At 37.6% G+C, this 288,358-nt stretch overlaps 3 protein-coding genes and 1 long non-coding RNA gene across 4 annotated transcripts in view; 3 read left to right on the top strand and 1 right to left on the bottom strand.

Moving 5' to 3' along the window:
- The first annotated feature begins 17,565 nt into the window (after positions 1 to 17,565).
- Positions 17,566 to 21,467, top strand: LOC128513506 (uncharacterized). The gene is made up of 4 exons (XR_008356380.1): positions 17,566 to 17,819; positions 20,475 to 20,516; positions 20,713 to 20,805; positions 21,090 to 21,467. It is a non-coding gene; the product is annotated as an uncharacterized LOC128513506 (long non-coding RNA).
- Positions 21,468 to 93,356: 71,889 nt separating this feature from the next.
- gpc1b (glypican 1b) lies at positions 93,357 to 189,707 on the top strand. Its single transcript, XM_053486462.1, has 9 exons — positions 93,357 to 93,924; positions 142,431 to 142,589; positions 162,828 to 163,219; positions 180,568 to 180,733; positions 181,133 to 181,263; positions 182,938 to 183,054; positions 183,196 to 183,326; positions 183,425 to 183,600; positions 187,400 to 189,707. The coding sequence occupies exons 1-9, from the start codon at positions 93,771 to 93,773 to the stop codon at positions 187,606 to 187,608; spliced, it is 1,635 nt and encodes a 544-aa protein (XP_053342437.1). The 5' UTR covers positions 93,357 to 93,770; the 3' UTR covers positions 187,609 to 189,707.
- Positions 189,708 to 200,137: 10,430 nt separating this feature from the next.
- LOC128513449 (protein FAM227A-like) lies at positions 200,138 to 225,269 on the bottom strand. Its single transcript, XM_053487199.1, is given in 15 exon segments — positions 200,138 to 200,200; positions 200,427 to 200,499; positions 200,668 to 200,713; positions 200,716 to 200,831; positions 201,233 to 201,393; positions 203,606 to 203,722; positions 208,260 to 208,342; positions 211,053 to 211,180; positions 215,120 to 215,241; positions 215,565 to 215,663; positions 218,772 to 218,909; positions 219,608 to 219,669; positions 219,799 to 219,844; positions 223,942 to 224,024; positions 225,128 to 225,269. Coding segments are annotated over 15 exon segments (1,479 nt in total).
- Positions 225,270 to 280,431: 55,162 nt separating this feature from the next.
- LOC128512981 (ephrin type-B receptor 1-B) overlaps positions 280,432 to 288,358 on the top strand; it is a 355,486-nt gene continuing 347,559 nt past the window's right edge. Inside the window, exon 1 of the mRNA XM_053486552.1 lies at positions 280,432 to 280,576. Within this exon, the coding sequence (XP_053342527.1) occupies positions 280,489 to 280,576 (88 nt within the window). The 5' untranslated portion in view covers positions 280,432 to 280,488. The remainder of the gene's footprint in view (positions 280,577 to 288,358) is intronic.

Here is a 288,358-nt window from a genome sequence, read left to right as displayed (position 1 = left end):
GTGTGCTTCAGGGCAGAAAGGATCAAACAGAGCTATGTAAAGTGACCTTTGCGGTCATTACCAAATGCCTGTAAGGAAAAGTTTTGGTGAAAGTATAACTGCTCTCATGTGGCTATATACTGCAGGCTTACTGACCTTGGGCTAAACAGTATTACTATCTCTAAATAGCATTTTGCATCCTCAAAGAATTACACTTCAGAAGAGACTCTAGAAAATAATTACCTACTTTTTACAAATTTGTAAAAGAAGAATAAATTCTTTGATCATATTAGTTTGAATTGAGATTGTCGCTGACCACAAAATATATTACTCAAACATTTACTAAGAACACAAGGTAAGAGGAGTGTGCATTAGGCTTTGGGCTAATTCCAACTTCAAACAGCCTTCAACTTTATGACCCCCTTCACTTTGTCATAATGACTCTCGTGACCCTCATTATGTTCCATAGAGCAAATACTAAAATCTGTCACACACTTCATAATTTAGTTGCGGTCATTTTCACTCTTGCCATGTAACTCAATCTGCACCTGTCCTCACAATAACCGCCCAGTGGTGCCCTTCCTTTCCACTGAGACCACTTGCTTCACATAATCAGTGGTTACTGCGCTGCAGGCACTGATACATGAGAGACCACTTTAATCTATACATCATATACTATATCATTCCAGCTGAGCAACAGTAAGAAGGTCAAAGGAAGGAAAAAAGAAAAATGGATAGGTGGTTAAAAAATGAATAAAAGAAAAAAAAACAGAAGGTAATGTCTTTCCATCATTTGAAGCTGTCAGCCAAGGCCACAGTCTCCCTTGTAATAACTCAAATGGCAATGTCATAACAGCCATGTTAGCTTTTAGGACTAGCTCCTGTGGAGCTAGAAGGCTAGCAATAGCGAACAAACTACCAAAAAAAAAAAAAACATAAATATAGGGACATATATCTCAGTGGCCATGTTTGTTTAGATGGCAATAGAGAGTCATGAATTGTACTTCAGCTCATTCAAACCATGGGTGTAGAGGACAACTAATGTTCCCTAGGGCAATTCAGCAACATAACAATGTCATTCAGCTTATTAGCATGCCATGAAAAATAAAGGATAAAAGAAGGATTGAGAGTTGGTGTGAGGATAAAGAGTAAGGATTAAAAAAAAATACAAGGAGACACAGGCTGTTGTCTTTGGTAACATCTGGGTTGTGGCATCTGTTTCATTTCAAGGTCATCAGTGTGCTGTCTCTCTGTCTCTCTGTTTTTCTAATACATGTATCATGGAGCTTAAATTGTCCGTCCTCTGACAAGCAGAAACACAGAATGTTCTTGAAAAAATAAAAAATAACTAAAATAAATGAAAGGACAATAAAGCATTTAAAGAACTAATAGTTTATACTGTACTGTAAGTGTGTGGTAAAGGAAGGTAAAATAATAATAATAATAATAATAATAATAATAATAATAATAATAATAATAATAAACGGTGCAGCAAATGGGTTTTCTAATGCGAAAATTCGAGGAATGTGCTGTTCTTATACATATTGGAGTAATAATTAGTGTTTAAAGGCAAATACAATCCTAAATATGTTTAAAGGCATGTTGATAGGCTTCCAAATATACTGTATATCACATTTAATCTGAAATGGAGATGAACTAATCATTAAATTGATAAATACTAAGCTTAGATATGTTGTGGTTGACTGGGATCTAAGTTTGAATTATTGTTTCATACCACTGAGAATACTGTAAAATCCTTAAGCTAAAGTGTATTGTAGATCTGCTATGATGCATGTGAGAAACTTGGGATAGTTAAGGGACTCAAACCAGGATTTTTCCTCTCTTAACTTTCTTTATACAATGTTCATATTGATTAGTGATAACACTGAAACACAAAATATTAAGCCCAATGCTGTGTAGGTTCCACTTACACCGTTAGGACAGCTTTGGCCACACAAGGCATGACTCCACAAGGTATATGGGGGTGTGTTGTGGTGACTGGCATCAGATTGTTGGCAGTGGGTGCTGTGAGTTGCAAGGTAAGGCCTCCATGGATTGGACCTGTTTGTCTGGTGCATTACATGGGTCTTCTACTGAATTCAGCTCTGGGGACTTTGGGGGCCGAATTGAACTCTATGTGGGATAGAACTGGATGGGCTGGCCTTTGGTCTCCATGGGCATGGGTGATCTTTGAGTTCCACTGATCCTGTCAACAGTTGTATAGTAAGTTTACTGGTAAGTAATGATGTTCAGTTTACCTGTCAGTGGTCATAATGTATAATTGTTCAAAAAGATATTTAGCCCTCAGGCCATATTTGCCAGGTTACATAGCCTGGGCCTGTTGTGTGTTATGAGAATGTATATTAAAAAAAGAAAAAACTCTTCTTAGATATCAGAGAAGACTTACTGTAGGTATTTTACTGGCAGGCTGTCTTGAGGAAATTGCTCCTACCTGCTATGCTATATTACTGACCCAGACATTTGTGACCTCTAGGTTCTATAGCCAATTGCTTTATTTTATTTTTCCCAACTTTCTATGAAAACTCTCTATTTTAACAAACTTGATAACTGAATCCTGTACAGTATGTGCTACCTTCATTGTGTTTGAATTTACTATAGTACATGCTTGGTGTAGAGCATCAACTTTTACTTTACAGTTGTGTAAATATGTTCAACCATAAGTTAAAGCGACAGCCTAATAAATTAGACAAGTGAATCAGATAACCTATTTCTGACGTCCTTTTGACTTTTAGAATACACTTTTGTACTTCCGCTAATAGCTAAGTCTTTTCTAGGAATCCTGTAGATGCATATTGTCCTGTCTGAATGTCCTGTAAGCTGAACCCCTGTCATCCATTCATCCTAAGGTCCTTCAACTGTTTACATTTTATGGTGCATGCTGACAATGTTAACCTCCTGCCCTCTATTTTTCCCCACCATATTTTTTACAACATATCAAATACCCCTCCTTCACTACTCATTCACTCATCTATGCCATCACAGCCTTGTGATTTGTGATATGTTGTAAACCTTTCACTTAGTTTTTATTCTTATTCTGGCCCTAAGATCATGTCATGTTCATAGTCATCATGCAGACAAGGCCCTTGTGTATTTTGACACCACTGCCATAGCTGGCCTCATAGGCACAGTATAAATTAAGCACAATGAACTTTGACCTAGGAGAGATCAATTCATTTGTAAATGTATTCTGTGCAGTGAGTCAGAGCAGGAGTAAAGGTACTGAAGGTAGACCGCATACGGTACTAATTGCTACTGTTGGTCAATAGGTCATGGCCAATATTTTAACATTTATCTGGGTTACACACGGGGGAAGGTTATTGCACTTTTTTTATTAAATATGAAAAATATAAACTTTCTCACTATGCACCCAGTAAAAAAGTAATTCACTTACTGTGTACTGTATTTGGTTATTTTTTTCCAAAATAAACTTACAGGCCACTTTCAGTACAGGAGATTGATCAATAGGTCCAAATATTATCTTATGGCCAGTGGCATGTTTTTGGTGCCACACAGGCTAATTTAAATATTTGAGAAACAGCAATTTTTTTCCATGTATAACAATAAAATAACAAACAAATAAAATGATATCGAAAGCAGCAGAAATGTCACATTGTTGAGACAGGTCAGAGGAAATGTCCAAACATCGACTACAGATGGAAGGCTTCTTTAAATCAAATAACCATCATCCATAGCCGTATGAAGTAGACAGCTACAGCGGCAGTAGGCCACAACGTGTTCCCGCTCCTGTCAGGCAAGAACATGAATCTAAGGATGCAGTGGGCACAGGCTTACTTAAACTAGACAGTTGAAGTTGGGAAAAAAATAAGCGATGGTTATTTTAGTCTTCAACTGTCCGGGTTCAGTAAGCCTGAGCCCACTCTAGCCTTGGATTCCTGGCTGACAGGAGTAAAACCTAATGTGGTCTTTGGCATTTGTGCTGTTGTCTTCTGCACCGAAGCGTTCTTAAAATGAATAATTCAAACATTCAGATTCTCGTTCTTGGAGGAGAAAGTTATTTCATAATTGAGCAAGTTACCCTTATATATACTTATTCTTTGCATTGTGGGAAGAAAACAATTAAAGTGATGTTCCGGCTTTGTGGTAGGTATACCGTAGCTATCAGGAGGTTGCTAACATCCAAAAGATATAACATTTTGATAAGGATAAGTCAGAGCTATTATTGTACCTGAATGATTATCTTTAACTACCTTTTATAATGAAAGTGACAAATAAAAATTAAGCTTAATTATTTTTATATCTTGTCTTTGCTTTATATGTTTTTCCCTGGAAATGAGTGATTGATAAATTTTGTGTACTCCACTCATTTGTTAATAGGGAAAGTACAAGGGCACATTTATAGTCTAACTAAATAAAAGGCCGTAAGCAACTAACAGTGTGCATGCCTTTTCTTTAAAGAATGAACTATTTCACATATAGAAATAAATTATGACTTTCTATTTGGTACATATTGCCTAGTATTTAATAGGCTTTGTTTAGGCCTAAAAACATAGGAAAACATACACCAATTAGCCATAACATTAAAAGCATTACCATTAAAATCACATAGGTTTTAGGTTCCCCTTGTATCACCGGGTCAGCTCTGGCCTCTTGGGGTGTGAGGTGTGCTGAGGTATCTGGCACCAGGATGTTGGCATCTGATCTTTTGGGTGCTGTGAGTTGCCGGGTGAGGCTCTGCGAGTTGGACTTGGTTGTCCGACCGGGATCTGGGGAATTTGAAGGGTAAGTCACTGGCCTTGCACTCTTTGCCTGCTAGACACAGTGTGCAGTTGGTTGTGGTGCACTGGGTGTTCTTGTGCCTTTCTATAATGGACAGCATTAACTTTTTTTAGAGACTTGTGCTGCATTGGCTTTTCTGTGGTATCAGACAAGAAGGGCTGGCCTTCGGTCCTGGTTTGCTGTCATCAGACTTCTTGTGTACTGTATAATTGGTGATCAGTGTTGTTCAGTTTCCTTTGCAGTGATGTCAATATTAGGTTTGTTTGGTGTAAATTTAGAAAAACTGAGTACTTAAAACACATACACACATACTGTACAGAGAAAGTTGCAAATTAGGTTTGCCAGATCACTGGGGTTGTCATGCATTTGATGACTTCTGTTCTCCATAGAGAACTGAGACCCCCCCCAAAAAAAAGACTAATATACTATTTATATTTTGACTCCTACCATAGTTCTAATCTTGTCTACCCCTATTTCGTCTATTTTGCACTTGATGAGACAGGTCACATTCCGCTGCTCTGTGTATGGTGTGCTTTGTTACCCAGAGACTTTGCATTCATATATTCTGCAGCTTTTTGATGCCTGTACAGACTAAATCTCTCCTGGCCCTGCTATCACTCTAATACACAAAAGAACAACACACAATGCAAAGTTCACAAGCAGTCACTTAAACTGCTTTTCTGTGTACTGCCTGCTAAGCCTCCGGATTCCACAGCTATAACTTCCTAGAAACAGAGAAGTAAACACAGTTTAATGGCCACACTTTTTTTCCCTCCCAGACACATTTTTTCTGTCTTCCATGTTCCTTATTTTACCTTTTTGGTGCCAGGCGAAGATTGCGAGACATCCTGGTAAGAGAATTAAAATTCCTTACTTACACTGTTGTTGGCTGTTTATGGGCCTGGGTAATTGGCTTTAGCACGGCAGTACACAAATATAGATTTAAAAGGTTTTTTGGTAATTACAAGCTATTGTTCTTCTTAGAAAGAATTTAGTAGCCTACGAACATCTTCAAAAACTTCATAAGTTAGTAGGCCTTTAAGTGTACATTGGTGAATATAAGCATAAGCTTTATTTTTTTACCAATCCAAATTAGAAGACAAAGTCGTAGTCAATCAATCAGGCAAACAGGGCAGTGTGTAGGATAAACAGATTAAAAATTAGAAGTAGACAGATAAGCCCATCAAGAATAGCACCAGAGAAAGCAAAACTGCAAAACTTAATAAAGACGGTAGAGAGGGAATAGGTTTAAACAGGAAACATGTATCACATAAGCAGGTGAGTAGGAGTGATATAATATCCAGCTTGGATTAGATTGTGGAGATCCTGAATTAGCTGAATTAGCAGTTTTGTTTAAGTCAAGGCAGCACAGGGGTGTAGCGGTTAGCAATGTCGCCTTCAGGGTCGAGGCTTCCATTCCTGCGTCTTTCCTCCCACAATCAAAAGACGTGCGGATTAGGCTACCTGCTGTTCCCAAATTGCCCGTAGTGTGTAAATGAGTGCATGTGTGTGTGACATGCGATGGATTGGCACCCTGTCCCAGGTGTACCCTGATTCATGCCTTAAGTATTCTAGGATAGGCTCCAGGCCACCGCAAGCCTGTATACAGGATAAATAACTAAAAGATGAGTGAGTGAGTGTTCGAGTCAAACCAGGACTTCAGATGAGATTGCTCATAATTAAAAAATTTTATCTTAAATTGACATTTACAAGAATGATTAGCATAGTATGGTGATGAGACCTTAGCTGCAGCAAAATATTTGAATGGGTAAATAATTTTAAAGAAAGGTGTACGTCCATGAATGACGATCCTGGCCAATGTGGCTCTGATCCCACCGCAATCGTTCCCTTTCAAAGGCTACACTCGATGCTGCGTGAAAACGCTATGGGAACATCTTTTTGTGTTCCCGGTTGTGAAGCATGTGTGTGTCAAACACGCCAAATTTTGGCATATATAACCTCGGTCAGGTGACATCATCTGATGAAGCGCACCTGCAGGTTATAAATAGCAGTGAACCGGAAACATTCCTCAGATCTTTTAGTCTTCAAAGTACCGAATATTGTGTTTGCGTGTGATGTGTGCAAGCAAATTAAAAAATATTAACTCACCGATATGGTGAAGTTTGTTAGGAGATCCATGCCTCCGCCCCTTGGAGCGGGATTTCCACACCGTTGTTTCGGCGCATTCCTGGGTTAAACTGTGCAATCTGGCAGACGTGCAGGAGACGGGAATTCCTCTTTCTCTCGCGTCCTCGCCGGATCAGAAAGTTTTCCGTCCACTTCTCAAGCGCGCTCCGGCGCTTCTTGTGAATGGATAGGAAAGACTTACTCTCGCTTCCGCAGGTAAGTAACGCATGCGATCGAGCAATCGCGTTTCGTATTTGGCCCGGAAGTGTGATTTCCCCGAACGCTCGAAAAAAATTAAAAATAAAAAATACGACAGATTGCTGTCAGGTGGCCGGGGGGAGGAGCCTCGGACAAATGGCGCTCTCTCTCTCCCTTTTTTCTTGGCAACCTTAATAACGAGTTAACCCTTTCATGGAATAGCCTTATTCATCCCATGTTTTCATGCCATCATCTTCGAATTATTCGAATGTTGTTGATGCGAAGGCGTGGTTATATGATGATGTCCCAGTTAGAAGAGACGCTTGGGCTATCTCTCTCCTGGGACATCATCCTCCCTGAAAAGAAGCATACACTCCTCACCAAGCCGTGTAGACTGACATCTTCCCTGGTGGGGAAGAGCTTCAGGCACCTAATCAGGCTGGTGCTCTACTGCACACCATAGCGGTTTTGCAGGCTTACCAGGCTGACCTGCTAAAAGACTTGAGCACTGGTGGGCTCTACAACGACGTTCCTGGAATTACACTAAGCCACAGACCTGTCTCTCCGTGCAACAAAGCAGACGGTCCATGCTATCGGCTGTTTATGGCTGCGATAGTGTTCCGCAGAGTTACCTGTGGCTAAATCTCACTGGAGAATCAAGGATAAGGATTATGCATTCCTCCTTGATGCCCCATCTCGCCCTCTGGCCTGTTTGGCGACGCTGTTAACGTCGCCACTAGGTTCGGGAGGCGAAAGTCCTTCCCCGCCATGCTCAAGGGTCGGGACTGTCGGCCACCCAGCCCCGACCGGGTCTGACTCTCGCGAGGCGCTAAGCGCAGGAATAGAGCGTCATGAGCCGGGCACCCCCTCGTTAGACTGGGGCGTGGCACCACACTTTGCAATCAGCTTTGAAGAAGTCGGACCTACGTACTGTCTCCATCACAAAGAAGAACTCCTGAGGTCGTCCAGGACCATGGGGGTGGCTCCCCCCGGGGAGGGGCACGTAGAATTCCAGGAGTTCGGTGTTCCTGCTCCGCCACCACTGGTGTTTCAGACAACACTGGTCTCCAAGAAATGTTAGTTTTTCGGGGTTTTTTTTCTTGCCATGTTCAGGATGTCGAACAGCTAATATGCGTGAAAGCGTGAAAACTACTGCCAAGTATAACTACTGCCAAGTATATCTCCTCCTATATCTCCTATCCTCAGGGTACTGAGCACTGTAGTGAGAGCTACAGGATCCAGTTCTCACATTACCTTCCGCGTTTCAACGGCATGGTCTCCACTTTCATCAAACCAGTACGGGTGCATCTGCTGACTCTGGAGTTACAAGACGTTCCTGGGAATAGGGGCCATAGAACCCCCTTCTATGTTCTATGTTCCCCTACCAGGCAGAGAGTCAGGCTTCTACAGTCGTTTTTTTCTTGGTTCCCAAAAGGAACGGGGGGGCTGCGTCCAATTTTGGATCTTCGCGGGCTGAACCACTATCCAAAATAAGACAGGTTCAAAATGTTGACTGTCAAAGTGATTGCTCTCAATCCAACCAAGGGATTGGTTGTGACAATCGATCTGAAGGACGCATATATTTCACCCCGGTTTTTGACTTTGGGGCCCTCTTCTCGCGTGGCACATTAATTGCCCCGAATGATGGCATTATTTTGCCCTAAAACACCTCCTCCAGCAGTTGAGGCTACCATGTCCTAGTGCGGGCGGACAACAATATGGTAGTCTCGTATATAATTTCCAGGGCGGACTGTGCTTGCGCCGCTTGAATAGCTAGCGTACCAGGTTCCCCTTGGGGGCACAGGACAAGTTCCTGTCTCGCAGGGCGATGTACATTATAGCTAAAAGCCAGGGGATTACTCAAGGGCCAATCCCCAGAGGCAAATATGGGTTAAGCGCCAGGTGGCTTCATACCCTTTCTATGTGGTTCAGACCCCGGTTTCTGACTTTGGGTCCCACTCTACGTGCGTCCTTTTGTCGTCGCAGATGCTAACGACAGATGCTTCCCTCATGGGCTGGGGTGCGGTCTTAGATGGCCGTCCAGCCCAAGGGAGCTGGAGAGGCCATCTTCTCGCGTGGCACATCAATTGCCCCGAACTGATGGCTTTATTTTGGCCCTGAAACACCTCCTTCAGCAGTTGAGAGGCTACCATGCCCTAGTGCGAGTGGACGACTCGTACATAGTCTCATACATAATCGCCGGGGCAAACTATGCTCGCGCCGCTTGAATGAGCTAGCACATCAGTTCTGCTTTGGGCACAGGGCGAGTCCCTGTCCCTCAGGGCAATGTACATTTTGGCCCATGATCGCCAGAGCGCACTGTGCTGCGCCGCTTCAATAAGCTAGCGCACCAGTTTCTGCTTTGGGCACAGGACGAGTTTCTGTCCCTCAAGGCGATTTACACTTCAGGGCATATGGAGTTGGGAGCCCTGGTACCTTTAACGCACTAGAAACATGTATGCCCTCAAGGAGAGGGTATTTGAAAGTGGTGCATGGCGAAACATGTAGACCCAGTCCACTGCCGAATTGTTTCAGTGCTGGTGTTCTGCAAGAAGGTACTCGGGCTTATGCCCTAGTACCCTCGGAATGTACGTAGCCGCTATTTCGGCTTGTCATGTTCTGACGGATGGGGACTGGCTGACACCCCTCCCAAACCACTAGAGTCAGCGCCTGTCTGGCTTCTGACCCTCAAGATGGTTTTTCTTATAATCACTTCTGGAGATCTGCAGGCTTCCCTTCCTGCCTAGACTTTGCCAATGGGCTAGTCAGAGCTATTCAGCATCCTCACCCGAACTATTTTCATTCTTGACCATGCACCCAGTTTCCTCGAAGCCTTCTGTCCTCCGCCTTTTACAGCTCCGGAGCAGGATAGGTTTCACCTACTATTTTCAGTACGCACTCTTCAGATTTACGTCCACCGCACTAGCTAGTGGCGTAAGTCAGATGCTATTGCCCTAGCCTACGGGGCGCATGGTCTCACTTCGCCTCGAGAAATCAGGGCTCATCCAACCAGGGGGATTGCCTCATCTATTGCGCTGGCAAGAGGGTTTCCCCTGCAGCAAGTGTGTCATGCGGCAGGTTGGTCCTTTTCGCACACATTTGTGAGATTCTATAGTCTGGATGTTAATGCTAATCCGGGCTCACAGGTCCTCGAGTCAGCCTCCCAGAGATTGTTCTAAGACCTCCTCGGCCTTTGTGCGCACACACTTCACAACTTTGGGGTCCAGACAATTGCAGTGCAGCGGCGTTAATATTCTTGTTCCCATATCGTGTTTACGCAGCATTGAGTGTAGCCTTTGAAAGGGAACGTCTCGGGTTACTTTGCTGTAACCCTGTTCCCTGAAAAGGCGGGAACGAGATGCTGCACTCCAATGCCGCACGGCCTGCGTGACTGGACGTCATTTTCAGACAAAATTGATCTGAGGAATGTTTCCAGTTCACTCCTATTTATAACCTGCAGGTGCGCTTCATCAGATGACGTCACCTGACCAAGGTTATATATGCCAAAATTTGGCGTGTTTGACACATACATGCTTCACAACCGGCAACACAAAAAGATGTTCCCATAGCGTTTTCACGCAGCATCTCGTTCCCGCCTTTTCAGGGAACAGGGTTACAGCAAAGTAACCCGAGACGTTTTATTTAAACATTCAGCTGGTGGATTCAGCCTGATTGAAGGATAATTTGTCACAAATTTGCATTTGTCCATACAATCAAACTGTACACACACTTTCACATTACAGGAACTCAGCTGGGAGTTATTGTCATATGCCATGTACAGCCCTGACCTCATTCCAAGCCATTTTCGCAAGTTTGGGACAGAAATTCTTGGGAGGCAGCATTTTGGGTTGTGAAATAGGCAGTCCGATCATCACCCCGAATACTAAGATACTTTTTACCTTGAAGGTATCAACGAATTAGTGTATATATATATATATATATATATATATATATATAGTGTATAGTGTATATATATATATATAAAACGAACAACGTTTTACGAGTTCGTTGATATATATATATACAGTGGTGTGAAAAACTATCTGATTTTTTGTTCCTGATTTTTTTATTCTTTTGCATGTTTGTCACACTTAAATGTTTCTGCTCATCAAAAACCGTTAACTATTAGTCAAAGATAACATAATTGAACACAAAATGCAGTTTTTAAATGAAGGTTTACGTTATTAAGGGAGAAAAAAATACTAAAAATCTACATGGCCCTGTGTGAAAAAGTGATTGCCCCCCTTGTTAAAAAATAACTTAACTGTGGTTTATCACACCTAAGTTCAATTTCTGTAGTCACCCCTAGGCCTGATAACTGCCACACCTGTTTCAATCAAGAAATCACTTAAATAGGAGCTACCTGACACAGAGAAGTAGACCAAAAGCACCTCAAAAGCTAGACATTATGCCAAGATCCAAAGAAATTCGGGAACAAATAAGAACAAAAGTAATTGAGATTTATCAGTCTGGTAAAGGTTATAAAGCCATTTCTAAAGCTTTGGGACTCCAGCGAACCACAGTGAGAGCCATTATCCACAAATGGCAAAAACATGGAACAGTGGTGAACCTTCCCAGGAGTGGACGGCCGATTAAAAGTACCCCAAGAGCGCAGAGACAACTCATCCGAGAGGCCACAAAAGACCCCAGGACAACATCTAAAGAACTGCAGGCCTCACTTGCCTCAATTAAGGTCAGTGTTCACGACTCCACCATAAGAAAGAGACTGAGCAAAAACGGCCTGCATGGCAGATTTCTAAGGCGCAAACCACTTTTAAGCAAAAAGAACATTAAGGCTCGTCTCAATTTTGCTAAAAAACATCTCAATGATTGCCAAGACTTTTGGGAAAATACCTTGTGGACGGACGAGACAAAAGTTGAACTTTTTGGAAGGTGCGTGTCCCGTTACATCTGGCGTAAAAGTATACAGCATTTCAGAAAAAGAACATCATACCAACAGTAAAATATGGTGGTGGTAGTGTGATGGTCTGGGGTTGTTGTGCTGCTTCAGGACCTGGAAGGCTTGCTGTGATAGATGGAACCATGAATTCTACTGTCTACCAAAAAATCCTGAAGGAAAATGTCCGGCCATCTGTTCGTCAACTCAAGCTGAAGCGATCTTGGGTGCTGCAGCAGGACAATGACCCAAAACACACCAGCAAATCCACCTCTGAATGGCTGAAGAAAAACAAAATGAAGACTTTGGAGTGGCCTAGTCAAAGTCCTGACCTGAATCCTATTGAGATGTTGTGGCATGACCTTAAAAAGGCGGTTCATGCTAGAAAACCCTCAAATAAAGCTGAATTACAACAATTCTGCGAAGATAAGTGGGCCAAAATTCCTCCAGAGCGCTGTAAAAGACTCGTTGCAAGTTATCGCAAACGCTTGATTGCAGTTATTGCTGCTAAGGGTGGCCCAACCAGTTATTAGGTTCAGGGGGCAATTACTTTTTCACAAAGGGCCATGTAGGTTTGGATTTTTTTTCTCCCTAAATGATAAAAAACATCATATAAAAACTGCATTTTGTGTTTACTTGTGTTATCTTTGACTAATAGTTAAATGTGTTTGATGATCAGAAACATTTAAGTGTGACAAACATGCAAAAGAATAAGAAATCAGGAAGAGGGCAAATAGTTTTTCAGACCACTGTGTGTGTGTATGTATATATGTGTATATTATATACAGATATATATATATATATATATATATATATATATATATATACATACATACATACATACATATTACATACATACATATTACATACATACATATTACATACATACATACATATTACATACATACATACATATTACATACATACTTACATACATACATACATCTTACATACATACACTGTATACGAACACACTATACACACACACACTATAATTAAGCAAGCAATTCAATGAGAAATTACATGAATTGTTTGATATTGATTTTGTTTAGTTTGTTTATGTTATCAAATAATGCCACAATCTCGTTAATTCTGAAAGGACAATGTTTGTGTATGACTGTATCCAATGATACAGATGTTCCTCACAGCAGGAATTGGAATCTATCAGCAAGAGAGAGAGAGAGAGAGAGAGAGAAAGAGAGAAAATAGAGATAAATTTGGCGAGTTGATGAGCTGACTAGCCAGACTGGACGGGGGCAAAAGATAAACATTTCTACCCCGAGAGCACAGCTTTCTCTGTGAAAAATCAAAAAATTCCTGGTCTAGGCTACATGGAGATGTTTATCTTCTATAAACAAGGTTGTTCCAAGGTAGTTTATAAATAAACACACAAAAAGATTGATTACATACTGAGTTAAAGGTTAAATGTCCCAACTTGCATACTTTTTGAATTATTATTCAATAAGATCTCTGTTAATTAATTAATACCTAACTTTAAATGTAATATGTTCACATGACTAGGTCTAAGTGATACAGATCATATGTCGCTTTCTCTCTCTCTTTCTCTCTCTTTCTCAGGCAGAGTGTGAAGTGTAAGACGCGACAGCTGGCTCTGGTGGCAGCCAGACTACATCAACATCAGACGTTAGCATCACAGGAAGTGGCAGCTGTGTGTGTTTATGAACTTGTCTGTCTCCCTGCATGACATCTTTCCTTTCTATGTACCTGTCACCCTTACACACAACAAAAAGTCACTTTTGTTTTCTTTCATTTATTTTCAGAAATGAAAAGGTCAACTTTATTATTTTTATTCTGAAACCACATGTTTTATTTGGAGAATACATGACTAATCTCCGATTTCCATGACAGCAGAGTCAGACTGCATTGAATAACATACTTATTGCTAAAGACTTGCCATCAAAACATAATGGAGTGGATGATGTCACAAAAATTCGTCCATACGTACTAGTAAAATAAAAAAATAAAATAAAATCATGTTACAGTATTCATTATCTTGTTATATATTCATCATTTTTATTCATACACATTCGCATTTCCTACAAATTTCCATAATTGTTTTAATTGTGTAAAGCTGCTTTGTGTTAATAACAATTGTTAAAAGTGCTATACAAATCAAATTTCATTAAATTGAATATATATTCTTTCTCAATGTACAGATCAAATGCTGAGCACTGTACGTGTGGCAAAATATGTTTTCAATTATATACCAATAAACCTGTAATATCTTGCTCACCCAAGGCTCACCCATGCTCATCGGGACCAAAGGCCAACCCATCTGGTCTGATACCACAGAAAACCCAATGGAGCACTGAAAAAAGACAGTTCGTGTCAGGACAGAAATGCACCAGAACACCCATGCGCCTGCCACACATGGAACCCAGTACGCAGAGAGCCCAAGGCCACTTACACAGCCTCTAAACTCCCCAGATCCCAATCTGATCAAGCACACATGGCATGCACCAGACAAACAATTCTGATCCATGGAGTCTCCACCTCACAACTCAAAGCACTCTAAGGATCTGCTGCCAATATCCTGGTGCCAGATACCACAAGAACACACCACAAGACCACACCTCAAGATACACTGCAGAGACATGCCCTAAGGATATAGAGCTGCCCTAGTGCCACAAAATCAACAGTGTGTTTGCAAACAGTGACATGGTCATAAAAAGTTACATTTGTATCTTATGTGTCCACACTTATATTTGCTTTTTTTCTTCTCCATGTTTACTGTAAATGTGGTAAGAAAGACGCAAATGCATTTTTAAATCGATAGATATTTTTATGGATAAGCATTTCGAGCTTTATCCATGTGCCTTTATCTTTCTGAAACTTTTCATCCAGCAGGTGTATAGATGGGCATTGCATTTCAGGGGAATGGCATCGGGGTGGACGGTTGAGCACACATTGACAAATTCTAAGCTGTTTCGACTTTTGCGCTTATTTGGCTCATGGGACAACACAACCATTTTTCCCACCTATTCACACAAATCAATGTCTTAATTTCTTTATTGAATCTTTCCATTTGACCATTGGCTTGTGGATGATAACCAGGGCCAACAGACATTTAGGTCTTTTCCATGTGACCCGTACCAGACACTACATCCTCATACAGTACATTATTGAAAGTAGTTTAGCAGTTTCAAAGGCTTGTGTGTCATTGAGAGTTTTAAGTCTAAGCGGTTTAAAAAAAAAAAAAACTGTCAACAATAACTAAAATAGTTCTCATGCCCTGGGAAAAGAAAAAAGTATGAGACATTTTAAAACTGGGAGTGGGTAGCATTCTGGGTGCTCTGAATAAATGCTTATAATACAGAAGATGGAGGGATGGGGGAAATCTAAGAGACCACACTATAATTTTGTATTCAAACGAGGGGATTGTTGGTTTATTGGTCTGCAGGCATGGCAGTACCAAAATGATGGGGTGGTTAGGAGATTCGTTGATAAGGAGTGCAAAGCACAGTTTTAAGTGCATACAGAGATGGTCTGATGGATGATGACTCCTGGTTTTTCATCTAGAACTTATTGGATTTACAAGGACTGTAGGGTAGACTGTGTTATGATCTATGAAATTAATATCTGTAAGTATTAATGAGCATTGAAATGAAATAAAAAAATAAAAAAACATAGTGAACCACAAAAGAAATATAATTTGGGGTAAAGACAATGTGCAAGGAAACTACTGTACTCACTAGTTTACTTTATCTCCAGCTGTCTTATAAAAAAAATCTTTCTTGAAAATTATTGTATTAAATCATGCACAGGACAATAATATTATTTTGATATTTAGATGTAGTCAATTGCTGATTTCACTGGCATATTAGTGAGCCATGTCTTTCCTATTGGTTTTGACTAAGTCTCTCTCTCTCTCTCTTTCTGTCTCTCTCGCTCTCTCTTTGTAAAAAAGAGAGCAAGAAAAAGAGAGAGTAAGTCTTTGCCATTTCTGCATTATAGGTGGTGGAACACTAATTGCATAGTACATGCTGCTTGGTTCCTAGAGACTTGTGGTATTGTACAATTTGGTCACTTGATTGCCTGTTGTTTTCGGTGCAAGACAAGTTTACCCTCATTGCACTCTGCTGTGGGTTACTGTATGAGGATGCTAATTAGTTACTCCCTATATGATCATTTGACTCCATCGCAAAGGTCCTGGATGAGAAGGAATGAATGAAAGGACAAGTGGCTGAAGAGAACAGAGCTAGAGAATAGAGAGTGTTCCTTAAAAGAATGCTTTTGCTCACACATTCTTGCTCTTTTTTTGTCTTTACTCTTATTTTTGTCAGCCAGGACATTCTTAATTTTCATTAAAAAATAAGTGAATAAATAAAATTTATTTACAATTATTCATTTATTTATTTTTGCAAAATACAGTTAATTTCAGAAACCGCTGATCTCCCAGGTCCAGTCCCGTAACTCAGTCAAATGCCATTTATGAAATCAGTCTATCATTGAAATTGTCTATTATGAAATATTCCAGTGTTGATCTGAATGCACACTTTTTAGCCAAAACATTAAACGCACAAGCCTGATATTATGGTCCCCGTTTGTGCTGCCATAACACCTCTAATGCATCTAGGCATGGACTCCACATGACCTCTGAAGGTGTGCTGTGGTATCTGGCACCATGACTTTAGCAGCAGAAGTCTTGTAAGTTACAAAGAGGTTGCAAATGATAGATCGGATTGAGGTCTAGGGGAATTGGAGGGTAGGTCAATGCTTTGTACTCTGCTATATTCCTAAAGCTATTCCAGAATAATGTTTGCATATGGCAGGGGCATATTATCTTGCTGAAAGAGGCCCCTGGCATTAGAGAATATTATTACCATGAAGAGAGGACTTGGTTCACAACTACATTTGGTTTCATATGCACTTCATTCAGCCTTGGGTACACATAACTCTGTCATCGGTTCACCAGTTGTTCTTCCCCGGACCACTTTTGGTACACTGTAAAAAATGTCAGTAAATTTAACGGTAAAATACTGTATAAATGCTACAGAATAAAACCGTATTCCACAAAACATGCGATAACCGTAAAATTTACAGTTAAAAACCGTAATTAGTTTAACAGAGTAATACCTTACATTTAACAGTTAAAAACATATGAAAATACGGTTAATTGCAGTAAAATCAACAATATACTGTATTATCCCTTACAGAAAATACATGAATTTTACATGTTTTTACATGTGCAAAAATGTGTTTTTGGGACATCTTTTGTGTGAAACCCATGGGATCACATGTAAAACCCATGAGATAAACATGATGTTACTATTTTTGTTAAAAATTAAACCTGCTTGTGTTGATTTCAGTCAATGCTCTCTAAAAAACATCCTGGAGAAAAGCGTTTCAACATATTTTTGCCTCGAATTTCTGTAATCTGTACAAATTAGAAAAGAATTTAGTTGAAGAATACTTAGTTGTTATCATAAAATATTGTATTGTAAAGTTTTAAAGAACAGTAAACACAAAAAAAATTACAAGGCAGGTTGTGAACTTTACATAATATAATTACTTTCATATACTCAAAATAATCGTATTTGTTGACGTAAAGTGGTTTTTTTTTTCGATTTAGGGTAAAGTAATTTTGTAATTACGGTCAACTTGACCGTACAAATTCCTAATACGTTGTCTAATCACAAACCATTCATGTTAAGTCAACATTTCATACAGTACAGCAGGGGGCAGTAGCGAGACCCCAGCTGTCATGAACCGCTAATGAAACAGAAGAGTGAGACAATTCAAACTACACCTGCGCTGGAGTTAATTGACTCTCTGCCCGCGCGCGCGTTACCCTTTGCAGTTCTGTCCGTTTTAACAGAGGAGGTCAACACACGAAAAGGTAAGATATACGATTTTTTTTCGCCAGTACATATTTATATATATATATATAGTATTTAACTTTGACCTGCTTCTGTAGTTTTAGAGAGTGCTAGTGTTTAAGACTGAAGTAAGCTAACGGATTTAGCCACGTGTCACAGACGAGGCTGAAGTTAGCTCGTTATTCGCCTCGTTACTCACGGGAGTGTTCACGTTGGCGAACGCTGCGCAGTTTAATCAATAAAACGTTATTTTGGTAGCTTAAACCATTCTGGCCAAGCGAATATGTACTATACCATACCTAGCAGGTACCCAACTATATAGTAAAGGTGAAATTGTCCAAGCCCAGATTGATTTTACACTTTAAAAAGAGTGGAAATATTTGACTATTTAATTGTATTATTAAATCGACTTTTGAATTAAATATTCGTTTTATTTATTTTTTCATTTTTTTTTAAATGGTAGTGATTTTAATGTCAAACTTTAGAACAGAGTTTTCCAGTGTATCGAGCGCTCTGACTGATTAATGAATATGTATTAATTATTCAGCAATCACTATATTTTTACTATTTGCCTATCTCTTACTTGCTATATACACTCGCTTAATTAGAAGTAGGAGAGTATGCTACTATTCAAACTGAAAAATTTTAATTATTTTATACAGCACATTAATGATTGTAAAAATGTTGCACATAGCAATGATAACTAATAATAACATTCATTAAAAAATTACCCAAACAGGTATTAACAATACAGAGATGCACATCCAAAATGCAATGACAAACTATATGGGATTATCCTAAAAATTTTTTACAGTAAACTAATTTAATTTTCATTGTATCTCTTACATTTTCCAAAAACACCAGCATGTCCTTCATTTTGGAGAAGACAAATGAAAAATTCACTAGAATATCATCTTTTTCATCTTCTCCAACATTTTCTAGTGTCAAATTTACACAGGGCCGTCTCTGCTTCATCCTTGTTCATGTACAAGAGGTGAAGCAACATTTCCACCAGAAAAGCTGCTTATTTTCATTGCGCCACCTCTCAGCTTCCAAAATGCACTGATATACCAGGTAACTCTAAAATCTGAAAATATATTAATCTCAATACATATACAGTGATTAACACAGTGATTAGTTTACTGCTGATGTTGATGGCAAAAAAGAGAATAAAATAGCCTGTATTTTAGTTTGTTACAAAAACCTTAAACACTGTTCAGTCTATGGCACAGACTAATCACTGTGTTAATCACTGTATATGTATTGAGATCTCTTGTACATGAACAAGGATGAAACAGAGACGGCCCTGTGTAAATTTGACACTAGAAAATGTTGAAGATGAAAAAGAAGATACTCTAGTGAATTTTTTATTTGTCTTCTCCAAAATGAAGGACATGCTGGTGTTTTTGGAAAATGTAAGAGATACAATGAAAATTAAATTAGTTTACTGTAAAAAAAATTTAGGATAATCCCATATAGTTTGTCATTGCATTTTGAATGTGCATCTCTGTATTGTTAATACCTGTTTGGGTAATTTTTTTTAATGAATGTTATTATTAGTTATCATTGCTATGTGCAACATTTTTACAATCATTAATGTGCTGTATAAAATAATTAAAATTTATCAGTTTGAATAGTAGCATACTCTCCTACTTATAATTAAGCGAGTGTATATAGCAAGTAAGGGATAGGCAAATAGTAAAAATATAGTGAATGCTGAATAATTAATACATATCCATTAATCAGTCAGAGCGCTCGATACACTGGAAAATTCTGTTCTAGAGTTTAATTGACATTAAAATCACTACCATTAAAAAAAAAAAAAAAAAAACAATGAATAAAATTAAATAAAACGAATATTTAATTTAAAAGTTGATTTTAATAATACAATTAAATAGTCAAATATTTCCATCCTTTTTAAAGTGTAAAATCAATCTGGGCCAGGACAATTTCACCTTTACTATATAGTTGGGTACCTGCTAGATGTTGTATGGTTCATATTTGCCTGGCCCAGAGAGATTTAAGCTACTAAAATGGTCCTGGAAATCTGGCTTCTTATTCACACCATTGTGCATAATAGAATGACATATTTCCATTTAATTTTTAAAGTGTAAAATCAATCTGAGCTTGGACAATTTCACTTTTACTATATAGTTGGGTACCTGCTAAAATAACGTTTTATTGATTAAACTGCGCAGCTTTCGCCAACGTGAACACTCCCGTTAGTAACGAGGCGAATAAGGAGCTAACTTCAGCCGCAGAGTGAGACGCTGCACAATAAGAAGCCAAACGAATCGGAAGCTGCGAATAAGGAGCTAACTTCAGCCTCGTGTCACAGGTCCACTGCATATATTTCCATTATTTGGCAAAAAGTATATAATTATATATAGTAATAATTGTTATCTTAACTTATATCTGTGGTTTGAACAAAACATTGTAATAAGATGCTTGATAAAAGGGCTGGTGGTATAATTACCAAATTTTAAGATACCATGAATTAAACATTAGCCTGTTTTTACATTTTTTTTTTTTTTACAAATGCAAAAATAATGGTGTACAATATGAAAATGGTCTTGCAATAAAGTATATTTTTGTGTATAGTGGGCAAATTTTTATACTTGATGTTAACCTAATTAAAATATTAATGTCTTTATAAATTTTTTTTTTCTTTGCAGTTTTTCTGGTCCTTAATAAAAGGTGTGCTTTACTCGCAACAGGTAAGATCTACGTCTACTAATGGAAATCCTGTTTCTCACATGACATTTCATTTGTTAGTTCTGAGTAGCTTGTTACTTTTTTAGTTTTATTTACGACATTAGACATGTGCCTAATTTTATAGTGAAATGTAACTCACTCAATAGGATTGTATTAAGTATATTGAGTTTTTTTTTTTTTTTCTTTGTTTTTTTTAAGAATGCAACTGTTGAGAAGAAGAGGGAGTGCCTCATCAAGGCACTTTGTGTCTACTTAAATGAAGAACCGGACAGTCTCTTCAAAGAATATCTGGTAGGTAATGCTAATGATTACTGCAGAAGTAATGGTATCATTGGGCTCTTCAGAATATCACAATATCCATTTAGTCTTCTTAAATTATAAGTTAAAGCTGCTATTAGATGGCATCAGATCACAGGTGTACTTGAGAAAAGAATGTGAGAAATCAGTGTGGACCAAATGTTAGTGATTTAAAGACTAGAAAAACAACTACCGGGAAAAATGCAATGCAAACAGGCTCTTTGGAATTCTGTATTAGTCTAGTGATTTTTCATTTTTGCTTTTTTGTGTATCAATAGGATACAGATGGCTGTGCTGCAGAGAGGATCTTGAACATGTTGTATTTGGCATCTACAGCATCAATGTTGGAGGTGATGCCACTACCTCTCCAGCTGATGTTGGAATTGTTATTGAGGGTGTTGAAGTGCTTCATGACTTGGGAGACATCGCTACTACATGTACGGTCTTAATGTCTCCCAGTTATTCTCAGGAACTGAAAATATTCTTTGAGGTACTGCAGAAGATCTTCCTCCAGCTGGATGCTACCAGACTTTCACCAAAAGTACAGATGCTTAAAAACAAACCAACATCAAGCACCTGAGTGTAAGATTCATACAGTGAGAACCTTTTTTTGTTTTCTATTTTTTTGTGAGTGACATGATTTTTTTCTTATGTAAAACATGTCCAGAATACTGTTTTAATGTTTTTTTTTTTTTTTTTTGTCAAACACACATTTTTTCCCCCTCTTTAAATGTGTTAAAGTTGGGGGAAAAACGTTAGAATATGTTGCATTTTGTGTGCAGTATGTCTTTTGTATTGTTGGACCATAATATTCTCAATTTCTTAATCGCACGTTGTGAACATATTTGCATGGCTTGTCATGTCAAAATACATGCTCGCTGCAGACATCTCGAAAAGGTTTAGGATAGGAGATGATCGGCTTTACAACACTGTAAAAAAAATCCCGTAGTTTTTACGGAAAAAAACTGGCAGCTGGGGTTACCAGAACAATTCCGTAAAATATACAGCAAAACAGTAATTGCTTTTACTGCATAACATGTACATTTTACAGTTTAAACCAGCATATAACACACTAGAGTTCTGTTATATTTACTGGTATAAACTGTAAAAAATACATGTTATGCAGTAAAAGCAATTACTGTTTTGCTGTATATTTTACGGAATTGTTCTGGTAACCCCAGCTGCCAGTTTTTTTTCCGTAAAAACTACGGGATTTTTTTTACAGTGTAAGTAATAAGCACTGCATACCCAGAAAAACCCACATCCGTGACCTGCTGTTTTGGAGATGCACTGACTCTAGACAACCCAATTTGACCTTTGTCAAGGTTACTCATCTCTTATGCTTGCCAATTTTTGCTGCTTCCAGCACATCTTATAACTTTAATGACTGATTGTTCACTTACTGCCTAATATATCCCAATGTGCTGTCCAGTGCTTTTTATATACAGTCGTGGCCAAAGGTTTTGAGAATTACATAAATATTGGAAATTGGAAAAGTTGCTGCTTAGCGCCAGCGAGGAAGGTAACAGCACCAGGAAGGTAACAGGAATGATACATATATCACTTGGATTAATCACTTGGATTAATCATTCATTCTGACAGCACTAATGTTTATTGCAGACAACTATACAAGGGTAATTGTTACTAAGCCTGCCCTGGGTACACTAATTTTCTTGTATGTTTCCCTCAAAGATTCCTGCAGCTAAGCTTGGATGTACATTTACATTCCAATAAAGGTTACTGATGGCTACTACAGTACTTCCTCTATATCTTGAGTGACAGATGTCTCGTCCAATCAGCGGTAAAAATTTCATTCGCAAACTATACCTACTTTTTCCCGTTTGTATCTGACTGGCCGAGAAGTGCAATACAAATTAACAAAACGGAAAACAAAATAATAAATTTAAAACCAAATTAACAAATCCGAAAACATAGTTTTGGGTTTTGTTATTTTGTTTTTGAGTTAGTTATTTTGTTTTCCATTTTGTTAATTTCTTTTTGAATTTGTTATTTTGTTTTGGGTTTTGTTATTTTGTTTTCAGTTTAGTTTTTTTTGTTTTTAAGTTTGTTAATTTGTTTGCCACCGTAAACAAGGCATAGCAAAATTACTTATAAATCCTGGCATATAAACCTTTGAGTGAGAAGAAGATGAAGAAGATCACATGTAATGTGCATGGTTCCAGTTTGTATGTTCCACTGACAAGTCGTATTTTCTTCAGCAAAAAAAATTATTAATGATTAATCTTAATAATTTATCTTTTTTTAAGAGAAAAATTAAAAAGTCTCCCCCTGACAGTCTTAAAGACAACGCCTTGAAAGTTAAACTAGCACTAAATGATGCCTTCAGGCTGATTTACAGTTCGTGTTCTGCTAAACGATCCTGCCGTTACTCCGTGTAAGAGGAACAGAAATTTATCAGCCTTAACAATTTAACACAAAGAGTCAGCAGAAACCGTCCATCATGGTGGCCCTGATTATTAAGTCTGCATGGGAAAAGTACTTAGTCATGCTTCCTAGTGGTCAAGGGAACAGGTCTGTAATTAGCCTTTCCTATGAAAAAAATCCCACTGAGAGCTTAATGACCAGGGAGCTCTACTGAACACATTCACTCTCACACACACACACATGCTGAGCAGCAGTTTTTATTATACCATACACATCTACTGTAGGGCTTCAACTCCACACAGGTTTCCAGGATTAGAGTTCTCAAAGCTAAAATATTGGGCACTTTATTGCAAAAAAGTAAATAAATAAATAATTAGATACTATAAATAATAAAATATTATTTATACTAAATTGAATATTAATTGTGTGGAATTGTGTGGAATTTGTAGTGAATATGAGACAAAAAACTTCCATGACGTTCTTATTTTTTGAGATGCACTGTACTGTATATACTAAGCCCATAAATTATGATTGCCTCTTGATTCATGCTGCGATGTTTGTCAAGCTTTAATGTTAGTTATTTTTTGGCGCTTACCATCCTACACACACACACACACACACACACACACACACTAAAGTGGCACCACTGACACTTTTCTTCCTGACCTGCCTGTGAATAATGCAAATGTAATTAGCTGCTTGCTGACACCCACCTGTACTGTCTACCTGCCACCCCCCCTTACACACACACACACACACACACACACACACCCAGTGTCATTCTGAATCTACAGCTAATTGTCACACTGTCAACAACCAGTGACAGTGAATTTTCATGGGAAGCCAAAGCCAAACTCAGGTTTGCTGACAGAAAATAGTTTGCAAATGTTACATCATACATCATGCAGCGATTTATTTTTTAAATAAAAAAGTTGTTAAAGTGGTTCAACTAGCCATCTTTATCTAGTGAGTGACTTGATAGCTGCACTGTCAGTTCTAATGCTTTGTTATTTCATGTACCCAAGTTCATACAAGTTTATTTTTCTGATACTGTAAATGTGTGATGGACGCGGTTGAATGAAAGGAAAATTGAACTTGCAAGTGACATACACTACCGTTTAAAAGGTTGGGGTCACTTGCAAATTCCTATGTTTTTATTTAGAGATTTATTTTCTACATTCTACAACAATACTGGGGATTTCAAAACTATAAAATAACACATATGTAATTAGGTATTATGTAACAACAAAAACAACAGTTAGTTGTTATTTTAAGACACAGAGGTCAGCCTTTCTGTAATAGTTCTTGCAAGAACAGTGTTGTCAAGTGCATTTGCAAAATCCGTCAAGCACCATAATGAAACTTGCTCTCAGGAAGGCCATCCCAGGAGGGCGAGACCAAAACCTACCTCAGATTAGAGGCATTATGAAGTCTTTACAGAGTAGCTTTTACATAAGTAGCAGACACATCTCAACATTAACTGTTCAAATGAGATTAGACATTTTTTGGATGCCTACAGCATTCCTTTACAATGTAGAAAGAAATAAAAATCAGGAACCATCATGGAGTTAGAAAGTGACCCCAAACTTTTGAACGGTAGTGTATGTTTGGCACAGCTAATATGTCCTTGTTTGAGTGGTTGTTCTGCTAGTTGTAAATACATGCTTATGTATTTTACCATTAAAGGTTCAACCGACAAGTGGCACCTACATGATTGAAGGTTTAATACTCGACTCAGATCTGTGTGGGGTGTAGAGTTCTCTCCGTGCTTGCTGGGTTTCATCCTGTTAGGTACCACTGTTTCCTTCCCCAGTCTAAAGATCTGTAGATTAGGCCACAGTAATTGTCATTTCCAAATTTTCCATAGTGTGTCTGCACTTGTGCCCTAAGTCCCCTGGGATAGGCTCTAGGCATCCCGTGACCTGTCCAGGACAAGCTGTATAGAGAATGAAGTCAAGTAACATTCATGGAAATTTTGTTGAAACAACAGGAACAATCAGGATATTTATCACTTCCACCTACTCCACACTATTGGCCGTTGTGCAAAACTAACCTGTGTGACTTAACATAACTAGTCACATTTGCATCAATAAACTACTACTGAACTACTTTTTGGCCAATAATTTGTGGTTTCCCATGCTCTAGTGGCCATTATGCCATTGTCTCTCTATTTAGTGAATTTGTAAATAAAATTCTGGAGCCCATAGAACAACAGTGTAAATCTTTTTTTTTTTTTGCATCAAAGTGAAATTTATTATTTCCTGGCAGATTTGCTTTCACCATTTTATTCTGCCAAAGAGAAATTAAACCAATTAAGTTTATTGTTAGTTAGCGATTTAGCCAGTTAGCATGCTATCTAGCACATAATTTGTAAAAAAAAAAAAAAAAAAAAATTTGACTGTGTGGTTGTATTACAGTAACACATATTAAAGCTCCATCTTTCAATTTAAAACTGTTCTTTATTTCAAACAGCGGATATGATTTTAGCAGAATCATGCTTGGGATTTTCTCTCTAAAGGATGGTAGGCATTTAGTTGGCTGTGATTGTTAAGGTCCAGAAGAAGGAAGTAAGCCCGACATCTCATTTTATCTGTTTTAGCAGCTGTTGCTAGCACTGCCATGAAATCCCTATCCTGCTGATGCTGCTACACATGCACAGAGGCAAAATGTCTCATGAAGTCCAATCGGCCTGTTTTCATTCCACATATAAGGTTCATCTGATCTACAACCACAAACAAATGTGACTCGGACCCAATCTGAAAACCATGAGATTTTGCATTCAGAAAGTCCTAAAAAAAAACTGATTTGTGTCACATTAGGTTAAAAAAAAAGAACAACAACAACAAAAAAAAAAAAAACAGTTATTTTTCTTGAAGTGGTCTGTTTAAAGGTTCCTTAGGTTGAAAATGCAATGCAACAAAGACCTTTCCCACAATAAACCTGACCAATTAACTTGAAACTCAGCGCTTTATGTGAATGTCACTGTAGGCGGTTGGGTTTTATAACCACCCACGTGCACACACACACACACACACACATACATACACACACACACACACAAAGGAATTGAGTGCTTAATAGCTCTTGTTTTTTGAGGGGAGAGAAAGGTGGTGTGTGTGTGTGTGTGTGTGTGTGTACGAATGCTTCTATAAGCTAATAAGGAAACCATTAAAACATATATTTAGTATAAATATATGCAAATAATACACATGCAAACACACACACACACACACAAAGTAATCCAGCCATAAGTAGGTCAAAAACTGAGAAGTTTAAATAAGGAACAAGCCAAAACACTGCATTGAAACCAGATAAAACATTAAAACAAGATCCAGTACAGTATATTGGTGTAATCTCTTCAGTTCAACAGAACTGCGGACCCACCCAGTACACACCTGTTGTGCATCATGTGGCGCTTTCAGTTTTTCAGTGCAGTGATCCAAACTAATCCTGCTGTGACTTCTTACACCATTATGGCCAGACTGTGGGTTAGGCTGGTCGAGACTTTAGGGCTCACCCAGCTCAGATGAAAGGAAGATTACTGTGCTTGGCTGTAATATCCGCCCTTGCTTACCCTACATCTGCCAGGCAGATCTGGCCATGCGTCGAACAGCAAAAAAAAAAAAAAAGGCAAGATAACACAGCACTGACAGTTGTCTTCTTTTGGTACTTTGGATTAAAGGATTGGCACATCGGGTCATATCTTAATTAGAATGAAGAATTTTCCATTCCCTACTCAAAGACTCTAACTGTTCATTTAATGTCAGTATAGAATTGTATTTGTTCATTTGTAGGCATATTTTTGAGTCACTTACTGTACATTCACAGCATTTAAAAAACACCCTTATCCGAAGCAACTTGCAATTGTCTCATTTGTACAACTGACCTTTTAAGGGTTAAATTAGTGCTGAAAGTAAAACCTTTTGTTCTGTTGGTTCTAAATATGGATTAAAAAAAAGGTCGGAAAGTTTTCCAGCAGGATATATATTTTACCAACTTATGGTGAAACCAACATGGTGCCACACTTTAAATGTGGAATTGTACTTAATCTGCTTTATTCTACTTTAATGATGTCCCTAAGTAACATCTAATGAACATCTGGGTGCAGTCATCTGACAATCTGTGAATTTGTGTACCCATGACTATGCGTCCAAAACTATGGGTCGCTAATGTGAGACAACTAGCTAATTTAAAGCTTATTTTGTTTGTTTGTTTGTCTTCTCATATTTTTTACCTGCACTACATAACCTGTACTGAATGCATTTCTTAAACAAATTAAGATAAAAACAAATTAATAAAACATGACTGTGGCTTTTACCAATAAATTTCAAGGGAAATTTGCATGAGTCTTTGTAATAATAAGAAAAAATATTGTAATGAGCTGCAGTGGAGATCATAACTGAAGATAACACCAAGTTTTAGGAATGTGATGCAGACCATGAAGATACTAATTACACTCACAGTAACAACATTTGTTACTAAAATTTGTTTAAAAAAAGAGTGACATGATGAGTGATAAGTCAAGTGATTCTAAAGACATGATCTCTAGGCAGCAATCTACAATTTTCCAGGGACAAAAAATATTTACCAGGAAAGCATTTTAAAATCCTTGAGAGGACCTTCAGAAATGTTCAAGTTGCTTAAGGAATAGACACATGTGTACAGTGTACAAAAATCGGATGTCAGAGCAATGTTAACACCACTGTTAAATAACTGGAACTATTATTTGGCATTTGCCTACACATGGGTCTTTTGCCATTTGCCTTTTTTCAAACTTTGCATCTTTACATTTCACGGACAAAAGTAATTTGTCAAACTGGCATGCAGTCGTGTTGAAAAATTCAGCCACGGCTTGATATCACAAATAATGCATAGATATTACCCCAGAGTAAATTCTATAAATGAAAAAATAATATCCCCCAGATTGGTTGTTTGAGGTGACATGTAGAGGATCCACATCTGCTCCATGCAGACTCTCCACTGGTGTCCCACAAGGCTCAGTACTTTTTTCCTATCTGTTCTCCCTCTATACCCGATCTATTGGTAAGGTCATATCCTCAAACACAGCCTTTCCTTTTCCTACTGTTTTGTAAATGACATCTTAGCATGTCTGGCAGAGAATTTATCCTGGATAGCAACTTATGCACTGAAAATGTATCTCAGTTAAACCAAACTGCTGTTCATCCTAGGTGATTCACCCCTCTGTTAGAATCTTATGATCTTCCTAGACAACAATTGAATCAATCCTTCAGTCACTGCCCACAACCTTGGAGTAATTTCGGACAATTAACCCTTATTTTCCCCTCACATTGCTGACTTTACTCGCTTTTGTTGTTTTCTTCTTTATAACTTCAGAAGAATTTGTCCATTTCTTTTCACACAAGCAAAAGACTCTTTCAACAAGTCTTGTTCAGTCTCTTGTTATTTCAAGCCTGGACTACTGTACTGCAACACGCTCCTGGCAGGTCTGCCTCTGTGCACCATTTGTCCAGCTGATCCAAAATGCAGCTTTATTACTTGTTTTCAACCTTCTTAAGTTCTCTCACAACACCCTTCTTCTCCGCTCCCTCCACTAGCTTCCTGTAGCTTCAAATTCAAAACACTGATGCTTGCCTACAAAGCTAAAAAACGGCCCAGCGCCCACTTACCTCTCAGCTCTAATCACACCCCACACTGCACCACATTCCTTATGATTCTTCAGCATTGCTTGACTGTTCCTCAGAGAAAGATGTGCATCTAGACCGTTTTTGTCCTGGCTCCTAGGTGGCGAAATGAACTTCATCTACAGTAGATGTCCATACAGCCGTGTCACTGGCAATCTTTAAGCGATTACCAAAAAATCTCATTCCATTAGTGTTTGATTGATGGCACACAGTTGGTATCCTAGAAAAATACTGAATCTATCCAATGATGGAAACTTTAAAGGTCCCACACATCCCATTTTTTATTAAATGTTAATATGATTTTTTAGGGTCCTAATGAAACGTTTGTAATATACTTTAGTTAAAAATTCTCAATGGTTGTGTAAAAACAAATAGCTCCTGTTCTCAGCAATCTGTTTCAGTGCATGGTCCTTTAAATGCTTATGATCTCTGCTGAGCCCGCCCCCCAGTTCTGTGGGGCGTGTCTTCACAACACACGTGGGGTATAGCCACGGGAGTGTAGTACAGTGCGGGCAATGTTTTGGACTGCATTACCCACAAAGCATTGCCCACAACGCAGTGCGCAGAAATTAAAAGAATGGACATGCATCGACTCGATTTGTCTTTCTCATCACTGCATGGGCATGAATTAACGGGCTGTTGTGCTGCCGCGAGCAACAACAACAAAAGCGGAGAAGCTTACTGAGAGAGATACGAACGCGATGTGTTTACTGATGTGTTTACATAAATTCTTAATCTTTGACAGACATCGTTATAAACCATCTAGCATTACAAAGGTAAGCATAATATAGTTTTCCGACTACTTACACAGTTTGCAACTAGACAATCACCTTAATGCATTGTTTATTATAAACGGGAGATTAGGGATTATATAGAGATGGATGTACATAAAGAAGAAGCCATAACCATGTTCTATGAGAGTAAAAGTTAACTTACACTCCGCATTCATCGTGATTATTTGAAAAGGCAATCTGCAAAGAGTCATAGAAAAAGAAATCACACTTACCGAGCCTGGTGAAGATGAAGCAGGAACATAAAGCGTTGGTACAGATCCATTTTTTTAGGAGCTACTTCCTAGCAAAACCTGCTTTATATTGACCCGCGTTTATAAAGCAGTCTGGTGAAAAATGATTAGCGCAACGCATTTAGGTAGATCAGCGGGGCTGTTAGCTTCAAAAATAAAATTCAGCCACTGTGTCCTCAGCGACTCAGATGTCGGTGGTGAATGACGACTGCTGTGTTCGCTATTACACCCAACAACTGTACACAACACACTTGCTTAGGCGACATTCTGCTCCAGCGTTAAAAAACAATGGCACTTATGACAGCTTCTTCTCACTCGGGGCGGGTCTTTGCTAAAACACCAGTGTCAATCAACTATAGCAGGAGCGGCCTCATGCGGTGTGGTGTCACATTGCCAGGCATTTCAGATTGGCCTGATTTCAGAAGGTCAATGTTGTTTCAGAAGTCATGTTATTTTATAAATGAAAAGAAAATCACTGGGAGGCTCTTTATCATTGTAGAGTGGTTGTGTACACACTTTCCTAACAAACATTTCAGTCCAAACAACTTGAAAAAGTGCATGTAGGCCTGTATGACCCCTTTAAAACATTTTGAAGTCACTGGAATTGGAAGGGTGTTTGGGTATTGAAAATTTGGTGCCACTGCTCTTCCTTATAAATCGTCAGTGATTTTGTGTCTATCATGGCAGCAAAGGTGAACAGCCTCACTTGGCATGGAAGGCAATGTGGACAAGCATTGTGTATCCCTCCCATCAAACCAAAACTATGAAGTATTTTCAGACAATTGTGTTTCCTCAGCACCTCCAATGCACAAGCTTCTTCAGCAACAAATCTACTTTGTAGGAACAGTCCTTAGCAATTGTTTGACTGGTTGTCACAGTAAGTTTCTGGGGTTGAATGCTCTGGAGTCTGCATAAAAATGTAACACTTAGAGTTTGGGAGTTTATTTTCTAACTTAGACTAGAGCCAGATGTGTTATTGGTGTGATTTGCAGTTTTATGTTGTATTTGCAGTTTTATGTTGTATTTAAGTTGTATTTTTTAATTTGCTGATATTTTTGGCCTAAACTTGTTCCCTGCTTTTAATGTACATGTTTAGGTCTGATAACAGATAACTCTATTTTTTCTACTTAATTTTATTTATTTGGTCCTTTTGTACAGTAAACAAGGTTCTTTGCGCATATCCTATAGACTTTGGGCAAGCTAATGCATTGGGATGTTGTATAAACTAATGCTTTAGTTTGGTTTGAAGTATGCAATTTCTTTTTATGTCATTTTTTTCAATCCTAATGCCATCTGTCCACAAATTTTCACAAATGTTAAGCTTTATTATAGCAGCTGTTTTACATTGTAAACGTTGGAATATGTGTTTCATTTTGTTGAATAAAAGTAAGTCATTTTTTGTAGTCATTATCAGCTGAATTTTTAAGTGTTTTGTATTTAAATGCTATGAAAGAGTTATTAAAAAAATACAATTTTACTTCTATTTGGTATTAGAATCTTAATTCCATGGGAGTTGCTCTAGAGTGCATTTGATGGTCACGCATGTACATGTAAAAGTATTTGAAATTCAAATGCCAGAATTTGCTGTGCAGCTGGAGGATGACAAAAATCTTGCCAAGAGAGTCAGGGGATCTGTTAATGCCAGGGTGGAGAAAGAGAAAAGCATGGTCATTGTCAAGTGGTATGACAACAAATCTTTCACCATGATCTCATCTTTCTGTGCAACTGTGCCTCAAGACAAGGCTCTATTATGGAGCAAATCAGACAAAGCATTTGTGGAGGTCAATAGTCCACACATTGTGAAGGCATACAGCACATTTACTTGAGAATAGAACTACTTGATTCATGTGTTACAAGGTATAAGCACCACATAATGTCTAACCTAAATAATTCTTTTGACTATGTAAAGCTGCTTTACGGCAATGAAAATTGCTAAAAGCGCTATACAAATAAAATTGAATTGAATTGAATTGAATGTCTCAGAGGGGGTTACCTGTTCTAGCAAAGCACCATGTCAGTCCTTGTTAATGCATGATTTATCTACCGGTGTGACTGTAAACTAGAGTACTTGTTGTCCGAAAGCCACTGCAGCAAAGAAGCTTCTAGGCAGAAGTTTCTATTAGCCTCATTCTTTTGCATTCCACAAATGGTGAAACTTAATGTCACTTCTCCACCACCACCCAAGAGAGTTGAATTGGAGTTCAAGATGATGTTCGCACTGACCAGGTAGCACCCTGGCCTATGAAATGTAACAAACATGGCTGTTATATACTCTGTGTGATTATACACACTCATCAAATTAATGTGATGAGTGTCTGTGCTTTACTGAGGAAATAACCTGTTTTAAACTTTACTATTTGGTCTAGGCTAAAATGTCAAAAATGCAGCGTTACACACATTGGGACACTGTTGGCATTAGGGTCATTTTGAAAATTGTAATTTCTTTGATGGAATGACAATGTCAGAACAAAGTGGAATACATGACGATGGGATCACTTTGAACATGTGCCCCAATACAATTTTGACTTAAAAAAAATATTAATAGTAAACCATTCGTCTGAGTGAGATTCAAATTGATTTTCATTGCTTAAGTTAGGTTAAAAAGTTAGAAATGTGTTGTTTTTAGGTATTTGCAACATGTGTTTGGGTCATTTATTCAACATTCTCTTAACATCATTCTATCAAGGTCAGTCTAACTTTTAAAAACAACATTGTTCCATTGGACATCATTGCAACTTTGCTACAGCTATATCACAGAGCTTCTGATGTTATACAGTATGGAGCACTGGACAGATAAAGATAAATGTAGTGACAATGTGTTAAGTCTATTTATCACATTTTGGGTAAATTTATTATTGATTCAAGTCATGTATACAGTCTGTTTACTTCCAGTTTGAGTAATTTCTGTGCTGCAGAGAAGTATAAACTCTATTACGAAAGAAAGAACTGCCCTGTTCTGTCTTCACATGCCACAATCCTTAACTCCAGGGTCTCCCAGACCAGAATTATGGGAAAGTACCCTGTATGCATGAGTGTACTTTCCACAGACCTAATTTCATGTTGCCATTGTGGCTAAGCATAAGTTTTTTTTGACCAACTGCAAGCTCTAATCAAATTCACCAAAACCCATAGGTTATTCCCTTTTTTATTAAAAAGGTGAGCAGATTTACATAACAAGACATTTGTAAAGAAAGTTTATGTGAAAGTAATTAAGGCATGTGTCTGACCCTAAGCGTTTAATTGGATTAAAACAAATAATAATGAAACTTGTGGTGTTGGTTATGATAACTCAAAAAGAAGTCAATTACCAAGTCAGGCTAAATTTAGGTATTTGATCCAGACTGTGTTAGAGATGCACATTGACCTGTTAGGCCAAGCACAATTACCAAAATGACTAAACAGGAAATGACCAGGATCTCTTACACCTTAATTGTTAGGTTGCAAAAATCTTGATGTTTAAAGTTGTCCCATCTTACAGAAAGCATAAAGTAAATGGTTGTTGAGGTTTTTCTGTTAAAATGATTTAAAGTAATATGGCAAAATTGAAATTCTTAAAAGAATAATCTAATTTGCAGATATTTCTTTTACTTTGCAGTATTATTATTTTTTTATCTGGGTTTGAGCTAGAAGTCTTGTGTTACGATGGAGTATTGGGGCCATGATGGGGTAAAAAAAAAACAGACTTGGAAGGGGACGGGCAGGGAATTTCTAAGTTAAAAACTCAAATGTTTCGATGTGAAAACCCAAAAGTTTTGAGATGTAAAAAGGGAGGTTTCAAGTTGTAAACTCAAAAGTTTTGTGTTTTAAACTCGAATATCTGTGGGGGTTTTTCTATCAAGGAAAGAAAACCGCATATTGATACATGTCTCTGCACAACATTAAAAGAGCACGAAGCAGAGTGCAAGGGAACCATGGCTGCATCAGCTTATGATGATCTGGTGATTCTGGGGTTAAATAACAAGTATTTCCTTGTTACTCAAGCCAAGGGAAAAGTTAAGGTTGATTATGCATAATGCAAAACAAGTGATGTTTGCCTAACTTAAAGTGTATATGCGGTCTTCTTCTTTGATGGAAAAAAACCCACAGATTTTCAAGTTTGAAACACAAAACTTTTGAGTTTGCATCTCGAAACCTCCGAGTTGACATCTTGAAATTTTCGAGTTTTTATCTTGAAACTTTCGAGTTTTAAACTTGGAAATTTCCTGCCCCTCCCCTTCCAAGTCTTGTTTTTTTATCCCATCTTGGCCCCAATACTCTATCGTACCTGTGTAGCTAGTAAGTAGTGGGGATTAATTTTGATTTTTTTTTGTCCACTTTTTTAATTGCTTACAGACTTTTTGTCTGTAAGCAATTAATCAATAAAAAAAACACACACAAGCAAGTTACAAAAAACATGTACATATACAGTACATGTAAATTCACTCAGCCACATCACTACGATTAATAATATAATTCAAAGTTTAGCTTTAAAAATGTAAATACAAACTTGCAACTATTGTGAGGACTAATATGACCCTTCACAAGAAATTTTAAAATTTAAAAATGCATTTTGTATTTACTCATGTTATTTTCGTTCAATATTAAAATTTGTTTGATTATCTCAATCATTTAAGTGTGACAAATATGCATAAAAAATAATAAAAAATAAACAAGCAGGAAGAGAGCAAATACTTTTCATGGCACAGTAGATGTCAGTCCTGTTTAAAATTATGCATACTGTAATGTCTCTGTGCGTTAATAAAGATGCATCTGGCAGTGTGTGTTTACTAACTAGATGGTTAGCTAGTTCTCCATATGCTCATACAGAAAGCTAACAGGAGTATGTACTGTATATGTATAAATGCCTACATATATTCATTTTTGGTCAGCTAAAGCTTCTTAATAAAACTTACCTAAAAATGCTAAGTGTGATATACTTTAAAAAGAATAATGCAAAAACCTTGCACTAGATTTTTTGATAATATCACCTCATCATTTTTATTACTTTTTCCAGTACTGCATATTGCCATTGAATTTTGTATAATGCATATCCATACAGTAGCAAACTGACTTATTTCCACCCATTTTGCTACCCCTAAAAAAAACTTCTCCAGCGGTTTGTTTTTTTTCTGTCACAGCTGGACTAACCAGCTTGAATAATGTTCATTAAAGTCCTTTAAGACAATGCATTAAGATTTTAATTTACAGTATCTTGAATGATCAGAAAGATAAGGTATTTAGGCTTTTAAAATAAATTACAATTTGATCAATTTCACCTAATGCACACAATTGACCTTAACGAAAAACTAACATGTGACTTGCCTTGTGAGTTAATGTCTGGCTTGCTGCGATAGGTGACATACAGTACAGTATGTGCATTTAATAGTTAGATTACAAAGAAAGTAATATACTTTGAAGAACATGACCAGAGGCTTTGCTTGTCAAAAAGCAAGACAACCAACTGCTTCGGGCCCCAGGCCAGTAGGGGACATTATTTTATTTTTTATAAAATTTTAAGGTGATGAATGGGGTTGGACAGGCCCCATGCAAACGAGTCTACACAGTCTTTCTGTACAACAACAGAAAAAAACACCACCACCGGAGCTATTTAGTACTAACTTCCTGTAGAATCCTCTTTTGTGCCCTGTATTTCAGGAACTGACACTAATGCTCTTCTCATTCATTAATAACTTTGCCTGTGGGACTCAAGTGTTCAATGTTTCTCCTTTTCTGACATACAAAAAGATACTTAGGGCCCAAACATCCCTTTTTAAATTGTATTTTCTGCACTTTCTTGAATATTTAAAATAGCCCATGGGAAATCCTTAAGTATTAATGCAGTCTATTTCAGTTGAGTGGAACAGGAGAGTATGTGAGTGCTGAGATGAACGGAGGCAGTCTTGTGCTCTGGTTTGTCTGAATTGCACTTCTGAATGCTTTGTATTTTAACTCTGGCACAAATCTCAGCGCCTGTGAGTCTCTACAATTTCTCTCTCAGCTGTTTTTTATTTTCTCTTCATCATTTCTTCTATCCTTATTTTTTCTGTCTCTTTCCTCTTTTTGGAACAATGGGCACAGAAACTACAGGCAGCGCCAACCGATAAAATGGAGACATAAATATGGCCACTTACTGTACATACTACATGGCCAAAAGTATCTGGACACCTGCCTGTGATACCCATATGTGCCTTTTAAACATCCCCTTGCTTTTCTCTTTCAGTTTCGAAATGCCCTATGTATGGGTGGGACAATCAGGTGTCTATATATTTTTGCCTAAATAGTATAGTGTAAGTGGTGTAGATTAGAAAAGAAGGCAAGTTACCTGGCTCAAAGGCCATAACTGACTACTTGTATACAACCAATATACACACAGTGCACCCCCTGCCGTAGTATCTGTTCAGTTGCACCATCTTCCATCTAAAACTTGAGCTGGAGCGTTTCAGGAAACAGGCTCTATTTAGCTGCCTATATTTGGAAGGGTACACGTTGAAGTTCTTGAGTCTATTTAGTGAATGGATTTAATTAATTCCATTTAGTAAACAATTCATTCAGCTGCACGGTTTACCCAAGTGCACTCCCTAATCATGCAGCCAACAGGGCAATTGCACATAATAAAATGCTGGATGTCTCCAGTTCGGGCCCATTGTGCCTGAATGGAACTGCAGTGGGTAGTGTCCTGTAAATTTGTTCACATAAGAGGCAGAAAAATGAGTCATGCATGCATGATTAGCATTTGTGTTAAAAGTGCTTGTATGATGTGCTAATATAATAGGATCTCTCCAGCCATTTAAAATCTCACATCAAAAACAACCTGAGGCAATCTATTTTTTCTCAGTGTTATGCTTAAACAACCAAAAAAATCTATACTATTTGGAATTTTTTTTTTTTTCCTGCACCGCTTATCCTGCTATAGGATCACCAGAGATCGGGATGAGGTACACTGGACGGAGGGCACACACTACAAGCAATTTGTGAATGCCAGATAGCCTACTCTGCATATCTTTGGACTGCACGGATAAAACATGCAAACACAGACCCTAGGCGGGAATTGAACCCATGACCCTGCAGGTGGAAGTTCACAGTGTTATGTCACACTGCCGCCTTACTTGGATTTTACAAACTTAGTAATATGATGCATTTATTTATATTTCAGTGGCCTCTTTAATAAGAACAATAAGTAGCAAATAATTTTGTTCATTCATGCAATTAGCAAATAATCCAGTAAGCCAATCGTGTGGCAGAATTCCAACGCATAAAATCATGCACATACTCATCAAAAATGGATCTTATGGTTGTTAGTGCCAGACACATCGAATTGCTGGTTTTGTTGAGTCTATGCCCATTGTAGGCTCAGAATGCTGGCAATTTAGTACAGTCAATCTTTGTACTTGCATGGTTTTGAAATGAAAAAAATGTGTAAAGAAACCAGAACAATCTACAGGAACCTTTGATAACCTAGGGACAATGTTAAAAAACAAAACAACAAAATGCACACAGACAGTAACCTTCTCTCGTGAAACCCCCCCAGTCACGTTTTTTAGAGATGATAACCTTGTGTGTCTCAATAGTCACTGAGTGCTTTTATCCCGACTGATTTTAATGATCTCTTCTAATTATGCATCATTTTTTTTCTTCTGTCTTTTTCTGCATTTATTTTAAGTTTTGTTGTGTTTTTCTTTTAAATCTTTTGACCGGCTGCTGTAAATTTTCTCTAATACTGTTTTTCTCTTCCTCTTTTTGTCTCTACTCTCTCACACGTGAAAAAAAAAATGTGGCTCTGGTGGTTGATTTTGTTAATTACCTGGGTGAAATTTTCTATTCTAATTATTAAATGTATTACACAGTTTGAATACTTTCAGCTATTAAATTGGAATGTGTACCACATTGATGCCCTTAACAATTATTTACTATGCTCAGAGCTGCCAATCTGTTGACATTATGGGTAAAAGCTGTTCCATTTTATCCTAGCCAGCAACAGAAAGAAACCAGCACAAAAGGTCCATGTGCTTGAAGACCTTTTTTTTTTTTTCATTTTGGAATAAGAAACCCAAAATTAGGAAATTAACTGTTAGCCAACTAATATTTAGAAACAGGATAACGAAAACACAAAAAGACATACAAAAATGATTTTTTTTATTATTTGATCTTGCACTGTACCATAGAAATAAAAGACAAAAAACAAATGAGAGAATATCAGATTTAATTTCATTCATAAACCATAAAACCCATTGTGTAAATTATAGAGTTTAAAAGATCTGCCACTAACATCTTGGTGTAAGATACCACAGGGCATCTTTACCCCTTTTCATCTAGGCAGTTCTGGTGCTAGTTTGGAGCCAGAGCACAATTTTAAACCAAAACACCGGTCAAGAAAAAAAAGGGTTTTTATGGTGGCACCAACACTGTGCTAACCACATAGAGGCTTGGGGTAGGTTTATCACAACAAACTAAAACTCAGTTCTTAGGAGGTTTGCTATTAAACTGGCTCTAGCACCAGACATGAACTAGCGCATGGTTCACTTTGGTGAAAAAAAGGGTACATCAGAGGTCTTGTGAAGTCCTGCTTTAATGATTGTGCTGTTTTGGGCAGCATTAGGAAGCAATATTACAAAGGTGTTTTTAATATTATGGCTGATCACTCTATATACAGTAAATTAGTACCAGAATTGTCTCAACATTCTAAATTCACTAGTATTGAAGTGGCATCAAGTTAGCCCCCTCCCGTCCCCTTTAAAAAATATATATTTATATGAAATCAAGAAGACATAAGCAACCGCTTTGTATCACAAAGGAAGCTAAGGCAGGATGCAAGTGTAGACTATTCTTCAATAATGTGAAGTTTAAACATCATGAAACAAAAACGTAACAGCATCTTGAAAACTATTGGTATGTCTAAGCTCAATGCTAGCTTTTAATGCTAAGGCTAACACATCAGGAATTACCAATAGGTAAAACAGAAATGAGACCAGGACAGACTTAAGACAAAAAGTCAAATATGGACTATAAATAGTCAAACTAATCAAAGTTAACAAGGTGCAGGTGAATCCTATTGACCGTAAAAGGTCAGATGCAATGAAGTCTAGTAAATCTGAGTTTACAAACATAAGAGTTCTAAGAAACACAAACATGAGAACACTAGAAAACCAAGAAAAAAACATGACACAGTGCTCTTGTTGAACTTTTTAAATGACTATGTATGTCTTATTTATTTATTTAGCATGATTTGTTCATTGATTTTTTTGCCCAGTTTTCATATCTCATGCATTTTGGCTGTGTGTGAAAAACTGTAATTGTGTGTGAGTGTGTAATGTTGGTCATTTACTGGATTTTGTGAGTCACACTGGGAAGACTGGGGTTGTCATCAGCTGCTACTGATCTGATCTGGGAAAGCAAAATATTGCTGGTGATCTCATCACCACAGAGGGCAAAAGACACACACACACACACACACACACACACAATGCAAAATGGATTGGATATGGAAATTTGGCGAATTAGAGGGGAAAATTTCATGTTCTTAAAATAATAAGTGACATGCAGTGTGTGCATGTCCTTTGCATTGTTTAGAGACACCATCCTATTCATTATAGAGACACCCTATTCATAGAGACTTTTAGAGAATAAAAAAAAAAAAACTAAAGAGAAACTAATAAAATTGAAGGTATTTAATAATAAGGGAAGTATGATATATATGTCGAAAGTGTAATATATTTATTTTAGTCTGCTGAGGGCTTCTGTTAATCCTGACCTCTTAAACAATCTGCCACATTCTAATCCACTATTCGAAACACAGGCTATGACTAAACAGATTAATAATAATAATTGTGCAGCAATTACTCCAAGCCTGTCTGTATTTCATTCACAGTAACCTTCTTTAAAGAATGTGCTGATGCCTCTATTCAATTCCACAATAATGAGCTACTTTTTAAAACCTCAGTCTGGAGATAGTTGGCCTCATAATGAACACCAGATACCTCTACTAGTCGAAATCCTGGAGGCTGATCAACACTCACAAAATCAATAGTACTTCTCAATGGCTCCAATTAGCTCATTAAAGACCCACAGCAAGCAGTGGCCAGGAAAGAGAAAAGAGCCATTGCGACATAATTGGGCACATTATTAACGAGGAACCTCAGGGTAGAAATTCTTTGCCCATTCAGGTCAATTGAAGTCCTTTTTAACCCTGTTTAAAGGAAAGTTTTCTTCCTAGGTGAAACTCAGGAGAAAATTATACATCTCTTCAACTTGGTAAGGTGATTCTAAAACTTTCTATTATATATTTTTTGTGTGTTTGGTATCTTTACTTCAGTCTTTGTTTTAAAAATTTCAGGATGCTTTCTGGAACATCGCGGCATAATATGCACCAGGCATACTAGTATTGTGCTTTATTGCATTTATTATTGTGCATTTGTACGTACTCCGGTACAAAAGGTGGCAGTACTACAGTAGATGCACCTAGTTGGTTTAAAATCTGCCAATAAACACACAGAACCTCTCGGGTTACTTTGCTGTAACCCTGTTCCCTGAAAAAGCGGGAACGAGATGCTGCATGAAAACGCTATGAGAACGTTTCCTTGTGTGAAGCACGTGTGTGTCAAACACGCAAATATTTTGGCTTACATAACCTTGGTCAGGTCGACGTCAACCGATGAGGTGCACCTGCAAGTTATAAATAGGAGTAAATCGGAAACATCCTCAGGTCTTGGCTTAGATCTTGTCTGAAGGATGTCCGGTCACGTCCGCAGTGCGGTATTGGAGCGCAGCATCTCGTTCCCGCTTGGTTACAGCAAAGTAACACGAGACCTTTCCTTTTAAAAGCTACACTTGATGCTGCGTGAAAACGCTATGGGAACAAGAATACCCACTCTGCCGCACTGCAAGTGTCTGGACCCCCAGGGTTGTGTGGTAAGCGCATAGTCCCCCCAAGGAGTCTTAGACATCATTTTGGGATGCTGGTTTGAGGACTCGCGAGCCTGGCCCCCAACTATGAAGCCTGACCAAATGTCTTGCAAAAAAGGTAACCTGCTGCATGACACACTTAAGAGCCTCTCTAGCCGGAGCATCTGATGAGGCAAGCTTCCTGGTCAAATGGGCCCTAATCACTAGAGCTAAAGTGTGCCACGTGCCTCATAGGCTAGGGCACTAGCATCTCCCATGACATATGAAAACCTGCTTTGATTTACGCCACTGGCTAGTGCGGTGGTGTGCTGTAAATTTTGGAGAGCATAAACCGGACACAGTAATTAAGTCTTACTGCTCCGGAGCTGTAACGGCAGAGGAAAGAGACTTCGACCAAAACTGAGGAAGATATTTGGGTGAGGATGCAGACTGGCCTTAGCTAGCCAATTGGCAAAGCCTAAGCACGCTAGAAAGGCTGATGAGGCCCGCGAATAAGCCGGCAACTAAGAGGTGCTTTCCACAAACCCCATCAGTCAGGACGTAAAAATGAGGTGAGCTAGGGAGACGTGTTGATGCCGAATGGCTCTGTCTGGGAGGGTAACATGTGGTATGGCCCATTTTGCCAGCAAGCCTGTGATTTCGAATTAACAGAGGTGCTCACTGTGGTTTTATGGAAGTGGAAAACCCACGGCATTGAAACACAAAAGATTGAATCCTGTAGCCAGGGAGACAAGCTTGGCAGTAGCTTTCACGCTGCCAGCTTCTCCGAAGGGGTGGTAGCTTTGTTGTTTAGCTAGGCAGATGGGCGGTGGTGATGGTGGTGGCTGTTAGGTGTTCGGTGTCCTGAAACACGACAGGAGGGAACCGAGCACCTAACACCTTGTCGGAGACCGCTGTCTCCTAAAACACCAACGGCGGCTGGAATTGAACACCGGTCTCCTGAGGGTGCCGACAAGAAGAGAGTCACCCTCGCTGTCTGCACTCCTCACGGCAGATTGTGAAGCGTGGCAAGCTCCACCCGGCGAGGGGGTGCGCGGCTCGCCACACTTTCCTTCTGAACCTCACGCCTGGGGGAGGCCAGCACACACACACACAAAATGGATCCTGAAGACAAAAAGATCTAAGGTTGTTTCCGATTTACTCCTATTTATAACCCACATATTTAGCGTGTTTGACACACACATGCTTCACAACCAGTCATGAGGAAACGTTCCATAGCGTTTTCACGCAGCACCGAGTGTAGCTTTTGAAAGGTAACGTTGTTGACCTTCTTACTCTGTCTAGGATTATTGATATTTTGGAGACAGAGTCAAGAACAACCCTGTTGCTTGGGTTTGCAGTGTGTCAGTTATGGCTGTGTAGTTCACAGAATAAGATTTTTGTGAGCTGTGTGCATGTGCAGATTCTGGGGCATGCGCAGATTCTTAGGCAGCGCTGATGACATAGTCGTTAACATACTTAGGGGTTTGGTCCATTCAGATCCCTAGTGAAAACAACCTCAAACATCTATGGGAGATTTTAGACTGTTTTGATAGACCGTCCTCTCTGTAACCATAAACAAAACACGAGTTGAGTCAGGCATGGTGTTCATCCCTCCAGGGACATGTACGATCTAAACCCATAGGATCTGAAGCTGTTTTTGGCAACTTATGGTGGCCCCAAATCTTAACAAACATACTGTTATTTTTTTCCTTTCTCAACCTTTTTGTAACTATAAGATGTTTGAAAAGAAATTCGCATTAGATCACAATGCATTCATGCTTTCCATTAGATTTTGAAAGATAGCTGGGTGGGGATTTGTGCTTGTTCAGTTACAAAGAGATTCAGTCGGGTCAGGCACTGATGTCAAGTGAGCAATGCACAGTTCCAATTCATTCCAAATGTGTTCGGTGAGGTTGAAATCAGGGCTTGGTTCACTCAAGTTCAACCTCAACAACCTTGCTAACCTGATGACCCAGGTTTGGTCCTCTTACTTCTATTCAAAAGACATTTTAATGTTACTTTGTACATCGCTATCTAGACAATCGAGAAAAAAACGTTCCGCCAATTTTGTCGCAATAGTTTGGCAAAGGTCCACACATATTACCACATACTTTTCAACATATTGTATATTAGTGTCAATATTTTAGCCTATCTAAGACTCAATTGATTCTTAGACCGAAAACACTCTTTAAATGACAATAAGGAATTAATAAAAAAAAAAAAAAGAATAGAAAAATAAAAACATTACAGGAATCAGGGCAAGGCTAGAACATTTTATATTACATAATACAAAAGACCGACACTCCCACTTATATTTAATGAAATATTGCCAGGGGATAAATTCAACTGATGTCTATTGTCTAAACCTACCTCCTACATACCATCTATTCATAATAGCTATGTGGTCCAAATTGTCGAATCCCAGATGTAAGGTCTAAAACATCATGTTTACTCTCAGATCAGTGCTGCGCTGTTTATATTAAGAATTTCATTGCATGCAAAAAAAGCACAGATTATAACCTTTATTTAGGTATTTTGTTTTAAACTATGCTTAGCTCATAAAATTGTGACCTTTGTTTTATGCCAGAAGAACTGCTGTTGTTTGGAATTATCTTCTCTTTACTCTACTTGATTTGGTGCTTGGTTGAGAAGAAAAAAAACAGTAAAATAAAAAGTTGTGTTTTTAAGAAACAGGAGATTATTATGCTACTAGGACAAGTCTGTACCTGAACTGATTCTGTTGTGAGTTGTCTTCCTGCTAGTCTTTCAAAGCCTTGTTTCAATCATTCTGTAATTAAAATGTTCCTCGGCTATACTACTACATGTCCCGACATACAGCAGGGAGGCTGACAGTAGGTGCATTATAACATGAAAGGAAACAAGCTTGAGTTAATGCTTGACATAAAAGTGCTAGGGAGCATAGATGAAAGAAATGAGCAAGTGGGTGTGTGGGCATAGACAGACGAATGACGGTTTTAGCTAGAGCTGCATTAGTTTAAAGCAATACAAGAAGTGATAGAGAGAAGATGGCTTGAATGGGATGTTGTGCACACATACGGAAAATTTATATAAACACAGACATGTATGTGAATAGCAGACATGTACGTAGCACTGGTGTTACTCAATGGCTCTTTCTGTATCTGTATCTGTTCAGTGCATGTATCTGTATTCTTACTCACTCACCATCTTCAGTGTGCTGTATTGCTTTATCCTGTAAACAGGGTTGCGGGGGGCCTGGAGCCTATTCCAGAAGGCTTTAGGCACGAGGCAGGATACACCCTGGACGAAGTGCCAATCCATCTCAGGACACACACACTTACACCAAGGCAAATTTGAGGACACCGGTTAGCCTAATCTGCATGTCTTCGGATTGCTGAAGGAAACTGGAATACCTAGAGGAAACCCACCGAGCAAAGAGAGATGCAAACTCCACCCACACACAGACCTGAGGGGGGAATCGAACCTGGAGATCCGGCTCTACCCACTAAGCCATTGTGCCACCTGTATCTCTATTCTTTACTGTATAATTGTTTACATGTATTTTAATTCCCACAGTTCCACAAAGTCAGCTATATCACTTAAGTTCATAATAAGCTTTAATTAGTGCTCCCCTGACCAGCAAATCACTAATTATGTATGAATTAAAACATCTTTCTTTGTCCTGCAAGCTTGATCTACAAATTGCAAGCTTTACTGTACAGTATATACAAATACATATTTGCCACTTACACAAATTAATGTAACCTTCAGTGCAACCCCAAACCTTTTATTACACTTTATTCTCAACCAGATGCACTTATAACTGCACTCTCAACCAGACGGCCTGTTACCTTTCCTGACAAGCCTTGGGAAAATGTATTGACCTATTTGTATTTATTCAATCCACATAATGGATTCAGTTATAGCCCTAATGCACACAAACAAATGCATCTGTCACCAGTGAGATACTGCTTGTCATATCAGAACAAATCCCAAGGTAACCCACCTTTTATATGCTGCATAATCAATACCTCTTTTACTTTTTTTAGTCCTGCCTTTTGACATACACAAAGTCAAAATTAGCTCCCAGCTGCAAGGCATGCAAGAAGTAAATAGGCACCTATAGTTTTGTTATAAAATATATGCACTAAAGTTGGTTGACGTTACTAGGACTATTGGTTCTTTTCAGGTTGGAATAGACCAATGTTTAATCAGGCCAAGAAGAGATTAGGGCCAATTACAAATATATTATATTGGAGTTATAGCTCAGTAAAAATGATCATTTTAATATTCATCTTCATAGTGTTGTAACTTTAGTTTCTTTACACAATATATTTTGTATTATTTCAATTTTACAGTAATTATTTGTTATTTATTATGATTAAATATTATTAAAGTAATATTTCTAAATCATATAAAGCACTTTATGATTGTATTTATATCATGACATGTGTAATGTTTAACTTGCTAATTATGTTCAACTTCTGTTTTGAGTGACTAACAAGTTGTTATCTGCCCTGATAAGTGTAACTCTTGTGGCCGTAACGTGCAACAGAGAGTGAGTGGATTGTGTGGAAATGGGATGCTAAAAAAGTTGGTTGTGTACTGTCTTCCTATTTGGGCTGATTAAGGAAGCTTGTTGCAAACTAGACAGTGGCTCGATTATTACTCACAGCTCAGGATGACTGGAGAACATTAAAAGGTACGTCAAGAAATCTGGGTTACAGACTAGTGGCAGCAGCATAAATCTGGGTTGCAGTGTTTAAAGATTTATTAGGAACAACCCTCTCATTCGTTGTTGTTCTTAAAGCCACTAAAGAAAAGTCTGCAAAGTATTAATAATGTATTAATAGCTGAGCCTTACCTTTTATAGTGAATCTGTAGGTGTCTGTTAATTTAATCTACCAGGTTAAAACTGATCATTAATGTTGATGACATTGGATAAGTGTGCCCAGACATAAAAAATACTGTCACTTTACCAAGACCTGTGCACTATTAGACATGTCTGTAATTTGCAGTTTTTTACTGTATTTCATCCAGCATAATTCCCTAAATTATATTTACAGTTAAGAACAGTATTTCTCTTTGCATCATGGGAATATTCTGTGGCGTCAAACAACAAATACAGCGATTCACTGTATTTTTTTAAATTAATGTATAATACTGTATTTTCCACAACAGCATAGATTTGCCCAAAGCATAGATTTGATCTGGATTCACAGGATTTGTTCAGGTTTTGTCTAAGGACAGTGGCACAATTCCAAAGGACATCCTTATCGACACACCAGATTAACATTTTTATATGCCAAAGACCAACCAACAAGCAAGGTAAAAAGTGTGTTTGTGTGTGTGTGTGTGTGTGTGTGTGTGTGCTGACATCAACTTTGGTAACATTGGGTAATGGAAGCTTTACTACACTAAACTGAGGTAACGTTAACGGTAGTATTTCATTTTACATACGATTTTCTGAGTTTATTCAATTTCTGAAATTAAATTCAAATAATTTCAAACGAGCAAAGTTTAACTTAGCCAAGTTGGTTAATGTAATTGTCTCTTTTTTGGACTTAACGTTAGTTAACGTGGTTTAGTAAGAACCGAGTTCAGAAATTTAACATCTGGATTTATAGGCTAATACTTTAAAAACGTCTGTTGATGATTAGCCATCGTTCTTGTTTTACATTAACATTAGATTTTTGTACGTTAAATTTATTTTATGCAGTTAGAGATTTCCTTTTTTTTTTTCAATTGATGTTTATTGTCACATTGGTCAAATGCCAGTGTACCATTTTTAATTAATCCAGACATAACTTACAGTACTTTTTTTTTCTCATTTTTGACATTAATTTACTAGATTTATTTTGCAATTTTAATAGACACCAGCAGAACCAATTTCAAATAGGAACCAGGAACTGCAGCCCCTCGGGTTTGGCCTGAGAAGGAGGGAGTTTCAAAAGCACATCTTGACGGGCACGAAAAGGACAAAAGGACATCTTGACGAAACATTTGTGCCTAAAATATGCAGTTCAGATACTTAAATTATTTTATAAACGTATTTCCATGTGCTTTGTATTATTTTAAATGTTTTTCTTAAAAAAAGGTGATTTAAGTGTTTAATGTGTTCACATTTACATTGTTTTTTCATGAATTTGCAATGATTTAAATAAAGAATGGGATATTTTGCAGTTGTGTCTGTTTGAATCTCAGTAGTAGCAAGATAAAAATGGTAACATTTACATGTAAACATAAATAAACAACATTAAAATAAAATTTATATTTAGGACAAATAATAATTGCTGTAGTGAACTGTCAACTTATTTTTATCACAGTAATAACCCTATTATAAAATTACAGTAACACACTGTAAACTGATTTACAGTTGAATACTATAAATCTCAAATACAGTAACTTACTGGCAACAGTGTTGCTTAGGCAGCTCTGGCCCTTCTGAGCATGGCTCCACAAGACCTTTGAGGTGTGCTGTGGTGGCTGGCACTGGGACGTTGGCATTAAATCCTTTGCGTGCCGTGAGTTGTGCAGTTGGGATTTTATGAAATGGACTTGTTTGTCCGGCACATCCCATGCTTGCTCTATTAGACTGGGATCTGGTTTAGAGGCCAGGTCAGCAGCAGTCTTGTATTCCCTGCTTGCTGGGCCCTATGTGTGACAGGCTGAGTGTTCTAGTGCCTTTCAACCATGTCCAGCACTGACTTTTTTCGGTGAGATTTGTTTTTTCTGTGAGATTGGACCAGACAGTCTAGTCTTTGTTCTCCACAGGCATAAATGGGCACTGAGGCCCAGGTCTATAATTACAGGTCTATAATTGATCATCGATGTTAATGTTATGGCTTATTGGTGTGTACTTTTTTTTTAAGGAATAACCAGATAATCTCTGCTTATGAGTTAAATTTAGTGTGAAAGCTAGGAACAATTTTCAACCTAGCTAACTGACCCTAGAACGGAAATAGTTTTTCAGAACTGCATGACTTAATCGTGCAATCTTACTGAACCTGAAATATTTTCATAATTGATTGATGAAACCAAACAAAATAATCTGTCCCAAAATGTTACCACATCACCCTTTTGACTATTTTATTACCGAGGAAAAAACTGGCCCAAATTCCATCACAATGTCTTGACTGGTTTGAAATTGACTCTACATCAGAAGTGATGATCTCCAGTAGCCTTCTGGAAACCATGCTTTGGCCAGGTCCATGAACTGGACTTTGTTGAATGTGATTGTCTCTAAAAAGTTCTGACAGATGTTGTGGATTTAAACGTTGATTTCTGTCATAGTGGCTTTCAAATATTTTTTCCTAGACCTTTCTGAAACACGATGCTTTCCCTCTACATAAGGTCCAGATACTAATAAAAGTGAGGAGCACAGACCAATTAAATAATCCCACTGCTCAACGGGAATGGACTGCTAGTGTTTGGCAGGCAGAAATGTTGGCATGCCATTCGGAGACGTCCAAATAGTGCAGCCAACTTAGATTTTCTATTTATCCCCAATTAAACCTTCTTTTCTCCAAAAAAGCTGAATCACAGTCTGAGGACCATTAAACCAAAACCAAAGTGTTGCCTCAGGTTTTCTTCCAGGAATGTGTGCAAACAGTGGGAAAGCACCTACATTGACAGGGAGCAGATGGGACTAAAACCGACGTCTCCTGATTGCAAATTTGTAAGAAATTTCACATGTAACTTGCATAAAACAGTCAACTTTAAATAACAATAGTCTCTCTGTACCGTGAGTGTAGCAAGATGAAGATTTTCCAGAAGGAAGAGCCAATGACTCTTTTTTATCTTTTAGTGTTATTTCCACAGTGCACAACAAAAATTGGAGCTGCCATCTGTCTTTCAAAGACAAAAAGGAGATAAATGTAAGAAATATACACAGGATGGTATACGGAAAAATGTCAGTATGGAGTCTGTAGATTCACCAAGCCTGTTTGAATGAAAATTATGCCAGGTGATTACATCTGCATTTGACTATCACCAGCAATGTCTGAAAAAAGAATATATGAGAAGTAATCTTAACTGGGACTGATTGTGCAGAATAGCATATAAGAGTAGTAGAATGAGGGTAAAAATGACCTTTATTTTTCTATCTTTATTACCCTTATTTATGCCCTTCTACACTTTTACCGGCATTTCACTATTGCTTGAATACCAACACGGTAGAAATATTTCCCAGTGTACCAGAGCCAACACTGGCCTCCCAGGAACTCCTTTACTGGCCCAAACATTTTAAAATCGCATGGAGCGGGGCCAGGAGTATATGGGGGATGTAACAATAACTTTTAGCCAAGTTTCTGTACTGTGTTAGTGATGTTCATGAATGATTGTTTGCACAGTTCTCATGCACAAATGTATAACTTGGCGACAAATGGTTTTCATTTAGTGATTTTCAAGGATCAGGTGTTCCGCTCATTGAATGTTCATGGGAACGACTGCAGTGAGGTTCCAAGCCACCACGGCAGGGATCATTATTTATGGATATACAGATTTCTTTAAAAAGTTTTAAAAATTTAAAAGATTTACTGTGGCTAAGAGTCTCATAACTGTATTATGCTCAAAGTCAAGTAAATGTCAATCAGTTTTATGCTTTCCTTTATTTGAAATTTGAATCCGAGTTTGACTTGAACACCCCTTTTAAAATGTATTTGTAGGTCTATTAAATGTAAACACAGTAAATTATTTATAATATCACTGTTTTGCAAGACACTTACAAAACCGGGTTTTCTGGCTATTGGCAGGCTGGGCCAGTCTTGCACTTTTGATTGTGTACAACTTCTTTTGCGACAATGACAATTGTTAAAAACGCTATACAAATAAAACTGAATTGAATTGAATTGCAAAGCTCCCGTTTTCCTACTCCATCCGTGACAACAATAAAGTAACGTCATGGATGGAGATTGGAAATAGTTGCAAATGCAGTATTCTTAAAAAAGAGCAATGCAGGGGAAGTCAGAAAATGGTATACCATTCATTATTATTATTATTAGTAGTAGTAGTAGTATGTATATTTTGTATGTATATTTTAATAATAATTATTATATATATGTGTACACTGTGAAGGTCACTGTGAGCATGGTTGGTTCACGTGCAAGAATGTGTGTGTGTGTGGGTGTGTGTGTGTGTGTGTGTGTGTGTGTGTGTTGGGGTGTGCTGGAGTTTCTATTCAGTGCTGAGAGCTACAGCATGCAGCACTCAGCGTGAGGGGCAATGCATAAGACAAACATTACATGTTTTTCCATGTTTGCTGTTTAGAAGAAAAATGACAGGGACCCAACATCTCTGAGTTTTAAACAGAAAACTAAACAATCAGAAAGGATGAATACAACTTTTTTTCAATTATTTGTCTTTGCCCCCAAATCATTCTTATGCCACTGATAATACAATGTGATATACAATAATGTATTGTTCAAACCTCTATTATAAAGGCTTTGTCTTTGACAAAAATATATAGAATTAAACTGTACAATCCACTCTTAAGCACTAAATCCTAAATGACATTCTATCAGCTATATAGATCACTATACACTATAAGGTAAAGAGGTCTTGAAGTTTTGTCCACTGAATGATAGGGGAAGTACTGTAGGAAGCCATTTGGTATGCAGCCTACTCTTTCGTCTGTTGGTCTCCATTGCCATAGAAACCGCCTATAAACAGTGCTGGTGCCATCAAGACTTTGTCCCACTTTTTAGGGAGAAACATGCAGAAAAAATATCTGGAAATAATTGTCTTCATGGATCTCTCGACATCAATTTAGATACACTGTTTAGCCAAAAAAACAAACAAAAAAAATTGCAGACTCTAATATTATGTTGGACTGCATTCAGCTTTGATTACAGTATCCATTTACCTTGATATTCAACAATCATATACATCACTGTATTTATTTTCATCTAGATTAGAATTTTTGGCCAAGTTTTTGAATTGATGGCACAGCCGAACTCCCATTGTCTTGTCCAGAACATCACAAAAAACTCATTCGTTCATAAATCATTATAATGGAGTATTACCGTGCCATCAAAAAATAAAGAAATACATTGATGTGATACCATTCAGTACATTCAGGTAGTCAGCTGACTTCATTTTGATGATGATGTTAAGCCTATGATAAAAACACTCTCAGAGGTTTGTACAGTGAGAACTATGTGTGTATAAGTGCATCAAGTCATATACCTTTGTACCCCGATGACAATGAATGAATTCACACTGAAATAGTGTAAAGCAGCAATTATCAGCCAGCACAACTTTTTTCTATTGTTTCCAAGTCTGATCCTTATGCACTCTAGCAAATTGAAGCTTTTTTCCCAATTAGGTTCACCAGTAAATGGTTTTCTTGTGGCCAAACTGCTGTTTAGTCCCAATTCTGAGTCCACGTCACATTGTGCATGTGAAAACGTTCTTTCTTTCATTATTATACACAGATGAGATTTCTACTGCTTGTTATTGTTTTTTATAAGCCAATAATCTGACCCTTCTGAAACACAGTAGAATCTTTTCCACAACTGCGTGCATGGGAGTTGGACGATCTGCATTTTGGTGTTGTCAGTGTGGTTCAAGGGCTTAAAACAGTACAGCATAACATTTTACAGTGTGGCCCTGTTGGGTTAGGTGCCCATGCTCGAAAATGCACAGCAATCTTTAAGGAATCTAAGTGGGACAAACCAAAGCTGCAGAAAGTAGGTGCAGAATTCCTGGTTTGAAGAAGTACTGTATAAGGATAAATCTGGTACAGTAGATCTGGCAAAGCAGAGCAACTGACAAGTTCTGACACTGGCAATACATACAGTAGGGTAGAAGAAGAAAAGCAAAGTCAGCCCACTGTCAACAAACTTGAGTGATTGCCCAAAACGGCCTGAGAGGACAGTACTGAAGGTAATTGGAATAGATTATAATCAATACTGTAATACTTAAAGCTTGAAAATGTGTTTAAAAATTATTTTATTTTATTTCTTTTAAGCTTAAGAAACACACAATATGGACACAATAAGGCACAATATGGTGGAATTTTAGTGATGACTCAACCTGGCTGTAAATCATCACCTAATCATCACCAGGTAGACCCAGATTAAGAAAATGAATGAATGAAGATATGTGATAGATATCATCATGTCATAAAGGCCAGAGTTTCCTTTAGATACAGTGACAATGATTTGGGGGGCGGGGGGATGCCCCCAATATAATATATGGATAGGACTCTCAGAGATGAGATAGGTTCTGTGTTGGTCATGGCTTTGCAACTACAGTATACTGTATCACAGAGCCATCACCCCTGGGCCAAGTGTCCATCTTATACATCTTTAATTTTGCAATATTCCTCATTTTTATACCTTGTTACTACTACTCAATTTTTACAACTATTAGTGGCAGAAAAACATGAGCTTTTTGTTGCTGTTCTCGGTTGTTGTTGTTGTTGTTAGATCATTCTTATCAAGTTCATCATGAATGACCAGCTTTCCAATCTTAATCCACCTCTTCACTGTTCACTTTATGCTTATGTATAGACGCTTAAAAGCATTGCCAGAGAGCCCAACAGTGACAACTGGTGGTGCACAAATTCAGACCCTCAAAGCATCAACTGCTCGAGCCACCGTGACCCAAGTGCAAGCTTAGCTAAGCTGATATTAGTTAAATTTGCTATTGCTTCCTGGCAAGAATTTTCGACAGATGGATTAAAAATGTGGTCTATTTGCTGTCTCAGCACAAAAATAAATGTATTAATTGATATAAAATTACCAAGGTTCACATGTGAATTTATCTGGCAGTTTATCTCTGAAGGTCAGGTGGTAAGTATTGTGCTAATTTGTTCCTTGTGTACTCCTTGTTTACAGAAAACACCAATGTATTCTAAATGCTGAAAATTTGGGTGCAGTTATTGTCTATAAATATAATAAATCATCCATTTAATCCTGTGAACCCAATCTGCTCCAGATTACATATTGTAGCATTGTTGATAAATAAATAAATCAATAAATAACCATGCTGTCATACTACTATTGCATGTTTTATTTTACTGTGTCTGCTCTACATAGCAAGCATCATGCTGAATCATTTTGGGGGTTATGCAATGTTCGGTTCCCTGGTTGCCAGATGGAGCCATACAGGGTACAGGCATGGGTATTTGACCAGAATTAAAACAGCTACTCGTTAAGTGTGTATGTGTGGGTGGGGATTTAGCACGGAGTTGTTTCTGTCAGATTAGCGCAAACACAGGACGTCACCATTAAAAGCTATTGCACACCATTCGTCCAAAACACCAGAAGTTTATGTAGAGCAGACTAGCATCTGAGGAGAATTGTTGTATGTTGTATCTTTTCCATGTTCATGCATGCATCATATTTGCCTACACCATACTTAAATTACCATGCCCTTTCACAGCAGCAGTACTCAGGTAGGCATTTAAATGAGGCTAATTTAAATGCATATACACCACAAAAGTTTGAGATTACTTTTTAACTCCATGGTCGTTCCTGATTTTTTATTTATTTCTACATTGTAAATCAATGCTAAAGGCATCCAGAATATGCAACAATCCCCTTTGAACAGTTAATGTTGAGATGTGTCTGCTATTTATGATCTATAAACCCTCCATAATGGCTCCAATCCCAGGTGCTGTTCATTAATTGATCATTTTCGAGGCTGGTAACTCTAAATGGACTCTGCAGAGTTTTGGTTTTTATCCTCCATGTCTTAAAATACAGTAGCAACTGACTATTAAAATCCCCAGTATTGTTGTAGAATGTAGAAAATAAATCACTAAAGAAAAACAAAGAAATTTGCTGATCCCAAACCTTTGAGCAGTAGTGTATATACACCTACACATTCATATAACGTATAGCTACCACTTCACCAACTGCAATGAATTTTACTTTCCTGCATCTGTCATTTTAATAAAAAGAAGAAACTTACACTTTTGAACAGTATAAATTCAGACAATAAAGTCTAGCTTGAATGTAAAAATTGCCCTACTTTTCAGTGTTTTGTAAGGCAGGTGGTGTGTAACATCAAAGTTGATCAAAGGGTAATCTCTTTGAAAAGACGGGGTGGGAATAAAGCTGGGATTACACACACGAAAGGAATGCATCAGGGTAATACTACGCTTACTATGCCATTCAAAAATATATTTTTTATTTACTTTGACTTAATATCACCCACTTACTAATCTTCTACACTGCTTTATCCTGTATTCAGAGTCTCGGGGACCTGGAGCCTATGCCAGGAGACTTAGGGCATGAGGCAGGGTACACCCTGGACAGGTTGCCAATCCATCGCATGGCACACACGTACTTATTTACACACTACAGGCAATTTGGGAACGCCAATTAGCCTAACCTGCATATCTTTGGACTGTGGGAGGAAACCGGAGTACCCGGAGGAAACCCACAAAGCACGGGGAGAACGCGCATGCGCACAGAGACTGGAATCGAGCCCAGCCGGAAATTGAACCTGGACCCTGGAGGTGCAAAGCGACAGTGCCAACCACTACACTGACTTAATATCAAGTAAGTCAAATATAGAACGCCGTACTCCTACTGTACATGTTGCTTACATTTAACTTGTTAATTTCTTTTAAAAGCTAAAAAAAACAAAACAATCATTCTAGTATTCCTAATATGTAATGTTATAAATAGGAACTTAATAAAGAACTTGTTCAAGTTATGAAAAGTTCATCCTAATAAAAGTTGCTGCGATTCCCATTTTATTATTTTATTTTATGGCCTTCAAAATATATATATCAGACAGTACCTACACATCCTGGCAGGGTGACCTGAGGGCCTCGGCAGCTGGCTGTTAGACATAATAAAGCAATGAAAGCCAACAGTTGCCTGTGATTTTTGCAGCATGTCCTGCTATGTGTTCAGTAGTTGGCCCTGGTTGAATTGGCATGAGAGTCTGAAAGGCTACAGAGCTCTCTCATTAGTTGCAAAGTACAGTACAACAGACGAGACATGGAAGTAATCAGCCGGAGGTGATTTCAAGGGCATCTCATTTTTATTTCATTTTTATCTTGTTTTCATTTGATTGTTCTTTCTCAACCTCTGCTCATTAACGGGAACTAGCTACTATATATTATATTCTTGTCCAATCTGGCCTTTTCCAATTGCCTGCAACTAATAATACATATAGTTTGTGTTGTTAGAGATCATATACGGATGTGAAGTGGGATGCAGTAGTACATTGGTGGCAACAAAAAGTGTTAGGATAACATATGGCATGTGTTAAAGTTCTTCGTGTGCACAAAACAGCTGATTTCATTTATTTAGATCTAGCCTAGCTGGCTGAAGAGTTGTGCTAATTAACTGAGAAACTAGTGGATAAACTGGCTATGTTACAATACAATGGTCTTCAGCTCCTGGAGTCATGGTCTGGGTCATCTCCAGACCAAAACCCAATGGAAAACTGTTGCACAATAGTGAAAAAGGGAGTAGCAGTCAAGAGATCATTTTCTGTATATGATCATCAGGATCTAATCAAGCAGGCAAGGATTGAGCAAATGATACCAGAGTACCGCAGACGCCTTTTGACTCAATGCCCAGCCAGATCCAGCAGGTTTTAGAACTTTATACTAAATAGTAATTGTTGTAAAGCAATTTTATTTCATCAGATTACAAATCATTCTTATTACTGTATCTTGATTGTCATTGTTCTAAGAAATTGAGAATGTCATTAAAAACAATGAATTTCACTGTCATCTTAAGAATTTTGGCGACCACTTTACAGTATATTATTGTGCCAGTTCGTTATTTGACCCACAACATGGTCTGGACAGATGAGACCTGTGCATCTGTATAATTGTCGCTGAGCTGGTTTGTTGGCCACATGTCCACTACTGCACCAAGTTTTATGCTGCTACTGTATAGGCAATGATACTGGTACATGGTTCACTGATTTAACGTACTGTATATTGCCCTGTGTGTTCTTTTAAAAATGTAATAATAATAATAATAATAATAATAATAGCAACTCATTCTCAATACCACTTACCCTGCACGGTGTGGAAGCCTGGGGACTCCAGGCACTAGGCAGGGTCTGTCACGATCTCGGTGTCTGTGGGTGCGTGGCATAATCGCAGAGGCTGAGACAAGGACTTTAGGTTAGTCTTTTATTTAATGATATTAAAGTATAACAAAAACAAAAGCTCTTTTTCCCTTAGAGCATTTTGGAAACTTTAATTTATTACTTTTACAAAACAAAACCATAACCACAGAAACTATAAAGACAATTAATGCTAGACGCCTGACTGAAGTTCAGTCAGGCTGTTTATAATGATTACCTTAATTACTCTTCCTCAGCTCAGGTGAGTGCTCCCCTCACCTGACCAAGGTGCAGTCTGGGACATGAAGTCCAACTCAAACAAAACTACAACACAAAAAACATAACAAAACACAAACCGAGAGAGTACCCCCCCTTCAAAAACGCTCCTCCGGAGCGTAACCGGTGGTCCAGGACTCCCACCCCAGCGTTCCCAGTCTGGACCCCCAACACTGAGGCGGTCGATCCCCTCCCGCGAGCAGGGCTGCAACCCCTGCATCACACAGTCCCCCACGTCCAGCTGTAACTGAACCAGCTCTGGGCCGATTTTCTCAAAGCGTGCCGGCGGAGGCAGGGCTGGGGCAATGTCCGCTCAGCTGGGCGGCAGCGGAGCTGAAGCGACGTCAGCTGAGCTGGGGGGCGGCGGAGCTGAAGCGACGTCCGCTGAGCTGGGCGGCGGTGGAGCTGGAGTGACGTCCGCGGAACTGGTCGGCTGAGGAGCTGAAGTGACGTCCGCGGTGCTCGGTGACTGAGGAGCTGAAACGACGTCTGCAGCGCTCGGCGGCTGAGGAGCTAAAACAACGTTCGCTGAACTGGGCGGCTGAGGAGCTGAAGCGACGTCAGCGAGGTCCTGGAGGTCTGAGGAGCTGAAGCGACGTCAGCGAGGTCCTGGAGGTCTGAGGAGCTGAAGCGACGTCCGCGACGCTCGGCGGCTAAGGAGCTGAAATGACGTCCGCTGAACTGGGCGGCTGAGGAGCTGAAGCAACGTCCGCGAAGCCTGGAGGTGGAGGAAGGACGATGTTCTCCCAGTTGCTTCACGACTCGCCATCTTTGCTTTCGAGCAGAGGCGGAGGGAGTTTGTCGTCCTCACCGTTCAGCAGCGGTGGAGGTGAAGGAAACGCGTTTTCGTCGCCGTGCAGCAGTGGCGCGTAGTCCTCCACATCGGGCAGAAGTGGCGGAGGTGGAGGAAACGCGTCCTCAATGAGGAAGAGAGGCGGAGGTAGCGGAAGCCCGTCGTCCTCTGTGTCGAGCAGAGGCTGAGAAGGAGGAAGCTCGAGTCGGACGAGCAGGTGTTGGAGCTGTTCCACCTGCTCCTGCAGGCCCTGGATGCGCTCCCCATTCACCTCTGCCCAGAACTTGTACAGTTCCACGGTTCTCTTGTTCCCTTTCGCCTCCGACGTAACTAACCTCCCTGGCCTGTACTTCATCGTGGGAACCTGTTTCCCTCAGCTGCCTCACCTCTGAACGGCTGAAGTTCAGTCTGGCTATTTATAATGATTAACTTAATTACTTGCTCCCCTCACCTGACCGAGGTGCAGTCTGGGACATGAAGTCCAACTTAAACAAAACTACAACACAAAAAACATAAAACACAAACCGAGAGAGGGTGTTTATCGCCCTCTAGGGGGTAACAATTACAGGGTACACCCCAGAAGGGGTCTCAGTCCATCGCAGGGCACAAGCATGCCCACACTCATACACTAAAGGTAGTTTGAAAATGTCTTAATAAAAAACCAGCCAAGCACAAGAAAAACATGCAATCTCCATGGACACAGACCCAAAAGTGGGACTTGAACCTTTAACCCTTGGAAATTTGAAACTACAGTGCTAACCACTATGTCACCATGCTGCCTATTTACACAGTTCAGGTGAAAATCACAACAGTTTCATGGGCCATCATTTAAAACTTCAATTTATGCCCATAGTCTGTCCATGGTTTTATTTCAGTGATGATCTATTTGATGACTTTGATACAGTAATATAAATTATATCAAACCGTTTTTAACATTGTTCACTTTCACCTTTTTAAGATGTGAAGCTTAATCCCATGGCGTGACACTACTGTGTGAGTTCCGCATTTTTTTTACTAATCTAATCTTGAGCCACCCATGTGACATTTAAGCATGTGAACAGTCCCGATCCACTTCAGAAATCCACATTCACATGTGAAGCACTGCATGACTCATAGAACACGTTATAACGTTAGGATCGCACACACCCATCCTCTAGATGTCTTCTCCATTGTTAAGTGCTGTTAGCGATAGATGATGCTTCCCTGCTGGCCTCTTTACACTCAAAGAGCGTATCTGGTCTAAAACAAACACATCTTTCTCACGAAAGCACAACTGCCTCTTTGTCCTTTGTTTACTGGAAAACAATAGTAACAGAAGAAATTAGGCAGTTGGAGAAGAGCTGGGGATGTCTTAATGGAAAAGAAGATATGAGATCAGCTTAATGGTTCACCAAATACTAGCTTGTTATACCACGCTGAACAAATCTGAGGAATGCAGCATGCCGAAGAACTGGATCAATAACACACTATAATCAGCCAAAAAAAATTCAACACACATTATAATGTTATCATATATATCAACATATAATTTATAGAAAAATCATGAAAATATGTATACAAGTTTTTTACGCAGAACACAGTAACACAAACACTGTGTGTGTGTGTGTGTGTGTAATGCTGAGATCTTAAAGTTTTATTACCTGCTGCAGTGTGTACCTTTAAGCTGTGCCATGTGGTTTAATGTAAACAGTGGATGGAATCTGTGCTCTAATATATTTACTGGCATTAAGCCATAGTGGAGTTGTGCTTTTAAATCCTTTTTTCCCTAGTTGTTTCATTTGGAATAACACATACACACACACACATGCATACACACGGATACACACATGCACACACACGCACAAACACTTTCCTTGATCACTTTCCCCTCACTTGCCCTCAACCTGTCAATCAACTCATATTAGTCTTACCAAGTGTAAAAAGGGAAAACATGCTTCCTCATTTGACTAGTTATGGTTTTAAGTCTGGAAACACCATGGCTTTGGTTTTCAGGATGACAAATTTGTCTCGAGCTGGAACCTAATATCTCTCCTTGGGACCATACACTTCTCATCCAGTTATATTTTGTATTCTTCAGAATCTAGGATTTCTTTGGAAGTGCATGCACATGGGGACAGGTTGCTGGGCCGTCTTCATTTACAGGAGCAGATGTCATGAATTTCAAGATTGATAAATGGAACACTTGATATTGCCGTGGTAGGTTATGTTTGTACAGTATGTCAGTAAAATCATTTAAAATACCTTGAATTGAAAAAGATGTATGCATGCACAAACTTGTGACATACTGTATAAAGGTCTGAACTGGAGAGCTGCACTGGTTCCCCTTCTTCAGAAACAGACGTGGCTGCTTGATGGTCGATCCTTCGCCTGTTAGTCTGTTCTAGGCATTGGTTGCTGTTTTGACAAAATTCTTACATTTTTTGAAACCAGCTATTTTCTGCAAGAGTACTGACAGTGACAGCACAAGGATAGCATCACAAGGATAAATTGAAGCATCATAAGCTAGCGCACACTGCAATCAGGTACACCGTGTGGCTGAGTGGAATAACAAGTTTTAGTCATATTCTGTGTCGGCTATGAAGGATAAATCTTACTGTCTGGCACTACACAATATTCACTTAATTTGCTCATTCCAGTCAACCATTATAATTTTTTTTAACGGCTTTTCATACTTAAAAGTTAATTTCAGGCCTCAGTCATAGACAATGCATTTGGGAAATCAGTGGTATTGGAACACATATTGAAATATGAGCATTTATCTCAACAGTTATATTAGGTAGTGAGTAGGACTGGATCAGGAGAATTCTTTGATGTACTGTAAGAATCTACTGGGACAGTGGCACAAACCTCATCCATCCTATCTAAAGACATTTCTATATAGGAGTCAGTTATGTTTAAATTAAAATATGATGTTTGTTATTATTTATTAAAACTTAAATACTTTTTTCCTGTCGTGGTATAATGTGTAACCCCAAGTCTTGTTTCGAGTACTGAGGCATTGGCTAGGTGCATGAATTCTACACTTCATAAACTACAACATGTACACTGCCATGCATGCATGAATGCGCAAACTAGAAGATGCTTCTCATTTTAAAATCCATTTTTATGTGTTATTATTGATCTAAATGAAACCACTGTCGTTAAAACTCGAACATGAGATTTGACTGGTGGACATACAGTAGTGGATTTTATATAGTGGATACTGGAGAAGGTGCCCCTGTGTAGTCACGCTCTTGGCCTGGACAGTTCGGAGGAGGTTGGCAAAGATAATGCAGTTTCACATTTTCTGGTGCAGTTTTTTCTTGGTGAAGCTGTACAGATGTGTGAATAGTTGTCAGCCATTCTACTCCTTAAATTTGATGACATTTGACTCTATAATTTTTTAATTTTTTAAAGTTTGATGAATTGATTGAAGGTGAAACTCATTTCTAACCACAGAAGCCACACAGATGCTTGTTCTGTCTAATGTATGGCACTTGCAACTGATATAGAATAGCTTGGTAAAAACCAGTTCCCTCAGCTGGCTTTCTGTATTTGCCCACATAATTAAAAACGTCTTTTTGGCATATATAACCTCGGTCAGGTGACATCATCTGATGAAGCACACCTGCAGGTTATAAATAGGAGTGAACCGGAAACATTACTTAGATCAATTTTGTCTGAAAGGACATCCAGTCACGCAAGCAGTGCGGCATTGGAGCGCAGCATTCTTGTTTCTATAGCATTTTCACGCGGCATCTCGTTCCCACTTTTTCATGGAACAGGGTTACAGTAAAGTAACCCCAGACGTTCCCTTTCAAAAGCTACACTCGATGCCGCGTGAAAATGCTATAGGAACGAGAATACCAATTCCGCCATACTGCAAGTGTCTGGACCCCCAAGGTCTCAGAGAACATCCAGACTATGGAATCTGACAAATGTGTGCGAAGAGGACCAACCTTCTGCATCACACACTTGCTGCAAAGGAACACCTCTTGCCAGCGCAATAGATAACGGCAATTCCCCTGGTGGATCAAGCCCTAATTTCTAGAGGGGCGAAGTGAGACCACCTGCCTCACAGGCTAGGGCAATAGCATCTCTCACCCAACGTGACAACGTTTGTGTAGTGGCGGCCACCCCCTGGTTGCAGCCCCTATAGCATATAAAAAGCTGCTCTGACTTACACCACTGGCTAGTGCGGTGGACGTAAATCTGAAGAGCACGTACTGGACACAGTAAGTGAAGTTTTTTCTGCTCCGGAGCTGTAAAAGGTGGAGGACAGAATGCTTTGAGAACAACTGGGTGCATGATTGAGGATGGAACTTTTGGAAGACAGTTCGGGTGAGGATGCAGAATAGCTTTGATTAGCCCAGGGGCAAAGTCTAGGCAGGATGGGGAGACTGACAAAGCCTGCAGATCTCCAATTCTCTTCAGAGAAGTAACGGCCATGAGAAGAACCATCTTAAGAGTCAGAAACCTAGCAGGCGCTGACTCTAGTGGTTCAAAAGGGGTGTCAATCAGACCTTCGAGCACAATAGGTAAGTCCCAGGAAGGGACAACGGCTCTAGTGGGCAGCCTCAACCTTTTAGCTCTACGAATAATTCGGCAGTGGACTGGGTCTACATGTTTTACCATGCACCAATCTTAAAATGCATTCCATTTCAGGGCATAAGTTCTTCTAGTGGAGGGAGCCCTAGCACTTAGAATAGTTTCAATTACGCTGGCTGGAAGAAGAGCATCTATCAGAGGAAATGCGTAAAGGTGTAATTTGGGCCACGTATGGGCCATCGCATCCAGACCCAGGGGAGCTGGAGGAGTCAGAGAGTAGTAGAGGGGACATTGTGCTGTTCCATTGTGCTGTCCCTTGGGAGGCAAAGAGGTCCACCTCTGCTACGTAAAATCTTTCCCAGATTTCACTGACTACTTCAGGGTGGAGTTTCCATTCCCCGTGTGTCACAGCTTGTCTGGATACCCCTCTATACCCGGTCTCTTGGTAAGGTCATATCATCGCATGGATTCTCATACCACTGTTATGCAGACGACACCCAACTTGTTCTCTCCTTTCCTCCCTCTGACACTCAGGTTTCCACCCGGATCTCAGCATGTCTGGCAGACATCTCATTTTGGATGGCTGCTCATCAGCTGAAGCTCAATATCAGTAAAACCGAACTGTTGTTTATCCCTTGTGACTCATCTCCAGGTCAAGACCTTGTGATATCCATGGACAACAACCAAATCACTTCTTCAGCCACCGCCCGCAATCTTGGGGTAACCGTGGACAATCATTTGTCATTTTCCCCACACATCGCTAACCTTACTCGCTCTTGTCGATTTCTTCTTTACAGTATCAAAAGAATTCGCCCATTTCTTTCTTCACAGGCTACTCAGGTGCTTGTTCAGTCCCTTGTTATTTCAAGACTGGACTACTGCAACTCACTCCTGGCAGGCCTGCCTCTGTCCACGATTCGTCCTCTGCAACTGATCCAGAATGCAGCAGCACGTCTCGTTTTTAACCTCCCCAAGTTCTCCCAGACCACCCACTCCTCCGCTCCCTGCACTGGCTTCCTGTAGCTGCCCGCATCAAATTCAAAACACTGATGCTTGCCTACAAAGCTAAAAATGGCCCAGCACCCACTTACCTCTCTGCGCTAATTACACCACGCACTGCACCACGTTCCCTCCGATCCTCCAGCACTGCTCGCCTCATCCCACCATCTCTCAGGGATCGAGGGCGGCATTCATCCAGGCTCTTTTCTGTTCTGGCGCCTAGGTGGTGGAATGAACTTCCTCTAGATGTCCGTACATCAGAGACTTTGACTATCTTTAAACGACGACTCAAGACTCATCTGTTTCTCCAGTGCTTGGACTAACCCCCCCAAAAAAAAAAAAAACTCTTCTTAGTCGTGTTGAACTAATGGCACTTAGTTATTAACCTAGTTAACCCAGTGTAAGTATGTATCCAATTATGTAAACATTAAAGCACTTTTTTGTAAGTCGCTCTGGATAAGAGCGTCTGCCAAATGCCTAAATGTAAATGTAATGATAGCAAGTCTGCTCATTCATATGCCTGGAAATGTAAATCGCCCTAAGGAACAGGAACTTGTCCTGTGCCCAAAACAAAAACTGCGCTAGCTTGTTCAAGTGACGCGAGTGCAGTCCGTCCTGGCGATTTATGTATGAGACCACCGTAGTGTTAGTTGTCCTCTGAACCTGAAAGAGAACGCTTTTCGTGGCGTTGAGTCTCAATCCTAAGTGTAACCCTTTTCTTAACCCTGGGGGTTAATTTAAATATATACTCAACAAGAATCCTGGATCCCCGGCAGTTGAATGGTGAATTAGGCCGGTAACTTCTTTACTTTCAGTTTTAAATTTTTTTAGCAATCACTCGATTTCTTCTTTGATTTGTAAATAACTTGCTAGACTCAATGAAATACCAATTTGTAAAAAGGAAAAGAATAACAAAGATTTATTGTATTACAAGAATGTAAGAGTTTGTTTCCTTCTCAAAAAAACACAATAAATAAAAGTAAATAAAACAATAACAACCCCTTATGTTGTCAGGACGACAGATGCAAATGTTTCTGGTCAAATAAAAGACATAAACCTCTTCCCTGATCTCAGAGTTAGTCTTACGTTGTTATACTTCTTATAATCTTTTTTTTTTATACTTTGTCTAGGTTTCGGTTTTGGAATACCTTAGTTGAATCACAATACTAGCAAACCAGTTAGAATACTTTTGAAGGACTCCATTTCTCTTCAGAACTGTATAATACAGGAAACCAAAAAAACAGATGAGTTTAGACTCGGGAAAACGTGTAGATCTCACTATGTAGGTACCATATAGATACTAGACGGATATATGTTCGGATCCGTTCAAAGTATACATGAGTCAGTCAAATAGTTCAAATGTTTTATAAGTCAGTCAAATAGTTCAAACGTTGGATCGATCGTTGGGGCCCGTTCGTGGGTGCACATTAAACAGAAGATAAATTCCAATGCTAATTCCACACGAAAATGAATCCACTTACTTTCTCCGATGAGTTAATGAAACACTCGTGTATTCACCGAACATCACGAAGACTCAGGAGCCGTCTTGAAATCCCGGATGAATCCAGCCATTCCACTTCGAAAGAAGAAATGCACGCTCTGTCCTGTTTTGCTGCACTTCTGAAGACTTCGGCGGTGTTAATAGTTTTATCAGCAGTTCTCGCTCCTTTCAAACAAATGTCTCTCTAGCTCCCGGGCCTTCGCGTCACACACACACACCCGCAGCGTAACTAAGTTATGACTTAATATCGCGACCCTACCGTAGAGAAACAAACATAACCACACTTGAAATAAAAACGGAAAAACAACATAAGCGTCGTCACTCCACACTTGGGCCTGATATTACAGTAAATTTACTAGTCTCCAAACGGATGACGCACTCTTTGGTTTTCTTTTGTTAAAGACAGCAGATATCGCTGGTAGCGCACACGCTCACCATGCTCTAAATCACTTCCTCATCACGTGACTACATTAACCTTAAGCTCAACATTGATTGGCTTTCATTAGTACACCTGTATTGAATGAGCTTTCTTATTGGATACTGAAACACATTTATCTTCCCAATAAAAAAAATAATAGTAAAACAACAAAAATACATTTTAGTACATTGTTCAATTTCTGACACACAGCATACTTAAACTTATTTACTACTTTTGGGGTCCCTACACACTCCCCGCACCAAAAATCCAGTATGTCCCCATGCTGGTTACAAAGTTATTAGGCCGTACTTAGAGGGAAATCATCTGTTTACAGGGCATCAGTAGCGGCAGATTGTTACACATTTTACACAAGGCATTAGGATTACACCACCAAACATGTGAACTGTTATAACCCCCAGAAACTGTTAGTATTTCAGTAGCTGCTACATGAATGCCACAGTGTTGAGATGATACAGACTGTATGTGTGGCACACCCAGCTTATCATAAGTAAATCTGGTATTAGCTCTTCTCTCCCTACTTGATCTACGTACCTCAGGAGGTAGAACCTCTGCCTGAGTTTCATTATCAGTAGGAACAGCAGTCTGTAAGGTACGGTCATGAACTTCAACCACATCATCAACTACTTCAGTATTGCTATCTTCAGCCACCAGCTGAACATCAGATTGTACAGGTATTTCTGAAACAGTGTGAGCTTCGCTAGTTTCTAACCCTTCTACATCTTGTACAGGGTATTCATTCTGCATCTCCTCTGTCCTTTGAGAAGGAGGGTTCGAGACATCCTCGGCATAAAACCCAAATTCAGACTCTGAGTCTGAAGAATTTACTTCTTTTGGAAGGGCATCATTTACAAGTAGTGAGTCATCTGACTGAGCAGCTTTACGCTTCTCTTTTGCTCTCCTACCCTCAAAGCTCTAGGTGATGGAATAGGGCTAATATCTACCTGAGGTCTTAACCTCACTTCCTGTCCCAAAGGCAAGAGGTTATTGCGGTGCATGACTTTGACTGGTCCATTACCATCAACAGGCTTCAAGCGATACACTGGAATACCAGACAATTGACTCTCCACTACATAAGGATTTGAGCCCCATCTATCTGCAAGCTTGTGTTTTCCCTTGAGGCCAAGGTTTCGAATCAGAACCCTGTCACCCACATTTAAGCTATGATAGCGAACTTTCTGATCATACCTTGCTTTATTACTATGATTCATCTTTTCAGAGACATCTTGAGCTAACTGATAGGCGGTCTGTAATTCCTGCTTCATTTTGGACACATACTTAGAGTATGACTCAGGTGAGGTATTATCAGCAGAGACACCAAAAGAAACATCGACAGGCAATCTAGCCTCTCTGCCGAACATCAGAAAATAGGGGGAGAAACCAGTAGCTTCATTGGAAGTACAGTTATACGCATGCACCAACTGGGCTATGTGCTGACTCCATCTAGTTTTCTGACTAGGCTCAAGAGTACCTAGCATATTCAACAAGGTCCTGTTAAATCTTTCTGGTTGGGGATCACCTTGGGGGTGATAAGGTGAGGTTCTAGATTTCTTCACTCCTAGCATAGTCAGCATGTCAACCACTAATTGGCTCTCAAAATCCCTGCCTTGATCTGAGTGTATGCGATTAGGAAGACCATAATGTATGAAATACTTTTCCCACAAAGTCTTTGCCACTGTAGAAGCTTTTTGGTCACGTGTAGGAAAAGCTTGCGCATAACGCGTATAATGGTCAGTGACTACCAAAACATTACACACATTTCGGGAATCAGCTTCGATAGAGAGAAAATCGATACATACAAGGTCCATAGGTCCTGTACTCTGCATGTGAGACAATGGAGCAGCTCGTTGAGGTAATGTTTTCCTTTTTATGCAGCGTTCGCATGTCTGACAGTAAGCCTCTACATCACGCTTCATGCATGGCCAATAAAATCGATCACGAACTAGGCCATAGGATTTTTCGAACCCTAAATGCCCCATCTCGTCATGCAACGACTTCAACACTACATTGTGGAACTGTTTTGGTAATACAAGCTGTCGCCTCACCTTGTGATCACTCTGTCGAACTGTTCTGGAAAGTAACCCATTATCTATGGATAATTTTTCCCACTCTCGTTTTAGGATTTTCATTTTAGGGTGCTTACTTTGGATATCACTAGCTAGTTTCTTATCACAAATTGCCCTCCACACTTCTCCAAGGAATGAATCATTTCTCTGGGCCGTTTGAAGGTCTTTTAAACTAAGTGCGGGTAAGTGATCTGCAGTTACATCCACAGCATGAGAATAAGCCTTGGGAACCGCAGACATATGTGCCCCGGCCTGTTGCACTACACCCCAGGAAAATACATTCCCTGTCCTCCTCTCCACAGACAAAGCCTGACAAAAAGCCCTCACCCCTGCAGCTGGAATTTCCTGCCACTCGTCATCAGTACTTAAACCAGAATGTGGACGCCTAGACAATGCATCTGCATCAACATTCCGGCGACCAGGTCTGTATTTCAAACTGAAGTTGTAGGTTGACAAGGCAGACAGCCAACGGTGACCAGCAGCATCAAGTTTTGCTGACTTTATTATATAGGTCAGAGGATTGTTGTCAGTTCTAACCTCAAAAGGAACACCGTAAAGATAATCATGTAGTCGATCCACAACAGCCCACTTCAGAGCTAAAAATTCCAGCTTATGGGCTGGATAGTTTCTCTCGGAAGGGGAAAGGCTGCGACTGACGAAAGCTACTGGGCGTAACCCTTCCTCATGTTCTTGATACAGAACTCCTCCAAGTCCATCCATGCTCGCGTCCACATGCAACACATACTGCTTTTGTGCATCCGCAAAAGCTAGCACTGGAGCTTGAGTCAGACAGTTCTTTAGGGTTTGGAAGGCTTTATCACACTGAGCAGTCCATCGAGATCCAAATGGTTCAGATGGCTTAAAGCAGGGTTTTGTGTTACTCACAGGTGAATTTCTGTTTCTCTTCTTTGCAGCAGAAGAGGGATACCCCTGCAGCAATTCATTGAGAGGTCGGCACAACTTTGCGAAATCCTTTACAAAACGTCTGTAATATCCACAGAACCCCAGAAAAGATCTAAGCTCTGTTACTGTCTGGGGCTTGGGCCAGGATACCACAGCTTCAATCTTGGAAGGATCAGTGGATATTCCATCCTTTGACACAACATGCCCTACATAGTTTACAGAAGTCCTGCCGAATTGACACTTGTCCAGGGAGATCTTTAGTCCCTCATCTCTCAACCTGTCAAGAACTTTCAAAAGGCGTTCTTCATGTTCCTCTAAGGTTCGTCCAAAGATGATTAGATCATCCAAGTATACGAGCACCTCCAAAAAGTTCATATCCCCTACAGTGCGTTCCATGACTCTTTGAAAGGTGGCTGGCGCCCCACAGATTCCCTGCGGCATACGCTCGAATTCATAGAACCACACTGGGCAAATGAACGCAGTCTTCTCCTTGTCAGCATCACTCATGGGTATTTGATAGTACCCACTTCTCAAGTCAAGAACAGTGAACCATCTACTTCCAGAAAGACTATGGAGTGCGTCCTCAATGCGGGGCACAGTAAATTGGTCTGGTATAGTCCGTTGGTTCAGAGTCCTATAGTCCACACACATCCTAACTTTCCCTGACTTTTTGCGGACCACGACAATGGGCGATGCATAGGGGCTACGAGACTCGGATATAATGCCACTACTCTGCAGGTCTTGTAGGTGCCGTCGCACGTCTTCAAAGTCAGCAGGAGCAAGACGGCGAGATCTTTCTCTAAAAGGGCGTGCATCATTTAACCTTATCTCATGAGTGGTGCTTTTTGAACAGCCCACATCCCACTCATGTAGAGAAAACACTTCCTTTCTTTGCATCATTTTCTCACACAATCTTTGTCTTGCTTCTTCAGGCATTGTAGAATCTCCAAAATCAAAAGATGCAGGTGTCAAAGTATTTTGCTCTGGTTGCTGTTTGGTAGTAAGCTGTGGCACTAAGGATACTGGAAACACATGGGCAAGAGGAGTTCCACGCTTCACCCAAACTTCTCTCTTAGACCTGTTCCTTACGGTCACTGTGACCCGGCGACTGGAGACAACAGATGCTGAATGAAGTTCAGGTCTCACTTCTAGAGCATCAGAACTTGTATCACCAACCACTGCTCTGTCTACTAGCACTAAAGATTCAGTTACCTGACCAGGAAGCTTGAGCAGACCAGGAAGTTGCAGAACTTGATTTGGTGTCAAAACAACAGGGTTGCGCTTCATGAACCAAACTGTTCCATGCTTGTCGGGGTCATCCTGCAAAACATTGGTTTGTTGAATGTTCTCATACACCTCTCTGATTACAGGATGTATGGTTAGCACATTCAAGAATTTCTCCCCAGCTTGTTCACGACAAGACTCCAGCAGCTTCTTCACCAAGCTAGTATTGGTCCCAAGCAAAATTGCTATTCCTTCCCGATTCACAGGATCAGGGCAAACAATGGCAAGCGTGTCAATCACCTGATGCACTCCAGCTACACTTTCTGTGAATTCAAGTCTAAGGGGCAAATATCCATCATAGGGGTATTTATGTGAACTTAAACCCCAAATCTCAAGGTTTTGCACAGGCTGAAGATCCAAATGGGTGAGATAAGTATCATAAAAAGTACGATATAATAGAGTAACCTGTGACCCGCTGTCAAGAAGTGCTTTGGCGTAAATGTGGCCTCTATCTGGACGGGAACTTCGGAAACAGGACCCACTAATCCCTCAGGCAATTTTGTTTTACTGGAATCAAGAGTAAGTGAACCACAATTGGAACGTGTTGTCTCAGGAGCCCCGTGCCGTTCCTTCACTGAGCTCCTGCCCAGTTTCCCTGCAGGCGCTGCATCTTCATCAGCTTCTGATTCACTTTTCTAAGGTCTTCAGGTGCTTTGCACTCCCACTTCTTATGCCCGTCTTCACCACATTTATAGCAAAAGATCACACGCCCAGTTGGCTGGGTGGGTTTAGCTTTTTGGGAGTTGTCTCGATTTACACTCTCTGAGCTTTTACTGGGTGTTTTCTGAGGATTACAATCAAAACCAGGCAAAGTAGCCACGTTCAACAGCTGACTCACCTGGGAAGACAACTCGTTAACCTCCTTCTTCAGGTTTTGTAACTCAGAAGGCACGGATGCCTGGGGAGAGACAACAGTGGCAACAGAAGCTTTAACGTTTTCCCTTGCAGCCACCCAGTGTTCCTCCTCACGTATTTCCTTCATCAATTGTGAAAAAGATGGAGGACTCTGCAAAGTGTGAGTCATTCTGATTCGCAATGCAACCATATCATTGGTAAGTGCACCCTTAATTAGCTGTTCCATTCTGGCCCTATTGATACCGACTGCATCAATCCCACCCTTTAACAATGCTCGGTGGAGAAGTTTGTCTAGGCGATACAGAAAAGCTAAAAGTTTCTCTCCACTTTCCTGGTAGGTGTGACGAAACCTAGCCATAAGGTCAGGCCCACTCTCAGTAGTTCCATATGCGGTCTCAAGGGCAGCTAAGTACTCATTTGCAGTCGCAGATGGATTACTCACTTTTAAAAACCTGACCATATCAGCAGCAGGACCTCGTAAACTCTCTACGATGCGTTGTTTCTTTGCAGCTTCGGGGCACTGCCATTCACTTATCATTTGTGCAGCCTGTTCCATCCAGATTTCATACTCCTCTTCACCGGGAGGGACAGGTTTCAGCCCAGAAAACAATCTTAGCTTTCTATAACCGGGACTATCATTGGGAACTTGGTTGCACCGATCTACCAATTTTCCTATTGCATCAACAAGGTCCACACTGAGATCAGATTTGGGAGACTGCTTTCCCATAATCAAGGCCTGCACTTCATCCATAGACTTACCCTCCTGCTGCAACAATGCCTGCAGTTTGAGCTGAAAGGGATCACCCTCAGGGGCCGGATTTTGAGCTACTAGACTGCGCACTAAGTGGACGCTCCAGGGTCCAACCTCATTTTCTATGCCTATCTCGGGAGGTATAACATCTGGTTCTAGATCAGCACTAGCCTCCACTAGAATGAACAACCATCTACCAGTTACATCACCACGACGGCTACATATTTTTGTGCGACCAAAAACTTTGACCGTGTTTAACACTTTTTCAATAGTGTCATCACTAGTGCATAAAGGAACATTACTCAAAACAATGGCACGTAAGAGATTTACATTCTCTTCTCTACTCCACTCAACAGTCTTAACCAGATCCATAATTTCTGAAAGTCAAAGTAAACAACTAATACTGAAGTGAAGAAATCTTAAAGTCTACTGTTTATATACTAAATCATAAAGGGACAAAGAAATCACGGATAAACAGAGGAAAGAGAAAAAAAAAAAAAAAAAAGAATCACAGCGGTGCCTCCAAAATGTAACCCTTTTCTTAACCCTGGGGGTTAATTTAAATATATACTCAACAAGAATCCTGGATCCCCGGCAGTTGAATGGTGAATTAGGCCGGTAACTTCTTTACTTTCAGTTTTAAATTTTTTTAGCAATCACTCGATTTCTTCTTTGATTTGTAAATAACTTGCTAGACTCAATGAAATACCAATTTGTAAAAAGGAAAAGAATAACAAAGATTTATTGTATTACAAGAATGTAAGAGTTTGTTTCCGTCTCAAAAAAACACAATAAATAAAAGTAAATAAAACAATAACAACCCCTTATGTTGTCAGGACGACAGATGCAAATGTTTCTGGTCAAATAAAAGACATAAACCTCTTCCCTGATCTCAGAGTTAGTCTTACGTTGTTATACTTCTTATAATCTTTTTTTTTTATACTTTGTCTACGTTTCGGTTTTGGAATACCTTAGTTGAATCACAATACTAGCAAACCAGTTAGAATACTTTTGAAGGACTCCATTTCTCTTCAGAACTGTATAATACAGGAAACCAAAAAAACAGATGAGTTTAGACTCGGGAAAACGTGTAGATCTCACTATGTAGGTACCATATAGATACTAGACGGATATATGTTCGGATCCGTTCAAAGTATACATGAGTCAGTCAAATAGTTCAAATGTTTTATAAGTCAGTCAAATAGTTCAAACGTTGGATCGATCGTTGGGGCCCGTTCGTGGGTGCACATTAAACAGAAGATAAATTCCAATGCTAATTCCACACGAAAATGAATCCACTTACTTTCTCCGATGAGTTAATGAAACACTCGTGTATTCACCGAACATCACGAAGACTCAGGAGCCGTCTTGAAATCCCGGATGAATCCAGCCATTCCACTTCGAAAGAAGAAATGCACGCTCTGTCCTGTTTTGCTGCACTTCTGAAGACTTCAGCGGTGTTAATAGTTTTATCAGCAGTTCTCGCTCCTTTCAAACAAATGTCTCTCTAGCTCCCGGGCCTTCGCGTCACACACACACACCCGCAGCGTAACTAAGTTATGACTTAATATCGCGACCCTACCGTAGAGAAACAAACATAACCACACTTGAAATAAAAACGGAAAAACAACATAAGCGTCGTCACTCCACACTTGGGCCTGATATTACAGTAAATTTACTAGTCTCCAAACGGATGACGCACTCTTTGGTTTTCTCTTGTTAAAGACAGCAGATATCGCTGGTAGCGCACACGCTCACCATGCTCTAAATCACTTCCTCATCACGTGACTACATTAACCTTAAGCTCAACATTGATTGGCTTTCATTAGTACACCTGTATTGAATGAGCTTTCTTATTGGATACTGAAACACATTTATCTTCCCAATAAAAAAAATAATAGTAAAACAACAAAAATACATTTTAGTACATTGTTCAATTTCTGACACACAGCATACTTAAACTTATTTACTACTTTTGGGGTCCCTACATAAGGAACGGAGATGAGCTAGGACGACATCCCAATGTCAAAGCGCTAGCTCGTGGGACTGGGTCAGAATTAGCCAGCCAGACGGTTGGGAGGCAAATGTTTGCTATCCTGAGCTACGGCAGGAAATGACCGAAGAGCTAACCTCATGTTGGAGACCAGTGTTGCCCGAAACACCAGTGGCGGTTGAGCATGAACACCAACCTCCTAACGCTTTCTATCTGCGCCTCTCGCCTGGCGCAAAAAGAGACGCACTATCGCACGATCCTTATCCTTGATGCCTGTAAGAGTTAGTCACAGGTGCCTCTCCACGGATACCAGGGAAGCCATGAACGGCCGATAGCTCGGCCGTCTGCTTGGTTGCGCGGAGAGACAGATCTGTGTTTTGAGTGCTTGGGGAAAGCTTGCTGCTGTGATCAGTCAATTTGCAGCCGCTCGACTGCACGCGTTATTACTTCAAGGAGCTCCTCAAACTCTCTGTCTTGAATAGAGGAGGGTGCTAAGGAGGCTATTTCCATTTCCGCAGAAGCAAGGGAGGAGGTCTCTCCTCCACACTCACAAGGAGCGCCGAGGCGTGCTTGTGAAATGGACGGAGAAACTTCCCTATCCGGTGAGAGCGCAAGAGAAAGGAGAGAAGACTTCGTTTCTTCTTGTTCATTGTTTCTCGTTAAAGAAAGCTAGGCGCGTGCCAAGCGCTTTTATGGGGAGGAGGTCACAGTGCTCACAGTCTCCTTGAAGCCAAAGGAGAGCGTGATCTCCGCCCAAACACTGGAAACAAAAAGTGTGGAGATCGCCCTCTGGAAGAGGTCTATCACATGGAGGCACACATTTCGCTTGAAACTCAGCCATCTTATCGGTAAGTTAAACACTTTTTTTTTTCTTTTTTTTTTTGCTTGTACACACACACACGCAAACACAATGCAGTCCTGAAGACAAAAAGATGACAAAATTTGGTGTGCTTTACAACCGGCAACACAAAAAGATGTCCCATAGAGTTTTCATGCAGCATCGAGTGTAGCTTTTGAAAGGGAACCTCTGATACATGCATTTAAAGTAAAGGAAAAAAAAGAAAGAAAAAAAATAGAGGCTCCAGCCATCTACCCAGGAGCACTTATCACACACTGTAACATCTTTCCAGGTTGATAAATTTGCCACGGGTAGAATGACGATCATGACATTCAGTCTGTTTCTCAGGTGGGACCATATCAGTGCTCATGGCAGAAGAAGGGAAAACAAGCAGTTGTAGACAGTAAGGTTGTCAAGCTTCATGTGAATGTCTGCAAGCTGCTCTTATTGTTTATTCGCAACACTTTCTGCACACTGAAAGCTTGAAAAACTTGGTCAAAATCCACCCATCAACTACATGCTTTTTCTTGCGTAAAAAATACAGGTGGAATGTTATTTTAGTTAAAATAAATGTATACATTTCGTTGAAAGCCTTAGTGTATTGTAATTATATCATTTAAAGGAATAAGGCAGTTTTTTATTCTATAATTTAACAAGACCTTTTTCTCCTTAGAGAGAGAGAGAGAAAGAGAGAAAGATTTACTAGGAGTGTTGAAGTCAAAATAGAACTTGTAATGATTTTTTTTTGTGAATTAAACTATAAAACCGTTTTATTTATAGAAGACTTCAAGCACACATGTTGATGAGACCATCACAGATATATATTTTTGCATTTTGAAAAGAATTTTAAAAAAGACAATACGTCTGAGCCCACAGCAGTCACTCCTGGGATCATTTGACATGTGGAACGCCTGATCCTTGAAAAATTGACAGATAACTTGTTGCCATTTGCCAAAGAAAGAGAGAGCATCTATCTGTGAGAAATGTACATACAATCAATCATTCACAAACACCACTCGCACATTACAGGAACTTTAAAACATTTGCACATGTTTGGGCCATTAAAGGAATTTCTGGGAGGCCAGTGTCCCAGACATGAAGCAGGCAGTCCAGTTATGGTTCCGGCATACTGCGCAAATTTTAAATCTTGATGGTATTCAAGATCTAGTAAGACACTGGGATGAATACATTAGTGTAGCAAATTAGTGTAGAAATGTGTTCTATTATTCTGCAATTAAGAGTCCCAGTTTGACATTAATTGTATTTCAGGCTAATCCAATCATGCTTTTTGTTATCGGCCAGGTACCAAGATGTATAACATCTGAATATGATAATGATTATTATGATTATTATGTTGAGGATTATCATTTTTTAATAGTAAGTATGTAAAGATTTCCCAAATTGCAAAGTTGTGATACATAAAATTACTACCTCAACTTAACCTTAGGCATTTTATAACTTTATAATGGTGACACTTGTTCTTAAAAATTTATAGCAAAGATAAAGATAGTGTTAACACTAATAAAGGATTGAACTGATCAAGTCTACCTCTTTTTTCCACTCTCTCACTTTCATGAATGGAGCCTGCTTGCTGTGGTCTGATATAGAGGCCTGGAGTGAGTCATTAAAACAAAGCAGATTACATGAGGTGAAATAAACAGAAGTAAAATGAAGAGCGGCCACTGTGCAAGGTAATAATATTGGATCCCAGAGGATTGTGCCAATATTCTGGTCTTTATTAAATGGAAATAAAGGGCTGGCCAGACACACTAGCAATGGCTCCGTGCTAGAATTGACACAACCAAGAAGTCCTTTCCTGGAGTGCTCACAAAAGCTATGGGCAAACAGTTCTCTTTTTTTTTTTGCTTTCTCATACTGGAGGATATTTCTCCAAAAAGATCTTTGTCCCCACGTGCAGCTGCAAGCTGTACAGTAGTCTGGGTTTTGTATGGCAGTTTAGGAGAACTTTCATTCTGAGCAGACTTATATTGATATAACATTCGTTTTACTCTGGTTATAGATACTTTTGTACTTCTTTCCTCAAGTGTCTACACAAGGTCCTTCGCTGTTGTTTTGGGATTGATTTCTACTTTTCATATCTGAGTATTTCATGTCTAGGAGACAGAACACATCTCCTTTCTGAGTGATATGATGTTTGTGTGGTCCCATGGTGCTGAGACTTGCGTAATATTGTTTGCACAGATGCACATGGTACATTTGGAAATTGTTTCCAAGGATGAACCAGACATGTGGAGTTCAACCATTTTTTTCCTAATTTTGGCTTTTTTTCTTTTATTTTCTCATGATGTCAAACAACTAGGCACTGCGTTTGGATGCAGGCCTTAAAATACATCCTTAGATACATGACCAATTGATTCAAATGTTGTCAATTTGCCTATGAAAACCTTCTACTGCCATGACATCATTTTCTGGGATTTTGCAAAGGCACAGTCAACTGAGTGTATGCCAACTTCTGACCCCGCTAGAATTGTGGTATAGTGAAATAGTCTGTAAATAATTGTTGGAAAAGTTACTTGTGTCTTGCGTAAAGTAGATTTTGCCCAAACTATAGTTTTGGTTTCATGCCATGACACCAGTCAGAATTACAGTACAGCTTAGCTTAAAGAGGTGATTAAACACACAAACCACATCAATCAAACTTTCTATGATACATTTAAATAAAGGATGTCATTGGGATCCTTTTTTACTTGGTCAGTTAAATTTATATCAAATTTAAAAAAAGAAAGAAAGAAACCTTTCTTTTATTTAAAAGAAAAAAAAGACTCAAAATTCAGGAACAGTACAGTTTTCTTGCTTTTTTTTTTCTCAGGATAGAATTGAATGACCTGTATAGAATGTTTAATTCATGTTGTGGTTCATTTTCTTTGCTGTGTTTTATCTTTTTACGCTTTTTTTTTCTTTCCTTGACATTTCATTGTTAACACATGCAAGGACCTACTGACAGAGAACAAGTGATGATTGAATGGTCATAAGGGTCAAATGTTTTCTAGAATTTGTGACCCTGGTTAGCACTGTGGCCTCGCACCTCCAGGGTCGCAGGTTTGATTTCCGCCTTCGGTCTGTGTGTGGAGTTCTCCCTGTCCGGGTACTCTGCTTTCCTTCCACAGTCCAAAGAATGTAGAAAAGATCAATTGGCCTCAGTTCCCAGATTGGTGTGTGTGTTTACCCTGGGATGACCTACCACACGACTCTGTACAGGATAAGCGTTATAGGGAGTGAGTGAGTGAGTGAGTGAGTGATACAGTAAGTTGTATAATTCTCTACATGAATTTCAGTAATGTGTATGTGTGTGTCCATGCATGTGTTGTTTGATCTCAGTGATTAATCAGCTTTTTATTTATTAAATCGCACAACCGTGATGTCTAAAACCCCACTTCATCTAATTAAATCTTGTTTAATTCATATAACATACAACTCGCATTTTACATTTTCTGTTATTTTTGGATAGATATGTGGAACTGTCACTCATAAGTTGCTTGTTATCAAAATAAATTGAGGGCAACTATGAATCATGCTTAGTTATGTATTTAAATCAAGACATTGTGGTAGTCATTTTGCAGGATCATTACAATGTCACAGTAATGTTTGCATGTGTGGGTGTGTGTTTGTGTACATGACTAATTGCCTTATTAACCCTTTAACAGGTACACAATAAAATGTTTGCACAAGTAAAAATATTAATTCTTTCTAATTGGACCCTATTCAACATTTTATTTTTAATTCACTGCTGAGAGAATAAAGTAATGAGACTTACTGTAGAAACATTTACCAGCTAGTTGTGTCGTGTGTTTAAAGTAACAGCAGAATCTGCTATCACCTGCTGATCAAAGTGAACCAGGATTATAGCTTCATTTTAACGGCTAGAAATGTAATATATTTTGATATATTTTGATATTTTGATTATAGCTTACATATTAAAATGACAGTCAAAGATTTAATCTCCCACATTCACGACACAGAATGAGACCTTCACCACCTATAAGAGGTTCATATTATATACATTTACAGTACAAAAGTTTTGAACCCCCTTATTTCTTAAAATGAAATGAAATTAAATTACATAGATTAAAATAAAGAAATAGGAATGAATGTTTTACTGTGACAGGCTGCAGATATCATCTAAAAATTGGTTGTTTATGTAACAAACTTAGCAGCAACCTCATTTCCCCTCTTGTCTATTCCAACTACTCAGCATTCACCATCACCAGTATACTAATCCCCGGCCTGTTATCATCCGCACCTGTTTTCCACTGGTTCATGCCATTAAGTTAGATGTTTCTTTATGCTTGAATAATTCATAGGTCACTGTGTGGCTTGACAAACAAAAAGCATTTCTCTAAAACTGCTCAGCGAACTGAAAATGGGAGCCAAAAACAAGCTGAAAATAAGAACCAGAAAAAAAAATACTTCAGGAAGCCTGGAGAACTGTTTCTTTAGGACTACATTAAAATACAAAAAGGTCTGGGCCTCTGGAAGCAAACTATGAAAAAATCTGAGGGGTGATTCGAGAATTTTGCACTCTACTGTATACTCATAAAATACTAAATGCAAGGTCAACAACTTTAAGCTACATATTTAAGTAAAAAGTTCAGTTTAACCCAACATAGCTTAGTTTGTGAGTTTGATCGGCTACTCACTTTTTCTGTTTTGTTAAATTTGAAAGAATTCGAAGCTTTTTGTATAGTACCAGTCAAAAGTTTGGACACAGTTTTGGATTTATTTTCTTAATTCTATAACAATACTGGATTTTAACTATGTAATAACACATACAGAATTAGGTAATTAAGTAACATCAACAGTCAGTTGTTACAGTATTTTTTAGATATGGAGGTCACCCCTTCTGGAATAGTTCTTGCAAGAATAGTACTGTATTGTCAAGTGCATTACAAAACCTATTAAGATGAAGCTGGTCCTCATGAAGACCACCAATATAACCTGGTCAGAGGAGATTGTTGCATATTTTTAGATGCCTTCAGCATTTTTTTTTACAATGTAGAAAGAAATAAAAAAGCAGAAAAGACTTAGAAGGTGGAATTAGAAGGTGTGTCCGAACTTTTGACTGGTTGTGTATTTTTATACAGTATGTTTCCAATGTATCATCATTTTGCTCATCTTGAGAATCATTGCTAAACAAGAAGCTTCTTTGTTAAAATATTACAGTATTTTTATGTATTTACTGATAATTTTATAGTTAACCCAGCTAACAGACAGCAAGCAGCCAACTCCTGCTAAGTCGTTCAGTTTAACAAATTAGTGACTGACAGGAACACAACTTACTGTATACGTAAATACTGGGGCATGAGTGTAATATTATATTTTTAAAATTTTAAAAGTGGAAAAAGTAAAAAAAAACAAGGTATGTTATTTCCGTTTTAATTAACTTTCGACGTTTTAGTGCAATTACATGTTGAATAAAAGGTAATGCTGGTTATTTTAACATTGGGTTTGCATAACAATTTCAAAGCTACAGTATATTGCAAAACCTGAAAGCCTAAACAGTACGACTAAGAACACTTATTGTAATCGTTTAAGGATCAAGGTTAAATCCTGCATATTTCCTAGTTTATTATAGTCAAATACTGTAACATATTACAGAATGGATTTATTTATTTTTTTGCTTTTTGGATTCTTACTTTTTTGCTATAAAGCCAAGGGAAAATTTTACAATTTGTCAGTGTGACAAACTCCATGCCTCAGCCTGGCTACATTGACTTCGCCACTGGCAATGTAAGTATTGCTAAAGAATTTACACCTGCAGCAGCAAAAAAAGAAAGAAACTCGTGTCTCTATTCAATCTCTCATGCACTGTGGCGATAATAAATACATACACATTCTCCTTACTCATTCCACTATCCCTCCTTCTACAAAACTAATCTTATTTTCTTCATCCACCTTCCTTTCATTAAAAGGCTCATCTTGCCCTTTCTAACCTGTCAGCCATCTGTTAATGCATCGATCAATCCATCTATCCTTCTATCTATGCACATAACTATGTATACCTAATTAGTGTTAATTTAGTGGATTTTAACAGTGATGTGTGTCATGTATAGGAAGTGTGTCAGAGGGCTCATTGATCTGCTGTGTTTAAGGATGCTGAAGCACCACAGAGCAATTCACCCCTCAGGGCAGAGGTGGCAAAGAATCAATACTGAGAGAGGTCAGCCTCCATGTCTGGAATCAAGCACACACACACACACACACACACACACACACACACACACACTGAAGACCATACTGTTTCAACAGCTCAGTGTTATCAGTGTCATCACAGTGGGGGTGCAGGTCTTGTTATCACCTTGCAGATGCAGCTTCCCTGGTACAAACTAGGCTTCATGTTCAGGTTCTATGTGTGTTTTCTACAGAGGTGGGTAGAGTAGTCAAAAATGTAACTTAACTAACAGTAGAAATACTTCAAAATAACATTACTCAAGCAGAAGTAAAAAGTAGTCATCCAAAATATTACTCAAGTAAGAGTAAAAAAGTATTTTTTGAAAAGACTACTCAAGTACTGAGTAACTGTTTCATCATAATGTCCAATTATTATGGAAGCAGCCAGACAAGACAATAAATTTTTTTACAAATTCTAATATTTCCAAATAATAAAATAAATAAAATAAAATAAATAAATATGAGAATGAAATGTAAATGTAAGAAACTTATATATTTTTTTTATCCTTTGGCTTATTTACTAATTATATATGCTAAAATTGCAAAATTAAATTAAACAGCTAAACTAACCGCGTCATGTTCTCCTTGCTGTCTACCACGGCTGAAGATTTTTTTTCCCCACTACAGTATGCAGTTAGTTTGTGTGGTCATGTCAGTACATGTGGTTATTGTTATTGCGGCTGATTGGTCAAATGGAGTCATGTGATTGTTGTTGCTACTTCTGATTAGTGCAACACAGTCATGTGGTAGATCCATTGGCTGAATTTCTCTGGCAAAAATAAAGAATATCTAATGTGTAGAACAAATAGTTAGAAAAGTAACAAGTCGAGTGTAGCAGAATGTAGCGGAGTAAGAGTGGCGTTTCCTTCTCGCAAATCTACTCAAGTAAAAGTAAAACGTATGGTGCAGTAAAACTACTCATAGTACACATTATTTAAAAAAAAAAAAACTTTACTCACAGTACGTAATGTAACGGAGTAAATGTAACTCATTACCACCCACCTCTGGTTTTTTAAATGTATGTATAAGTTCCATCCAAATTACAGTAAGTCCGCTATATATGAAGATTTAAGTCACAAATAATCAAAGGTATGAACATGCATTTGCGAATGTTTAATCCTGGATTTAAGATTTCATGTGCAATGTACATTGTCACATACGTGCAGCATGCATTCCAGTACAAGTGGCAGACTTTGCTCGTTCTTTTAACCTCAATCGTTCAAGCACCGGCGCGATTCTAAAGAAAAAGTACAAGATCATGGAATTTGTTTATTTTATACTATGTATAGCCAATTTTATTTGCATCCTAGTACCTGGACAGTGTTTGTTGGTCTTACGAACGAACGTTGGGGATTTACTGTACATTAACCACATATTTTTTCGCCCTTGTTAAATTCCTCCTATTTTAGGTGTACTGTAAATACTGTAAGTTTGTGATTTTGTGTGTATGCTGTGTTTGACTTGAACACCCCTCATATTTAAGTTAAATCATGTGACTTTGTACAACTTTATAATAGCAAGGTCGTGCTGTTCTAAAAGCGAATTTGCCATATCTTTCATTATCTGTAAGCGTGTGAAAGTTTTGTACTTGATGTACTCCAGGCTAGGTTTTATTGACACACATGGGTCAAGTAATGATTATTGTCTGTCATTGTTTATTACATGGAGAAGGATGTGTGTCCTGAGAAACTGGAAACAACTCAGATTATTTTCACTTTATCTTTTGCTCTATCACTTTATGACTTTCTCTTTCATAGTCTTTCTAAATCACTTTGGAGACTCGCTTGGAAAGCTGGGTGCCAGAGAATGTCGCGAAGAAAGAAAAAGGCAGGGAAAAAAAAAAACAGACCCAGACAGATGACGCTTTTCAGCCAGTAAAGCTGCAGAGAATTGTCTTGAACAGGACACAAACACACACAGACTGTGGGAAAATAATTAAGATAGCCTAGTAGGGGACTGAGAAACATCTGACCTCTTGCAGTACAGTTTGGTGTTTGGTTAATGAGCACGACAGGAAAAAATGTCACATGGTACGAAAGAAAAGCAAGAAATGGTGGGATGATTGTATTATTATTATTATTATTATTATTATTATTATATTAATATATATATATAAAATGTATATTATAATATTTTTATATTATTATACAAAAACATAAATAATTTTTACACAATCAACTTTCCCTATTAGCTGTTATTAAGAATTTTACAATGTTGGCATACACCGATCAGCCGTAATATATTAGCACCTCATAACATTAACATTAACTGTCAACTATAGACTAGTAAACTGGTGCCTGGATCTTGGGCATCCAAGGCTCACCCATGCCCACCGGGGCAAAGGCCAGCCAGTCTAGTCCAATGCCACAGAAACCCAATGCAAAGCAAATTGGCAAAAAAAAAAAAAAAAAAAGAAGTCGATGCCAGCAAAGACACAAAGGCATACGAATACTCAGTGCATCACGGCCCACCACATACGGAGCCAAGCAGGCAAAAAGCCCATGGTGATCCGAACAAGCACCCATGGGATGCGCCCCAGTCACAAGTCTGATCCATGGACGGCCCACCTCGTAACCCAAAGGATCCATTGCCAGTTTCCTGGTGCCAGACACCACAGCACATCCCCAGAGGTCTTGTCAAGTCATGCCCCAAATGGCCAAAGCTGGAATCTAAACTCAATCTGTCAATTTCATCATACAATCAAAGCTGTATGATAAAAGTCCCAGAGCATATATTTAAGAGATGTAATCTAGAGATTATTCCAATAAATCTAAGATTATGTTATAGTGTCCCCTCAGGACAAGGAGAAGAAGAGACGGATCTCTGGATTATCTCTTTCAATTATCTCAGTCACGGGATCATTGTTAGTAAGTACTGGGTTTTAAAAAGATATGTGTGTGTGTGTTATATACTACCTATTGTTCCCTTCACTTGGTGTATATTTCAAGTCTTTGCTTCTTGTTTCCCTGTTAAGAACAATAATGGCAGCAAATCTCAGCAACAATAACCAAGCCAAAATAAAGATCTGTTGATCTGTTTGCATTAGCTCCATCTTTGATGCCATGAGCCAGATAAAATGGGAGAAAATATGAAGAGGAGGAGAAAAGGGTAAGGATAAAAAGGACAGGAATGTGAAGAAGGGGAAAATGTTTGCAGAGAAAGAGAGAAAAGATAGAAAAGAAATATCAGAGGAGAAGGACGTGGTTGTGAGCTGGCTGAGGATCAGGATTGTGGGGTAAAACAGTGGAAGATAGAAAGGGTGGATGTTGGCAAGGTAATCAAGCTCTTGAAAATAACTAGGGAGATGAGTGGAAAATGGAGCAAAGATTCATTTTAAATCTAATTAATAATAAAATTAATAAAATAATAGTAATTGTGTTGTGTCAATTTATCATTATGAAGTCAGCTATATACAGTGTTCTTCCACATTCACATTTCTTGTAGCTGAATACAGTGGTTATACTGTGTCCGTTCTCCTTCCAGACTCTCCTTTGTTATCCTGAAGCATGTGTTTGTTGCTTCCTGTAACAAACTGGACAAGCAGCAGAAAGCCACAGTTTCCCACATTAACACAATATCTGAAGCCAAACATGTGGACTGTGGGCTGCCAATGGAGAGAAACCGGTTGTGTAAACTCAAAACCCATTGATTTGCCATTTTATACTTAAACAATGAAACAGTGCTCTCACAATCATTCAGAAATGTAATGTTCAGTGTTTGGCTCCAATTTTTTTTCTTTTTTTTATTCCTAATGTGCCATGCACTGTTCTAAAACCCATGAGTGGACTAAATGTCTTGGAGCAGAATGCTGCCATGACTGGGAGGAAATAAATGCAATGCCTCAGAGAAGCTCAGGAGCACAGAGTACCATTTGTAATCTACAATAAGAACAAAAATGGGTGTGTTTATGAATAAAGTACAGCAACACATTTATAATTTTAATATATGCACCATGTTTTTATGTGCTGTAGAAGTACCTGAGACATCGGTGTTCCTTCATGTTTAATTATTATATATATATTTTTCAAAATATATTTTGTTTTTGATCATTATGGACAATCCTTATTAAAAGTGCGTCATATTTTATGTTTATTTCAATCTCTTGTTCATGATACATGAAAGAAATAAGAGACAATTTACTCCAGAAAGCTTCTGGAATGTCATCAAGAGGAAGATGGATGGTCACAAACCATCAAGCAAAGCTGAGCTGTTTGCTTTTTTAATAAATGAGAGGTATAAAGTTACCCAACAGCAATTTGAAAAACTGCCAAAACGCTTGAAAGCTGTAATTGCAAATTGGGTTTATTCCACCAAATACTGATTTTCTAATGTTATTTAGCCAAATCATTCACAGAATTTGTTTACAAATTATTTGCATTTTGTTTTATTTTAGTTATTAAAGCTCTGCAAATACTGCATCCATCCATCCATCCATCTTCAACGGCTTATCTAAAGTCGGGTCGCAGGGGGTAGTTCCAGCAGGGAACCCCAAACTTCCCTTTCCCCAGCCACCTCAGCTAACTACAGTATAACTAGGGAATCCCGAGGCGTTCCCAGGCCAGTGTGGAGATATAATCTCTTCATCTAGTCCTTGGTCTGCCCCATGGTCTCCTACCAGCTTTTTTTTTGCAGAGCTGTAGGTCAGTTTGATGAACTCCGGGTCTCAGGCACATCATGAAGAGGGTAAAACAGCAGAAGGTGAGATTTGGACACTTGGTTTTAGAACTACAAAGTGATGATGATAATAATAGTGAAGCCAAAATGGACTAATATAGTGTACTTTGTTAAACAACTAGTCTTAAACTTTAGTATAATGTACTGTAGTCTTCCTGTAAAATCTTCTGTAAAACACTCAACTCATCAACTCGATGGACAAACATACACTCAACAAAAATATAAACAAAAATATATACACTTAACAAAAATATATAAAATATATTTGTTTCTGCTCCGATTTTTCATGAGATGGACTTAAAGATCTAAAATTCATTCCAGATACACAATATTACCATTTTACCAATATTACACAATATTACCATTACATTCCAGGGTGACCTTTTATTGTGGGCAGTCTAAGGTACACCTGTGCACTACTCATGATGTCAGATCAGCATCTTGATGTGGCACACCTGTGAGGTGGGATGGATTATCTCAGCAAAGCAGAAGTGCTCACTATCACACATTTAGACTGATTTGTGAACAATGTTTGAGAGAAATGGTAATATTGTGTATCTGGAATGAATTTTAGATCTTTAAGTCCATCTCATGAAAAATCGGAGCAGAAACAAAGGTGTTGCGTTTATATTTTTGTTGAGTGTATTTTAATACTAGTTGTGCCCGTAAATTTGGTTATGTATGGAATTTAATTGCACACTCATAAGTCTTTAAAAAATGCACAACAACATCTGTTGAATTTTGAACTTTTTGAAATTAAATGAAATTAATGACATGGTACCAGATATATTGAATTAATATCAAAAACCATTGCATATTTATTCTTTTTTAACAGATAACTGTATCTATTTTTCCATGGTCACATATATATCTTGTCTTTGTTTCATGGCCGTATTTTCTTAACTCAAGGCTCTTCTCTTTGCACAGAGAACCACAAAGTACCTTTCTCTCCCCAAGGACACTTCATCGGCTACATATACCAGATATATTAAACTGGAGGAAAGATGTAAAAAAAATCTGGGATATGAAGGCAAGCATGAAGTGTGTCAAAGAGAATGTCAAGAACAGTAATAAAGAAAAATATTACTATTGTTAAAAAAGTTCCACCAACATGTAACATAGAAAATAAGAATATTAGAAATACGGCCATGGCATGCAATTTCAGTAATATATCACCCCAACCCCCAGTTGGCTGAACCCATAACCCAAAACAGCTGAACATCATCCTACGAATGTGACTGATCCTATTATGGAGTGGATTAAAGGTGAGTCTGATGATTAAAGTAAGCGTAAGATGTCAGTTACTTCAGAAGCACATATTGTAACATGCATGACTCAGGGGAGGTTTGAGAAGCCATGTGCTGGAGATTTATTATTCAATTATTCAATTGAAGTCAAAGTCATAAGTTAAATCAAAACACAATCAAGCGTGAAGCACAAACTCAACAGGCAAAATGGAAAAAGTCAAAAACAATTCAAGGTTCAAAACACATAAAAGATGATCTCTAGGTACAAGGCTCATAAATTACACACGCCCAAAGGTTGGCAAGACTTCACAAAAAATGTTAACTTGAGTTTATTTCGTATACTGTGAAAAAGGGAAATGTGCGTAAAAGTTGTTTCATGGGCTGATTTATAGGCTAATACACACACACACACACACACACACACACACACACACACAGTATAATAATGTTGCCAATGCTGCATCCTTTTTTTATGTACTGTATATTTCTTTCGGTTTTGTTTCCAGAGCCACCAGTCAAGTGTAATAGTTATAGAATCATCTGTATTGTCTACACACAAATGTGTCTCTATCCTCTTGTTAGATTAGATGCTAAAAACTGGGCTGAAGATTACAAAAAATACAAAAACAGACACATTTCTCATCAATAGTAGCTTCTACCTGAATATACTGAATGATCATGTTTTTTTTTTTTCCATCCCTTATGGCACGGCCTTATTCCAAGATAGCAATGCCAGGATTCATCAAACTCAAACTGCGAAAGAGTGGTTCATCATTTTCACACATGGATTGGCCACCACTGAGTCCAGACCTTAACTCCACTTAGAATCCAGGATGTGCAGTAGAAGCCTTTTTGCAGCGGTCCAACTCTCCTACATCAATGGGAGGGAAATGAATGCGACTCAAATAAATGTTGTGACATTGAAATGATGTCACGGCCGTAATCAAAGCTACGGTTTAACTAAATATTAGAGTGTGTGACCCGGGCAGTGTAGTAGTAGCAGTAGTAGCAGGAGCATAATAGGAGTGTAGTATAGTAGTAATATAGTAGTTGTAGTATATTATTATTAGTAGTAAAAGTAATATTGTAGTTTTTATGTTCTTTTGCCAACAGATAATGATTGTATCTTCTGTTGATGTTTAAGAATGTCTTCTTGTTTTTTTGTAGCTCTATTCTCCTCCTTCATTCTCTGGTTAACTGGAAGGAGCAGAAGAGAAAAATAAGAAAACATGGTCTTAATTTAGAGGCAACAACAGAAAAAACACCACCTCTAATATTATTAATAATAATAATAATAATAATAATAATAATAATATGACTGCGTACGTGACAAATAAAATTTGAATTTAAATTTGATTTGAATTAAATAATAGGCAGCAAGGTGGTGGAGTGGTCGCCTTGAGTCAAAAGTTCAATTCCTGCCTCGGGTCTGTATGCATGGAGTTGGCATATTTTCCCTGTGCTTGGTGGGTTTCCTCCGGGTACTCTGGTTTGATCCCACAATCCAAAGACATTCAAGATTCAAGATTCAAGATTCAAATAACTTTATTAATCCCAGAGGGAAATTGCTTAAATTTCATACTGGTTGGGCTAATGAGCATTCCTAAACTGCCCGTAGTGTGTGTGTGCGTGTGTGTGTGTGTGTGGGTGTGGGTGGGTGTGTCCGGCGATGGATTGGCTCCTTGTCCAGGGTATACCTGGAGTCTCCTGGGATAGATAAGGATAAGTAGTAGAAAATTAATGAATAAATGAATGAATGAATGAATGAAAATAATAATAATAATAATAATAATAATAATAATAATAATAATAATAATAATAATAATGTTATTATTGTTTCAGAGCTTAATTATATCTCTATTTGTATCTGTTTGGTCTAATTTAGGACATTGTGTGTGTGTGTGTGTGTGTGTGTGTGTGTGTGTGTGTGTGTGAGAGAGAGAGAGAGAAAGAGAGAGAGAGAGAGAGAGAGAGAGAGAGAGAGAGAGAGAGAGAGAGAGAAATAAGGTTTGAGGTTTTTTTGAATTACAATAATTTGACAGTGTTTAAACTTTTCCTTTAAACACAGGGAATTTACATTCAGTTCTGGATTCATACTCCCAGTGAGGGTCTTCACAGGTATACACCCAATTTACACCATGAGGTAACTGGCAGATGTGATGTGTTTTACAGCCAAACCATGCAGGGCGCTCTATGCATTTTTGCTTTACCATCTTGTGTGTTGAGAGAACCAGTCCAAAACAGTGGCATGCGGATGCTAGTAAAACGTCTCTCTCTCTCTCTCTCTCTCTCTCTCTCAAACACACACACACACACACACACACACACACTTACAGACATATACACATGTTCCTTATTATGGGGAGGCTTTCATGGTCAAGTCTAATGAAACTTCAATAGGCCTGTCTGGAATAAATATGTAGCCGTTGGAAACTTCTGGAAGTGCGAGTGATCTAATCCCTACAGCAGGAACCATTTTAAGCCCAAAACTGCTCTCTCACACAGGGGGTCCTGAATGAAGTGTATAAATCAAGGGGAAATTCCATTATGTATGTGACCCAAGACACTTCCTGATAATTTCTCTTTAATTATCTGAACAGTATATTTGTGCTTTTTTGCTTTCTCTTTCTAGGGGAAATGATTAATTTTGTCTAGTTAACTCTGTGTTCTATAATCATTTTTCCACTTTCAGTGTAGACATTTTGCATGTGTAACAAAGCAAATGTTTGACGAGACACTTCAATGCATTTTGAACTATGCTTACAACCTAGAGTTAGCTGAGGTACTTAATGTCCTTCTTATACAGTTGAAACAATATCTAAACCCTGCTTCAGCAATTTCAGTTTATTTAACTCACATGATAAAAGTGATAAATGTGTGTACTGCTGCCATTGACTATATTTGGAACACTGCCCTCTGACACCACAGTCTCTGTGAATGCCCAAACTCTCATGACCAGCTGAGTGGGCTTGTGTGAGTCAGTGTCCATGTGCTCCATGCGTTGATGACCAATCAGAAGGTTTAGATGAGTCAGCTGTTGTTGTGTCTCGTACCCACCCACATGACCAGATGGAGGGGGGAAGGGACTTGTTCCAAATGTCAAAAATAGCATACAGCCATACTAAATGGTATGTTTCTAAATCAGATTAAGGTGACATTCACACTGCAGGCCAAACTGGCCCGTATCTGATTTACTAATCAAATCCATTTTTTTGTTAGGCCGTTCACACTATGATTTGAATGTGGCCTATGTCTGATGCCAGTCAGAACAGACCTTGCTCCTTAACTGATCCACATACACAAAGGGACAATATGTTGTATGTGATACATAGAAGCGTACTGTAAAAAGGCCATGTTATTTCGCCACTTTGTTGGTCCATGTCCTCAGTTTCTTAGAAATTTGCTCTCAAATTTTCAGCCTGGTTCTGCTGAAATTCTGACCTGTATCTGATTTAGGACCAGATGTTGAAGTGGCCCAAACAAAATTAATCAGATTCAGATTCCATGTCCTTTTTTTTTTTTTTTTCTGCTTATTTTGTTATAAAGAAAAAATAAAAAATAAAAAAAGTCGAGGCACTTTTTTCCAGTGTAAATTTAACCCCAACCAACCCTAATCTATAGTACTGTAAGTTAGGTTAATCTGACTCTTACAAACCGTAAAGGCATCATAATGGCATAATAGTTACCACTGTGGCCTAGCACCTCCAGGGCGGAGCATTCAGTTCCTACCTGGGATGTGTATGGCCTGCGACCCTGTACAGAATAAGAAATAGGCAGGTTGAAAAAATGAGGACTTCAACATACAGTAGTAGGGTACATCTAGGTGAACTGACTTACTGTTAATACCTTCTATGGGTTTTGTGTTATTGTCTTATCAGAGGATGTTCTTAACTAAACCCTTTTCAAATACATACCTATACAAACATTTAAAACACTGTGGTTCCCATTCCTTGTCCTGAAAAACCCTTAACCCTGCAGATTGTTTTTCACCAGTGTTTCCCCAGCTCCCAATACTCCTCATTTAACTTCTTAGCGAATAAACAGCTACAGTAATTGACATTGGTGTGATAGAGCAGAGAAAACACTATGATGTGCCGAGTATGGGTTCCTCCAGGACCAGGGTTGGTTGATTGTGCACTAAAGAACTGTTTTTGTAAGCTTGTGGAAGCTTGTGCAGACTATTCTTCTAACATCTACATCTTGAATAGGGGTGCAGTGGATCTGGAGACTGTCCCAGGATTTCTGGGCACAGGATAGTAATACATCTTAGATGATATACCGGGCAACTTGCACACACATACACCACAATCATTCATGCTTTAAAGCAATTTATTGTAGCACAGCCAATCTAGCTACTGTCATATTTTAGGGAGGAACCCACTCAAATATGGAGACTGTATCCTGTGTTCAGGATCAAATCGAGGAACAGGGTGGTGTGAACAGCAGTACTGGTCCCTTGTGCTGCTCTGACTACAGGATATGTTAAACCCTTATTATTCTGTCCAATTTGTAGCATTTACATGTATTGTGCAAATATACCATTTTTAATCTTATCTCATGATAGAACTGCCTATTAAGACAAAAAAAAAACAATATAGCGTTTATCCATCTCAATATGTTGGAATAGGAAAATGATTTCTGCAAACCCTTTTATGTGTATGAAGAGTCCATCCATCCAATCATCCATTCATCCATCCATCCATCCATCCATCCAGCCAGCCAGCCATCCATCCATCCAGCCATCCAGCGTCCAATCCAGTGTAGGGTCCCAGGAGGCCTATTCCAGCGAACTCAGGACACAAGGCAGAGGACACCCTTGAAGGATAAAGACCTGATGAATACAAATATGAGCTAAAGAAATTGTTTTCCTTTTTTTTGTTTTTCATTCCATATTTGCAATACCTGGTTATAAAAAAAAATATATAAACCAATAAGAAAATTAAGATTTTTTTTATTGTCCTACTTTTGTGGTCCTCATTAACACAGTCTAGTTGAAGATTAAAAAATAGCCTATTGCTACATTGAACCAAACATGCTTGGATCTCTATTTCCTAAAATATTATATAAATTATTTTTGCATAAATGTGTTTCAAGCTGTGGAGTATTCGTGGAACTTTGTTCGAGCCATGTATTTGGTTACTGAGCGTTAATATTTTTTTTCTTTGCAAGCTGAGTTTTTGTTTTCTGAAACAGTTCCATGAACACGCAAACATACTTGGCAACAAATATTCCTGTTTTTTAGCTTTAAAGTGTGTCATTAAGAGGGCAACTGTTTCTCACCAGTGTTTTGTCTCACACGCGCACACACAGTTTTTATCATTATGAAAGGATCTGTCTCATTTCCGGTCCTATTACTTTTATGAGCCTAACTGTTGTCTTGGAACCTTTTATGGTAATGCAGTGCTTCCTGTTTAATTTGTCCAGCAGAGTGCTTTAGGCCTTTCTGAAGACTTTAACAGGACTAAGCATCAGTGGGTTTTACTATCATTTATGTCATATTAGAATTCTGTCTTTGTCCATCTGTCATGTGTACCCCAAGTCTGTACCCCATCTTTTTTAATTCTACGTGTTTTTATATTTTTTATTTAATAAAAATTAAGCCACAAAGAAAAAAAAACAAGGTAGTGGTGTAGTGGTTCGCCCTGCACCTCCAGGGTCTGGGTTCCCAGCTCTGTGTGCATGGAGTTTGCATGTTCTTGGTGGGTTTCTTTTGGGTACTCTGGTTTTCCTCCCACAGTCCAAAGACCTGCATATTAGACTAATTGGTGTTTCCAAATTGCCCGTAGTGTATGAATGACTGTATGTGTGTGTGTGTGCCCTCCGATCGATTGGCACTCTGTCCAGAGTGTTTTCTGCCTCATGCCCTAAGCAGGCCCCCGTGAGGAAAAAAGTGGTATAGAAGATGAGTGAGTGAGAAAAAAAGCAAGGATAATAGTAAGTACCCCCTTATTGCTTTTACAGGATTTAGGACGGTAAGTTGAAATCACAAGCCCTTGATGAATTGATCAGCAGCAGTTGTGCAGACTTCTATAAAAGCAGATCTTTTAGCAGTTTGCTGGTCTGGAGCATTCAGGTATGTGTTAACACAATATCAAGAGGGAAAAACATAAGCAATTGTCTTAGAGAAAAAAATGTTTCTGCTCATCAATCTGGAATGGTTTATAAAACAATTTCCAAACAATTTGGAGTTCCATAGTGAGACTGTTAATGGTTAATTGAACGTTCCATGGGGAGAAAGATTATTCACAAATGGAAAGCATTCAAGACAGTTGCCAATCTTCCCAGGAGTGAACGTTTATTCAGAAGGATTGCCAGTAAGAAAGGTTCCCAAAGCTGCATCTGAACAACCAAAAGACTTCTGTAACAATATCCCATGGACTGATGAGACCAAAGTGGAGTTGTTTGAAGTTAATACCCAGTGCCATGTTTAGGGAAAAACAATAATAATTTTGACTTCAGAAGAAACACCTCATACACACTGTCAAGCATTGTAGTGGAGGAGTGATGATTTACAGTAGACTTGTTTTTGCAGCCATAGAACCTGGGCACCTTGCAGTCATTGAGTCGACCATAAACTTTTCTGTAGCCTGAAATAGTCTAAAGGGAAAAGTGAGGTCATCTGTCCGACAGCTACAGCTTGGTCGAAATTGGTTAATGCAACAGGACAGTGATCTGAAGCACACTGGGACTTCAACACAACTGAAAAACTGTAGTGGGACATTAAGAGAGATGTGCATGAGTGAATGCCAAAAAACCTTAATCAACTGAAGCAATGTTGTAAAGAACATCCTCCACAGTGATGTGAGAGACTAATAAAGTTATAGATTAAATGATTCCTTTAAGTTATTGCTGCTAAAGAGGGAACTAGAATCTATTGCATCATGTGGGTTACTACTTGTGTTACTACTTGTGTACCATTTTTGTTAAATAATAATGGTACCGGGAGAAAAACGGTATATGTTGGTTTATTTACTTTTTGCTCATGATTCATTCATTCATTCTATCTATCTATCTATCTATCTATCTATCTATCTATCTATCTATCTATCTATCTATCTATCTATCTATCTATCTATTGACACACATGTACACACACAAACACACACTTTGGGTCACTCTCCTTGAGTCACCAGGAAGGCTCTGACCTGTCAGGGAATGTACCACCCAGTACCTGGGGTTGTGCTATGGTTTTTGTGCAGCAGATATTTTGGGTACCGTGGGTTGCAGGGTGGATCCTTTGTGGATCAAACACATTTGTTCTGCATATTTCATGTTTGCTCGATCAGATTGAGTGCTGAGGAGTTTGGAGGACAGGTCAGTGGCCTTGGGCTCTTTTCCTGCTGGCCCATGTGCATGGTGGGCTGGGGTGCACTAAGTGTTCTGGTGCCTTTTTACGTGGCCAGCATTTGCCTTTTCAGCAGTTTGTGCTGCATTGACATTTTTTTGTGGGATTGGACTGGGAAGGGATGGCTTTTGGCCATTGTGGGCATGGGTGCCCATGTTCCCTGTCACCTGTCTGTTGTTTGTATATTTGGTAACCATGCTCAGTGTTATTTACTTCACCTGACAGTGGTCACACACACACACACACACACACACACACACACACACACACACACTCACACACACACACTGTTCCGTGAAAAAATAACTGCCCCTTTTTAATATTTTCCTTTTTTTTTTTTGCATATGGTGCTTTGGATTATTGTTCTACTGCATAACCCAAGTGTGCGTGTGCTTGGGCTCCCTCAGAATAGAAGTTAGTTAGAGCGCTGAATAAATACATACAGTACTGTACAGTATATATGACAGAATGACAACTCCATGCACACAGATCTAAGGCGGGAATCGAACCCGGAACCTGGAGGTGCAAGGCAGCATGTGTGTGTGTGTGTGTGTGTGTGTGCACATATATACACAATAATGTCAAATATATTATTAAATATTATACTTATTTGTTTTTTTATATAGTTTTTCATGTTATTTCAAACAACTAATATAAAATCATAGAGAGGAATGATGGTAAGAAGGAAAGAGAGAGAAAGCGAGAGTTATTATCTTAACCCAAATTACTGTACTTTGCATACTGATGAATAAGACTGAAAACCTCCATGCGCTTATGTGTTGGTTATTTTTAAATATCCAAGGTCAGTCTATCTGTAGGGATCTGTAGAGCTCAATGTGTGTGAATGTGTGTGTGTGCCGGGCGGTGTGAGCGCGTTTCAGGCACCGGAAGCTCAATCCGCTCTTTTCGGCTCTGGCTCGTGCATGTAATGTCCTCTAGAGGCGCGCGAGCTCGGTGCCCGCTGCGTTCCCGGTGCGCTGTCTAATCTGTCCGGCCCGAGAAAGAGAGCGCGTGAGAAGCCGCACACTGACTCTGGACCGGACCAAGAGCGAATCACTTGTCTTATTTCGTTTTCTATTGAATACATTATTAAAGACCTATCTAAATAAAGATACCGGAGCGGGTGCGCAAGTGTAGTCACATCCCGGGCACAGAGTGCGGGCAGCTGCTCACCAGACCGGCAGCGTAGGCGTTTTATTTCCCATCAGTGCGTCTCAGTTTTGCAACAAAAAAAAGAGAACTTGAACGCCTGGTCGAGTCCGTGGACATCTTTAGACTAAGTGTGTGCACCTCGTTTGTGGCTTTTTGTCGGATCTGGAGTGCGGGATGGATGTGCGCCTGGCGCTCGTGCTGTGCGTCCTGGCCGGAGCGGCGAGCGCAGACAGCGCGAGCGGGAAATCTCGGAGCTGCGCGGCTTTCCGACAGTTCTACAGCTCCAAGGGCTTCAACCTGGGCGTCGTTCCGCAGGCTCCGATCTCCGGTGAGTGTCTCAGGAAACTGTGCAACTCTCTGTCACAAGTGTAAAAACATCAGGACGCAGCGCACAGAACAATACAGCCCTGTTGGAGAAGGCTTTTATAATAATAATAATAATAATAATTCTCAGAATGATATGAATGATCAATAAATGATATGTGTCTAAGGAGAGTTTTAAACTCTTAGAATTTCCTTTAAAAAAAAAAAAAATCTTCGCACTAATGTTTAACATTTTATTAAACGTTCTGATTCACATATCTTGAGGTAGAACACATGATGCTCTATGAAGTTCTCTAGCAGATTAAGTTAATAAAAAGTGAGTTATGTTGCTTTGTAGTTTGTAACATTAATATGCAATTGGAATTATGAGTTATATATAAACCTGCAACACTACTAGAAACCTTAACCTTTAGGGACTATCTTCAACCCTAAAGATTTTAACACTCCAGATGTCTTCCAAAGTAATTATTTAAAGTCCTGATATTTAAGTCATCTTGAAGACGACCTAAAAACCTCTTAAGGAATGTTGAGTTTTACAGACGACCTGAGGGCTAGTCTGCATGCCCACTGTTTACACATATATGGCTTTGGTCAGACTGAAAATGCCTATAATTTGACAAAGCACTTGCAAGACAGCTTAAATAAACTAAAGAGTTCTTTGAAGTGTAGTTTTGATGAAATGTTTTACTTTGTTCAATATTAAAAGTATTTCTTGATCTGTAAAATCTTCGCTGGTTCATCAAACTGCACTTTAAATCTTACGTAGTTGTGCAGGAAATAGAATTTCAACTGTTGCAAATCCTTAAGGTTTTAACACGATATAGTGTTGCTACAGTACAAAAATAATTTCGCTGCAAAAAAAAATGCATTGTCTCCCTTAGGTGTCATCATATGATGGTAAAGTGTGATTGTCCTTGTGACTGCCTAGAAAATTCTCAAAATCGTGGCACTCACATACTCCCTCTTTTTCTCTCCCTCTCTCTGAGTGTGCGAGAGAAAGAGAGAGAAAATCACCTGACTCTCCTTTTCTGACACCCTGCTGGATTATTAGTGGTCTTCTTCCAACATGTGCCGTGCACGCTGATGCCAGCAATCCTTCCTGTTGTGGAAAAGTAACACAAGATTTATAGAGGAAAATGAACCATTAGCTACTAGACACTTGTAAAAGCATCATCCGCTAGTGGATGTAATAAAGTGAAGCCAGCTTTTTTCAAGATGCCCTCAATCACACTGATTAATTGACTGTATATCAGTCAGACACATTAATGCTCTCGTCAGACATCTTTATGACTATGAAATGTGTAAATTAGTATTACTGATGTTGGACACTGGCTGATTCATATGCCGTGCCAGTTTTATCTTATACATACATAATTTTTGGCTGATACCCCATATTAACTATTTATTTTATTATTCTGTACCAGAATATCCTTGAATCAGCTTGGAGTACTCTGCAGATAAATCTCTGCCACAGTATTCCTGATGACACATTTTGCCATTCTTGCATGAAAGTGTGGAACATAGAAAGTGATATTAAGAAACATCTGGGTTTCGGAGATCATAGGTTTGATTCTCTCAGGATTGTTTTATATGGGATGTTTCAATTTCTGGGTTTAGGTTTCAGTTTTGCCATTAAGTAATGCATATAAATTGAAATTATATTGATTTTCTAACTGCTGTATCTACACATGAGTTTAACTTTATTGTCATCATGCACAGCCCGGGCCAAGAAAGTCACCACTTCAAAAGGGTCTTATTGACTTGACTTTTCTGGAACAGGGACAGATTTACAGTACCAGTAAAGAGTTTGTTCACACCTTCTTATTCAGTGTTTTTCTTTATTTTTATTTTATTAAAATATATACGACATTGCATATTAATACTGAAGACATCAAAATCATGACAGAACAAATGGAATTATGTAGTCAACAAAAATGTGTTAAATAACCCAGAATATTTTTTGAAATATTTTAAAATTTTCAAAGTAGCCACCCTTTGCTTTGATGACAGCTTTGCACACACTCTTTGTCATTCTTTCAGTCAATCTCATGTGGTAGTCACCTAGTTTCTGGAGGTGTTGAGTACTTGTTGGCTTCTTTTTCTTCACTCTCCAGTCCAACTTATCCCAAAACATCTAATTTGGATTTAGATTTAGTGATTGTAGGGGCCAGGTCATCTGATGCAGCACTCCATCACTTACCTTCTATATGACCTAGAGGTGTGTTTGGGGTCATTGTCCTGTTGGAATGATGGTCAAACCAAGTGCAAACCAGATGGGATTGCATGTTGCTGCAAAATGCTATGGTAGCAAGGATGGTCAAGTAAGCCATCAATTCTTAGTCAATAAAGGTGTCACCAACAAAGCATCCCCACACCATTGCACCTCCACCTGCATGCTTCACAGTGGGAACCAAATGTGAAGGAACCGCCTGTCCACCTTCTCTACTTTTAACAAATACATTTAGGTTGAAACCAAAAATCCCAAATTTGGACTCATCAAACCAAAGGACAATTTTCCACTGATCTAACGTCCATTACTTGTGTTTCCTGGCCCAAGCAAGCCTCTATTGCTTGTTGTTCTTCCGAAGTAATGGTTTCTTTGCCACAATTTGATCATGAAGTCATAAGTCACACAGTCACCTCTGAACAGTGGATGTTGAAATACTGTATGTCTTTTAAGCTTAACTTAACTTAACCTCTGAACAGTGGATGTTGAAATACTCTATGTCTATTGCTTGAACTTCGAGAAGCATTTATGTGGGCTCTAACCTGAGCACATTCTGGGTTTTTTAACTAATTTGTTTACTAAATCATTCCATATGTGTATATCGGATGCATGAACTATAGAATAGGGCAAGCATGCAATTATATTATTATCTGGATAGTTATGTGCCATGGCCTATTGGCTGCAGTTTAGATCTAGAGTGACATGGCTCAATATACTGGCAAAAAGAAGAGGAGAAGCTCCTTGTAGGGTGGCATGTCACAATAGGGGATGAATGTTTAACCGCATGTGTAGACCATGGTGATGACATCTACCTCCCAGTGTGCTTGTGTCTGCTTAAACAAGGGAATCTCATATGACTTTTCTTCATGGTGGCTGAACAATTGGTCTGGGGCTCATTTTCATTGAAAGTTGCAAGCTCAATTAATTGATTCACAAATTTGAGTGATTTCACTTTGGGTGGTAATCCAGATTAAAGCACAAGTTTACCTTTGAGTCATTTGATCAGCAATAAATATGAGCTGAGTTTATCAATAGTTCTCCCGCTTGTTATGATAAAGGATATTAGTTTATTAGTTGATCATCCTGCAATGGTTTACAAAACAAGCAAAACCTATGACATTTTCCTAGGGAGTAACGGGAGATGGCCTTTTTTAGAAACAAAATAATGTGCTTAAAAGAGCCCAGTGAGATGTCATTCATGGTGCTATAATGGCACATGTTGTTTGGCACAAATACCTTTAGTATTGACAATGATGTACAGTAGTATAGCTGATCAGCAATGACTTTTTGATAGGCCACTGAGTTAGTACATTCTGAGAACCACTAGAGGCATTGTGTTCACATGAAGAAATTAATCTGCTGCTTGCCAAACCTTTTTCCCAAAACCAGCCTGAAAAGCCTGTAGCGCCAGCAGTCCTAGGCTGTGCCAGCAATCCACTACAGCTGCCATAGTCAATTCAAGAATCCTCAGCAGATGCTCGTAGTGTAAAAACGACCACCCCAATGAAATTTAATTGACAAACTTAATGGTATCAGTCAGCATCTGGGTGGCTAGCATTCATTCTGTGACTAAGAGTGCTATAATATATTTAAGTCATTTATTTGAATACATCAGTATCTTGATGCCCTTAGATATCAGGGAAGACAGCAACGAAGACGTACTGATGTGAGACAGGGCCTGGCTCGTATGATATATGATAAGCTTAAAAAACAAAAACAGATAGTGTATAAAATCTTGCTCTTTAATCCAGCTAATACTGTAGGCTTACAGTAACAGTTAAAAGTATGGGAATGGAAAACCAATTAACCATAAAAGTGACATATTATGGAGAGACATCAAAAGTCAGCTAGGAGGTGGAAACCGATTGTGACAGGAGATATGCGAGAAATGTGACCCAGATGAAGAGCAAAAACTACACAATGCAAGAAAATAGACAAATTTATGGCAAAAAAAAATTTCACTAAGGTAGAACAAGGATGAGAGTAGGCCACCCACAGCTTTGAAGGATGCTTGTGTGGGTGATATGGCAAAAATATAATCACGATTTGTTTTTCATGATATGTAATTGAATAATGTCAAGAGATGATAATATCAACAGATTCAAGGGTATTCTGATAAAAACTAAAGAAAAAATATATATATTTGAAAGGTAAAACCCAGTGTAAAAAGTGCAACCATTATTGTAGCTTTGCCACTTATTTCTCCATCTGAAAAGGAGGAATATTCCCATAATCTAGTTAAAAGTCCATTAAAATGTTTGTAAGTGCTTAAAATGTCATGCAAGAGAAGCAATAAAACAAATGGAAAGGACTACAGTCTCGCTTTAAAATTTAATGTGTGGCTCGATTCACAATGTCAACTTATCCACTGAGTAGCCTAAAATAAAACAGTTTAAAAGGTTCTGGTAGCCTCTCAGTAGCTACCTCTCAGGAGCAGAGTGAAAAAAGCGGTGTTGCAAGCTACTAGCTAAATAGCAGCAAAATAGTTTTTGGAACAGCTATAAGGGAGAAACGTTTGGCTAGTAAACAGGTAGGTTTCTACCAGTGCTAGCTAACTAGCATTAATGACAACAAAATGCAGGCCTGGTTCCAAAGCAAAAACTGTCTGTAATTATCAGGGGGTGCACTGGTATAATGCAGGCGAGCAACAGCAGTAAAAACAGTGTAGGTCGTATTGGTCCGGCAATAATGCATTAAGGCTACTGGCTACTCCTTTTAAAGAAATGAAGTAAATTTACTTAGTACTCAGTTATCTTCCACCCCTTCTAGTCAGACATGGAGTAAGTCAAGAGAAAATCAGAATCCTCTGGTGGCATGAAACACAGTGCACTGCTCAGATTACCTTATTTAAAGATTAAAACTTGTGAACTATGAATCTGAACTTCATTCGTGAACTTTGTTCATTGTTATGTGTGTGCACTTTGAGCTAACTCTTGTGAAGGGTGAACTTGCAAAATAGTGTTAAAAGACTTGAGATGGGGTAAATGGGTTTATTGTTATTTTTTTAAAATTGCTCTCACTGGGGAAAAATGCCAAATTGTTGAAACAAAAAAACTAAACATGAAACCCTGTTTAAAATATGTTTATTTTTTTTATGTCAAATTGTTTTAAATGTGAAAACATGCCAAAAAGCTGCGGCGAAAAAAAACTATAACGATGTACCATAATAGATAATGTAATAGACATGATACTCAGTCCTGCTACCAAGAGCATTAATAAAAAAAAATGCAAAAGAACCTATAAATAATTGAAAATAAAATACAAATAAACCTTGGATTGCCAGTAACTTGGTCATTTTGCAAAACAAGCAAAATGTGTAAATACAAAAAACTTTGGGGCTTGATATACAAGCAAGCGCTTGATACACAAGCAGTACGCAAGTGCTTTGTCTGCTGTGCGTAGTCACAACGGAATCAATAGTTCTTTTCTCGTGTGCACTACGGGATTATGGGTAATAGTCTCCCATGGTCAGTTTCAGTGTGCGTGTGTCACTCGTACAGTCAACATCCGTGCGCGCATGTATTGTTTATTATAACATTGTGACCACGTGTGTGCACGCGTAAACCAAAAGCATGTGTCCTTACAGAGGCCCCCTGTTAAAGATGCAGTTTCCAGAGTCAGGAGTATGTGTGTCGGGATTATGTTTTTAAAGGTAAAGTGCAGGTACATTAATTATTTTTATATAAATATTTTTGGGTTGTGGAACGAATGGAGTTACCATTATTTCTTATGGGACACATTGATATAAATGAGTGTTTTGATATACAAGCACGCTTCTAGAACGAATTATGTCCGGAATCCAAGGTTTGACTGTAAAATAAAAATTATTCGGTAGACATACAATAACCTACGAGGGTCGGTCATAAAATTTGGATTATCATATTAGGAAAAACATTAAATATTTCCCCAAATTATGTCTCCAAAAATCAGTGCGTCCATCAAAATTTGTTTTTTTTTAATTGCCGATAAAGGGTCAAATCCAAAATAGTGCAACAAGTTAAAAAATAGTGAAAAGTGCGCCTTCTTCATAACAACGCATAGCCTATTTAGCTAATGAAATGGTAAAACCTTTGGGTGACTTGGGGTACAAAATTCTGCCTCATCCCCCCTACTCCCCTGACCTCAAACTTAGTGACTTCTTCTTTCTTTTCCATCATTTTAAGAAACCGCTTTATGGCAGGCGTCTGGCGACTACGAGGTGATTACTGAGGTGGAACTTTACCTCAAGAGCCAAAAAGAAGGCTTCTTTAAAGATGGTCTCCACCAGCCTATCCATCATTTGGAGAAGTGTGTTGCCTTAAGTGGAGGATATGCAGAGAAGGACTAAGCTTAATACCAACGTTTATTTTCATTATATTATTCTTTCTTAGCAATAAAAACTTTGGCCTTTAGTAAAAATGAGGGGCGGTCATAAACATTTGTGGACACCTGACCATTACATCCTTAGTGTTTTGAGTATCTCATTCCAGATCTGGAAAAACCTTTGACTAGATTTTAGAGCATGACTGGGAGGCCAGTGTTTCAGACATGAACTAGACTTTGTTATACTGAGAAAACCTTTCACCTTGATGGTATCCAAGCACTAGTGAAATGTTGGGATAAGTGCATTAATGTAGCAGGGGGAAAAAAAAGGTTGATTTTACTCTCTGTGTTATGTTATTTTGCACAATCAAAAATCCCAGTTTAATGTGAACACACTCCTACAAACTAACGACTAACCAATCTTTCTCATAATTTAGCCAACTGGTCAATTTATGCCATTTAAAATAATATTTTTCCTTGCTCTCATTCTCCTTGATAACTAACGTCAAAACATCAAATTACAGTGATATGCACAATTACTACTCAATGTGTAGCCCAGGAGAACATAAACAGACAAATAACAGAACTATTTTTTTTTAACATTTTGCAGGGCAGAGGTAAGGAAACATGGAAAACAAATGCCAAACATACCACAATAAATCAGAGCACTTAACCATGCTATAGGCTACTAAAGGATCATACAGGATCAGCATGCGAGCACAAGCTTATTGTCTGCTTTTCAACTACCTACTGAGCGGCAAAGAGAAATAAATATGGTGTGAGGGAACAAGAACCAGGTGTGTACACTTAAGTGATTACAGAACCACTCCCTCTGACCCCTCACTTCCTGGTTCCAACCCACACTAGACCACATCCCTGGCAGCCAGTAACAGAAATGAGGCATGTCTTAACGGAAGAATGGAAAAGAAGGCAATAATCATTTGTAAGATTGTTGTGAATAGTTTTGGTCTTACTATTTGGCCTTGTTCTTGGTTATCAATTTTCTGAGATTCATGATCAGCCCTATAACTCATGACCAACGTTAAGTGAGAACAACAAAACCGGCTTAGATCTGCTGGAAGAGAATGACAGCCGATTTATAGGAAAATGCTTTTGCAAGCTAAATGAAAGAACATTCCGTGAAGTGGGTTGCGGATTAAAAGCTAAGTAAATTCTTATTCAGTGAGAATTCAAGGCTCTCCCCGAAGCAGTATACGATACATCATTAAGTATGTCTAAGAAATAATTTTGACATTTTATGTAGCGTGGTGGTATTTAGTTTGGGACACAATCCAATTATACCTAATTATTTAGATCTAGCTGTTACTATGATACGACAACATTGTTCTTGTGTGTATTAAAGTGACTGTAACATTTATTGAGTAATACAAAAGGAGCGAAACATTTTATTTTAAATCATGTCTTCTGGCTACTATCAGCTGGTAAGCCCTTACTGCAACATCCTGAACAAGCAATCCATCACTGAGATGACAATGTAAAGACAAAAGCCCTTTGCCCTTATAATGACCTCCATATCCTCTGAGCAGCATTTTCTCACTTGTCCTGAAATGATCCACTGCCCCACACATTTTTCCTGACATCTCTGTTCTAACTCAGCCGGAGTTTCTGGGCAAACTATTGCCATTTGGTTTTTACGTAACGGATTTAACTCTGCCTGATGATATGTAATGCCTTTATAAAAAAAAAAAAAAAAAAAAACGGGTTCATAACCAAGAGGTAGATGGTGAAACTTTGCCTTGCTTGAATTCCTGTCTTGCTCCATGAGACGCCTCTGAGTGAAATGGTAAAAAGAGTTTTTTCTTTCATCCATTCCAAAAAACACAGTAGATTGGTAGTTCTTTCAGACACTGGAAGTTTCAAAGAGTACCATTTCATTTTTTATGACTGCTTTAAAATCTTAGCATTGAAGCAAGCCACGTTTAATTTGGTTCAAGATGCTGGTCACAGTTTTATATTTTACACTATATATAGCTCTGAATCTGTGCACACTGGAACTGCACGTCTCACAGATTTACTAAAGGATCCCTGGTTTGATCCTGAGCTTTGGTTAATGTGTGTGAAGAGTTTCTCATGTTCTGTTCATATTTACATGGGATTCATCCGGGTTTCTCAGGATAGGGATTTAATCTGGATCCAAAGATTACTGAGGCAGAATAATTGAATAATTTAACCAATCTTATAGGATAAAGGGAGCGTTATTGTGCTTACACGACAAGTAGTGATTCAACAGAAAACAAGCCTTAGTACTTTAAATCATTTATATTCCAGATTTCTAATTTAGGACTATTGTACTTTTTTAATCATATTAATAAAAATGTTACATAAATTAATGAAAACAAAGGAATATTCCTTGCATTTCCTTACTATGCCAGTGGAAAGCATGAGTTTACACTGGTTGTCCCAGCTTTTTAAAATCAGGTTTGTGTTTAAAAGGTAGTGGCTTTTTGGGAACGATACTTGAATTTAGCTTCACAAAAAACTTGTAAAGGCAACCATCATTAGTAAAGAAACTGTCAAGTATGTAAATTTACATACACTTAATATCAACGGTATAAGGGCCACCTGTACACATGCACATTCATGCAGTTATCCCGTCAACCAACGTGAAGATTCATGCAAATACTGGGCAAGAGGTCATTTTCACTTTTCTTTTTTCAAAATCAAGAAAAAAAAGATTTGTGACTTTACCAGTACGGCTGGTCTTAGAGTAAAGTGGACAGTGATTGTACACACAGTATATTTAATAGATATACAAGCACCCCAAGTGGTACAGCAGTAACAAGCTCATCCTAAGTGGCATATTTACAATAAATAACAGTGTAGTTTTGAGGTTATGGGGTCATATGTACATGTGTATGGATGCATTATGGACAGGAGGTGCAGTAGATATTATAAATAAATAGAATGATGTGTATGTGGCAAATATATGTGTGTATGAAAAAATGTGCCATGGTAAAAACATAATAAGATGCTGAACAGAGTATATACAATAAATAACAGAATATTATGTACATACACCAATCAACCATAACACTAAAACCATTAACATTAATCAACCTAGCTCTTATGTTCCCCCTGTGCTGCTGGGGCAACTCAGGCCCATCAGGGGGTGTGGTTCTGCAGGGGCTATGGGATGTTATTGGCGGATCTGTTGTGTGCTGTGAGTTGCGTGTTGGGGCCTCTGTGGATTGGGATTGTTTGTTCCGTGCATCCCATGGGTGCTCGATCATATTAGGATTTGGGGAATTTGGAGGCCAGATCAACAACATTGAACTCTTTCCTGATAAGACCATCACCCTGCAGGCTGTGATGCAGTGATGTTCTGATACCTTTCTAATGTGTTGACAGTGTTGAAATGTATTTTTTCGGGGGTTTGTGCTGTGGGATCAGATGAGACTGGCTGGCCTTTCATTGCCATGGTGACACTTGGGGGCCCATGATGCTGGCACTAATATATAATTTATAAGCAATTCTCTTTAATTTACATGGCGGTGGTGGTAGTGTTATAGCTGCTGGTTTTAGATGCATTTTTATATAGTACAGTATATACAAAGTAAATATGGATGAAATATACAAGTCGGTAGCGCAAAGGTGCATAAAGTACAGAATAAAAGCTATTTCTCAGTCTGTTTGTGTGGGTCACTGAGGCACCGGTGGTGTCTCCCCAATGGGAGGAGGGTAAATAGTCCATGATTAGGGTGAGAGGGTGAGAGGTATCTTTGATAATGCATTATCCCTTTGCAGGCAGCGTTTTCGCTAATCTCTTTCATCATGGGTCGCTGAGTGCCGATGATATGTTGCACGTTTTTTCATCATAGGCTTTACTTCTTTTTTTCACTCAGTCAGAATTCCCTTTGTTATTACATCCATCTTTGTAATAAAAGCAATAATTGTAGTATTTTTCCATTTCCACTCATGACTTTATTTGTAAATCAAGGCACTCTGAAAGTGGTAGTTCGGGAACTCCTTTTCTCGATTATAATCGAACTTGAGTTTTGCTATTAATATCCTGGAGATGGATGATGGCTTTCTCTTTTCTCTTAAAAAGAATTGCAGAGAGAATGAATAAAAGAATAGGCGTGGGTTTTACTTATATGCCAAAATATTTGGGTTTTTTTTGTTTTAAATCAGCAGTTTTTGCAAATCAACATCTAAGAAGTTTGATCCCTAAGAAGAAGCACAAGCAGCGGGTCGTCGTGTTTTTCCCTTTAGTTCCTACAGATGTTACAGTCTGATTTCGTTCCCAGTCCCACACTGAGTCTGTTGTGTACTTTGTATTTCGTCTGTTGTGCATTGTGTGGTCCAAAACACGAACAATATTTCATCGTGCTTGAAGTTATCATCGGTTGCCAGGCATTCCTGGAGTCATTACACCACCTGTCTAACACAAACTGCACCCTTGAGATGTTTCATATCCAGTACTTGTCTCTTTTAATTCAAATAAAGTACTATGCAACCACACAGGCGAGAGTTATATGCAACATGTTAGCAAAACTGAATTTGGGTCAGAAATGCTGTTATTCACTGTGGGTTAATCTATTTTACTATTTTAATCTGAATCTTGCAATAATTTATTTGAGAAATTGAAGTAGGCAAATACCATGATATAGTGTCAGGCTTAAAAAGATCAACTTGTGTGTGTGTGTGTGTGTGAGAGAAAGAGAGAGAGAGAGAGTGTGTGTGTATATGGTTAAAAGCAATCTAGCAGGACTAGCATGTGGAGGCTGGACTTGAGAATAGTGATTCACTGCCATGACAGAGGACACAGAACTGTGACTAATCAAGGTGACTTTTAAAGGATGTGCTATTATTTTCATCAGTCTAGAAAGAGAGAGAGATAGAAAGAGAGAGAGAGAGAGAGAGAGAGAGATCCATCCACTATCCAAATAAAAAAAAGCATTCTGGGATCAAAAGACAAAGAAGAAAAAGAGGCAAAAAAAAAAACTGGGAGAGGGAGATGAGATATACACAATGCACAAAGAAAGGAGGCAAGAGACAAAGAAAGTGTGTTGCATTGACCTCTCCGTATGTGTGTGTGCAAGTGTCTGTGTGTGTATTTGTGTATTTAACTGGATTTACGGTGTCGTTTGATCAGTCACTAACAGCTGACAGCAGGATGGAGAGTGAGACTGAGAGATTCTCCCCATCAATATTTAATGCCGGATCAGTACTGAACTGTCTCTTTCTCTTTATTCGTGCTGTCATTCTCTGTGTGTTTCTCTCATACCCTCTCTCCTTCTCTTCCCACGCTTCCTCTCTCTCTCTCTCTCTCTCTGTCTCTCTCTCTCTCTCTCTCTCTCTCTCTCTGTCTCTTTCTTTGTTAATATCCTTCATACAGTTCATACATCTCTCTTATTGCACTCATACCAATATCAGTAATGTCCTTGTGCTTCTTTTCCTCTCTCACACTGATGCTTAGTTTCTATCGCTCCATCCATGTACTTTGCACAATGACAATGAAGTTGAATCTAATCTAATAATTGTTCGTTCAGTACATTGGACCATTTAAGAAACACAAGATTAAAAAAAAAAAAATAAAGGGGCCGGTTTGTAGTTTTTAAAGCTGTCCACTGTCACAGGTGTGAAATTAACTTTTTTTTATGAGAAGCTGTGCCGTTCAATTTTGATTTGGGATGGTGACTATTTTCTGGACAAAAAAAAAAAAGTAAAGTTGAAGAGCCCAAGGGTCTCGACCTGGCTTCCAAACTCCGCAGATCCCAATCCGATCGAGCATCCATGGGACGCGCTGGACAAATAAGTCTGAACCATGGAGGCACCACTTTACACCTCCAGCACCCAAAGGGTCCTCTGGTAACATCCTGGTACCAGACGCCACAGTATACCTCCAGAGGTCTTGTGCATTGTAATGTTATGGCTGATTGGTACCAATCAGCTGTAACCCATGATGGGTCCATGGATCAGATGTTTTTCTTCAGCTCAGATTGAGAACTGGGCAATATGGAGGCCATGTTAACACCTTGATCTCTTTTGATTTTTCATTTTCCTCCAACCATGCCAAAACAATGTACAGATTAGCAGCGTGGCAGGGGTCAGAAAGAGGCCACTGAATTGCTATATTTAGATTGGGGGTACATGGCAAAGTAACAAGCACATGAAAGCCAGACCCCAGTGTCTCCCAGCAAGACATTGCCCAAAGCATCCAACCATTTTTGCTGACTTGCCTCCACCCCATAGGGCATTGTGGCCATATTTTCCCCAGGTAAGTGATGTACACACATCCATACCATCTATCCACAAGAAACCTTCTTCCATTGCTTCATGGTCCAGTGCTGATGCTAACCCATCATTGTACTGTACAGTAGGTGTGTTTAGTAGTGGCCAGGGGTCATCACTGGAAGTCCGACTGTTTTGCAGCTATTCAGCCCTTTATGTAAGAAACTGTGCTGCGCTGTATGTAATCTGACACCTTTCTTTTATAGCCGGCTCAACTTTTCCAGCAGTTTGTGCTACGCTAGCTTTTCTGTGGGATTGGATCAGGCAGGCTAGCCTTCTTTTCCCATGAAAAACAATGAGCTTTAATGGCCAACTAGTTCACTGGTTGTTCCTCCATGGACCACTTTTGTTAGGTACTAACCACTCCATACCAAGAAAAAGGCCTGCTGTCTTGGGAGATGCTCTGACCTGGTCTTCTAGCTATAAAAAATTGGCAAAGTCTCTTAGATCCGTATTTTTTTTTTCTGCTTCCAAAACATCAACCTTGAGAACTGACTCCTCACTTGCAAAACATTGAAACACTGTCTGAAACACCCTCCTCCCAGGAACTCCTAAATTACGCATACTGTATAACTAGATCTAATTACTCATAGATGTGACATACAACTCCCAGCCAACTTCATGTGCAAGTGGTGTTGGTGTGTATAGTTCCCACAGACAGATGCGTCTCTTCTGCAATTTGGTGAAAAATCTGTCACTTTTTAAGGATCAGGCATTCCACTTGCTTAATGTTTAGGGGAACAACTGCAGTTCATCATTTTTCCTTTAAAACATTTGCACTATTCAAGTGTTTCATTGCGGCTAAGAGTCTCATCACTGTAGTGTGCTTGAAGTCTTCTTTATGCTTACATTCATGAGAAATTTCATTAAGTCCTGGTTTGACTTGAACGCCCCTCATTCGAGTCCCTTCTGATGTTATAATTATCCAAGACCGTGTCTTTTATACACTTTTTCTTTGCACATTATTTTATTCTTTACACTATTTCTTTATTTTATATCATATCTCTTTCCATATTCTCTCTCTCTCTCTCTCTCTCTCTCTCTCTATCTCTTTCTTTCTGTCCCATAAAGCTCGACACATTTTGCACTAATAGGCTGGTACTGTTCAGACGGTGTTAATCACGAACCTCACTCTCATGTCCTCTGTGTAAACATTGTCCTGCTCTCCAACTGCTGTGTAAAGTGTTATAGTCCTGCTTTTAACTGCTATTTTTGTCCACCACATAAAAAGATCAGCACTGAGGCCCACACGACACAGCCGGTGAACTTGCAGTAATAACAGCCTTACAGGGCAGGTTTAAATTTGACAAAGTGGACAAGCCTTCAGTAGAAAAAGAGCTGTACACGTTTCCATTTTCGACTTTGGAAGCAGTCTCGTGCCTGTTTTAGGTTTTATGCAGTGGTCAGTACAATAAAGAAAGATACAGTAAAAAGACAAGACACATAAAAAAATTGACTGCCGTTTAATCATATGTACCCCCTGAGAGAGAGAGAGTTTAAGAGGAAGATATTGTCGGAGAGGGAAATATTGCATGCTAGGCAAGAATTAAATCTTTTATTTACTTTTTCATGCTTTTGATTGTATGTGGATCCCCGTGTTACGTTCATACCACCCCTCAACCCCCACACATGCAAATTACCAGTATATGAATTAATACAAGGAGAAATAAACGGAGGGGAAAAAAAGGGACATGATATAACTTAGTAAAATAAAATGCCGTATAGTGATCATATGGACAGTTTCATATCAAAGTGTGATAACTCCATTTTGCAAGTTTTTTTTTTTTTTTTTTAAATAAATCAAGAAGTATTACCAGCTGTTGGAAAATATATTGTGCATGGTTTCTTTGAGTCATAAGGGTGTTAAAGAGAACGGATGCCAAAATTGTTATGTTGAAATTGTTTTGGTTATATCCATGTGAATTCTGGTTGTTTTTGCAAAACACTACAACTCCACTTGCCACAGTTTTGTCACAATGGATAAATCAGCCTGTAGTTTGTGGTCATGTTAATATGCAGTTTAATTTCAGTAATAGTTTTGGTTGAGTTTTAATTTTAAAAAGTACAGCATGATGGTATTTTTGTAGTGAGTCATTGCAGCTTGGAACAAGAGAAAAAAAAACATCTGAGATTTGTTACACACAAAATGTTTTAATTACAAAGTTTGTTGACGATCATGAGAACTATTAAAACACTACATAAACCTCAGTTTACAGCATTATCATCCCTTTTCTTCTTAGAGTTTCAATTTACTTTTATAGCTACATGGTATAGGGATGTGACAAATAACGTCAGTTTGGACATTTACTACCGTGTATAACAGCATATAGGTCTGTGGTCCCATTAGATTATGAAAGTGAGTCACAGCCAGAGATGAAGGCAGTGAGGAAATCTTACTGAGATGACATGATTAAACAAAAAACCTTAAGATGAACCAGCTCATCCATATTTGGGTGATACCAGATAAACAAAGCTGAGCTTATACATTGAAACAGCTTTCAGAGGAAACTTTTGGCAAAACTCTTGCAACCTCCGTACACTTTCATTGATCTACTTCAAACTATTGGTAAAGACAGCCTGACCTTCATGACACAACTTTTCCAAGGATTTTCTTATTGAGAATTCTTAAAGATTTGTAACAGTCAGATTGTGCTGGGCCTCCATCTGTGCTGTTTGCATAAATGCTAAACTGGAAACGTGGGCGTTTGGTCGGGAGCCACTTGGAGCCAGCTGTGCAGGCATCATGGGTTTATGCCGGGATTCTCGGAAGACCATGATGCAGCTTACAAGGAGCATCAGAATAAGGGATTATTGTAAACCAAAGCCCTTGTAAAACAAAGCCAGGCCATTACTGTCATTTAAAAAAGTTTATGATCAACACATGCTGAGGCCTGAGAAAGAATGCTCTGAGTGTAATAGATTTTTTTTTTTAAGTGTTGATTCAGTTACTTAACCCTATAAGAATTCCTCATTGGCTTTGGTGCATTGTTGGTTCTAGTCAAATTCTCACTGAATTAGAGACACTAGGATAATTAGCAAGCCACTTGGATGTTGGATAATTCCCTATCAGTCGTCAAGTGACATCTTTCTTTTTTCTGTCTGTTTCTCTCTAGTTCACTTTTTTATTTTGTTTTTGTTTCCCTTTTTTCTTTTGATTTTACAGTTCCCTTGGATACAGTAAATCCCTCTGGTCTGAGTATATTATTATATACCACATGCAACCACTTGGATCTCCAGTGCTATTTTCACAACTTAGACCAAGGATTTTATGTCTAGAAAGGAAAGTTTAAGAAAAGAAACATAAAGCAAGGCTGGCATGGCTGACAGTTCTGTTGTTGAAAAGATGTAGTAGAACAGAAATGAGAGCTTACATTGCCTCTTATTTATGCAGTGATAGCTGAGTAAGTACAAAGACTGGAAATAAATGTCATAGGAATGAAAATGAACGTTAGATAATGTTCAATCATTGTTTAATCAAATCACTTTAAAATAGAGTTGAAGATAAATTATTTCTCAAAAAAAAAAAAGAAACTGAGTGGCACAAGCCTCCAAGGGTTTCTCTAAGGTTCTTTGGTTTCTTTCCACTGTCCTAAAATGATTGGTGTTGGTAGATAGATTGGAAAATTGGGTATAAATTGCCTCTAGGTGTGTAGTATCATGTTAGACTGGTGTCCCATCCAGGGTGCATTTTAACCTCGTGCCATGTGTTTCGGATATGGGCTTTGAATATACTGCAGCCTGGACCTATATATATATATATATATATATATATATATATATATATATATATGTATATATATGTTTGTTTGTTTTTTAACACGATTATTCATCTCAGCAAACAAATCTTGAGCTATAGTTCTGTGCCACTGCCAAAAACATGATGAGCCGATGATAGAACTTTGGGATAATAACAACATTTATTACATTAGATAGTCTAGAATATTGGCTCAGTAGAAGACTTCTTGGTTCACTTTCCAGTCGATGTCCCACACCCAGTCCCAGGGGGTGGAGGGCACCCCTTGTGCGACAACAAATGGGAGGGTTGCATCAGGAAGTGATCTGGCGTAAAACCTGTTCCACAGAAAAAAAAAATAATAATAAAAATCAGCTTCCAAATATCTGCTTGACTTCTTGACTAAGAACAACACTTCATAAGGACACTAGGTCCTTAACAATTCATTGACAGGTTTTAGTATCCACTATAAGTAAACATTTAATCCAGCATTTCAATGCACATGTAAATAAAATTAGTTAGTTAAGCTTCATGTTGCACCATGAAGATGTACAGTAGGGGTTGAAGATGTAGCCCTCACTGCGAGTGATAAAATTTTACATAAAGATTTACCAAGCATTGCTTATCTACGTAAGAAAGTCTATGCACTTAATGGCTTAAGTAAACCACCAACGCAACCAATTTTTGAGTGTACATAATCTGAAGAGAAAACCTGAAAAAAATCTGGATGTAAGGGATGTAATTCCTTCTAGAATGAAATATAAATTGAAGTATTTCAAGTTATTATTGATTAAAGAAATTATTCACCTAGACACACCGTTCCTTCTATGTATTATTGTTTCCATGGTCACCGATATCATGTGGTTTGTTTTCTGATTTGATCCTGTCTCATGTCACTGATTTGTTTCCTTCATGGCATTCATCTGTTTCTTCCTTCCCTTGATTATTATGTGCAGAAATATCCTCTGCATTTTATTGCCTTTGAATCAAAGTCATACTGAAGGTCTCATTGTCTTTGTTACCTAGTCCATGTGTTTCAACCCTTGACGTTTATGGATATTCCAAATGCGTATTGACCCCTGCAATGAATAATGATGACAGGTTGTGAAAACGCCTGCAATAAATGGATTGAGTTTATGCACTTTCATTCACATCCCACTGTTCCTGTTGACATACTGCAGTACGGGATTTTCCACTAACATAAAATCTGAATGAGAGTATAAGTAGCTGAGGCGGTAAATGTGAAGGTAAGAAAGTCTCCATGTTTTTATTTTTTTTCAGGTTTTAATTTTTTTTTTTTTGCATGTGTGTGTGTGGATGGGTGGGTGGGTGTATGTGATTGTGAGAATAAGTGGATAAGGGTGTGAGATATTTAATAGGCTTTAATCAGAGCATTTGGAACATTTTCAAATCTTGACAAGTGCTAAATGCTCCAGTAGTACTTAATTTCCTGTCTTTATGTCTGTGAAGCTAACAGCTAATCTGTGCCACAGATTTTCTGACTGTTCATGCAGATGTGTGTTATGTACTTGGGTTAGACTGGAACATCTTTTTGTTGTTGTTCTCATTTTTTCCTCCCTTCATCCCCTATGCCATCCGTGTTGCCTGAGAGGCTAAGATGGCATCATGAATATTTTAGATGGCTTAATCAAGCCTTTCTTTGTTTTCGAGAGGTTTCAGGGAAATCTGTTTTGTGTGCACAGTGTTCGTGTGTCATCGTATGTGTGTTTGTACGAGGGGAGACAGAATATAAAGTAGTATGTAGTAGGTTCACAAATGTGTGCGTGTGCGTCCTTGTATATCTTGAGGCCATTTTAAAGGAATAGAAGAGTGCTACTCTTTCTGTCTATTAAGATACAACTACAGAAACATTTTCTTTTTTAATGATTATAGCTGTGGAACATTGCATTCTCTATTTAGAGACAGTGAGACAGTGCAAGGTCTCCAAATGTCCTCATTCTGCTTCATTTCATCTCTCTTTAACTCTCCTCGTACCTTTTTTATATATTTTTTTCTGTACCCCATTCTGTTTTCTGTCTCGCTCTCCTGATTCCCAGAAATGCACTAAATCCCTCTGGTCTCAATATATGATTATATACCACATGCATCACTTGCAACTCCCGCACTATTTCCCACCCTTAGACCAAAGCTTCCTCGCATGCTTCATTAACCCGTATCAAACGTGTGCATCGGAAATGGTCTCCAGTTGGATGCGAGTTCTGTTGAAAGGCTAAATTTGGAATAAATTAACACGGGATGCTCTGGGTGGAGTACTTTGTTCTGAAGCTCAAAAGCATCTTCATCAGGCATCATTTATCTACAGTTTATTTGCGATCGCTTAAATTTTTTTCCTCATAGATGATAATAGGTCATACCTGAGATTCTGCTTAATGTCTTGCAAAAAACATAGCTCACTATGAATAAAATGGCAACTGACCTACAGTAGCTAAGAAATTTGCCAGTTTAGCCATTTAGCCATATAAACAAGCTTAAAATCTTGCTAGCAAATTTCATGCCTGCTACTTAATGGAACATGAATTTAATCTACTGTGTTACTGTAGCTAAGACATTTGCTAGCAGGTTAGTCAGCTGAATAACTTGCTAGCAAATATCTTAGCTAGCTACTGTGCTAGCTACAGTATGTCTTTGCTAGCTAGCAAATGTCTTAACTACATAAACTATCTGGATACATTGAGTGTTTGCTTTAAATACTTTAGACCACAGTTATGAACACAAATGTAGCTTTTAGCTACAAGAAATAAGACAAAAAAATTAACAAAATTTTTAGAAAGACCTTGTCAGATTAAATATAAATTCTACCAGAATAAAGCTCAGAGGAAGCTCTATCATCTCAGCGGCTTGACAGCATTTATTTTCATGTAATTTTCCTTAAAATATTTTTTATATCAAGATAAAGTTACTACTCTGTAGACAGAAGTGTACAAATGATCATAAAGTCTCTCACTGGACCTATGTTAACATTGTGAAAACATTCCGTCTGAATGATTTCAGTTTTTGAATGAGGGAAAGTCCATCATGGCTATGAGAGTATATGATTGACATGGAATTGCGGACTGGGCGAACATGAATTTAAGATTCATTTACGGGTTATTATATTGGAATAACAAACATTTCTGAACCATTTTACAACCCCAACCGCCCTTTTGAATCCCGGTGCTTTTAGAAACATCTTTAAGACTTTCTACTACAAAACATGTAACATGTAACATGGAGTTTTTAAACCTTCAAGTAATGTGATAAGGTCATTAAATAATGTAAAGAACCAGATCCTGTACCAATGTTTGTATTTTAGAAAGGAGGTTTTGTTATTTGATCAATGACACTTGACATTTTTAAGGCACACAAAAAAAGCACACCCTAGGCACTGAGAAATACAATATATAAGTGTATAAGGGTAGATTTTATAGGTTTTACATGAAGTTAAAAATTATTCCAAGTAAAAGACAGACATTTCCAAGTATATGAGCCATCACCAGTGCAGTTTGACATTTGTTGTTTGTATTGTGTTGACATTTAAATAAAATCTATGAAGGTTTTTTAATGTTTTTTTTTTTTTAATCCTTTAACACTTTTCTATTTACCAAAAGGTGACTCGTGTGTCCCTGTGTCTCTAGATGTTAGTCAAGGACGCAAGTGCTAGTACAGTAACAGGCGATTATAAGAAACCCTTTCAGTTTTACGTGCTGTGATCTTACTGATATTGTCCCAGTGAGTCTATATTGGCCCGGTCTTAAATTTAGCCTGGCGTGTAAATTGAATCTATCCTTTTGGCTGTAAAACAAGGTCTCTGTCTTGACACGTCCCTGCCCCATTACATCGCTCAACAAAATTGAATCGCAAATCCATGTGGAGGAACCTGGCAGGAGATGGATACTAAAGTAAGAGAAAGAGAGGTGTCATGGTGCATCTATTTCATGTACATAATTGCCATCTCCAGCACCTAATCATAAAGATTGTTTTTTTTATATATATAATAAAAGACCTAAAGGGCTTGACTACATTTATTCAGTATATATAATTTTTGGTATTATTGATTGTTCAAAAGGACATGACTATCTCAGTCCAAAACAGTGCTAAAAAAATAAAAAATAAAGATATAATAATAATAATAATAATAATAATAATAATTATTATTATTATTAGTAGTAGTAATAATAATAATAATAATAATAATAATAATAGAAATCACATGGAAAAACAGAATTTTCTTTTTGTACTTGGGATTTGAACCAAGTTCATACAGTATTTATCCTTGTCAGGAAATGATTACAGGATGAAAGCACATAAAAACACAAATCCAGCCCAGGATGAAAAAACACCTGACATGTTCATGACAGTTTGTTGGATGTGGTTGGAATGAAAGTGTCTAGATAAATAAGGGCCCACCATAAGCTTATCCCAAACGTGAAATAGACCAATTGTGATCCTTGTATTACAAGGGTATACATGCTATTTTTAAAAAATCTTACAATAAAAAAATAAATTGGTAAATTTGTTTATTAAAAAATGAGTAGTTGCTTTATTAGTGTAATATTGTCCCAGTAGTCATTTTTATTAAGTTGTAAATTAGGCATTGAGACTAAACAACTGTGTGTCCATAAAAAAAAAACTTGTTGGGGCAATGGTAGCTCATAGGGTTACGGTACTGAGTTACTGATCAGAAGATCAGCGGTTCGATCCCCAGCTCCACCTGGTTGCCACTGTTGGGCCCTTGAGCAAGGTCCTTAACCCTAACTGCTCCAGGGGCGCCGTATCATGGCTGACCCTGCGCTCTGACCCCAGTTACGCTGGGATATGCGAAGAAGCAATTTCCCTCTGGGATTATTAAAGTTCTAATTATTGTTAGTGAGAGCAATTTACTTCATTAGGAAGCATAAAAATGTCCTCAGATGGGCTCTATTCCAGAGTATCAGAGGAAGAAGAAAAGTTTACTATACAATTCTCTGGATTAATTGTTGTGATATGGGGTTGTTTAAGTTGGTCAGGTCTAGGTTCATCAACATTATTATTATTAGTGAAAATAAAATAAAGTCAGATGAATAAATTAATGTACTATGAACTTTATTTCATAAAGCTTTTTTCAAGGCAGTATACTACCCTATTGTGATATAGTATGTGTCCTATGTAAAAATACAAAGAGAAAGGACTATGAAATTTTAAAAAAAGAAAGTAAAAAAGAAACAAAGAAAGCAGTGAAGTGAACATGTAGAATTACTGTGATACATAAAACCAAACATGAACTTCAGTTCTCACTTTTAGTTCTGCAATTTCTGAGCACTGACACAACAGTGATGCAGTCTTATATTTCATGTTCAAAAGGCTGTGTAAATGCTTTAACATGTAAAACATAACACTCAGTAAGATGATTTCATTGCTAGCATCACCATGTGTCAAGACTTGTATTGCTTATGATAAGTACAAAAAAAAGTAAATGTGCTTACAAACTAAAAGTTCTTCATTTTCCTATAACCTCAAGGTCTAGTGTGTGTAGATCCTCTGACACCACATCAAGTCGCCGAATCTGACGATGTTTAATTTAATTGAAGCACATTTCACACATTTTATTAGTTTATAGTTAGATTTATGGTTGAGGAATGTGTAAGAGACAAGTTAGTTCCTGTTCTCACTTACATTAGAAGTGTGATAAACAGTCATTCTCTCACCAGCCTCTCTTTCTCTCTAAGCCTTTCATTTCACCGAGAAACCAGAAAGCATAAACTGCTCTGTCCTGAAGACGTTAACCGTTTCGAAACACCCAGAAAAGATACTCCTTCCAGTAATACCTCCACATTAGTGGCTGAACATTTCAATTTGTTAAACCACTAGTTCATCACTAGTCTCAGATTATGTCCACTTTATACATTCTGTGTATAAACTGTTACCATAGAAACTGTAAAAGGCCTGATCCATATAGCTGTTTTGTTGCTGAATATAAAATCAAGACCAGTGCCATTTCTTTAGAATTTCTTCTCTGTTGAGAATTTTTTTTTTTTTTTTTTTATCTGACTCTTGGACTAAGCATGATTTAGTAGCAATTTTCATGTTTCATTCTGCTGCATACTGTACAGTAGGTACCCCACTTTCTGACTGATGTTGATTTAACAGAAAGCCACTGTTATTTTTTCTGTTTATGTGTTGGATAAAGGCGCAGGTCTTGAAGTGAGACTCGACTAGAGTAGGCCAGGCTCATTTTATACTTCATCATTCCTACTACTCAAATCCATCATCCTCTCCACCCATGTGATTTATCCCAGAGCTGATTACTGCTTGTTATCCGTGCCAGCAAAGTCAAACCCAAATTAAAAGATTTGCTCGATTTGCTTTTTCTGTGTCGGAATTAGTTTGACTCAATCCCACATAGACATGCAGGGAAACATGCTGATGTAGCCTACGCACATGTACTTCTTACCCTTTACCAACCCCACCCTACCACTCTGAACATATACATACTCACACACACACACACACACACACACACACACAGCCTGACCAGCCTCACATTTGGCCAACGGATGTAAACGTATTTGCCTGACGCATTAACAAGGCGTTAGAAGTACAGTACACTGTGCCAGGGTGACAGGAGGCTAAATAATTTCTTCTCTCCTATTTTAATCAAGTGACAGATGGAAAGCTCAGGCAGACAGTGTGTTTGCGTTGCAAAATTGGGTGTGTACTAAGGAACTTGTGGTTTTCCATCATGAGTGGTACTGTAGCACAAGCCTAAGGTTCAATGTCTTGCTTATGTATAGCCGATGACTAAATGTGTTTTTTAGTTGCCCTCGTGTGCTCCAGGTGTTTAACTTGACTGTGATTAGTCGACTCAGTGAGAAGCTATTCTCTGTGAATCTCATCACTGTCACTGAAAACTCTTTATACAGAGTTTTATTCTATGATCTCATACAATCGCATCATTTTATTACCTTCTATTATCGGATCTGGGTCTGAGGTAAGATGAAAGATCTAAAGAAGGTTAATGCTGACATTCACATACTGTATGTTCTGAACAGCTGATTTATTTGTATGTAAAGGTCTAGAAAACCCTTCCCATAGTAAAATCTTGACATTTTGACACACGTAAATGCAGAGAAATGACGTCCTGAACTAGGAATGTAGTTGGTAGGTCTGGTTACCTTTAAAAAGGAAAAGAAGAATAATAGCATTGAGATTTCATTCCGATTGCCATGACAGAACACAGATTTTTGACAGACAGTGTCTGAATACAAACTGAATTAATTAAGTTGTCTGTTTCGCTACGGAAGGTAAATATCCCTTGGCAATTACTTTTGGGGTTTTTTACTCAATGTGATTTTTGCAGACGGATCTCTTGGGAAGGATAAACAATCAAATCAAAATAATTTCCACAGAGCCTCAGGAGATCACAAATTTGTTGTTTCCCAGTGGTCATGAGCCAGGGGTAAAAGTAAAGTATTGTTCTTTACGTATAAGGCTTGGGATATATTTATATGACACTTGCCAATCATGAGACTCTAAAATCATGTTTAAGGAAAAGGGAAGGTAACTCCTTCTGAGAATGAGCAGTGGCTAGCTTTACGTCTTGGAGGCAGTACTAGTATTCACCCTCTCTGGTTAGTACAGGTGTGGTTTAATCAGGGTGGCTACAGTAGCTAGTGAGTGGGAATTCAATCATAATTGAATAAAAATCCGTACCGAAAGAATACATTCCTTAAACTTTACTTTTACTGTTCATCATATTTATGGTTTCTTTAAACTTGCCTCAGTATTTATTGGCATGTAACATGAGTGGCTCAAAAGATGGCTTTGATTATGACATGCGATTCTTTGGCCAGTTCACGTGTAAAAATGACTCCAGAACCAGTCTCTCTCATTCAGTCTGAGCCGAGACCTAACCAATTGAAGCATAGATCATAACCCCTAGATCATAACGCTGCTTGTACTGTGACTATTTTTCCATTGCTCCAAAGACCTGCATAGTCTCACTACGAGTGGTTTTCATATTGTCCCACAGCTGAGTTCTCATTGTGTTGCGCATGTTGAAACATTTTCTGTATTAAAAACAGCTATGATTTCTGCTGATGTTTTTCTTACTATGCAACTTCACCAAGTGTTTAAGTGATCTATGATCTGAGAAGTTAACAGTTCTGCATCATAAACAGCATAAGCTTCCAGGTTTTAATTATATGTTGGACAGTCATAAACCCAATTCCAGTAATTTTAATGTTTGTTTTGCTTGATGCATGCCAAAAATTGACCTTTCTGAAATGGATTTATTTATTTATATATTTTTAGCCAAGTGGTATTTATAGAGAATAGGCAATGACATCCTTGCACATTCCATTTAAGGCAGGAGTAGGAAATTAATGTGCTCAATCTACAATCTATACAAACATCATGAGAGACTTATCAGTTTTGATCTTTTTTTGTTATAACGGGTATACTTCACAGGTAGCACGCCAGACACACATCACAAGGCGAGGTCATACAGAACAGGGTAACTTTGTTTAGAAAAAAAGGGGAGAAAGGTTGTGAGGGTGTGCACGTGTGGATCTAGTGGCAGTGTCCAGCTGGCATGTGGGCATGAGGCTTGGCGATTGATGGAGGCAATGGAGGCAGATGGAGGCAGGAAGGGTGGCCCTAATCCTAACCCTTGAACGCCTCTACAGTACTTCACTGACTGGCCCCTCCCAGTTGTCCTTGGGCACAGCCACAGACGGTAGTCTGTCATCTGGCGGCTGGGCGGCTTTCCCGGCTGGAAACAGGGGCCTTAACGTGAAAAAACAGTGGCCTTTTTCTTTTGCGGCCGGATCATGAAAGCTGTGCGAAAGTAAAAGGAGCTTACAGTCTATCGGCTATCCTCAATGCACAGATCAAACGGCTGCACTTAGTCCCTTGAGGCGTTTTACATCACCCTGCTTGCGTGCCACTCTTCCGCATTTTAGGCCTCCGCCGCGAGACTCCTGGACCTCCAGGACCTCGGGATACACACCCTGCCCTGTTTTTATAACACTGAGAAAGATGGAACCTAAGATCCATTAAAGATGATTATTGGCCAGCCATGCCCATTTTTAAGATTGACAGAAGATTGAGGTGCACACCATTACATTTATTTTTACCCTTGTATTTTAATAGTTTACTAACAGTAATTAATACCTTTTAATATAAATATTTTTGGTAATTAAAGGTTGCAGTAAATTTTTATATTTTTTACAAGTATTTGCGCTGCTATTGGTACGACAAAGTTTACATATACAGTGAAACCTTGGATTGTGAGTAACACTCTTTGTGAGTGTTCTGCAAGACGAGCAAAGATTTTTAATAAATTTTTACTTGAAAATCGAGCAAGTCTTGGTTTACGGGTATCATGTATCACGCATCTCGCTGGATCTTAGTGCTCATCTCTTTCTGGTATCATCAACATCCGTGCATGCGTGTATTGTTTACTATAACACTGTGACAACGTGTGTGCGTGTAAAACATATTTTATTTTGTGTCTGTATGCGTGTGTGTACAGCGCTTGTGTAAAGCAAAAGCAAGTCTCATTAGAGACATTAAAAATCCATTTTCTCTCTCTGTTTAAGGTTAAGCCTGCTTTTTGCCTGCTGTGTGTGTGTCTTTTTACTTAATATTTTGTGTTAATTATTTTTATGTATTTATTTTTTGGGGCTGTGGAACGAATAATTTGATTTTCTATTATTTCTTATGGAAAAATGTAATTTGATTTACAAGTGTTTAGGAATTCGAGCCTGCTTCTGGAACAAATTATGCTATTATCGTAATCCAAGGTTACACTGTATGTACTTCAACGCTGCACTAATCAGTATTATGTTATGTAAAGAGATTTTGAATCAAATCAGTTTTATTTAATTTTATAAACATTTATTTAGGTAATACATGGTATCCAGCAAGGTCGAGGGTTCAATTCCTTCCTTGCGTCTTTGTGCATGGAGTTTGCATGTTATCCTCTTGCTTGGTGTTTTTTTTTTGGGTTCTTCAGTGTCCTCCCACAGTCCAAATATATACAGATTAGGCTAATTGGCGTTCCTAAATTGCGCATAGTGTGTGAATGTTGACTGGATGTCCATAAATGCAATAGTCATCATTATGGTCCCTAGTTGGACTACAGATGTTACTTGATAGATAAATAGAACACATGGAATGGTATGGAACATATAAATAATACAGTTAATGCAGCATGTAAAGTTTGTTCCCTGGATAGCTTGACTGCAGGTTACAGGTTGCATTGTTGTTCACTCTTAAGAGCTTGCTGTTTTTTATCTTTCCGTTAAACCCCTAAGTGTGCATTGGTTCAATATCTGTGGCGATCAGATGTAACAAGAGCCCCAGTCAGGATGTTAGTCTAGCATTTTCATAGAGTAGCAGCAACCCTACATTATATATGCAACTACCAGGTTATAACTTAACAGTGTGAAAATGCAGTAAATACACTAACAAGTGATGGTTCGTCTTACAGCTGCTATTTATGCCATGTGATGTCTCTTCATTTCTTATGTTTTCCACACCGGCCATAAAAACAGTCATTGCAGTTCACTATTCCACAATTGTCGCCCCAATCACTGCTGTGCAGGTGTGAATGTGTTAGATCAGTTCATCTGTTACTGTGGTCCGAGTGAAAATGGATGCCCCACTTGTGATTTGCACAAAATGAAAGCTGCGTGCAGTGATTTGTTTTTTGGTCTGAGGGCGTACCTGGTGCCGTTATTTATGTGAGACTTTGTGTGCAGTATGGAGAAAGCGTTTGGATATCTGCAAACTGAATTTTGGCTCGATACGCTCAGGAAGGTTAAGGTTTCTCAAAGAGAATCATTACTGGTGATGAGACATAGATTTATCACTACGACCCTGAGAGTAAACAGCATGGAATGGACCGGAAACATCCTCAATCGCCGACCAAGGTCTAAAGTCAACCATTACCTGGAAAATTAATGCTTACAGTTTTCTAAGATCAAGGGCCAGTATTGGAACATTATCAGGAAAGAGGTTCAAAAATCAACCCAAGTGCTCGTTACGGTGAAATATTTATTAAAAAGCTGAATCTTAACCTAAACCTTTAATTAAACGCTGACGACTGCTATCCAAGGACGGTGTGATCTTGTATGACAATGCAGACACTCTGCAAAAACTTTGTTTGTGTTAAAGCATCCTCCCTGTAGTCCTGATCTTGCTCCATCAGACATTCACCTGTTTGGTCCCTGAAAAGGTTTCACTTGAAAGATTCACTTCTGATGAAGAAGTGGAGACAGCGGTGCATTTATGGCTCATAGCTCAGCCTAAAACGTTTTCGGAATAAGGGAATACAACAGCTTTTGCAAGAAGATTATGTCGAAAAATATTTTTTGAAAGTCTACAGTCGGACACCCTTGTAAAATTGAAATCCAAAGATTATTATTATTAGAAAGAAGAAGCTCTAATGTCAGTTGCATGGTTACTTCATTCAGTACATGAAAACATTTCTATTTAAAGCATAATCTCTTTCCCCAAATGGAAGGGCTGACTCTGTTGCAATAACACCACTTTTCCATTCTAGGAAATGAAAGCCACCTGGCCTGTGCATTTAATAAATAGGTTAAGTAGGCCATGCATTTATAATTGACATGGATATGGAAATAAAGTGGACTTTACTTCAGCAACAGCCAAACACAGAGGGTAAATCCATTGCTTCTTGGATTAGGTCTTCGTACTTGCTCTCCCAAACCAGAATGCTTGCTGCCAAAAGTCTAAAAAAAATGTCTAAAAACTGGGAAATCAATGCAAATATGAGCACGATGACTTAGCTAAATTTAAGCCCAGATTGAGGGGATTATACTCAGCATTTATCAGTATGATGGCCCACAGACAGGACTTCCACACACAAATACTGTGTATTCACATACACACATACACACACAGATTGTACTGCACACCATCAGATGTGCAAAGACAGCTGGTGGCGTGGCAGTCTTACTAAGTGTGGCTGCTTACAGAGTACGAAGTGAGGAGAGAGTAGAATAGTAAAGTCACTTTCCACCTTTCCCTCTGACTGTACAGTATGTTGCATTAATAATATTCTTGAATTGTAAATAGTTAATTGGGGAAAGAGCAAAGGGAGGGAGAGAGAGAGAGGCAGAATGGGTAAAAATGGTGTGTGTGTGTGTGTGTGAGAGAGAGAGAGAGAGAGAGATGGGAGATGATGATGAGTGATGGCTGGGGAGACGAGGCCTGACAAACTACACAAAAGTGCTGTTAAAGACCATGCTGTGGATTCTAACACTGTCTCATTGCATATTTACTGGCTTTCTCACAGGCACACACACACTCACAGACACACAGAAATCTCACCCCGCCCCCCCAAATAAAAGCAAAAATTTTTTCTACAACAGCTCTTTTCTTAATAGGACCAGCCGAGTGTATTCCTATCATCTTGGGAACATTCAGTTCCCACAAAGCCACACAGCACTTGCATAAAAAACAATGTCTCGTTAACAGCCTATAAATAATCAGCATACTGTAATCAGTGTGTTTTATGTATTCCAAGAGCTGGAAAGTGCTTGCATCAGTCCAACGCAGAAACTGCTATTTTATGCAAATTTGTATACATTTCCCCTAAACACTTTATTATATATATATATATATATATATATATATATATATATATATTACAGTTATCAATTATGTTATTTATAATACAAAGTATTATTCATTCTTATAATACTATTGAAGAACTGAATGCTATGCATCTTTAAAAAGATAACTACTTCTTACTGTATATCTGTGCTTGTATCCTGTACTGTACAGTAAGGTATTCTCGCTGTATAACAGAAAGGCTTTAGCGCAGCGCATATGACATTCAAGACAGGACACATTGACCTTATATATATAAAAAAAGTGGTACACTGAAGGAATCCCCTGATACCTGAAGTAGTACACAGTGACATTACAGGCCTGTTGGCACCTGCAAGAGGGAAGGGGGTGTTTACACACACATGCACACACACACACACACGCACACACACACACACACACTTCACAGTTCACAAAGCATGACCCTGTCATTTTACCAGTAGGGCATTCATTAACAGCTGGAGTTAGGGAAGGAGTTAAATGCTGCAGAAAATAAATGCATTGGGGTTTAAAAAATATACAGTATATGACGAAAAACTTTCATTTTTCTGTTTAAAATTTCAGATTTTATTTGAATCAACAAATTAATTCACACAAAATTATTAATGATCCAGATGTGTATCAGCTATTATAAGTTAGGTAATAGCAATAAGGGTAGATTCATGTTATTATTACTTGAAATCATGTGCTGCTAATAACCTCTAATAATCTAATAATCTCAACATGCATTTATCCAAAATCACAAGAGGTCAGTTTTTAAATAGAACAACATGAGAAAATTTTTATTTTTTTTAAAAGGATTGTAATTGCGTAAAATTTATTTTGCCACATGTGGCTTTAATTTTGTTTCACCTTTGAGGAAAAACAGTATAGAGTCCCAAGGGCGCACTTCTTAATCAGGGAATAACCTGCAGAATAACCTACTTGGACTAACAGGTCAATTCACAATGAAATGCATTGCAGCAGGAAGTTTTCAATATTTGGATTAACTAATATTTTATTTCTTATTTGATCTTATTTAGACTTGATTTAGTGAAACATTCAGAATAAGGAAAATTATATATCTGTGTGTGTTTTTCTCTTTTTTTTTTCCAAACAAGAAAAAAAAAGAAAAGAATAGAATTGTGAACAAACGCAGACCCAGTTCTCTCTGGTCTCAATGGTATGTTTTCTTCACACTCATGATGCTTGTCAGGCTGTAATTTAGAGCTAAGCTTGTCCAGACAAGCTTGTTTGTGCATGTGTGTGTGTGTGTGTGTGTGTGTGTGTGCATCAACCAAGACCTCTTTGTGTTTTTGGTGTATATTAGGGCCAATAAATTTGAGAAGTCTGGAATTTTTTAATACCCAGAAACAAACAGGTTTTAGGTAACAGGAATTTTTGAAATTTCTACCAGAGTTGATGTTCAATATTTTCAATATTTACTATTCAGGATTCTGCACTAGTTCTAACTTCTTATTGAAGTGATTCTGTGATATTGATCACGTTAATATAACCTTGTACAAAAGGTAAAATTTTTCTCATGCCCTCTAGGCACAGATACTGTATAGATTTGCATTCTGAAGACGAAAGTTGTCTTTTAAAATAGTTGTTGGAAGACAAGCTTATTTGATTTGATTCAGATGCATCTAAAATACTTGCCTCGGGGTCTGTGTGCATTGGGTTTGTACTGTACAGTATGTTCTCCCACAGTCCGAAGACATGCAGATTAGCCTGATTGGCATGTGTCTTGCAATGGATTTGCCCCATGTCCAGGGTGTACCCCGTCTCATGCCATACGCTCAGGGCCCCAGTGACCCTGTACACAGGATAAAGTGGTATAGACGATGAATAAGTGAGTAACGTCTAGTGCTTCTCACATTATGCAGATTACAGAATATGACATGTTCATACAAATTTGATGAAATGTGGAGGATTGCACTGAGGACTAATAAGTGGCAAAGAGGCAAGAATGTCAACTTGAGGCAATCCAAAGAAGTCACAGTTCATACAGTAGCATGGGCTTGTGCGCAAAATGCAGGATTAAACCATGAAATTCTTATAACTGTTATACAGGAACATATTGACAACGAATGCACAATAGCTAACAAGTAGAGAGGCAGGATGTACTGTATATAAACCGACTAATGAGGTGAAACAAGGCTCAGGTGGAAATGATTACAAATTCCAGCCAATCACAAGACCAGGACGGAGACAAGATCAAAACAGAAATCAAATAAACCAAAGGCATGTGGAAATTGTTGCCATGGAAACCATAACATTGTTTGCTGTGAAAAAGAGAAAATGGAAAGGAATAAGAAAAGGTTTAAATGCTATATATCTATCTATCTATATGTCTGTCTGTCTGTCTGTCTGTAGTCGGTCTAGATATTTTCTCAAGGTCTTTTAGGTATTCTTTGAAGAATGAAGCCACAAAGACTGGGAGAGGACTCACATTCCATTTCGAAGAGCCAGGATACTAATGCAACCAGATCTACAATCATGAACCATAAAAGCTAGCATTCTAAATATAAAAGCAATCTGATTCAACTGTTCAGGTATGTTAGTTATAGCAACAGGTTTAACACTCAAAGCTTTACTTATAGAACTGTTGATGTAAAAAAAAAAACTACAAAATACCATTTTCTAAGAGGCCTTAAGTGTCACAGAAATGTTTAATCGTTTTATAGGGTATGGAAAGGACAGAGTGAAATAAACGAGGCTTATTCTGGACTTCCCTAATAAGCCAGGATAAGCCCTGCTCAAACTCAGACCTGACTGTGGTGAAGCATCTTAAAGTGGATAAATCATAAGAGAAAGACTTACTTAAGAAAGAGAAAGAGCCAGAACGTGACACACGTTTTTGGCGCAGGACATAAGAGTTAATTAAAAATGAGGCTTTCCATTCTTTTAGAAAGAACGCTATGAAGAGAAAAAATATGTAGAAGAAAAGGGGAGGCAAGGAGAAAGGGGGAAGTGTGGGGAGGAGGTGAGGACAAGGGATAAAGACAGAGAGGGAACACCAGAGAGAGAGAGAGAGAGAGAGAGATAGCACAGTTGTACAATGAGTGCTTTGTGGCAAAGGGCATGACTGAGATGATATAACCTTTTTCAGCTTCCTAAAAACATCACCCCCTCCACACACTCACATGTGCACACTCACACACACATACACAAACTAGAAGGAGTGTTGTTGTACTGAATATTAGCACTGCTGTAAGGCAGCCTTACACACAAGGGCACAGCCTGAGTACCGAGGATATCACACCCAGCAAAGCCAAAAATCCTTATAGGAATGCATTGTACTATACTATTTTACATTATACTATACTTAAGCAATATCACACTAGAGGGAGTGTTGTACTGAATATCAGCACTCGTGTGCATAAGGGCAAAGCCCACAAAGCCTGAGTAGCGAATTCATTACATCTAGCAAAGCCAAAATCCTCATAGGAATGCATTGTACGATACTTTACTATACTATTTTACATTACACGATACTTAAGCAATATCACACTAGAAGGAGTGTTGTTGTACTGAATATCAGCACTGCTGTGAGCCAGCCATAGGCACGAGGGCACAGCCTAAGTACTGAAGATATCACATGCAACAAAAACAAAATCCTTATAGAAATGCACTGTACTATACTAGTTTACATTATACTATACTTAATTAATATCACACTAGAGGGAGTGTTGTTGTACTGAATATCAGCACTGCTGTGAGGCAGCCATAAGCACGAGGGTACAGCCTGAGTACCGAGGATATCACATCCAACAAAGCCAAAATTCTTATAGAGATGCATTTTTTAAAATAACTTCCACCCCGACCATAAGTTCGCAAATAAACATCCTGCACGAGTTAAAGTCTATCTCTCAAACCATCAAAAATAAAAGCTCTAGGACTATCGTTTTCCGAGATATCCAGCTAAGAAACAACATAGTCAATTTCTTATCCAATTCAAGCAAGAGATCATGTCACATTGTAAGCCAGCCAAGCGGAACGAACCATTGCTCTGACAACTGGGCTAAACCATGCCAATCTACACACACATACACACCCAGGTGAATTGCTGTATTTTAGATACCATACGTTCTACAAAGGAGGCATTTTCAGTGTTTTGCCCAGGAAAGGTGGTGGGTCCATGTGCCCCTACTTCACAAATATCTCTAGAATTTGTATCTAGGTTATTTTATCTTTTTTTTTCTCTAAGCCAGCCTTTAGCAATAAAAGAACATGTTGTACCAGGAAAGTATACATCACGAGGATTATTTAAAGCAACACATTCAAATTGCCATTAAATACAGTTGATGCTGGCAGATAGCTCATGTTATACCAGTTAATGCACTACTGTAGCATCGCATTAGTTCCTAGTCCATCATGAGAAGATGACTCCATGTGTGTTTACAAAGAAATGGCACTCATGGAGAGCTGTGTATACTGTATGTGTGTGCCTATAAATAAATGTGATTTAATAATTAAAATAAATAAATAAATAATTTCCGGATACGGATACTGTGTATTTTAATGAGCCTGCATAAACAGATAAAAATACCACTGAATGTCTTAGACCATAGTGCAGTTAAGCATGCTTTTCAGTAAGCATAGTGGAGTCAAAATACACTACTTTGCTCCTTGAGAAGTTTAACCTGGCCCTTAACGGTTTTAATTGGTCCTGTACTGTTCAGTGTTCCAAAATGGTTAAACTCAGATAAACATTCATTAGCTCAATATTATGGTTATCCTCTGGGACTCACGGCACAAAGCAGGGTACGCCCAGTGGGGGAGCCAATCCATCTATCATAGGACACACAAGCACACACATTCACACATTAACCTACATTAATTAGCCAGGAGCATAAAGATAACATGCAAACTCCGCGCAAACAGACCCAAGGCAAGAATCGAGCCATTAAGCTACAAGGCCACAATGCTTACGACTATGCTGCTGTGCTGCCCTTACAACATTTGTCCCAAAAAAAAAAAAATTGCGTAACATTATTATGAAAATTGTTACAATTGTTCTTTTAAATTGTTCAATAAAATTAGAATAATGCATAAAATAGAGTTTAATTATAAATCTATTTAAATGCATTATACCGATTTTTGTTAACAATTTATTGTCAAGGCAAACGTGTATCATATATTTTATATTGGGTAATGTAGAAATTATTCTTTATAAATTTATACAGTACATCATACTTTTTTTAATTTCAAGCCAGCGACTTCTCTTTTTTTTTTTTTTTTCTTTTATATCTCCGGGGAGGTAGAATTTATCTTTTATATGGAAAGAATAATTTCGTTTGGGCCGAAAAACATGTTGTTTAAAGCCAAACTTTGAGCTCAGTGAGACAATGAAGTTGCTGTTCCAGGGCCCGCTCCAGCAGACAAATATTTTGGTCACGACTTAATATGTGGCTGAAGGAACACTCCTTATACAATTATACGAAGACATTAAAGTAATAAACTAGATAAAGTTTAAGAATAAAGCAGGAGTTGCATAATCTTGATTCATCAAAGGCAGATCTACCTCTACTACTACTACTATTATGAATAATAATAATAACAATAATACTTTGAAACTGATGTTTTTTTTATATATATATATATACTGTATGCCAGGTTCCTACACATAAAATTAAAAAGAAATAGAAAAAACAAATCTGTTTTAGACAATAGTAGATATATGCATATACGCACTTGGTTAAATTTTTACAGTATGTTTACTATATGCGTGCATATATTTTAAATGAAATTTCTCAGTGATTGTGTATCGTTCTAAGGAAAGGCCTCTGATTTAGACAGAGCTGGCATACAGTATTTACAGTACACGGTTAGCACTGTCACTTTGCACCTTCAGTGTATGTGGTCGATTTCCATGTCGGGTCGGTGTGCATAAATATCGCAGGTTCTTCCCATGCTTGGTGGGTTTCCTCTAAGTATTCTGGTTTTCTTCCCACAGTCCAAAAACTAATTGTCTAATTGGCGTTCCCAAATTGCCCGTAGGGTGTGAATGCGTTTAAAAGTTGACCACAGGTCCTACTATGGTCATGAAAATGAGAATAAATACAATGGTCACAATTTCCCCCCCCCCAGTTCCCAGTTAGAATAGAGAGGTTGCTGAATGGATGGGGGAATCAATCAGTGCATAAAAGGACAGGATCATTTTTATTTATGGAATTGGGCAGATGCCTTTACCCAGAGTGACTTACAGTACATTTTTATCTTAGTATGCATCTAAGCAGTGAAGGGCCTTGCTCAGGGGCCCAACTTGGCAGTGATGGGATTTGAACCTGGGACCTTCCAGACTGTAGTCCAGAGCCTTAACTACAGGGATAAACCTAGCCCTAGACTCGAATTGCTGTTACTCATGAGCAAATATCTAATGGGTTATTAAAGAGACTGTTGGTAATAAATAAAATAGTGCAGGATTTCCACAAGTAAAAAGAGAGAGAGAGTATACTGTACTCATCTGGAAAAAATAGGTAGAATGCATTTTTTTCTGCATAAAAAGAAAACAAACTGAATTGAAAATGAATAAAAACAAGGATGAAAGGGGAGTGAGAATGTGCATAGAGTGAGAGAATTAAATAGAGAGAGACAGGAGAAAGGGTCCCTGTTGGTCCACAGTTTGCAAATGACCATAGTGGAGACGACCATTTTTCACTTTTTCTCTTAAAAAAATTTCTTTTGAGCATGGCCGTGAAAGAGGGATTACAGAGAGGTGATGGGGAAGAAAAAGCTTTGCATTCCTTGTCACCATCTCACACATTCATCTATCACCCTCTCCATCTATTCACCCTCTCTCGCGCGCTGGGGTGTCCATATGTGCCTACACAAAAGGGCATGAACAGCATACTTTTCTCCTAGATTTTTGCTTTTTTTTTCTTCTTCTTTTCAGTGTCTTTCGTCCTCTTTCCTGCCTTTAACAGTGCAGCTAAAGCTCATGGAGCAGATGTTGGTCAGTGCTGCCTGGTCTTTGAAACACCAAAGTAAATGTGGGACATTTGTAAACAATACCAGCTACAAAACAGAACTGGCTTAAAAAAGGTGCAAAAGCACTACCTGCTTCCCCGTCCGTTATGATGGTTGTGTGATTGTTTGGCCTCTTGGTTAGAAACACTTGTACACTTTTTGACCCCAGGAAGCACTTTATAAAAATGTTTTTTATTGTAGTGGTAATATTTGGAAAAGCAGTTTTTCTACAAAGCAAATTACATTATTTAGGAAAAAAGACAATTATTTTTTTTAAAATATGTGAACAGTTTTACAGAAAAACATGATAAACACCGTTTTTTGGACTTTTACTCATTTTGGCATGGTATTGTTCTCTGGCACGTACTGTTGTCTATAAAAAAAAAATTTAACTTGAAAACCTCTATATAACATTATTTTCGAAGCTTTCACATTTCAGATAAACCACCACAAGTAGAAGCTGCATTTTCATTTAAAAGCCAACACATTAATAAGCCACATCTCTTCTGTCTGTCACGCGATCAATAAAATGAAAGTACGAGCTGAACAAGGCTCCAGCTTTCATGAGTGAACTAAATGGAATTTTGTAGAATTTTCATGCCAAGAAAAAGGACGTTCACACTTTGTTACTGCCATTGCAGTCACTCTAGCATTAATGAAGTACATCTGCGATACTTTCTATGAAATATGACATTACTTGATTTGGATATTCTGCAAACATTATGTGCAGATGTTATATAATTAACAAAGCTATAATCACTGTCCAGGATTGGACAGTGAAAGAAGAGTGTATCGCAAAGTCTCCGTCAATAAGCTCCAGGCCCCTACGACCCTGTACAGGATAAGCGGTATAGAAGATGAATACCGTTATATAAACTGATATATATATATATATATATATATATATATATATATATATATATATAGCAGACCCCCTGTGTGGAAAGCTGTTGAGTTTCCTACACCTGATTTTGTCCTCTACTCTTGTTCTGAATTAGGATTTCTGAACTATGTTATAGCCTCATGGGACAGCAGGCATCCTGTATAGTACAGTATGTGCAGTCAGACAATCCACAAACAGATGTTAAACACTGTATGCTCGTACTATAATAAGCTGGAACGGTGAACTACTGTTGTGAAACTAAGTGGTAGAGAAGGAGGGTGATGATGCAGATTTTGTATTGGTAATCATGCTTCTCATGATCTTTAACAATCTTTGTAATTAAAAAGGTTTTGCCGACACTACTTTCTGTTTGAAAATTACAACAAAAATGAAAAGTACTATAAAATCACAATCAAATCATGAGCTATATTGTTTATTAAAACTCAACCAATTCATAACTGATACTAAATTGCATATTATCAAAATACTAAATCGCACAAACATAACTGCAGACTGATTCATCCATTGTGACATATCTATACGATATAACTATATAAAGAAAAAACACACACAATATTCACACTTATATAACTTAGCAAAATATTTGCCATTTGTGCTTTTATCGGCTTTATGATGCGAAGAAAACATGCACAAAATATTCTCTGTCAGTTTTCAAAAGATTCTCGATTCATTTTCTCAAAATTGCGAATCTGGTGTTTTCTCATTTTGCCATTATACATAAAGGACATTATTTCTTTAACATTTAATATAAATATCTATAGTAAATGAATGATCCATAAAATATTATTTAGAATTTTTTTTGTTTGATTTGTCACATGGGTGAGTTAAGGCCAGAACAAGTTGGATGTGTCTGGGGCAAAAGTTGAAAGACTCACTTTAGGGTACTTGTAAAGAGAACGAAAGAAAATTGCTTTGATCAGAAATCTACGTGTGGGTGTGTGCGTCTGTGGGGAAAAACACTTGAAAGTTTCCACCTTAGGCATTTTCTATGCATCCTCTCCCTCTCTCTCTCTTTATCTATCTATCTCGCACACACACACACACACACACACGCACTTTAGACTCCTGCAAACACATCTGTGCCCTGGGGGTCATGTGATTCTTGCTGTAATCCTTCTGGTACAAGTGGTCTTGTTTGGACAACAATCTCTGCTGCACTTTGCTCTATCCTCTACTGCATACACCACACATCTATCCATCAACCCATCATCACTCATCTGTTGTCCATCACTCATTTGTCATCTTTACTTCCATGGTTTAAACCACTCCTTTTCCCAGAACATCTCTCTCTCTCTCTCTCATCACCTTCGTTTTCATCAACCATCAGCTCACCATGCAGGTGATGAAGTGGAAGATGAGTCGTTCCAAATCTTTTTGGCTGCTGGCAGTTTCTTTTCATCAACGCGCTTCACAGACTGACATCATTTGTTGAAAAAATTCTGATACACTTTTGCATCATCAAAACAAAAAACAGGGTTCGACTTATTTCCATTTCGTTAGGTTTATTTGAGTCTTCTCTAAGATGAAAGATGGATAGATGAGTGATGTTACCAATCTTCACTGAAATGCATGCACGCTAGGCATGGAACCGAAAACAAATGTGTTACTCTCAAGAAGCACGAAACAGATACCAATAGGAGGTAAACTCCTTACAAGAAAGATTCACACGGCGTGTGGTTGAGGCTAGAGGTTGTGCCGAGGTTTGTTGTCAACAAACAACAAAACAGTGACATGGAGGAAAGGTTTGTTTTTTATGTTCATTCAAGTATGAATCACATTTTATACAATAAGTTCCAAAATAATAAATAGTGTTATTATTATTATTATTATTATTATTATTATTATTATTATATTAATAATAATAATAATAATAATAATAATAATAATATAAGATATTATTATTATTATTATTATTATTATTATTATTAATAATAATAATAATAGTAATAGTAATAATATTAATATCTTTTCCAATTAACTTCATATTAACTTTATTAAGTAGGCCATTAGAAATCATCTTGGTCAAGCTCCATCACTTTTTTTTATGAATAAACTGCATGAGGACAATGTGCAAGCATGTGAATAATTCTGATGATTATAATACTATTTATCTTGTCACTTTAAATTAATTTTTATCATGTAGTCTTTATAAAATGTAAATTTTCATAAATTAATTGTCTCTTTCACAAAAATAGATTTTAAAACAGTTAACAGTAAAAGTCTGTTAATACAAAAAAAAAAAAAGTCAATTCAAATGGCGACAAAAGGTATGCGCACATGACCACCCTGTCATGGAAGGACTGATGACAAGGTGGGACATGTTTTGCTAAAGTTAGCATTTAATGAGCACACGGTGTACCTTCAGTTAGCAAACTGGTTCACTGTTGAAGGTGACTGTGTACTGTTCATCACATATAATTAGAATTTCAGTAACGTTTCAATATTTATGAATATTTCACCATGACAGGGAGGACATGTTAAGCTTGATAACATCAAACCTCAAAGACTTGTTGTTGTTGGTCTTTCGACTGTGCCCATCAAGGGGTCGGCACAACGGACCATTCGATCCGCACGACAACTTGGCACAGGTTTTATGCCGGATGCCCTTCCTGACGCGACCTTCCCATTTTATTCAGGGATATTTAATTTGGGCCCTGCACTGCATTCAGTGGCTGGGGTTTGGGCATTACCTGGGAATCAAACATTAATTTCAGTGGACATCAATTTCAGGAACACGTACAAAATGTTTATTATTATTATTATTAGAAAAAAAGGAATATAAAAAATTTAAACTAATCAAAAAAAATTGTATAAAATAAAGGGGAAAAAATCAAGAGATGAGGTTAGACAAATTATGATATGTGCATAATAATTTATAATATGTAAAACCTTAGAATATTTACTATTTTGCATTAATTTGATCATAATAACTTGGTGATTCTGATGGGAACACCAAAGGTACTTATTAACTACATATTAATCCAGCCACACTCACTCTCACTCTTACTCATCTATACTGCTTTATCCTGTGTATAGGGTCACAGAGGGCCTGGAGCTTGTCCCTGAATACTTAGGGCCTGGGGCGGGGTATACTCTGGACCCAATCCCAATCCATCCTAGGACAAACACATACACACACTGACACGTTCATTCACACACTATAGGCAATTTGGGAATTGGTACCTGGAGGAAACCCACCAAGCATGGGGTGAACATGCAAACTCTGTACACACAGACCTGAGGCGGTATAGAACCCGGACAGTGAAGGCCACTGTGCACAGTTCAACTAAAGGGCTGTGATCAGGAAAGTTAACATGTGGCAAAGCTTGTCAGGTTATTTAAAAATAATATAAAATAATAACTAATTGGGAAATAAGACCCAGCTGATTTATTATAAAATATCATGGGCTGTAAAAAGTAAAAATAAGCCAGTGGATTTCAAAAAAGTCCCACACACATGTAGCATTGGGGACATGAAAAACTCGGAAAAAAAGACGAATCTTGTTTGCTGGTTGCTGGTTAAATCCAAATACAGCCACTATCATTTGGAGCATTAACCTGCTAGGGATCATTAACCTGCTCCCGACCCCAGGAGCAGAGAAATAGTTACAAATATGGATAGACGTATTACTTTCCATCTCTAATGCAGACTCCATCTTAAGCGATATCATAAAACTGATAGAAATGCATCTTTTTATGCTTTTAGTCAAACAAAACTTTGTTGCACTTTACTGCAATGATTTGTGTGTATGTATGTGTGTGTGTGCGTGCATGTGTACTGTATTTGCTCTTGCCCATAATAGTGGCTTTGGTTACAACTTTTTGCGCCTGTTTTAGCTCAGCCATCATGTGTGCCCTTTCCCAAAATACCTGATGATGTCAGCATCTGTCTAGACACCTAACAAATGGATCTAGCACTCTCTGTATGTGTGTGTGTGTGTGTGTGTGTATGTGTTGGCTAAGTGGTTGGAGCATGTTTTACATGTAGGAGACTTTTTTGTTTATCTATGCACTTTTTTCTGAAATAGGGACAGGCTGTGTACAAGCACAGACTCAAACACACCCACACGTACGCACACATAACCAGATTGTAGATGTAGGGCAGCGCAATTTAGTGCATGTGCGTCACACATTCTTTGATTGCTAGCCATGTGGGACCAGATTTAACACAGATTGGGGAGTTCCCCCTTCATTCTGAAATTATTAGAACATTGTGTGTTTGTGACATTAAGATTAGTGTGTTTACGGGGAGTTTAATATTCCACTAATAATAGGAAAAATAACCCGATTGGAATAAAAATGCATCATGTAAACACCTCGATTGGAACAGTCTGACCTGATCTGGCCCCGAATGGGCCTGGAATTAATTATCCATCGGAATGAGAGGGGAGGTGCAGTATAAACCTTTGATAATTCATTTGATTGGAACTATTAGCCTTGTAAACACTTGATCTAATCTTTTTCTAATCGTTAAAATAAATATGAAGGTACATAAAGGTAACATTAGGTAACGTGACAAATTTCGGAAAGGGACATTTTTCCATTCATGCTCTGGCTCCTGGGCCTTGACTGAGGAAGGAGCACTGATTGGCTCAAACTTTATACATAATAAAGGATCTAACCAATCAGAGGTGAGACTAAATTATTGTTATAAAGTGGGTTTTTTGGGGGACGGTGGGATTCGTCAGAGCCAAACTCAGCCTTAGAGTTGTCAAAAAAACAACAACTTGGCACTAGAAATGTAAACAAAGACAATATGAAAGTCATGAGTGTAGCGCTGCAAGCTGCTGAGCGCGGTTGAGAGCTGGAGCATGCAGGGCTCTGGGTATAAGTATGTGACAATCGTTCGTTCTCAGATGCTAATGAGACACTCGGTTCCAGCTTTGTTGCTTTATGGGAATGTGTGTTTATATGGTAAAACAGTTACTGTAACACTTTGACTGCAAAACTGTGAGCTACCGTAAGACCGCTGTAGATTTTTCTCTTGATACCAGACAGTCTTTTTTTGGGTTTAATTTTTTTCCAAGTTTTTTAGTGATTAGGCACAATCATTTCTCAGTTTGCTTCTACCTTAGTTTCTTAATTTGATTTTTTTTTTATTATCCGGAATAATTTAAATGGTGAAATAGTTTTGCTTGTCAGGAAAAGTATTAAATTTCAATATTCTGTCAAATTTATTAAAAATCTCATTCGATAATTAAAAAAAAATAATTTATAAAAAAAAATTATGAAAAAAGCCATAAGACTCAAAAAAGAAATCTGGATTTCTTGGAGGTTTATTAAAATATGTTTTTTTTTTTTTTTTTTTAATTTTAATTTAGTTAAACACCCCAAAGCCACTATTTAAAAGGTCCTCCTCAAGGACACAACATTGCTGTTTCTCTTTTTAAATTCTTACCAGTCATACTAATTGTGATATATGTAAATGCAACTAGAACTATAAAGGATTATGAGACAAAGCTCAGCTCAGCTTTTATCTCCTGGTGTTCGGCTAATGTTGCTGTCTCTTGGCATCATTTAATAACGTTTTCTGCATCAATCAATTCTCGGAATATTCATGTGAGTGTCTGAACACGACACCCTTGTCGATGTCAGCATAATCTAACCGCTACAGTATCGGATAGTTTAATTATTGCTAATATCTTCAGAATGATCTGTAGCGGATCTGTCCTGTACATGACAGATGACCGAGACAGCCTCAGAAACAACAAGCTTACAGTGTTATATAACCTGAATATACTGGTTCATACATGTGTTACACACACACACACACACACACACAGAGACTAACACATGACCGCAATTACTTTCGTTTAAGTTTTCTATTGCAGTGATGGTTTTATTTCTACATTATTTATAGAGGCGGTAAAACAAGCTGAAATAAAGACCTCTCTCTCGCTCTCTTACTTTCTCACACACACACACTCCTATTCTCTTGCTCTCTGTGTCTATTGCAGTGTGCATAGTGTTTAGCAGAGAGGATACAGTGTGTAATACACTCGAGGGAGAGGAATAATTAAAAAACATAAAAACAGATGGGTTATAAATTGAAATCAGTGTATGTAAAGACATCATTACGTCAAACAAATGGGTGATAAAAAGAAAATACGTAAACCGACCTACATTATATAACCTTAACGCTCAAACCATCCAGTGAGCCTGTAGATGGGGGTGGGGTTATCCTGAAAAAGACCACTCCCACTAAAATAGCATAGATTAACGCTTTTCTATGTTTTAATAACTCACACTTTCCATACATGGGTCATGGATAAAGCTCTGTTTTCTACTGATTTGCATTGCTCTCTCGGTATAAGGACACATAACCTACTAGGAAAAAAGAATAATTCAGCATAATAATGCCACCATTTTTTCCCATAATTAGGTCAGACGATTTCCCAAAATTATCCTCCCACGGTTAAAATATGAGTCTGGTTAGTGTAACAAACAAAAATAATGATCATTTCTGATGTTTTGAAGCATTTTTTTCACATTTTCTAATCCAGTATTACATTTTTGATATCCGTAACACTAACCCTAATTTTAATGTATCATTCACTGAACAAGAACGAAGCATGTGACCTCTTGAAAACATACATACCCAAATTTTACTGCCTTATGTAGAGGGCTTAATAGTGGTTTTAGAGTCTTCAAGGTCATGTGTGTCGTTTTTTTTTTTAAGGATTAAAGACGTGGCATGGATATCCAAACACGACTGGTAATTTAAGACCGCTCTTAATGAATTAAGACATAATTAGCTCATTTTCAGTGCAGGCGTTTTTTTTTTTTTTTTTTACTTAAAGAAGCACTGTAGTTTGAAATGAAGCTATTAGAAAAATGTGACTGATTTAAACGCTACCATTCTTAGAAAAGCGGCACAGTTTTATAGGTAGTCTTCAAGGAAGTTGGGTTGTTTTATAGGCGGTCTTTAGGGAAGCAAGTTGCTTCAGAGGTCATCCAGTGCCAAACTCGACGTCTGCGTCTGCCAGACTGTAGGAACCTATTTATAAAAACCCGTATCGCCTTACGGAACTGTATGGTCGCCGCCGCTCGCCACGTGCGTGGTGATTCGCTTTGGAGTTTAACAGGACGTCCTCAACCTACATCACAAGTGTTTAATGTTGTCAGCTGTTTTCATCTGTAAACACTCTCCCAGTTCTTCTAGTCTCCACCCTAACTGCCTTCCCAGCAGCCATTCACCCACGTACACACTCGGCAGTGGGCAATAAAAGAAGGAAAAAAAAAACAGAAAAAAATCCACACACTTCAACGCATTTCTTTGATCTTCAAAACAGTTGTTCAGTCTGCATTTAGACATAAATTAAAACAATCAAATTGTCCCTGTTGAGCAATCTGAGGGCAACGGAGGCAAGGGAAAACTCAGAGCTGGCAATTCGAGGAAACCTTGAGAGGAACCGCACTCAATAGGAAACCCATCCTCATTTGGGTGAAACAGAAAGCAGGGATTGATCTGCAGTCATACTGTGTGTTAGGAGTCTGGAAGTTCGGTTTAACAGAAAATGTGTTTAAGTTGCAGCAATATGCAGTCCACTTTAGATATGAGAGGCTTAGGTACAAAACTGTTTGGGGGATCTATTGAGCGACTGCAGTCATTTAGAGTCCTCAGAGAACAGGTGTCTGTATTAGTTGAGTCTAAGATCATCTTCCTGGTAAAGTGGAACCCTCCCCAGTCGCCACATGCATCCCTAGCAGAGCACACGGGGCATCCATGCGACGAGATCTCCAAACAGAAGGTGGGCACCATGATGAGTCAGACAGGTCTTAGAGCGGAGGGGGGCTGGAGGGGGAGTGTAGCTCAACTGAGAGAGAGGGGAGAATGAGGGAGAATAGATAGGTATGGTCACTAACACATAATGTATAGAGTTGAGATGAGGTGTCAAGCCCATTGCATTATGATCTCATTTCTACATGTGTATAAGTCATGACCACGCACAATTGTTGAAAAGTCCTTGTTTGACTCGAGCGCCACTTGTGATTTTTGATTGTGCATTATAACAGAACATAGTTCTCTATTTAGTCTCCTGCTGCACATACAGTATACCATAGCTTTACCTGTGTTTAGATACCATCAGGGTAAAGTTTTCTAAATATGGCCGGAGCCATAAACGGCCTGCATGCTTCACAGTTTCGTCATTGCTAAAAACTCATTCATTCATCAGCTTATCCTGTGTATAGGGTCATAGAGGGACTGGAGCATACCCCAGGAGACTCCTAGGACTCAAGGCGGGGTACACCATGGACAGGGTAGCAATCCATTGCAGAGCACACACATACACACACACTATGGCAATTTGGGAACACTAGTTAACTTAATCTGCATGTCTTTGGACTGTGGGAGGAAACCAGAGTACCCCAAAGAAACCCACCAAGGACAGGGAGAACCAGCTAACTTCACTCTATACAGTAAAGTACTCTCTCTCTCTCTATCTCTCTCTCTCTCTATATATATATATATATATATATATATATATATATATATACTGTATATACTGTACTGTATCTTCTGCAATGATTTAATAAAAAATATACAGTTCCTTTATCCATCCCTTTCCATGCCACTTTGTTGTGTGCCGTAGGCTTCTGGGTCTGGAGCCTATCCCAGAGCACTCAGGGACTCCCTGTAGGGGCGCCAACCCATCGCAGGGCACAAGCACACAAACAAAATTACTCACACCCCTAATCATACACTACATTGTGTAAATCATACAGTCCACTTAGTCTGTCGCATGGCTTTGGACTGTGGAAGGAAACCGAACTACCTGCAGAAAACCCACTAAGCAGAGGGAAACGCGTGAAAACTACTCTCACACAAACCAGAGGCAAGGTTCGAACTCCCAGCCCTGGAAGTTGGCGGAATTATGCGATTAGGAAATCATTTACACCGTTTTGTACAGGATGTGTTCCCGCTCTTTGAAGTAGTTTTAAAATATCTACAGTGGTCATAGAACATGGTCTACTGTAACAGTTATTGTATCAATGACTGTCCATGTGATTGTGTAGGAATGTGCGATTGCTGTCGATTAGCATTAACTGTAGGCCGGTACAGGAAACATGATTTTCAGTGACTGCGTAATCCATTGCAGGCTTTTTTTCCCTTCCTCCTACAGTCTTTAAATAGACATCTTACACTTCTCTCTCTCTCTTTCTTGCTCTCTCAATCTATCTCTGCCTCTCTCTCAAAGTTGATCTCAGTCTGTCCCCATTTTATGTCTCACAATTGGATCATAATAGGGTTGTTCCTCCCCGGAGAGCTCTGATAACTTAATGCTGGGGGAATTACTCTAGCTCTCCACATTCTCTGCTGGTGAATGTGTCAACGGCACTTACATCTATTTTCACCCACAGTGCTTAGACACACAATCACACACACACACACACACACACACACACACGCTAATGGATCCAGTGTCCCAGGCTCTCATTCATCCAGTTGTGTTTAAAGCTTTTACTTTGAGGTCACTCTTCATTTCTCACGTTTTCAAAGATTCTCCTTCTTAATCCTTCATAGTCGTTCTTGATATTTCCCCCCAGCTCTTGAGTTGAGAAGTACCTCGCTTTGTTTGCTTCAGTTAAGTAGATCCATTATACTGGAACCCAGAGCTAATAACACTCTCAGATTATGCGTTTGATTGAAGCGAATAAGTGAGATGTGACGTCGAGAGGTTTCTCCACAAATAAATGCGGCCATCTGTAACTGGCCTCGCATTAGCGTTTGATGAATGTGACTGTCTGGAAAAGTCCTCCATGACGATTTAAAACAAATGTATGATTATTTGGAAATTATACGTGTCAAGAGTTCGGCTTTGAATAATGATCAAGGCTAGCTGTCTTACGAGTTCATTTGCGTTAAGTTGCTCATACTTCTTAGCGTCTGACGAGGGAGGGATCGATGTTGGCACTCATACATGCTCTCTCTCTCGCTCTCTCTCTCTCTCGTTCTCTTTCTCTCTCTCTCTTTCTATTTCTTGTCTTTTGGTTCAGTGAAGCTTGGGGTAGGAGTGCTGAGCAGACCAGCTCTTTCCAACACGCATCCTGCTCCTGACAGATTGTGCTAGTTCCTGCTGACACACACAGGCACACGCACACACACGCACACACACGCACACAAACAGAGAGAGAGAGAGAGACTGAGAGAGAAAGCAAGACAGAGAGAGAAACCTATTTACCACATGCTATTTTGGTATTTTAGGGACTGTGACACACCCAGACTGGCACAGAGAACACACACATACACACACACACACACACACACACACACACACACAGTCTCTATTGGAATAGATGCAACAAAAAAAAAGGAGGAAAAAAAATACTGCCAAATCCTTCATGTAGTTATTTTCTTGAAAACAGGCATTTTAACCTATTTATTTTAATTTACTCAGAATCATTATTACTTTAAGCAAGCAACAAAAATAATCATAACATTATAACAAGGCAGGAGACTGAGGACTGACGTCAGGAATATTCTGTATTCTCTCCCTCTCTCATTCTGTTTATTATTATTGTTATTATTATGAATAGCAATTAAGGAGAGGTAATATTTGTATATATTTTATTTAAAATAATTTTAGATTATATTTTTACTTTAAATTACACTGAATTAAATTGTAAGGGTGTCCATTATACCTGCAGTACATACATACTGGAATGTTCATTATACAGTACATACATAGTGCTGAAATGTTTTTTGTTTATTATTATGCAGAAAGTTGGAAATAAAAAACACTATGCAATGACAGAAAAATGAATGAATACCAAAGGAGATTTTTTTTTTTTGGTGAAGCTAAGTATGGTGGCTTAGTGGTTAGCACTGTCGCCTTGTACCTCCAGTCTGGGTTCGAGTCCCGCCTCGGGTCCGTGTGCATGGAGTTTGCATGTTGCCAGTTACCTCCCACAGTTCAAAGACATGCAGATTAGGCTAGTTGGTGTTCCAAAATTGCCCATTGTGTGTGTGTGTGCCCTGTAATGGATTGGCACCCTCTCCATGGTGTACCCTGCCTTGTGTCCTAACTACAGGATAAAGCAGTATGGACAACCATAAAGAAAAAGTCCAGATTTCTTAAATGAAAAAATTTAAAGCCAACGAAATTTAAAGCATTGACACAGGAAAAAAAGTTCCAACTTGACTGCCTTTAGCTTTTGTTGCACAATATGGTGTGACAATGATTCATCATGCTCCCAGAACCTCTCTTTTTTACTCATGATTTGTTTCCTGGAATACACCCTTTGCATCTTTGCCATCAGAAAATTGAAGTATCTGTTCATTCAGCACATTCAGATAGTCAGCTTATTTTATCTAGGCTGAGCCTAGACCTGACCAACTGAAGCAAACCCAGATCTTAGCATATAGAGACAGCACACACAGGGTACATTGTACATACTGTATGCAAAGAGAACCCAAGTTGAACAACTGGGCTGCCAAGAAAATGTAATAGTGAACATGATAACATGAAAGAAAATGAATCATTTTCTCTTTTTCCTCTTAATCTCTGTTTGTAGGTGAGCACTTGCGAGTGTGTCCACAAGGCTACACCTGCTGTACGAGCCAGATAGAGGAGAATCTGTCCAACCTGAGCAAAAAAGAATTTGAGGACCAGGTGAAAGGATCTGGGCATGCCTTACAGGTCTCCCTCAACAGCCAGTACAAAAACTTTGATGGTAAGTTGCCAGGTAGCCTGGCTTGTTCCCGGGTTGGTTACTCATGGCCTAGATTTAAGATGACCACCTTGCTATGGGATTGCAGAAAATAGCACTTCCGTTGGTTTTTATTGTCTGTGTACAAAAGGAATAAAATTAAATTGGGAATAAGTGTAGTAATAACCTGCTGAAGGTAATAACAGTAAGTTTATTGGTCCTTTGTTAAACAGCGGACGTGATCTGTTTGTAAATTTCGCCAGCTTTATACGGCAGCTTATAAAATCCAAGCTTACGGTTTTCTTCCGCCTGAACGCACTAAAGGCTCACAAGCCACGTTGTTCGAGTCAGATTGTTTCGGTTAGATCTGATTTGAGTCTCATGGCAGTTCATATTCATAATTATAAATGACTTTTATCTGACTCTCATTTGGATGCGTCTATCCTCTGATGCGGCAAGTGCGCATCCATATGTCTTTATTTGCCCCATGTGGGTTAAAGCACGTCATAAATTCGTGCAAGGACTCATTTATTTCAAACAATAGATGCATTTTTAGTAAGAATACTGTATACTTGGGATTTTGCTCCGGAGGATGGCAGGCAGTTAGTTGGCTGTATTTGTTGAGGTCCAGAAGAAGGAAAGGAAGCCAGGCGCCTAGCTTTGGCTGCTTTAGCAGCTGTTGCTAGCACTAATATGAAATCAGCCTTACTAGCCAGTGCTGACTGACATCAGTGAGTCTCATGACAGATGAGAAAAATTCAAGATTTGGCCCTGTGCATTGCCAGAGGAAAAAAGTCAGATAAATTTCGATCTGATTGTTCTCATTCAAGTCGCATGACTGTATATGGGATATATATCTGATTTAGTACAACGTATAGTACAAAAGTGGTTCAAATCAAATCAAATCTGAAAGAAAAAAAAACTGCTTTGTGCATTCAAACAGCCATGAAAATCAGATCTCTGTCACATCAGGGTAAAAAAAAAAAAATCTGAATTGATTCACTTCAGGCTGGTAATGTAAACATAGACAATGTGTAGGTTTAAGAATGAGACCCCGGGTACTAGGAAGGGTTCCATAACCAGCAGTATTGAGGAGAGGTGTGTGTGTGTGTGCTAGAGATACTGATCCTTCACTTAATCAGGTTTAACGGTGAGTCTGTTGCTGTTCTGTGGGTTTATTGAAGCTCCCAAATCAAATTTGACAGATGGCTTGTGTGTGTGTGTGTGTGTGTGTGTGTGTGTGCAGGGATCCAAGTAGTCATAATTTATGTCCGTGTAGACTGGATAAAGGTAAATTAAGAAGTTATTTATAGCAAAATACATCCACAGAGCAAGAAAAAGAAACAAAAGAATGAAAGGAAGAAAGATGTTGAAACTGGTTTGGTGTTAAGTCGTGTTTGCAAAGTGTGTCGTGTGTAGGAGGGAAGGTGGCATTTATGTCGTTTGTAGTGATGGAAGTAGAGATGTGTGTGAATATATATACACAGTATATATCCAGTATATAAAATGTGCATGCACACATATACACACACCCACACACGCACACACACACACACACACACACACACACACACACACACACAGCCAGCATGCATGCACAAAAGTTTGTGGTCAAAATGCTTGGGCAGTGATTATTTTCCATGGCTATGGATGTGGAACAGAGAGCTAGACCAGAGAATCTGCTTTTGGACTCTTACTCTTTCTGTGTGTGTGTGCATGCGTGTGTGTGAGCATGCTGTGGTTGAGGCAGCATTAAGGCCAGGCCAAAATGGCTTGCTGTTTTGACATTTATCAGTTTTGAAGTCAAAAGTAAAATAAAAGTCCAAGTATAGACACGCAATCTGTTCTTTATCACTTATTATGACCCTTACCCTTATTAATATTATTGTAACTTTTAATATTATTAAAAGTATACTGCCTGTCTGAAACACTTACCTTCTTAATAGGAGTCCTTTCATCTCAAGTCCCGGGTTGGCTTGAACGCTATTCGTAAATTGTATATTGGATTCTTGGAATTTTAGTGATTTGTGCGACATAATTAACAGAATAAGACATTACGATTAGAGTTAGAGTTGCAGGTAATCTGTTATTAAATGCTGTTTTTAACCTCGTATCATCTTTTCTGGCATGGTGAGAGTATTTTTATACATTTCTAGTTCCTTTTGCAGAAAGTTATGGAAATTCATTACACTCACTGCCTTCAAAACTGTTTTCCCCCTTTACCGTTTCTAGCCTCATTAGCAATGACTCGGAGTGCTGTTCGCAAATTAGCTCTCCTGCACCTGCTCTGCGGTGTTGCTCCGTAGTAACACTTGCCTCTCATGCTGCTCAATAGCCATCCAGCCAACCAGCAGCCTGTAAATGTGTGCCGTTAGTGTGGTTGAGTGGGTTTCACCTTGCCACATGCTTACATCCTGTGCTTACTAAGTTAAATGGCCTACACTAATGTGTCTAATGCATCAGGATCCCTTCTGTTCACACCTCATTCTCCGTGCTAGGACCCTGCAGGTTCTCCCTCTAGCAGCCACTAGTAGACACTTTAACTTTTCAATGCGTCTTGATTTTTTACTTTCCAAATCTTCTAACGTGTTATTGACTTGGGGTCAGACAAAGAGGGGTGAGGGCCTTACTGAAGGGCCCATCAGGGATCTTAGCAATGCTGGGGCTTGAACCTCTAACCTTCTGATAAGTAACTTGGAAACTTGGCTTGGTTCTCCCTAGATGTTCTATACATTCTTTACCCTCTAGTCGACTGGTGTGTTTGTGACTACATACTGTTCCAGTAGCATGTCATTCCTCACAAATACCTTTAAAGATAGATGTAAAGTGATGGCAAGGTGCCTCAGGGGTTACCCAGTAACAGCCGTTTGCTTAATAGCTTGGATTTAAACATGAGAGGAACTCCGAGGAGCCACAAAAAAGCCAGTAGCAAAAGATTTATAATGATCATACTGTATCCTACTGATTCCTCGTATCTTAATGACTAAGTCTAACCCTCACGCCCTGTGCATAAGTACAAGGCTGCTTTCATGAGCCCCTTATTCGTCCTTCAGTGTCTAGTGCATCAGGCCATTTCCATAGGCTCTGGGAATCCAGCTGGGGGAAAGCAGTGGCAGCCTAATAGCTTCTGAAATTATGGTGTTCCCAGAGCAGATCGTCTAGATGAGTTGGTCAAAGGATGAGAAGTCATGGCTGCAAGGAATCCCAGGTTGTAACTTCTCGCACAGATCATCAAGGCTGCCCGATTATTCCGTCCAACCTCGTGCAAAATGCAGAACAGCAGTGCATCCTCTGTCTCTGTGCTTCATTTATTCAGAGCATTAGCAATGCTAAATTAGATGATATAAGACATCATCTGCTTGAAAATCTTGCTTTATTATCATCATCCGCTTTACTATATATATTTTTTTGCTACAAAAATTATAAAATGTACTGAAGTTTGCAAACCAAGACACCCATCTTGGCAAACATATAGTTATAACACGACAAAGGCAAAAGTCTGGATTTACACAAGTCTATATTTATCATCTGCGAAACATACATTCACAGAAGTTAATTATGTGGTTTCTGGTATGCAGGAAAACTTTGTTTAAGCTAGGAATGTGCTGCACAATGGTGCCAAAAGCAAAGTGGACATTTTACAAAGACGGATTTAGTTACTATACTAATAAAACTGCATTATTTTAAGACGTTCTTTTATTTATCCTGTAAAACAAGATGAAAATTATTGATAGTGAAAAAACTTTTTATTTTTTAAATGGGGTGTTGATTTTTATCCTTAGGGCATTATTTTTCTCTTGCATTAATGTATTAAAAAAATAATTAATGGACAAAAGAATGAAAACAATAATGAAATATAAATGCATAGAATGATGATTGGTCAGATAACATAGTAAAATCCCTCTTTCTCTCTCTTTCTCTCTCTCTCTCTCTCTCTCTCTCCATTTACTTTCTCCATATTTCCCTCTTTCTACGACACTCAGCTTCTGTCCGCCCCCCTCACAGGCATACGCGATCATAAACATGTAGTTTAAACACTCCCAGGATGATACAGGGTCAAACAAACACAACACACACTCACACAAATTTAAATTTATACCCTCACATCACTAACACCAACCATAATAAACTTCAGTCACCCTCATGATGACCCTCCAAGTTGTATACGCTAAAAGGTGCATCTGAAGTGACACACATGTTCCAGACTACAGGGCTGTTGTATCAGTGTTAGTCCTTTGAAAAGAAATGTTATAAAACAGTTGTATCATACACAGCTTTGGTAATATATTAAATAAATCCATCATAATTATACATTTTTGTCAAGTCGAAATTTGTTATGAAAAATAGAATCCATTTTCCAATCCATAAATCCGATATTTAACAGCCACGATATATTTGATCAAATCTGTTAACTTTATTTATTCCATAGATTTTTAATTTTTTCATTATTTAGCTTTAGTTACCACTTTATCATAATCAAGGTCATGGTGAATCCCACTAATGTGCATTTGTGTTCAATTGTACAGACTTACAGTATGGGGCTTTTTCACATTCCCGAGCTTGGTCCTGAACTGGTGCACTGAAGGGAAAGAAAACTTAAAGCGATCATCAGGAAATTTTTGAAAGTTCAGTACATAATATCATGTTTCGGGAGAATTCCTACCCAACCAAAACATAAAATGCATCCATGCAAAAGGTTTTAAAACCTAGGCCCTGACTTAAAACATCGTAGCAGTTCTAAAGTTATTTCTAGGTGGTTTGTGTGTCATCATAATGCATCATAGCATCTAAGAACTGTCTCTCATATGGGGATGGAGCAAATTGACTTATATTTATGTATGATTAAATATTTTGTAACTTATTGCATTTTTAATAAACCTCCACCAATTAGTTTATATCAATAAAGCCTGTATTGTGCATTATATATTACTGTTATGCAGCCACCCTTGTTAAACTTTTATAATGCAAAATATACTATAGCTATATATATAATTTGCTAAAAAAAAGTTTATTAAATATAACCTTATGAAGCTTATTTCTAGTCAAATATAACTAAGATTATGTGCCAAAGTTGTTTTTTTTTGTAAATTCCAAAAACTAGCAAAATTATCTGACAACAAAACAAGACATTACTTACTTAAGTTGTTTTGTAAAATTTTGCTTGTTCCAATCTAATTTTAAGAATGTATAGATACATTTAATTAATGAATGTGTTAATTAATTTTCACTTGCTGAAATATATATATATATATATATATATATATATATATATATATATATTTTTTTTTTTTTTTTTTTTTTTGCAGCGCATGGGAGCTCGATCTGATAGAGGTTTGGGGAATTTGGATCTCATGGATCTGGGCCCTATAAACAGTCATGCCCTGGATATTCTGGTGCCTTTCTATTGTGGCCAGTGTTGACTTATTTTCTGTGATTAATGCTGCATTGGCTTGACTGTGGGTTCAGTCAATTCCCTTTGGGTATTGTTTAGTCTTGGGTATGGCCCATGTTGTCACCAGTTTACCGGTATATAGTTACTGATTAATGTTATTTAATTTACCTGGCAGTGATGTTTATGTTATGGCTGATTTCTTTCTAAATCCTGTCTCAACCCCTCCCTGAACCATCCCACACTCAGAGAGATGCACACCACACCCAACAACCACACAAAACCCACTAGAGAGAGAGAGAGAGGGAGAGAGAACATGCATTATTAGCACTATTATCTGATCAGATTAGTTAAATGACAGGGGAGTTCTTTTTTATTAGACAGAACCTTGCATGAGAGCAATTTCTTTAATTGGAAATCACCTCTGATGATGTCATCCATCACAAGGACATCTGCTTCCCTGTGCATTCGGATTGGCTGTTTCATGTCTCCATCAAAGTCAATTTATGCCAAGGCCGCAGGATATATTGCATCATACTCGGATTATTTGTCAGTGTTTGGAAAGCTACAGTATATCAGATAGTAAATTGATTCCAGCAAGCCTTGAATTCTGTCAGGTACACAAACATAATTGGACATTTGAATGATTTGTTTGTGTTTATGATATTCCATGACAGTTATTCCCTCTCAGTGTCTCATTTCAAATTTACAATCCCAACAACATGGCATAAGGCGAAGTCCTGCTTTCTGAATAGTGTTCATAAGCCTGTACTCTACTTTTATGCAGAGCAAGCATAAAAGTAGTGCTAGCCAGACTTACAGTAGTAAAAAAACTATTCCATACTGTACTTTTATCATGGTTAGAACCAAGCAGTTTTTTTTCCAGTTTTGATTACACTTAACAGGACGAAAGTAATTATTTAATTAATGAGATTTAATGGAGAGACAAGGAATTAGTTGATATACTGTATGTAAATGCTATGTTCTAAAGGCTCACACCTAGAAAAGTGCACAGACTTGATGACACAGAGCTGCTAAAGTTGGCAGGTGTCTTTTACTGTAACATAACACTGCTGTGAAATCTGTGACTTGCATGAATCATGTCTCTTTATGCAAATGTCACTGAGTTGTGCATATTTTTAAAGGCAAAGATTGGATAAAAGCAAAACAATCGGCATTCATTGTATAAATTAAATAAAATTAAAGTACATTACATTAAATTAAATTCAACAAATGTTTAACTGTGACAGCCTGCAGAGTGTCTAAAGATACATTGTAAAAATTGCTTATTTATATAACAATGTAGGCAGCAACCTCATTTCCCCTCTCGTCTGTTTCAACCACTCAGCATTCAGCATCACCAGTATACTAATCACCGGCCTAATTTTCTGTCATAATCTGCACCTGTTTTCTCACAGGTCCATGCCTTAAGTTAAAGTATGCTTGAACAGTTCATAGGTTACCGTGTGGGTTAAAACTAATCAAAAACATTTCTCTAAAACCGGTCAGGTACAGTACAGGGACTGGACTGAAAATAATAGCCAAACATGGAAGCTGAAAAAGACCTTTAGGCAGCCTGGAGAACCATTCCTCAAGACTTCATTAAATAATACAAGAAAGTCTGGCACTTCTAAAACAGAATATTAAGAAATGTGGAGTGGTTCACTACAGTACATCACTATCGTCATTGCGGTTTACCAGCATGGACTTCTGTGATAGCTGCTGTCAGCTCCAGAAATGCAATGACTGGTAGGGGAGGAGGCTGATGATGCATTGCAAAACCAAAGTTTTCAGCAAAATTTGTAATTAAAAAAGTTTTGTGCACAACAAACCTCAACATTTTTTTCTTGTTCCAATTTCCTGCCAATATGACTCAATACAAAAACATAATTAAAGTGTGAGCTTGTTTTTCATTATCAGTCAACCAACATAATACTGATTTACTTACTCATTCTCTGTACTGCTTATCCTTCTCCTGAGTCAAAGTAGGCCTGGAGCCTATAACAGGAGACTCAAGGCATTAAGCATGGTACAACCTGGACAGGGTGCCCGTGTATTGCAAAAGTAGGCTCACATTTAAGCCTTGTTCACACGGGTGTTAAATTTTTGGATAAACGAACGTGCTCTGAACGTCCTAGACATTCATATTGCGTTTTGTAGTGGCGATCGATTGACTTCCACACCGGCGTTCGTTTGTCTCTGTCTAACGTCAGCCTGCAGCCCAAACTGTAGTTTGTGTGTTAACCTGTGGGGGCAGTGTGTCAGGAACGGGATATGAAAGCCCGCCACTACCGGGTTCACTCTCTGACTGCACAACGTCGGATTAAAGGAAGGTTTTTTTTGTGGTTATGAAGAAATGCGAAAATTTTCGCATATGTTTTTCAACAATTTATTTTATTTTATTTTGCCTTTTTCCGTATTTCCCTATGTATAGCATGTAGGATCATGGGATATATCCGGTCCTCCAAAGCGTAAAATGAACATGAAGAAAACACACTAGAAGCATTATCCTTGCGTTTGTTGGGATTTCAACGCCAAGGAAAAGCTGCATGCAACGTTTTTTTGATGCCGTATAAACACGCAGCCGGACAAAGGCATGTCACCAAAGCCCGTGTGAACACTCTCATTGACTCCTATGTGTAGAAAACACTCTGCACTTGATCCGCGCTAACCGGACGCTACGAACGCAAGAAAAACGCTCGATTTTAACGCCCGTGTGAACAAGGCCTTAGTCCCACATTACGCTTAATTTGGAAAGGCTAATTAGTCTAAACTGCATGTCTTTGGACTGTAAGAGGCAACTCGGCGGAAACTCACCAAGCACAGGGAGAACATCCAAAATTCACTCTCTAGACCTGCTGGAACCCTCAAACCTGGATATGCTTAATATAAGTGTCATTCATGGGTATAATTCTTGATGTTAGTTAAGTAGGTGGTCTTTCGGCTGCTCCCAATAAGTGGTTGCCACAACGGAGCATCCGATCCGCATTTAACCTGACACACGTTTTATGCCAGGTGCACTTCCTGACCGAGCCCTCCTATTCTATCTGAACTTAAGACTGGCTTTGCTTCCTTCGCTGGGATTTTGGGGTAATGGGTGGGAACTGAACCCAGGCCTCCTGCAAGCCAAGTGAGAAACCTACCAGTGAGTCACCAATGATCTTCTTTTAAGTAGAATTCTTGATATAGATCTAAAACCTGCAAAATCTTCTTGGTGACAGAAATATTGGAACATAAGTATCGTATGCATCAAGCATAATGTAATAAGATAATTTAGGGTAAATTAAATTGTTAGGGAATTATGAAACAGAAGTGTGAAAAAATATAAGGTTATATATAAGGCATAAGGTAAAGCAAAAGAAGCGAAAACTATGGAATGGTAGATAAAAAAGCGAAAAACACATAAAGCAGATGTAGAGACAAGGGAAGAGGAGAGGGTTAGAGTAAAATGCACTTTCAGAAGAAATTGTTCCATACAAGCAAGGAAAGATATCTTAGAAGCACTTTCAGAATGCAGTCTGAATCATGATGCAGTTCAGGGAGCAAACAAGAAAAGCAAACATAGGAGGATATACCAGGATGCTGGTAAAAATATGAATCTTGTTAGTGTATGTACCAACAAAAAAAAAATTGTACACTCAGTCACCAGATTTCATTAAATCATCCTTAGCTTTAATTACAGCTCTCGTGGGTGCTATGCCTGTGTCATTAGAGAATAAAAACTCGATAGATACAGTATGATAACCTGGTCATACAGTACATTCAGGTCATCAGCTGACTTTATTTTATTGTCACATAATCCTGCTGAGCCCACACAAGACTAACCGAAGCAGCCCCAGATCAGAACAACGCCTCCAGAAGCTTGTACAGTCCTCTGGAATCGGTTCAATCTGAACTCATCAGACCACATGGCCTTCTTCCATTGCTCCAAAGTCCAATCTTAATGGTCCTAAACACATCTAAGCCTTTTTCCTGATAAGTCTCAGTATCAAGGGGCAGTGGTGGCTCTGTGTGTTAAGGCTCTGAGATACTGATTGTAAGGTCGATGGTTGAAGCCTTTAAAGTCCTTATTCATGTCTACTCCGTATAACGGCTGAACCTGCAGTCTGACCCCAGCCTACTAACAGAGTTGGGATATGCAAGGAATAAAAAATTTCACTGTGCAGTAATGTATATGTGATGAATAAAGGCTGAACATTTCTTTAGTGGTTTCTTACTTTCTAAGTGGTTTTGACCCTTAAATGACAACTGTATAAGGAGATTTACAGTACGTTGAATAAAAAGGCAAAACATTATTTTAATTTTGCATTCTTTCAATTTAAGACATTTTCCAGAACATGGTGTGACACTTCCAACAGGCACATGCAATGTTTATCTAATCGTAACTACTGATAATAATAATAGAGCGGTATTTAAAAGTCTAGGGCCACAATGAAAATTTTTATAACCAGAAAGTTTTCTTTTTTTACCATACTCAAAACAAATAAAGTAGCTTTGCAATATCTTGAATATTTCATTTTAAATATTTAAGATACTTCACTAGTCCTATTAAAGTGTATGCACATTTGTGATACTGACCATGTTAACTGTAAAGAAACTCTCATTTCCCTAACACCTAAACTCTTTTGTTTAAGCATTTAAACATAAGCCGTATGTCTGTGAATAAAAATACAGCAAGTGGAACACTTGATTCTTGAAAATTAATAGATAACTTCTCACCCACTTGTGAAAGATGCGAACCATATGCGAACCATACATACAATCATCCACAAACACCACTTGCACATCCCTGTACAGTCAAAGCCATTTCTACATGTTTGGGCCATTAAACAAGTTCCCGAAGGCCATCTTTTCAAATATAAAGCAGGTAATCCAACCATGGCTATGGCTTACTGAGAAAACTTTCTAACTTGTTAGTATCCCACTACTTGTGAAACATGGGATAAATGCCTTAGTGTATTAGGGGACTATATGGAGAGACAAAATTATTTTTACTCTTATAACTGTCTTCTGTTATTCTATACAAAAGGGACTAGTGGCTGTTAATGTCCTGTACTAAGAAACTGAAATGTATATACATTACTTTATAGATTCTATATTTCATGCAATGTTATTAATAAAAATCTGTTTTTATGATTAAAATAGTTGGACTAAATAAAAAAAACAAAGCAATGTGGAAGCAATTTTACTAGTGCTCTTTGACTTTTGGTCCCCAATGTAAATGTAGTCTAGATAACTAACTTGACTTGTACGTAAGTGTATCAGCTAATGCATAAGTGTTGTTATTGTTATAGCATGCACATCTTATGTATGAGACACTGTTTTCATATCAGTCTCTCTCTCTCCCTCTGTCTCTCTCTTAACTATCCCTCCACCTTACATGCCTTTCCATCATATACTTGTCCGCAAATTAACGGACGAGCTAGTCTCGACACAATGCCACTGATGCCATTAGACTATCACGCCTGTCACTAAGATGGATGGGCAATGAAAGAAGGGTGGAGGGAGGGAAGAAGAAGGAGTGTAAGAGATGTGCAAGTGCAGCTTCTCTATCATTTTTCATCTCTTTGAACTTTTTAGGTTATATTTTCTTTTTTTTTACTAAAATACCTACAGCCCAAAATTATTATTATTATTATTATTATTATTATTACACTATAGAAATGGCCTTCATGTTAGTCTTAAGTTCAGATTCTATTTAATACTGTATTCTGGATTTATCTGCATTTTTTACCCAGTCTGTGAGTATGTGCAAAACCAGTAACTAATTTATTTAATTTATTATGTAAAGGAAGCTTACTGTATTACTGTAGTTTTTGTATGATGGATTCCAACAAGTCTTGGATATGGCCTTTTTTTCTTCCTTAGCATGTCAGTCTTTTTTCATTATTTGGCAACAGTGTATATACAGTGGGGCAAAAAAAGTATTTAGTCAGCCACCTATTGTGCAAGTTCTCCCACTTAAAAAGATGAGAGAGGCCTGTAATTTTCATCATAGGTTTACCTCAAGTATAAGATGAAAAAATCCAGAAACTCATATAGTAGGATTTTCAATGAATTAATTGGTAAACTCTTTGGTAAAATAAGTATTTGGTCACCTACAAACAAGCAAGATTTCTGGCTCTCACAAACTTGTAACTTCTTTAACACTAGAAGCGCCGCGCCAGTGTCACCCACTTTTAACGCGATTCACCGGTCATTTGACCGCCTATCGTTTTAAATGGGAAGCTGTCGCTGACACACAATGATCGTTAGATGGCGCTTTCACCCAAAGAAAATAGTTTAGCTACAAGATCAACTTGCACTTGGACAATGCGCCATTCATTCCGGCGTTGATAATCAGCAATATATTTTTTTTCATATTTAGCTGAGAAAACCTTTTACAGAGTCTCTAAGGGGACAAAGTAAGAGAAAAAAAAACGGCAGGGAAAAAAATGTCATGTTTTGCATGACAACCCAAAACTTTTGCAATATAACCCAAATCTTTTATGCTATAACCCAAAACTTTTTACCTTTTTCTGCCGTTTTTTCTACTTCTTTGTCCATCTAGGGGCTTCGTACTATAACAAAAAACAAAAGCTCTACTTAATTTTATAATGTTTTGAGAAAATTCATTAGTTCGTTTATTCTATTTGAAGCTTCTCGGATGTTTAGTATGACAGTGCTTTAGATTGAGCAGGAACAGCGATATAGTTCTGTACTCGCTTCCGTGAAATTATCGCTAAAACAATGTAATAACCCCTCCTAAGGATATAAAGCTTTATTTTTTATAATAAGTTGATAAGTGTATGTTGTCAAAGTATTTGTGGACATATATGTAATGACGCGGCTTGCGCGAGGGGCAGAGCCGCGCATCAACTGTTCAGAACGGGCAGATCCGCAGGCTGCTACCACGGTTCTGCGAATCCCCCCATCAGCGAAACCGGTTTCATAACTTCACACCAATCGTGAATGAAGGGTGAGAAGAGGGATTACAGTAACTGGGTTCTGTGGGTGTTCACATGTTTGCTTCAGCAATGAAAACAATATCGTATTAGGCTAACTTTATTAAAGATTATTCACTTTTGTATTCTTTGTTTTACTTCGTCTTTTTGCTTCGTAAAAAGCATTTCAAGGTTCTGGAGTGGCCTAGCCAGTCTCCAGATCTTAACCCCATTAAAAATCTTTGGAGGGAGTTGAAGGTCTGTGTTGCGCAGCAACATCCCCAAAACATAACTACTCTACAGTTTATCTGCATGGCGGAATGGACCAAAATACCAGCAACAGTGTGTGAAAACCTTGTGAAGACCTAAGAAAACATTTGACTTCTGTCATTGCCAACAAAGGGTATATAATAAAGTATTGAGATAAAATTTTGTTATGGACCAAATACTTTCAGTATTTTCCACCATAATTTTCAAATGAATTTTTTAAAAATCCTACAATGTAATTTTCTTAATTTTTTTCTCTTATTTTGTCTCTCATAGTTGAGGTATACCTATGATGAACTTTAGAGGCCTCTTTCATATTTTTTAATGGGAGAACTTGCACAATTGGTGGCTGACTAAATACATTTTTTGGCCCACTGCACAGATGGATATCAGGAGTCAGTGGTGTCTTCCTACTGTATATCCTTCTGTACACAGCACTCTATACACAGAGTTGCTACAATCAGATCTAACTTGTGCTTCTTTGTTAAAGTCTTTTAAAGAAAAGGTTTATGATTAAAAGTGGAACATAGATACTGAACGATTCACATGTAACCCTTTCAGACGCTAACAGAATATTTTTAGTCCTGTGTGTCAACCAAGCATTCAGGAAAAGACTTATTTACTGAAGTATGAAGATATAACATTACTTACAAATTTGCAAATGCTTAAAGATTAATATAGCTTCAAGGTCATCTCAAGTTTCAATAATTGCCTTTTGGGGGGTTACATTTATTTGTTCAGTTCCCACTCAATGCACAAACCCTAGTCTCTGGATGCAGTGCTGGTCCCAAGCCTGGATAAAATGGGAGGGTTGCATCCGGCGTAGAAACAGCACCAAGTTCAATTCCTGCCTCGGGTCTGTGTGCATGCAGCTTGCATGTTCTTCCTGTACTTGTTGGGTTTCCTCTAGGTGGTCTGGGTTCTTCTCACAGTCCAAAGACATTCAGGTTTGGCTGATTATTGGTGTTCCCAAATTGCCTGTAGTGTGTTTTTATGTGTGCCCTGCGATGGTTTGGCACCCTGTCAAGGGTGTGCCCTGCCTCGTGCCCTGGGTCTCCTGGGATAGGCTTCAGGCCTCCTACAGGATAAGCTGTGAGTAAATGAGTGACTTTGGCATTCCTTACATATAAGCAGCATTACCAGATTTCTTTCCTTGACTTCATAACAATGCACTTAACATCATTACAATTTTAGGTTAAAAAATCTTAAATCTCTGTCACAATATTATGTTGGAAGGACATCCATTATAGTACCTTCCATGGGCTATAGACATTGGGGAGGTGTCTCCAGTGCTTTTAAAATGTGTTGTTTACTACAAAACTTTTACACAATAGGTTATGACAGAAACAGATGAAAACAATTTATTAAAATGTCTGTATTCACTTAGTTTTATAACCTGGGGTCTGTAATAAAATTTCAAATCTGTGACAAACCCTCTCACTGGACAAGTATTAATTAAAAAACAGAGCAAGGCTTTCTCTGACTTTCTGCATTGGAATATGGTCACATTATTGCATCCTTGTTTTTGCAGGAAAAACATGATATTCTGCCATTTAAACCTCTATAGTATCTGTAGCCCTTAGTCTATACTTTTATTCATTCATTTAACAGGATCACAACCTTTTTTTTTCTTCTAAAAAGAAAGAAAGAAGCTTTATACTGCTAGAATGGTGCATTTAACGAGGTAAATTGACTTGCTTCAGTCAAAGAAAGTGCTGGGGGAAAATGGAAAGAGGTGATCTGTCTTAATTGCACAGTTATATTTTGTATAATGATTTGCATTGCACAGTGCTTTCTATAATAAGTCCATTTTACATTGTGATTGAAAATCTGGATATGTTGGTGAATTTACCTCAGAGATTGAAATGCCAGTTTTTAGCCTTCATGCTTTGAACTTCAGTGTGGGCAAAAGCCATGCTGTAGGTGCCTGCATGTTTGTCTTTTATTAGCTACAAGCTAGCCAGCTAAGTATGATGATTGATTTACAGTACTATGCAAAAGTCTCCACTCATTTCTTCATATATTGATTAAAAAGTGACAGACTTCCTTGTATTTTAAATGTAGTCTTGAGGAACAATTTGCCCCCCCTTTTTAGCAAGTTTGTGTCTCTTATTTTCAGATCAGTAAATCTGTACCTGACCAGCTTCTGAGGATTTTTTTTGTTTGTTAGTTAAGCAGTGCAGCAGTTGTTACACAGTGACCTATGAACTATTTAAGCATAAATAAAAAAAAACACATTTAAAAAAACTGTAAAGTAAGTTTAACCAGTGAGAATGTGCTGAGTTAAACAAACAAGAGGGGAAATGAGGTTACTGCTGAGGTTGTTACATAAGCTACCACTTTTGTATGTATGTAGTGTATCGGCACAGCCTGTTTCAATCTCTTACATTTAACCTACATTATTAAATTTAATTTAATCTTATTCAACTTAATTTAATTTAATATAAAGAAACTAGGTTGTACTGAATATACAGTACAACTCATTAAAAGTTAAGGACCTTTATTTTGTTTACTGTTGATGCTAAAGCACCTATACAGTATGTTGATTTCAAGCCACCTGCTTAAAATCATCATGGCTGCTTACAGCATCGACATCCTGACCTTACTGGCATGTACAGCCACGAAAATCTAGTTTGAAGAGACATATTCTGTGGATTAAAAATTACGAGTTTTAAAGCCTTTATTTATTCTAACTTATTTTTTTGTGTCCCACTGTCTCTGTCCCCACCATTTCGTATTTTCTGGGTGATTCATCCTCTTTACAGCTTGTGTGGCTATGCACGTATCAAAATTACACACAATCCCAAATGGTGTTGCTGACATTTAAAAGGTGCTGAATTTGCTTAGATTCCCATGAAAGAGGAAAAAAGCAAATGCATTTGTCTCAGACCATTTGCTAAACCATTAGTGTTGATGCTGGCTGCTGATGCTGTGTATTTTAACCACCTGCTACACCACCAGCGATGCCCCTAACCAGCAATCAACCTTTTTTATAGCCTTATTTTTGACATCACTTGGGATTTATATATTTTAGCCAACTTAAATGAAAATTAAACACACAAGCACAAATTTGTTCACTTGTTCTCTACTTCCTGTTTTTTTTTTTCAGTGTCTTGTGTATTGTATTTAAATACAGTCTTGATTTGTTTGCCTTGTACATTGTGGTAGTTTGGAGTTTTGAGCTCTTACTTTATACCTGGAGTAAGGGAAAGCTTTTTGTGTTTATTTTCTCTGTTGTTAAAAATTAAGCCCATTTATCTGGAAACAATGTAATAAACTGAAAAATTATAAATTCAAGATAGAAAGATTTCACTGGAAGTCCATGCAAACTGCATACACACAAAGTTGGGAATTGAACCTGGCCAGGAAGTCTGACCCTGGAGGTGCAAGGCAACAGTGCCAACCACTAAGCCACCGTGCCGCCCCATGTTGGGATGATGCACTAAGTGAAATTTGGGATAAATGTACAAATTAACAAATTTACAGATTTAGAAGTTATAATAAAATATAATTTAAATAGAAATATCTAAAATGTTGTAAAAGGCATTAAAAGGCATGTGGGTATGACAGCAGGAGTATGAATGCAACATGGAGTTGCATGGAATGAAATGATGTGTGTGTCTGCAGCAGTGTTATTGTAACTGTTTAGTTAGTTCCCTTTTTATGTGTATACAAGTACCAGGAATGTGCAACATACAGTAAGAGCCGTTTCCAAATAATATATCAGTAGACTTTCGGTCAGATGAATGGATCTATTTGGTGGCCTTTCCTTGCTTAAACTTGGCTGCTTTGCAATAATGGCCATTGTTAAAACCACTATATAAATAAAATAAAAATAATAATAAATCAGTTACCTAATGAACATTTATGTAATTGTTTCTGTGTATTAATTATCCAAACAGCTGAATCTTCCAAATAACCAACCTCCCAAACAACCAACCAACCAGGCTATCATCAGTTGGACTAGTAACATGTGTACAGTCGTGGCCAAAACTTTTAAGAATTACATAAATATTGGAAATTGGGAAAGTTGCTGCTTAAGTTTTTATAATAGCAATTTGCATATACTCCAGAATGTTATAAAGAGTGATGAGATAAATTGCATAGTCCGTCTTTGCCATGGAAATCAACTTAATCCCAAAAAAACCTTTTCACTGCATTTCATTGCTGTCATTAAAGGACCTGCTGAGATCATTTCAGTTATCGTCTTGTTAACTCAGGTGAGAATGTTGACGAGCACAAGGCTGGAGGTCATTATGTCAGGCATAGTGGGTTAGAATTGCAGACTTGACATGTTAAAAGGAGGGTGATGCTTGAAATTATTGTTCTTCTATTGTTAATCATGGTGACCTGCAAAGAAACGCGTGCAGCCATCATTGCGTTGCATAAAAATGGCTTCACAGGTAAGGATATTGTGGCTACTAAGATTGCACCTAAATCAATGTATAGGTTCATCAAGAACTTCAAGAAAAGAGGTTCAATTCTTGTTAAGAAGGCTTCAGGGCGTCCAAGAAAGTCTAGCAAGCGCCAGGATCGTCTCCTAAAGAGGATTCAGCTGCGGGATCGGAGTGCCACCAGTGCAGAGCTTGTGTAGGAATGGCAGCAGGCAGGTGTGAGCGCATCTGCACGCACAGTGAGGCGAAGACTTTTGAAAGATGGCCTGGTGTCAAGAAGGGCAGCAAAGAAGCCACTTCTCTCCAAAATAACCATCAGGGACAGATTGATCTTCTGCAGAAAGCATGGTGAATGGACTGCTGAGGACTGGGGCAAAGTCATATTTTCAGATGAAGCCTCTTTCCGATTATTTGGGGCATCTGGAAAAAAAGTCCTGTGTCATGCCAACAGTAAAGCATCCTGAGACCATTCATGTGTGGGGTTGCTTCTCATCCAAGGGAGTGGGCTCACTCCCAATTTTGCCCAAAAACACAGCCATGAATAAAGAATGGTACCAAAACACCCTCCAACAGCAACTTCTTCCAACAATCCAACAACAGTTTTGTGAGGAACAATGCATTTTCCAGCACGATGGAGCACCGTGCCATAAGGCAAAAGTGATAACTAAGTGGCTCGGGGACCAAATCGTTGAAATTTTTGGTCCATGGCCTGGAAATTCCCCAGATCTTAATCCCATTGAGAACTTGTGATCAATTTTAAGAGGTGGGAGGACAAACAAAAACCCACTAATTCTGATAAATTCCAAGAAGTGATTATGAAAGAATGGGTTGCTATTAGTCAGGATTTGGCCCAGAAGTTGATTGAGAGCATGCCCAGTTAAATTGCAGAAGTCCTGAAAAAGAAGGGCCAACACTGCAAATACTGACTCTTTGCATAAATGTCATGTAATTGTCAATACAAGCCTTTGAAACCTATGAAGGGCTTGTAATTATATTTCAGTACATCACAGAAACAACTGAAACTAAGATCGAAAAGCAGTTTGGCAGCAAACTTTGTAAAAACTAATATTTTGTCATTCTCAAAACTTTTGGCCACGACGTGTGTGAATATGTGTTTATTTTTCATTTCATGAATTCTTGATTGTATTGGCAACAATTGGATTCGGTTGGTTTTAAAATCAAAATAAATGGCCTGGCACTGCTATTATCAGAAGTGAAAAGAAAATTATACCGCATTACTCCCATTAGGCATTTTTATGGTTTTAAAATATTTTGTACTGTACAATGATTGAGAGTGTCAGAACATGCAAAGCTAGTCATTGTGTAACTGTGTCATATCAGGCTCACAGTGCAGTGTCAGATGTTGCTTAAGATGGGTATACGATAGAGGAGATTACTGAAATAAATTTGTCTTGTGCAGGTGACCTGCTTCCTTAATTGTTCTGTTTGCAGTCAACTGATGAAAGGAAATGATTAATGTTTTGGGATGTGTGCATTATTATTCTTCACACAAATACTGAAATTATTATTATACCAACCTGATTCTCATGCTCGCATTACAAGCATTATTACATACAGTAAGTCATGTTTGTAAAGTAAATTACCCATAACAAACTACTGTATAAAATGACCTCAACAGCCTTCAGTTTATATACACAGATTAGAATTTGGAGGCCGTGTCAGCAGCCTTAACCTCTTCGCCTGCTTGGCCGAGTGCTTGGTGGCTTGTGGTGCACGGGGTGTTCTGGTGCATTTTAGTTGTTGCCAGCAATTTGTTTTGCAATTGGCTTTTTGTGCAATCAGACCAGACAGGCTTTTTTTGTTTTGTTTTGTTTTTTGTTCCATGTGGACATGGGTGAGTCTTGGGTGTCCATGATGCTGTCACTAATTTGCTGGTGCATAGTTGGTGCTTAGGGTTGTTCAGTTCACATATTGGCTGACTGCTGTATGTGTCTCGCCTGATTATTTCTAGGGATGATTTCAGCTCTATCTTCTATTTCTTTTCTATTGCTTCTCTCTCTCTCTTTCTCTCGCTCTCTTTCTCTCCCTTTCAAGACTCAACTCCTGACTATTAGTGGACAAATAGCTTCAGAAATATAAAAAAGGAAAACCAAGTATTCCATGTTGAACCCTGCAAAACAAACATTTGGCATGCAGCTAATCCGATACTACGTACACTTCGGACATCTTGATGCTACAGCGATATTGTGACCTACTTGTTCTGCAAATTAAATTAAATCTGCAAATCTGTCATCTGTAAATAAAAGTAATCTTTAAAAAATATACAAGAAACATAGGCTAACAACCATAAACCTATTAATTTCTCTTAGTCTGCAGACCCCTCTCTCTCTGTATGACAATCCAAATTACTGCCTGCTTGTATGTGTGTTCGACACTGCCATCAGTTCGACACTGGAACACTCTAAGCTTATTTTATCACACTCTTCCTTAACAGTCTTAAGTTCACACTGATTGTTTCCACTCCCACAATGTTTGTGTGCCTGTGTGTGTGTTTGGTGTGTGTATGCGCAATATGAGTGTGTAACCTAGTTTTTCCACTTATTTTGTCCTACATGACTGAGCTGATTCTTGTACTGGTCCTGTTGAGATAAGGCCGGACCATATCATAAGATTAAGTTAGCTGTAGCTGTAGTGGTTATGCTTTCTACAGGAACCCAGAAGCAGCTTAAAATCAAGAGGTCAAGGAAGAACAATAAAAGAAAATGGATGTACTGTATATATTATACTGTATACACTTACACTGTACATAAACTATTTACTGCCCTTTCTTCAAAGACCCAGTAGATGAAAGTTTAAAGTAAAGAAAATTTTTCCCCTGGACTTTATATATCAGGAATGAAAGCAAAATGTCCCTATCAGAAATTCATCATGTTACTTCCCACGTGGGGCAAACATGCACAGAAAGAATATATTTACATGTTTACATGACTAATATCTATCCATTAAATGGTTTGCCAAACCATTTCAAAGGTTTATACCATCCCCCACATTCTAATTGAAAATTCATTCCACTCAGGCCGGATCGGGTCAAACAGTTCAAACTAAGGTGTTTACATAAAGCAATCTTATTCCAATTGGGATGGTAATCAGATTATTAGTGGAATACTAGGGTAAAGAAAATGCACTTATTTTAGTGTTTTAGTTTCTTCCAAAAAAATGAGCAAACTCCCTATTTAAAGTGCTGGATTATTGTCTTTAATGTTAAAGCTTCCAATTATTAATGATTGGTGTGTGTGTGTATGTGTGTGTGTGTGTGTGTTTTTTCCAGGTTATTTCCAGGAGCTTCTGAATCGTTCCGAAGTTTCTCTCCATGACTCATTACAGTCCTCCTTTGGTTCGCTCTACTCCCAGAATGCCCGGGTTTTCCAGGATCTGTACTTAGATCTGCGGATCTACTACCGTGGCTCCAAACTGAACTTGGAGGAGGCACTGAACGACTTTTGGGGAAAGCTGCTGGAGAGGTTGGTACGAGGACTGAATGGGCGCTACAGCATGGGCGAAGATTATCTGGAATGTGTGTCGAAGCAGGCGGAGACGCTGCGTCCCTTCGGTGAGACAGTACGAGAGTTCAAGCTCAAGGTTACACGCAACTTTGTGGCTGCCAGGTCGTTTGTTCAGGGGCTCGTCGTTGCTGGGGAGGTGGTGCGGAAAGTTTCTCAGGTAAGCCAGGTTCTGAATTTTGGGCACAGGGGTTTACCAGACAGCAAAATTTTAAGAGTTTTGTTATAAGGTACTTCTTGCATAGCTGTGTATTTCTTACAAAATACAGTTATACTGTTATACTGTACATTTAAATTTTAATCAATTGTAGATTCACACCTACTGTACGGTAAGTAAGGAATAAAGATGAGAATTGGGACATTAATAGTTTTGGTTTATCTATATGGCACCCTTGATTTTTTTATTTTTATTTTATTACTTTAAAAAGCAAAAAATTATCTTTTAAAGGTAAAAGAATCCAGATTCCAGAGTAGGCACATGAAGTGATGCATCCTTCAGGCATAGTGCGTTATGAAATGGGGTTGCTTCAGATTGGTCGGGTCTAGGCTTCTAGCAATATTATATGGCAATTAAATGAAGTCAGCTGATGACATGAATGACCAAGTTATCACCTCTTTAGAGTTTTTCTTCCCTGGTGGCATATCGCTTAAGTTGTGAGTGTTTTCAGGAGCATGAGGAATCATTTTCACACGTGGATTGGCCACCACATTATGGGCTGTAATCAAACTAATAAAATAAAATATTAGTATATGATCTGTTTTTTTGGGCCAAACCATATATAATTAATTTATGCCGTATCTCATTAAAAACATTTAAATCTAGTCATTTGTCAGTGACTAGCAACACTGTATCCTATACAAGGCTTTGTTCTCCCTTTGCAATTTTAACCTAATGTTCAGGATACCGCTGCTCTAATCCATGCTAATATATTATATTTTGCAGTGTTGCTCTTTGTGTAAGTGGTTAAACAAAAAAGCTCCTGGTGTGAGGTTGCGAGTTTAAATGCCCCAGAGGCAAGGTAGAAAATTTGGCTGTGCCTGCTATCCCAGAGACATTAGCCAATCATGGGTATTTGTGAGCTCATCTATGCAGAACGTGGCAGAGAGCACGTTTCTCCAAGTGTGTTGCACTGCCCTTTCAGCATAAAAAGCAGCTTGAAAAGATGCAGTTGGCTGCCTTCATGTTGAAAGAACCACATGTTAGTCTTCATCCTCCCTGGTCAGTAGCTGTCATACTGTTTGATAGGGGAGAGCTGGTTGGTTGGTTAAGATTGGCAAATGAACAAATCCCACAGGAGGGGTGTGCAAATTCCCAGGGCATTTGAGGCTTAGTAGATAAGGCTCTAGTTTAGTGATGTGAAGGTCAAGGTTCAGGGGTTCAAACCATAACACTGTCCAGCTGCCATTGTTGGGACCTTGAGCAGCATTCTGCTTTATGAATCATATCACTGTACCATGACCGACCCGGTGAACTTATCCCAGCTTCCTAACAAGCTGTGATAGGCAAAAATACTAATAAAAATGTCACAGTGCTGTAAAATACTGTATACAGTGTGTGTTAAATAAGAGGCTGAGACTGGGAAACTCTTGAACTGAGAAAGGAAAAAAAAAAACCTTGAACTCTTTGACCTTTTGCCAAGGACAACTTAGTGTTTGTAATGATTAACATCCATTTTTAATGTTATAATGTCACATTTAACAACAGTGTTGCTATGATAAAAGAGTGGATATATGAGGGTAAGTCAAAAATATCCGCATTTTGGCTGTACAGTAGAATGGATCTGAATTAAGTTTTAGATAGGACAAATACATAATTTTTCAACATAATCTCTTTGCTTTACATTACACTTTGTACATCTGTCCATAAGCAGTGTGTTCATTCATTTAAAAAAATGTTTAGGGCTGAGCAGCGAGCCACGAATGCACTGCTGTTTTCACTTCTTCATCAGAAGTGAATCTTCATCCTCATAGGACTGCTTTTAGGGGACCGAACAGGAGAAATTCTGATTATGCAAGATCAAGACTATAGGAGGATGATTTAACACCTAAAAATTAAGTTTTTGCAGAGTGTCGACCCTGTGGGCTGAAGTGTGCAGACATCATGCAAATTCACAACGCATGTGGATACCAGTCTTTTGTGTTTAATCTAAGGTTTAGACTTCAGCTCTTCAATAGGCGTCTCACTGTAAATTGTTATATCTTTTTCCTGATAATGTTCCAATACTGGCCCTTGAGAATCCCAGAAAACTGTAAGCATCAATTTTTCAGCTGATGGTTGACTATTTTTACTTTTTCTTGGCTAGCGATGGATGTTTCCATACATACTCGGCTGTTTACTCTCAGGCTCGTAGTGATAAAATCCACGTCTCATCACCGAGTAATGAGAGAACAGATCTTTTTAAGAAACGTTCACCCTTCTTAGAGTATCAGTTCAATTACGAGTATGATTATACTGTGCATACTTATGTTTATCCTCAGTTTCTTCTTCTCTTCCATGTATTCCATGTTTTCCTCCAGACTGACCGATCTTCACTGTATACTATAAATAATATTTAAATCTATTATTTAGTACTAGATGCTTTCCTTTTGCTCGATATTCCCTGAGTAAGCAGCATTTGTTATATTTTTGGCACAACAATGAAGTTTAATAGAGATTCCCTTGTGGACTGCTATTTAAAAGTTGATGTGGGATATTCTGTGAATGTTCTGTGGCCTTTAATCAATATGGTAATCACAGTCAAATGGCAAACCTAAAAATGTGAGAAGAACTACTGATGCTCACACCTAGCATCCAAATGTCACTAAGTCTGCTTTCCTGATTAGGTTAGGGACCAGCATCTGAGCACACACACACACACACACACACACACACACACACACACACACACACACACACACACACACACACAGACCTTTACAGTCACATTGCTTGAATCAGCATACAATTAGCTGTGTTAAGTGTCGCTTATCAGTTGTTTATTACATTTTTTATATGCAGGTCACTTATGATTTTATTTATTTTTTTCCAAGGCCTTAATATGAATTGACCAAATATCCAAAGCAACTCACTCACTCAGTCATCATCTATACCGCTTTATTCTGTATACAGGGTCACAGGAAACCTATAGCCTATCCCAGGGGACTTGGGGTACACCCTTGGTGCCAATCCATCGCAAGTCAAAAAACACGCTCACACACTACGGGCAATTTGGGAAAGCCAATAGTCTATTCTGCATATCTTTGGACTGTGGAAGGAAACCCACCAAGCATGGCGAGAGCAGGCGGACTCAATGATGCAGGATGCAAGGTGCAAGGTGCAAGGTGACAGTGCTGGCCACTAAAGCACCATGCCAGACTGTTCCAAAGCAACAGTTTCACAATTTAAGTTCTGGAATATAACCATGCCATAAGGGAAGAAATAATCTGGTATTCTAGTATAAACTATTATTTAGTACAGTACATTCAGGTCATCAGCTGAATAAATTGTAACATGTAACATTGCTGAGTTTAGACTTGACCAACTGAAGCAATTCCAGATCACAACACTGCCTCCAGGGGTTTGTACTGTATAGTGGGCACTGTGCATGATAGGTGCATCGCTTCATGTACTTCCCATTCTTATCCTTACACACGCCGATTCTTGAATAGGGTAAATCTAGATACATCAAACCTCTGGACATGACCTTTTTTCATTGTTCCAAAGTACAATCTTTATGCTCCCTAGAAAAGTCTTTTTATGATCAGTTTTAACAGCAAGTGAGATTATGGCCATATAGCTGTCTAGTCCGAACCCTGTGATATTTGGGTGCATTATGGGTGTGCAAATGCTATGACTTTCCATAATAAAAAAGCCCTAATTTTTTACTTTTTTTAAACATTGTAACTTCACTAAGCATCTGAATTATCCATATTAATGACAACTACATGTCTTCAATGACATTAACAAAAGATCAACACTATATGTCACGTTTTAATAATGTTTTAAACATTTTTTCACCAATTGCAGCCATTTTAAACGTCCTTAGTTGTTGAACATATGTGCTCATTTTTATATTTGCCCATCAAACATATATAAACCTGACAGAAATATTCTGCTCTTTTTAAGTGATGTCAGAACATGAGCAACAAAACATGGGGAATAGCAAATCAGACAGTTCACTACTTTTAAGTAGGTTATGGGGATTTTCATGCAATATTGTTTGTATAACAGATATAAAAAAAAGATGAGAGGATATCTCTATGATGAATGAATAGTGGCTTTAACTGTGACCTCTATTAAAATGTAAGGTTAGCCTTGTCCAGAGAGAAAGAATGAACAAGACAGCAATCCTCACTCCTGTGGGTGTATTAAGGTGTGCAAGAGGCTCTGTTTTTATCCATGTGTAACAGGAAATAAAGAAAATAGAGGTCACAAGCAAAATGTGAAAAGAAGATACATTAGCGATGACGCCTTTTTTCTGTTAGAAAGCATGAATGTGTGTAGGTGTTATGATTAACATTTTTAATGTGAATAAGACACCACAGAGAGTAACCACACACATGCATCATGCACGCATGCACACAAGCTATCATTTTTATTTAGTTCCTTGTTTTAAGCCATGCTTGGTATTCTCATTAATAATAATCATAATCTAATGCTGTTTTATGATAACATTTTCAGTGTTGAAGAAACATGGTATTAAATTATCACTGCGAAATGAATGTAAACATCAGCAAGCAGTTACTGCTACAGTAGACTTACAATCTATACTATAGGTGTTAAAGAAAAAAAAATCCACGCTGATGATGCACAGTAAATATGTTTACATTGAAATATTTGTAATGTGTTTAGTGATTCTGATGCATAGTTGTTGCTGGTTGCTGTTGTACGTTTCCTGCTCCAGCGAAAAGTGAGTGAATGCCTGCTGCTCTGATGTCATGGGGAAATTAATAACGCAGTTAATTTGTTGTTGTTGTTGTTGTTTTTTTCCCCAGACATAAGAAATAATAGCAAAGTCTTGCTCTTAGCTGCACAGAGCATAGGAGTAAGAGCTTTGTTTTCTCATTATAAAGTACCATTCAGATTTCAGGTTAATGAGAAATCCAATTATACCAAGATACATCTACCGTATAGCGGGGCTCAAAATTCTAGGACGCAGCGCGACCGTACCGTATGTAATGCTGCTGACGGGCATATTGGCTCCCAAGTTGAACACTATCTGTTTGAGTGTGCGGGTGATGAGGTGAAAGAGCTTGACACACACTAAAGGACTAAGTCAAGTCAAGGTTTATGTACTAAAGTGCTGCCGCATCACTCCTCTTTTATCTAGAGATAAAACGAACTCTGTTGCAAACACTTTTCAGAGAAATGCAGCTTAAGCAAGTCTGAAATCACAAGATGATGTCATATATGATTTTCCTTCGTTTTGTTCATTTATGTAGAAACTTGAAGGAGGATTTTCTGAAGGCATTTAGAACAGAAGAGAATAACATAGAATATATTAGAATGTGTTATAGAATAGAAAAGAAACAATCATAACTTTAAAAGAATGATATGCTTATGAAGGAAACAGTTATAGATAGATAGATAGATAGATAGATAGATAGATAGATAGATAGACAGACAGACAGACAGACAGATAGATAGATTTTTATTGTTGTTCTTGTTTACTGTAACTATACCCAAAAACAAATTTGAAATGAAAAACTATGTGAAAAACAATGGTGATCAGCAGCAATTGGTCGATGGGAACAGTCACCAGTAATGAGTGGGAACAATGGTGATTGAACAAAAACAGGAACAGGAACAATAATAATTAGAAATTGGTTGATGAGAACAATGGTGATTAATAATTAGTGTATAGGATTAATGATGATCAGTAATTGGTGGGAATGATGCTGATTGTTGATGACAACAGTGTGGATCAGTTATTGTTTAATAGGAACTAAAGCGATCCGTTATAATCAGTGGGAACATTGGTAATTATAAATCACTTGATGAAAACAATGGGTTAATGGGAACTATGGTGATGATATTTTGGTTAATGGGAATAATGGTAATCCCAAATTGATTACTAGAGAGAATCTTCTTCTTCTTTGTCTTTGCCCAGTAATTGATCAATAAGAACAGTGGTGATCAGTGAGTGGTCAGTGTAAGGAAAAAAACACGGATGTTTATAAAATACTTTTAAGGCACACTTTTAAACAACTTAAGATTTTCCTAAATGCTATGATACAAAATTCCACCAAAAAAGGTGGAATTTATTTCTCCAAAGTAGCAAATATTTTTAAAGAGTAAACATTATCATAATCTCTTCGTCATGGCATTTCCTCCTCTTAGTCGCATAGTCAAACACTGATAGGGCCTCTTTCTCTCTCTCTGTCTCTCGGTCTCTCTCTTTCTTTTATTTGATGCCAGTTTTGGTCAGTCTCCCACCAAATGAGTTTCACATCGAAAGGAAGGAACTGCCCTTTCACACAGATGTCTGTCAGATGATAATTAAAATGATTTAAAAGGAATAAACAGATGGAGGGAGACAATATAAAGAATAAAGTGTTTTTTTTTTGACAATCCTTAAGTGGAGTAGCTAAAAAAAAATACAGGGGAAAACATTTCTAAGGAGGAGACAAAGAGCAGTAAAAGGAGACAGCTGGATGTCTTCTTGCAACAGTGATCTGCCTATCTATTGCTTTCTTCCCAAGATTTTGGTTCTTATTAAAGACAATGTGCTTGTAACTAAGCCAGTTAAAGCATTTTTTTCTCACCAGAAGGAAAGAAAGAGAGAGAGAAGAGTTTGTTCATATTTCTTTCGAATTACTATAGCAAATGCTTTTAAAAACACATCTCTGTCACGCTTGTCAAAATACCCCTTACCAAAATTAGGGACTTAAGTACCATAGTGTTGATAAAATCAAGTTATATATACTCAGCAAAAAAAGAAACGCCCTTTTTTCAGGACTGTGTATTTTAACAATAATGTGGTAAAAATCCAAATAACTTTACAGATCTTCATTGTAAAGGGTTTAAACAATGTTTTCCATGCATGTTCAATTAACCATAATCAATTAATTAACATGCACCTGTGGAATGGTCGTTAAGACCTTAACAGCTTACAGAAAGTAGGCATTTAAGGTCACAGTTCTAAAAACGCAGGACACTAAAGAGACTTGTCTACCGACTGTGAAAAACACCCAAAGAAAGATGCCCAGGGTCCCTGCTCATCTGCGTGAACGTGCATTAGGCATGCTGCAGGGAGGCATGAGGACTGCTGATCATCCTCGCAGTGGAAGACCACGTGTAACAACACCGGTACAGGATCGGTACATCCGAATATCACACCTGCGTGACAGGTACAGGATGGCCACAACAACTGCCCGAGTCACACCAGGAACACAAAATCCCTCCATCAGTGCTCAGACTGTCCGCAATAGGCAGTCCATGAGGAGGAGATGCACTGCAGTACTTCAAGCAGCTGGTGGCCACACAAGATACTGACTGGTACTTTAGATTTTGAGCCTCCCTTCATTTAGGGACACATTGTGAAACATTTTTAGTTAATGTGTTATGGTGTTGACTCTTTTAGTGTTCATACAAATATTTACACATTAAGTTTACTGAAAGTAAAACAGTCAGGACGTTTTTTTTTTTTTTTTGCTGAGTATACATGGTTTGTTTCTTAGCATGTGATAAACCAACATACTCCTTTTTAATGCAAATGTGTCAGATTTGTTAGAAAAAAAATTATCTCTTCCATTGCAAATGAATGTAGTACATGCACAGACCGAGGAGTAACGCTAAACTTTGGATGGCGGTTGTATTACAGTTATACCGACGTTCAAATGACAAACACCATTGAGACAACATCAGAACAATGTTTTTTTTTTAAGTTGGAATGACTTTTAAAATGACAGAGATAACGTTGAATAAAGGATCCAAACACAACCTTAAAACAATGAAATTGTAACTTTTACATCCTTTACATGGAGCATACAATAGATACCAATTAACATCCATTACGCACACTATTCCGCACTACGTCCAGTCACATGCATGGGTCCTTAAGTTTCTTACAGGATTAAGAATTCTGATCGGATATTGGGACAGACACAACACGCACTCTTGATTTTGTAATGTTATATCTCGGTTTGATTTAATTTCAAAAATATTACCATGAGGCGCAGCATTACTTCCAAATTACTGTACTGTAATATGGTGCTTGCACAGCATCCAAACTGCATCACATCCTATTTCACAGAACAGATCTCACATTTTAAGGGCTGTTTTCTCTTTTTGGCTGCTTTTCATTTTAATATTTCCGCCGTCACCACAGTGACTGGAGCTTGAGTCCTGTATTAATATTGTTTTAAAGTTGTTTTTGCAACATCGTGTGGGCGGCATTCGTTCAACCCCGTTATCCTCTCGTCATGTACAGTAGTCTATGTTGTTTTGATGTCACTTTATCCAGGTAATTCTAACTTTCAAAAACAACCTAATACCAATGATGTCTCAAAATATGTTATGTTGCCAGATTAACATTGATGCCACGTTTTGACAACCAAAAGGTCCTGCTGGGGAATGTATTCATTTATGTTACCTTATAAGTCCTAAAAAAAACTAGAGCTTGTTCGTGACTCTAAACTGAGTGCCAGAACCCTAGAACTAATTAACTAGTGGCAAACAACTGTAGTGACATGCTGCGTAGAAACGATGTCGTGCTTTTAAATATCAGTGCCAAAAATGGAAAAATTTGTTTTGGTATAAGCATATGTTGTATTAAACTTTCAACTCAAATGCTCTGTACGAAACCGGCTGTTTGCCCAACACAAATAGGGTTTTTTTCCTTTCTTTTGAATTATTCTTGCGTATAGTAATTGTATCAGATTATACCTAATGTACAGATGTGGGGGTAATACATAGAAGAAATAATCACTTTGCATTCTTCCCATCTTTCCGCCATCTCTCACACTCATGCTGAACTCAGCGTTAACATATCTGGGGTTATGCCTGTTATCAGTGAGTTTCCTTTCTGCAGAGGTTGCAGAAGTACACTAACTCAGTACTCATATAAAAGTATTTGCCTAGAATATACTCCCCTACAAGTACAAAAGTACTGGATATCTATCTGACTGAGTTTTCGAGAAACATTATTTTAAAGTATTTAAACACAAATTAAATTGGTGCACTTTTCTAACTTCAGTTGAAGTTCATGAAATCCTGTTGGTATTTACAAGAAACATGTTTTAGGGCAATTTATTTCAAATATTATTTGACTGGTTGGTTGAGACAGAGAGGAATCCATACTGCATAGAGCTTTTAGCAAAGGACATTACAGCTAGAATGCTGAAGAACTTTCAGCAATGATGAGTTTTATGGATAAAAAGGAGATGTTATAACGATGCAAGCAGTCGCTCTGTAGTTTGCTCACGTAGTTTTATTTTAATGGAGCTGTTCAAAGTTAGTGTTTCCTTCAAAACAAAAAGGGTTTCGATAATTTAATAATCATTAAATGAATGGCAAGCAGCATTGTTACCATCGTCCATTACATTGGTAGATTAGCTATCTAGGTGCTACCTTTGCTACCCTGTGTTAATTATCCATGGGCATACTGCAAACATACAGAAGTCAATAAGTTTAAAAGAAGCACCAATACATTTTAAGCAATTTTCTAAAAAATGACATTGTTATTGGCATATAATGTAGAAGTTTACAGCTCTTTTGCTCAGTACAGTATGTTAGCTAGTAATCTAAATCACGAAAAATCGTACTTTAACAAGTGTGTACACACGAGAGACCTGAAAAAAGGAGCTAGAAGAATTTACAGCCCAGAGACCAAGTGGAAAGGATTGTTGCCAAGGTAACCGTCTATCAATGTGGTACACTAACCATTGACCTGCCAGTTCTTTCTATAAATTAGGATTGGTGGAATTATTTCGTCCTCTTTAAGTAAGCTAGTGTAGGTCACGGTATGGTGTGAGTGAAAGCGCTTATATATGTTTAGGTTCGAAAATCAATGTACTTCTGTTTGATCGTCATTTGAAAAGTAATGAGTCTCTATTTTAAATGTGGTGAGTAAAAGTACTGTTTTTGCATCTAAAAACGTAATAAGTAGAACTAAAAAGTGTCACATATGGAAAATACTTCCATAAATGGAAGTACAAATGAAATACAAATGGAAAGTATAGATACACAAAAATACTGTAAAAAATACTATATTTGTACTTTGTTACTTGCCACCTTTGGTTTTTCTGATCCAGCCACGAGAATGGCTTCAGTAAATCAAGGCATTCTTTAAGACTATCTGGAAAAAAAAAAATATATGGTGCCCTTTTCTCAAAAAAAAAACTCTGTCAAGGGGAAACTATGTAAACCATTTAAGGCAGAGCAAATTCTAATTCTGCTGCTGAAGCAGTTAGCAAGATTTCACAAGAGAGCTTTAGTCTTTATGATGACCAGTTACAAATTTCTTCTAAGCTTTGACAGCAACATTGTATTAAATGGCTAAAACGTAGACATCAGCATGCATATGAGGGTGTGTGTGTGTGTGCGTGTGTGTGTGTGTGTGTGTACTGTATGCCCATGGCGCCTGTTGTAATCACTTTCACCTTGTCTCGTGGCATACAATATAATTAACCCGCATTAGCCATCCTCCTCGGAACAACCTTCTAACTAGCATAACATTAGCGCAGGCTAATTGAATTGAGCTCATGGTTTTATGCTGGATGCTGTATTAGGAAATCATGTAGCTGTGAAATCATATACACAATTGTATCCAAGATCAGTTAATATGATAGTTCTGGGAAACATCAGGTTTTATCGAGTTTCAGAAACTATCATGTGGAAATGAAGGAAACAAACTAAGACTGAATGCGAGGCTATGCCGTAGAGACTATATAGCTAAGACAAAAAATCCACACCTGAAGCATCTTTACCTAAAGTGTCTTTAGATATAATGTTTATATTTTATATATTAAATCCATTTATCTTACTATTTTACAAATGCATTTATATTATTTATTGTTTCAGTAATTCTTGGTATGTTTTAACTGTAGTTTTGTTTACACTTTTTCTACAGAAAGCCATTCAGTATAGCATCACAAGCCAATTGTCCTATAAATTTACAGTACAGAACTGTGCAAAAGCATTGAACCGCCAGTCATTTCTTCATATTTTGCTTCCAAAAAAAAAAAAAAAAAAAAAAAAAAACAGACGTTCTAATGTAATCTTATGGGGTATATTTGGATGTAAAACCCCAAACCCAGTTCCAAGTAAATGCATCTAAATTTCCATACTACTGAAAAGTGTACTTCTGGATTTATCAAGCATTTAAGTCATTGGATACAGTAGCTTTTTTTTTCTTAGTTTTGCCATGTTTATCCTTCTTTTACACTTCTTGACTTTCTCAATTTCCACTGTTTTTTTATTCATCCCGTACACACACACACACACACACACACACACACACACACACACACACACATATAATGCAATAAATAATTATTAAGTAATAGTGAGTAGGTATCCATCATTGGGTGTCAGGTATTTGTCAGTTATCAAATGTCAGTAATTGTCTGGTAGTTTGTGTATTTTATTGGGTGTAACTGCTACAGCAGCCTTTATCCTGGCTTCCATTTACCATCTTATTCATTTCCTTTCAGTCTTTCCTCATTGCCACTGATACTGTATTCCTCGCTTGCAACTTATCATTTACTCACTGACCGCACCATCCCTCTCTTTCTGTCATTATTACTCTTCTCTTTAAAATATGGAGTCAAAACTCCCTCTGTTCACAAATCACTCATAATTAGATCCTTATTCCCTATGCATGCCAACCAGCTCTTTTGTTCCTTTGTCAGACATAATAGAAGGCGCTGACGCACATCGCCTTCTGTGTAAAACGGTTGTAAATCATGGGTATTACACGGTCTGCATGCCTCTAAGGGACATTTTGCTGGATGCAAACAGAGATTATGCCTGCCTAGTATCTAATTAATGTGTCTGGCACCTGTATAGTTGGTATCTCTGTGGGACCTGTAAGATATACCCGGTGTTTGCTCATTATGAGTTCTTGCTGATGGCTATAATGATGTGACATTTAGGAGGCGGCAGTTTCTGAAATGAGTCAGGCTTGTCAGAGACAAAGAAGCTCTTTAGGTGAAACACAGGTTCATGTAATAGAAGAGTGGAGGTTTTTTTTTTTTTTTTCTTTACATACCAGGTGCAAGCTGTGTTAGAGGGGTGGCAGCATTGTATGGTGAAATTTACTGATAAGAAAATCAAAATTAGTTATGGGCTACGTGGTCTATTTAAAAGGTTACTTTAAAGGTTCCACATTATACTGTGTGTGTATGTGTGTGTGTGTGTGTGTGTGTGTGTGTGTATACCCCTGTAATTTTCCAACTTAAATATTCCTCAGATAATGTATTGTTTCCATTCCTCAGACTCCCTTCATTTCACTCCTCCTCCAAATGTGACATTTTAGTGTCTATGTAAATGAGCTACGCTTAAGCCATGCCCCTCCAGACAGCAGCAGAGCAGATCACAGACCCTAACCCTAACCCTTCTGTCCTACACACATGGAATGGAGACACATCTAAATGTTTAAAATTGTCTAAAAAGTGAATTTTTTATAAAAATCGGTCCTATTTAATATACAAAACAGCTTTTTCCCAACCAAAATTTTGATCATTAATATAATATAATAAACAGATACCAAATTTATAGAGAAAGCTGTCAAATATAACAAGGTTATTTAAATAATCATTAAAAATCAGTTTCACATATATTCTGCTGATGCAGGCAAAAGCTTCTGCTATAGTGTGGGGCATTGATGTGATGCTAAAGAGAAGAAAAAAATGAGCAAATAAGCAATAAGAATTTCAATTTCTCTTGCTGTCAATGTACTATGCAGTTTGTTAAAGTTACAGTGGATTAAATTCCACATTGATATTATCACCTCTGGGTCTGAATTTTATTTATTTATTTTTACTTCCAGTAACTTAAACAATTAAGAAATAGTTATATTTGCATAGTAATTTATGAGTCATAATATTCCATTTAATGCTATGCTTTATGTGTATACAGTACTTTAGAGAAGCTTTAGTTAAGCACTATGGTTAACTAAGTTGGAGTATCAGAGATCAATATCAGTAGTAAAGAATGTACAGAATGTTCTAAGCTTGTAGAATTTCCTGGGTTGCTCCTTTCAGGCCTAAGAAGTTGTTTTGTCCATGACCACAATCCTGCACTAAAGTGGAGATGGGAAACTGATGTGCCTTTACTAAGGAAATTACAGCCATTACAAGACAATTTAGTGAGAAAAAAAGATTTGCTTCTTGAACCAACTATGGATGTTTTCTTGGCTTTGATAAAGAAAAAAATATTTATATATTATATATCTATTTTTCTTAACTCTAATTCCATCGAATACCAAAATCAAATATAGATGATTTTCATGTCTACAGTGTTACTTTAATACACACACTGTTTAGCCACAACATTAAAACAGTACCCCTACAGTAGGGTTTGGGTTCGCCTATTGCCGCCAGGGTGGCTCTGGCTCCTCGGAGCATGGATCTCCTGGGTGTTTGCCGTTTGTGGCAGATCCCTTAGGTGCTCTGGGTTACAACGTGGGACCTCTGTGGATCGAACTTGTTTGTCCGATGTGGCGTTGCTTCTGTTGGTCATGTCTCACAGACATTATGTGCCCAAAAGCAATATTACGTGCCCAAAAAATGAGATCAGTTGATGACCTGAATATACTGAATGACCAGGTTTTTCCATCATTGGATTCTTTTTCCCTGATGGCATAAGAATATTCCAAGATGACAATGCCAGGATTCATCAGAATCAAATTTGGTTCAGGGAGCATAAGAAATTACTTTCACACATGGATTGGCCACCACAGAGTCCGGACCTTAACCACATTGAGTATTTTTGGAAAGTGCTAGAGAAGTCTTTTTGCAGCACTCCGACTCTCCCATCATCAATACAATATTTTGGAGAGAAATTAATGTGACTCTTGGATGGAAATAAATGTTGTGACATTGCGTAAGCCTAGCTAAGCAATGCCATGAACGTAATCAAAGCAAAGATGGTCCAATAAAATAGTAGTGTGTTACTTTTTTTGGGCAGTGTATTAAGAAAGTCTAGGGTATAAAAACATATTATACTATTGATATATCACGTCCATAATAGAAATACAGTATATTAGAGTTGTGGAATGAGTAATAAGGTGTAAGTGGTAGTGTAGAGTTTGGCAGGTTGGTAGTGGGAAAGAACCTGAACCTGATGATTCTGGTGTGAATGTTTCTGTACCTTTTCTTAGATGTACAGCCGTCAAAAAGGTTTGTGATCTTTATGGGAGGAGTTCCTGACGGTACTGTGGTGATGGTGTTCAATGACTTTCACCACTTTTCACCACCCTTTGCAGGGCTTTCCTTTAAGATACTGTGGAGCTGCCATACCAAACCAATGGTGCTAAGATAAAAGCTTTTCAGTATCTGGAGAGACAGATGAATTTTCCTCAGGCTCCTCAAGAAGATACTATTACATTTTTCTAACTTCAGGTAAAGTTCTATGGTGCCAGGACAGATCCTCAGAGATGTGATCACCCAGGAGCTTGAAGCTAGGTACTTGTTCCACTTAAGTTAAATTGATGAAGATACTGTATGAGAGTGTCTGCTGGTTTTTGATTTTCTGAAATCAAAAGTGAGATCTTTGGTTTTTCTTGGCATTAAGATTAAGGATGTTTACAAAACACCATGCTGCTAGGCTACAAATGTCCTCCCTGTGGGCCACGACATTGTCCACATACTTGATAATCATGTTAGAGTTACGCAGAGGCACACAGTCATGAGTAAGCAGTCAGTAGTGCAGTGGTCTCAGCACACACCCCTGTGGAATGCAAGTGTTCAGTATAAATGTTTGTGCCCAACATAATGGATTGAGGTCTTTCAGTTAGAAAGTTTGGAATCCAGTTCCACAAGAAAGTGTTCATGCCCAGATCTAGAAATACCCCAATGCTAACTGGCATTTGTTAATAATAATTCTTTTTTTTTTTTTTAAATAGGCATGGCTATTTATGCTGGCACAGGATAGAATAAACTTGTGTCAAAGTAAAATCTTTCACAGTGTTTATTTGTCTCCCAATGACCTGTAAACACTAAAGGGTTTGTTTCAGCTAAGGGAATTTCTTTTACTAACAGGGTAAAATTGCTACTGTATCTGTCATTATAAACCAATTTTGTAGTTTTAAAAACAGGTTAGGAAGGAGAAAGGACATTATAAGTGGGGGTTTGTCCAATCAAATTAAATCAAGTATTTTTTTTTTTGTTCCCCTTAACACTGATTGTGGTTTTGAAGTGTGGCACAGAGCAATTTGTATAATTATATACAATTAAATTTCACTTTGATTATGTCATATACTATGCAACAAATGTATGCGTTTTTCTTTTGTTCACTCATGTGCGAGTCTATAGGTGCTTGTATTATACTATGTATTTTTCTCTGTAATGCAAAGGAGTTTGGGCAAATCTAGTGCTTCAATTAAATGTTATTTGTATAGCACTCTTAAAAATGGACATTTTCATAAATCAGCTCGGAATTGTGGGGGAAAAAAAGGGCAAACCAAGTGTATGAGCTCCAAACAGAATTAGAGCGCCAGGATAAATCAGGCACAAGAGTAGCCTCAGCAGTAAAAGTATGTCAGGATCTGCCACTGGCATTACATCAGGCAGTAGAAGTGCACATACAGCTCAACAGAGAGTGAGAAGAGATTATTAATGCTCTTATACTGCAATGGTTTTAAAAGGGTTTATACCATATAGCAGTTGAATACCCAACTCCAATTCCTCAGAAAGTGATTAATATTTCAGCCTAACGGCACAACCTGGACAGTATTTCCAACTATATTTTCAATCATGAATTATAGGTTAATACTAATGTACACGACCAGTCAAAAGTTTGGGCACTTTTAATTCCATGGTCTTTCCTGATTTTTATTTGTACTTTAACAATACTAAAGACATACAAAATATGTATCTCCTTTGAACATTTGATTTTTGAGATATATCTGCTATTTATGCTCCGTAAATCCTTCATAACGGCTCAATAATTGGTGATTTTTTTTAGGCTGGTTACTCTAAATGCAGCAGAGGTAAGTTTTGTTCTTTTCTAAGAAGGTCTTCAGAAGAGCCAGGTCCATCATGATGCTTGAAGGGTTTTGCAAATGCACTTGATAATATTGTTTTTGCAAGAACTATTCCAAAACAGCTGATCTTTGTGTTGTAACCAAACTTTTGACTGATACTGTATTCGCTCCAATAGGCTGTTGTTTTTATAGTAGCCGCTCATCCACTGGGATTTGTGCAGCATATGCGCCACATGATCTAAAATTAATATATACAAAATAACATTAGATTTGTGTTTAACATATGAAAATATAAAATTAGTTAAAAGGTATTTTTGATTTATAAACAGACTTAAATTATTGCTCATTTAAGAAGTCTAGTGTCAGTGATTTGCATCTTAAAATCTGAGAGAGATTATTATTCTTATCATTATTACTTAGTATGAAGAAATCCTTTACTGTTACCCATTTCAAGATATGATATGTTTTCCATTAATAAATTATATCTTAATCATTGTGGTATAAACAGAATAACACACTCCAGACTGTGTCTAATATAAAAAAGATCCTCACTGGAGTGGTTTGATGACTTGATGTTATTCTGGTTCTGTGTTATTTCTTATGTGGATTTTAAATGGCCTGAATGGTCTGGCTTTGACAGAATAACTAAAATTAAAGCCTAAAGGTAGAAGACTTGGAAACAGATTTGGACATAAAGAGTTCTACTAACTTGATGCGAAAATCTGAAACATTGTGTGATGATGGCGGCTTTAACACATTCCAGTTTACTAATGAAGGCGGCTCCCAAATTACCCGTAGTGTGTTAATGAGTGTGTGAGTGTTGTATGTGTGTGTGCCCTGCGATGGATTGGCACCCTGTCTAGGGTGTACCCCGCCTCGTGCCCTAAGCCTCCTGGGATAGGCTCCAGGTCCCCGTGACCCTGAATACAAGATAAAGCGGTATAGACCATGAGTGAGTGAGTTTACCAATGCCTTATTTAATAAGCTTTTCTGAACCTAAGGCGTTTGTATTATTAAACAATAAATGTCAGATTGACATTTTCCAAGCTGCACTCTATTTGCTTTTTTATGTGTTATAATGAAAATAACTGTTGTTTTACTGTATTGTCGAGTTTTGAAGTTGGAGTTTTAAATCACATCCACAGTTGAATTTCTCTATTTATGTGAGTGCACGCATCCAAAAAAAAAAAGAAGAAAAAAGAAAAGTCTGGCTCAGGCCTAACTGAACCAACCAATTATAAATCTTACCACTAATTTGTGACTGTTCTACACAAAATAGTGTGTTAATTCAGCAATGCTTAATTTACTGTGAACAAATATTAAGATGTCTCTCTCTCTCTCTCTCTCTCTCTCTTTCTCTCTCCCTCATGGTCTCCGTAAGGTTCCTTTGAGTACGGAGTGTGTGCGTGCTCTGATGAAGCAGACATACTGTCCTAACTGCAGAGAAATGGCCTGGGCTAAACCGTGCGCCCCATACTGCAGGAACGTGATGAAGGGCTGTCTGGCCAATCAGGCTGACCTGGACACTGAGTGGAAAAACCTTGCAGGTGGGTGAGGACTGAGTAGCTGAGAACTCATATACAAAGTCAGGACCATACATTTGGAAACAAAGATGAGCTTTTAGGCATTTGGTCTCTGGACACAACCACAATAAATTTAAAATGGAACTATAAGCCTTCCAAAATGGAGGATGTGTATGAACATGGCTGTAATTCCTGAATGGTTAATGCCGTACTTTTGTCAAACCCCTTAATTTATAGCGGAAAGTCTATAAACACATGTCTTGTGTTTTAAATTCCATGTGCTGGTGTACCAAATGCCAAAAACGTATCTTTCTTCCAAAATTTATGGACCTGGCTATACAACTCACATAAGTAGTTAAGGTTATACATACATTTATTTGTCTCTCTTTTCCTCACTATGTGTGTGTGTGTGTGTGTGTTTAGATGCTATGCTACAAGTGGCTGATCGGCTGAGCAGACCCTACAGTGTGGATGCTGCCATTATGTCTCTGCCTAAGCACATTGCCGATGCCATCCTTCACATGCAGGACAACCTGAACGCTTTCAACAGCAAGGTCTTAATCCTTCTGAGCAGTACAAAACAAATACAAAATATATTTTTAGAAATTTAAAACAGTGATTGAATTTGTATAAGGTACATCTGTCTCACTTAAACTACAAAAAGATTTCCACGTGTTGTTGTTTCACACTCACCTTAATGCAGATTCATATGTTTACATTTCTCATAATTCTACACAATACTCTGCAATGACAAACTAAAAGAATGTTTTCAGAGAGTTCTGTTAATGTACTAAATATAAAGACTAAAACATCCCATTTACATAAGTATATACAGTAGACCCATCACTTCATATTTGGTTAAAGCACCTGGCAGCAGTGACAGCCTCAAGTCTGCTTGTGAATGTGATACTACAAGCTTGGCACACCTTCCTTTTTTGGATGTTTATTCCTTTCTTCTTGCCTGAATTATTCAGGGTAACCAGGTTGGATAGTCACAGCCATTTTCAGGTCTCTCCAGAGATGCTTTATTGCGTTCAGGTCCTCTGGTTGGGCCACTCCAGGACTTTCGCAGAACACTCCTGTGTTTTCTTGGTGATATGCTTCGGGTCATTTTCTTTTTGAAGTGTAAACCATCACCGCAGCCAGAGTTCCTGAGCTCTCTGGAGAAGGGTTTCACTCAGGATAGCGCTTTATTATTCTGCATCCATTTTCCCCTCTATTCTAACCTTTCTCCTAGTCCCAGTTGCAGCAAAATATCCCCACAGCACAATGCTACCACACCCATGTTTGACTGTAGGGATGGTGTCAATAAGGTGATGTGCAGTGTCTGATTCCCTGATTCCAAATAGTTCCATCGTTGTTTCATTGGTTTCTCGTGGTTTAAATATCCTTTAGGTGCTTTTTTAGCAAACTCCCTGTAGGCTTTCATGTACTGTACCTTTTAGTGGGGAATGGCTTTTGTCTTGCCACTTTACCATGGAGGCCTAATACTGTAGGTGGAGTGCTGCAGTGATGGCTCTCCAATCTTAGGACCTCTTTTATAGTGACACTTGGGGTCTTGGTTATCTGTCTTACTAAGGCCATTTATCCCAGATTACTCAGTTTGGTTGGGGAGCCAGATCTGGGAGGACTGTTAGCTGTTTCATATCTCTTTCATTTGAGAATGATGGAGCCTCTTGTCGTCCTGGATACTTTTAAGGCTGCAAAAAATGTTCTTGTTTCTTTTAACATCCTGTCTCACAGGTCTACAGATAACTCTTTCACCCTCATGGCTTTTCTTTCACACTGGCATAGAGCATTTATGTTGACGCCTTACAGTATAGAGACATGTGTGTGCCTTTCCTAAGTATGTCCAGAGACTTCAGTTAGGCACAGGTGGACTCCAATCAAGTTGTAGTATCATCTCAAGGGCATCGGTAGGATTAGGAAGCACCTTATTACAAAACCCCTTTGTAATTGTGGAATATTGTGTGTAGAATGATAAGAAATAAAGAATTTTAATCTATTTTAAGAGGAGTGTGAAACATAAAATGTAAAAAACAGGGTGCGAAAACGTTCATTCAGCACTGTCCAAAACATTGGCTGAATAATTTTAATCTACTGATAATATAATGATATATTTTTTTTAGGAATCTGTTAATATTTAAAAAATAAACTGTTATGTATCGTTTTGAAATCTGCAAGTGCCTGACTGAAACTCTTCCTCCATTGTGTCTTTGGTTTGTTAGGTGTTCCAGGCATGCGGTACACCTCAAGAAAACCTTAGTCCAGAGGAGCCGAAAAAGAGAGGCAAAACCGTAGCAGAGGATGTCAGCAGCACTTCGGCAGCAGATGTGGAAAAACTGGTGTGTATTTCTGGTGTCAACTATGATGTTGTGTACAGTATAATCACATCGATAGGTATAGCATAAAAGACAGACTAGAATGTGTAGAACACTACTTTACTTCTGAACAGCCCGAGATTTAGTTCACTCTGTTTCCTTCAGTTATCAGATATCTCCCGCAAGATAAGGAACATGATGCAATACTGGATTAATTTGCCCAATAAGCTGTGCGTGGACCGAGAGGCAAAAAGCGGTGATGAGAACAAATGCTGGAATGGAATGGCCATAGACAGGTACATCCTCATGAACAGAGCAACTTTATATATTTTAAAAGCAATAGGAAATTCACTGCTTATAGAACATAAAAAACTGACAATGTTGTATGTGTTAGGTATCTCCCAGATGTAATGGGAGATGGTCTGGCCAACCAGATAAACAACCCTGAAGTGGAGATTGACATCACCAAACCAGACATGACCATAAGACAACAGATCATGCAGCTCAAAATCATGACGAGCCGAATAAAAAACGCCATCAACGGCAATGACGTGGAATTCCAGGATGCCAGTAAGCATGCACACACATGTACAACTATATTTATTGAGGAAGGACTAAATATTGCATGCACTGTAATAGTGTAGAATTAGTATTGCAGATAAAAGTAATAAATATTATAAGTATTATCAGATCTGAGAACCTTTTGAATATCTTGGAAGTCTTTAGGAATGTCATTTGGATGGAGTTTTTCTTTCTTCCATGATGACTAGCTTTGTACGGTGTCTCATATAAGACCTGTTGATCTGTCTGTATCTTTTAGAGTTACCTTTAGCCTTTGCATAATGTACTGTACATCGGTAAAGTGTCCCTCACGGCAACCTTGAAACATTAATAAAACCTTTATTTCCTTTAAAAAAACAGCATTGTGCATATCCCAACCCACTCTAACTACCTTGAAATATAGTCATTAAAATGCTTCAGAAAATCTAATTATTTTCTACATTAATATGTGAATCTATTGAACATCTCATGGTCAAACAGGTCATGCCTGACTCATCCTGTATACAGCACATTATGAAAACAAACATTTTAGTTGTGCTGTGCAACATTACATTTATAATACATTTGCTTTTGCGAAATATTGCATATTTTAGATTTTTTTTATACGAAGCACAGGAAAAACAAATTATAGTTAAATTATATTTATGTTAAAATTTAGTGCACCCTCTTGAAATCCTATATGCTTTTGTGTAAAAACATAAAAAGTATAAGTCATAGTCATAGTATTAAGCAAATACAACATCAGATGAACAACAGCATTTTTTTTAACAGTGCAGTTACTCTATTTAATAAAAATGCATCCAAAAAGAAAAAGAAAAACATTTAGAGGTGCCCGTGTGCAGACCTCTACAAAAGCTGAATTTTTGCCAATTATTATAATAAGTATTATAATATGCTAATTATTATTATTATTATTATTTTATTATTATTATGAGGCACAGTATCGTAGTGGTTGGCACTGTGGCCTCACACCCCTCAGGGATTGAGAGTTCAGTTCCTGCCTCAGACCTGTCTGCATTGGGTTTGTGTCTTCTTCCTGTGCTTGGTTGGTTTCCCCAGGTACTTGGTTCATTCCACAGTCCAAAAACATGCAGATTAGCCTAATTGGCGTTCCCAATCTGCCTCTAGTGTGTGTGAGTTTGTGTGTGAAACTGCGATGGGATGGCATCCTCATGCTCAATCTCCTTTCTTAGTCTTCAGGCCCCCCGCAACCCTGTACAGGATAAATAGTGTAGAAAATGAATAAATATAATAATAATAATAATAATAATAATAATTATTATTATTATTATTATTATTATTATTGTGAGGGATTAATGGGTCAATATTTTTTTATGAAAAAAGGCATGTATTTATGCAGTTTTAGCAATACCAAAAAAAAAACAGAATGAAGAACTATTATTTGAAACACACATATTTATATATTTGAATTGATACAGGAATCCCACATTAGAATTTCCAGAAATTAAATTTGAAATAGATTAGATTGAGCTTTCACTGAGCTAAGTACATGTACAGTACAAAGTTAAGACAATGAGGTCAAAGAAAATTACAGTAGAATGGGATATGTGCAAATGGCATGTTATTTATACTGGAAAATAAGCCATGCAGAGGAAACAGTGCAAAAGTAATGATGTGTAAATTAATAGGATGAGGGATTAGCAGTTATTGTCAGGAGTTATTAAGTTGATTTCAGAGGCGAGCTGTTTCTTCGCTTGCTGCTGGAGTATGACACCGGAGGCTCGTGTAAAGTTTCCCAGATAGGTGAGGAATAAGCAGTCTATTGTTACAGTACAGGTGGGAAATGTTGCAAATCAAGCCTTTCCATTGTCATCATAAGAAGAAATAATATAGATAGGAGTGTGTTTGTGTGTGTTGCTTCTTGTGTGCTTGGTCTAGAAGTAGCTTTTTGGTGTTCTGAGAGTTGAAGGGCAGATTGTTGTCAGTACAGTACATCACATTGCCATGTGCTTGACCTCATTTCTGTAGTCTTACCACTGTGAATACCTCAGTTCGGGTCATAAACAGGTATGCAGTCATGGGTGAACAGAGAAAAGAGGGGAAGGCTACACAGCCTTAATAGGTATTCAGTACAAGAATGCAAGACATGTGATTGTCAAATCTTAAAGACTGTTAGTGAGGAAGCCTGAGGTTAGATTACAAATGTAGATGCTAATGCCAGGGTCAGAAAGCTGGCAACTTAGCTTGTAAAGGTTAACAGTGTTAAGGTTGAACGGAGGTCAATAAATAGAATCCAGACATTGAATTTCCTTTTGTCCGGTGGGTCAGAATATAATGGAGTGACTTGGTGATGGTGTTGACTTGTTGGAAGGATTTTAGATGGCAAAGGATCAGCCTGTCAAAATACTTGGGTTTGAAGACAAGTCAATAGTGTTGTTCGCACTAATACAAAGAAAGGCTGTTTTGGAAGTCTGCTTAAAAGGGCTATGGACAGGTTGACTTTAGCAACTTTTATTGCATATAACTTGCATATAACCATCAGGGCCAGCAGCTTTGTACTGAAGCACACTTCACTGGTGCAGAGTGTGAACAGTAGCACACCAGCTGGAATCTTGGTTTTTTGCTGGTCCTGTGTTTAAAGTGTCCCTTATAAAAAAGATCTTGGGGAAAATGTACTTAAGCAATAATGAAAAGTTATAATTAAGCAATATCACATAAGAGGGATCCTGGGGTTCTTTTGTATTGAATATCAGCATGGCTTTAATGCAGTCAAAAATATCAGTCTTGCTGATATTCAGTACAAGAGATCCTAAATTCTTACCGGTACTATGTATGTATTTTTTATATATTTTTTTTAAAAAAAGGTGAGGAGAATAAACTATGGAGGTGATGGCCAGTGGACAGTCCTGTAAATCTCTGAAGTTTATGTTTATGTCTCCACTTAAGTATAGCCTTAGCTAAATATTTGCTCTGGAGTTTAAGCACACATCACTGGAGGAGATTACTGGTGGAGGGGCTAATGATGTTAAAACACCTTTGACGCATAGTGATGCAAATAATTAAACATCCCAGTGCTGGGATCAGCACTCATGGAATGCCTCATGTCCAATTAAATTGCTTGGTCAGAGTTACCTATTATATAATACTGATTTTTTTTTAAACATCCATTCTTTTATTTCCTTAACATATTGCTCAACTTTATTAAGCTGGTTTTTCTTATCTGCTTTTGCTGTGACATATAACTGTGTCATCAGCATAACAACGAAAACTAATACCATGCTTACTTGTTATGTTGCCCTGAGGAAGCTCGTAAAGAGAAAAAAGCAGCTGGCCTAAAACTGAACCCTGTGGAATTTTTTTTAATTCTACTTGAGAACATGCAGAATAGTCACTATTTGAAAAAAGAACTGATAACGATCAGTTAAATAGAATCTAAGCCAGGAGAGGACTGTTCCCCGAATTCCTACTACATTTTCTAATCTGTCAGGGAGAATACTTTGATCAATGGTGTTAAAAGCTGCACTGAGGTCGAGTAACACAAGTATAGTGACGCAACCCTGATCAGAGGCCTATAGAAGGTCATTTACTACTTTAACAGGTGCTGTCTCTGTGCTGTGATGAGGACTAAACCCTGACTGATACAGCTCGTGTATGCTATTTCTATGTAGATATGAATATACATTCTGGAAAATATAGTAGCGCAGCAGTTTAGAGATAAAGGGGAGATTTTAATTGATAAATAAAACCAACTGCTCATAGTAGCTGGAACATTTTGATGCTATTTTACTAATTATTTTGAAAAAATAGTGTTTTTTTATTGTATTTTAATTTAATTTGTTTTACGCAGGTGATGATGTCAGTGGCTCTGGGAGTGGAATGTGCAACGATGATCAGTGTTTTCACAACCAGCAGATTATGGTCCGCAGCACAGGCAGGCCGAAAGTCTATCCCAATCCACCTGTGAAGAAAACCGAAGTGAAAAGTGACGGAAGACGGCTCCTCCCTTGCTACGCCCTTTACCTGCTCTCACTGGCCACAGCGCTGCTCAGGCGATAATTGGTGTTTCAGCCAATCAGGACTTAGTATGGGATGGGGATGAACTGAGGAGGGGTGGGGGCAGTTACGTTGCCAAAAATAATATCGTAACAAGCATATGAAACATACAAACAATATCAAAATGTGGAAAAGAATGGTCCTCTTTGTCAATACACACAATATTCTCTTACTTCTGTTCTTTATGTCTGTTTGGAATACCTGCACGTCTAGATATTCTCTGGGGGAAATTGTTGTGCATTCGAGAACGAATGAATGATTCTCTAGGTATGGATTTAAGTATGTATTTGAAGTCCTGTGCCATAAGACCTGCAGAAATATCTTGTTTCTTCTCAGTCAAAAAATTCGAATTTTAGATGAATCTATTTATTACCACCGAAACTTCTCTAATCCTGAAATCCAGTCTGGAAATCAGCATATAGGTCGCACCATGTGCTTTTCAAAAACAGTACGGAGGGATGTTTTAGACTTTCCTGATAATTAAAATAATCCTGCAGTAGACCATTTTAAACCATTTAAGACTTTTAGACCATTTTACTCCTAAATAACCATTTATTTTGCACACACACACACACACACACTCACTCACCCTTTCATGCTTTTATTAATCATTGTCTGTTTTTTTTTTTTATTGCAGCTTTAAGGCTCAGGCTTGCATAAAACACTACCTATATGTACCATAGTTATGAATAAAGCGCAAAAAAACATTAACACGCATACGTTTGGCGACGCGAAGAGCAATATTTTGGCTTTGAAGTTCACACACCAGCACAATATTATAAAAAGGGACAATATTTCTGAAAAGGTTTATCTGTTCACACAAGGTGTATTTGAACCTATATGATAGTCTCCCAATCTAATCAAATTTTTACATCTTTTCTGATTTAGTTTTTTATTATAAGCATTTGTAAGGTGTAATAAACACTTGACTATACTTCAATAAGAGTTTCAGTAATTAGGAATGGATATAATTCCCTCCCAAATCTCTGTGGACTTAGGAAATGTTGGCTTTTTTGTAACCATGGTTACTAAATGATTTCAATGCAACGTTGGTGATCCCTAATGATCATGCAAGTCTATGAATGGCACTCGGTAGAAGGTGATGTATATAAAAATTGTATTGAAATGGAGGCTGAGCATTTTGGATGGTGAAATGCTTGTGGACAGGTGGGTATTCAGAAGTGTGTGCGTGTGTGTGTGTGTGTGTGTGTGTGTCTTGGTAATAAATATTCAGATACATGTGCTAGGACAAGAGAGTGTGTCAGAGTGTCAGAGTGTGTGTGATAGAGAGTGAAAACCTGAATGCTCATCTTTCAGTCCCTGGAACAGACTACCCCTGTTCGAAAAATGAGTAATAAGGGCGCAGACCGATGACATCACTACAGAACTCGATTGTGTTCGGATTGTAGCACACTGCAGTTAGCGCAGCATGTAGTAATGATGTGCTTAGGATGGATGAAGCTGCATGCTGGGACACCCCTTTTCTCCTCCACTAGTCATCTCTTGTCCTAGCAGACACATTCCAAATTCAAACAAACAAAAATAAATAGAAAAAAAGAAAGTACATTTATTTGCACAACTCTCTGTAGCTTTCGTCTCAATTCTTCTTTTCTTACAGCTTTTTACCCCTTTTTTTAAAACTGCACTTTTTGTAACATATACAGTATGTTGACCTTTTAAGTAACACAGCAACCGCCGCACGACTTGTTTGACGATCTGTAGCGGAGCATCAGTGATAAAGTGGTTTATCCATTGGGTTCAGATTTTTTAAAAATGTGTATTATTGAACCCAGTGAAAATTGGACAGAAGCAAAGACAGGAACTTAACCGATAGCATTGTGGATAATGGGGTCCAATATAAAAGGAGAACATTATAATAAGTTTATTGGCTGAACATAGTTATATGCAGGAAGGATTGAATTTTTGGTTATCATAACCCTTATGTTTGCATGGCATTTCGACTAGTATGCTGTACATATTCAGCCGATAAACCACGTTATCAACATTGTAAAGGACTAAAGGAGACAGTAGCACACACTGGGACACATGGCAGAATAATGTCATGGATACTGGGTAATGGAAAATGTATACACTTTTTTTTCTTCAGAAAAGCAGGATAAATCATTGCATGTCATATTTAGAAGGAAGTCTGAGGAGGGGTTCAGCTGATTCTGATCACTAGCACATAAATGCCTGTTCAACCAATTTGGGCCCTAACCACTTGCATTGTTAAAGATGGATAATGTTGGTGAAATGAAATTAAAACAAGAAAAAAAAAGATTTTAAAACATATTCTGATATACAGTATGCTTTATTGTTTTGTGTTTCAATTTCCCTTTTTGTGTTCCAATAAACACCAATATGGTTTGTGTTCATGATGTGTCAAAAAAAAAAAATTGATGCCAACTTGTCAGTTTGCTGTTTTATGTTCCTGGAAAAAAATACTTGTTAATTATATACATTATACAATTTTAAAAAATGTCTGAGTCACACTCATTTGGTCATTTCCTTCATAAGAGTACAACGTTTATTAAATATGTTTGTTTATGATTTATAGAATAAAAAGGTTAATGTAAGGTTTCTTGATATTTACATATGCATGGTGAGCACGTGTCACCTGTAAATTATCAAGCACATTCACAGCATAGCTTACTTGCATAAAGAATGCAACAACAACAACAAAAATAACTATAAGAGGTAAATATCACAGGGTGAAAATGGCAAACTGGTGGGCAAACAGCAAAACTGAACCTCAGTTTATCTGCAACCATAAACATTAACTAATGAAGTAATTAACTTTATCTTATTGTGAGGTGTCAGTATAAGGTGTTTTGCCCTAATTAAATATACTGTAGATGACGGTGTAGTTTTTGTGTCACCTGCCTGCAAAGCATACTGTAGATGACACATACTGATTGCTTATTATTAATATAAGTGACTGTTGTCAGTTATCATTATACTTTTTGCTATCAGCAACATTTGAAATTCGACCAAACCTTCACAAAACCTTTATTAAAACCCCCAGATATCTGACTATAATAACATACAGTAGCTTTTTTCCTGGACAGAATAAAAAAGTATAATAAATAAAAAACATGTAGCATGTTCAGTAGGCAGGAACACATCATCTTTGAAAGACATCTTTTTTTCTTTTTTTTATAAAAAGGGTTGTTTTCAGTTTTTTCTTTTTTTTAAGCCCATAATATGAATTGACATTGATCAAATTTGTTAAATTAAATAATATATCTAAACTTGATATCTTACCTCGTGCATAAAATCACATTAATTAAAGCCATTTAAATCAGTCAAGCTTTAAATTATAAAGTCATCTTGTTTATAAATTTGTCCAGGACAATCTCTTAGTTTTAATTATGTTTCAAGTAGCCTATTTCTTTTGTAAATGTGCTTGAAACGAATTTAGGAATGAGTGCATTTTGATAATTGAGGAAGATTGCATTTTACTTTATTGGACCACAAACCATAGGACAATATGAACAATAACCCTTTTATTGTGTCCTAATAAAAAAGGTTCTGGAAAAATATTACTGTATGCCAGTGATTTCTTTCATGAATACTGCATTGTACCTCATTCCTAACTTTCTTTGGCCATTTAAAGTAGTAGAATCATGATCAAATAATCCTATTCATACACTACCAGTCAAAAGTTTGGACACACCTTTTTTTTTTATTTCTTTCTACATTGTAAAACAATGCTGCATCCAAAATATGCAATAATCTTCTTTGGACACTTGATATTGAGATGTGCATGCCTGTAAAGCCTTCAAAACAGCTCTAATCCAAGGTGCTGGTAATTTGACTTTGATGTTGGTTACTCTAAATTACCAAACTCTTGCTTTCATGGAAAGAGCCAGGTCCATCATAAAGCTTAATGGGTTTTGAAAATACACTTGACAATATTTTTCTTGCAAGAAATATTTTAAAACAGCTGACCTCTGTGTCTTAAAATAACAAGATTCATAATTTTTTTTTTTTTTTTTTTTTGGTCATACAGTATATACCTAGATACAATGAAATTCTTATTTTGTCTTAGCCTCTCAAGAACAAGGAGATAGAAGGTCAGTAAAAAATAAAATTACAGTGAAGGTTAAATACAAAAAAAGACTGTTGTTGTTACTTAAATTTCTTAAAATCTATACTTTTTAGTTTTTTACTTTTTAGTTATTTTATAGTTTGAAAATTTCCAGCATTGTTCCAGAATGAGGAAAAAAAATCCAAACTGGTTAAAAAACTTTTGACTGGTGCTGTATATAAATTGTGAAAGAAAAATTATAATTTCAATGCAAATTAGACACCATTTGTGATTTACTGTTTCAAGAGAAACAACTAGCCACCCAAATAGAAATTAGTATCAGATTTGCTATAAATTACTAATAGAAGAAAAAAACAAAACAACACAAGTGTTGTAGTAAGGTTGTGGGCTACCGTGAGCTCCCCCACATCTTCATATTGATGGTATATATTGAGTTCTCTATAACTGTACTAGAAGCATGAACACCATTTCTTCCAGAAACATATTCTCTTATTTTATTAATTTTTTGTCCAACACATCTGTCTCCAATGGGTTTTCAGTTGGGTTGAGGTCACTGTAATGGCCATTAGCATATAGTGAGTACTTGTACCCTGAATTGAATTGTATGAACGATCCAAATTTTTGCCATACAACCCGCCTATTTATAAGGAAAAAACATGCCTAACATGCTGCCAATACATGTGACCTAGTTCTGAAACATTGTGACGGATCCATTATAGCTGCTTTTTTACAGGAGCCGTATACCCTGATTAGCACTGCAAAAACCTTTAATAAATAAGAATTGTGCTGCCATTTTATGACACTACAGTACTGTAGGTGCACTTTATAGTGTTAACATTGTCCCCTCGTGATTTTCTTATAGATGATAGTTGATAATGTCCCCATAAACTTAACAGCTGTTAAGGAAACCAATGGTAGCACGGGTCTCACAAAATGTAGCTTCTCAGAGCCACATGCAGCACACCACCTGGAGTAAGTGGTAAAACAGTGCACCAAACACTACATACTTAACAGTAAGTCCAAAAATATTTGGACACTGACAAATTTTACTGTAGCTGTGTGCCAGGGCGTAAAATTTTAACTACACAATAAATATGTCGACAATCTTAACAGCTCTAACAGCTTTAGTCTAAATGCAAATTGTGTAGGAATCATAGTGCTTTTTAAAGACCACAATTTTGGTATATGATACAAATACTCCCGAATTAGGAGGGTTTACCACAAGATTTTATTTAAACTTAATTCAATTTCTATTAATACCATTAATACAGCTTAAGAACAAGAAAACCAGATTAGAGTTTTCTTTATAATGATAAATAAATAAAGCCTGAACCAACAGTTCTGGATCAACACCTTATGGACTGATGAGACAAACATCTGACAACATCAGCTTGTACCAGAATAATGGGACAAGATGGGGAATGGAAGATACTGCTTATGGTCTAAAGCACACCATCTCATTTTATGTTGTGAGCATGTGTAGCAGGTATTCAAATTCCTTTTATTAATTAGTGATATGAGTGCTGACAAAAGCAGAAAGATGGCTTCTAAACTATACAGCTCTCTATTGTCTAATAATTATTATCACAGTCAGCTAAATGTTTTAAAACTCATTGGGGCGCATGTCACAGTGCAAATATACATAAAACTGAAGCATGCATAAATGGAAACACAGGACTTTTTTAAAAGCTAAGAAGTGGAATGTTCTGCATTGGCCAACTTGGCCATTAGAGAACATTCCACTTCTTAGCTTTTAAAAAAGTCCTGAGTTTCCATTTATGCACTGTGACACTTTATAGATTTAAAAACATAAATAATTAAATAAGTCCTGAGTTGCTAGTTCAGCATAAATTACACTTGCATTTCATTTGCTGAAGGGAAAACAGACCATAAACAAGTAGTACATAAAGACAGTTGCAGTAAATGCCTGGTAGAGCATCACTAATCAAGAATCATTATTATTATTTTTTTTTTAATCCTTTCAATTTATGCTTATGTTCACCTATTTATTCGTTCCTTAAAAATAAAATTTCTACCCCATTCACCAAATTTGGACAAAAATACTCAATTTAGGGGTGAAATTCTTAAGCTTAAGGTTATTTTATATATTTTTTCAACTTAAATATACTGTTTTTAATAGTCAATATATGAATATTTAATATTAAAAAACGTAATGTATACATGATACATTATTGTAAGATACAGATGGACAGCAAGCATGCCAGGACACATTAATAAAAGACTATTTGTCAACTGCAGGGAATTAGTGTCCTCTCAGCACTGCAGTTTTTTCTGGAGTAGCATGGGGCTGCTTAAATATTTTGAAGACTTTGCATGAGTGATGTTTTGCTGATGTTGGTGAGTTTAAAGATGAGTGTATGAGAAATGGCTTACAGGAGATGTGAGGCGATGGGATCCCTGGAACAGGTGGTGTGTCGGCTGGTGGGGAGGAGCCTAGAGACGTCAATGTCACAGCAGGGTAGATTAATTGAATACCTTATGGAATGACAGGCTTTCATTCCTGAAATATTGTCTCATCTCTCAGCTCATGATAAAATTCCAAGGAGGACTGAAGCTGTTTTGAAGACCCTACTCAAAAACAGTTGAGTAAGGGCAAAAAAAAGCATACCCATTCACCATTCCTAATGGTAGCTCGCTCTCATTAATAGTGTTACTGCCTTACAGCTCCAGGGTCCCTTGTGTGGACATTCTGTTTTGTGTTTCCCCTGGGTTCCCATGGACCTCCAAAAAAAAAATAATAATAATAATAATTGACTGGGTGGAATTGTTTATGCTTATTCAACTCTACTTGTCTGTGCTTTATACACCATCTGACCAGTTTACTTTGTATAGCCAGTAATCTATTTTACTGTTAATGATAAGTTTAAACCTAATGCGTCTAGTAACTAAAACATAATGTTAAACCTACTAGCAATCTTCGATGCCTTGAAGCTGTTTTGCGACTAGTGTTTCAGGAGCTCTTTCGGAGTCTTTTATTTAAAGAAAAAAAAAAACTGCCAAAATAGTTCAGACTAAATCACGTTTACCTTTGCTTAAAGGTTTAGACTTGGAAAAAAATCAGCTTTTAGCAAGAGCATGGACCAAACATACAGTAGGTTCAGACCAATAGGGAATTGGAGAAAGTAACGTCTACAGATACAGTAAAAAACCTGTTGAAAACCTGAAGGAAGTCTACCAGCACAGCAGATAGTGTTGCTGCCTAACAGCTCCAGGGTCCCTTGTGTGAATATTCTTTTTTGTGTTTCCCCTGGGTTCCCATGGACCTCCAAAAAAAAAAAAAAAAAAATGTGACTAGGTGGAATTGTTTATGTTTATTCAACACTACTTGTTCATGTGTGTGCTTCATGCTTTCCAATGGACTGGTGCCTCATCCAGCATGTATTCCTGCCCCATCCCCAGTTGCTCGTTACTCATTATATATACCATATATTATAAAGTGTCATTGCTTTATTTGCTTTGTTGAAACACCTTGTCATTTTACTCATAAAAACACATATCTGAACTGCTTAGCATTCTCTACTTGACTATATTTTGCCTCAGTTTTAAGCAGCTTTGAAAAAAAAAGACCTGACAAATAAGTTATAAGTAAATTCAATCATAACTCAATTAAATGGTAAAACATTCACAATTCCAATCTGCTATGTTCTTGCTGTATTTCTTTAGGTTATAAAACACAGATCCCAGATCAGTACGTTCGCACTGCAAATTTGACAAATATAGCTCTTGGCATATCTGGGCGTGATGCCCATTGAGCTCACCTGTTCCATCTCCTGGGTGTGGGCCGTCTGTGACACTACTGATGCCAGCGCTCTACTGTTTTTGCTGTTTAACAGAGTGCTATGTTTGAGCTCATTGCTTTTACATTAATTGGTCTATTTATTCCCATTATTGTTTTTTTTTTTTTTTTTGTATTTCTATTTACTGTATCTTATTTATTCTCAGTAACAGTGCATTGTGCCTTTCCCCAGATCCTTATTCTGTCCCATTGCATCTTGGTCTGTCTTTCCCTTTGGCACCTACACAATGGTTTATTATTTATCTGTCATTTTATGCTTTAGTTTCTCAGAGAGGTGCAAAGTCAGTTTCTCTAACAGATGGCTTTATTGTTGGGTATCGTTTCTTGCTTTCTGTCTCTGAGTCATCAAGTGAAAAGCCTTTCAACTATCAAAGTATACATGCCCACACACACAAACACACACACACACACACGACATTTAGCCTTGTGATTAGGATGAAAAATGGGGGGAAAAAGATTTTACACATTTGATGTATTTGTTCAATGTGCTAAAATGAAACAAGTATTGTACCAATGTACAATAAAAGTATAATAAAAGGTCTGAGGTCAACCGGTGTTATAAGTCTACAACATCAAACGTCCTCCTTTAGTTGACCCAGCTGGGATAGATCAGACCACAGATTGCATCCCAGCAGCATTTGCCAACAGATCTTCCATCTTGATCTGAAGCCATCTATAGCCCCTTTGCCAAGTTTTAGGATGGACATGATCGCTTTTCTTCCTTTAAGCAGCCCTAGTAATTCCAAGTAGTGACTTCTCAAAATGAGTCCCTATATCCTACTTTATTGGCTCCCAGTAAGCCCACCATCCCTCCCTTAGGCACTTTTCCACAAGCTCCAGAATTTGGGCATACAGTACGTCCTTTTATTCAACCCAGTCTTTTCAGGACGCTGTCAAGTCTATCACTGCCAGTTGTTTTGACATCTCTTGTAGAGTCAACATGTCAGGCTGCAGAGAAGTTGTCATAATCTTGGGAAGGAACCTGAGTGGCTTGCCCAGTTCAGCTCTCAGCTGCCAGGCTGATGCCTTCGTAAGCAGACTTGCCTACATTTTGGGCATTGTTGAGGGAAGTAGTGAGGCTTCCTGTCATGGAATTAAACAAATGGTTACGGTGCCAGCATAAGAAAACACAGTCTCAGGACTTTTTGGGTAGTTACTGATATGTTCCAGAGACCTTCTTTCACGACAAAGATATAAAATTCATATACTGTATACTGTACATAAGGTGGTTCCAGCATTGTGGATGTGACATTTGGACATTTGAAACCAGATCTATGGCGCACAAATCTCGAAACGTTTTGATACCCCCCTCGTACCTTTAGTGTATCTGTATGATTTGGTAGGATTCTATGAATTGTGCCTACAGTATTTTTTATTCACTTGCTATAAATGACCTGTACCTTTGCATGGAGTTGCCCAATATATACTTAAACCATACAACACGCACTCATCTGTTCCATCACTGATGCGCATCTTGGCTGTGGTGCAGAAGGTGTTACGAAGTTGAGCGTGTCAGAACTTTGCCCCCTTTTCCGATGGTGATAATTTAACATACAGGCATGACGGAGAAGAACTACAATTCCTTAATAAATTCATTGTGGCTTACAGGAATACTAATGACACACACCTGAGGCTCAAAGTACACGCTCTTGTGAACTTGTTACCAAACCTTTGAATTTGTGATTGCTTGCTCCTGTATGACGTATCTCATTTTGCCTCGTGTTTGCAGTTTCAGCTCGGTCCAATTTATTCCTGACCTTTTGTCTGTTATTTGATACTCTGGTATTTGATTACCCGTGTTTGTTTTGTCTGCTAGATAAAGTGTTTATTAAAACCTTCCCCCTCTCCCCCTGCAATTGCATCGTCAAGTCCTCGCTGTCTGAGACTGTTGTAGCATATGCTGTAGAATAGTCACACTAAAATTTATATATATATACTGTATGTATATATATATATATATATATATATATATATATATATATATATATATATATATATAAAAAATTTACTGTTAAATTTACTGTGGTGTATTCTTGTGTAGAAGTTGTCACAAGTTATGACATGAACATGTTGAATGTGTGCAGTGTGACATGGTGGTACAGTGGGTCGAATTCCTGCCTGGCACCTCCAGGGTTGAGTTATGGGCTGTGGATATTTGCACATTCTCCCAGATATATCCTGGTACCACATCCAGGAAGCATTCATCCCTTTAGAAAACGAATGAATGAACTGAACAACATATGCTTTGTAAAAAGCAATGCCAGCATGTAAAGATTTAAATGGTAATGGTTAAACCGATGTCATTTATTACTAATTGTTATCCAGAATCCAACAAAATAACTCAAGGATTTTAAAATGCAGTTGATAATACAATGCTTTTGCATTACAAAACTGATCATTGGTCTCGAGCTGTGACATGTAGCCTCTGATATCTAATCTGTATTTCATCACACACCCCACACAAACGAAAAAGAAAAAAAAACTCCATTACTTTGTCATCAGCCTAATTCACCATGACACAAAACTTCAATGTAAGCATGCATCATTCTTCCTATTTTATTTTCTAAGATGAGTGAAGACCCTTTCAACACAGGAACTACTGAGGCACATCTTCCTGCTTCCATGATACGAATTAGGGACCATAATACCAATGGGAATCCAATGTCAACACAAGTATTCCACATTTCAGTTTCTTCCACATGTTGGAAACGTTTCATTGAGTAAAAAAAAAAAAAGAACCATTTTTTTAAACCCAGCAGGAACTTAAAAATGGCTGCATTGTAGCTGTGGTTAAACATTGGCTTTGAAGAAAGCATTCCACTCTTTCTTTCTCTGATTCCGAGACAATATGTCCTCTCCAGCCTAAATGCAGCAATCCTGCTGGTTATACACATCAGCTGAGCTTTCTTTGATTCACTAAGCTTCACTTAAAGCTGTGTGAAAGCCTTGACCTCGGTGGTAGGATACAATACACACCCATCATTTATTCCTCGCAATGACACCAGGAAGGACCACTGAGAGAACGAATGAATGAAACTCCTGACAGTTCTACACTGAAAAGGTAGTTCAACGTTTTTTTGTTTTTTTTTTCCCCAAAAAAGTGGTGTTTTTTCTTTTTTTATTATTGTTTAGAATAATAATAATCAAAATCTGCAGAGTTCCTATATTAAGGATACAGCATACAAAAACATTCTACAAAAATGGATACTATACCTCTTGGCCAAAAAAACTTGCTGTCTCAGAAGGGTCAAATTTTTGGCGGGCATCAACTAAAGAAAACAATTAGAGAGATTCGAAGTGACTGGAATTGTGTAAAGAACCCTTCAACACATTATTAAAACCTGGAAGGATAGTGCTGAACTGTCAACTGTTTGGAAGAAATGTGGTCAGAAAAAAAAATTAAACATCGATTAAATACTTGGTGAAGTTGCATGATAAAAAAAAATTGCAGTAGGTTTAATAGTGAAAGTAAGAGCATCTCCACACACACACACACACAATATGATGAGAACTCATAGAATTGGAACTAAACAGTTGTATGGCCATAAAAAAACTAATCTAATCAGAAAAAAAAAAATAGACACAATTTGTTGAGGAGCAAAAAGAATAGCCTTTTGAGCAATGGAAAAGGTCCATGTGGTGTAATAAGTACAGATTGACCCTATTCCAGAGCAATGGTCCGTGTAAGGCGTGTCAGGGTAAACAGGGAAGCTCATGAAGCGATGCACCCATCATGCAAGCCTCTAAAGGCAGTGTTATGATCTGGGGTTGCCTCAGTTGGACAGGTCTGTGGCAATGAAATGAAGTCAGCTGCCCACCTGAATGTGTAGAATGACTATGGGGAATAATTTTCACACGTGAACTGATCGCCACATTGTGTGCTGTGATAATACCTGGCTCAAAGAAATCTTAGCAAGTGCTATTTATTTATTTATTTATTTATTTATTTATTTCGTCCTTTTTTTATTTGGAAATGCAATATATATATGCATGGGATGGTTGGATGTTCATTTACTTTTGACCATATAATGCATATCAGGCAGAATACTGTTTTCCTCCTCGAATCCTGATTTATGATAAAAGTTTGTAATGTGTTTAACTGACTAAACTGATCAAGAATTCTACACCATTAAAAAAAAAAAAAAATAGGAAAAATCAATGTTTCCTATTTTCAGGGTTTTTTTTTTTGTTTGTTTGTTTTTTACACCGGAAAAATGGAAAATCTGATCAAAATGACCCAGACTATAAAACAGTTACATTTCCCAGAGTTCATAAAGATCTCTTGTTAATAGTTAATATATATATATCAGTGTAGAAAACAAACACAGAAGTGAATGGAAAAGTTATTAAAGCCTGTACTGCCATCTGGTGGTTGTCCAAAGTATTGCAGTCCTACTATTGCTGTCCTGCTTTTATATATATTTTAAATAAAATTTAAAATGAATAACTGTGAGCATTGACCATAACCATGTGCATTGCACAGCTTGTGTAGATTCATATGAATTTGCAATTAAGAAAACCTGTTGATTAAAGCGAGATGAGATTTAGCTTATTTCTGCTTCAAAGACTTTGTGTAATGAGATGTGTGCAACTAAAACATTCTGGGTTTAATCTCACGTGACGCTACTTGGTGTGCACACCAGATGCAGTGGATGCAACATGAGTTATTTGATTCCAGCTATTATGCTGTTAAATTGTTCAGAGCGTGTTTTGCTTTCCTCTTCACCCTGGTGTACACACACACACACAAACACACACACACAATTTTAACAATAATGGTTCATAAACTCAGATAATAATACGGTTACCCTTTTAGTAACATGCAATTTGACCAAAGACTAAAGACTTGTAAAATCTGTTTGTAAAAAATCTCTGAACTCTGTGAATCCATGTATAAAAAAAAATCTCTACTCAAGTAAACAAGTGATATTTTTGACAAAAAATAAAGCTGACCTTGGGTGCTGGCAGTAGCAGCTGGCAGAGTTTGTGTACCACACTTCTCTGAGACAGGATTTTCTTGTGTGTTCTGGAAGAAGAAACAAATCCTCTATATATAAAACACATCCTGGACCCACTGACATTTATTATTCCTTATGGCAGGGTCAGATCCAGGCAGGCTTTACTGCCAGGCCTTCTTTTTGCTTTAATAAAAAAAAAAAAAAAAGGATGTGCGGATTTGAGTATGAGTGAGTACGCCAGCTTAAATCTGAAAAGCTGATTTTGTTCATCTTCCCGTTGTGCTGCATGATGCTTATTTCCTGGGCATGTCGTGCCCAGAGAGAGCGCAGTTCTCTTCTCTGGCAGGAGGAACGCTGGCGTGTTTGCATCAAAATGTCTTGGTAAGTAAGTGAGTCTGCTGTGAGCGAGTTACTGTAAGGAAGATAAGTATATACTGTATACACACAACACTTAATACACTCAAGTTTTACTGTAGTTCCTTAGCATCACTGATGAAATAGAATACTGTATCAGATAAACATCTGGGTTATGAATTTTCTAATTTCAGAACCCCTAACTCTGTGATTGTGTTAAACCGTATAAAGCTGCTAACTGTGTGTGTATGAAGAAAGGTGTTATAACTGTGTGTATTATAATGGTTGGAGTGTACATTCATTGAGGTTTGGGGAGTTCATTAAAGTTGAACTTGTCTCCTGACAGTGTGAGTGCATATGGAGGGTTTTAAGTGTGTATTAAAGCTGTGAAAAGTGTGTGTATTGATAATGTGATGATGTAGTGTGTTTAGGGAGTATCAAGGATATTGAGGTAGTGCTTGGATCTGGGTTCTCCTCACTAAAACGTTGTAACCCACATCGTGCTGCAGACACAATGTCTTCATGTAGTGCTGCACCAGAGGAGAGTTTCCCCACACATTAAACACATACTGCTTCACTTCTATGATGTGTCCACCCACTGCATGTGACTGCATAGAGGGAAAAACATTATTATTATTATTATTATTATCAGCAATATTGTATTTAATGGACAGTGTTGTGAAAAAATATTTGCTTGATTATTATTTTTTTTTGGCATATTTGTCCCATTTAATACTACACAATGATGACTCAATAAAATAAAAAATGCAGCTTTTAAAATAATAATTGTATTTATTAAGGAAACAAAGCTGTCCAAAGCTGTCCACATAGGGCCTAACTGGTCCCATGTTAAAAATTAACTGCCCCCTCATTAAATCATGAATTGACTGTGATTTTTGGAAATCAGACCTATTAAACCAAGAAATCACTTAAATAGAACCTGTCTGACAAAGTCAAGCATGCTAAAAGATAAAAAAAAGCAATACAATCTAAAGAAATTCAAATTAATCCAAAAACAAATTCATTGTACCAGCCTGGAAAGGGTTACCAAGACATTTCTAAGGCTTAAGGAATCCAGCGAACCACAGTAAGAGTCGTTATCCACAAATGGAGAAAACTCTGAAAAGTGATGAACCATCCCAGGAGTGGCCGTCCTGCCTAAATTACTCCAAGAGCACAACGAAGACAAATTATGGTCAGTGTTCATGATTTAACAATAAGAAACTGGGCAAAAATGGCTTTAATGGGAGAGTTCCAATTCGAAAGCCACTGCTGACCAAAAAGAACAGAAGCTCATCTTATATGTGCCAAAAATATCTTGATTATTCCCAAAGACTTTTGGGCAAATATTTTTATGGACTGTGAACCGAAAGGCTAAAAAAATAAAGGTTTTGGAGGGGCCCAGTCAAAGTCTGCTCTAGAAACCCTCTAACGTGGCTGAATTAAAACAACATAGCAAAGAGGAGTGGGACAAAATTCCCCTACATCAATGTAAAAGACTCGTTGCGTTGCTAGTTATGGCACATGCTTTACAGTTGTTGCCGCCAAGGGTGGTACAACCACTTAATAGCTATAAGGGCAATTAATTTGTACTTGCTTGGAAGGGTTGCCAGGATTAAACCTCTTTTGTCTAAAAAGAACATGGAAGCACAACTAAGAAACTGCATCCAAACAAACTACAAGCCTTCTTTAACAATGCCCCATGGACAGATGGGAACAAACTGAATGTGAAGAAATAAAGGGGTGGCTCAAGACTTTTGCACATTACTACACCTTGTGTGGAAGAAACAGCTGATATGATCTTGCAGTCATCCTTTAGATATGGTTGTGCCTTTCAATGGCTATGATTTACCAACATTTATGTTGATTATATGTTATGTTGATATACACACATTCTGTAGATATGCATTTATTACCCGTCACCAGATTGGACACACCTTCTCATTCCATGGTCCTCCTTGATTTTTATTTCTTTTTACATTGTAAGACAATGCTGAAGGGATCCAACATGTGCAATAATCTCTTATGAACAGATGATTTTGAAATGTGTCTGCTACAGTATTTCTGCTCTGTGAAGCCTTCATCACGTCTCTAATCTAAGTTGCTGTAAATTGATGACTTAAGTGTCTCCTCCACTAACCCAGCAGCGGTAAGTGTTGGTTCTGCTTTCCAGGGATGGAATGCACTTGACAATACTGTTCTTACAAAACTAATCTGCATCTCTTTGGACTACATCCGACACTGGGTGTTGCAGTTACTCCTGCTACAGTAAATACTGAAAGTTCGACTCATAAAATATCTCCAGCATTAGCTTTGGGAATAAAGTAGACAAATTAATGTAAATTTATTTCTATTCAAATAAGACTATTCCTTAGCCAGTTTGTAAGCGCTGACTTAAACAGAATATAACTGAAGAAATGAATGAATCAGTTACTCAATAAATCAGTATGACACCACAAACTGCACAATTTACAAAGACTTTAGCTGTATTAATGAGAAGATTTGAGGCATCAAATTTAGTATAATACATATAATCATAGCCAGGGGGGAAAAGCCCAATTAAGGTTCCTTAATCAAGACTATAATCAATCTTTCATAAAAGAAAGACATTTTAAATGAAGCTGAAACAGACAAAGGCATAATACAAATAGGAATGTTTTTGAACAGAGAACAGTAATGAAGATAGATAGATAGATAGATAGATAGATAGATAGATAGATAGATAGATAGATAGATAGATAGATAGATAGATAGATAGATAGATATTGTACAGCAAAGCATTGTGTTGTAGGAATACAGTTCTAGGAATACTGTAATTACCTCTCTAGCTGATTTCTCTCTGGCTAATGGCCTTCTGTGGTCAGAAAGAGCTTTTAGATCAGAGACTGGGATGCTCTGTGAAGCTGCATTCTCCACTGAAACACAAGATCGATGTGACTGAAGATTAAGAAAGACTATTAAGAGCAGGCTTAACACGCAGCACACACACACACACACACACACACACACACACACGGCAGTTTATCTAAAGATCTTCCATTTAGATCATTTTTAATGCCCCTAATTAGCTTTATGTTACATGTAAATCTAACTCTATTGACTCATTTAATATTGTAAATAAAAGCTTGTGTAAAAAAAGCACTCAAGGGAATCTCACAAGGTCGAAACTGGCAGATCTTCTTATACCCAATAACCCTCCTGCCAATATACTAATTTACAGTACAGTGATCAACATGGCCTGTTTCGCAGAACAGCAGCTTGATGGATGTGTGTGTGTGTGTGTGTGTGTGTGTGTGTGTTTGCACATGGTGTTCTTAAGCCTGAAACATGGTTCATACAAATACAAAACGGAGACGCTTTGAGCTATTCAATGCCAGTTACATGTGTCATTGTGTTCATGAATGTGTCACCTGAAAATCCTAACTCAAGGCAAGCTGCAGTCTCAGCACTGCTGCTAGAGGTGGTATGACATGAAACAACAAAAGAAAGCTGACCTCTTCTTCTTGGTTTAGCTTCACTACCTTTAAAAATGGTTTGAGCATTCAGTAGCTAACTTGTGGTGTGAGTTTAATCACCTCCGCAGGTAGACCACACACTCACTAGAGCTTGCATGGCTCATATTAGTCATCTTGTTTTTGGAGTCCTGACACGAGGACCGCTTCTAGGTTAAATTAACAGCTGCATCGTTGCGTGCGTTCGTTGGTATCGTTATTATTTTATTTTTATCGGCATATAGTAAATTTAATGTTTTTTGTTAGGTAGTTTAAAATTACGTAAATAGTTTAAACTATAGAATGTATTGTTTAATGTGTTATTGCTAAATCTTATGTACCTTGCTTGTGGTATAATGCTCTGTAGCTCTCGGCCTGTTTTCAGTCTCTGTGTAACAGCTAGAATCAACTCACCATGTTGTATATTCTAATACTAATGTCTGTCTTGGTTTAGACAACTGTTTAAATTTTAGTTTGTGTGTTTGTAAGACAACCTAACATTTGTTAAAGACAAATAAACTATAGTACTGCTTTTTGTAACCTTGTGCAAATTAAATCTGTTGAACTCATGAATAAAATCTGCCTCTACAGTATATTACTGATGTAATGTGTTTCAAAAACATGTTATAGTGTAGAAAATGCATTAAGCATTTGCCAATTATCCTAAACACCTAATCAGTGTACTGGTAACACACTTGCAATACAGTATTATAGAAGACTGTGTGTATTATATTATATAATAAAGTCTATTTGTATTAACCTCACAGCGCACCTTTTTCAGTATTTGGATGTTGTTCTACAAAAGTATACTTAATACAATTAAAATTGTGGTTTTGTACAATTAAATTACAACTTAAATACACTTTGTACAAAATTTGTTGTTCCAAAATAGCAAACTTAAAGTATATTAGTCATTAGTCTGGAGCAAGTACACTTAAGTATGCTTTGGCATGCTAGGATTCAGTATACATAGCATACTTTTTTTTTTTTTTTACTTGGGTTTGTTTTAATTTAGTATTTGTCTTGTATCTATTTAATTTACAATTGTTGTCCCTGGTGTCCACTTTTGGTTTATTGATGTGTTTAGCTTATTGGCTCTGTTAGTTTAGCCATAGTCATAATTTTCAATTGTCAATTTTTATATTTCTATTTAGATTTCATGCTTGTGGTTTAAACTTCACTTTATTAAAGAACTGTTTGCAACTGCATCCTGCCTCAACTCCCTTAGAGACAGTTAAACTGACCATTTTCTCTCTCTCTCTCTCTCTCTCTCTTTCTTTTTACTGTCAGGGAGTTCAGATTCTAGAAAACTGTGTATAGACATCAGTGATGAATCTGTTAAAATACACATAAATATGGAAGCCTGCATTATGGGGGTTTCCGTGACCAGCATTTCTTTTGTGTATGACAAAATATCCAATATCCAAAATATCCAATATCCAATCCAGGGATACCCTACTGGACTTTGTTTGTCCTACACATTGCACAATTGAATTGAGATCTGGGGAATTTGTTGGCCAATACCTTGAACTGTTTGCCATGTTCCTCAAATAGCCATAGCCATTAGGTAGTTTAATTGACATGAAGGGGTGTGCCTGGGCTGCAGTGATGTTTGGGAAGGTGGTATGTGTCAAAATAACATCCAAATAAATGCAAGGTTCCCTGGAAGAACATTGTCCAGAGCATAACACTACCTTTCAAAAAAAAAAACTTCCCTTGAAGGAAAATAAAACTACATCCTTACTGGTTTCCACTGGTTTCCTACCAATTTCTTACTGTGTTCATCCATTTTTGATGGATGTAGTGGGAACGAGCCTCAGTGACAGGGGGTAAAGCATGGCTATTTGTGTGCAAGGTTTTCTGTTACTGAAGACGAAACTAAGGGCAAAATGTCCCATAAACAAGCAACACCTAAAAAGGGCAAAAGTATAGACCTGAAAAAGCATTTTAATCCTCTATGGTACTATGTTGCCTTCAGGTAACATATAATATATTGTATTAATTTTAAAATGAGACACCAATTAACTTGGTGCATGCTATACAGTGTAAAATAAAATAAATAAATAAATATATATATATATAAGTTGAAGTTAGGGAGCTAAACTACAACAATATCGATCTTTTCCCCACTTTCCCGACTTTTGCAAAGCGACAGCGTCCTGCTCTACTTCAGCACATACAGTACAGCCACGTGAGCGCTCAGCTAACAAAAGTTCAAGAAAAACCCAGTGGTGCTTCGATACTCGGTAAGTTAAGGGATAAAAAATGTCTGTCTTAGTTTGGCTTCAGAGTTGCTAATCCTCAGCTATGAGTGTTATATTGGTTCATTTATCTGTATGAAAACTGAATTAAGTAGTTACTCCTGAGATGACAAAGTGAAACCCTTAAAAATATCAAACCATTCAATATGAAACGATATGTAGCTTTAAACCATCATTAGAATTTCAGAAACAGTATTTTACAAACTTCTGTGGGATGTACTGTAGGCTTATTAATATCTTTTATTTTTATTATAACTAAATACTTTGTGAAATCTATCTTCTTTGTCTTTACATGAATCTCTTGTTTTCTTTAACCAGAGCTCTGCTGTGGAAGATTGGGTCGGAGGGGTGATGGCTGGCCTTTTGGAACAACTGGAGGAGGTTACTGTAGTAGTCCTTGAGGGCCTGGGTGTGTATGTAACAGCTTTACGAGTCGTGTAAACTCTGCTCTAAACCTTGAATTTTAAAAGGCCTGAACAAACAACTATAAAGCCATCCAAATGATTACTATTGGACTTGAAGAGACATGCTTCCTGAGATTCACGTTGATGAAAACAAACTCTTGTTGTTATAGACTTTTTTTTTTTCACATTGAGAAAAAAAGTCATCAAAAGTCATGTCTTTTTAAAAAATAGTTTAAAAAATAGTTATGATATTGTAATATAAAAGAATCAGTAATCAGTGTATCTTAGGCACAAAGAACTTAAATACTGGATACTGGAAATGAAATATTACTATTTATAATTGCATAACAAATCTATTATTATTATAACATTATAGAACTTTGCAACACATTAAAAGCTAGAAAAATATATTTGTTCAAGTGAGTGGTTAAAGTACACTGAATATTGTATATATATATATATATATATATATATATATATATATATATATATATATATATATATATATATATATATATATATATTTTTTTTTTTTTTTTTTTTCCTTGCATAAATATATCAAATGTTTAAATTTGTGTCTATGATCATTATTGTATGCTTTTAAAAAAAAGTACTTATTAAATAATTAAATTACTTATTAATTATTAAAATGTCTATTCATGTTGTAATAGTGTCCAATTTTAAGCAGGAAAAACATCACAAATAATTTTTTCCTCTTTGATATGATAATGCGTACAATAGATGGAAACTCAGTATTTGGTGGTGTCTATGTGTTCCAGACTTTTGCATCCAAGTATACAAATAAAATATATTGAATATATACTACCAGTTAAACATTTTGACATACACTACCGTTCAAAAGTTTGGGGTCACTTGCAAATTTCTTTGTTTTTGTTTAGTGATTTATTTTCTACATTCTACAACAATACTGGAGATTTCAAAACTATAAAATAACACATATGGAATTAGGTAATTACGTAACAACAACAAAAACAACAGTTAGTTGTTATTTTAAGACACAGAGCTCAGCCTTTCTGTAATAGTTCTTGCAAGAACAGTATTGTCAATTGAGTTAGAAAGTAACCCCAAACTTTTGAATGGTAGTGCGGTAGTACATTTTCCTAAATGTTTTTTTTCTTTATTGTGTCCAAACATTTGACCGGCACTATGCATAATGTTTGCATTTGCTCTATTAAAAGTACGTACACCTTTATCTGGCATCACATCATCACTGCTTCAAAAAGGAAAGGATAAAAAAATAGAAAGGTATTGTAGGATTTAAGAAAAAGTCATACCACTCTCCTTCTCCATTTTTTACTTTGTGTAAAATGCTGTTGATATCTTTTGCTTCCAGAGCTTCGAAATCCCAATACTTATAGACTTCAGGAGCAGGACTAAGCCCTAGAGACAGGGAAAAAATGAGAGACTGTCACCAAAATATAATGCTCTGTAGAGACAAAAGGCACTAGATTCTATAACAGCAGTTTTGACAGAAATACCTGTGAACTCCTACACCGAAGCCACACATGACTGACTCATTTCATTTCCTTTTGACATGCATGATAAATCTAAACCTGATTTATTGCTCCAACACTATTTTACAATCAAGGCAAGTTGGTATTTCAACAGTAGATCTCTGTTTTCTATGAGTGTTGTGCAAAATATCATCAAATCTGCTTAGTACCAAAGTTCAAATGGATTATTTATTTAACTTTGTGCAGCAAGGATATAACATTATAAACATGCGAAATGTGACTGTTAAGGATTTATTGCGATTGTCATGAATGTATTTGCTGTCCTTTTTGTTTGTGATGAAAGAAAACTTATCTACTTGATTTATTATGCAAAGCCGGCCTTGTCAAAGCTTTGCACAGATTGCTTTTACATACTTCTTCAGGAACAACATAAGATCGCTAATCATACATCAAGTTTCATCAACTTCACATTTAATAAATTATTAAATATTGGAAAAACACTGTTTATTCTATTTCTTTCTGCCTTCCTTGTTATTAAGTTCTTTTTTTTTTCCTTAGAGGAGAATTATGTGCCTGTACTGGGCACTTGCTGATTTCCACCATGCTTTATTTCTAAGAACAGGCTGAGATGGAAGCAGAGTGAAATGTCATTAAATATGTCTAACATAACAGCCCTGTCCTGTGGCCATGGCTAAAATAAAAACCTTTCCCATCATGTTCTACATTTTTTCCAGGTATAGACTGTACATGTGGCCAGAGGTGTCAAGTAACGAGGTACAAATACTTCGTTACCTTACTTAAGTAGAAATTTTGGGTATCTATACTTTAATGGAGTAATTATTTTTCAGCCAACTTTTTACTTCTACTCCTTACATTTTCACGCAATTATCTGTACTTTCTACTCCTTACATTTTAAAAATAGCCTCATTACTTCTATTTTATTTCAGCTTGTCATTTAAAAAACAAACAAAAAACAAATATCCAGATAAATCGCGCCATCCAGATGGAGCGAATTTGATTGTGGTTGGATGAGAAGTATAAACATACCATTCCGACACCCTGTTGGTTGGTACGCGATCCATCGCACCTGCACATGACATCACATCACACACTCCAGCAAGGACATTTGAAAAAAATAGCATTTTTGGTTGATCAGGTGTAATAAGTAGACGAAGATGTCCGTGATAGTGACTCAAGATTTGAGAGAAACGTCACAACCAACACCAGCGAGGAAGGTAACAGGAATGACAGAACCAATGTTTATTGTAGACAACCAAACAAGGGTAATTGTTCTAAGCCTGGGAACACTCATTTTCGTGTACTGTATGTTGCGCTCACAGATTCCTGCAGCTAAGCTTGGATGTACATTTACATTCCAATAAAGGTTACTGATGACATGCCTCTGAAGTTTGACTTTTTGCACCATTAAAATACTTATAGGCAACTAGTTATCATATCTTCTTCTCCATCAAACACGTTAAAGCTCAGTAGTACACATATATGGTTCTTTAATGTATTTGCATTGTACTAAAATGCATTCATTTTCAGTTGCCTATTATAGGCATATAATATATATGCCTATACAGTATCCCAAATCACTATGGCCATTCAAAAATAGAACAAAAAAAACACCACCACATTTTTCTTTTTTTATGAGGTGTTAGTGCAGTATATAGGCCCGTGGCACAGCCTAAGCTTTTATCCTTAATGCTTATTTCACCCTCACGTTACTTTTACTTTTACACTTTAAGTGGTTTTGAAACCAGTACTTTTACACTTTTACTTGAGTAAAAAGCTTGAGTTGATACTTCAACTTCTAAAGAAGTCTTTTTAAACCCTAGTATCTATACTTCTACTCAAGTAATGCATGTGAATACTTTTAACACCACTGCATGTGGCACACCCATTTTCTAAATTATTCCCTGAAGAGTAGCAGTTCTGTGTTTCTTTATGCAAAGTCAATAAAACCAGCAAACTCTTTGCCCCACTTCTTCTTGGAAAACATTTTAATTGCACTGTGTTTCTTTATTGATATTCCTGTTTGCACATTTCGACCTATCAAATTGCTTTTAATATGCTTTTATGGTTGCTAAAGATTAAAAAAAATAAAAATAATTTTGCAAATAAATAAAACATTTTGTCCAACAAATTTAATATCTTTTTAGAATATATTTGACTTTTGGTTTCTGTGTGCATGTAATGCTGAGTCTTCCTTTGGGGATTTGCATATATAGATTCTCACCTAAGTGCGAATGTTGCAAATTAGTGCATTTTCTATTTATTTTATTTATTTATTTTTTTTTTTGCCTGATTAAATAGGGTGTTTTTTTTTTTGTTTTGTTTTTTTGCCTGATTAAATAGGGTGTTAGAGAAAATAAACGTATTTTCAGGCCCTTCTGATTTTTTTTTATTACCTTTTTTTTCTGAAACTGAAATTATTCATTCTCTGTTGTTGAGCTCTGTTTGTATTATATACAAATTATATGCAAACTATTATAATGTAAAAAAGAAACATAAGTAACTTGATTGTGTGATTGTCAAACTAAACTAATTTCAAAGTTCTAATATACTAACTTTGAAATGAAAAATTGGTTATAACTTTAAATTAAATTTGGATTAATCAGCTTCAGCTTTACCTCCAGTCCATTTGTACGCAGTGGAGCACAGAGCTGTAAGAAAGGCAGGACCACGGAAACAACATGACTGAGGAAAGCAGTAGGAGAAGCAGCAGAACAGCATCTGACTCAGTGTGCTGGGAAAATCCTGAAGAAGAATAACACAAACCTACTCACCACTATTATTAAAATATCTACCTACAGTAAACACCAGAGTGTCTAGCACCAGGCAAAAACTTGGACACAAGTTTAGATACATTCTACATTCTAGGACAATGGAACAAATGGAATTAGATAATAATGTGTCCAAAATATTTACTGGTAGTGTATAGGGCTGCAACTAACGATTATTTTGATAATCGATTATGTTTGGCGATTATGTTTTCGATTAATCGATTAATTGGATAAAACCTAACCGCTCCTTAAATTTGATATTTTGCTTATAACTATTAAAAAAAACATAAATCAGGGTATTATTTATGTATAAAAATAAACTTTTAAAAATGCAAAAGCCACATATAGAGTTTAATAATCTTTAATTTTTGACATTTTAAACCTTAAATAAAATGTGGTATATAATATATACAGTTTATATATATATATATATATATATATATATATATATATATATATATATATATACACACTGATCTATTCTGTTGATAAGATATAAACAAATAAAATAATGTAATTTTGTATAATAAAATGATGTATGCATAAGTAAAACCACAGTAAATTACAAGTTAACTTTGTAGTGGACTATAAAAAAACTGTAGAAATGCAAAAAGCTAATAGTCACAAATATACTGTTATTTGCATTCGCTGAAAACCACAACAATCACTAAATGTAATATTACTAATATTACTAATATGTAATAGTTATTTGCACCGTGTAATTTAAGATAATCTAAAATAGCGCCATTTAACTAATCACTATTGCTCATGAGGTGATTGCGCAATGTGATGCTAGCGAGTAGCACGTGAACAGATCTAGCGTGACTGTCCTGAAGTTAGTAAACAGTTTAAACAAAAGCACTTAAACTATACAACTTTTACACGATGAAAAGATACAGTTTTTACCGACCCTGCCGACGTTTCGCTATCCGTAACACCAACATGTTTTCTTTTTAAGTGTTCGTGCATGACATGCCGTGAAAGCTCGGTCTTGCATAGCGTGCAGGTTACCGTCTTCTTAGAGGTGTTTAATGTGTACTGCTATCAAACCTTGGAGGACTCGGGGCGCGCGCCTTTTCCTGCAGACGCTCCTGTAACCTCCATTGCGCGAGCGGCTGTGTATCTGTGTGTATTTGTGCATCTTGTGGTCGCGCGCCTCAGTGACGTGAGCAGCCCAACTAATCGATAACGGCATTCGTTGACAACGAATTTCATTATCGATAATTATCGATTTTATCGATTAGTTGTTGCAGCCCTAGTAGTGTACATATATACAGTATTTACTGCGCTAAAGTTTATAACATTGTTGCTGATAAACCAGTTTAAATTTCTTGATTATTTGTGCAAATGTAATGGTAAGTAAGGCAAGAAAATTTTTATGCTTTGGAATTATTTTAATTAATTAATTAAATTAATTTTAATTACATTCAAAAATCAAAGCATAAACATTGCGGAAACTTGCTGCAAATCCAAAGCCACATACAAAAGACAAAGCACATACAAAACAATAAATAAATAAATACACGAATAATAATAATAATAATAATAATAATAAGGGGTTGAGGTGATAAGGTTAATATGACGTAGTGGCTACACATACCAATGTAATTCCAATGAATAAGATGTCCAATGAAACCAATGAATTACCAATGAACAAGATGTCAGTCAGTGTTTCCAAGAGGAAATTATGAAATTAAAAGATTAAATTAACTGTCAGTTTTATATTTATAAGAACCATTATGTTGCGCATTATTTTGAAAACAGAAAAGTCTTATAGTAAACATTAGCAGCAATTAATTTAGCCATAGCTTATCCATGTGATCTAACTTTGTGTTGTTGTCTTTTGCTTTTTTGCATGTGCATTAACTTTTGGATGTGTTTATGGATTTGGAACACACTTCTATAATGTTTGTGCTTTAACTTTTGTATGCAGTATTGGATTTGCATTGTGTTTCCAAAATGTTTGTGTTTTTACCTTTCTAGGTGCCTGTATATATTGTAGTTTAATTTAATTGAAAATCTGGGGAACTTAAAAAAGGACCCAATTTAGAGAGTCATGCATTTATACACTGGTAAGGTTTGCGCTATCTGAGGCTGTGACATTTTAAGCTCTTTTCATATTTGGCAAAACTATATTACAAGAGCATTCTTTTTATATACAAAAATATAAACAGCAGCACATTTAACATTTTACATCATAGGCAGGTGACATTTGCGCTGACATTGGGGCTAACATTTTTTTACTAACGTTACCACAGTCTAACTACTTTGTGGTGTGTTATGAATATAAATACAGTATAGCCGAAACGCTGTAAAGCCGAACAACAGCGATTAAAAAAAGTTTCTAATTCCTTTGTACTATATACTGTAAGACACAGGCTTGCACAGGCTATGTGTCTTTCACACATGAGCTCAGGTCTGACAAAAGTAAAATATTACTTTGAGCTTTCATTTTCCATCCACTTCTTTAAAACATTTAGTGTACATGGGAACTTACTTTCAAGGCTAAACGGAAAACTATGAAATATGCATAATTACTCCTTTCAAATTTACAGTAGTGATCACATACCCACACACAAAAACACAGCCAAAGAAAAGTATACACAGTTCAGGAAAAGAAACATTTTATGTGTCATATATATTAAAATAATATTAATATATATGGCAATATTATAATAGTATATATACTGTATATGACAATAACAAAATGTGCATATAAGGTATATATACAGTATATATTCAGAGTCAGCCAAAAAATGTATACACACTTCAGGAAAAAAAATTATAATAATACAAATATAATAAATTTAGTATTAAAATATTTATTTCTCTCTCTTTCTCTTTCTTTATGATGAAGAGACATAATAATCATTTCATAAAGGGAAGGAAAATCATGAAATCATGCAATTATAAATAAGCTTCAATTATAAATAAGCAACAATATATTATCTCTTTAAACACTTCCCACTACTTTGGTTATGTAATTATGTAAGGCTATCCAATGCAGAACTGTAGTGAAGTATAAAGAAACATATTTGTTGTAGGATGTTATTAAGTAAAAGTAGCCACTTAATAAACTACAAGTAAAGAACACATACAGTAAAACTTCGGTTTGCGAGTAATGCAGTTTGCGAGTGTTCAGCAAGACAGATAAATATTTTTAATAAATTTTGACTTGGAAAACGAATAAGAACAGGGTATCATGTATCACACACACACACTCACACACACACTCACACACACACTCACACTCACACACACACACACACACACTCACACACACTCACAGCGCCTGCAGACATAAACGGAAACACTAACAGTATCTGTCTGGATTTATTTTAACTTTTTTTTAAAGGTAAAGTGCAGGTCAATTTGTTTTATTTTTACTTTATATTTTGTATGATTTACTTTTCTGGGGGGGGGGGGGGTACTGTGGAATGAATAATTTGAGTTTCCATTATTTCTTATTGGAAAATTTGCTTTGGTTTACGAGTGTTTGAAATATGAGCCCACTTCCGGAACGAATTGTGCTCGTAACCCAATGTTCCACTGTATATGAAATGTGTACTTAATTACAGTAATAAAGTCAGGTTAGATCCAACAGCAAAGCCACAGGAAAAAAATGCTGCATTGATGGTGTTACTAAATGTTAAACAATACCGCTTTATTGGAACACATTTTTTCTTCAGCCCAAATATATGTAAGCAATATTTTCAATTAACTTTTCATAGACTCAATTTAGTAACATATTTTAGCCCCTATATGGGCATTGTCCTTCCTGGCTCTTTGCATACTATGCCTATGATGCAGATTTACAGTACATCACATCATATCTCATATAACAATATATGTCTTATTATGTCACAGCTATAGCACAATGTAAATGTAACTGGTGGCATGTGAATTTGTTCAGTATTGTAGTGTAGACTACTTGAAGAAAGACGGTGCCACTGTTAGAGGACAAGCTCTGGGTCAGAATGCTGATGTAATTCTCTGCAATCTGGCCAAACAGTCGATCCTGAGCGTTTCTGTTGGGCTGAAAAACAGAGAGTGAGAGAGATGGATTGGGGGAGTAGAAGAAACTGAGATAGACTGTCACTCAGAATGATAATTTAGGTTCTAAACAGTGCCGCAGGTGATGGTGGAGAAAGCTAAAGTGCAGGAAATCTGTCCCCTGGTGGCTCCTCTAGCTCTGACACGCATGTGGGGGAAAGATTTATTACCATATTGCTGATGCTTATCCAATCATAGAATCTGGAAGCCATAAAATTGACTTCTCATGCTCCACTTAAATTAAAACCTTGACCTAAAAATAAACTTTCTAACTTTTCTCAGGCAAAAAAAAAAGAAAAACCTTACCTGAAAGTTCTCGAGGAAGAGCCACCAGAACGAATTGATGACGAAGTGTTCCACGGTGGTGGAAGAAAGAATGTTACGGGAGACAGGCTTTAAGCTGGGCTATAGAACACAATTATACACACACACACAAACACACACACACACACACACAATACAAAATTCAGCTTTATAAACACAAAAATGGCTTTCAAAAGGTAAAAAATTTCATGTGGCATTTACTACAGCATTAAAAACACAGTGTTAAAGGTTGTCAATATTAATGTGTTTCCGCATGTGATTACTCGCATGTGATAATTTTAACGCATTAATATTTTTTTTTTATGAAATTAATAATACGACCATGTTTTGCCTTAATGTCTTCCCATAATCGCAGCGCGGTTACCGGGCTGTGCGTGTTAATGACATGTATTGCACAGATAATATGACTGAGGAAACATCATCAGGTGTGCTGAACATTAAGTTTCCTTATAAAAAACGTCTAGATGTAAGTTTGGAGTTGTGTACTCGAGCTACCTTTAAAGGGAACTATTTGTACAAGAATAAATGTAAGATGTGTGGTGGCTCTGGCGGCTAAGGCTCTATGTTGTTGATCTGAGGATCCGTTCAAGCCTGTCACGTATGTAGGATGAAGTCTTCTTTGTCTTTCGGCTGTTCCCTTTCAGGGGTCGCCACAGCAAATTATCTGCCTCCATATAACCCTATCTTCTGCATCCTCTTCTCTCACACCAAACCTCAGCATCCTTCTACCGATATATTCACAATCTTTCCTCTGAACATGCCCAAACCACCTCAATCTGGCCTCTCTGACTTTATCTCCAAAACATCTAACGTGGGTTGTCCCTCTGATGAACTCATTCTTGATCCTATCCATCCTTGTCACTCCCAAGGAGAACCTCAACATCTTCAGATCTGCTACCTCCAACTCTGCCTCCTGTCTTCAGTGCCACTGTCTCTAAGCCGTAGAGCATTGCTGTTCTCACCACTGTCCTGTACATCTTTCCTTTCATTCTCGCTGATACTCTTTTATCGCACAACACACATGTAGGATGAAGTACGAGGCATAATCGCAGAGATTAAGACTTTAGACGCTTTAATTAAGAAAAGCAACCACACAAACACAACATGAAACTATAACTAAGAGAACAAAAACGTGAAAACGAAGTCTAAACAGGTAAATAACAGCATGGAAAACCAACAGAACAGATGCAAGACAACTCTAAACTCAAAAAGGGACTATTTATGATCAACGATTTATGTGGTCCTAACTGACCAAGATGCACTCTGGGAAATAAAAGACAAAACAAAACTAAGTCTCTGAGCGCACAGCGCCCTCTAAGGGGTTATCCCTGACAGAGTCAGGCTGTTGGTGGGTTGCCACACCATACTACCCAGTCACTGCATGCAGTGCCAGTCCCATTTGAGGGATTTGAATTTAACATTTGTTAAATGTTAATGTTTGAAATATTATAAATCTGCATAATCTGTTTCCTCTAACCAGTTTGTCATTCATTTCTTTATTCCAACATTGCATGTTTATAATACAAGTAAATCTGAGTTTTTAAAAAATATAAACATATGTTGTTGTTGGTCTTTCGGCTGCTCCCGGCAAGGGGTCGCCACAGCGGAATACCCAGTCCGCACTGCAAAAAAAAAAAAAAAATTATATATATATATATATATATATATATATATATATATATATATATATAGTAATTCAACATGGTTAATCATGACTAATTAATCACATGATTAAACGCAAACTTTTACTGTAATCCATTAACTGGATTAAAATTTGAATCAATTAACAGCACCAGTTTTATTGAAGGTGGTTAAGGGAATAGTCTAACATGTCATTATTATGTGCAACCCCTGTCCTGTTGATGTGAGGGCGATCATACTGCAAGAGATCACTCATCTCAAGACAGAAATGTTTCTGCGTAGGATTAAGATGACCAAACAGAGAAAATTGATTTGTGGTGCCAAACCATGAAAAAAATGCCCCCCACAGGCATTCAGTTTACCCACCGTTGTTGTTTTTGTAGCAATAGTATGTGCAATATTTCCAACGCATTTGGTAAATAACACACCAGATGCTGACACTGTCCTGTTAAATGGCCTGACCACCACAGTCATAGTGGAATGCCATGCGCTGCTTGAAAGCAAACCAAGAGGCAGCTTCATGCTGGATTTGTAAGTTCTGTGTAAATTACAAAAACGTGAGGGTAAGCAAAATTTTAAGGGGGGTCTTATTATTGCCTTTATAGTGCAATTTCTGTGTGAAGGGGTGTTAGTGTACAGTACACTCCCCCACTTGCTGAGAATATGGTGTAGGATAATTCAGTGAAAACTATTATTGTTTTCCACATCTCTATTTGTGAGTGCCTCTCTAGTGTTTACACCCCTGAACCCTCGCATGTGCATTCGACTCTTTACTGATCTCTTTTCTGTCACTGTTCCTATTAACACACAGCCAGCTAAACAGGCTTTGTGACTGAAGCTCTTGCTATCAGAGCACAAATAATGAATACTCTTTAGAAGTGACTTAGATTTTCTCATCATCTGTAATTAAGGGCGACTCAATAACTCAGTAACTGGGTCCACTGTTCATTTTTGTACATAGAATTTGCTCACAGTATAAATATATCATGCAGTACACCTCAAAAGTGATCATCCTACCAAAAAAATTAATTTACAAACAAACTATTTGATATTTCATGGCCAAATGATTTGATACCGCTGCTGCAGCAGTTTAGGTTTAAATCAATGCAGCTTCTGTAGTAAAAACATCAGATTGAGCCTCAATCTTTATTTGTTATTTGCACAGATATGGGTGTGGATGTAAATAGGAATTATTGCAATCTCTCAATCTCTTCTCTTTTTTACACATAAGAAATAACACAACCACAAACAATGCAAAAAAAAAAAAAAAATTAAACAAGTATCCAAAAAAAGGCATTTGATATATAGAAAAAGCAGTAATTATACAAAAGAGAAATACATAGTGTAGTTATCATTTGTAATTAATAGAAAACATAAGTGCACTAGTTTATTAGTGCAGATATTTCTTTATAATTATTATTATTATAATTATTATTATTATAATAATTATTATTATTATTATTATTATTATTAATATAAAGGGTTATTTATAATTATTCTTATTTCTAATGGAACACATTATTCAGTAATATAATTCGAAAAAAGTACCGTGTGCATTAGGTGGCGCTGTGCCTGTATGACACGTGTGACAATGGCTCTGTATGAAGTATTGTGTGGCAGAGGTACTTGAAAATCACTGAACTGTGGACACTTGTACAGCTCCACCATCTTAGGTATGTCATTCATCTTGTACACACACACACACACACACACTTTCTTGTGTGATTTGAGATCATATTTGTAGTATTTTTGCAGAAGTAAAGATTGAATGTGCCCAAAAGTGGTAATATGTAAAGAATTTATTTCAGAATATAATGATTAAATAAACTGAATATAAAAGTTTAAAATCTAACGATACATTTGTTTAATCATAAAAATGTGTAACTGAATAAATGTCATTCAATTAAAAAAGGGGAAAAAAGGTATAAAAGGAAAGAAAAGCATTAAGGAATGAATTCAAATACAGAAACAACAGTTCATTTACTTCATTACTTGTACATTTTACAGCCAAAATATAACTATATTTCTATAATGTATAATTCTTATTATATTTTAATTTCATATTTTATATTCCATATTTGAATATTTTCTTTTCATGCTATATGTTTTTCTTTTTAATATCATAATTATATTTCATATTCTTTATTTGATTTTTTAGGATCATGGGCGGTTGTTAAAATATTTAATTATATATCATATATTATATACACATTATAGTGCTATGTGTATGTGACAAATAAAATTAGAATTTGATTATTTACCCACTAATATTTACCTATTTTAAAATATGCATCATGTATTTATACATTCACACACACACACATACACACACTCACTCACTCACAGACATGCTGAGTCTAGCCTCTAGTCTCTAATCCTCTAACCTTTTCAGTGTCCATGTTACACGATATTAACCAGGGCTTACTGTGGGGCTTGCCCCTGTTCTCTGTAGTGATCACACACACACACACACACACACACACACACACATGATAAGTAACAATAAATTTTAAGCTAAATAAGTGAGGCATCCAACATAATTCAGGTATTAATATCATATTCTCTTTATACTTGCCATTATCTGTTGACTCCAGATGTCCTTTTGTATTGTCACTTCTGACCTAAAACACACATGTGCAAGAACACACAACTGTCGAGTTTATTTATGTAATATTCAGGAGTTTGCAGTAAGGTAGTACGTTCCTGTATAATTATATAAGAAACTGGTCTCTGTGATTACAGGCCAGGTATCCTGGTAGTCACTGTTTATCACATACTGTTACCAAATCCTGCACTACAATTAATGAAAAAAAAATAGTTATTTCCTTTGGATCCTGACATTTTCTCCAGCTGTGAATGCAGATTGAAATTAAACCAAGCTGCCTTTAGAGTGCCAACTTAGCACAGCAGGGAAGCCTTAGGGAAGAGAGAGAGAGTGTGTGTGTGTGTGTGTGTGTGTGTGTGTGTGTGTGTGTGTGCTTGTGTGTGTGATAATCAGTGTTGTGCTAGTGACTTATAAAAGTAATAAGTTACTATTGCCTGTTTCGGTTCTATATAAGTAATATATTACTATGACTAGTTCTGTATTTTTACATAACTTTTAAATTAGTTATTCTTTTTTAAAACTAGAGCCATATTTTTTTTCTAAACAAGTCAAGATGGTGTCGATGGTACACAAGGGCTGATGCAGTGGTGATGCGGGAACATCTACAGTATAAGAGGCTAACAGGACATTTACCCAGAGGCAGTGTTTCATACATTTAGCTAAGAACTTGAAGCACCATATGCAGTCCCACCTTAACCTGAGGTTTTATAGCGGTTCCACCCCAAAGAAGACTCCTAATAATAATAATGTGGCATAGCTACATTTGTTTACAGCACAAAACTTATCAGTTACTCCGATTTGTTACAATAGTAAATTGCTCCTCTCTGAGCAAAAAGCTCAGAATAGCTTAAAAAAATTTTTTTTTTTTTCTTATCATAAAGTTTTTTCTTGTCTGACATTTTCAACTACTGTAACTAGTCACAAGCTTCACCTGTCACTCGCTTTTTAAAACATCACATGCCAAACGTATTCTTTTACTGTACATTCTGACAAGCTGCTGTGTTATGGTGCCCACATAGGTCACTTATAAGCTGGATCAATCACATGAATACCATGTAATATAGAGAAAATCTACGTAAAATGCACAGATGCTTAAAACATTCAAGCAAAAGTAACAAACGTAACACACATATGCATTACTCCATCCAATCATCTAGGAACCTTTGTAGTCCAACTAAGGGCCGTAGGGGCCAGTGGTGACCGATGTATTTGCTCTTACTTTGTACAACCATGATAGAACCTCCAGTAAACACTCACATGAGCATTTACTCACTACAGGTCAATTAGCCTAATCTGCTATAGTAGATATAGTAGAACCTACATACTCCCAGCACACAGAACCCAGGACCCGAAGGTGGGAGGTTTGATGTTCTTTTAGCTGCTCCAGGCAAGGGGTTGCCACAGCAGACCATCCGATCTGCACACAAGCTTGGCACAGGTTTTCCGCCGGATGCCCTTTCTGACAAACCCCCCCCATTTTATCTGGGCTTGGGACCGGCACTGCAATCAGCAGCTGGGGTTTGGGCATCGGCTGGGTATCAAACCCAGGACTTTCACATGACAGGTGAGAAACCTATCACTGAGCCATTAATGCCCATAATACTATTACCATGTTACCATATTAAAAAGTTACACATTTAATTACTAATTAGGCTACTTAAAAGGTAAAATATTACAGTAATGCATTACTTTAATACATTCCTCCCATCACAGGTGATAATCTGCAAAAGTCTTTTGGCTAACATCACTAATTAATTTGTAAACAAACCTACCTAAAATATGAAAAGCAATAATAAGGATCAGACCAGTTATTTGAATGCATATCAGCATGTGCTAATATTTTTAAGTTGATTAGTTTCGCAATACTACAGAAAACTAGTAGTGTTATGGTTGTTTTGGATTGTGTGTGAACAGACCTATTAATGCAGTAATATAAACATTATAATGCAGAATGATCTTATTATATGCTAAGCAAGGCTAAATAAAATACGTAATATTATTAGAATTAAACAATATTATTAATAGTAACCTGGATACACAGGTATAAAATGGTAAGTAATTGGGGGTAATTCAATACATTACCAAATAAAATGGTGGAAAAAAGTTCTAATTCTAAAAGAAATATATATTTTTTTAAATCTCACATTTATTCATCCCCAGAGCTTGTACTGTACCAACTGAGCAACAGGCTGGTTGAGAATATCTTCTTATATGAGGTGATAATATATGTAATAGGCTTCTTATTAGCCCTGTCATTTAAAAAAAAAAATAGGGAAAAGGACAAAAAGTATGGAAAGTTTTATGCCACTTTTTTGTTTGCAGACACACACTGAAGACCCAGCTAAATACTGTACCTACAATTTACTAAAAAAGTTATTTTGCATAAAAGGTTTCTTTTGAAATGCTGTTGTGAAAAACACAATGTTTTTCCAAAAATTCTCTTAATTGATTTAAATTAAGTGATTATTTTTTGAACCCCAGTAGAATGATAGATAGATAGATAGATAGATAGATAGATAGATAGATAGATAGATAGATAGATAGATAGATAGATAGATAGATAGATAGATGTCTTGTTATTACAAATATATTTTGGACATATTCATTAATTTTATTATTTTATTAAGAGCAGTGAGGCAGTGTTAAGGGCATGCTAAAATTAAATAATCTCTAATTTGCATTATGTTAATGTCCATCAATGTGCCATGGCAGGGGTGTCAGTTTCCACCAGGCCTGAGCTTGATCAGCATAATTCTTCTGGCCTTGATTCTTATTGCACATTTGTCCTCTTGCCATGCAATAATTTTAGCATTTAAACACTTTTATATATATTTTAATATACATGTGCCCACTGTATGTAGCCCTTGGCATAGCTCTGCAGTTCCATGGATCCATGGTGCATACAGAGCGAGGATGCTTGGTGGTGCTGTGACCCTGGAGACTGGTGTCATTTGTCATTTGAAGGACTGTGCTAACCAGTATTTTGTTTTTTTGCTATATTTTTTATATAAGAAAGATAAAACATAAGAGAAACATTATGATAATAATAATAATAATTATTATTATTATTATTATTATTATTATGATTATTATTATTATTATTATTATTATACATAATCAGCAAATCTACAACGAAATTATAAGGACTTCTACTTGAAACATCAAACTATTAACACCAGTGCCAATAATCAGAGTACAGTCAAATTCCTAAATCATTATGTTAATTGTAACATTAATGCTACTTTTATCGTAATGTGCTAGGCTTAATGTTTCCTTTGCTTTAATAACTTCTTCACAAGGATGTGTATTTCTGATGCTCAACATAATCTTGAATAGTAATAAAGCAAACAAAATATGTTCTTAAATAACAAATAAAATCAACATGTCATCACTTTCTGTTAAATTGGATGCTAACAAGATTTGCAAGACCTTCTGTTCTTAAACATTCAGCTTTGTGCAAGACATTCATCGCCTAAAGTCTTAACCACTGAGTGGGTTAGCATGTTTAGGGCTTTATTAAATTCTCTCAGCAAACCAATAACCACTGAAAATGAAAGCAGGATGAGCACAACATAGACAGTGCTGACCAATCAAATACCACAGCATGCTGGAGGAGAAAAACAGTTTTACATCATCTCAACGAGAGTGTTACTTGTATGCTCTAAACAATTTTATAATTAGTAATTTTACAGTGAAATTTGTGGTAAAACATTAAGATACAATAAAATAAATTGATTAGAGGATTATTTCATTAAGAAAACACAATTCTGATACGCATGCATTATATAAAAATTATTATTCTGCTTAAAAACAGTAGCCTGTCTTACAGAATACTGTAATAAATAATGTTATTTGCTTTTGGCAACTACTAAAATTTATTAATAAATTAATTATTAGCGTATGCTTAGGCCTTTTTTGGGTCAATAATATAAAGTTCAGTATTTGGAATGGTAAAAACCTTTATGTGCCATGCGCCATCTCTAAGACTATAATTCTTAAAATGTTAATATTTTTATGCCATTAAGGAAATTATCAAAAAATAAAAAAAATAAAATAAACACAGTAAACAGTAAAATAATGATTATTAGTAGATATGACCCTAGTGTGCGCTACCTGTACAGGGGTCCCGTGTCTGTGCAGTAAAGGTAGATGGGCCACTTTTTCATTTAGACTTTCAATGGTCCCCACCAGACATGCTAACACACACCGAGTTGAGGAAAATTAAATGAATGAGGAAACAAACTTGGGTTCTGGAAGGAGTTTTATAATAAATAAATCTGGAATAAGAGTTTATTAAAAACTGGAAGCAATTTGGAAAAATCTGAGAAAATCTATAAAATATAACTTGTGCCCTATTCACTTATTTGGGAACGAGCATATGCATTTAAAACACAACACAATAAAATATATTTACTCTCTAAACGATTGTATATATTGTTATATTATGTTATGTTATGTCATATAAAAAAAATAAAAAAAAAAACTGTGCTATACTATATCCATCCAGGACCATGGAACAAATGCATGCATGCATACTCAGGCCATGTCCACATGTAGCTGGGTATTTTTAAAAATGGAGATTTTTCTCTGCGTTTTAGCCTTTCATTCACATGCAAACGCAGTTTTGGTCGAGCTTTTGGAAAACTCCTTCCAAGGTCAAGATTTTCCAAAATTCCATTTTCAGTAGTGTTGCATGGACAGAGGAAACAAAGATTTGGGCTTGTTGTTACATCACCTTGTGTGCCAATGATGTCATTGTTTGTGTGCCATTGTCTGTCTCCTGGATTTGAAGTTAGCTTTGTTTATGAGGATATTTTGTGCAATGGCGGACAAAATATTCTCATTGCATATGTACAGTACAGTAAACTAGTGACTGTGTTAATGGGTCTTACCGGACTTTTTACATACGCAGTTACTCACAAATTTCATTAACAAACAGAGGTTTCTGAATGAACTACGAAGCTCACTGCTGCTACATACAAAATTTAGAAGACACAGACCCCGCAGACAGTGACGACGGTTTTGGACGAGACCTGGTCAGACTTCTACATATATGGCGGAACCGGTATTGCTATTTTGTCTAGGCCTGTTGATTAGGAATGCTCCTGAAAGCATTTAACAGGGTGTTATGTGTTTTTATGTGGACAAAAATATTTTTTAACACATAGGTCGTGTGGACAAAATTAAAAATATATATAAATCTCAGTGTTTAAAATACACGGCTACTGTACGTGTGGACATGGCCTGAAACACTTACATGGCAGAGACTTTTTCTTACTTTTAAGAAAAATAAGGATACTTATGGGAGCATGTGATAACTCCCGAAGTCTCTCGCATTTCTGTTTTACAGCTATGGCATTCTTGCTCTCTTCCACATGGTACACCATGATAGGCACACACAGCCTGTTTCCCTTAAGGACTGCACTCTGCACCTCAAACATAATATCTAAAGCAAAGGGGAGGAAAAAAGTAATTAAGGCAGACATTTTGGCTTTCCTATTCTTTTTTCCACTATCATTACAGCATTACATAGAAAAAATGATGGAATGGCTATGTGCTGTTTTCAGCTACCATTCATCATCCATACTGTAGCTTTTAGCTACCTTATAACATAATCTTTGGAGGTTTATATTCAACTGGTCCAAGTAGTTCTAAGTAACCATAGTGTTTTTGGCTCATAGTGATAAGCTCATTATTTTGGACTGAACCCACCACTTACCACTGACCTCACACACATTTTCACATAGAAAAGCACAAAGATGGGAGAAAACATAATTACTGTAACTTCAGTGCTATGATCTTGTATCAAGGTTGTTTTGTACAGTAATAGAGTTGCAGAGTTCTTCTTATTTTGCTCCAGCTATTTTTATCTTCCACCACATCTAATAGTAAATGCCAACCAAAAGGATTAATTTTAAAAATAATTGTACAACAAATTACAATGTCAAAATTAAAGCTGTCTTTAATTAGGTCCTTTTAAAAAAAATGAATAGCTACTTAATTTAAAAAAAATATAAGCAGCAACATGAGGAGGTAATAGTTAGTTTGAAAAAATAGGATATTTATTTGGAAACTTTAAAAAGTATTTAATAAAAAATAACAGTCTTGGAGATTTATGTTAACATGTGTTTCGCAGAATTTTGCATTGTGTCGTGTTGTTGCCCTTGTTTGCACGTTTACATGTACACTTTATGTTAACTTTTTGCCTTTTGCGTAGTTCTTGTATAGTTCTGTTAATGTATGGTGTTAAATTAACTAAACTAGCTAGCTAAGACATTATGTTGTATGCAGCACCTTGGTACTGAAGGAAAATTGTTTCGTTTCACTGTGTACTATGTGGTTGAAATTACAGTAAAAGCCTACTTGACTTTACTTAAGTTTGTGTATTAAAAAAAAATAGGCGTCTTTCATGATGTCGGTCATTTTAAAAATGTGCAAGGTTATTTTGGGTGTTTAAACCTTAAAAGAAAGAATGTACATGTTTATTATTTTCCATATAATGCTTGGTAATTTCCTTTATTGTCAGCATTTCTACTATAATTATTTTTCTAGGAAACTTCAGTTAAACATTAATTTAACCTCTCTTTTCACACACACGTGTGCACACAAAACAGAAACACTGTTTTATTAAAAAAATTAACAAGAAATCTCTCTACTGACACTCAATTAAGAAACACACTAACGGAATCACTGCCGTAAAGTAAAAATAAAACAAATTAACCTGAACTTTACCTTTGAAAAGAATTCTGACAGAGCAGTGTTTTTGTGTAAAGCAGAAAAAGAGTGTGTGTGTGTGTCTGTGAAGAAGAAAGTAGGATGGGTCTGTGAGTGTGTGTGTGTGACACAAAGAACAGGCTGATACAGAGAGAGAAAATGGATCTTTAACCTCTCTAATGAGACTTGCTTTTGCTTTACATGCGCACTGTACACACAAGCATACAGAAAAAAAAAAAATATTTACGCACACACGTGGTCACAGTGATATAGTAAACAACACATGGATGTTGATTATACTGTACCAGTAAGAGACACACTAAGACCCAGCAGGGGAGACAATTACCCACAATTCCACAGCACAAGAGAGAGAGAAACCGTTGGCTCAGTTGTGATCACCTAAAGCTCTGCGTCAAAAGAAGCGAAAGCGTAATACATGATACTCAGTGCTCGTAATCCAAGACTTGTTCGTTTTCCAAGTCACCATTTATTATAAAATTTTTGCTTGTCTTGCAGAACACTCGCAAACCACGTTACTCACGATACAGAGGTTTCACTGTATTATGTGATTATCACTGCACGACATCATTATGAATCTGTACCTTGCTGTTTTAAAACAAAAGACACACACACTTGCATGCATTATGTTGCTCAATGATTTTTCTTTGTTTATTGTCAGCAAGACAAAGATTTTATATGTTTACCCCAATGCCAAAGAACATAAATCATTTTAGCATATCCTAGTAAAATCTGGAAGAACAAAGGGTGGAATTACTATAGAAGTCTGGGGATGAACCTGGAAGTGTTACATAGCTCCAGGCAAAGAGTTAGAGAGCACTCAGTCACCTGGTTGGGATCCCTAGGGTTCTGTCATATGCTTTATGCTGTTCAGCTGGTGTTCGTTCCATATGTTCTCAATTTATAGGACTGTAAGCGGCTGATTTTAGCTTGTCAGTCTTGAATAGTTTCCACTGCAGAACGGGCAGGGCTGTTTCTCCCAGGCTTCTTTTGTCCCATGGAGCAGAACACCGGCCTTGAAGAGCAGCTTAAAGAGGATGTACTGATCCCAGTTTTAGCTACCTTTATCCACTACTTGCCATAACGTCCTTTTGAGCATTTAATTGAAGTGCTCTACCGGGCCTTCGGTTTGGGGATGGTACTTTGAGGTGTGGATCTGCTTATCCCACAACAGCTGATAAATATCTGCCATTTATTTTCACAGCTGGCCAGCTTTGGGGTAGAGTAGTCCACAACCAAGATATACTCTTGGCCCGTTGCGAATAGGACACTGATGATGCCCAGAGGAATGAGTGAGGCAGGGGTCAGTTTCTTGGGTATTGTCTTTTGGCAGTCGGGACAAAGTCTCGGCCTATGGAAGCAATCTTTCATGTTCTCCGTTGTAAATTTTTTTTAGATTTTAGATTTTACCAGGATTTTCCTGACTATACATGTGCATGCCCTGTAAATACTTTAACTGGTGCATAATAATAATAATTGTATTATTATTATTAATATTATTATTATTATTATTATTATTAACAACAACAACATATACTATGAAATATTACAAAAACATGTTTCAATGTAAACCAAAACATAAAGCATGGTTTTTACAGTTAATAATAATAATAATAATAATAATAATAATAATGAAACATTACATAATTTACAAAAATGTTAGTTGCCTGTTTAACGCTTGTTTAGGGCTTTTTGACCGTTGTGGCTTTCCACACATCTCCGTAACTACTCTGAGAGCATTTCCCAAACTCATTCTCGTTTAATTAAAGACTATAAAAAAAAGTTTTTTTCTGCAAAGGGACCAGGATGACTGATCTGGGTAAAGGAAAGAATGACTTGGGCCATCTATCGTGAGATTTTGAGTGAAAACCTCCTTCCTCTTTTCTTTTCTCCTTCACTTTTATATTTTTATATTTATATGTTTATGTAAAGTTGGGGAAAACAAGTCTAAGAATTTCATTATGGTAATGATGCTTCATTGTTATCTGTATATGACAATAAAACTTGAACTTGAAACTTTGAAGATGCAACGTGGCTGGGTCTTTCAGCATGACAATGATCCCAAACAATGAAGGAGGGCTTCGTAAGATGCATCTCAAGGTTCTTTAGTGGCCTAGCCAGTCTCCAGATCTCAATCCCATGAAAAATATTCGGAGGGAATGAAAGTACAGGTTGCCCAGCGCCTACCCCAAAACATCAACAGAAACGGGCCAAAATACCAGCAACAGTGTGTGAAAACCTTGTGAAGACAGAAAACATTTGACCTCTGTCATTGCCAACAAAGAGTATATAACAAAGTATTGAGATGAAATTTTTGTTATTGACAAAATACTTATTATTCACCATAATTTGCAAATAAATTTTTCAAAAATCCTACAATGTGATTTTCTGGATTTTTTTTTTCTTATTTTGTCTCTTTCATACAGTAGTTGAGGAATACTTATGATGAAAATTACAGGCCTCTTTCATCTTTTTTAGTGGGAGAACTTGCATAATTGGTGGCTGACTAAATACTTTTTTACCCCACTGTATAATGTGCTAAGTAAAGATTCTGTTCTTGGCTGAGTTGATTTACCAGAACCTTCTTATCAGCTAAAAACATTTAGATCTTTCTCCTTCTTTAAGCATTTTTAAACCATGCCGATATAAAGCAGTGTCTAGGTAAAACTTGTTCTACATCAATGTGTCAGAGAGAAATTTAACTTGGCCTTATATGGCCCTTATTTTCACCTTGCATATCCAATTTGCATTCTCTAATTCTGTTGTTTGCTTCCCAGCCTCCTGGAGCTTCATGTAAATATTCCCTTTCCCCCCTTTGTGTGTAAGCAGCTAGCAGTCTCGGATCAGTGCACCCAGCAGCTGGCGGTGTGCACGAGGGCACAAGCTTTTAACCCCCAACATACACACACAAACACACCATTCTGGCCCTTTCTGAATCCCTGACCCTGATTGACACCTGCATACACACCATCCTTTTCACTCTCCCTTTCTCGATCCTTAGCCATTCTCCCTTACACACTAGTACATTTCCACTTGCAGAAGTCCATACAGTGTACACTAAAAATCACAGAGAAACTCCCATATTATGAAGTGCATTATAAAGACTTTTGAGGGTGAAAAAAAAAAACCTCATAAAATGTGTCCTTATCAGGAGCAGAATGTCATCTTCTGCCAAATTAAACCACTAAAAGGTCAATATAGCTCCCTTAACATGTAAAATGAGTTTTTCCCAAAATTATAGCATAAAGGTCAAATAATAAGAATGGAAAATCAAACATTTTATTTAAAACAGTATATTTAAAGTAGAATTGAAATTAAATGGAAATGGAAATAAATTCATGGTATATAATTTGTTTGTTTAAGGTATGCAACATTGTGTATTCAACCATGACGTGATTGTGGCTGTAACACAATTAGCAACATTGTGATACAGCAGCTAAAAAAAAGACCGTATGATTGGAAATAATAGATATAAAATTAAACATATAAACAGTTTGACACCAGAACATGATAAACTTTATTTTCAGAATTTTTGGTAAATTTATTATTTTCTGTCACACATGATTGTCTACAAAATCTTTACATGTCTTGGTAGGTTTGCAGTTGTGCCATACTATTTCCATTTTCGGATGATGAATTAAACAGTGCTCCGTGAGATGTTCAAAGCTTTGGATAATTATTTTATAACCGAACCCTGCTGTCCACTTCTTTACAACTTTATCCCTGACCTATCTGGTGTGTTCTTTGGGCTTCATGATGTTTTTTTGTTTACTAATGTTCTCTAACAAACCTCTGAGAGCTTCACAGAACAGCTGTACAGTACTGTATTTATATTGAGATAAAATTTCACACAGGTGGTAATTAGGTTACTACTGAATGCAATTGATTCCACTGGATTTTCTTTAGGGGTATCAGAGTAAAGGGGGCTCAATACAAATGCACGCTATGCTTTTCAAAAGTATTCATTGATTTTGAAAACCATTCATTGTTTTTGCTCCACTTCACAATTATGTGTCACTTTATGTTGGTCTATCACATAAAATTTAAATAAAATACATTTTTGGATTTTATATTTTGGATTACGTTTGTGGATCTAACGTGACAAAATGTGAAAAAAGTTTAACAGGTATGAATACTTTTGCAAGATGCTGTAAAATGCAAACCACATATTTCCAACAGATGTTTTGTTTTTATCTTAATGTTTTACAGTACTTACATTGAAGTGAGAGGTCAAAATGATAAAATAGTTAGTATTATAAATCTATAAGTGGATGTAAAAAAAAAGGCTGAATGTCTGTTTGCATTTGTTAATCCATTTATTATCATGTACAGTAGGTCATCATGTATCGTATTATGATCTTTCTTCCCCTTAAAAATCATATTTTGAGGTCTGATCTACTGTAATGTTGAACTGTTGGATACTGTAATGGAGAAGGAAGGAAGCAAATTTGAGGGAATATGATTTGAAGTGGGAATTTAAGAGAGGGATACTTTCAGTCATTCTGAAGGTCCAATTATGTACTTTACAGCATGTATTTATTGTAGTACCGCAATCAAGGGCAAATTCATTCAACAGTTGGTGGTGGTGGTGGGATTGTTGGGTCGGTTTTTAATCTGGCAGTGATATTGTGTAATGTATGGGAACCCATGTAACACATGCAACGTTAAGGCCCCTGTTCTTAAGTTTGCATGGTGTATAGCAGGGTCATTTTTGTAATCTTGTTAAGCTCAATGAGATGCTACAGTATGTGAGTATTAAGCCTGTTGCATTAGGCACGTAAATATCTGTAATTATTATAAATAATTATCTGTATTTTAAACCTGCCATGGAATATCGGTTCTTTTAGGATAAGTATGGAGGTAATTCTAGATCAGGTCTCTTTTTAGGTACTGTGATCTGAATTTGATTTCAAGTGCCAATACAGGAGAATGTGATACTCTTAAACTTCACTTTACTGAGGACAAAGGCAAATTTCTTGTTTTTATATATATATAAGCGAAACCTAAAGCAAAATTTCAGTTTCAAATTGATGTGCCACTCTTCTGTAACACTCACAACAAATACAGTATGTACTAAAATCAGTTTAAGAAAGAATTATTATTCATCCATGATGAATGTCAGGAAGTTCTCAGTGTCACCAAAGAGAGGATATTTAAAGCCCTTTGGCCAGTCACCCTGTGACACATATGTTGCATACATAAAAGGAATAAAACTCATTAACATGAAAGTCATTTGAAGAGCCAAAGACAAAAAAGATGATAGAAACCACATTAGCATGTTCCAGTTAGAACAAAAGGGTTCAACTGATTGCCGCAAGTTGCATGAATATTCATTTTGGACACATGCTATAGAGTTTTTAAGTAATACCATATAAGGAATGAGGAAGGGCATAATAAGGAATTATTAGTGCAGGAATGAGGAATGTCCATAAAACAACTGGGAGGGACATATGGCATGGAAAAAAGAGAAATTTATCAGAAAGACACATGGCAAAGTTTACACAATGTCAGAGAACTTCACACCAAACTAAAACCAAACCGAATTGATCCAACTAAATATTTTCAATTTACCTTGGATTATTTTTTCCCCAAGTTGTTTCCTAAACATTGTTTTACTTAATTATATTGCCAGTTTCATCAATACTATGAAGATAACCTTTACTTAAGAATAAGGAAAGACCAGTGTGGATATACTGTATGGACTGTTTTTTTTTCTGATCTAGTTAAGGGCACTTGGTGATGAAAAGAAGACTAGACTGTCACTAAAATACATACAGAAGAGCAGAGTGCTACTAATTAAATATTTAAGTTGGTAAAAGTGTTCAGCAGCACAAAGCACTTACCTCACATGTCCCAGATCCAACTGTCAACACTGTTGGTTTTTGCCAAAGAGCACACTTCTGCTAGGGTTGAAAACCACAACAGCAACAACAGGAACACCGATGTTTAACTGGAACCTGAAGACTTTGATTCTCCCCATGATGCTGAGAATTATATTGCGGAGTACCACAAGTACAAGCAGAACATATCATCCAAGGACCAACGCTACTTCGGCAAGAGACAAACAGGCAAGAGCACAAGATAGATTACTGAACACACCAAACAGATACAGTAAAAAAATTATAATAATAATTCTTACACAAATGCGATGCTTTAAAGAAATAAGGGTTTTACTTTAAAAAGGAAGTAGCTTTAAAAAAAAACTTAATATACATTGGAAAGATCAAATGCTTTCTAGTTATGACATTTTGGAGTTCGCCCTCCTAGTTCTGAACTGGCACTAGCACCAGACAGTACCTGGTTCACTTTGGTGGAAGATAGGCATAGGATAATCTAACAGGTGCCAATGTGGGAGATATAACCAACTGTGCCCTGAGGAATCATTTTTTGATATTCAAAAATTGAGACTTTCACCAGAGATACAACACATACAACATACAGTGCCATGAAAAAAATGCAGACAATGACTTCATTATATTAATTATTGAAACCATATGTGTAAGTAGCTTTAAATTCTTGCCAGTACTATGAAGTACTGTACCCAACTGTACCGGCCTACTTTCACTTATGCTTGAAAAAAAATAATGCTGTGCATATTGTCATTTTTTATCAAGTTTTTGTCATGAAAAAGCAAAGTTAATAAGCTTTTAGACCTGTGTGCTCAGCATGTAGCATGGGTTCCATCCAATCAGATCTGTGTGTGTGCTGTAGTATATTTGTTCTATTTGTCTGCACTGGAGAAAGGGTGTTTCAGGGTCTAGAGAAGAAATTGAGCGAAGGTTCATTAATCTCAGTTTTATTTCTCCGGGTGTGAACAATCGATCTGACAGGAGATTGGGGGCTCTTCTGTTGCTGGTCTGTGTTATATTCAGATATGTAATGGCATAAAGCAAATTGCCTGCTAGGATTCTAGTCACAATAAAGTTAGGATGAAGCCTGTTTGCTTCAAACATTCCTTACACATCTCGCTGAAGCTGTTAAAATTGTCTATGAACTTGATCTTGTGATAGACACATGCAGAGAAATGACTACACCCTCGTGTGGTTGTTGGCCCACAGCGGACCATCCAATCCGCACAACAAGTTGGCACAGGTTTTATGCCGGATCCCCTTCCTAACGCAACCATCCCATTTTATCCAGGCTTGGAACTGGCATTTCATCCATTGGCTGGGGTTTGGGCATTAGGTAAGATTTAAACCCAGGCTTTCTGCATGGTGGGGGAGGAACCTACAACTGAGGCTAAAATGCCTAATTGATTATCAAGTAGCAGGTGGTTAAAACTTTTCTGTTGCATAGGGGCTTGGAGAGAAGTCCATGAAGTGGGTTCTAATCTGATGATATATTTGGTGTCATACAGTATGTCATAATGTCATACTTATTCTCAGGCTTTGTTGTAGAGGGTGTATGGAAAGCTCATTGTAGCCAGTTTTGGTTTTCTTTTTCCAGAAAAGCTAAGTGTCGCTCTTAAACTGGTGGTAGAACATAGTATTAGCTTGTCCATGTGGAGTGACAGATTTAGAGTCATCAGCGGCTATTGTGTCGGACGCTTGATAGTAAGGAATGAGCATCGTGCAATCATCCTGTATGATCATGTAGTGTTGATATTCTGCCTTACAGCTCAGCTACTGTTTTGTCAAAGTCAATGAGGACCTGGCCAGAGTGCGAATGATGATGATGTGATCGATGGGTGAGAATAACTTTGGTTTTTGAAATGCAGCTCGAAAAAAAGGGTATGATGTCAAGATTTCTGTTTGAACTCTTTTGAGTTAGATGTTTAAAAATTATTTATAATAATTGCAGTCATGATCTAAATGTTTGAAAACATCTGTAAACTTGCACAGGTCTGAGCGGTTCTGTGTCTATCCATAAAAGTACATGTCTATCAACCGTGGTGACCTGAAAAAAAAAAAAATGGGGCTTAAAATCTGTTGGCTCTGGTATCCTAACACACTAGAGAATGTTGGCCCAGCATTGACAAGGTGGATTTAAGGGTGGCAGAATGTGGCTTAGGATGTTATGCCAGTTCTGGACTACAATGGAGCTCGAAGGTACACAACACACACTCTTGTACACTGAAGTGTGTTCGAGGGGGAAGAACAAATCTTCAAACCTCACATATCATATCAGCAAAAACATTGCTGGGACTAAAAATTGTTGTTTTAAGATGACATACTTTAGTGTATGTCTTATGGTCCCTACAATGAAAGGAAAAAAAACAAAACACAGCATACATGTGGGCGCGTGCACCTTACCAATTTTCGATCTCTCTTTGGCCCTGCTTGACACCCAGATGCACAAACAAACACACATGAGTTCACACCAGGCTATCTTTTATCCCTCCACCAAGCACTGAATCTTGGGAATATGAGGCAAATGAAAAATGATTTGCTAGGAAATTGGCAGGTAATAGGATCCTGATGCAATTTTGTTTAGGATCGGAGTCAGGGCTGTATGCGAAAGAAAGGGTAAAGAGACAGGACGGAAAACTCATCCACATGTACACATGGTTGTCTATAATACAGTTTTTTTTTGTTTTGGAAAAACTGATCCTGCCACTTTTTATATATTAATGCTAGCCTCAAAGATGGCAATGCTTAAGTGTTTTAAAATTTCTTCTGAACGAGCGATTAATTACATTGTTCATCAAATCAATTATTTCCAATGCTTATAAAACAATAGGGATACATGCAGAGGAATCAGAATTATTAATTGACGCATAAGCAAAGAAGGCATTTTTGAATCGCTTTTGAATAGTACAGCGACAATGCTACCGAAAGAGCAGAACATAAATATCATTTAATATTTCAAACATGTGGTAGAAGACATCCTCCAATTTATTCATGAACTGCCAATGCACATTGTCCAAACATCCATCAAAATGGCAGCCAGAGCATTTCTAATCCCAAACATCACCCCGACCCCAATATTTCAGCTGGTGCGTGCAAAATGGTGGCCGGTGTCATGGCCTGACATTTTACTGTTGAGTTGAAGTGTCTCCAGGCTCTTTCGCCTGCTGTCATGGAGACGATAACTGGCAAATTCTGGGATGGCTAGTGGGTGTGTATTTTGATGAGAAGCTCAAGAGGCTCTGCGTGTGGCTTTGTGTGTTAAGTCAAGGGTAAAGATCCCAGCTTTCATCAAAAGATCAGAGCATTAGCAGTAGCTTTCAGCCCCTGTGCCTGTTATCTTTGCGTGTCACTGCTTGATGACAATAGTGTTTCCGCTCTTGTGGGTGGGTGCATTTCTGGCAGTTGATTCCACATGGTTTTCTTTTAATGTCACACTTCTGAGTGGTCACCTTTATGATGGGCAAAAGTCTAGCAAATTCTATGGCTAATAATTACTAACGCTCCATTGGGGCAGAGTGTGGGTTTTGGTCCAAGCTGTTCCTGAATGTTTTTTTCACTGACATTTTGCAAGGATACTCAGGGTTATGCTTTAAAACAGGGTGGTAGTTGTTACCATTTTGGCTGCTTTATATCCAGTTTAATTAACTCGCTCTTCATTAGAGTCGCACAAAAATATTTAAATATCTATGTGTGCATTATGGCTATATATATATATATACCATACTTGTATATTCTATTACACAACAATTAATTCCGACAGAGTAATTGGACATGAGTGATAATAACAGAGCGTAACAGCACTGGGAAGTTTACCAATACTGTATGTATTACTTCACATCCCATGTGATCTAATAATTGTTACTGTTACAGCATGGGTCAAGGTTGGGTTATATGGTCTGCAGTATTGTAAAAAGGGGGAGAACATCTGCTCTCACTAACCCCTTCTAACCCCTGTGGGTAAAAGAAGGGATTCTACACTCTAAATAGTGCATTAGTAATCGGGATTCAACCACAGGACCCTGGAAGTTAGCTGATATTCTAAAGCAGAGTAAGTAATAATATAAAGTAAATCTTGTAAGTTTCTTAGGCCTGTCCACCCCTAGACTGTTCACCGGTAATAACTTAATATTAGATTCAACCCCTGTTAATTAGTGACCTATGACCCGTTAATAAGAAGTCACAAGCTCAGTGCTTATAAATGCAATATCACACTCACAGTCGTGCTGTAGTACTGAATATAAGCACAGCTGTGATGAGGCGCAAGGGTAATTGTAGCTTCTCATTCCTTAAACGACCATGTCAGATGGTGATGGTGATGGTGTATGGTACAGGATATATGTATTATGATGTACGTAAGATATACAATATGTACTGGATTCAGTAGTCATGAAAAAGATATTACTGGTTTAGACATTATTGTAAAGATATAATGTCTGTAAAGATATAAAGTAGACATAATGTAAACATTACAAATAATAACTATGATCATTTACACACACAAATGGGATTATACTGATATGTGGCCATATGAAAATCGCTTGTTAGTAAAGCCAGGTAGGGAAAAAAAATCTTTTTTGAATTTGAATCGAAATGGACTTTCCAGAGCAATGGAAAAGATCATGTGGTCTGATGAGTTCACATTGACCCTATTCCAGAGCGATGGGCGCGTCAGGGTAATGATCTGGCCAGGTCTACAGTACTACAGGCTCAGCATTGTTATGTGGCAATAAAATTAAGTCAGCAGATGACCCGAATGTACTGAATGAACCAATCAATCATATCTATGGAGTTTTTCCTTTCTGATGGCAGAGGCATATTTCAGGACAACAATTCTAATCTCAAATTATAAAGGAATGGTTACTTACAGTATACAGAACTTGGTATATGAGTGTAATGAGCTATGGTACATGGAGTTAATGAGGAACCAATTAGTGCAAACAGTAATGAGGACAGTTTGTTAAGCATGCCTGAAATAGCTGTGCTTTTGATGAGCAAAAATTACGGGGAGGCAAAACTACATGTAATATAGTACATAAAAAATTGCTTAAACCAAAACTACATATTTTTGGTTAGTACCAAAACTAACAAATGAATCCACATCATCGGAAATGGATCAATGAATGTAAAAAATGGATAATTACTGGCTTGAATTTCCTGTTAGCAACCTAAGCATTTTGGGGTCATGCTTAAGAGCTTGCTATAGGGCTAAACAAAGTTTCAGCTTGCCATTGATTTGAACTCATGACCTTCTGATCAGTATGCTAAACCCATAACCACAGAGGCACCAGAATTTTATAAATAAAATCTGCATGTAGAATTTTTAATAACATAATTCAATCATTATTAATAGCTTAAAAACAACATACCCATATAAAAAAAAGACAAATCCTTAAAGCAAAATTATTAGCGGTTTCATGCACAGTATAAGAATAAGACACAGCCACCCCCTGTCAATTCCTTCCATTCACCACCAGAGGTCATTATCCCCTGAATACTGATTTGTACCCATAGTTATTTTTCCCCAAATGTCCTTGTGTTCTTAGGACTGCCTTTCTGTTCACAGTCTTCCTCTAACGCTGTACAGCTTTCTGCTTCTTCATCCTCAGCTATATTTATTGCTTTTCCAAAGATATGACAGGTCTGCTGATCAATATCAAGGTTTTTTTCATATCTTCTGCACCCTGAAATAGGCTAAGGTGAAATTGACCGAATCAATTTTACTTATAAAATCTCCTTTTCACTTTTTAAGCTTATACTGTACTTGAAGTTGAAGTCCCTAAAGAAAGTTCACCCAGCATGCTCGGACCCTTACAGCAACCCTAGAGACCCCCCACCAGCTTTACGGCCAGTCTACTCCCATTGGGCTGAGCTAAGGATAAGACTATCTGTACAATGATACTTGGACAATGGTAAAGATGTTTATCCATACCTTCGGTATTGTATTGTAAAACCAAATAAAATTTCCTTTAAAACAGATACATTAAAATACACATAACCTCCCTTTTCCATGTACTGTTTTGATTGTTTTAAGAATGTGTAATTATTTCACTTTTTATGACTTAAAAAATTTTAATTGGACCCTTATATTTCACTAAAATTGGAAAAATATCCCAACTGGAATAAAACTGCATCATATAAACAACTCAGTTGGAACAGTCTGACACAATCTGTCCCAATTGTAATTTATTTTCAAGCGGAATTAAAGAGAAGGAGTAAATATTCGTTAATCCATCCAACATGTAAATATTAGCCATGTAAACACTTGACCTGATTTAATCCATTTTCTCTTGTTTGATTACATAATTTTTCTTGCACTTTTTTGCATTGTGTAAGGGTAATATTTGGTGACTTCACTAGATTCTGGATGAGTAAATAGGGGGTCAGGGGTAGCTTAGTGGTTAAGGCATTGGACTTTGGTTCGGAACATCCCAGGTTCTGTTGGCCCTCAACTGCTCAGATGTATAATAAGAATATATACTCATCAAAAAAAGAAACGTCCTCTGACTTTCAACTGTTTTTACTTTCAGTAAACTTAATGTGTAAATATTTGTATGAACACTAAAAGAATCAACATCATAAGACATAAACTAAAAATGTTTCACAATGTGTTCCTGAATGAAGGGAGGCTCAAAATCAAATGTCTGGTGTGGCCACCAGCTGCTTGAAGTACTGCAGTGCATCTCCTTCTCATGGACTGCCTACTGCAGACAGTCTGAGCACTGATGGAGGGATTGTGTGTTCCTGGTGTGACTCGGGCAGTTGTTGTGGCCATCCTGTACCTGTCACGCAGGTGTGATATTCGGATGTACCGATCCTGTGCAGGTGTTGTTACACGTGGTCTTCCACTGCGAGGATGATCAGCTGTCCTTCCTGTCTCGGTGTAGCGCTATCTTAGACGTCTCACAGTGTGGACATGGCAATTTATTGCCCTAGCCACATCAGCAGTCCTCATGCCTCCCTGCAGCATGCCTAATGCACGTTCAGATGAGCCCAGGATGAGCAGGGACCCTGGGCATCTTTCTTTGGGTGTTTTTCACAGTCGGTAGACAAGTCTCTTTAGTGTCCTGCGTTTTTAAAACTGTGACCTTAAATGCCTACTTTCTGTAAGCTGTTAAGGTCTTAACGACCATTCCACAGGTGCATGTTAATTAATTGATTATGGTTAATTGAACATGCATGAAAAACATTGTTTAAACCCTTTACAATGAAGATCTGTAAAGTTATTTGGATTTTTACAACATTATTGTTAAAATACACAGTCCTGAAAAAGGGATGTTTCTTTTTTTGCTGAGTATATATATTTTTAAATCGCTCTGAATAAGGGTGTCTGCCAAATGCCTAAATGTATTTTTGCTTCCATTTCCGATCAGTAAATTATGTGAAACTATGCTGTCCCAGCCCAGTCTTTACTTTCATCCACTTGGTCTTTGGCTGAGGAAGGGCTACTGACTGGCTCCCTATTGCATACAGTAGATGAAGCATCTAACCAATTATAGATGAAACTGAATTCTTGTAATGAATCATAACGCATATCAGAAAAGATGGAAAGCCTAAACTAAGGTCCAAACTGGAGAAAAATCCTTCTTTTCCTTTGTCTGTTATATTTCCAGCAGATTAAACACTTCACATTGGCCAGAACCTTTTTGTCTATTTGGCACAGTTCCACAAATATCATTTAATAATCAACATTTTATGGTTTGTTGGGTAATTTAACCAGTTATTTTACTAGACCATCACATATCATGGTGTACAGACATATCACTTAAGTCAACTTTGCTTAGTCTAAAATATATTTTTGTGAATATTTTACTACACAGATGTCCATATTCTATATCCAGATTGTATACTGTTGGTATTTTATTTTTTTCCCACTTGTGGGACTAATAAAGGAATTATCTTATCTTATCTTATCCTTCTGCGACTGAAATAACTAACTAACCAGAACTTATGCAGAGCCGGTGACCAATAGTTAGTAAAATTAGCAAGAGTGGAGGTAGGTTTCAATTCTTACCGGTACAATGCAGCCAAAAGGTGAGAAGAATGAAGCATGGAGGTGGTGGACAGTCCTGTAAATCTTGTAAGTTTCTCTATATATTTACACTGATTCTGCTTTAGAATATTAGTATTAAGCTTCCTGGATACCAGAAAATATCAATACCTTTTAAGCTGAGGTAGTGGTGAAGTTGCAATAGCAAGGTGTGATCTGAATATCATTGGAAAAGACATGAAGGAAGGGAAAGAAGCACTGAAAGTAGTAACTGGATGCACTCTCAAAAGCTGCACATTTTGAGCAACCAGCCACCAGACTAGATATGTCAAGCTGGGAAGAGCATTAACTGGTGCGATGTAAGGCTATCAAATGGAGAAATTGGTGGCATGACTGGAAAACCCATCAACTTGTGTTGATTTCTGAGGAAGGCTTGCATTCTTTTCCGTCAGTGTAAACCTCAAGCAGAACTTCACTGCTAGTGGGGAAAAAATGATAGGAAGTTATGAGAGAATGTTTAATATCAGCCATGGTCTTTCTCTAAAATGTATATACTGCGAATTAAAGTTTAGCCACTGCATCTTTTACTTCCTTCCTCCAGTGGAGCCCTGCTTTAGCCAGTGAGACATTAAGCAGCTAGGAAAAAGTGAAAAGAAAAGTCACTGATGATGTGTTTTGTTCCGCTTTCTCTCAAAGCGATATTGCAATACTTGTTAATCAAAGAAATCTACTTACACAATAGTAAGACATCATCATCATCATTAGTGAAAAACTTTGGCCATTGCAGTGACTTTGAATTGATGGGACATTGTCTTGAGGGAGCTTAACTCCCTTTTCTTCTGCTCAGAAAGTGTGGTGATTAGAACACAAAAATCAACCAACCTCATCATTATCGAGTAGCTGTTGTAGGGCTTGTTATCTCCAGTTGATGTAGATAATTGTTTTCCATAATGCATTAGATACCTAGAACACCAAGACTGATATGATCTGTAGGATTTATCAGCTGAAGATTTGCCTCTGGAACTAATAAACAGATAGATAGACAGATAGATAAGGTTTAAAATAACAGCAGCAGACAAATGTAACAAATCTTCGATTTCAGTGGTGGATAATTATTTTATATTTCTCACCATTTAACAGAACTTTGAATTACCATCATTTTTGTTAAATAACTAACGGAATAGTGGTGGCAGGATGGCTTCGTGGTGTTGCCTTGAACCTCCAGGTTCTGGGTTTGATTCCCTCAGGTCGTGTATATGGTGTTCCTGTGCTTGCCGGGTTTCCTCTGGGTGCTCTGGTTTTCTCCCACAGTTCAAAGACAAGCAGATTAGGATAACTGCCTGAAGTTTGTGAGTGTGTGTGTATGCCCTGTGATGGATTGCCATCCTGCCTCCTGCCTTACAGTAAGTCTCCTGGTGACCCTGTATACAGGATAAAGCAGTATACATGATAAGCGAGTAAAATATTCTCACAGTGAAAAAAAATTGTTTTGGTGTTTAGTCTGTGGTGGTATTTGCCTAATACTAAAACCTGCTCCAATCAGATTATTTTGTATAATGTTTTTATACATATAGGCAGTCAGGTTCGATTAATGTCTCTGTGCATGGAGTTTGCATGTTCTCCCCATGCTTGGTGGGTTTCCTCCAGGTACTTCGGTTCACTTTCCCAGTCCAAAGACATGCAGATTAGGCTAATTGGCATTCCTAAATTGCCCACAGTATGTATGTGTGTGTCGTGCGATGGATTGGTAGCCTGTTCTGGGTGTACCCCATCTCGTGCCCTATGATTCCTGAGACGGGCTCCAAGCCCCCCGTGACCCTGTATACAGGATAAAGTGGTATAGACAATAAGTGAGTAAGTGAGTTTTATACAAAAACACAAAAGAATTAAAAGAGAAGTACTAACTTTTAAACATAACTATGTTCACATCTTGCTTTTGCACAATGTGCTCCAATTATACATAATATATATATTTATATAATAATATATAAACTCACTCACTCACTTATTGTCTATACCACTTTATCCTGTATACAGGGTCACGGGGGGCTTGGAGCCCATCTCAGGAATCTTAGGGCACAAGATGGGGTACACCCAGAACAGGCTACCAATCCATCGCACGACACACACATACACACTATGGGCAATTTAGAAACGCCAATTAGCCTAATTTGCATGTCTTTGGACTGGGAAAGTGAACCGGAGTACCTGGAGGAAACCCACCAAGCATATATATATATATATATATAGTATCCAACCAAACTATATAATTTATAAATCACTAAAAGAAGGCATAGAGACTCCACTTGCCACTGAGAGAGAATTGACATTATTAGATGAACCTCGATGACTGCTGTACCAACAATAAAGGTATACATTTTCTATTCCTTTTCCTCACCCTCTCAAGCAGCAGAATCATTTGCATGGTTTATATGTTGAATGCAAGGTGTTTGGAGTAACTAAGTGACACTGGCATAAACTAATGCTTGAGCTAATCAAAAATCCATTACTTCTCATCACATGAACATTCTCCAACACCTTTTCTTGAACCAGATCCAGGAGTTGTTGTTCCTGAACCAAAAAGCTCATTATGTTTCATAAGACCTGTATTTCTGAGCCACTCACTGGCACTTAAATGAAGCATCTGGCTTTGCTATTTCTCCTTTCAATCACTTTCCTCTGTTTCCTATTTCCTATTCCTTGCAGGTCCGTTCTTCTACTTTAATGATACGGTAATTGAGCTTTATTCAGCTAGCCGCGACATGGTAATGGAACAGGTCTATGCGGGAAGAGCAATCTCGCACCAAGATGATTTGTTTGTTTAAATGTTCATCTCCTCTTCTCAGCGATGTCAATGAGAGTGCATGAACAGCACTGCCATTGGAGAGGCTTTCTCTCTTTCTCTCTCTTTCTCTCGCTTGCTTGCTCAGACACAGACACACACACACACACACACACACTCACTCTTTCTTTTTGAATTGCCCTTGTTTGGGCTTTGACATAGCCTGCAGCAACCTACATATCCGCTGTGCTTTAATGCATTTTAATGTGTGTGTGTGTGTGTGTGTGTGTGTGTGTGTGTGTGTGTGTGTGTGTGTGTGTGTGTGTGTGTGTGTGTGTGTGTGTGAATTAATGTGCGTGTTTGAAGGCAGGGTAGTGTTATTGGAAAAATAAAGATGGAGATCTAATGTCATGCTTAAATGTCTCTGGGCAGTGAAATTGGCATGTGCTGATGTGACACCTGCTGTTTTGTACCAATCTTAGATTTCCGAACAACACCACAATGCCCCCGGTGTGGAGCTGAAGCCACATTTCGTTTGAGAGCAAAGCAAATCACAGAACTATTTTGGATTAATATAAAAAGCAACCAATGGGTTTGTTTATTTATTTATTCATTCATTCATTTATTAAACTTTATATCAACAGAGGGTTGCTTGGCCAGAGATTACAATATTATGCATTAGCCATTGACACATCAAGTGACACATCAAGACACATGAGTTAATTAGTTATCAGTTTAGCATCTAGTGGCATCATATACTACAAGATCAACTTTTGTGAATTCCTCACTATTCAATTTTTACTTTTAAATTAGATTTAGGTGTGTATGTGTGCACACTCACATGTTAAGCCATAAGAGCATTAATAAGTCAGACACTGATGTCACACGAGGAGTCCTGGACTTCAGTCTGTATTCCAATTTACTGTATCCCACTGGGGTCCAGGTGGCAAATACAGTAAGTAGTGCTTTGTGCACAGGCGCATTGTCATGCTGGAATTGATTTGCGCCACCACTTAGGCCTTTTTAGACTACCAGCCCATATCTGATTTTTGACATATCTACTTTGGAATCAGTTTGGAATTAGATGGCTTTTATGCAGTCTGGACAGTAAAAACCAACACTGAATCTGATTTTGGCAAATCTTATTTAAACCCAATCCAGGAGTCAGATCCAAATCAGATTTCTAAAGATGTGTGTGTCTCAGTCTTGTAGGGCAAATCCGATTTCAAATTGGCCATTACGTCACTCACAACGCTCAAGTCCGACGAGGACACATGGTATAGACATGGTTGAAAAGTGAACAGGAAGATGATGAAAGGAATGAAGATTGATATGTCAGAGGAATTGTTTTACACAGCAGTATGACCTGAAGGGTGAGATGTGATCTCTCTATTTTTAACTGTCGTCTGGTTAGCTGTTGGTTGTTGTTAAGTCAGCAGAATGTGGCGTAACATAACACAAGTGCTATAGTGTATACAGTAGGTCAGATACTGTAGGTCGCCAATGTGCTGGATTTGTGTTGGCAGTTTGAACAGAGCCAAATTCGATCTGATCATCTGTGTCATTTGTGCATCCATCTTTGCTGCAGCAGTTTAAAGAAGAACCACATATGCGTGTGATGATCGTGTCCACAAACTTTTGGCTATGTGGACTATGTATTGTCCTAACCTTGTGGAGCCTTGACTGGAGGAACTCCCTTTCTTTTACTTCTTAGTATCTCAGCTCCCTGTATGCCTGATTAAACTAACCAGCTAATTAAAAGCCTTTCTGAATCAAACCGGTTGTGACAGAGCAGAGGAAACACTAAAGTGTACAGGACAGGAGATCCTCCAGGTCCAGGGTTGAGACAGCTATTTGTGGTTGGTACTATAAATCATACAGTATGGTTTGAATTTACACAATAAGCTTTGAGAAACCTATTCACATTCAGTATACTGTATTTGCATTGATTTTTGTTATTTCCTTATACCTGTGTGCATCCAAGGTCCAACAGCTATGATTTTATAAAATGCCAACCGTGCTTTAAAATAAAGGACAAGGTGCTTACTTGTTGAATTATGGACCTTAAAATTAAATCGATGCATAAAGTAATGCGAGTGGAAACTGAAAGATGAATAACATTTTTAAAACGACTTTAAATAAAGTTTATCATGACAGCTTTTTAAAATGATTTTATTGCATGGTTAAACATTTATAGTCAACTAAAACTGAATAGGAGTGGAGTAATTAAAATCGATTTTGGACAGAGCTCATATTTAAACCAGACTGATATTTCAAAATTATTTACATGTTCACGCTCTTATACAGGGGGAAAAGTACTTTTACATTCTTGTAGCTAAAAGGCGAAGAGAATAAATCGTGGAGGTGGTGGACAGCCTTGTATATCTCGTAAGTTTCTCTTGATGTCTCCACTTATTCCGCTTTGGAATAGCCTTAGGTAACTAACTGTTCTGAGAAAAAAAAAAAGAAACTGTTCCAGGGTTGAATCTCAAATAGTATAAAATAAAAACCTAGCAGGCTATTCACGATGTAGAATTTCTTGTTCCGCACACCAAGTACTGAGCTTGATCAGGGTTAGAGTGGGATTTGTGATTCAGCCTTGTGTTAGAAGCTAGGTCATATTATACTGTAGCTCACAGTGAGGTGAGTCATGAATCTGAATTCATCAAACTAAGTATTTTCATCCCTGCTGCTACTTACGGACCGTTTACTGTTTCTTCTCCTCTCACTACCTCAACTCATCACCTTATTACCACAGAGTATTGTAAATGTTATGTTGTCGCATTGTCACTTTGTCGCTCTTGTTTGCACATTTGCACGTCCACTTTATGATGTCTCTTTTGTAAAAAAAAGAACAAGAAAAAAAAACTTGTGATTAACCTAAAATGTTAATCTGTCTTGTCCCAGCTAGCCGGCTAATTAGGTTTCTTAGTTAGCTAGTTAGTTTCTGTTAATTTATGTTGTCATGTCAATCTGTATTGTCTCAGCTAGCCAGCTAATTAGGTTTCTTAGTTATATAGTTATTTTTCAGGAATTTATGTTGTTAATTTATGTTTCATGTAGCACCTTGGTCCTGAAGGAATGTTGTTTTGTTTTACTGTGTACTAAACCGTATATGGTTAAAGTGACAATAAAAGCCGACTTGACTTGATTGACTTAAACCCAGTGCATTTACAGAAACTTGTGCTCAAGCAGTAATGAAACAGCGAAACATAACATGGAGGCAGAGGCAGAGGCAGTTTGTAATTCAGAACTACTTAGGAACAAGATTGACAAGATTCTTCCTGAAAGTCACTGGTTTTAAATATGGGTTTTGGCAAGAAGCTACTCTCCCATCTTTCTGATAGCCATACTAGCTTACTTTCACCTGTTCTCTTCATATTCAATGTCAGTCCAAGTGAATTCTTGGGGACCAACTGCCTTACACATTTTTTTTTTTATCTAGCTAATCAGTTAATTGAAACTCACTTCATTATTTTTTATGAATAACACTTCAAGGAAAACTTTAATAGTTAATCATATTCTACCTGTCATTTGTAAACTGTAAGTAAATCATACACACATTCATTAATTCTGGAAGACATCAATTTAGATTTTTTCCTCCTTTGGCTGCAGGTACAATGGCTGACATTTATGCAACTGTCAGCAAATGAATACTTTACTGAACACATCAGGAAGGCGAAACGTTAAACATTTATTGATCATGTTAAATAAGTAATTAGGAAACTGTGATATATCGCAGCATGCAAGCTAGGAAATATTTATCAGAGTGACAGCTTGGCCTGTGTTTTGGCAGTTTGGCAGGCGAGAGCTGGTAAGATCAACCTGGATATTTTAGCAGGGCCACATGCATCATCCACTGTCAAATAATACATAAAGTACTGTACAGGAGGGAGAAAAAAAAATCTAATCACAAACTAGCACTGAACTTTTAGCACTTCAGAGCTCATCTAGGTAATGGCAATCAGTAATTGCTTTTTTTAAACAGTTGATTGTACTGCCAGGACATTTGCTGCAAGTGAGGTATAATTACAGGGAATGCACAAGAGTGTTTTTCATCTACTAACCAGACACAGAAATGGCTGCATGCATATGGGCCAGAATAAAGCTACCTCCACAATAAATTAATTCAGATCATTTGTTTTTATGTCCGCCTAATATATTTCTCTGGGACATTTAGTATCATAACACATACTTCATGGTGAACATTGTGCTGATTTGAATAAGGCCATGGGTTCAGTGAATACAGAATATGGCTTCCTATCGAGTTAATATGACATATCTGGAGATAAGACACATATCACACATACTGGACTTACTGTAAGAACAAACCAAGAACAATTTTTTAGAGTGATCTGTAGTCTCTCACCAGATAGACTGTCCTTTACTTACAATTTCCTTCAAACTTCATATAACATCTACCCAAATACCTTTCATAAATCATTCTTAACTAAAACAATATTAAGCTGGTCCCATATGACTACCCTGTCCTTACTATCATAGGTATGCTCATGAATACAAAAGGATTGAAAGGTCCTACAGTATGTTCCATCTATCATCTGCACTCTGCATTAAAGAGACTCCATCATCCGTTCCATGTCTGCACGCTGTGTTGGGGAAACGCTATGTCCTTTTGTCTTGGGTGCGCGGATTTGGGTCAGGTCAGAGTATTTCGCTGGTCTTGAAAGTTAGATTTATTATTTCCTTCTGTCTTCAGTTATTCTTCATGAAAATTAGGTAAAAAATGACGGTGAATAATATTCTTCCTCTAGACATATTTAAATGAGTCCCTAACACAGGGCCCAGTAAAGCCTATTGTTTGCATATTTAAATTAGTCTGTTGAATATATATATATATATATATATATATATATATATATATATATATATATATATATATATATATATATATATAAGACCATGGGCACCAGGTCAGCCTGTCTGTTCCAGTCGCTCTGAAAATTTAATTTAGCATAAATTACTTAAAAAGGTCAATTCTGGCTGTGATAGAAAGGTGTCAGAAGAACCACTGCATCACAGGCTATTTTGTATCGGGGGGGAAAGAGTTTATGGCCACCGACCCTGCATCCAAATTCCCAGATCTCAAATCAAACTGACTCAGACTAACCAGGAATGAAACTTTGTTAGTCTTTCAGTATTTGTCTGAAGTTAAACCTGCGCAATAAATTAAATCAAAATGTCAAGTAGAAGTAAAGTTATTATCATATACAAGTTATTATAAACCACAAGTTTTCACAGCATACTGTGCATGCGTTAAATTGTGGGCATGTCTTAAATCGACTACTGAACAGAATTTAATGAATCTTTTGCAATATTTAGATATCTGCCTGAAGTTTAACTTGTGCCATAAATTAAATAAAAATGTTAAGTAAAAGTGATGTTATGAACAGTTATGTGCTGGATTTAATAATCTACTTGCTCAATGTAAACAAAACACCTAACCATTAGATATTAATTCGAAAAACTAAACGAAATATTTTTCCTGGGACTACTTAATATTTTCACTGCTAAAATGGTATAAGTGACAGTCCAAAGACATAGCACCCAATCCGCTCCCACGACCCTGTACAGGACAAACGGTATAGAAGATGAATTATATTATATTATATTATATTATATTATATTATATTATATTATATTATATTATATTATATTATATTATATTATATTAAAAACATTTAACTTAAAAGTCGGACTTAGATATGTCAGTTAATTTAAATAATAATTTAGAGTCAAATATACTGTAATATATATTAAATCAAAAAGTATTACGCTAAATATGTATTTATCCTACATCTGCGCCTACTGTGTTTTCAGTTCCGCTTGTTTTAGCCCATTAGCGTTAGATTACTGATGGGAATGCTACAGTTGCAGCTCATCCCTCTCTTCTTTTAATAACTCGTGATTTCTGAGATGCTTTTCTGCACATCAAAGTTTAGCGTGATTATTTGAGTTACTCCAATTGTTTACATTTGCATTTTTGGTGGACTCTGTATACTCTGAAGACTCGAATAAGCCTGTCTGAACAGTAAGTGAATCTCAGTAAGGACATAAAAATGGTTTTAAATCAAGAAAAGAATTTTAGCTTTAACTATTCTATGCTTTTGATGCTATTTTGCCACTTCTGGTCCAGCCATTACTCCTTTGACAGTGTTTCTTTTAAAAGAAAACATATTGACCTATTGTACTGGCTGTGCTCTTTTTCAGCTCCTCTGTATTATCCGCACTCATTGCAGGTGTTTGCCAAGGCGTTCTTTTTGTAAGTTTTACGATCAGCAAAAAAGGCAGATAAAGTGTCAGCCATTAGAGTAGAACCTGGACTCTGGGGAACAGAAAAGAAGGAAGAATGGGAACGCGAACAAAAGGTTACTTACATGGGCTCAGACAGGAGGCACTGGAAGGAGATGTAAAAAAAATCCTGGCAGGGCCCAGAGGGAAAAGCTTTTGGAGAAAAAGCCAGTTTGGGTCAAACAGTAGAAAACAGCAACAGTGACTATCTTCTTAGTTACTGCCTGTCCAGTTATACCCTCCGGTAAATTGTATGTTTGTCTCACCAGGTGTCAGTTGAGCAGCAGCGGGAATTACATTTTGCTTGAGGGGGTGTCTCAAAACTCCAAACATGTCATTTCCTTGCAAAACCACTATGGTTTTATTGAGGACATTCTTCTGTGTGAAATTTTTTTTTTTCTTTACATAACATTACATTTGTAGGTGTTCACTAAACAGCAGCAACTATGTCACCACGTCAGAGGTGCACTTCTCAACCCAGTAATGAACTCACCTTAAGGGTGGAATGAAACCACCATGGAATCACTTTTATGTAATCTAAATTAAATGTATACTAAGCTGACTTTTTTTTCATGTACACTACCAGTCAAAAGTTTAGATTCACCTTCTAATTCTATGGTCTTTCATGATTTATATTGCTTTCTACATTGTAAAATGCAGAAGTTTAGATACACAGAAAGCATCACAGATATGCAATAACCTCCTTCGAACAGTTGAAATTGAGCTGTGTCTGCTACCCTATGCTCAATCAAGCCTTCATAACAGCTCTAATCTGAGGTCCTTTTTGTTAATCAGTGATTTTTGAGGCTGGTAACTCTAAATGAACTACTCCTCTGTAGCAAAGATAGGTTTTGGCCTTGCATTCTTGGTATGTTTCAGTGTAAGCCAGTTTTATCGTGGTGCTTGATGGGTTTTGCAAATGGTTGTGATAGTACTGTTCTTGCAAGAACTGTTCTAGACTGTTAATTACTTAATGCCTTTAGTGTAACGTCATAGTTTTGAAAAAAATCCAGTATTGGTTTAGAATGTAGAAAATTATGGAGCCCCTAAAGGGACATGGATCAGGGGAAAAATCAGTTAAAGGATGGGGGAGGGGGGGGGGTATGAGGGGGAAAAAAGGGACATGGGCCGCGAGCAAAAAAAACAAAAAAAAGGGGGACATAGGAGGGTAAAAAATTGAGACCATGTGACTTTTTTTGCGAGATCTCGCAACTAAAAAATTGCCCAATAAAAATTTCCCTTAGATTTTTATTTCTAGACTACATTGTTTTCTTCACCCATATCCTGTTAGGCTATTTTTTTTATTTTTTTTTTGCCTTGCCTTTTTTTTTCAAGGTGGAATTTTTTTTTCCTCCTTTTATTTTTTTTTACCCATCTCCCTTTAGGGGCTTAGTAGAAAAAATCTAAACTTGTGTTCAAATTTTTTTTTTTTGTGCCGTATGTTCAATAGGGACTGTAAGATTTGCCCAAAGAATTTGACAATTTTGTTAAAGTTAAGCTGCTTTCCACATACCACACTGTTACTGTTTTTATTAAAATAGTTCTACAGCAGAAAATAGTTCAAATGAAAACTGTAAGCGATATGAATTATTTAGCATAAACATACCACTGATGCAGAAAAGATGTGTGCCAGTTTTCTAAATGTGTTTCTTAACCCCTACATCCTGGTCGAATCTTCTACAACTGAGCACCGCCAAGATCGAAATGATGATGACTGACTTTTGCCTAAGTTAAAGTTGAAGTGATGAGGACATACAGTACAAATACATGGAGCTGCAACCGGATGATGAATTGGACTGGACAATGAACAGAGACTATCTTTATAAAAAGGGTTTGGAGTCAGCTATTCTTTCTGAGGAGACTATACTCTATCATCATCTTAAAACAACTTTTTGCAGGTGACTTGTCACCAGTAATCTGTTTTATGCTATAGTGTAGAGATGCCGTGATCTTGAAGATGGCTGTAGAGCTGGACTCACTGATGTCAGTACTGGAGAGGAGGGCCATGAACAAACTGCTGTCCATCTTGTCTGACACGAACCACCCACTGCACACGGCTTCTGCCAAGCAGAAGTGTATTCTCAGTGGCAGACATCTGTCACAGAGCTGTTCAACTGACAGACTCAGGAGATCCTTTTTCCCCAGGGCCCTTACAGCTCTTTAACACCTCAGTACAAGGCCAGGGGGATGTGGATCGGAGTTTTATGCTGGAGAATCCCTCTGGTACAACACACTTCTTCTGCACATCATGCTTTTCAAACTGCTGTCACTTTTCATTTCTACAATGCACATCACATGCACTCCATTATTTTTTTAATTAATTTCTTTTACTTTCTTGATGTGGTTCGTGTCTTTAGTTTCTTTCAGATTATACTAGGGTAGAAAGTATCCAAAAATTACTCTATATAGTATTAGAATACATCTACAGTACATTGCAAACATCTTGAGCCACCACTCAGTTTTTCATATTTTGCTTCTAAAGATCCAGACTTTCTTGTATTTAATGTAGTTTTGAGTAATAGTATCATTTTTAGTCCAGTCCCTGTACCTGATCAGTCTTGGGTGCATGTTTTTGTTTGTTAACCTACACAGTCACTTATGATTCATTCAAGCAAAAAAAAAAAAAAAAAAAATTATGGCATGAACCAGTGAAAAACAGGTGCAGATGATCAGGTCAGTGATTATGTATATATAGTATATACTGGTGATGGTGAAGTGGCTCGGACAGACGAGAGGGGAAATAAGGTTGCTGTTGACATTGTTACATAAACATTTTTTTAAATATTATTTATCTTTAGGTACTTCTACATAATCTAATTTAATTTAATTAAATATGAATACATAACTACCAGATGGATGGATGGATGGATGGATAATCAAATTTATTTAAATGTTTTGATTACCAGACAAGGTTAAATCAAGGTCATTGTTGTTGGTGAGGAATCGTAAAACATTAAAGGTCTAGATTGGCTTGTCACTACACTGGCTATATGTGGCTAATTTGAAATGAAAAAAAGAAATAGAAGAAGTTCAAGTTCAAGTTTGTTTTCACCCTGAGCACCACTGTTGTCTCTTACGTATATACGAAAGAAGAACAAGAATGTCACGCTCCTGAGAGTACACTTCACAAGGACGCAGAGAAAAAAACAGCCATCGTACCAAGAATGATCTTAACACCAATAAGAAGGTGTGGATAACCTTGACAAAGTCACAGACACCTACAGCTGTGAAAGAAGGAGCTGTATGGCCTCTCACCATGTTTCACAACATCCTCGATATGTAGGAACTACAATTCCTTTGTGATATTTAGGGAGCTCAAGCCCACCTAAAGGGCAAGCAAGTTGAACTGGAGAAAGTTATTTGACTTCTTATGCTCTTTCTTAAAGGAACTCTGCTTTTACTGCACAGTGGCTACAGCAGGACCTGTTAGGGAAGTGCAGCAATCTGAATCTGGTCTTTATCAATCTGCAGACCAAATATTTGCTGTCCAAAAAAAAAAAAAAAAAGGTTTACAAAACAAACAAGTGTGAAATTTTGCAAAATGCAAAATTTTATTTTTCATATTAACACTGCTTATCCAGTACAGGGTCACAGACAGCCTGGTGCCTACAGTACTGTATGCCAGGGGACTTGGGACACTGGACGGGGGTACATTGTGAATCAAATGCCAATTCATAGCAGGACACAAGCACACACACTATCAGGAATACTATAAGGAATTTGAAAATGCCAATTAGACTATTTATGTTTTGAACTATGGGAGGGAACCTGGGTAAAGTGGGGAAACCCACCAAGTATGGAAAAACATTCAAACACCACACAGATGGGAAACAAACCCTCGACCCTGAAGTTTACAACTCTGTTAAACTATTTTGTTTATTGACAAAAAAAAAAGAATGTTGCATTGATTATGTTGGTAGATTTTTTTCTGTAGTTTCACTTTTCTCTATAGCAATGTGTGCAGCTTTGCACACATTGCTTTTATTGATTTTTTTTTATATAAATGTAAAACTTATAATGAAGTTCATCCAACTTTAAAGTTTCTTTGTATTCCTAAGGCAAATAAAACTATTTTTTATCTTAATTGCTTTTATATTCTTATATTATATATATATTCATATTATATATGAATAAGATGATGTAAAATAGGCTTTTACTCAAATGCACAAATAAAACAACCAGTAGACGTTGTCGTTGTTGATAAAATTGTAGTTGTTAATATCTTTCCATTCTTCTTTTAATTATATATTCATTTCGATATTTGAACTTTTGCTGAAAACAAAAATTATCAATGCAGCTGCTTTTTCTCAATATTTCACCATAGAAACTGAATATGTGCATAACAGCTCACTTGATGATGCACAAAAGCAATAAATCTACAAGAAAATCATGATGCCACATCTGAAGATTTAAATAATTAATGACATACTGCTGCTCTGCCATATTATTAAACTGCACACTGTCCTCTCAATTGCACATCACATGTATCGATTCTGCTGTTGTGTGATGGCCAGAGACATTTAATGAAGCCAAAGAACAGCTACAGTACAGTACAGTAACTGTCGAACCTTCAGGTTCCGGGTTCCATCATTGGGTATGTGTGCATGGAGTTTGCATGTTCTCCCTGTGCTTGGTGGGTTTCCTCCAGATACTCGGGTTTCCTCCCACAGTCCAGAGACATACAGATGAGGCTAAATTGCCATCACAAATTGCCTGAAGTGTGTGAATGTTGACTGGAGGTACTACCATGGTTGTGCTAATAGGAATAAATATAATGGTCACTATTAGGCTCATGGTCCCTAGTTGGACTACTGAGGTTCCTAGATGGATGGATGGATGGATGGATGGATGGATAGATAATAATAATAGAGCTGTCATGATTCTACGTCCTGACATTCAAATGACAGTTTAGCTTAGGTGGGCTCTAATAATTGATTGACTGATACCAGTAACATAACACTAACATTACTGCCTAGCCGTACCTATTTACCACATATACTGTACCGCTAATGTTAAGATATAGCTTAAAAGTCCAGGATGTTTAGTTTGGTAACATTAGCTAGCCGAATCAGGTAGCATTTTGTACTGTATAGGTAGATAATGCTGATGTTAATATTATTAAAAACTAATGACTAATGCTTTCTGCAAGCAATCAGTACATCCAACATTTTCTTCTTTTTTTCTTTCTCTGCACCTGAATCTTTTTATTTTTTCAAGGCCATTGCTTTAGCCTGTACTTTTATCGACTGATTCTGGCATGACACACTTCAGGAACTATTTATTTATTCCATATAAGTTTTAGTTGCCCCTCTCAGGTATTTGGTGTCCTTATTGGCCTGAAATTTAATTTCATCAACAACTAGAACCTAGAATGCACAAAAATTGGCTAAATACTCTCTCACGCACTCATTGTCTTTACCGCTTTATCCTATGTACAAAGTCGCGGGGGCCTAGAGCCCATCCCAGGAGACTTGGGGCATGCAGCGGGGTACACCCTGGACAGGATGCCAATCCATCGCAGGGCATATGCACATACACACTTACACACACTAGTGCCAATTTGGGAACATCAATTAGCCTAATCTGCATTTCTTTGGACTGTGGGAGGAAACCGAATTCCCCAGAGGAAACTCACCAAGCACGGGGAGAACATGCAAACCCATCCCCACAGACATTAGCCAGGAAATGAACACAGTCCCTGGAGGGGCAATGCGACAGCGCTAACCACTGACCCACCGTGGCACCCTGGGTAAATACAATTAATTGGCATTTTTGCATGTGTTTTGCGTCCAAATTTCTATGACTTTTTGTGTTTTTCAAAATACAAACTTCTACATAGATGCACTTCCCATATTATTGTAGCCCAGCTTGTACCGAGTACAGTGTATATATATGTTTATATGTTTATAAGCAACTGAAAATTAGTGAATAATGCATTCCTCCTCGATTGCCCTTTCCATTTTTAATTGTATTTTCTTCCTCCCCAGATACATATGAAATCTGCATGAATGCCACTTTATCACGATTTTTAAAATTGGACATTTTTTTTGCACAGGAGCATACAAATCACACATACAGTACGAGAAAGAGTTCCATGTCATCAGTTGATTTAAGTCAGTTGATATCTGATATCCTTATTGAGGTTTGTTTAATATGTTTGATTATTTTGATGTCAGATGAAGCTATGTTTCAGGAGGCAGGTGTGAGAGTGTGTGTGGTGTCAATTTATTATCCCTCCATCTACACCTTTATACCACTACATCTATACTATCTAACCTTCGTAGTATCAGAGAGGACAGAACACTGTCAGGTGTTACTTTACTTTTAATGTTCTACTCTCTTCGGCATCTCTCACTTACTGTGACACACAAGCAGGACACACACACACACACACACACACACACACAGGTGTAAACTCATTCATTAGATTACCCACTCCTCCTATCCTATTTGTCCTGGATATATGGTGTAAAATACTTATATAAAAATATATATATATCCACTGTTTACTTTACATTTACAAAGTTAAATATGATTCTAGAGGTTACAAATAGAGTACATATTCTATATGCCTCATATTAATTTTTAGGAATACAAACACACAAAACACACTGAGAAATGCTAAGTAGGGGAATGTAACTATTATGTAAAATGTAAAATATTGTACATATGATCAGTCATCTCCAAATTAATTGTTTGGCTAATGTACAGTATCTAAAGACTTAATTCCTGATAATAAAAAAATAAGGGCTTTAATTATGTTTATATATTCAATGTGCTAAATGACAGACTCGTTACCACAGTAATAAATGTCTGCATTTTTTCCCCTGCTTCAGAGGAAAATGTGCGTCACAAAAGGATATATGAGTTTTGTTGCTGAACATCACGGATCATTTTATTCATGCACAGTAAAAGTGCGTTTCTCCCTAGTGTGAACTGTCATTCAACGATTAGCATGCAAACACATCCCGAGAGGCAGCGCTGGAAGATGACTCATTAATCAGCTAATAGCTATTCGATAAACATTGCTCATTCTCGAGCTATTCTGGGACACATTGACAGCAGCTGCAGCAGCAGGAGGATCAACAGGGAGTAAACTTTTTATTCGAAAGCCTTGACGAGGTCTGTACTAATTGAGTCAGGATCACTTGCTGGTTGTTAAGAGATGACACCAATTAACGCTGTTAGGATGCATGCATTGTTAATGAAATCTATATTTTTAGACTAGAATTATTATTTTTTCCTTCCTACTACTGTTTTGTTGAGCACATCAAGTGACAAGTTCCGTAGTTTCCATAGCAATGCTTGTTTTCTTGGGGCCAGGTTGCTACTATAGTTTGACACCCAACGCTTCACCTTTCGCATATGGGCTTTGGGACCAGCAACAGATTAAGGGCATTGCTCAGGGGCCCAACAGTAGCAACCCAGCATTGGCCGGACTCCAAATTCTAATCCTCATATCAGCAAATCAGAGGCTCAACCACCTGAGCCACCACTTCCCTCAGTATAAAGTTATATGCATGCTATAAAACGTTACTGTACATAGTTATTATTATTACTACAGGCATCATTATTGGCAGTGGCACTTAATAAAATGTGATCTATAATAGAAAAATTAAAGGGCATAAACATTGCATAGTTAGAATTGGCAAGGAATTTCTTTGCATATATCATACACCTGCTCTGATACATTAAACACCGCTACATCCCAAATAAAAGTGGACCACATGAAGACCTCTGCTGTTATAATAACCTCCACTCTTCCAGGAAATCCTGTTCACTACATTTTGGAGTATGGCTGCGAGTTGTTATGCTCAGGCGACAAAGCATAGCGTTAGTGAGGTGTCAGGCGAGAAGACCTTTGGTGTAGTTATTGTTCCAATTCGTCCCAAAGATTATCAGTGGGGTTGAGGTCAAAGCTCTCTGCAGGCTGCTGAATCTCTTTCATACCAAATCACTTTGTGTGCAGGTCCACCATTATGTGATACATGAAAGCTATACATATGGGTGTAATGTTTAAATTTTTTTTATTTACTTATTCTTGTTGTAGTATTTTTCTTTTTGCCCATTTAGAAGGCTGTTTTAGAAAAGGTAATGGTGACAGCTGGTTAGCAATTACTAGTTACAGCTTATACGGTGCATTTTTGTACTTCAAATGCTATTACTGTACATCAGCAATATTATGTACATTTCATTCACTGACAAAATTACTATATTGTTCTATACTGTGTTTTAGCACAACGGGTAATACGGTATTGTATGGTACTATGTAATACAATAAAGACAATAAATTATTTATATTTTAAGGCATGCATAATTGGATTGCATCCCAAACTGAATACTATCATGGTTTCCTCCGTACAGTATTCTTGAGTATTTCCTTGAGTAGTCGGCTTTGCATTCTTTCACAAGGGAAGTTGAGGAAGGATGCAAACGCAGACTGTTCTTTAATAACATGAAGTGTTAAAGTCAGATCTGAAATCCACACAATACCAAGAAAACTATTACTATAGCTGGGCTAAAAGGTATGGCTAATGCCAATGCCAAAAAAACCAAAACAGAAATATAACAAGACAGTAAGTACTCCTACAGTAAATTTTACTTTTACTTATACCATTGAGGATTATGGTAAGCACAGATTGCATATAGCAGGGGGGTAGCTTGGTGGTGTTGACCATGACATGATTGTTATATATTAATGCAAGATTGGCTGATCTGGTAAATGAATGAAATGATAAAAAATACCATTAAGGCAGCAATGATTCCAGGATTAGGTAAAAGGCGGAGCACAGTGTGGACAAAAAACCAGGCGGGGGGAATGGGGCATGGGAAATCAGATTCAATTACATGTAGAAATACATAATGGCTTTTTTATGTATGATTTCCAAAATCTTGAGCAATGCCCTGTACGGGTGGTATTAAGTTAAATGTGGCACTGCACAAAAGCCTGTACATGAAGAAATATATATATATATATATATATATATATATATATATATATATATATATATATATATATATAGTATTTTGTATGGATTGGGCAACACAACTGTCATACAGTACTAAGTAATGAATAAAATAAAATTAAACAGAAATTAATTATTTATTTAACATGCTTTATTTTAATCACAAATACTGACTGGCAATTAAGCCTTATTAAACCCTTAGAAATGCACTGAAGAATGGGGTACAACAGCAGAAGACCGCGTCAGGTTCTAGTTATGTCATCCAAGAACAGAAATTTAAAGATGCACAGGGTTACTGAAAATGTGACATCTAAGGTTCCTGCTTCTTGTCAAGCAACCATGACTATAAAAAAAATAATAATAATAATAATAACCATTGATTCCAGGATTATGGATGTGACATTTGGATCCACCTTAGTAAACAAAAATCCTCTGTTTACTAAGTTTCCAGAACCTTTACTGCACTGAAAAACATAGTCCTTTGAATTTACTTGATTTAAATGTGTACATCGGTCCCACATCATCAAAATGTGGCCAAATTACACAATTTTTGCCTGCTAAACCAAAGTATTTCATTCATGTTAAACTTGTGTGAAAGAATCATGTTGACTTAACATAATCTTTATCATTTACTGTAATAGCAATTGATTGTGCAATTGTAATGTAATTGAATTATGTCTATGATACTTCATTATCATTGAAAAGTCTAACAATTTTTTAGTGCTTACATTATTCAAATGTTTAATTTAATAAAAAAAAAATAACTAATCAAATTAATTTTATTAGGTTCATTTAACTTATTAACTACAGCTGTTAACATAAATGAATAGCGTTGGTACTACAAATTTTTCAGTTGTAAATTAAGTTGATCCAACTCAAGTAAAATTTAATTTCAAGCCCTGGTCAACAGAATTCTGTGAAGGAAGGAAGCATAAGACAAACAGGATAAAACGGAGATTTTTATTTTATATTTAATAAAAACTCTGTTTTACACAAGCAGCAACTTACAAATAAGGTCTCAATTTGAAAAGATGTACACCAACAGAAACATTTTGTACTTTATAACTGAATGTTATGACTTTTAAATATAACCGTTAGATCCGGTTGGTCAGGAAACTCCTGAAGTCAGATGCAGACGGGACACTTTCCAGTCACAAACTGCTGTGAAAAAATACAGAGATAGATATTTAATTAAAATATATTCAATCAAAATTCATGATACTTAATTTATCAAATGAACAATATTTATACTTTCTTCCTCTCGCTTCACAACTCATGAGAACAGACCGAAACCAGAACAGGACTGCAAATTGAGCATGCACATATAACCGTCTGTATTTTAAGTGTGAATAAAAATAAAAAACCAAACCAAAATAACGTGACTAAACATCGCTAAACAGCAGGTGACATTTCTGTTCAGTATTTTGTTTCTATTTATAAAGATCGGAATTAATTCCTGCTTACCTTTTCCACACGCCTGCCAAACGTTTGTCTTCTCAACAAACTGTTCTCTTCTCGCGATATCTTCTCACGATGTTTGCTTTGATATTTCCGGTTTTCATAGTGACAAGATCTCTTTGGTTTATCTCAAAATTATTGAATCTAATACATGTTAAGTTGTTGAATGTCATACAAATACAACATAATTCATTTATGTTCATCTTGGAAACATAAAATTATTATGTACAAAACACATATTACATTTTAGTACATGTAGCCAACTTCCATTTTTTGAGTGTGTACTGTAATCTCCTCAACTAAAAACTTAAAATTATAAAAGTTAATGAGATCCTTACATCCTGAAAAAATGTCTAGCATTTTATCAGTGTTGTCAGATGTGACATTAAATTGACTTTTTATTTACCCTTATTTAACCAGGCAAGACAGATTAAGAACAGGTTTTTTTATTTTTAACTGTGGCCTGGCAACCCTTTATAACAGACAACAGGTTTTCTATAAACTAAAATGTGAATTTTAGCATTTTATTTTTATTTGAAATGAAAGCATTATACTTGTACTGTACTTTAAAAGAAACACAAAGTATAGATTTGAAAGTGTTTCTCATTTATGTCTGAACCAGTCTTAACAAAAATGCTTAAATAGTTCATTTTAACATTCAAAATTTGAAAGAGTGATTATGGGAAAAATAACTATAAAATTATTTAATCAGTAATTACGTTTGGCAGATTGTGTGCCTCTTTGTGGTTTGTAATGCTCTGCATTTGATTTTACTGTTTAATGTGCATGTAACAGTTTAGTAATGAAAGTAGATGTAGTATCTTTAGTGTATCAGTACAGATTGTTAGGAACCCTTTGAATTATGCCTACTTTCCACTCATAGATCTTTGCATGGAATTTCCATAATAATAATAATAATAATAATAATAATAATAATAATAATAGCTATAAAACGAAACTACTGTGATACTGTATAGGTTATTATCTAACAAGGATCCAGCTAAGGTTCTGGTAACAAAGCTAACATGTAGGCTAAGAAGTGATCCATGACTTTTACCATTTCTGCTGCATGCTTCCAACTTTCTACTTGAACAAATTGAACTGCAGCACTAGGATGAGGTCATGCAGTAGAGAAGTGGTTTTTAATCTTATTCCTGGAGGAACACTTCCCTGCATATTTGAGTGTTTTCCTTGCTCTACCACACCAACTTCAATTAAGAAAAGGCTGTTAATTAGTTGATTAGATGTTCTGGGAGCTGAGAAAACACTAAAATGTGCAGGGCAGTTTTCCCCCGGGACCGAAACTGAGACGGACTGCAGTACAGTGTATTCTTAGATCATTTTAAAAATAGTTACAGTTGCATATATTTATATATATTTTTTTTATCGTGGTTTTGTACTACTGGGTTGAATGGGTAGAATGTTCTGATTGTAAAACAAATAAACTTAAATATATGTTACTAAACCTGCCCAAACTAAATTTTAATAAAGCACAGGTAAATTCTGTCAACTATAGTGGCAAAAAGGCAAAAAGTTGGCAGGTGGCAGTGACGGCTACAGTTGCAAATAATAGTTTTATGGGAAAAAATACTGACAGCCAAACAGATCTACATTGTCAGGCAAAAAGCATGAGCCAGGAGGGCAGGTGATCAGCAGACAGTTGACAGGGAAAAGCCAGAATCAAAAAACCAGGCAACCAAAAATAAGTTCAGGATCCAGAGAATGACAAACTATGAACTAAGTCAGGAATAGAAACCTGAAGGGATTATACTGTATATAGGATGTTTAAAAGTTAGTACTCCCTTTCTTATGGTGTTTTGTGTAAAATCATGATAAAAATGATCTGATCATAGTGTGTCTCAGTATTTGGAAAATACAACCTTAGACAAACAACACCATATGTTTTTTTTTTTTACCTTGCAATTATTTATTTAACCAAAATGTAACAAAAAATTGGCCAATACTAAGTACCCTGTTACTGCTGCTACAGGGTTTAAGAGCTAAGTTGTAGCCAGGTGCTGCTAATCATCAGCCTTGATTAATTGATCATCAGCAGGTGTGATGACCTCTATAAAAGCACTAGTTTTGGCACTTTGCTGGTCTGAAACAATCATTTGTACTGTAAGTTAACACAATGTCAGGAGGGAAAGACATAAGCAATGCTTGTAAAAAAGCAATTGTTGCTGCACATCAGTCTGGAAAGAATAAAACCATTTCCAAACAATTTGGAGTTTATCGTTCTCCAGTGAGAAGGATTATTCACAAGTGGAAAGCATTCGAGACATTTGCCATTCCATCCAAGGCCAGACTGTGCAATGCTCAAAGAAATACAAAAAACCCAAGAGCTGCATCTCAGACCCTACAGGCCTCACTGAGCATGTTAAATGTCAAAGTCCATGACAATACAATTAGAAGAAGATAGTTTGTTTGAAAGAGTTGTCAGAGAAAAGCCACTACTTTCTAAAAAGAACATAAAAGAATGACTTGGATCTGCAAAACTAAATCTGAACAAAACATGAGGGCACAACAATGGAACAATGTTTAATGGATCCATTGGAATAATGGTTTAATATTTGGGGAAAACCAAACACAGTATTTAAGTAGAAACAGCTCATAGCCACTGTCAAGCACAGCAGTGGAAGGGTGATGATTTGAGCTTGTTTTGCAGCCACAAGACTTGGACACCTTGTAGTCTTTGAGTTGACCATGGATACCTCTATATACTAGAGGCAAATGTCCCACCTGTCTGACAGCTAAAACTTGGTTAAAATTGGGTCAGGCAACATGACTGCAGTGGGCAAGGAGCCACCTAAGCTGGGATCTTCATTCACAGCTATATGGCCTTCTTTAAAATGTTTCCAACATTTATATGTTTTAATAAATCACTGTACTGTGATTGAAATCTTCTCTAAATGTTAATCTGTTTTGTTCATTTAATCACAAGACAATTTAAAAGTCATGACTCTAAAATGCCTCTTATAGATGGATGGATACATACATCCTAAGGACTTAAATAAAAGATCTTTCTCAAGGATCTTTTTTCAAAAGTTTAAACTTTAAATTTTATGACCTATACTTTAGATTGCTGCTAGTCAGAAGCTAAAGCTGTATTAAATTTAGATACTTAGTCTAAATTATGGCCGTGATTATTTACTGTAACACTATGACTTATATGAATAAAGAAAGAAAGAAAGAAAGAAAGAAAGAAAGAAAGAAAGAAATGTTTGTGAAAATTCATGTAGTTTGCCTTTGTGAGAAATTAAGTTTTCTGTTCGTTCCAGTCCATTCCATAATGATGAATGATGTCATTAGACAGCGGTTTATATGTTGTTTGTACCAAAGGCCGATTGTTGTTGGTGTGTAAACTGATAGATTTGTGTGCTATGCAGTGTGTGTATGTGGAAAACCTAATCCGTCAATGATATCAATCCATTTGTTTTGTTGTGTGCAGTCCTTATGCAGTTTGTGTATTGCATACAAAGGCAGTGTAATATGTATCGCATGATGATTTTGTCAAACCTATAGTGTGTGTGATATATTGTTTATATTCCACAGTATTTGTTACTGACTGAGTGATAGATTGGAGTTATGTTTAGCTTTAGGAGAAGACAAATGAATGCATGAAACAGCGATACAGTACATAATAGCAAGCCTATCCCCCAAGGGCTACTGTGTGCATGTGCATGTTTAAGACAGGGAAGGAAAGCACATACACTTAAATGAGCATTTTATTGAGTGCGGCATTTCCCTTTCATGCCCCCATTTAGATCGCACCCACACTCCTGATGTTCTATTCGCCTCCTGTGGTTTAGATCTTCTTCATTTGCTTCACAGTTAAGTTCGCATTTTTGTTCTGCTCATGGTGAGCATGTGCAGTGCAATGTAAAAATCTGTCTTGATAAGAGCTTTATACATTTCATTAAATTATTATATACTGTATAAGCAGGAAATGTTTTAAGGGCCCATGACATTTAGTGTTCCTTAATATATCAATGTCTTTAAATAAGAATAAGATTGAACTAGTGGTGTATTTAAAAAAAAAATTACACTTATATTGTAGAACCAGTCGTATGCTGCATTTACAGTACCCATAAGACAGAAATTGTCATTTCTAACCTCTAGCCAATTAAAAGCAAAGAAACACAAACCCATTTACGGTGAGTTAGGCCTTGTTCACACGGGCGTTAAAATCGAGCGTTTTTATTGCGTTCTTAGCGTCCGGTGTTTTTTACACATAGGAGTCACACAGGCTTTGGTGACATGCGTTTGTCCGGCTGCGCGTTTATACGGAGTCAAAAAAACCTTGCATGCAGTCTTTCCTTGGCGTTCAAATCCCAACAAACGCTAAGAAATCGCTTCTATTGTGTTTTCTTCGCATTTATTTTACACTTCGGAGGACCTGATATATCCCATGATCCTACATGCTATACATAGGGAAATACGGAAAATGCTATATAAAATAAAATAAATTGTTGAAAAACATATGCGAAAATTTTTGCATTTCTTCATAAACCACAAAAAAAACTTCCTTTGATCCGACGTTGTGCAGTCAGAGAGTAAACCCGGTAGCGGCGGGCTTTCATATCCAGTTTCCGACACACTGCCCCCACAGGTTAACACACAAACTACAATTTGGGCTGCAGGCTGACGTTAGACAGAGACAAACTAACGCCGGTGTAGAAGTCAATCGATCGCCACTACAAAATGCAACATGAACGTCTAGGACGTTCAGAGCACGTTCGTTTATCCCAAAATTTAACAGCCGTGTGAACAAGACCTTAGTGGTAACCACCGTCACCTTGCACCTCCAGGATCCAAGTAAAATTCCCACCTCTGGGGCTTTGTGCATGGAGTTTCCTCCTGTTCTTTGTGGGTTTTCTCTAGGTGTTCCGGTTTCCTCCCACAGTCCAAAAACATTTACGTTAGACCAATTGACTTTCCCAAATTGCCCGTAGTGTTTGAGTAAGTGTATGTATGTACAGTATGTATGGGCGTGTATGTGCCCTGTAATGGATTGCCACCCTGTCCAGGGTGTATCTCACCACATTCCCTATGTCTCCTTTAATATTCTCCAGGCCCCCGTAACCCTGTATATAGGATAAAGCAAGATAGAGAATGAATAAGGGTAAGTGGCTAATTGTTGTGGTAAAGTTGTATTCTTGTATCACAAGTCTTTTAACTATAACACCATGGCTCAGAGAGTTTTATCATCTGTATTTCAAATCACTGATGATTTCAAATTTAACATTAATGTGCTACTTAGATAATGTCTTTTGTTATCACCTACTGTGTAATAACAGCTATTTTTCAGGGACCAGAAATAAACATATAATATCCAGTATGAACAAGTAGTGTATGTTGATCATCATACCCATATGTGCCCATTCCAAAGTCAATGTGCTGTCCAACACAGTGCTGGTCCCCCCGTTTTTCTGTTATAATAGTCTCCACTCTTTTAAGGAAAGCTTTCAACTCTATTTTGGATCGTGGTTGAGGGATTTGATTATTTACCCGCAAGACCATTAATGAGATCAGGCACTGATGTAAGACGAGGAGACCTGGTGCACAGTCAGCATTATTGTTCATCCCAAAGGTTTTCAGTGGGGTTGATGTCATGGCTGTGTATTAGTAATGGGAGGTTTGAATTATTTTAGTGACTCGGTTCTTTGAATCTCATTCATCAAAATGAACTAATCTTTTTTTTTTTGAGTCATTTAGTTAATTTCGTTCTTCTGTTCAGAAATAAAAAAAAATTCACATTTTCAATAAACAGACCCCCAACACATCTAAATATACAAATTTTGGCTATCGTTTCAGTAATGAAAATATTGCAATGCAGCTAAGGACATATTATGATAAACAGAATGAGCAGCTCACCTCTCATATCTTCTGGTCCGAGTCGTTTGTTCTTTTGAATCTATTGCACTACATAGCATCTATGGGAGTCACGTAACAAAAGAATGAATGATTCAGACCAAAAGACTCAAAGGTAACTACTCGTTTCCTGTACATAACCTACGGAGGTTTTTTGATGCTTTGCGCAAGCGAGCCCAATAAAAAATTATCAAATCATTTTCTGAGACTACTTGTTCTTCTGAGTCACGTTAAAGACTCGTTCAAAATGAACTAATCGTTCATGAACGACCCATCACTACCACTACTGTGTGCATAAGCTTTTCCACATCAATGTTGGCAAACCATGTCTTTCTAAATCTCGCTATGAGCACAGGGGCATTGGGTGAATTAAACAACTTTAAGCTACATGTGAGAAAAATCATAAAGCTATGGCATTCAAACAAACCATGTGCTTTAAACTTTATGGTAAAAGTTTGGGGGAAAACCCAGACATTTGTACTAGTCAGTTATCAACAATCATTTGGACATATAAATATGCTATTTTTAAGAGTATTTATTTGTATAAAGTTATGTCAGTATATAATTTATGGAAGGAGTCTCTAGTTTCAGTAACAGTTAGAGATAAAGCTCCAACATTAAGTTTTAGTTACATATAAAAGGCTTCACTTTGCAAGGTATACAGTAGATGCACTTAATGGTTACCCAACTGAAATTAATTTAGTTTTTTCTATTTATCTTTTTAAAGTACATTTAAAATTTTTATTTTTACAATTACATTGTATGTAAAACAAACAATTCCTGGTAGTAGACAGATTTTTTTGACCTTATTATACTAAACTTTTGCACTCCACAGCCACTATAACATCAGCACAACCCCCAGGTTGTTACCATAACATCGGGACAACCTCCATTTTTACTAAACGGTCGTTCTGTTGGTTGAGTAAGAGAGCTTATTTGTAAAACCAGGTGGTGTTTATAGGAGATTGGAATAAATACCTGTGCACACTTCAGCGAATAGCAAGCTTCTTTCCTTAGGGCATAAGCAAACAACATTACACATTAGTAAACGGTGCTCAGAGCTGTTGATGCCTCTTCATGTGGAACTAACACTCCTGCATGGAATCAATGCCAAAAATTGCTATTTTAATCCAGTTCTTTTGAAGAGATCATTCAGCATTCAATCCATCAAAAAATGTGCAGCACGAATGACCTTTCAGGAAAAGGGCATTAGCCCTGTGGGATTCTTTCTTATAGGGCAGAAATGGAATAACAAGCCGATATGGTAAAGATCAAACCTGTCTGAAGTGATTTAAAATTTCAGATTCAATCCACCGGCAAGCTCCCGCAATATAAGTGTTATCAGACAGGGAGACTTCATTTAAAGCTCAGTCAAGGCTAGAGTGTCACAGAAAATGTAGCCCTAGCCAAGACCAAGAGCAAAGTATATATCATAAAATTGTGTACATTATGGCTTTTCAACTAAACTTTTTAGAATGCTCAACTAAAGTTTTCAACATTAGAAAATTTTCGGGTTTAGGCTTTAGTGCTCATTACTATAACTAAGACATACAGTACAGTGGCAAGAAAAAATATGTGAATCTTTTTGAATTTCATGGGGGTTTTTTTGCATTCATTTGTCAAAAATGTGATATGATTATCTAATTTACGGGTATTGACTTAGATTTAAAAGGAATATGAATTTTTGAGTTAAGGACCTCAAAAAAAGTTAGGTGGAGTCAGGTGTTAGCATACCTGGAGCATTGTTAAGAAAATGAGTTTGGAAAGGTGGACTAATGAAAACCACTTGATCTTTTGGAGTTTGCTCTACACAAGAAAAATACACTAATGTGAGCCTAACCTTGCCAAAAAGAGATTTCAGATGATCTACTGTGTGATCAAGAATTACTGATTTACATAAAGCTGGAAAGGATTACAATTTGATTTGGAACTGTGGCTACTCTAACAAAAAGTGGGAGCACTCCAAAGCGATATTGGGAAAATGTTTTATGCACTGATGAAACTAAGATTGAACTATGCAAGTGTATCAAAAGGACAATTTGAGAATATTTGTACATCAGCTGAAACTTAGAAGTTGGGTGATGCAACAAAACAATGAACCAAAACACCAGAGCAAGACCACAAGAGGATGGCTTCAGAAAAACAAAACATGCCTGGTTGAGGTTTTTGCTGCCAGGGGAGGCAACCTGTTATGACTTCCAAGGGGTTCAGTTACTTTATCCACAATTATTTTGAATGAGTTTTAAATAAAGACATGAAAGACCATAACTTTATTTTTGTGTTATTATTGTATTGACATTTGTCAATACTCTTGACATTTTATGTTTTTTTTTTTTTTTTGCCAGCTGTATCTATTTAAAATAATAGGGTGGCTAATGGTACTTTACTTTATAGTTTATTTTAATGAAAGTAACATAAACGCCTATACACCAGTAAGCCATAACAATAAAACCACCTACCTAATGTTGTGAAGCCTCGCTTATACTGACAAACAGCTTTGACCCATTAACACATGGATTCCACGAGACCCCTGAAGGTGTGCAGCAGCAGATAATTTACATTTACGTTGCAAGGGGGGTGGAAGCTTTATATCTTAGCCAGCAAAAACATTTCCAAGCAATCTCTGGAATTGGAACAGGCAGACTAGACTTCACCCTCCTGACTCACATCAATGAGCTTTGATTGGTGTTGTGGTTTGTTGCATTGTCAGCAGTTTACTGGTTGTTCTTCCTTAGACCAGTTCTGGTAGTTACTAACCAGTGCATACTGGTTACACCCTTCAAAACCCGATATTTTAGTGATTTTCTGACCCAGACGTCTAGCCATCTCATTTCAGCGTTGGTCAAAGTCGCACAGATCTTCAGAATTTTTGCTGCTGCATATACAGCCCAGCCCTTGATAAGGTGCCATTATAATGGGCTAATCAATCTTATTCACTTTGAGGTTTTAATGTTATTACTGATTGATTACATACACCTAGTTCATGGCTAGTTAACTTTTGTAAATTAGTTTAACTTTACAACATGAGTGGCATTTTAAATATCATACCCGACAAATTGTTTTTAACAGCTCTACATACATGTATGTCTGTATGGCATACAGTGTGTGTGTGTGTGTGTGTGTGTGTGTGTGTTTATTAGGTTAGCATGTTGATTTTATTAATTTCTTGTTGTCAAAATATTCAGCAAATCATATTCATGAGCTCACTTTTTTTTTAAATCAACTAATGCATTCACTTCTCAGGATTCTTATTACTGTTCTTACTTTACGCCCCCACCCTCCCCTCTTTCCAGCCCCTCTGTGAGAATGTGTGCATGCTTTTATTTTACAGTATTTCTTTCTCTCCATAAGCATGCAGTGTAAACAAAGATTGATTTCAAGCTGCCCAGAGATGATCCAGAAGCTAAAAGGTTATGGTGTGAGACCTGAGAGCGGTGTGTGACAAATCCTTGAGGTCAGGACTTGTAAATCCACAGGGTAGCCAAATGCACCGCCACACATTTCCACAAAAACATAACCTGCAGTCAGATAGACGCCATTAAAAATGAAGAATGGGCCTGGGGACAGCAGGATTGAAGCAAAAGCTTCACTGAGCTTCAGGTTATTGTGATGCTCTGACACACATACTGTACTGTAGGCAAGTGCACACAATCAGGCTGTAGGTTTTACAGATGAAATGAGACTTGAGAAGTGTGTCCAGCTTTAAAAACAGGTTGTCCAACAGATTGTACTTTTCTAAGAAATTAAAAAGATTTACGAAATCTCAACAGAAATGGGAGCATAGTTAGTCAGACATTAGGTGCAGTTTCATTAACTCTGATATTCTACAAATGATCAGAATAAGAGCCTAATTGAAATTATTATGTAAACATTTTGTCTGATGGGAACATATTTTCTATCAGAATGAGAGGTGTGATGTACACTTTTAATAAATACATTCGCTCACTCACTTATTGGGGGCCTAGACCCTATCCCAGGAGGCTTAGGGCACGAGGCGGGGTACACCCTGGACAGGGTGGCAATTCATCACAGGGCACATACACATACACTCACTCACACACTCATTTACACCCTACAGGCAATTTGGGAACACCAATAAGCCTAGTCTGCAGGTCTTTGGACTGTGGCAGGAAGCTAGAGTACCTGGAGGAAACCCACCAAGCATAAGGATAACATGCACACTTTATACACACAGAGATGCGAATCGAGCCTGGCCAGGAATCGAACCCGGACCCTGGAGGTGCAAGGCGACAAGGCTAACCAAAATACATTCAATACGTAAATATTAGCCATGTAAACACTTTCTCTCTTATTGGAATAATATGTGCTTTCTGTGCATGTTTGACCCTATGTGGGGGTAATATTAGGTTTCTGGATGAGGGGAATTTTGCTTCTACTTTTCCATTCAGTAAACCGCGTGAGGAGCTCTCTCGGATTTTGGGTTATGACTTTAGAAGAAGCACTGACTGGCTTACAGGTTAATCGGTAATAAGACATCTAATTAATCATGGATGAGACTGACTTCTCATAACCAATTATAACTTAGAAATTTAGGAGGAAATTAGGAACATGGGAAGACAGAAAAATACCTCTTGCTGTCATATTTCTTTAGATTTCCAGCGCATTTAACGCTTCAGAATGGACAGAACCACTTTGCGCAAGTCAAAAAAAAATCTATATTCTGATTAAATACTTTGCGCATGTAAACACACATTTTATCAGACTAAAGAAATATTGTCTGTGTAAATGCAGCTATTGATTCTCAAATGACAAATATATTTTTTTAATATTAACAGCCAAGGAACAAAGTAAAGGGTTTCACGAACAACTGGTCCGTAGTGTGTGCATGTACAGTAGGAGTGTCAATTCGCAATGACATTGCCAGTGTATACAAGCAACAAGAGGTATAAAAGTTAGAACGCAAGTCATGCAGAGCGAAATCTTCCAGCCCATCTGTTTCTTAAGAGTTAAAGAAGGTGAGGTTGGCACTTTTAGCAGCCTAGTCAGCTAGCACGGTACAGTAGCATCATTACAGAGCTGCCAACCTTTCAGAAAAGCTTGGAGTGAGATGCTGAAAATGAGGCCATTGGTTCTTTATACAAACACACAATGCCCCATTGAGCATGTCTATTCATATGTCTAGCATTATCCATACACCTTACCCTGCATAGCTCAGGTTCTGTATATTTTTGCGATGCAGCGCTAAAGTGAAACAACAGATGCATGTGACTGTATTTTTTTTCAGCTGGTAAAACTGACATTTAAAATATTCACCCAAACAAAATATAGGGCCTACAGTACCTTAACCACCAGCACCTTACCCACCAGCCAAATCTCCTATATGCTCTCCAACAGCTCTGTTCCCTTTCAGGGGTCACCACAGCAAATCATAACCTAACCCTATTCTCTACTTCCTCTTATCTTACCCCAACTAACTTCATGTCCTTTTCTCAGTGCATCCATAAATCTCCTCTTTGGTCTTCCTTTAGACCTCCTGCCTGACAGTTCCAACCTCATTATCCTTCTACAAATATGCTCACAATCTGTCCAAACCAAACACTATATCACTATTTAAATTTAAAGGAACACTCAGGGGTTAACACACCTAATTAAGAGAGAATACAACAAGTGCAGCAGTCATGTAGGAGACGTGGAACAAAGAAAATGTGTGAGGGCAACAAGGAATCCCGGATGTCTTCCACAGTCACATACTTTCTGTATGAAAGCGTGAAAAATTCAAATTTATGACATGAAAGTGTGTGAAGTTGAGAGTTTTGATCATTATAACTTATTAGGTTGAATGTACTGTACAATGTTTTATTTTCTTTAGAATACAATACAATGTGTGTTACAATATAAAACAAATAAAACAAATGTTACAATATAATGTGTGTGAAGATGAGCAGGCTTGGAAGCCCTTTACCTTAACAAAACACACACAGATATCATTGTAAACATTAGCAAACCAGCTTGCTAATAAAACTAGCTTTGCAGTCTTTGTATGCTAAGAAACAGACAGGATGGTAAAATGAGCTGTATCAGTTTTGTTGTCAACTTTTATTTTTATAAAACAGAATTTAAAAAAATAATAATAATAAAGCCATGTTACCACAATCCACCCACTACTTTTATTTTTTTATTTTTTTATACAACTTTTACAAAAATGTTTTTTCTCAGTATACTCTGACTATTGTCAAAATGACTAGTCTGAAGACTCATTATCCTTCAGCATGCAGTACAAGCTACTTCTGTGGCTAGTTCAAGTTCATGGGGCTAAGTTTAACCGGCTAACATGATAAACTAGAAGGAAAATAACTTTAAAGTAACTTACAACTTACAGGGTCTGAACTGGAGACACTGACAAAGTCGATCCACTCTTGAATTTTTTGGCTTAGAAGCAAATCTATTGTTGATCTGTCGCACATTGGGAAAGCAGTGCAATGTAAGATGCTAAGCACACATACAAGACTTTGAGGGAATCTGTTGAACCATGTCCCATGTATATAAATGACACTTCCCCAAAGGATGAGTGTAGAATAGATTATTTTTTTATTTATTAGTAAGGCAACAACAATGCACTGGGATTCGCTCTTAGTTCTGACATTTTCATGGTGTCTGATGTAAGAAATCAAAATGGTAAGTGCCTGGGTGAGACTAAAAACCAACATGGTTTCTTTTTTTGTATGATGGCATAAAGGAACAATGGGGCAGGGATAGTACAGTAGTACAGTAGGTGTTGGACTGGTGAACAGGAGGTCTCCGGGTTGAGCCCCGACGCTGCCGGGATGCCACTGTTGGACCCTTAACCAAGGTCCTTTACCCCCAAGTGCTCAGATTCAATCGAAAATTATAAATTTTTGTATTATAAACAACCTTAAAAACATAAAAATACATTCATTTAGATATAGTATTGCATTGGTGTACATATAATTTAATGGCCACTGAGAGTAAAAATATTTTGTGGTGTGTGTGGTGTGGGTAGGGGGCATAAGGGTAGTAGAGTTTCACACAGTTTTAAAAATACCTTTTATTCAAAAGTGAAAAATGTATTCTTGTTGTCAGCAGAGCAAAGGCAAATGCTTAAAAAAAAACTTTACCCTTCCATATATATCTTTCAGCAAGAAAATCACAAGATTTGTCTTTCAAAATAGTATTTTGATAACTCTGTGTAGCAGTGTGGTGTATCATTTCTACATCACAGCTCCAGGTCCCCAGGTCTCATCATTACTGTTCAGGTGATGTTTTACAATCTCGCTTTGTGTCTGTATGAATTTCCTAAGGTTTCTTCAGGTTTTCCTTCTATATTCCAAATACCAGTAGGTGGACTGATGACTCTACGGAGTTTGTGTGTGTGTGTGTGTGTGTGTGTGTGTGTGAGAGAGAGAGAGAGAGAGAGAGAGAGAGAGAGAAAGAATAGCACCTGGTACAGTAATGGACTGGTGTCCCAGCCATGGTTTATTTCTGCCCCTCGCTCAGTGTTTCGAGGATAGACTCTGGATCCACCGTGACTCTGACCAAGATGAAAGTCACACCTGATCTTGAGTCAATCCATCATAGTTTGCACACAAACCGAAATCTTGGAGCAATTCAGTTATAGCCAATCCTCTTTTAGGAGGTAGGAAGAATCCAGAAAGCCTAGAGGAGACCTACAGTGCCTTGCGAAAGCATTCTTAACCCTTTTACCTTTCCACATTTTGTGATGTTACAACCACAAACGTGAATGCATTTGTATTCAGCCCTTCTGTTTACCCTAACTAAAATCCAGTGGAAGGAATCGCCTTCAGAACCTACCTAAATGTGTATATTAGTAAATGTGATAATTAGTAAAGTTAAAGGGGTATGAACAATTTTGCAAGGCACTGTATACGGACATGGTCAAAAAATACAAAAATCCATACTAAAACCACAGATAGTAAATATCAAAGGCTCCAAATGTACCTGCTGCGCCATTTTGTCTGAACACTAGACAAGCTCTGTCTAAAAAAAAATAAAAAATAAAAAACAACTCTTACTTCGTTTAAAGAAGATTAGTCACTTCATTTAAAAGACTCCTTATCCCTTACAAAGCACTAGTCTTTTTCTGCACAGCAGTATGAATTTCGTCATTCAAACCCTCCTACTTGCACTCTTATCTCCTCTGACGCTGGTCTGCCCGCCATCCTTCATACCCAGCTGTCCTCCACGCGTGGCAGATTTTTCCTCGCTGTAACTCCAAAATGTAGAAATTCGCTCACCCAAAACATTGCCTGCAACAACCCCATTTTTTTTTTACAACTCAGGTCGGGGGAAAAAAATTCACATAATACTACAGCCTTCTGCTACAGACTTTACTGTTGGCATAAATCATACATTTCTTTTACTTTTTATCAAACTGATGTTATCATATCTGAGCAACTTGGCTATACTGGTTGTGTATTTATAGTTCTTTGGTATAGGAAAAGTGTGTGATTATAATAATAATAATAATTATAATTATTATTATTATTATTATTATATGACTTTCAATTATCCTCAGTAAAACAAGGCAACAGGAGTACAAATGCTTGTTACAGCCTCATTATCGATCTAAATAAATGCAGATAGCTCACAGCGCAGTTGTAAATAGCTTTTTTTTATAGAGTGCAGTGCTGCCACACAATTACAGTAAATTAATGTAAGGCTTTTGTAATTAGCTAATGGTCTAAGGGTGCAGTAAATGCGTTCCTGTTATTCATATGCTCATTTCATCAAAATGCCGTCAGTGAAACGCTCGAGAAATACAGAACAGAAGCCATTCTACTCTGATGAATCGCACCACTTTCTAATTGCGTTCACACACTTACAATTATACATTTTAATCATACTCTCAATCATAATCACAATCCAGAAAGTGCATGTGTAATTTCTATCACACTGCCTCAGACACACAACTCCGTGAACCCCGAGTTGATCCTGAGTTTGGTCTGTTGGATGCTTAGTTGGATTGACGATTAGACAATGAATGGGTGTGGAACTAGCGTCCCTTCCAGGGTGCATTCCCAATTTACATCCAGTGTCCCATGGATAAGCTCTGGACCTACCACAACCTTTACCAGACTAATGCTGAAGAAAGGAACAGCTGTTCTCCAAGACTATTCTTGTAAGAGTCATCTGAGGACGAGAAGCTTCCTAAAGAGGATTGCGATATAAAGTTTTTTTTTTTTTTCAGATTATAAAAGGTTTCTATAGCTTCCAAATTTTTTAGAGGTCTTAAAGGTAAACCCTTCTGTTTTAATAGTTCCCCTAGTGAAAAGACAGAAACATAGACCTTTCCAAACTTAATCTTTTTTCCCCTTCTATCAGGGTAAGAATAAAGAAAAACTGAGTGTAATCAATTATTTTATCTTGCAAAAATAATAATAAATGTCTTAGCAACTCTACAGTTAATTGTTTGGGCTAGAAGGAGTTCAGCCCGATTACTTCACAGCATCTAGCGCGTGTTTTTCTTTACTCATTCAGCATTTCTCCTCGAGGTGGGCATCGCTATGGTGCAACTCAACAGATCCAATCAATGCGATAGTTTACCATGTATACACAAAGTATGCCGAAGACACAGAAACGACCGTAATACACCTACAAGCCGACAAAATCCTCCATACACACTGATTAAAGCCTACTAGGGGGAAAAAAAGGGATGTACACTATGAAAACTGAACCTTGAGGCATGAATGAAATCGAAATGTTAAAAGTTAAAAGCAGTTATGTGCCAGAATATGAACCGCAAGTTTTGTATGCGTCAAACTGTGGGTGCATATTAAATCAAAAATCTGGACAGAATTAAATGAAACTATTGCACTACTTAGATTTCTGCTTAAAATTCAACCTGCACCATAAGTCAAATCAAAATGTTGAGTAAAAGCGATGTTATGAACAGTTACTGTATCTTCGAGATTTAATAATCTACTTTAAAACAAGCTATTAATAATCTACTTGTTCAATGTAAACAAACACCTGCACCAGTAGATATTAATTAAGCTAAACTAAATATTTTTTATTAAGATTACTTTATATTTTAACAGCTAAAATAATATGGTATAAGTGAATTTTAACATATTGGAGTCGTTTTAAGACAAAACTACAGTTTATCCGAACTACTGTACTTGTTTGATTACTCATCTGTGATTCACTCTTTGAGGTACAACTTGGCGTCACAAGGCGCCAACAACATTTTATTTCTTTCTATTAATAAGTTAGGCAGAGAGTTCTGCTATACAAAAAGACAAGCAGGCATGTACAGTACGTGAGCTTCAACCTGAAATAATAACTTCATTGGTTACATTAGCATTGAGTAATCTTTTAACTGTTTCTAGAAAAACTTTACCCGTCATTATAAATAAGAGAAATAAAAGAGAACTTTTTTTTAATAAGGCAAATCATTAGTGCTCATTATAGTAGAGAAAAACGACGCATTAGTACTTTTATGCAGAATTGCGTTCTTGTAAATGACTTGCATTACACTCAGACTCGCATCTTTAGGGATTTCAGATTTGCTAGAAGTCAAAACAAGCACTGTACTTGGAACTTGTATTGAATTTTCTCTTTATACATAGAGAGAGACAGAAGGGGAGAGATGAGAGAAGCTTACAGCCTTTTGTCTATGTTTATGTATGATGTGAGAGCATAAGAACCCGACTGGGACGGAGATCCAGGTGGGGGTGTGTGTATTATTGATAACACTTGAAAAATGACCGAGGTAGGCTGGGTTATAACCACACCTTTTACACACACACACACACACACACACACACACACAGACACACGCATGCACTTATCCCCCCACCCACTGTCCAGGGCCTGTCTCCCTGGGAGGAGTCTTTTGTGTCCACCATCTGTTCCATGGCTCCAGAGAACAAGCAGATGATGGAGGAAGCATATAAGATGGAAAATGAAAACTGCAGAAAAAACGGAAAGTGTGGGAGATGCGTAGAAAAAGGGTAAGGAAGGGAGGCGGGGGAGGAAAAAAAAGTAAAAAAGAAATAGAAGCAGAGGGGGGCAGAGGTGTTGTGTGCTGCGTAGGGAACTGAAATGTCATGAAATGTCTCTGCATTTGCAGGCTAATTAGAGGCCAATTGGAATTCAAATGTCTACCTCCAGTCCTGATGGAGATAATATGCTAGGCCACGAATCCAGCATGCACACGCAATTAGTGGAGCAGGTCTGTACGGGCTCACCCGAGAAAGGGTGAATGCATGCGCGCACGTGCATGCGCGGTTCAAACAGGGACACACGTGCCGCCGCACCCAGGCGCGCTCGAGCACATCTGACTCTTAATAAGCTGCCGGATTAATGAAGAAGACGTCAATTAAGTAAATATCTTACCGAATGTTTCTTGATGGCTTGGTGCTGAAAACATGTACACTTCCAGAATCATAGAAAATAATGTCCTTTCTGGAAACTATTTTTTTTTTTTAAACCACTTACACTTTTTAAGGTTGGATTGGAGCCTATACCAGGGCGCGCACACACACACACACACACCCAATTAGCCTAATTTGCATGTCTTTGGACTGTTGGAAGAAACCAGAGTACCTGGAGGAAACCCACCAAGCACAGGGAGAACATGCAAACTTACCCAAGGTGGGAATCGAACCCTGACACTGAAGGTGCAAGGCGACAATGCTAAACATACCGCCAGCGTATTCAATTATGAATCAAATATGACGATCTCTTGCCATTCTTTCTTCCGTGCTTCATTTCTGAACGAGACGAGCAGTTGTCATCCGGCCTGACATAATGCGGCTGCAGGCTAATTGTAAAATATAAGTAATTAGCTGATTTATTATTTATTTATTTAGTTTCCTATAATACCTGTTACTTTCAAGAGAGCAAGAGAAAGAGAGTCACTGCAGCACAGGACAGCTAAAGACAAAACATTTTTCTTTGTCATATGCACCAAAAACGTAGACATTTTTCTTCTAATATTCTAAAAATAAACATGCCAGCATATGAAGACCAAATTACAGAAGATAAGGACATATTGCACATATGTTTAAGGACAAATACTAGAACAGAAAAAAAGTCTCTCAAAGTCATACTGTCAGTACAACTTTAAAGTGGAACCATAAACCAAATACACTTACTGTAAATATTAATAGAAAAGACATGTATACTGTATATTCGTTTCTTGCCTTGGGTCTGTGTGCAAGGGCTTTGCATGTTCTTCCTGTGCTTGGTGGGTTTCCTCTGGGTACTCCGGTTTTCTCTCACAGTTCAAAAGACATGAAGATTAGGCTGATTGACATTCCCAAATTGCCCACTGTGTGTGTGTGTGTGTGTGTGTGTGTGTGTGTGTGTGTGTGTGTGTGTGTGAATGACAATTGGGTGTCAAGCTGGCAACCATACCCCTTAAATAACTAACACAGAAATGACGGATCTACCTCCAGAGTAAGGAGCATCTGTTGTTGATGTGCTGGACGGCACATACAGTAGATGGACCAAAATACAATAAATAAATATCTATCTATCCATCACAAATACTATTATTTATTATTTTATTAATTTATTTATTTTCCTTTTTTTTTTGGAAGCTTTGTTAATTGCATTCTGTTGGATTTTATCATTCACACCAATAAATCTGAATGTGTGTGTTGTGTGTGTGTGTGTGTGTGTGTGAGAGAGAGAGAGAGAGAGAGAGAGAGAGAAAGTGAGAGAGATTATATCTCATGCTCTTTATTCCCCAGGCACATGTTCTGTATGGGATTTAAAAACCTGACTTCTGCACTCTACAGTATGTAGCGAAGCATTTAATGTTAGATTTTACATGAAGACCCCATCCATCCTAGTGCAATAATAGAAAAGCTTTAAAAAAAGATGTGCACTATATAGTGATCCTAGTGGGTAGACATTGAGCTGTTATAACAGCTGGAGTTATAGCTTAATTTATTACTAATGGTATTGCTAAGTTAGCAGCAAATTATAATATTTATTTAATTTGAATGGAAAAATGCTACTATTTTTTACCAGGCTATTTGGGGTTTCGAAATTGTGGTATGTTGTGTGTGAGTGTGTGGTAGGTGCATGTGTGCCCTGTGATGGATACATTGGCACCCTACTGTATCCAGGGTGTACCTCGCCTTGTATCTGAAGTGCCCTGGGATAGGCTCCAGGGTTCCTTTGATCCTGTACAGATAAGCGGTGTAGAAAATGAATGAATGGATGAATTAATTAATGAATGCTACTACTACTAACCACCATCATCATTATCAGCAGCAGCATCATACTACTACTAATACTAGGCTTCTACTACTACTATCAGCAGCAGCAAAAGCAAAAGTCATATACTACTACTAGGCTTCCACAACTACTAATACTAATACCATCATCATCATCGTCATCATCATCTTTATCATCATCATTTTCAGCAGCAGCAAACTACTACAAGGCTTCTACTACTAATCATCATCATGCATCATCGTCATCATCATCATGCAGCAGCAGCAAACTACTACTTCCAAACATCTACTATAAATTATCATCATCATCATCATCATCATCTGGAGGAGCATACAACTACTAGCCTTCTTCTATTAATCATCTTCATCATCAACAGCAGTATCTACTTCTACTAATCTTACACTACTTATTTTCTTTATTTAATCCTAGTCATTTTTCTTTATATACACTAAAATTTCCATATTTTCTATATTGCACAGGATATTTTTTATTTGTACATAATATTTTTATTTTATCCTAGCAAAATTATATTTTCTATTGTATTTCTTTTTATTTATATTTATTTCGTATGAATAAACTTTTATTTTTAAGGTCACAGGCAGTCATATAAGCATTTCACTGCATATCGTACTGTGTATGTGACAAAAAAAATTTAATTTGAATTACTAATCATCATACATCAGCAGCAGCATACTACTACTTCCAGGCTTCTATTACTACTACTACTATTAATCATCATACATCATCATCATCACCATCATCATATATCATTATCACCATCATCATATATCATCATCATACTCCCCATCCTCATCATCATCATCACCATAATCCTATATTATCATCATCACCATCATCATCATCACCATAATTATCATACTAATATTAATACTACGCTTCTACTACTACTAATCATCATTATCATCATCAGCAAACTACTATTACTAGGCTTCCACTACAAAAAAAGCTTCTACTACTAATCATCATCATAATCCGCAACAGCAAACTACTACTAGGCTTCTACAGATACTACCTCATCATCATCCATCATCATCATAAGCAGCAGCATACTACTACATCTAATAATAAAAATAATAATAATACTTTCCCAATCGTGTGCTTCATTACTTACAGTCATAGATGCACTCACCGCAGCCGCATGTCGGCGCTGTTCGCTTTCTCACCCGTGTGCGCGGTGGCTCTGAAGCGAGCCGCGGAGAAAAGTTTGCGCTTTTGAATAACGAGGCATGAGGGAGGGAGGGAGCGCGTTGCGATTGGTCAGCCACTTTCCGCCGGCGGTCTGGGATTGGTCAGGTCGGTTTAAAGGCTAGAAGAAGGGGGCGTGGTCGTCCGGGTCACACACACACACACTCTCGCGCTCCTTACTACGGCTGGCGATGTGACGCGCGCGCCAGGTTCGCTTTGTGGACTATCGGAGTATCCGGCGCGTGCGGAAAGCGGAAGAGTGCGGCTTTGTGCGCGTTTTCTTTTTTTTTCCCTCCACGTTAAAGGATGGAGAGACAGCGGAGAACGCGGCTGACCATGACTGTGGATTTGCTCACGTTTTTGTGCGCCGTGGCGGCTGTTTCAGGGATGGAAGGTAAATAAGAAAAATAAATCTCGAGCTCGCGCTCCTCCAGGCGCGCGCTCCAACCTGAACTGAGCTGTCATTGGGAAACTTTTTCCTTGGATGCGCGCCGAGCCTGCACTGATGCGTAAAGTCGGGTTAGGGGTGACATCCCAGCTCTCAGCTGCTCATGCATACCCCACTATACGTGTTTGTGTTATGGAGAATTTGTACACACACACACACACACTCACACACACAAAGTGCACAGAATAAATAATCTGAATTATTTGTTTTATTTTTGCATTTAACCATTGCACCTAAAATGTGTGCAAAGTGTGTTCCTTAATTTCATGTTTGCACGCATTTCTCATGATGATAGTGAGAAAGAAACCTACAGTATCATACTGTGTGTGTGATCATGTATAGCAGTCTAACTCCAATCATTAATATTCTGTCCATTTCCCTTGGCTTTTTTTCATTTGCATGTATTTTGCAATTAAATAATTTGAGGTATTTCTCTGAGTTAGTCTGTGGAGGCAACCTGCAATAAATTGCAATCTCATGGCAAATTCTGTCAGGGTTCGGTGTCCAGCAAATATTAGCTGGTTGTAAGAAATACCACAAAAAAAACAAAACAAATCTCTCAATCTCTCTCCTTGTGTTGCGTTTGACAGATGGCGCACTGATGGCGGAAGATGAAGCGAAAAAGCTCAGGGAAAATTACACAGACTCTCACACACGTTCTCTGCTTCTATCTGTCTTTCTTTTCATGTCTGTCTGTCTTGAAATCTGTTTGTTTTGGTCATCTGGAAGAACTGAGGTTCTCCAGGTTATATGTACGAATCCTACCCCAGAGTCTTTACTGTGGAACCCCTTCGAAATCTAGAACTGTCAATGACCACTTTCCCTCCTAACGCTTTGTCTACTTCTCCGTCTGTCTTCCCTGTCATTCTCTCTCTTTTTTATGTTTCTTAGCACTTCTCTCCGTATATTCCAACACATTCATACCGTTCCCCCCAGGTTCACATTCACTGCGTCCTGAAGGTTAATGCGCTATGATTTCCGATAACGGTCAGCGGCGAGTCGATGGCAGTGTGCTTATCTGTTCACGTTTCCTGTTCTTATCTAGAACAAACCTATCCAAGTCTACCTGAGACTAATGACACACACATCAGCAAGGCTGTACTTTGCATTTCTACATAACCCTGCACAGCAGTCTTATTCTCTTTTGCAACTTATGCCTTTTGTTTCTTTTATCAGTATGTTTTTTTTTTTTTTGTCTGTTTTTTTTCACCACATGGCAAGGCGAAGGTTAAAGCGAGAGTAGGTTCTCACCGATATGGATGGTTGAATGCTTTCTAATTGATAATGGCTTCTAAAAGTGCTGTGGATCGTTTAGAGGGCTGTACTGTGGCTAACCGCAGCAGATGGGCCAGACATGATGGGCAGGAAAATGGGAAAAGGGGCATGCAGTCATCCCATTCCGGTGGCTAATTGAAAGGGAATTGGCCTTTGGCTGGTTAAGACGCGTGATCTACAGTCTGTTGCAATGAAGTGCATGGCCATGTTCGAGCCCCGGCTTTGCTCTCTGCATCCCAGTAAACGGATTATGTGGCCTTAATCGCCAAAATCATCCCAGCAATCACAAACAATGTGTCAAAGATCCGGAAGGGGAAGGGGGGTCAGAAGAGGGGATGGATGGGGTATGAAAAACAGAAGGGAAGGGAGATTTCTGTGTGAGACCATCTGGGGTAACGAGAGCTTGCTTAGATCACTCCTCCCCGCACTTGAAAGCAGACAGGCAAAGTGCCCTCAGAATAGATCCGGCCATCTGAAATGCCGGCCATTAATGCCACGCATGAATTATGAATGCGTTCATTTGGCATAGCACTTGTGTAAGGTGTGCGATGAATAATTTAGTAAAGAGGTATTAATAGCAAGAGTTATTCTTTTATGGGCCAAATATCAAACTTCAGAATTGAGGCTCAGTTGACGGTTTTCTTTTTCCTTTTTCTTTTTTTCTTTTGAACAGTGACGCCTCAAGATTTAAAGTACATAATAATCATGGATTCCATATCTAATCTGTTAAAGTGATTTTATAATAATGTAGAATCATTTAAGCAGATCTGCTTATCGAAAGTGTTTGTGAATCGTGACAGGAGGTAATCGAACCAGGCAGCTGAGCGGTTGTGGGTTGAGTGCTTTGGCGACCAGTAGTGGTCAGGGATTAAACGTTACAACCCTCTAAATACAAGTAGTTATTAAATCAGATTTATTTATTATTTGGATTAAATGTAAACACATTTGGAATGCAAATCTCTCCCTCCACACTAACTCAGACTATTTATCCACTGTTCATACAATTTAGCAATTTTCAGCATGTGGTAAATTTGTTTGTAGATAAAATCCATTATCTCATAGGAAAGAAATGAGAATCTCTCTCTCTCTCTCTCTCTCTCTCTCTCTCTCTTCTTTGGCCAACACCCCAAAGTCAAACATGCTGAAGCTTTCTATTATGTCTCCGATTCTGAAATAAGATGCATTTCTTTCTTTCTTTCTTTCTTTTTTTTTTTTTTACAACATTTGGCCCAATTTAGTCATTATCAGTTTGCTCCAACTGCCCATTTCTCCTTTATTGCTTGGCAGGTAAAAGCTGCCTTATTTCATAGGACATAAACTCTTCACAAAACATTTAAACTGGCACTGGCAAATGAGGCACGTGGGGAGGATAGGCTCCTATCCTGTAAGGTGTTTTGCAACCCTAGTACTCGCACTAGACTAGTTTAGCTTTACATTTTCAGATTCTCAGCCCAACTTTTGAAACAAGTGAGCGCACAGTGTGACGCGACTATTGCCAGACATTTTAGTGCTATTATAATGAAAGACAACCGAAAACAGAGTTCTGGCTAATATGAGCAAAAAAAGGATATAGTAACAGTCTCACATGGATGAGGATGGGATCCTTTTAGAGCCGAGAGTCAAGGTTTCCTTCTCTTGTTGCCTCAGGATTGCTCATTAGGGATACAATTATTAAAACTGTATGGGAAATTTCCGTAAAGCTGCTTTTTGACAATGTCAATTGTTAGACGTGTTATACAAATAGAATTTAATTGTATTGGATTGAATTCAGGGGTAAAATCTAAATGAAGCATGCTAATGGATGGGGAAAAAAAATCCTCATTACCTCAAGCTCACTTTGAAGAATGTTTATGACATCATTTTCTGCATGAGCCTCAATCATGCTGTTTTTTTCCCCATCAAGCAAGAGTAGGGCACGGTTAGACGAGTCAGCTTCCCAGGCATTCCTAAGCTCTTATACGGGAGTAGGGTTTAGGGCGCTACCTGTAATAACAACAATAGCAACCCGGCAGTGGCAGGGATCGAACCCTCCGACCCACCAATCAGCAATTCTCTGAGTCGGCACTGTCCCAATCATGCTGATTGTGAATGAAATAATGATGAAATAACCAGAGAATTTTCATTATTTTTATTCATAGTCTGTCATTAAAGCAGATTGATTGTATAATCTGACATGGGGAGAACACACAATCTTGTGATTTCAGTTGTAATCATTGTAACTCTATTTAGCTAATATGCCTCAGACAAGATTAGAATATGTATTATGTATAATGGGTAGAAACGAGTGAGTCCTCTGCACATGGAATGAGCTATTACCCAGTTTGGATGACTGTAAGTATGGGTTCCTCCAAACGTTTTGCACATTTTAAACAAACGTCGGAAAAAGTCATTAGAAAAAAAAAAAACAGAACCGTGTGTTTCTGGGTTAATATTACAATAATGTGCCTTTGGTCTCCACATCGGAATCACCCAGTTATCATGAACATATTGCAAAATAATGACATTGTGAGGTTTTGTTATGAATAACTAAACATTTAGTACAGTTAAAAGTCTCTTGAAATATGTTTCCCTCATTTTATACCATTTTCTTTGATTGAATGTGTATGTGGTTAAATGACCCGGAATTATAATACTTTTTAAATGTCCATTCTGTCATTTTGGGGAAACTGCCCCTTTGAGAAACTGGGCGATGTAATCAGTGACATCACGGCCATTGTTCTGTCTTTCTTTAACAGAGGTTGAAACAACTGCTCTAACTAAATGAAGTATTTACACTTGTATTACCTAATCTTCATCGTATTGTGATTGTAGTTTTAAGTCGAGCTGAGCATGTCCTCCCTGTCATAGTGACATCTTAATAAATATTTTCAGATATTCTAACTATATCTGATAAATAGTACACAGTCACCTTCAACAGTGAATCAGTTTGCTGACTGAAGGTACTCCGTGTGCTCATTAACTGCTAACTTTAGGAAAATATGTCCACCCTGTCATCAGTCCTTCTGTGACAGCATGGACTTATGCGCATAGTTTTTGGCACATTTTCCCATTAACTAAAATATACGACTGAGAAAGGGACAACATGTCTTTCTGAAAATGTATATTTTATACATTATATTACTTTAAATGTGTCGCTGACAGGGTGGACATATTTTTGCAATTTTAACTTTTTTTTATGCAGTTTATTTATAAAAAGTGCTGGAGCTTGATGAAGATCCCCTTCTAACAGGCTTAATATGAAGTTAAATGGAAACTCAGATTTATTTTTATTTTATTTATTTCGAAAAATGATGAAGTCTCAAAACTTAAAACTTGAATAGTTCTTTAAGTCACCCTTAAGATAACTTTAGTATGGGTACTTTAGTAGTACACATAAACAGTTACGTATGTGCTTAGTAGAGATGGGAGAAAAAATGTATTTAGTTACATTATTATTTATAATATATAAATATTTAATTTTCCATGGCAATTCATGAAATGCCATACTGTCCTCAGATTTTTCATTTAGATATACTTGGTAATATTGTAAAGTTCCTTTATAATCCTACTACAGGTGGTGCATTTTAAGCTATTCACACATGTGCGGAAAGAACAACTTCCTAAATCAATTCCTAGTTCCATTTAACAGAAAATGATTTCCTACATTTTTACTTTTTTTTTTTATATTTAATATCGAATTTATATAAATTGTGATACAGAATCGCAATACGGTCAAAATACGCAAATCGAATCGGCACCTACTGTAGATATCATGATAATATGATGTTCTGGTGTTGATTTTTGTTTTTTGACTTTTCCTCTTTTGATTTAATATAAAGACCGTCTCTCGTTCAGGCTTTCGTTTATCTTAATTAACAATTTGCTTAAAAAAGGTGAAAATTACTGTCTTGCAGATCTTAAACCTACTATACAGTACACGTCGTCCATGCGGTACGTTTTTACTGTCTTACTAACGTTCCGAAGAAGGCGTGAACAAAAATCCACTACAAAATAAAAGAAAGAAATGCAGACTGCAAATCTTCAGGCAGCCACGCCATTCCTAGGTTTAGCTGACACCCATCTGTCCTTGTTCGAGCTTGCACAGGAGACAAAAGCAGTCTTCTCTCCTTTTATACTGCGAAAAGGACGATATAATAAGCATCCTTATTAAAGCTGCATTTGTCCTCCTTTATCTGCTGCTGTTTTCTTTAAAGGATGTGAGGGACATCGAGACGCTGACACACCGGTGTAGCGGTTGCTGCGAGGTGTGTGTGTGTGTGTGTGTGTGTGTGGCTGTCAATTGTTCGTACTTCTTGTCCTCTACACTCCCTTTTCAACTTTTTTGACAAAATAAAAACGGACACTTGATGGGACACATAGAGTGTGTGTGTGTGTGTGTGTAAGAGAGAGAGAGAGAGAGAGAGAGAGAGAGATAGTGCTTGCACTGGCATGTTTGTGACTGTTGGTAACGTCCGTTCATTCTAATCCATCTCTCTCAGCTAAGTGAGCAGGCCAATGCAGGCATAATTGGTGTAAGGGCAATCAGAACTGAGAGTGCTGCGTGTCTGCGTGCGTGTGTGTGTGTGCGTGTGTGTGTAGTGGAAGAGGAGGTAATTGCTGCTGCTGTTGTGAATAATGATCTACAGATGCCCAACTCACTCTTTCTTTTTCTCTTTTTTCTGTTAATGGCATGCAAATCTATCTAATCCTCTTTCGCAGTGCCCAGCGCAAGGAGATTTATGGGGTCTCTCATTCTCTCTCTCTCTCTCTCTCTTTCTCTCTCTCTCTTTCTTTCTCTCTCTCTCTCTCTCTCTCTGAATGTAGTGGTATGAACAAATCGCTCCCTTCTCATGTTCCCATTATTTGTTTGTTCAGTGCCAGAGGCTGCTGTAATGCTTTATAATCAGATACGTCTAGCCGGTTACATTGGTTTAACTGTGTCAGCTTGAGACCCTTACCCTTATATACACACACACACACACACACACACTATGCAAGTGCCGTGGGTTCTAATACAAAAACCATGTATGGGAGTTGTGAAACAGGACGTATACCGCTGTAAAGGCCTTCTCTTGCTTGAAGAGCTAGATGTTGTATGTGTGAATGTGTGTGTTTCAAGTTCTGTTCATTCTGTATAAGTGACTTCCTGCTCATGTCCCAGTGCGCTTTGCATTTTTCAGGTCAAGTCGATAATAAGAAGAGCTAATTTCAGGATTCGTTTAGTGTGTGTGTGTGTGTGTGTGTGTGTGTGTGTGCATATAAGGAGGTGACGCACAATCCTTATAATATACAGTATATGAGTACAATATGATATTTGTTAAGTCAGGATGTACACAATCTCTCTCACACACACACATACACATGTGCGTGCACAGGTACACATAAAGTACAATTTACTTCAGGTAAACAGTTCAGTTCACAAATTCACTCCCTGGATTGAACACTCTTCACAGGCCACTGACCGTCCCCCCTCTCTCTCCAGATTTACAGTCGAGAGCTCCGCTGCGTCGCGTCTGTAAAAACGCCACTCCATCAAATGGCTTTTAGAGTGACCCGGATAGATCCAGCGTGAAAGCATGTGTATAAATACAACTCGAACGTCCTAGGTGTGTTTGTGTGTGTGTTTGTGTGAAACAGCTGTGAATATAGCCTTGGGGAGACACGCTGATGGAGTCTCTGTCAGCAGAAACCGGAGCCCTCTCGATTTTTCCCCCAGGAGCCACTGGAGTAGAAAGCATCGATTACCCCCAAGCACTTTTCAGAGTTTTGATGCACCTTGCTGGAGGAGTGTCCTGTTCTATCCCTCCTAGGCCGGGGCTAATCGAGCTTGGGTCGCACCGATGTTTGGACTCACTGATATCTGGAGCGTTATTGCTGCCTGTGTCATTTTCTAAAGGTGTTTGATTAAAACTCCAAGCAGCACCAGTGGTGGCAGACTGCTTTCCTTCCTGCCCTGAGCTTGGAGAATAATTGGCTATTTCTCGCTCAGTCTCTCCTCTCGTGAAAATAGATGGGGTTGTTCGGTTTACTCTTTGTTTTCGCTCTCTCTCTCGTTCTGTCTCTCTCTCTTCTGCCTTTATTGCCATTTGCAGTAACACTGTTGAAAGGTGAAACTACTTAACATGAGCTCAGAAGGGCTGTAGATGTAGGACCTGAAAGAAAAACATTATTCACTCTCTCTCTCACTTTATCATTGTGTGTGTGTGTGTGTGTGTGTGTCTGTGTGTGCACGCTTACAAAGGTATATTAGTGTTTGAGAGATTTCTGTATATGTATGTATGTGTGTATGAGTCTGTCGGTCTATGAATAACTATTAACTAATTTATCTATCTGTCTGTATGTCAGTCTGTAAATATATATCTATCTTTCAGTATATCTATCTATCTATCTATCTATCTATCTATCTATCTATCTATCTATCAGTATACTCTATCTATCAGTATGCTCTATCTATCTATCTATCTATCTATCTAT

Source organism: Clarias gariepinus, chromosome 25, assembly GCF_024256425.1.
Source record: "Clarias gariepinus isolate MV-2021 ecotype Netherlands chromosome 25, CGAR_prim_01v2, whole genome shotgun sequence".
NCBI classification, from domain to species: Eukaryota; Metazoa; Chordata; class Actinopteri; order Siluriformes; family Clariidae; genus Clarias; species Clarias gariepinus.
This window is presented reverse-complemented; position numbering and strand designations above follow the sequence as displayed.

Excerpts from the sequence above, each read along its gene's own strand:
- gpc1b (XM_053486462.1), top strand. The coding sequence starts at position 93,771 with ATGGATGTGCGCCTGGCGCTCGTGCTGTGCGTCCTGGCCGGAGCGGCG. Across the intron at positions 181,264-182,937 it reads TGAACGCTTTCAACAGCAAG|GTGTTCCAGGCATGCGGTAC; the intron begins GTCTTAATCCTT and ends TTGGTTTGTTAG. Across the intron at positions 183,601-187,399 it reads CGTGGAATTCCAGGATGCCA|GTGATGATGTCAGTGGCTCT; the intron begins GTAAGCATGCAC and ends TGTTTTACGCAG.